The 288,358-nt window shown below is 43.2% G+C and overlaps 7 protein-coding genes across 8 annotated transcripts in view; 6 read left to right on the top strand and 1 right to left on the bottom strand.

Annotated features, from left to right (window-relative positions):
- Positions 1-18,318: 18,318 nt before the first annotated feature.
- plxnb1b (plexin b1b) lies at positions 18,319-58,220 on the top strand (the record flags this gene model as incomplete). Its single annotated transcript, XM_079218983.1, has 36 exons — positions 18,319-19,467; positions 24,564-24,746; positions 30,088-30,216; positions 30,534-30,634; positions 31,864-31,996; positions 34,109-34,265; positions 36,022-36,130; positions 37,358-37,466; positions 38,770-39,738; positions 40,393-40,527; positions 40,694-40,816; positions 41,998-42,091; positions 42,224-42,390; positions 42,572-42,723; positions 43,432-43,540; positions 43,668-43,804; positions 44,032-44,208; positions 44,317-44,530; positions 44,624-44,866; positions 46,351-46,530; positions 46,684-46,832; positions 48,234-48,334; positions 48,694-48,911; positions 49,007-49,185; positions 49,265-49,331; positions 50,383-50,529; positions 50,642-50,807; positions 51,480-51,583; positions 51,686-51,770; positions 52,677-52,843; positions 54,278-54,438; positions 54,598-54,745; positions 54,922-54,986; positions 55,928-56,003; positions 56,083-56,157; positions 57,907-58,220. 36 exons carry the CDS (start codon positions 18,319-18,321, stop codon positions 58,009-58,011), a joined length of 6,783 nt encoding a protein of 2,260 aa, XP_079075109.1. The 3' UTR covers positions 58,012-58,220.
- A 2,429-nt stretch (positions 58,221-60,649) lies between these two features.
- LOC306736227 (putative peptidyl-tRNA hydrolase 2) lies at positions 60,650-66,224 on the top strand. Of its 2 annotated transcripts, none has more exons than XM_079217837.1 (7): positions 60,650-60,726; positions 61,717-61,830; positions 62,780-62,851; positions 62,963-63,037; positions 63,540-63,637; positions 64,609-64,723; positions 64,882-66,224. In XM_079217837.1, the coding sequence occupies exons 2-7, from the start codon at positions 61,723-61,725 to the stop codon at positions 64,966-64,968; spliced, it is 555 nt and encodes a 184-aa protein (XP_079073963.1). In that variant the 5' UTR covers positions 60,650-60,726; positions 61,717-61,722; the 3' UTR covers positions 64,969-66,224. The 2 variants fall into 2 exon arrangements, with proteins under 2 accessions (XP_079073963.1, XP_079073962.1); XM_079217836.1 differs by having other exon boundaries at positions 60,682-60,841.
- Positions 66,225-82,950: 16,726 nt separating this feature from the next.
- setd5 (SET domain containing 5) lies at positions 82,951-101,789 on the top strand (the record flags this gene model as incomplete). Its single annotated transcript, XM_079218536.1, has 24 exons — positions 82,951-83,021; positions 85,703-85,805; positions 86,164-86,426; positions 87,513-87,571; positions 87,666-87,853; positions 88,074-88,112; positions 88,627-88,917; positions 89,750-89,898; positions 90,005-90,122; positions 90,229-90,338; positions 90,621-90,870; positions 91,373-91,456; positions 91,620-91,781; positions 91,877-92,257; positions 92,339-92,599; positions 93,540-93,657; positions 93,959-94,188; positions 94,966-95,022; positions 95,136-95,621; positions 96,023-96,115; positions 98,216-98,499; positions 99,323-99,444; positions 99,563-99,645; positions 100,232-101,789. The coding sequence occupies 24 exons, from the start codon at positions 82,951-82,953 to the stop codon at positions 100,793-100,795; spliced, it is 4,566 nt and encodes a 1,521-aa protein (XP_079074662.1). The 3' UTR covers positions 100,796-101,789.
- Positions 101,790-108,552: 6,763 nt separating this feature from the next.
- Positions 108,553-126,499, bottom strand: lhfpl4a (LHFPL tetraspan subfamily member 4a; the record flags this gene model as incomplete). Its single annotated transcript, XM_079217862.1, has 4 exons — positions 108,553-108,606; positions 113,531-113,547; positions 115,446-115,682; positions 126,094-126,499. 4 exons carry the CDS (start codon positions 126,497-126,499, stop codon positions 108,553-108,555), a joined length of 714 nt encoding a protein of 237 aa, XP_079073988.1.
- Positions 126,500-130,909: 4,410 nt separating this feature from the next.
- Positions 130,910-148,858, top strand: mtmr14 (myotubularin related protein 14; the record flags this gene model as incomplete). Its single annotated transcript, XM_079219011.1, has 19 exons — positions 130,910-131,044; positions 132,048-132,196; positions 133,205-133,313; positions 133,937-134,012; positions 135,786-135,834; positions 136,605-136,727; positions 137,755-137,828; positions 138,290-138,360; positions 138,437-138,511; positions 138,922-138,988; positions 140,200-140,285; positions 140,632-140,708; positions 141,632-141,668; positions 142,612-142,682; positions 142,894-142,952; positions 145,986-146,118; positions 146,565-146,741; positions 147,184-147,390; positions 148,678-148,858. 19 exons carry the CDS (start codon positions 130,910-130,912, stop codon positions 148,856-148,858), a joined length of 1,956 nt encoding a protein of 651 aa, XP_079075137.1.
- Positions 148,859-154,544: 5,686 nt separating this feature from the next.
- On the top strand, positions 154,545-278,326 carry LOC306737094 (copine-9-like; the record flags this gene model as incomplete). The annotated part of the gene is made up of 20 exons (XM_079218797.1): positions 154,545-154,621; positions 164,504-164,544; positions 173,723-173,769; positions 183,647-183,750; positions 199,342-199,381; positions 200,857-200,933; positions 240,474-240,537; positions 242,254-242,357; positions 242,858-242,962; positions 245,997-246,038; positions 250,515-250,590; positions 250,886-250,939; positions 251,080-251,141; positions 252,928-252,974; positions 254,011-254,192; positions 258,248-258,375; positions 265,751-265,853; positions 266,809-266,866; positions 275,856-275,929; positions 278,096-278,326. 20 exons carry the CDS (start codon positions 154,545-154,547, stop codon positions 278,324-278,326), a joined length of 1,716 nt encoding a protein of 571 aa, XP_079074923.1.
- Positions 278,327-282,027: 3,701 nt separating this feature from the next.
- Positions 282,028-288,358, top strand: part of LOC306737252 (zinc finger protein ZXDC) — a gene marked incomplete at its 5' end in the record, with an annotated part of 9,452 nt that continues 3,121 nt past the window's right edge. Inside the window, 6 exons of the mRNA XM_079218967.1 lie at positions 282,028-284,038; positions 284,320-284,472; positions 285,685-285,763; positions 286,026-286,156; positions 286,390-286,560; positions 287,256-288,040. Of these exons, the coding sequence (XP_079075093.1) occupies positions 282,028-284,038; positions 284,320-284,472; positions 285,685-285,763; positions 286,026-286,156; positions 286,390-286,560; positions 287,256-288,040 (3,330 nt within the window). The remainder of the gene's footprint in view (positions 284,039-284,319; positions 284,473-285,684; positions 285,764-286,025; positions 286,157-286,389; positions 286,561-287,255; positions 288,041-288,358) is intronic.

Raw genomic sequence — 288,358 nt, 5'->3', positions numbered from 1 at the left:
AACATCGATGCTGCATGTGCAACGTTGCACAGTATATACCCATGATGCACAGCAGCGGTTGTAAAACCGGGTAATAAAACGGCACCGGCTGGGACAATTTCACAGCCGACTTAATTCACAGTTTAATTGCCTGCAGTTTTAAATTGCATTTTTTTTTTTTTTTTTACAAGTTAACAGGATACTGTGCAAATTGCATATTGATAAATATGAGATTAAAGATGTTTTAATGTTTTTATTGTATTTTTTGCTACATTACAGAACACAGTTTTGTATAGACATAAATCCTACATACAGTATAATAAAGAGCCCTTTTCTGCATGCCAGTTTTTTCAGTTTTCGATACATTCAGAGCTCAGGAGTGACTAAATCTTGGGTTGAGACAATATTTAAAGTTACCAGAGGAACTTTTAACTAGTTTTGAAACTGTCTCAATTTATTCACAAGCCTCAAGATGACCTACAACTAAAAGAGAGAAGACTATTTCTTTATCATTTTTTTTTTTTAATGCTTGTCGGATTCTTGCGAAATCATGAAGGTTCACCAGAAACTCCTTCAGCGGGGCCGCCAGGAAAAACTAGTCCAGTCCAGACCCGGACACACCGACGCCACACTGCTGGAGACCCAGGACGTACTGCTGGGCCCCATGGAGGGAGGGGCGGCAGAACCAGAACCAGGACTGACTGTCAGACCTGGTTCTGGTTTTCTAAAGGGACTCTGGTGCTCGGAAACACTACCACTTTGGTCCAAAGGGACAAAATCACCACAGCATGGAAGTTCCTTGTCGCAGCAGTTTTGTACGCAGAGTTCCATTTGCACAACTTTATTTTTAAACGTTGCATACATTGTAAGCTTGTCAAAGTCAGCTGCTCTTAAAAGAGTGTCAATGCTCCTCTGCTGCTTCCAAATGAAAGCCTTTCATTTCTCAAACCTCACATTTGATGAATGCCCCGTGAACAACCTTTTTAAACCACCACACAGCTGAAAATATCCACCGAAACATGGCTCAACCTCCACCCAGAAACTGGCAAGAACCACCAAAATCCAAATAATATCACCATGCAACAAGCAGCACACACAGTGACGTTATTGTGTATATTCAGCCGCAGCTAAAACGGGCTGCTCCACTGTGTGCTTCTCAGAGGAACAAAAGTCATGATCTTTTAAGATCAAGATAAATCTTCGAGACCCTTTTACATTTTTACGTTCCCTATTGTCTAGTGCAACAGAAATAATTTAAAGCCCATCCCTTCTGGTTCCCCTTTTAAAAGCGCGCCGCGGCGTACAGATTTAACTGTATATTCCCAGTTGGAGGTGAGGCCGCAGCAAAGAGGGAAATGTTCCCTCTGTGAGCATTTAAATTTGAATACCGACTGCTTCGGAGATGCTGCACTATTTATGGTGAGAGAGTGAAGAAAAGAGCACAGGGGTCGGGGGTGAGGCATTCCTGCATCGGTGCTGCCAGCAGTCCAGACAGAGTGAGACATGGAGTGAAGAGGTGAGTCAGTAATGCAATACAGTGGCAGCAGTAATTCATGGGCCTGGCTGAAGGTGTAGGAATACAAGATTTTATTAAAAGCTGCGACAAGGAACCGTCATTTTGTGTCTATTATGACCTGCGAACAAAGGTGATAGTGTTTGATTCCCTTTAGAAAACCAAATTCTACTCCAGCTGGGTCTGACCGTCTGTCCTGCTCAGTCCTGGTTCTGGTTCTCGTGACCCGACTAGGAAGCCGGATCTGGGTCCGTCAGCGGCTGGTTGGTCGCTGCTGGAGTCTGAGCTGAAGGAGTTCCTGGTGAAGCTGCATGATTTCGTCTAAATTTAAACCCGGCGGCACCGATAACGAGCATCAGACCGGAGACGAGAACATTTATAAGATGGGTGACGCTTGTTATTTATACAGAAAGCACCTTTTTATATTGTGACATTTACTGGAAATATAACCTATATATACAGCCAACAGCAAGGTTGATGTTAGCGATGGTCATTTACCTTAATAAGGCTACTCCAGACAGTTTCTGTTGTAAAATGTAGTTTGTATTGTGTATGTTTGTGTATATTTAACTTCATGAATCAGCCCTTCCTCGTCCACTGCAGCGCTGTCAAAGCGAGCGTCGAGAATAAACAGAAACATCCGACTAAAGTTCAGCTCAAACGTTCGGACACTCCAATAAAAAAACGATTCAATCAAACAGATTTCTTCTCTGATGCTCGCTTGCGTCCCATTCAGTGAGGACACGGTACCCGCAATCTCATTGAGAGTTGAGACACACGGCCACCGTCTAATGCCTGGTATTCGGCCTGGTATCACAATGACGTCTCCCCACAACAATGAGTTCATTTGTTCCTCTCAGCCTAATAACCGGCCGGATGTTCGTGTCCTTCAGCAGCTTGTATAGTAAACGTCTTGCTTGTGAAACTGGCAGAGGTGAGAGTAACCTCGACTCGGACATATACCTTTTTAATTTCATATCTCCTTTCCATGATGTTCTTCTGGGTGTCAGTTCTGTCGGACCAGCATGCTTTGCTGCAGCCAGCGGCGGCTGCGTGGGGCGTGCTCACCGAGGGTGGCCCAAAACAACCATGGCAAGTCCACCTCCAGGGTGGTCCGCTGTGGCAGAGCAGGTTTGTTTTGGGGGATTACTCACAGCTTCCGACAGCGGCGCGGTTCTCAGGCGGCATCGCCCTGAAAGGTAACTCGCTGCAGTTGTCATGGCGTTACATTAGGTCATGTGACATATTGTGGCCTACACTCACACTGGCGTTTACTAACGATATGAAGTTGCGCACACACACACACACTCTCTCACACTGTCTACCCTCCCCCATGACTTATGCAGAAATATTAAGTACATCTGCATCGTAAGCAGTTATTGAGAATCCCCCTCCTGAGCTCCATAATTGGCTATCCATGAAAAAAAAGTAATAAATAATACATTCCTCATTCCTCATTAGTAGGGAACTTCAATTTGAAATGAAAGTAACTACTACATTACTGTTTCTGTAGCAGGTAATCAAATCACAGAAGCTCAAGGTTATTGCAGTCTGCACAGATCAAGTGGTGTAAGGTACCGTATCGCCTCGACGTGTGTTCCTATGCCAGTTTTGCTCTGAAAAGCGTTGGCAAGGGGTTTGGGCAAAATCCTTGTCTGAAAATTGGACCCAATGCTGAAGAGCCTTGAAGCTGCCTTCTCTCTAATGTCCATTTATTCCCTCAGTAAACATTGTAAATATGATTTTATGGTCTCAATCAATAGTTTCAAGTCTTCTTCAATAGAGCATGACAAAGCAGGGTATGCTTTAGGGCGGGGCTACCTTGTGATTGACAAGCTGCTACCACGGCATTGTCCAATTTGGGGGTGGTTTGTGTTTTGATCTTAGTTACTTGAACCCTTTCTCAGTGTGTTTTTAGTTCATGAAAGTGAATTGTAAAATGTTGGTCTTGTTCAGTTGTACTTGGCTCCGCCCTCTCGTCTCCCTTCTGGTTGCAAAATGATGTAGTCCTCATACCAATGGGTGAGGTCACTGTGACCACGTCTCATATCCAGTCTGTTAAATTCCGGCGTACGTTACTTTGTCGACCCCAACAGTGGACGGCACGGCGACGCTCACCTCCAAGAGGAATCCAGGGCGTTTACCAGAGCCTGGAGAAGAGTCAACAGGGATGTGTTTGGAGTAGAGGTTATCCCCACGTGTCCTCAGTGCATGTTGTTTGGACTATGACTTGTTTTATTATAAAGAAGGAAAACAATGGAATGACTGGAAGCGGCTTCTGACTTATTTTAGATGTAGAAAATGCACTACATTAGTGCTGCCAATCATAAACAATTCCGCCATGGCCAGATATTATTGTCTTTTGTTTGCTCAGCATTCTAGGAAACAGACTCGCAGTAGTTTTGCTTTTAGAGACAATCGGCAGCGAGAGCAAGCAGAGTTATTTTTCGCTGAACAGATCTGTTCAGAAATAATTGGTTCTTCTTCGTTTAGCCCCCCAGCGACTCCGACTGTGTGAGCGCTTGATTCTACGTTTGTCTTGGTTATGAACCCATGTATCATCCCATTAGCCGACCCGTGGCTACGGGAGCCTCCGAAGCCCTTCATGTTGTTGTTTTTTATTCTGACGCTGTGTCGGAGAAGCTCATTTATTTATTCATATATTTTTACTGCACACCACACTGCAGTCCGGTGAAAAGAGCTCCAGCAGTGGCCCTCAATCTGTTTTACGACTCACCTTTTATATGTTATGCAACAAGCTAGGCTCCACAAGCAACACGCACACCCCAATGTTTTATTAAGGCAACACTATGGAAAAGCAGCATTAGCGGCATGGACCCACAAAGAGGCTCTTTGTTCGGTCGGTGTGTTTTACACACACACGGCATTCAGAGAGGACCAGACAACACAGCAGTCCCACTAACATTTACCCTTCACTCTCTCTGCGCTGCCCTTGTTATTGCTCAGGCAGGCACAGAAAGGAGTCTTTATATATATATATATGTGTGTGTGTGTGTGTCTGCCCTTCCCCTCCCCAAGAGCACACTATCCATGCTTTTCTAAAATCACCTCTACGGGTCGTCCTTCAAGAACACTGCCTTTTTAATATTATCCTCAGGTTGCCACAGCTAACAGCCGCTTAGAAGAAGAAAAAAAGACCAGTGCTGTAAGGGAAAGAGGATTATGGTGCTGGGAGGGAGAGGGGGGCATTGTGTCGGTGCCATGTCAGGAGGTTCAGTGTTTCAGAGGACCGGTGGAGGCTAATCCTTCACTGAGCTCGGCCGCGCAGCAGCACGGCTCTTCTGGCTCCCAGAACCTAAAAGGTGTTCAGCTCTTCTTCATGTCGAGGCACTTCGGTTCACATATTGTTTGTTCACAGTCCAACGTTCATGGTTGGTTGAAATGTCTTCAAATTGGCAGACAACCGTCCACCTGGACTCAAGGATGAACTGAGTAGAATTTGGCGGTCAAAGGTCAAAGTCACTGTGGCCTCACAGAACGTGCTTATGGCCGTAACTCAAGAATTCCTATTCTTATTATGACAATTTCACACTAATGTCTAAAAGAATAAAATAATGAACGAGGCAGCTATTCTAGATCACCAAAGCGGTAATTATTTGTCTGTTAAACATTTAACTTTTCTAAAGATAGGGTTACATTTTTTTTCTCAAGCGTGGAGAGCGAAGGCCCTGAATCCCAATGAAATCCTATCAGAGTTCAGTTTTTCCAGTGGAGACTGCTTTGTGCCCCTCATATACACGCTTCAGTGCTCCATGATAAAACGTTAATACGAGTTTTGACAAAAATGTGCATCTGTACAGGTACTTTGCTCAAACATCTGGTGTACCCCTCATCAAAATGCTATCTCGTAGCCCACCTGCTATCGTGTGATGAAGATTTAGCTTTTCTATTAGCTTAAATTTGGCTTGCGACTGTACATTATTTTTTATTCCTACTGTTCATTACATCGAGAATATTGTTGGAGATATGGTGTAAAAGGAAAAGGTACTGATCTCCCATGAACTAATCAAAGTAACAGAACCGGCGACCTCCTTTACGCTTCCACACCCCATGGTTAGTGTTGAGTGAGAAGTATTGAAATGAACTTCTCAGGCAATCCCTACCATGTCCGTGTGTTTGGGTTCATGTGTGCCATCGTGGTCCTTTCCTCCATATTCTCTTTGTGCAGCGTGTCCAAAGTTTCCACCACGACCAACTGATAATAGTCTCCAGGATGGCAGAAGTTAGAGGTTCCTATCGCATATTACCAGAGCGACGTCTGAAGATTTTCTTTTTATTAACAGCAGTTAAAAAAAACCTCAAAGCTGTTCAGACACTGATGCAAACGGTCACGAGAAGCTAAAATCTGTAAATATCTGTTAATTCCACTTAGAAATAACCTTAAAAAACATATTAATAGTCTGTTGAGTGAAGAAGTGATTGATGATGTAATGGTTTTTAACAGGACAGCCATGTTCTGTCAGCTTTTTGGGTCTTGCATCTTAAATATTAACGCCTCAGTGATACACTGTATAGTGAATGATGATATCAGTGTCCGGAGATCTGTGTCAGTGTGCTTCTACCTGACAGATCATTTATGAAGTAAAGTTGTACATACAAAGTAGATATTGTTTTGCTTTCATGAGCAAATGAAATACTTTTGAATATGCAGCTTTCTAGTACCAGACGGTGGATAATCTCAGATAATTGTCGAGCTGAAAACTTCTTTCTGTAGAGCAACATTAATAAAAGATGACAGCGATAATTAAGAATAAGTCGGAATCATTTAAAAGGACCCAGTAATGCTGCCAGAAAGGATAATCCCTGACACGCAGCCTTTTGACCTCACTCTCGTGCGCTTCACTCAATATGATGTTGCGTTTTGGTGTATTTGTGGTATTAAGCTTTTCTTTTTACTCAATGTCTGGCTGAATAATCCCAGAGCTGTCTCCACATTTGGAAAGAGGAATAGATATTTTAAAGCATGTACAATTATTATCCCAGAAAACGATGAGCAAATGTCACGATGATTCAGTTATGAAGCTTCCTCTGCTTCATTTCCACTTTTCACACTCAGTGAAATGTGAATCTAAAAACAGGACATGACGGGCTCGAAGTTTTGGTAATTATGAACGTTTATACACTATTAATTGCAATCAAGCCAATAGTTGTACCATTACCATTTTTGGAATGCAGAGCAGTGACGTAGAGACGGCGTATGTGTCTCTGGTAGCAGCAGCGACCTGTCAATCACAGTAAGCCCGCCTTAAAGCATACCCTGCTTTCAGCTCTATTTGACTCTACATGGACCATCATTTACTAAATGAACATCGTGCTGTATTGAAGAAGACTTGAAACTAGAGATTGAGACCATGAACTCATGTTTACAATGTTTGGGGAATAGATCAAGAGAGAGTAGTCATTTTCTCATAGACTTCTATACAAGGAGTCGCCCCCTGATGGTCAGTAGAGAGAATGCAGGTGTTTAAACACTTCCGCATCACTCAGCTTCTACCTGCAGTCGGCCCTCGGGCAGCACTTTGCCTGAGCGGGGCCGGCCGTCAGACTCTGCCGCATTATCATTATAGTTCTTCTAAAGGGACTCTGGTGCTCCTAAACACTCTCACTTTTGTCCACAGAAAGCCAAAATTAGCACAAAATGACAGTTGCTCGTAGGATCTGTAACGACGTACAATGTAACATGTCCGTGGCGATTTTGACTCTATTGTGATGTAACTGACATAGCAACGTTAGCTTTGAACAGGCGTGGCATGTCTAAGTATGACAGGAAAGGGGAAGTTGACCGAGGTTCCAAGCACAAAGCAAAAAGGGGCGGGGCTAAGGACAGGTCAGTTACAATCCTTAGCCATGGATTGCTATAACTGATTACAGCGCCATCTACAATCAGTGTAGTGTGGTATCCTGATGTTGGATGATTTAAATGACACCTTGTCACCTTTTGGCAGGATTTACACATTTGCAGGATTTTATCACATAAATGCCTCCTTCAATCTTTGCTGTCTTATAAATTTGGGCATCCAAGCCAAATTTGGAGACAATTGGCTCAGTGATCTTACAGGGGTTCCCCAAACTGTTTTGTGTTGGACTCTGAAACAGCCGAGACAACGGCTCCGTTGAATAGTTTCACTATGACTACAGCACTGTCTGAGTGAGCATCATTAAAAATGATTTGAGAGAGTTTGGGGTGGTGTTTGGAGTGTGTGCTGACTGGCTCTTGAGCTCCACACACACAGGAAGAGACAGGAAAGAGTAGTTTTTAATGTGGATCTTACTGAGGAAGACGGTCTCCAGCTCTGTTGCTAGGAAACTTGCACCAATCGCGCTTCGTTTCGCTGCTGCACTGTTGGTTTTGATTCTCGGAGTCAGCATTGTGCTGACGGCATAAAATCCTGTACTGCAAGTAGCATTAACAAGCTGTCAAGGCCTGAGGGGTGTGTGTGTGTGTGTGTGTGTGTGTTTGTGTCTGTGTGTGTGTGAGTCTGTGTGTGTGTGTGTCTGGTCCCGTCTCCTGTGACTAGAGTCATGAATATTGAGCAGCTTCTGGCTTTATTCATTCACTCAAGCACCACATCAAACAAAAGATAAGACTGTCAGAGTGAAGTTGGAGCCGCTGAATTATGAGCCCTGAAACCAGCGCTGGTTCTGGTGAGGCGGAGAGCAGCGCAGGCGGAGGTGGACCAGGGCTGGCTGGGGGGGGGGGGGAGAGATCCGGTGCGAGAGCGTAGACCAGATGTTCTCCGAATAACGTGAATACTTTACGATCATTAAAGGTAATCATAAAAAAAAAAACCTGAAATGTGCGTCGTAAAAATCCATTCCAGTTTGTACAGCTACTTCCTACTCCTGTTTTACTTTGACTTCCTACACAATTAGTGTGCGTCCTCTGGCTGAAAAGTGAATTGGAAACCGTCTGGTTGTCGCTCTGCTCTCGTTGTTGGCCTAAAGGCCGCAGCATGCTTCAAAGAAGTGTTTGGCAAATCAGCGTCATTCTTCGTCACCGTTCTTGTGAGTGATGCCTTTGAGGAGGAGAGACTGTTGTCCCCATTTCTTCAATTTCATCACTGTGCTGCAGCCAAGAGGAGGCTATGACAGCCGGCTTCTTGAAGGTAGTCTGACAACAAGTCGTACAATCTAGTACACTTGACGCATGTTGCGGCCTTAATAGACTGTAATTGGGTGTAAAGCTGTGGCTGCCACCGGGTGGAATCGTGTTTAGCTCAAATCGCTCAATGCTCGCGCCAAAAGTAAGAAGCGTTGTTTTTAATTAGGGCTGTACCAAACAGCATTTTTACATTTACGTTTTTATATTCAAAGTTTTTGTTTAGTTTTGTGAATGAATGTTGTCATATTATGAAATAAAAAAATCCTCAGAACAAAGTACTCATTTTGAATAAAGCGATTCATCGAGTTTCTTTCTTTAATGAATATACTTCAGTGCGTTCCTCTCTTTGTATGCAGCAAATTAGTTTTTTGACCAGAATGAAAATGCTGCCTTTGAAAGGCTAAACACCAACAAATACGGATTGAAGCACAATATTTCGTTAAGATAAAAACGTCTAGTTTTTTCAATAAATGTTGACTTTTAGATTTAACAAGCCTCTGGAGTTATTGGAAATGTTTGGATCATTCGAGTCGGCAACAAATCTTCGCAGCCACTGGAATCTAATTCTAGAAATAGTTTAATATTAATAATATAACAGTAGCCTGATTTTTATCTGCAACTGTGCTGAAATACAGGCTTTAAACGCAATGAATATTCGCAGCATTCAAATGTTGATACAGTCTTTGCGTTTGTGTTTTATTGCTGTTTAAATGTGGCTATTGTACGGCTATGTAAAACACATGTCTGGAGTATATGTCAGCGATGAGATGTTTTTCAATGGGAGCCTGATTCTGACCATGAAAGTCTTGAATACTTTAGTCTAACTGTTGACTTACTGTTAATGGTTGTATTTGTGGCTATTCAGAAATACAGTGGTGGTGCATATGAATAGTTTAGTCTAATGTAGTTGTACCCATGCTTTTCACTTTTTAAACGTCTCAACTCGGCATGTTGTGTATCCTCCCCTCTCATTCATGCGTTCACTCCTACTGTAAGTGCTGTATTTCCAACCGTGTGTCCAGATGCCTGTCGGCCCGTTACCTTGGTGATTTAAAAAAAAAAAAAAAAAAAAAAGAGGCAAAAAATAGCTCTTGTCCTCCCTCCTTCTCCTCTCTGTCAGAGGAGTTTCTGCATTCTTTCTGATAATGTGAGCATTGCTGTCCCCGCCATAATCAGCATGTCAAAACACAAGCTATAATTTGCCTGTGAAGGCATTGCCTCATGAAAGCACAGATGTGCACCTACACACAGGCTCGTGCACACACTCGCACGCTCACATTGACTCTCGTTAACGTCGGTGCTAGACGGCAACTTTGTACGGTCTACATGAGCATGATTACGAAGATGACTACAGATTTCTATCCAGTAATACCTGGAAGAAAAAAGTATTTAACCCTCCGAACTCCATCATTTTTGCTTAAAAATTACAAAAGCTCACCCAGACGTTATGTTGTTGTTTCCAAAGGACAGTGTCGGCACAGTTTACAGTGCTCAGGTAACATTTCTTCCACCAATAGAAAGCGAAGAAAAGAAACAAATGGAATCTTTTTTCAACACCAAAGCTGCTGAGCTGTAGCAGATACAAGCCAGCTGGTCCTCCATGTCCACTTATGCAGGCACAAGATGGCCGACAGTATGGAAGTCCACTTGGCCCGAGCTCAAGGCAGGCTGTAGCCAGACGCTTGTGTCCATAACTGGCCCAGGATCTGCTGTGGGCGGGGACCGAGCTGGCGGGGCGGAGCAGACCGATGTCAAAGGTCGTGTTTGGCTAATTAGCGTCTGGATGAGATCTGCCCGGCCCACCAGAGCTATTCACTGCGACGACGTCACCGATTCCTCACTGGTGCCGAGTTCTGGAGCTTTCCGCTGCTACCATTCTCCATCGAGGGAGGGGCTTTGCTACTCTACAGCTCCACCCTCTCGTCCAAATATGGTCGCTTCTCGTGGCTCCAAAAAAAACCAAGATGGCGACTCCAAAAATCCCAAACCGGAGGCTTCAAAGCGGTAGTCAACAAAGTAATGGATGACGTCACGGCGACTACGTCCACTTCTTATATACAGAGCTCATTCTGACCCTTATGACATCATGACTCCGCCTCTGGCGAATGACCCAGTCACTGGTCAAGTGTCTCCTCCTGCAGTCTGTGGGAGTGAAGGCTGTCATCTTGGAACTCTTTGAGCCACTCAGACCTCTAAGCGGTTAAATGCTGCGTCCAAGAGTGTGCGTCTGTGTGTGAGGTTGGTAATGATAGCCTGTGTGTGCAGGTCTCTGTCTCGCTCTGTGGCCCCGCCCTTTCTCTTCTGTGTTTTTGTGTGCGTCCCATTGGACAGCTGCCATCCACAGTGACTGCCCCGGACAATGGAATTATACAGCAGGGTTCAGCACACACTTGCCACTCTATACTTTGCCGAACCCAGTGCGGTGCAGGGGTTAAAGCCACGCACGTGTACTTTACGCACCTGCAACACCAACCAGGACAGAAACCCAACCGCCCATAGAAAGTATTCATGTTTCTAGTCAAAGGATTATCATTGTACCATGTAAACCAGTCTCAGCAAAAACACATGAATTGTTTTAAACACAGTAATATTATAAAAATCCATCGGGAGCACTAAAAGGAGGCGGAGGACCCGGGTGTCTTCACATCGGTCTCGTACACTATCCTGTCCGGCTGCTATAGTTACAGTTTGAGCAAATGTGACGAAAACAATATGTTCACTAGCAGCCGTAGCTTTCACAGTTGATCTACGTTTTGCCTTTGTGAGATTCAGTGAAGATGACACAGGTGACATGGAAACAATGTCCCCGGCTGGAATTGAACACGCGGGTGTTGCAGGTTGTATAGTATTGTCCATGTGAGTTATAACTTACCCTTCAAGCATTATTGCTTCTCCGCTCGAGTGCGTTCTGAAGTTATCTCTGGCGCTCTGTGATGTGTGTGCACTGCCAGCCGCACCTGTCTGCATCTGAGTTACGACCCAGATAAACTCCACCGACTTTAATGGCTTCCTGTCTGCCAGCTGTGACTGTTTATGATAGCCCTGATGACTCGCTACTTGCTCTCATTTATGCCCCCGTAACATCTAATTCCACCACAGACATGCCCCTTTATCATGTTGACGGGACTCCATGGACTGTTGCAGCGAAGCTTTTAGTTGTTGCTTACTTCTTCTTCTTCTTCTTGCTCTGTTTGCTTAAGTGAATGCGCTGTAATAGGCAAAGGTTTATTGTGCTGAAACTATAAAATCATATTTCATTTTTTTAAATTTAATTTACAGACTTTAGCTGGTAGAACCGTCTTGTCTTGGTTTGACTATTGACTGGGATGATGAGTCAGAGATGAGCTATTATTTAAAGTAAAGTTTAACTTTGAAGAGGAAGATGGAGAGAAATCCACTTTGGGATTTATGTAGTATGAGTATCAAATAATCTTGTTTTCCTAATTCATTTCTCACTTGTTCTGAATGAAAGTTGAGTTCATTTAAGCGAAATATCACAATTGACGTGGACAGAGTGAGATCTAAAAATGGTAAATAAATGAGTAAATAGATTATTTGAAATGACCTCATCTCGTGAGGAAGGGTTGGGGAGTAAAAATCAAATAAAATGCCCACAATTGTACACAATATTTTCCCATTCACATCCTTTCAAGCCCTCACAGTCTCTCACACTCAGCCATTCACCAGGTGACGTCAGTAAGTCCGTGAGGGTTGAGGGTTCAGGGTTCCAGGCCGTCGGGGTGACATTGGGATTGGGCCCCTGAGATCCGGCCGTCTTGTATCCAGGCTCAACCTCTGTCACCCCAGGGTGATTTCTTGCGGGCCATAAAAATGGAACAGCCATGGGAACTTCCTTCAGCCACCCAGCTCCTCTGCAGGGACAAGTGTCCACTGAAACGTGTCCAGAGGAGCCCACTGTCGGGCACGCAGGGGCCGCATCCCTTAAAAGGACCCGATGAGGGAAACCGAGGGACTTTTTATGTCTTAATTTCTGGAAGGCCGTTTTCCGGAAGAGAGCGCAGGATGATGATCCCTCCCGCCTCCCTCCTCTTCGCTCTGTCTGAAGTTCATCAGCCGAGGAGGAATGTGTTCTTGTACATGGGCGCCGATTGTCAGGGTTTTCTCTATAAATAACTTGTCAGCGAGCCAAGCCGGGCTGTCCAGCTCCAGCAGGCCGACTAACGCAGAGACCAGTAACCAGCGCTGCTTCTGCTCAAGCTGGTTAAAGTTTCATGAGGTACTTTTACATCGTCAGTAGATGGAGTTTAAAGAAAAACCAGCACAGGAGCAGAGCATTGTACTGCGGTGGGCATATTGAGTCAGCTGAAAAGAAATCAGTGTATTCCTATATTCAATGTTTTTAGTCTTAAAAATCTATTTTGATCATAATCAAATAGTTTACAGTCTATGTTCATATCTGAGTTACACGTGTGTTTTTTGATTCTTCAGTTAATTTTGTTTGTTTGCCCTCCAGATGGACACCCCCCCCTTTACAGGGAAGTAAAGGGGGGGTGTCCATCCCTGCTCTCGTCAAATCTTTACATGACTGTAAAGTGATGTCATTTTCTGACTTTCTAACAGTTTTGTCTGTATTTCCTAATTACTGATGATTGTTTCTAAAAAAAAAAATTAAAAAAAAATCTAATTGTGTGAATATTTTTGAAAAGGGCACCAATTGTCAACCCTATAATATCGTTGCAATATTGCTATCAAGGTATTTGGTAAAGGTTCTTACATTTTCTCCGCCCAGCCCCGATGTCAGCCGCATTTCCCAAAAACAATTAGATTTTGAATGGCTGTCAATGTTCAGCCCTATGACTGTTGTCTTAACTAAGTGGTCAGGAGCCTCCCGTCCCTGAGCCCTCCTCAGGCGTCTGCAGTGGGACGCAGTGTCCCTCCCGCTGGGTGTTACGGGGTCGCCCTCACGGTTTACACAGCTCGTACAGCGCGGCAGCAACAGTTGTGTTGCGGAGACGCAGGAGGAAGCTGGCGGCCGGTGTTTGTGTAATCGAACCCCGCAGGTTCTCACAGCCACTAAAGCACTTTGTAAACACTGTTTGTTGCTCTAAGGGCAATGACTGACTGCAGATGGCTGCACTCAGTCAAGGTGTGTGTGTGTGTGTGTGTGTGTATAAAGTGTACAGAGGAGGGACTTCTCATGACAGCCGTGTGTGTGCTCGTGCACGTTTCTGTGTTTATGTTCCCAATTGTGTCACTAATTAGAAACGTGTTTTATTTTCCCCTCCCCCTCGTACTGAGAATGAGGCTGTTGAATGGAGCATTATGAGTAGACATGGGAATTAGTTTTTTTTCTTCTCTGTCTCTCTCTCTCTCTCTCTCTCTTATTATCATTAGTCACATTCCATCAGTACCCAGTGAGCACTGAGGCCTGCGAGCACTTGTTTGTGGCGATTCCCCCACCTTCTCCGTCTCACCCCTGTCTTCTCCTTTCATCATTGTCTCCCTGAAACGCTGTTTCTGTCCACTAATGTCACTTTGCCAGCTCTTTCACTTCAGACCGCTCTGTCCCTCCTCCTCCCTGCAGTTGCCTCTCTGTCTCCTCCAGAATATAGGATGGCTGAATTGAAAATGAATGAAAGGCTGGACTCAATGAAGCGGATGATGGCTCAATTGAATGTGCCTCTCAGGAATGCCTGATGGTGTTGTGCAGTCTTTTGGCTGCAGCTCAGGCTCCAGTCCACTTGTGCTGGGTTGAGGTTGGTCAACTTTAGTTTGTGGTATTGGGATTCTTCCCTGCTGGTCCGGTCCCTCTGCTTCAGGCCAACTACGTGTACTTTTATCAATACATGGGTGCTAGTTAGGAAGTCAAAGCAGTCTCTGCAGTCCTCTGATTAGATGATGGAGGTGGCGTGTGTGTGCGTGCGTGTGTGTGTGTGTGTGTGTGTGTGTGTAGCATATTTATAAAATACATGTTGTATTTGTCAAACTATCCTTTTGTTTTTTGTTTGAAAACCTACTTTATCCTGTGAACTGAGTCAACTTACTGTCTTACTGTCTTACTGTACTACAGGGCTGGAACAAGATGGAGTCCATTATCTAAAAGTAAAGGAACAGATAAAGTAATTACAGGCCAGCACACATTTCCTCCTCTCGTCAAACTGATACATTTTGGCTTAAGTCACGACCAAAATAAAAAAAAAGACTTCCACTCGGATGTGAAATGTGATTTTTAACGTAAGAGAATCGAATCACAGGTCCATTCTCTTGTTCTCATGTGTCTGAAACCCTGAATGAAGTTGAACCTGATTTGATTATTCACTGCAGGAGAGTGGGATCAGCTCGGAGCGATGGCAGTCCAGTTTACTGCAGTTTTTGGGCTATTTGATTTGCAGCTTTCAGCAAATAGTAAATTGCGATAGAAGAGGACTCCTTTGGCCCTTTACTGTTGGATGAGTGACAGCCTGCACGTTTTCAGTGCTTTTGAAGGAAATGACCCCGTGCTCCAAATCCGACAGCGTTTCTGAGAGGAGGAAACGGGAGAAGCGGTGTATTTGTTGAGCGAGGGCTTCTATGAGTTCACGTGCTTGTCATTCCTGTCTCGGCTCCGTTAAGCTCTGGACCGCTGCTTTCTCAGGATTATCTGCACACGGCTGTAAAGCGGCGTGACACGTTGACTACAGAGTTCAGGCTCCGGGGCCACAGAGGAAGCAGCTATTTTGCGAAGCACTGAAACCCCGCCCCCCGGGGGGGTCAAAGGAGCGAGTCTGTCTTTTGGTTTAGATCTGATGATTTGGGGTTCGGCCACTGAGGCATCCATCAGTCTGCTTGACCTCTGTGCTCTGCGTGTTATGGAAGTGGAGGTAGTCCTACATTAAGCATGTCAGTGGGTGGGAAAACAAACACTGGCAAGGAAGTGCCTGCTGAGGAGTTTTAGATTTAAATCACATTTGGTGGAAGTTCTATAGATAAGAATGGTCATAATGTTTGTGCTCTGGTAAATAGATTTTTCTTCCCTTTCACTCCATACTTGGCCTCTTGCCAGGTCTTTACCCTCGTTCCCACATACAGGAGATCGCGGCCAACAAAGCAAGCTTTCTAATGCCTCTAGTGTGGCAGCAAAAGAGGTGTGTGCGTATGTGTGTGTGTTTGTGTGTACACTTGTTGCGGGCCTGTTCAGTGGGTTGAATAGTGTCTTTTTCAGTCTCCCCCGCCCCCCTTTCTTTCTGGATAGAAAGAAAGAGGGAGATAATGAGCGGGAAAGAGGAGGCTTTACTGTATATGGAGAAGAAATGGAGAATTTGCTTTCATAAGTGACTGCTAAGTATTACAATATTTCTCAAAGTAAGTGTGAAACCACCAATACAAGAGTTCAAACAAGGGAACTCAAGCTTCTCATGCCAGCGTCTTTTACCTCATGGCAACTCGTTTTTCTGGCAGGGACTCTGAAACCAGATGGTTTTGTACCTTGTATCCTAGCAATGAGGGAGGATTGTATACTTGTGTGTGTGTGTGTGGCACTGAAAGGCCTCTTGGACTGACACTACTTGACTTGGCCTCTGCTGAGGGCTTTTTACACGCAAAAAAACGGATGTATCCAGTCAGACACAGGTCTGACAGGAATTTCAATGTGTATGAGCTTCCCACGACTCTTAGTGGACTGCAGGGATGCCACAAAACATCTCAGTCTGTGTTAGTAGGCTTGTGATAATGTCCTTCAGGGTGAAGTTTGTCATCTCTGCGTTTGTTGCTGTAAATCACACTGGGTGTCCTAGCGTCGGAGGCTTGGGTATTACGATATACCAGTAACTATACAAGTAACTTTAAAAATGCAAATACATATTTGTCCTCTTATCTGTCATGCTAGTTATCAATCTGGATTGTTTTGCTGTGAGTTGCCGTGTGTATGTCAGCTTAAAAAAAGAAAAGAAAACCCTTTGTAAAACTCTACAACAATGTCTCTTTCGACCTCCAACCGTATATATCCTGTCGCAGTTTATTCGTCAGTGAAGGAAAAAAGCTACTGGCTGCGTGGCACCTCGTGTTCGGTCATCAATGCTAGTGCTGCTGGCTAAAGTTAGCAATTTCGGTGGGCAGCTTACAACAGTATTTCCCCTATGTGGCCCTAAAGTGGCATTCAGTCATCACAACTTTGAGAACCCCTGGTACAGAGTATACTCATGTATATTCCCTCTCCTTTTGTGTTGCAGGTTGCGTCCAGAAGTATGTGCTTTTAAACCTGAGCAGCTGGGAGGTCAAGAGGTGACATGCCTCTGTAGAACACCACTGGAAACAAATGGTGAGGAGTCAATGGTTCAGAGGTCTCAGATAGTTTGTTTTGCTTCAGGGCGCTTTCACACCTGTAGCTGGGTTCATTTGGTCCGGACCAAAGGGGGAAAATGAAACCTTGTTGCATTTTAGTTCTGGTCATGTTCCTGTTCACACTGACGATTCATGAACATGTTGCAGACTTGCTGACTGGTCCAGCTAGGCCAGGGTCAAAGCAGAGCCATCGTTTGTGTTTCATACCTCATAGTTTAGGGGCTTAATCTACCCAACTTCAAAGTGACTTTGGCTTTCGTGATTTACTCTCTACCAGATATTATCCGCCCGCTAATCCACCCACCCACCCATGTCTTGCCTAGTTCGACCAATTCTCCAATACGGTGTTGTATGTGTTTGACTAGTATGAGCACAAGACACTTTTCCGTGCATAACCGCGTGCATAAAAGCGCGCACAAAGAGCACTGATGTCGTTGATGCTGCCAAGTAAACAATGTAGTTGTTCTCTGGCCATTTTATTCCCGCTCCCCAATCTACCTCCTGGGAAACTGCAGGTTATGATTGGTTGAAGTCCACCAGTAGCCGACCATGTCTCTCAGAGTTTATGACTTTATGATGCCTAATGACAAATAAACGTGTTTTTATTAATTTTAAAAATATATTATATAAAGAATACAGGCCAGTTTCCATCAACTTGGTGTTGAATAAACTCTCATTGTAATTTGGTCAGAAGTTGGCATAGGCTATGCTTTATGCATGACTGTATTCCACCAGAAAACAGACTAGAAGAAGTAGAGTTTGCAAACCATCTAACCGTCTATAATCGCAAAAAGCTTGTTGTTTCCTGTTTTCCGGAGACAAAGACGTGCATTTGGCAAAGTGCATCATCTGTTTATTGACATATGAGAAAACATCCTCAAGCTAGTGGAAAAACATTTTGGCCATTCCATCAAGCTTTTCTAATGTGTTGCTTAAAAATGTGCAATCATCAATGGAAACACAGTTATTCAGCAGGGAGGGGTCTGATCCCAGCATTAGGAAGCTAGTTGCCACAGTTATAAGAACACAGCACATGTAGGTCTAGAGGGTAAGGCGGCCTTGCATAACGGTATCCTATTGTTGTGGGCTTGACAGTGATTCATCCCACTGTTTGTACCTGGTGACGTAGTACTGATCCATGGCTCCCTGCTAGAGCGCCTGTGCAAAAAAAAATGTTTTATACAGATGGTCACAAACAGTTTTAGTATAACTGACTTGAAACTGTCTGAATTTTAGACTAAATGACTTCAGCTAATCCACTTAATACAGTACAGACATGTCAAAAAAAAGGTTTCTGGAACTAAATGTGTGATCATATCCATCACATCCATGGCATAATGTATCCGTGTGGAGGTCTGTCGCACCGAAACGATTGACGACTCCTAACAACTTGTCCCGTCTTCTGTCCATCAGCTCTGCTGCCATGCCTCCGGGGATGGAGCGTCGTCTTTCAGGGTCAGCAGTCCAGGCGCTGCTGTCGCTCCTGCTGCTCGCCGTCGGCTGGCCCCTCACCTCATTACCTAGTGGTGTTGCCCAAGGATCAGACTCCAGCCTTTACCCCACCTTTATCCGGAACGACACTCTGTTTGAGCACTTGGCCCTGCATCCCGACCCCAGTGTGAGTCGGGTCTACGTCGGGGCCCGGGATCGCCTGTTCCAGTTGAATCGGTTCCTCCAACTTGAACTTGAGGCGAACACCGGACCTGTCACAGACAGTCGGGAGTGTTTGCCTCCTGTAACAGAGAGCAACTGCCCTCAGGCCAGGCTCACAAGCAACCACAACAAGCTCCTACTTGTTGACCCGTACTCCATGGAACTCATCACCTGCGGGAGTGTCAACCAAGGAATCTGCCAGAAACGTAATCTGAATTCTGTGGATGACGTACGTTTCTCTACAGAGAGGCCCGTGGATACTCAATACGTAGCAGCTAACCACCCCAACGTTAGCACCGTGGGACTCGTGGTTCGCCCTCATCCTGACAGGCAGCCTGTACTGTTTGTGGGGCGGGGTTACACCAGCAGCCACCCACCTATTTCCACACGAAACCTTGCCAAGACACCCATCTTTTCTTACGAGGAGACCGCCAAGTTGGCCGTGGCGGGCCGTCTCTCGGAATACGACCATCATTTTGTCGCATCGTTCGCCCACCGTCAGCATGTGTACTTCCTCTTCTACAGGCGGGACCTAAAGTCACAGTCACGGGAGTACCGCACCTACGTCTCTCGCGTTTGCTTGGACGACTCGGCTTATTACTCGTACGTGGAAGTGCCCTTGACATGTCGTTCCGGGGCAGGGAAAATTTACAACCTCTTGCAGGCCGTCCAGCTCGGCCTCACCGAGGACGGCACGCCGAGTCAAGGCTCAGAAGTTCTTCTCGGTGTCTTCTCCACCCTCCACCCATCGACTCGGCCCAGCGAGGACTCTGCCCTCTGTATGTTTAACCTCAAAGACGTGGACACCAGGATTAACTCCACCAGAGACCTGTGCTACAAACAGATGGGTAAAGAATCAGGACTGGAGGCGGCCTACATCGAGTACGAAGTCAAATCCAACTGTGCCAACCTGCCAGAGGTGAGTTCAACACTTTGCTTGTTTCTGTGGTTGCTTACTAACAATCGAGTGCAAACAAATGAGCACCAATACATAATTGATTTGACTAAAATAGAAAATATGTCCTAGAATGTATGTGGTTCAGACCAATGACCACTGAGAGACCTGAGCAAGGCACTTAACCATCACTTTCTCCAGTGAAACCGCACAGCGGTGAACTGCTCCACTCCCATGTGTCAGTGTGTGTAATTGTATGCCTGTGTCACAGGGTGTTACTGAAAAACAGCATGCATGCTAAGAATGACTGCCTACAAGAATAACAGTGGCCTAGTGTCGTATAAGAAATACTTTTTTGACACAGTTCCCCCTGTGCTCTTTTCACAGACACAGTGTGTCTTTCTCTGAAGGAAAAGCGTGAACCAGTCCGTCAAATAACCCAGTAGATCTTTTCATTGTTCTTTTTATAGAAGTATATGTTGCCCAATTCTTTTTTTTGTCTTTTTTAGAGAACTGTTTTTGTAATCCCCCACCAGGAGATAATGAGATTGGTCATTGTGTGCATCTCTGAGTCTGTCCATGGGTCATTTTGCATCCCGCTGCACCAAACTGCATAATGTTATTGGTGCTCACTTAAGCTCAAGGACCTCTCGTGGTTGCAGTGACGCACACATCCTCAAAACACATTTAATTGCCAGTTTGATTCCGCCATTGATTGACTGCTGACTCCTCAGTATTCCTAACCGCCCCCCAGCTGGTAGGAGCCACAAGTGAGACGCAGTTTGCTTACTTTTATTGTTCTGGACAGTGTGTTTGGCAAACGGGTGTTGTAAGTTAGCTACACACACAGCTGACTGCATTGCTGTAGCTCAGCTGGTGCAAAACAAAATTGTGCTGGCACCAAACTCATTTACACACATAATCATTCATTTTTTTAAATAGTCTTGAAACCTAAATACATGCTAAAGTTGTGCCTACCCCAAGCGAAGGAGTTCAAGTATCTCGGGGTCTTGTTCACGAGTGAGGGTAAGGTGGAGCGGGAGATCGACAGACGGATCGGTGCGGCTGCAGCAATAAAACAGGCGCTGTACCGGTCCGTCCTGGTGAAGAGGGAGCTGAGCCGGAAGGCGAAGCTCTCCATTTACTGGTCGGTCTACGTTCCAACCCTCACCTATGGTCACGAACTCTGGGTCGTGACCGAAAGAACGAGATCTCGAATACAAGCGGCCGAAATGAGCTTCTCCGCAGGGTGGCCGGGCTCAGCCTTAGAGATAGGGTAAGGAGCTCGGACATCAGGAGGGAGCTTGGAGTCGAGTCGCTGCTCCTTCGTGTCGAAAGGAGTCAGCTGAGGTGGTTCGGGCATCTAGTCAGGATGCCTCCTGGACGCCTCCCATTAGAGGTTTTCCAGGCACGTCCAACTGGTAGGAGACCCCGGGGAAGACCGAGGACACGCTGGAGGGATTATATCTCCCGGCTGGCCTTGGAACGCCTCGGGATCCCCCAGAATGAGCTGGAAAGTGTTGCGGTTGAGAGGGAAGCCTGGGTCGGCCTGCTGAACCTGCTGCCACCGCGACCCGACCCCGGATAAGCGGCTGATAATGGATGGATGGATGGAGTTGTGATTACAGCTGTAAATCCTTTGATGCTTTGCGATTCTTTCTTGAAATATTATGACTCGATGCAGAAAACTCAATTCTCAACGTTATGATCACCTGTAGCAATTCTGTGTTGTCCATTCTGAACAGCTGCCCCTGAACGCAGCACACGTCATACACGTGCGCCCTGTTTACGTTCTAAGCTAGGCTGAATACCAGTAGAGTCCTGTTAGGGCGGCTGAGCTCGAGCAGCCGAATATGGATACCATCTGACACCACCGGGTTTAAAAATGTACGCAAGCTTTTTGCTGCTTCTTCTGCCCAACTTGGAAAAGGTGAAGCGAATCAGAAAGTAGAATACAACCGTTTTTGACAATGATTTGCTTCCCTACTCAGTCAATGCGAATCAGAAGTTTCGTGCTATGTTGCACACTTTGGAACCGAGATGCAACATTCATCTCTTTTTGTTTTGACGACACGTGATACTCTACAACCAAACCAAAGCTAACGTGATGGAGTCACTGAGGAAAGTGGAGAGGATGGAAGTAACACGCTCTGCGTGACATGGTTACATAATCTAGCGTCACTGTGAAAGTGCACTTTATCACCTTACGTTTAGTTTGACCACATATTCCAGAGAAAGCCTTGAAGAAGAGAGCTCTGTATTACTTATTTATGAATGAACGGCAGCTTTTTATCTCCAGTTGACACATTTCATCTATTTGTTACTAATATTGAATTAATGAAACATAATATCATTGTTTTTATTATTATTATGAATCATTACAGATATGCTGATTGTGGCCTCTAGTCAATCAATCACACAATACAGCAGTGACACACCTGGTGACGCAGATCTCTTGTTTTTCTGTGATGATTGAATAAAAGCCTCCACCTGCATCTGATGGCATCCAGGGCTGTCCTACTCAGTCCAGTCATTTGTATCAGACGTTTTTTAACAGACAACAGTAATGCTGTGGAGACGGGGTTTAATTAGATTGACCCATTGCATGTGCATTAAGGTGTTTACTGCACGTAAACATCGCATTTGGATGGACAGCGTGGCCGAGTTTGACATCCTCCTCCATTATCACAGCTCTGACCCCTCAGCCTGTGCAGCCGTGTACAACAGATTGGCTCTCGGGAGAAGGTAGCGTAATTTAATAATATTGCTGGTCGGGGAGAGATCGATCTGCGGCATTAGCCGTACTTAGTGGGGTGGGGTTGAGGGTAATGTTTAACAAGCCCGGACAAGGACGGATAAAGACACACCAGCCGGGGACGAGGCTCTGAAGGAGAAAAAGACATAAAGAGACACAGTGAAAAAGTGAAAGAAAAGGAAAGCAGTCAGATATGAATGTATTTGTGTGAATGTAAATATGAAAACAAGGGGGGAACAAATCAAACCACATGGTTTGAGCGAAACAGCGTGGAGAGATTTGGAGCTGAAGAGATTTGCTGTGTCATTAAGATGTCAAATCTCAATTGGATCTTTGTCCGCAAACAAAACCAACGCAGCTTCATCCTCCGTTCAGTGTTTGGACCGTCCATCTGCACCAGGGACAGACTCTCACGTGAGCGCTAAGCTGAGGGGAACATGCTTTGTTATTGAAGATGAGGTTTAGGACTTTAGGCCATAATGCAACTTTAGCAACCTTTGGCATGATCTTACCAGGGTTATTTCTACCCTCAGTGTTTGTGGTAAATGCCCAGATGATTGCAGCCTGTATGTGTCATGTAAGGGATAATGGACAGCGAGCCGGTCCTTGAAAAAGGTCTTCATGACCTGCTTTATATCCCGTTTATTACTGTACTACTCACTAAAGAAATCAATGATTTGAGACTAGGAATTATCCAAAAAATAATGTAATTGATTTAAAACTGATTATATTGGCAACAAAAGAAGTAACCTTGTTGTTTATGGAGCAGGCGGCGACCTCTGGTTGTGAAAAGTAAAGCCAATGGTGGTCTTAAACTTGCATTCTTTCTAATGGCCAACAGAGGGCGACTCCCACCACTACCATGGAGTTGTCCGCCCAGTTTTTTGTCTAGAACTTAAAACCTTTCACAGTTTTCAGTCCTATTCAGCATTCAGTCGTACTTAGCTCCACCCTCTCGAGTCACTTCTGGTTGTAAAAAAGCAGGATGACGATGGCCAAAAGGGTAAACTCAAAATTAAAAAAAAATTTAAATTGACAGGAGAGCTTTAGCAGCACAGAGAGAACGTTAGCAGCACCGCTAACGGCAAACAAACAAAGGTTCTGTTCGGTTACATTATGATGCGTTCAGGCTCTGTTCAGAGAAAATGAATATTGAGTGAATGTAAATTATAGTTACAATGATGTGTTCACATGTAATCTGCTAGTAAATCCAGCAGTTTGAAGGAGCAACATATTCACAGCAACATAAATAGATATTAGAGATGAATTATGAGCTGTTATCACTTGTTCTAAGAAAAAAAGTTATATTTGCTCTCTTATCTTTTGTGCTGATCCGATCTGTGTTCTTATATACAGTCGATGTTACGGAGATCAGACCTGCTTCCATAGCAACGGTCTGTTATTCATAGCAGCGGTTTATTGTAAAGAAATAACGGACCGTAAAATGCCACAATTGACCAATCAGAATAGAGTATACGTCAAAGCATTGTAATAATACAGTGTAATCACAGGCTCTCATCAGCCAGAGCAGTCTTTAAGCTTCCAGGCCATGCTCATAGACCGGAGAACATAACTTCATAACTATTTCAGTAGTCATCATGTTTGGGGTTATTCTTAGCATGCAGTCACCCCTGCTTGTTTTCCTCTAATGGTTGGGTTCTCATAATGTGGACTACACAACCACTGGCTGTCTAAACGGTCCTTCACTCCCCATGGTTAACTTAATCAATACATATATCTACTTGGACAGCTATGTTATTACAACCAAGCTTAATATTAGACGGTTTTGTGCTGCGTATCAGCGGTCTCTATTCCTCAGGAGCAGGCCAAATAAGGAGTCCATTCATAACGACGCACCAACCAGCCAACCACACGCAATCCATCAAAACAAGGAGCCTTCAGCAGCCAGAGCTCTCGGGTTCATTGCCTTTACTTCCTATTGTCTAGGCCTAGATGACCGATAATGAAGCAGCTTTCAAACGTCGTTGTGGGGAAAAAATTAATCGCCCCGAACGAAGAACAGCAACAACCCCGCCGCCAGAGCAAAGACTCCCTGCTGCCAGACTGTGGAAGCAAAAACAAATTGTACAGCGAATGTTGAAGTCTCTGGAATCCAGTGAGCTTGTTCCCAAACCAATCCACAATAAATTCTGCTGGGATTTTACTGACCACAATAGGAACACAGCTGTTTGATTTTTGATAACGGGCTTCCAAGCTGAGAAAATGAACAACGTATCCCTTGATGGGCTTCTTTTTGCACAGAACAAGCAGTTGTAGTTCACATTTCACCTGTACGTATGACGCGGGTCGTCTAATCTCCTTGTTACCTGACGTGATTGTCCTCTCCCCCGCGTCCCGCCACTAGAACACCCTGGACACGTACCCCTGCGGCTCTGACCACACCCCCAGCCCGATGGCCAGCAGGAGGCCCGTGGAGGCGGAGACCATATTGGACAGCCCGTCCGCCCGCCTCACCGCCGTGGCCGTCAGCGTGAGGCCGGGACACACCATCGCCTTCCTGGGAGACTCCAAGGGGAACCTGCACAAGGTAACGTGGGGTCACTGATTTTAAGAGACACGCACACAGACACACACACAAAATCGCCAACAAGCTGTTCTTTGATTATGCGCTTACTGTGATGTTATGCAGAGATTCTGCTGTTCTTGCTGGAAATAATATGAAGTAATAGTCTGGCATACTCTGCAACTTGTGTCATCATTTTGAGCTCCGACCCTATTTGGGTAACATGTGTTGGGTGTTTGAGAAATCCCTGCACAGACTTGGTAGGCACCCCAGCAGACGGCCAACTCAACTCCGTTCTCCTCCAGAGGCCGGCCGCTCTCTGTTCATGTGCCAACCAGTGGAGGTCTAAAATAGTCTCTTTGTGTGTGTGTGTGTGTGTGTGTGTGTGTGTGTGTGTGTGTGTGTAGGGCCAGCCAGGCTGAGCTCAGCGCTCCAGAAATAATCTCAGTCCTGGTGCATCTTCACTTTCACCATTGTACTAACTCAAATGATGAGAACATAGATGTCCAAAAACATCTGTGCGTGCCCTGTAGATCAGTGCCTCTGGTGACCCATAGCTATTAAAAAGATTTCCAAATGTCTGGTTTATGGATTGGTGAGTCATAAGGTCTTTATAGTAGCATGGTTGTATTTTTTAAACGAGTATAAAACATTTACATGTTCATCTGCTTACCTGCTTGTAAAAATAGGGAAAGTAGTTCCATTTATGTTTGATCATTTTTACCAGCATAAAACGAGGAGACTTTTTTTGTGTGTCTTGACCGGTTTCAAACAAGTTCTGTCACCACGGCCTGATGAACCTGTTGAGGGGCCCCAAGGGCAGACGGGAGCTGTGGCCCCTTTGCCTGGTTGGTAATCCAGCATTGGTCGTTGGATTATTAATAATACTCATTGTGGCTCACTAGATATGAACACACACTTCACTCACCTGTGAAGAATTCTTGATTAATTTTTATTAAGGAAATATTGTCTTGACCAATCTGAGGAGAGAGGGCTTTTTCTGAAAGGGACGGGCGCTAAAACGGAGACAGACAGAATGTTGAAGAATAGCGTTTTTTTTAACATTAAAGCATGAAAACATGTTCTAGTAGAAACCCAAAGCACAAGTATGAACCTGAAAATAAGCAAGATAATGATCATTTAATCCTAAACTATTATACTAACCACTGGTATGTATAAATGTATCAAATATATTACATTTTTGTGTATTTGTTTTTTACTTATTCCCCCCACTGTGATACACCTAGTTTCATTAAATGTACTGTACATTTAATGATTCAGTTTTTGTTGACACCAACCCAAATTATGCTAAGAGAGTGAACAGTATTCCCATGTAGTGGCTTAACAGCAGAATGGAGGACAGGAAGTAGTAAATTCGACCCTCTCCTTGTGTAACAGAAGCTCATTCTGCTTCAGAGGAGGAGCCGCTCACTGGAAATGTCCGAACCCTTCAGTCACAGCCTGTGAGCGCTCGGCTCCATGGCCGGGTCGCGTGAAGCTCCTCTGAGGGGGACGTTGTCTTCGGCGAGGCCGTCAGTTCGATTTCCAGGGTGTCGCAGATGAATGCTGGGATGGGCGGCGACCCGGTGGCGACCCGGTGGCGTCCCGGTGGCGTCCCGGTTGGGTCGTGTACGGCACCTCTGTGGGTTCAGACGGCGGTCAGAGTGAAGCTCCGCCAGACGCAAGGAGACACAAGGAATGTCCTGACGGTGAAGAAAAAACAAAGAGGAGAACAGGCACATGTTATTGAATAGACGACGTCAGCTGAGCGTGTGTGTAAAAGCAATTTAGCACACCAGGGTTGGGCTCGTTGATCACAGAATAGGGTATTCATTTCATGTTTTATATTGATTATTAATAAGGGGGCTAAGCTCGAGGGCCGTTGGGAGGCCTCTTGATACGAGGAGTTTACTGATCGAGAACTCTCCTCCAACACAGCGGCTCTTTGTGTGGCTGGTGGTCGAGGCCCCCCTCCGCCTGCACATGCAGAAGTGGCACAATGACAGCCATTAACGTGTTCCTGCACAGCTACGGCACGCAGAGCCAGGGCCGGAGCTCCGTACTCGAGTTGTGCGCCGTCACCGCTGACTGGCAGACACACACACACACACACACACACACACACCCTTCCCAACAGAGAGACTCATTCAGAATGATGGAGTGTTGGTTACCGGTCAGAACCGCAGCGTCACTGTCATTAATGGACGCATTGTCAGGCTGTGTCCTCCCGACTGCAGCCACCAACAGTGAACATTTCAATTCAAACCGTGGCAGCAGCCGCAACTGTTCACCTGATGTGTGAACGAAGTAAGTCAGCTTGATTCAGGTGTCGGCGTGCAGAGAGAACAACGTGAGCAGCTCTTTCGTCCTTTCTTTCCTTGAGTGGAAGAGAATTTATCACCGGAACAAAGTTGTTATTCCTCTGTTGTCTTTCATTCATTCATTCATTCATTCATTTCTCCATTCATTTACAGTCAGCCTGTGCCCTCTAGTGGCTGTCATGATTAAAGTGAGACAAATAAATCAACCTTTATGTATCTTGTAGAAGGGTATGTTCGGACAGAAGGCAACGTGAAGTTTCTCCTTTGTGCCATTTGTGCGGTGATGACCGCCGGCTCACTTGTACCATCTGTGTACGTCTGAGCTGTAAGCTAGCAAGAGACTGAGGCGTGTCACCCGGCACATTGGCCTCTCCGTTATCTGTCAACCCGCTCGTCTGTTTGCCCCGCGCCAAATGTTTTGTCTGTGCATTTGCGTGGCAGCTTCTTTTTTGACTTTTCCTCCCAGTCTCTATCTTTCAAGGCCTCGTTGCTATCTTGTTGAGTTTTCCGTCCGTCTGGTCCATTCCCGTGAGCGCGACATCTCAAGGAACACATGAAGGACATTTCTGCAAATTTGGCACAAATGAACGAACCTGAACCTGAACTCGAGGATGAACCGATTAGATGTTTGTTTTGTCGATCACAAGATCACTTTGACCGTACATCCCATTCAAGCCGTGTGTTCTGTCTGAGCGCATCATGAGGAAGACGATGTCAGGCGTCTGACTGCATAGGTTCACAATATTTTAATCTACCTCAATAGAACAGTTAAATAGTCTTTTGTTGCTGTAGCCTAATTATTCCTCCTGTTCATACTGGCCCTGAAGGGATCACTTGTTTTCAGTGGAAGTGATGGGGGACAAAATCCACTCGTCATTCTTTTTATTATGAAATTCCCTCTTTGTGCAATCTGGGGCGGCGTAGATGGACGGGATGGGTTACATTATACAGTGGGGGATATTTGTTTGTGGATCATTACAGACACACCTGTCTGAACTGTGCTGACACTAAACATTCACTGTTTGTACTTTACTTTGAAATGGCTCCACGCTTGTTGTTGATCCATCCCTTCAGACTCTCCTCTTTGGTTCGCTGTCTCTGTGATGTCTCTCTGGTTCACACACTAAATCACGGAGCCTCCGGTATGTTCTTTTCAGTCGAGTCAAGTCGAGTCACGTTTGCTCCCATTCAGACACTGACGCTGGCATCGCCATGTTGCAACAGGAAAGCCTTCCTTAACGGTCGCCACAACATTTGAGTGGAATTGGAAAGTCATATTTATGCTAAAACATTGCAAAAAATATATATTTTTCCTGTACATTTTTTTTTTTTTTTTGAATGATATGTTGTTTTTCCTGCCACACAGTTCTTCTAAAAATAATCACTGGTATCCTTTCCGTTTTGTTCAGTCTACACTTGGCCTAAGGATTTTGTTCCTATGGATACTTCAGCTTAAACGTGTTTTAACTGAGTCATATCACGTTCCCTGTTGCTTGAAACCAAATCTAATCTTATGTTTCCTCCCCCTCCCAGTGTTGTTGACCTCCGGCCTCTGGCAGGTAAACATGGTGCACAGTGGGCTCATTGCTGTTAGCTACTGGGAATAGCTAGAGGGCTAAATGAAGTTAAGCTGGAGTTCAAGACACAGCAGCCAGTATAGTTCCTGAAACCTCATCAGCTTTAGGCTGCGTGAAGACGCGTTGCTGACCATGAGGATTCCACCTCTCAATGTTTGTTTTGTCGCGGTCAGCTCAGCTCATGGGGGAAGAAGAAGGGTTTGTGCAGCTAGCATGCAACGGCTTCCAGTTCAACTCTGTTTTTCACTTCCCACTCCTCCCATGACGATCTGTGTTTATGTTTTACATCTTATCTTACATATTTGTGTTTTGCTTAAATTTGACTCTGCCCTTGAAAACCTTGAATTTGTTGAAATGTGTGTCCCTTCCACTCCTCTTCCTCTAGTTTGCAGACAGGAATGTCATTGAGTCATCTGTTGTGTGGTTTCAGTAATTTGCTTAGTCTGAATGGACAAATATTGAAGCTTGGGCAGCCTGTCTTTGAGGAGCTGTGAGATCAAAGAGTGTCAGACTTCATAGCTGACCTCAAGTCCTCCACATACCTGGAGGACTTGGATTAGCCTGGCATCGTCCTGGCCCGTATCACATTTATCACAGCCTCCATTGTCCACACACACACAACACACACTGATATCCAGGGCAGATGAGGGAATCCACACAATGGATCCTCCCATTAGGACGATTGCCGTCTCTCTTCCAGTAGAGTTCCCTTCACAGTGGAGTATCTCACTAATGACATTAGATGGAATGAAGCTGATGTTCAGGCTCCTGTAAATAACATCAAAGGCCTGATGTGGAACGGTTGGCCGGGCTGCTCTCCCGTATTAACCCACATTACAGCAGCTCCGGACTTTTAAAAGCCGGCACAATCTCAGACGGCTCACCAAGGCCTCCTGATGTTTCCGGTTGTTTCTTGGCTGCGACTATCTGGATCTATCTTATTATACTATGATGCAGACTTTCTAATCTGGTTGCATTTCTTTTAACACTAAATTAAAATGTTCCTGCATCAATTTGTCCACAGCGAGTCTGAACATGTTAAATGAGTGCAATTCTAAATCTGAGTACTTTTTGAGTTCCTTGAGCTTCTTCTTCCCATTGTTCTTAAACTTTCGACATCCACTTTTCAAAACTTGACACCATTTCACAAGGTCTTCATAAACCGTCATGGAAATGGATCTTTGGCATGCATGCTCAGTAGCTAATGTGATTCTATTATAACCATCCATAATAATAGGACTTCTTGTGAGTGGTGGCTTGAACACGGACAATGGTCCAACATGGTCAAAAGCAATTCTTGTCAAAATTGCAAGAAGAAAAAAAGAATGTAGCCATCTATTTTAAGTTTCTAATTTAAAATGAGTGCAAAACAAAAAGAGATTCACATTTTGCATTGCAACTAAGAGCATATTTGTCTATTAAATCATTTCATAACCCCAACATTCATGTGTGTGTACATTTTCTCAGGTGTTCCTGGGGCCAAAGGGCGAAGTGGAGGAGTACTCCGTCATATCCATTCAGCAGAACGCAGCCATCAGTTCGGACCTCATCCTGGACCAGAAAGAGGAACATCTCTTTATCATGACTCAGAATATGGTACACACACACACACACACACACACACACACACACACACGCACACAATGTGCACTCTTATAGCCTCATTTCATGCTTTGTGTTCTCGACGCATCCATCCTGTCATGTAGTTGTTCAGCTAAAGAGAAATAATTCAGGCACCCTGGTTTCTGCCCCAAATAGCAGCCTGTCGTTAGGATTATTCTAATGACCATATTTTCATTATGCATTGTTCCATTGGAAAAAGTGGGCCACCTATTCTTTTTAATCAGATTTCTGGGAGCTTAGTGCGCACGGTATTTGCACGACTGATCATGATTGTGTTGTCCCGGTTCCAGCTGCAGAAGAGGCCGGTGGCTGAATGCCAGCAGCACCCAGACTGCCACTCCTGCCTGCTGGCCCACGACCCCTACTGCGGCTGGTGTGTCCTGCAGGGAAGGTGAGGTCAACCAAGAATCCTAGCATCCTAGAAAGTGTGGCTGAAATTTCATTTAATTAGAAGAACATTTTGAAGGCATTTGTCTGCAACGTTTCCTTTTTCCAGCGCTCGCCCCTCCCTCAGTTGAAACATGGAAAAAGTGTTTTTCTGACTTTGGAAAACAGTCTCAGAAAAAGTCACTGAATAATGGAAAACATTGCTAAACTAAAATGTTTGCTGATCGAAGCCAGTCAATGTAACTATGATTACAAATACTAATTACAGATAATGCTAATTCCTAAGATGTAGCGTAACCGCAGAACAGTGTTCTGTCACTTTGGCTCTAACGTCTGTCTGAAGTTTGCTAGAACTAGCTAGCATTAGCCGCTATAAGCTACTGGTCATGTGAAGCTGGAGCTGCAGAATCACTTGGGTGTAATAAAAAAACCGAACTGAACTCTTATTGCTTAATGTTTTTTTATTTCTAAGAAGAATACTTATATTATTATCAAAAGTTTGACACTCAAAGTCAAAGATTTATCAGCAGTATTGACTGAATTGTTCAATGTAAAATACATTAGAGATCAGCCGCTCACAGTACTCTGAACTATTCCTTTTTTGAATATTTTGAATTTTGCTGTAATAAAAAGTTGAGTGGACATGTAGTGTTGTTTCAGCTGCTGGCACTCTTGTTAGTTTTCAAAGTGTTTTTGCCAAGTCATGTTTAAAAAAAAAGAAAAAGAAGCGAGTGGGGGTCCGGTGGGGTTGCGTTTGAGTCGGATGAAAGAAATCTTCCTCTCCATCCCATCTGCGTCTCCTCCTCTCTCCTCACTGCTCTGCCTCACCACCCGGCCTCCCCCTCCCTCTCACCTGGATGTTTTCCTCTGCTCCTCTTACCAGCCTCACATCCTTCTGTTCTTCTAGCCTTCAAAACAGTCTCGTTTGTGAAGTTTCCTTGTTTGGAATCTGTTTCCTAGTTTAAGTTTATTTTTCTCAACTTGACTCACACTCCTTACATTAGATAGTTTTCGAAGCAGAAACCAGACCCCTCTGCTATTGATAAAAAAACACGGTAACAGTCCAGGAAGGAGCTGGTGTGCAGTTTTAAAATCACATGATGATTTATGGATTTTCAGAACACACCCAAGGCCATGTTCATGCTTCGCGTCTAAATGGCTGTTTTTTAGAGTTTGAGAGAGCTGAACTTGTGACACAGTGGCGGTGATGTAATCGTGAGTTTCCCCTTGCAGGTGTGTGTTGCAGTCTGAGTGTTCTCGTGGGAAGCAGCCAGGTCAGTGGCTGTGGAGCTTCGACATGGAGCAGCAGTGTCTGGCCGTCCAGGACCTCAACCCCTCCAACGTCAGCAGGGAGGAGAGCCGGACGGTGAGTCTGCAACCGAACTCTAGACGTCTGCAAAGGATGTCAGGGAGGATGAGGAAAAGCATCTTTTCTGGTTTCTGCAGATAAAACGTCCACCTCAAGCACATACAGGCCTTTTCCAAGAATATTTAGCAATACACAAGGCCCCCCTATAATAACAGTCTCCTCAAATACCAAAACACAATACGTCCACATATCACCTCATCAAGGAGTCCCTTATCAGCTGGAAGATCGTGTGTGTGTGTGTGTGTGTGTGTGTGTGTGTGTGTGTGTGTGTGTGTGTGTGTGTGTGTGTGTGTGTGTGTGTGTGTGTGTGTGTGTGTGTGTGTGTGTGAGAAGATAGTGATCAGAGCCTTGTCCCGTCATGTCCTGGTGCAGGAGAGAAGTTACAGTATCTGTCATCTGTGTTGAAGATGGTGCCTGTGGATAGCAGCAGAGGCAAAAACACACACTGTTGCATCATGGGCGAGGACGACTCAAGAACATTTTGTCTTTTAAGTCCAAGTACACTGGTTGGGTGTGAGTTAAACCAGTTGGGATCACATGCATATTTCTCTGGGATTGTAAATGTTAGAGATGCACTGATACCAGTACTCACATTTGTAATACGTGAAGGAAATGCACACACATTCAAGTGTGTGCATGTCTAAGCAATTTGATGACATCACCTTGAATTTTAGGTAATTGTTGTAAAAATGTATCCTGAAATTCTAAGGACACAAATCATGAATACAATAAAAAGTCATTTTTATTTATTAAAAGAAATCTAGAACTAAGATCTGGGGGGAAATAGGATACTCTTAGAGTTACTAATGGAACTAAATGGAATCGGTTAAGAGCTACCTTGTCTCATCATCATCATCATCATCATCACTCAAAGCACTTTAACACTCTTGCCCATCGACATGGACTGGAGGTGCCAGGGATCGAACCGCCGATCTTCTGATTGAAAGACTGGTAGACATAGGGTGCTAAAATAGTCCTTTGACATGCAGAAATCTCCCGTTTTTAGCTAGCTACAGGCAGTTTGATAGCGTGTCAGCCCTCGGTTGCATATTGTTTTTCCCTCCAGTGGGCGTGGCTTCCACAGTACGACATGGACCCTCTTGTGTTGATTTGTGGGCCTCAGCGAGCTACTCTATTTAGCTAAGGCACTTGGCAACATAATAGTGCTCAGCTTCATGATGTATCCACATTCCACTGTAAAACATGTAGCATACTGTCAAAATGCTTTAGCTTAACTTACAGCAATATCGTTATCCTAAAACCGATATTTGGACAATATACGTTTGCTGCACACGTAACGTGAGACATACTGAGAGTCAGGAACCACAGTTTTCCCATTAGTCTTGCTGATGCCTCACTTTTGTCCTCTTAAAGGCTCAGTCTCCAGTTCAGCAGCTTCTAAAAACTTTGTTCCAGATTCTTAAACTTGTTGACACAGCGACTTTTAGACGTTTCCCTCCTGTTTGCTAGCAGTGAAAGTGACACAGAGGCACCTTCACACAATGCAAAGTCAATGGAGAGTGATGAATTGTTTTCTCCTCCGTGTGTGGGCGGGATTCAATTGCGCTCTATACGCTCTGATTGACAGGCGGTATCTATGGAGCTGGAGAGCACAAACACTACATGGATGAGGAGGTGGAGCCAAAATAAGAAGTTTGATCAGTGTGATTTATGCTCCTGCAGTCAGCGAATCCATTTTAGTCTTCAGATCAAATCATTCCACACTGACATTTACAAGTGAGCAGATCCGATTTCTGCATTCAGACAATTGAATCCCTCGCTGTCATCATGACCTTCTGTGTCCTCTGTACCAGCACAGGTGTGGACTCAGTATTGCAGAGTTCTGTGAGGTCAAATTACTGTTTTTGTCAAAGGAGTCTGGCTTTGGCAAGACTATAGGGAGGTTCAGAGGTTTCAGCCCCCGGCGGAAAGGGCTGTCGGACGGCAAGACAAGAATATTCCAAATCCAAACGATATTCCCCAAAACATGATGGTCTGAGTATCCACCTGACCTCCAATTGTACATACATGTGTCCATGTACAGCAGCTCTGTCCGAACTGATCGAATATGAGTTTGAATTGCTGTTTATGCTTTTTGTGTTTCGCCAGGTGTCTCTGTCCGTGGCCGGCCTACCAGTGTTGGAGAAAGGCGAGTCCTACTCCTGCGTCTTCCAGGACAGCGAGAGATCTGCCGTTGTCACCGAAACCGGGGTCACCTGCCATTCTCCCGACACCAGCCAAGTACCCAGGGTGCCTCCGGGACAGGGTGAGCGCTGAACCGATGAAGCTGGCGTTTAATTACTGGTTTGAACTTTCCAACTTTGCGACAGGAGGATTTGGCTGCATTCAGTAATGAGATTAATCTTTGTGTGTTTTCATGCCCAGGCAGACCATAAACATAGGCAGTTCAATCCCAGCGTCCATGAATGTAGGTTAACCCAATCTATCCAGCTTACACAGCAGGGAGTAATCTGTTTTTTAAAGCATACAACTCCCCAAAAATGTATGTCATCGAGGGATTCTGTGCTTTGATATGTGCCTTGGTTTTCCTGGTTTGGGTGATAGTTTGGTGTGCTGTTGTTGTAGTGAGTCAGTGTAGTGATAAAATAAGATTTAAGGGGCTTGTTAATACAAACTGAAGCCTCTACAGAGGTCACACTCCCCAAAATATTTACATAATGTGTGTGTGTGTGTGTGTGCGAGCGAAAGACACGCACGCACACACACACACACACACACACACACACACACACACACACACACACACACACACACACACACACACACACACACAGGCTCCCATGCCTGCATTCCTGAATGGTGCAGCTTGTTGTAGTTCTCAGGCTGCAGGCTCAGGAAGAATCAGCCGGGGGAGCAGAGGGGGGTTACAGCGATATGGACACACACACAGGCTCATTTAAGGATCTAGCTGTGGCTTACCTTTACTTAAAGGGGGTTAGTGCTAGTGCTTATTTAATAACAAAAAAAGTGCAGCTGTTGCTTTAGAGTTGAAGATCAGATTCTGACTGCTGTCTTTTTAACAAAGCTTCTGTTTTGGACCGTTTTTAACTGTGGCAGCAAGAACTCATTTTGATGGACGATGTATTGTAAAAAGAAAGTAATAATAAAAACACATGGATAACATAAAACTACGCAGCCAAAACAATGAATAAAATGGACTCTTGGGCTCCGTTAACAAAAGTATGCAATGCCTGCACAATGCCCAAATCTTAAAATGGTAGAAAAAAGCAAGTTGTTTCTTCTGGCATGATGTATAAGATAAAACACATGTACTTATGTAAACGTAAACTCAATGGGCAATATTGAGGGCGTGTCCAAATATTGTACGATAAGCCGATAATGTAAAGATGATCAAAGTCACATGGACTGGAGGCGACCGGTATTTTTTTTTTCATTTTACCCAAACTGTGTAGTAAACATAGTTTACAAACCGACTTCCTTATTTCAACTGATTGGGCGCGAGCTCTGAGCATAGACTGGGAAGACGGGGACAGCAAAGATGCTGAAGACCGGAAAAAGCCGACCAATCACAGCAGACTGGGCTTTTCAGGATGGGGGGCGGGGGGAATACAGTATGAGAAAAATAGTGTTTTTTTTAGCATGACAGCTTGAAAGCATGTTTGAATAGAAACCCCAAAAAGAAGTATGATCCTGAAAGTAAGCATAGCAAGTGTCTGATCATCTGACTGTTAAAGATATCAACGATGTCCCGTGGTATCAAGTGCACCCATGCAGCTTTAAAACGTGTCCTGGTTGGAGCCGGTGTTTGACAGCCCTGCCGGATGGAGGCAGCACATGGCTTCTATTAGACCTGTGTTTTGGCCGTCTAGACCAAACCTTCTCTTTTGAGAACGATATCTCACTCATCCCAGACTTTCCCAAATGGCCCCGGCAGAATATTTCCAGAGCCCCGTCGGCTCGGCGCTGTGCTCGGGTGAAACGCGGTGTGGTTTCCAGCCCTTCCTCACTCTGCCGTTCTCTCTGTGTTTTGTGCTCCTCAGACTTTGTCACAGTGCCCCTGTCTCTTCGCTTTGGCGCCGTCACCATCACCGCGAGGGATTTCACCTTCTACGACTGCACGGCTGTGAAGCAGCTGTCTGGCAGCGTGCCGTGAGTTAACCATGATTTATCTGCTCCGCCTGTCTCCTCCCGCTCTGCTCTGCTCATTGCACACCTAAGTGCATCAAGTCTCTCTCCGAGTCCGTCGTTTTGAATTGTGCACCCTGTTCAATCTTTGTCCCTCCATCAGTTCCCCCGTCTGTCTTTATTACTTCTCACTTCTTCTCACACTCCGACATGGCTTCACAAGCCTACCTGATCGGTTTATTTAGAGAAATGTGTCATCAACATAACAAATGTAGCCGTGTCAGAGGTCGTATTGGGGACCTGAAACAATTAGGAAATCTCTGAATACAGCTGCTAACAAGAGCATGATATCAGTGCACAGAAAACACAGAACAATCATTTTGACATGTTTCATAACGTGAAGCGGCCCAGAGGTGGGATGAGGTCCTGTCAGACAGCGGCGGATGCCATGTGGACAGAGACTTGCATTAAGACCCTGAGGCAGCTGTTGGAGTGAGGGAATCTAAATTGGCTGAAAGCAGGTAAAATAGTGAACAGAAACACTTGGAGTAACAATCTGAGTCTGTCAGTGACAACAACGGCCGTACATTGACGGTGAGGAGTTGCAGACTGATTACATTGCAGCCCCTTTAGCTGCTGCTGTCTGAAGCGTTCTCCCTCAATACTGATCCATAACATAAAATTGAAATAGCTCTGTGTTGAGCACTGTTGTGAATTCCATCCACATATTCATATCAGTACTGTGTTTACAACCCAGTTCACAGCACACCGGGTCCACTGCTGGTGGGGACGACTCACAATGTACTGTGACAGAAAGTGAAGAGACATTTAGAGAAAGCAGCTGCTCTGTTTTGATGACTTGAGGTCAATGTGGTTAATGAGTCCTGATCAAAGTGCTGCGCCTTCTGAACATCCAATGCTGCTTCAGTGTCCTTCCTGACCTCCTCTGTGTTTCCACACAGCCTCTCTCTCTCCGTCCTCAATTCTGATAAGAAATTAAATTAAATTAGATCACTAACCTCTTTTTTTTTTTTTACCACTGGGGCCACAATTGGATTACAGTGTGGTACACGCTACAGTATCTGTATCTCTATTTGTCCTCTCCCACTTCGAGATAAAACACCACCAATACTTCTAACACAGCTCACTCCACCTGTCTCTTCATACGTTTTTTTTGTCACCTCTCTGTAACTTATTATTTAAGTTATTTTCATGTCTGTAATCTATAAATCCTGTCGTTTCTGCGCACAGTTGCCGTGGTTGCGCTCTGAGCCGATGGGGCTGTAACTGGTGCGTTCACCAGCACTTGTGCACCCACAAGCCCACCTGTGAGGAGGGGGTGATCATCTACAACCAGCACGTAAGTTACCCAGACAGACTGCACAGCACCCACTGAAGAAGCGAGTATTTCTGTGCGCCCTTTGTCCTCCGATCATGTCAAGACGAATAACTGTGAAGTCTGTACGCTTCGAGATCGGATCTTATCTCGTATTGGCACCCGATCAGCCAAACCACATGCCGGGTTACGGTTGATAAATGGACCACCTGTAGGTCTCCTTCACCTTCCCCCCACATGGGAGTTCATCTCCAGAGGAGAGCAAAGGGACAAGAGGTCTGAATCCTGTTAAGTTACTGATGAGGAAAACGTTCCCAGATTTTGCTGCTTCAAAGTAAAATATTTTAGATAACAAAGTAACAGGGGACTTTTTTTTTGAAGAATGTATGCGAAATTAAACATGCTTTTTTAGCGGATATTGTTCAATAAAACAATTCTACTAATACTGCAGGGTTGAAGCGTAAACGGCAAAAATAAGGACTTTTATTGTGAAGAATTCACAGGAAATGATGTGGTTATCCGCTGTTTCACAGCCTTTCACTACAAAATATATCTGATCACTGTCTGATCAGGCAGGTCGCATTGAAGTGTCAAGTTTGGACACGCATGTGGACAGCTGACTTCTGATCACAAGTTATGTTATCTACGGCCTAAATACACAGGATCACAGCTGATGCACCATATTATTTAAGACATTTGCACTCTTAGTGGACAATTTTGGTAAAGTGTTGTATTGTAAGTCGATCGCACACGAGCCAAAGGGTTACATGGGCAAGAAAGTTAAGTTTTCCATGTAGGTCAGAGGATTGGCGTGAAACCATTGGCTGGACTCTCATCACCTCCACACACAGCTCGGCTTTCAGGAAAACATCAAATATACCTTTTAATACACATTCTCTCACAACACAGTAACTCATTTAAATTCTGAGATAAAACGGTATCGAACAAACAAAAAGCTTCGGGTACGGGTTCATTCATGATGTTTTTTCAAAATAAAAGCCCTAAAATCTGTTGGTGGGTTTGCACTGACTGCTTGGGTATTTGTGATTCATGAGAACCTGGTGAGTAAATGAATGGTTTATGTACATGTGCATCATTCATCAGTGCCATCCATGTTTCGTTGTGCTTCATATGCCAATACAAGCATTTATTTTAAGCAAGTCATTGCTGTGCATGTGTCATAAGCAGCGTTAACACCAGATCACGTGTTTAACGTCACATTTAAGTTCAGTTATGTTTTTTTTTCATTTCCCTTCGTCATTAGTGTTTTTTTATTTCTGTCTCACCCTCTCATGTCCCCCCCCCCCTCTCCCTCCCCCTCCCCCAGTTTAAACTCCCCACCTCGGCTCCTCCCACAACCAAACCCATTAAAGTCATCACCACAGCCACCACCACAACGGCTGCTCTGACAACCAGCACCACGCCAACAACCACCACAACAACCCCCGCAACAACAACAACTATCGCCACGACGACAACTATCGCTACGACAACAACGACCGCAGCCCCTGTCACTGTGGCAACCACTCAGGAGCCAACCACCCTTCCTACACCCACTACTGCACCCGCAACCACCACCAGCCCTGAAACCACCCTGCCGCCTCAGCCGGCCAGCATCCCGCCATCCACCACACCAGCACCCACTGCACCTCCGTCCCCAAAGGTCACCACCTGGAAGGAAGAGGAGACTGAAGCGGGAGGGCTTTTTGTTGGCACAGAAGGTGCCGCGGCCACACCTACCGTCATCATGGTAGCCACGGAGTTGGTGACGGCCACCGTGGCTGATGGTCTGGGTGGAGATCTGGACCCTGTGGTGCCTTTGATCGTCCCGCCCCACGGACCAGATTCCTCCCACATGGACGTGGTGACAGAGGCGCCCGCGAGCGACACCGAGGAGGCCGAGGGAGCTCTGAGCCTGCCGGAGCCGCCCACCCAGGCCTCGTCTGGCTTCTCCCTGCCCACACCCTTCCCCGTGGGCGAACCTGGCTACTCCGAGCCCCCCCTCTACATGGACCTGACCCAGACCCCCACCCTGATGCCCACACAAGACTCCCAGACCGAGGCAGGAATCCCAGGCAGCGACCCTGTGGTGCTCCTCGGGCCAAAAGAAGAAGAAGAAGAGGACGTCCACGCTGAAAGCGCCGTCCAGTCAGAAAACGACACCGCCACATTTTCCGCGTCCACCGTGTTGTCAGGTGACGGCGAGGTCGACCACGCCCCCCACTCATACCCCCACCTGCTGGATACTGACTCAGAGCTGGACTACCAGTATGATCCAACTGACGCCTTCCTCCCGGTGAGTTCAGCCGCCCTCCTCCTTCTCCCACTTCTTCTTCTTTTTCTCAAAACTTCAGCAACCTCCCAGCCCTCCCGGCTCCTCACTCGACTCTGTACTCCTGCCCTTGGTTCCCTGCTCCTCCTCTACCGTCTGACAACCTGCGTTCTTTTCCTTGTTTTGCTCCCAAGAAAAACAGCTGCTCCAGTGCCAGCTGGTGCAGCTGTTTTTTTTGTTTTTTTTTCACATTTCCAGCTCCATATTAATTTTTTTAAACTCACTTTGGAGGTGTTCTGTTGTGTGTGTTTAGAGTGAGTCAAAGCGAGATGACGGTTACATTCACACAATCGTTCCCACACTTTTTTAAACTCTTCTCCAGCCACGACCGATGCTGACTCTAGTGACATCACTTAAGGACATGTATTAACCTCACACAGCTCCATCTGGTGCCGTAAAGCATTAATGTGACGAAGAATTTCTTAATGTGTAACTTAAGAACTTAACTTAATGTGTAACTAAGAAAATAAACATTGGCACACAGCTGTGCTCTTTTTAAAATGACACGTTCATGTAAACAATAAGTGTTCGATCCGCAGCATCACTGTGCTGCCTTAAACAGAACCAATGAGTGAGAAAGGGGGGTCTTGTGTGTTTATACTTTGCGTGTGTTTATAGGGCGATGAGGGCTCCTATGTCAGCTGGGGTTCTTCAGCTTGTCCCTGTGTGGAGAAGGTCCAGGGTTCATCTCTACTCCCTGTCAGAGTGGAGAGGAAGATCACCTTACTGGCCCGCAACCTGCACCTCTACCAGGTACAACACACACACACACACACACACACACACACACACACACACACACACACACTCACTCTCTCTCTGTCAGCTTCAACACGTATGTACACGTAACATGTATGTCAAGGATGAGTCCACCTGCCTGGCTGGTGATCCCTTCACCAAACTCTCTTTGTGTGTTCAGGATACGGAGCTGGACTATGAGTGTGTGCTGGTCATCGAGGGGCAGACGGTGGTGGTGGACGCCTACGTTGAGACTGATGACATGAATCCATCAAACTTTGACATCACCTGTCAACTACACCAGGTATGTAAATGTAAACACAAAAACAAAGTTGCAAACCTTAAGATTTACATCTTGGTTAAGATTTACTGTTGGGTTAGGCAATGACCTCCAATGGTTGAGGTCAGGCACTGGCCTCCAATGGTTGAGGTCAGGCACTGGCCTCCAATGGTTGAGGTTAGGCACTGGCCTCCAATGGTTGAGGTTAGGCACTGGCCTCCAATGGTTGAGGTTAGGCACTGGCCTCCAATGGTTGAGGTTAGGCACTGGCCTCCAATGGTTGAGGTTAGGCACTGGCCTCCAATGGTTGAGGTTAGGCACTGGACTCCAGTGGTTACGGTTAGGCATTGGCCTCCAGTGGTTACGGTTAGGCATTGGCCTCCAGTGGTTACGGTTAGTCATTGGCCTCCAGTGGTTACGGTTAGGCATTGGCCTCCAGTGGTTACGGTTAGGCATTGGCCTCCAGTGGTTACGGTTAGTCATTGGCCTCCAGTGGTTACGGTTAGGCATTGGCCTCCAGTGGTTACGGTTAGGCATTGGCCTCCAGTGGTTACGGTTAGGCATTGGCCTCCAGTGGTTACAGTTAGGCATTGGCCTCCAGTGGTTACGGTTAGGCATTGGCCTCCAGTGGTTACGGTTAGTCATTGGCCTCCAATGGTTGAGATTAGGCATTGGCCTCCAATGGTTGAGGGTAGGCATTGGCCTCCAGTGGTTACGGTTAGTCATTGGCCTCCAATGGTTGAGATTAGGCATTGGACTCCAGTGGTTACGGTTAGTCATTGGCCTCCAGTGGTTACGGTTAGTCATTGGCCTCCAGTGGTTACGGTTAGGCATTGGCTTCCAGTGGTTACGGTTAGGCATTGGCTTCCAGTGGTTACGGTTAGTCATTGGCCTCCAATGGTTGAGATTAGGCATTGGACTCCAATGGTTGAGGGTAGGCATTGGCCTCCAGTGGTTACGGTTAGTCATTGGCCTCCAGTGGTTACGGTTAGGCATTGGCCTCCAGTGGTTACGGTTAGGCATTGGCCTCCAGTGGTTACGGTTAGGCATTGGCCTCCAGTGGTTACGGTTAGTCATTGGCCTCCAGTGGTTATGGTTAGTCATTGGCCTCCAGTGGTTGACGTCCATCATTGGCCTCTAATGGTTGAAGTTAGGCATTGGCCTTAAATGGTTGAGATACTTAAAATGAAACTTCTTTTGTCCAGTACACATATTCTGCTCCAGTGGAAGAATACAATGCCATGGTGTACGTGAAGAGGAGGGACACCTTCCATGTGGACAGCTCTCCTGATCTATACGGTGAGATCAAGTTAATTTTTTGATCCACTCAGCATACTACTATTATCCTCTGGGAGTCTTCGCTCCGAAGACACTTAATGTTAACGCACTTGCACACTAACTGATGCTCCTCTCTGTCTGCTCTGCCCTCAGTGACTCTGTACAACTGCGCTGTGGGCCGCTCTGACTGCAGCCGCTGCCACACAGCTGACCACAAGTACGGTTGTGTGTGGTGTGGCGGCGCTCAGGCCAGCTGCTTGTATTCAGCCTCGTGTAGCGAACCCGTACAACAGACATGCCCCGCCCCCGTCATCCACTCCGTGAGTACTGACCTTTGACCTCTTTACCCTTTATTTTCATTAAATATTTGAGGTACTCACTGTCATGATTTATCTTCTTATTTAAGTACAGAGCGCTTTAAGAAATAAATTGGCACGTGTTACTGGAGAGAGACATCCAAAAATGTGTAGTTAATTGATGCTTACCCCTGACTTCCCTCAGATTGAGCCACTCTCTGGTCTGTTGGAAGGCGGCACCATGGTGACCATCTCAGGCTCCAACCTGGGCCAGAAGGCTGAGGACATCCTCCACTCGGTGTCAGTAGCCGATATTCCCTGCACTGTCATCCCCAGCCTCTACGAGGTCTCCTCCAGGTACACACCGATTGAGCATGAAAGAGCTGTGAATTGAGCATAGACTACAAAACATACTCAAAGGCATCTGGGTTTGTTGGTGTCTTTTTGTCTTCAAAGACCCTATTAAAAAGTAAAGCACATACATGAAGATAAGACAAAAATACTTCAAGGGATTAAAGTGAGGAACTGCTTAGAAAGATGAGCTGCAACAATTTGTTGATCCACATAACATTATTTAACTTGGTTTAGTGACTCATATACAGACCCAGTTTTCAAAAGGCAACTGACAGAGAGAAACTTAGATCATATTTTATATATTTAATAAATTGTGACAATTAAACACCGGATCATAAGGTCAAAATGTGAATTTGTCCAACAATCAGCCTCAGCTGTACTTTGTGTTGACTGCTTATGCACTCATTACAACATGCTAACATGCGGTTTACTTTAAACTATTTACACTTCTGACAATGTGTACAAGAGATTTTTGCAATTTATTGATGATCTTATTTACATTTTGTTTTATTTGCACTCCTTCTGCTTTACACTGCAACTGATTCATGACAATTTCCCTCTGGATAATTAAAGTGTCTTGTCTTATCTTAACAAATAAATGATAAGGGTTCACACTAAAGGGTCATAAAGGGCCCTTATCAGCTTAACTAAACATTTCCAGGATGTATGCTGAACTCTGTGTTATTAAGAGCAACTATGTCTGTCTTCCAGGATTGTGTGCAGAACCAAAGCCAGCGGTGGAGAGAAGGTGGGCCAAATGTCTGTAAAAGTGAGCGGAGGAGAGTTTGGAGGAGAGTCCAGCCAAACTTTCAGCTACCAGGTACTTTATTATACATTTAGTTCTGGTAGAATACTGTAGGTAAGGTTTTGTTGACCTGTTGCGTTGTTGAATTTGCAAATAGGTAAAGCAAAAATTAAATAATCATTTGTCCTCTGCTTCCTCTCAGGACCCATTTGTGATGGGGGTGTCTCCTGAAAGGGGGCCCAAAGCCGGAGGAACGACCCTGACGATAATCGGACGAAACCTGCTGACAGGACGTCCCTCTGACCTCGCCATCACTGTGGGAGGGGTGAACTGTAAAATGTAAGACACACACACACACGCACACACACACACACACACACACAGAGTCAACCTTTATTAGTTCAATGATTGTCTGTTGTTGATTCAAAGTTGGCTTTACTGAAGCTCCAATTTCTGCTATTTCTCTGCTTCACCATTAAGACGTCTTCAGTCCGTGTGACCTTTAACCTCCATGTGCCAGGGGGCCCCTGAAGAATCTCATCATTATGTAATGTGTCTCTCCTCAGTGTGTCAGAGGTGCAGACTTCCAGTGTTCAGTGTGTGACGGGCAGCAGTAATAAGACCGGAGACCAGCGGGTCACCTTGCACTACGGCAGCAGCGTCCGGCACCTCCACACCACTGCCTACCGCTACACCCACAACCCCAACATCACCCACGCCACGCCGGCAAAGAGCTTCCTGGAGTGAGTCCGACCTCCATCTCGCAAACCTTCGCCGCTCGTTCCTCTACTTAGAAAGTTGTTGGGTGCCAAAAGTGCCGTGGAATTTACTTGCGTGCTCTCTCTGTTTAGCGGTGGTCGGCTGATCTACGTGTCGGGCCACGACCTGGACGTGGTGCAGGAGCCCCGGATGGTGGTGACCGCCTCTCCCTTTGGGTCCGTCAGCCAGAATAAAAGAAGGAAGCGGGGGAGGAGGAAGAGGAGTCTGGAGAGAAGTCTGCGGAGGTCAGCGAGGATGGTCCCTGAGCCTATATGTCCTCGGGACCCGCTCTGCTCCGTCAAACAGGTCCGTGTGCGCGCTGCGTTGGTATTTTCTAAAAGGAAAATAAGTTTCTTCATCTACTAAAAGTATTTTTCCGCTCCCTCCCTGTCTCACCAGTTCACTGGGGGCTGTGAGGTGAACTCCTCCTCCCTTATCCTCTGCCGCTCTCCTATGGTAGACGCCTCCTTCCGGGGGTCAAAGGTCACCGCGGAGTTCCTGCTGGACAACCTGCGCTTCGACTTCAGCAGTCTGAACTCGCAGACCTTCAGCTACGAGCCCAACCCCGTCCTGCGGCCCCTGAACCAGCAGGACCCTCTGAAGGCCTACCGCTACAACCCAGGAAGCTTCATCCAGCTGGAGGTCAGAGGAGAGACGCTGATAGGCAGGCAGCTCTGGGAGTAGTGGTTTTATGAAGAGAAGCATTTAGATTTTCTTTAAATTGCAACAGATGCCGTTTCTAAGTCGTATTATTGTTGGTGCTGATGCAGCATGTTATCATGAAAATCCCTCCTAGGATGCTGGGTATTCTAGAGTAAGAGGTGTCCAGTCATGGTCCTGTCTACTTCTACACATGCCACAAACTCATCGCAGATTCATCCTCTGGTGACCATGAGTGTTTGTTTGCACCAATTCCATTTAGTCAGATATTTCCCTCTTGACCAAAGTGTTTGTCATCAGACCGAATGACAAGAGTGACACAATCTGACTATCTGACTGAAAAACATAGAAAAGTGTTAACACAGGCTCAAGCAAGTGCTTTAACTCAGTGCTGGGTCATCATGGTCTACTGACTACTAGTGGTGTAGCGGACCGCTGTGGATCCGTGATCCCCGCTCACGGTTCGACACGCATGTGCATCGAGGATTAATTACACAGTTTAACTTTAACCATCGCAGTGTGAAATACAGTTTTACTGGCGATTGTTGACCGGCAATATGATATCAGGACATCATTTATTTATTTATCTCTGAGCTCTGATAATGTTACATTGTAAACAACCAATCAGTGTTTAAATTGACAGTTGTATTATGATGTGTTCAGGCTCTGTTCAGAGAAAATGAGTCTTGGGTGTTAACATTATCTTGATATGTTCACATGTAATCTGGTAAATCGAGTGTTTGTGAGAAACTTGAATCAATCCAGTAGTTCGAAGGAGATGTTTTCACAACAACATAAATAGATATTCAAGATGAATTATGAGTTGTATCAGTAGCTCTGAGCAACTTATGATACATCATTAAAACTACTAATGACAAGATTTGTTTTAATCCATAAAAATACAATCTTTTATTTCTTTAATTTTTTTAAGAAGATAATTAAAATATTGAAAATTGCGATAACAAAGTAAAAGGATAACATTTAGGATTGTTGATGGTTTCCGGACTTCAGAGCGGATGAAAAGATTTTTGGGACGGTGACAAAATAAATTGTCTGGATCCTTGTAGACCAGCTGCTGTAATCAAACAACAAAGGGATCAATATCTGTTAATATGGATCATCAATGATCGACATTTCGTATCGGTGGCAATAAAACATAATCGGGGATCTAAAAGTTATATTTTCTCCTTTTTTTCTTTTGTGCTGCGCCAATCCATGACTGATGCCTGAGTTCTATGATCGTTGCACCACTAGTGACTACAGGCTCCAGTCTCAGCTGTGGTGTCTGTCAGAACAGTAGCTTATTATGGTGAACCAAACTTTCATAAGAGCAGTCGTCACAGAGAAAGATATCAGTAAACAACTGAATCCATATTGTCTATTTTCAAATCTTTTTTGGTACATCCTGAAAAACTGGAAGTGAGAGTAAAAGATAAACTAGAAGTTCCGTCTCCGTCTGCTCTCAGGGGGAAAACCTGGACCTGGCCATCACTAAGGACGAGGTGGTGGTGTTGGTTGGGGAGGGTGTGTGTGCCGTTAAGACCCTGACCAAGAACCATCTGTACTGCGAGCCGCCGCCTCAGCAGCCGGCACCAGGACCCAGCGGCAAGAGGCGCGAGGGCTCCGACAACCTGCCTGAATTCACAGTGAGTCTGCTTTTCACTTTGGGAAAAACTTTTACGTCTTCTTGAGCATGTCCCATGTCAAGGACTGTGTGACGACGCTGGTGTGTGTGTGTGTGTGTGTGTGTGTGTGTGTGTGTGTGTGTGTGTGTGTGTGTGTGTGTGTGTGTGTTTCAGGTCCAAATGGGCAACCTGAACTTCTCCCTGGGTAAGGTTCAGTATGACAACCTCAGCCTGTCCACCTTCCCCCTGGAGGCTCAGATTGGAGTTGGGGTCGGGGCGTCCATAGTAGCCCTCATCGTCCTCATCATCGTGCTCATTTACAGGTCAGTGTGGGGACCGTCTGTTTCTGTGTGTGTTCCCCTTGTAGCTGAGTGTAGAAAAAGAAGGACGACACATAATCTGATCCACGTATAACTCAGATAACCTGTTAGTGATCCAATAGAAGATACTGGTATCGTATGAATCCACTGGTACCAACAACGTCCTGCTAGCTTTTCGGGAAGGGGGCTAAGTATTGCTCTATGTTTTGGTGAGGGAAGAACTGGCATCACCATATTCACAGGGTTCCCATGACCTCCCACCTCAACATATGAGAATGAAAATGGATTTCATGGTTCCCATGAGTCTCTCCTCTACAGACACGCCCACTTTATGGTCATCACATGCAGTTTTCTACATCCAGTATAACTGTTCTTTTCATCCTTTCTAAAATGGTGTATATTTATACATTTCTGCATACTGGGGTCTTTAAACGTTCTTTGAATTAAATGGATTTTGACTTGACAGCAGAGACTCTTGTGGATCCGATGAGCTCAGTTATATTCATGTGTGAAGATAGTAGCCATTTCATTGGAATGAGACTACTGACGTCACTGTAAAAATGATCCGTTATGATCTTTAGAATGATCTCAACCTAGAGACCCAGAGCATTCAGAGGATATGTGGCTTTCCCAACAATATTGATAATAAAAGGTTTTCTGAGCCGTTTCCACACCAGAAGTCCTCGCCATCCAATTGCAGGAAAAAATGCAATTATTTTCGAAATCTCCAAAAGTCTTGGATACCAAATCACAGCATGAGGTTTTTTTTATGGTTTTTCTATGGTGACATCTTTAATGCATAAAAAGAAAACATTTTAGTCAAACAAGAAACACTGTGAATGATCAGATCAGATCAGTGTGTGTTAAAGGTTCTTCCTCTCCATTTGTGGCCACGGGGCTGAATAAAAAGAAGAAAAATAAATCTTTCCACAACAACATCCAATCATCCGAGCAGCAGCACTCACTCACCAGCTGCCTGGATAGAATCATGAATATCCAGCCGAACGCTTTACACACAGCACGGAACAAAACATAATTACCAATGTAAAGTAGGCAACATTAGTCTTAATGCTAAGAAATCATGAGTCCATCATGAGCCTCTTAAACAAAACAAAAAGTCAAACTCATTGAATTAGTGACACATACTTCCTGTTTACATCTCCCAGAGCATTATGGCAACAGCAGGGTAGTCACTTTTGTGTTGTTGCCTAATCAGGCAGTGTCTCCAGTCTGGCCCCTGCGATTAACCCTGATCCTTGCTGGTGGGGGTTTGTTGGGTCAAATGACTTGAGTCAACCTTTTTCACAATCTCACTGGATTCCCACTAAGCCAGTGGGAAACTGGTATTGCGTTTCCTCTGTTCTCTTTCCCCGCCTGACCCTCTGCTCCTGTCTCTGTTGTCAGGAGAAAGAGTAAGCAGGCTCTGAGAGACTACAAGAAGGTCCAGATCCAGCTGGAGAACCTGGAAACCAGCGTGAGAGACCGCTGCAAGAAAGAGTTCACAGGTAAAAGAGAGCCGTTAGGAAGGAGAGCAAAGGAAAGAGAGAGAGAGGGGGTTTGGAGAGGAGGGCCAGAGACGGAAGAACGAGAAAAGTTTGTTTTAGTTTGCCGAGGCCAACAGATCCGCTTTGTTTTTGCACTGGCCACACTGTGATTATCCCATTACATCACGCCTCCCGGATGAAATGTTCCTCTCATCCCACACGGCTGCTGCAGAGGAGTTTAATTTTAGCCAGCCAGTGTCAATATTTACCAGCTCCGACCTCCCAACACAGTTCCCAGCACACACTTTGAATATAACATGTAGTAGAGGCCAAAGGACTTGTAGCAACACCTCCTGATCCTTCACCTCCTCCTCCTCCAGATTTGATGACTGAGATGATGGACGTGTCCAGCGACCTGGTGGGCTCCGGCATCCCTTTCCTTGACTACCGCAGGTACGCCGAGCGCATCTTCTTCCCCGGCCACCGGGAGTCTCCTCTGAGACGAGACCTGGACGTCCAGGAGTGTCGGAGGCAAACGGTGGAGCAGGGCCTGGTGCAGCTGTCCAACCTGCTCAACAGTAAACTCTTCCTCACCAAGGTAGTCGCCGCCACCGACGGCCTCGTGAGACTTTAAGATGCCGCCGACTATTCCGAACACGGAGATAAACTGCCGCTCTTCTCTTTTGCTCTCAGTTCATTCACACTCTGGAGAGCCAGCGGACTTTCTCCCCCAGAGACCGGGCCTACGTGGCCTCCCTGCTGACGGTGTCGCTGCACGGTAAACTGGAGTACTTCACCGACATCCTCAAGACCCTCCTCAACGACCTGGTGGAGCAGTACGTGGCCAAGAACCCCAAACTGATGCTGCGACGGTAAGAAGGAGAGGTCATAGGTCAAAGGTGTTTGAAAGATGCCCGGCAGGGATTACAACTGTGTGTTTCTTCTCTGCAGAACGGAGACGGTGGTGGAGAAGCTGCTGACCAACTGGATGTCCATCTGCCTCTACGCTTTCGTCAGGGTCAGTCACAATAACAAATGAATCTCAGTCAGAAAAGTTATTTTAGTAACATTCTTAACAGGGGTGGAGCCAGACACAGGTGTAATTGATGACATTTATTCAGGCCCTGTTCCATTTAGATGAGTCAGGACCTTGTGTACATGCTGGCTCACTGAAATGACTGACACACTAAATAGAATGGGACCATTATTGCTACCGTGGAAGAGAGCCAGGCTAGCTGCTAGCGGTTTTCTACTGTTTCCAGTTGTCGTGCTAAGCTACTGCTGTAGTTTCATATTTATAAATATATATAAAAATGTATGACTTTAAAGATACATGACATTGTACTCTTCTTATCTATAGTCTATCCGTAGTTCAATAAATCTCCTTTCCATACAGTGATCATTCCCTATAAGCCCAGTTTCTGTTGCATCTTTTTATCCACCAGGTGTAACTCTGTGAGGAGATCATGTGTTGGGTTGTGTTTGTGTGCATCTGTCCGTCTGTCCATATATATATATATATATATATATGCAGATTAAGTCCATGTTAGTCCATCAGTTCACTTGGCTTAGTGCAATTGTTAATAATAAAATAAAAAAAAGATGAACCAGGTTGGACGATGGTTATTGAAGAAACCAGGAGGCCACTGTATTTATAGTATTTAAAAAGTAATGATGTATCCCTTGAGTCATTTCCCAGTGCAACTTTTAAATAGCAGATGAGCGTGCAGTCCAAAGGTTAAAGTACTGACATCTGTGAAGGGCCGAGGGAAGATTTCTCCAGAAATGTTCCCATGCAGAGGGAATGGCATTATAAATCAATTGTGATGAGTAGCAGTAGTTAAAGAATTTAACTTCCTCATGAATTTTTTTAGAATATAAACTTTTCAGCCTCTTCGGCACAAAGTCACTGATTTAAAGAATGTCCCCGTCATTTGAGACCTTTGTTGTCTCCTGTAGAGTGTTGGGCCAGTGCTAATTGACTTCTGTGTGTGTGTGTGTGTGTGTGTGTGTGTGTGTGTGTGTGTGTGTGTGTGTGTGTGTGTGTGTGTGTGTGTGTGTGTGCGCAGGACTCAGCGGGGGAGTCTCTCTACATGCTGTTCAGGGCCATAAAGCACCAAGTCGATAAAGGGCCGGTGGACGCTGTGACCGGCAAGGCCAAGTACACCCTCAATGACAACCGCCTGCTGCGAGAGGACGTGGAGTACAAGACCCTGGTGAGGATCAAACGATCGTTTGCATCTAATTAAAGATTCCCAGACTGCCAGCGCGACCTTCAGGGAGTTTCCTTATTCCCTCTTCCATCCTCTCACCCCTCTTCTCCCACAGACGCTGAATGTTTTGGTGCAGGGCGGCGGCGTGAACGAGAGCCAGCCGCTGCCCTCCAAAGTGCTGGACTGTGACACCATCACACAGGTGAAAGAGAAGCTGCTGGACCAGGTGTACAAGGGCACTTCCTTCTCCCACCGACCCCACGCAGACACGTTGGACCTGGGTAAGAGTCCGTACACGCAGCGCCACACGTGGCCTGGCGCTGAAAGGGAGCAGCGTGTAGGATTTAGTGGCCTCTAGTGGTGAGGTTGCAGATTGCAACCGGCCGAATACTCCTCCACTGACCCCTCCGTTTCCAGGCGTGTAGACAAAACACAGTTTTCAGGTAACGTCTAAACCTGAAAGGCCCTGTAGAGCCTGTGTTTCCTAGTTTCAGGTGATTACACACCAATGAAAACATAGTAATGATATATATATATTCCATTTCTGCTAATGCATCCCCCTAAATCCTACACTCTGGCCCTTTAAATCCATTTAACATTTATTTTATTCCTACTTATATGTCTGACTGTTTTGCAGTTAAATGAAAGAAGTTATGAATTGGTTCACTTGCCTTCAAGGGGTCTCTGTTCCATTTGTTGAGCTGTGGCGCCCCCTGCTGGACAACACAAATAAACACAAGGACAGCCCATTCATAGTCCTTTCATCCAAGTTCTCACCACGTTAAATGATGAATGTGTGCTGTTAATACCGAAATAACCCAAACAGCAGCAGGAATAGATACTGGAAAAGCACCTGCCAGTGTGTCCGCACATATTCCATCGTGAATATATTGCATTTAGTGAGACTTTTTAAACACACTGTGCTGACCCTCTGGCTGCTGTCTGTCGTTCAGAGTGGCGCTCTGGTGTTGCCGGTCATCTCATTCTGTCCGACGAGGACTTGACGTCAGTTGTTCAGGGCAATTGGAAACGACTCAACACGCTGCAGCACTACAAGGTCAGAGGTCACGCTCCACTAACACTATCACTATTTTAAACGCTGAAAGGGGGTTTGTGGTCTAATATATATTACAACTGTATACTTTGTGTTGTTCATCAGGTCCCAGACGGTGCGACGGTAGCACTGGTCCCTCGCCACTCCAAACACATTCACCATGACAACCACGACTACGTGGCAGGAGAGAGTGAGTTAACATGGGAACAGCGTCATTGTAAATTATAAATCTCCACATGTGATCAAACTGCCACCTATAAACCATCAGAATCTTAAGCAACCGCCTCCACGTGTACGACTTGAACAGTAACATCTGCCGGTGACCCTGAATAGTCGACTATTCAACGAAGCAATCTGAGGAGCCGGAGTGGACGTCCATAAGACTTATGAAAGGCTTGTGAAACAAAGGATCCTTCCATTCAGGCTATAAGGGGGTGCTGAACGTCTGATTCTAAATATAATTGCTGGATTTCTCTCAATAAATCCTGATGTATAGCCTTTGTGATAAATATTATTATTAATATTAAAAGATGTTAAAGTACGAGTCACTGTCCATCGTCGCAGCACCTTGACGATAACCTCAGAAAGGCTGAATGACAACAACACAAGTCTACTGTTTGAAAATCAAACAATACGCTCACCCTGACTGTCCTTCCCTTCTGTCCTTCCCTTCTGTCTGATTACTAGAGACACACAGCAAACAGCGATGTCCATTATTTTCTTATACTTTCATAGTTTGTAAAGTAAATCTAGGAGCAGAAATGATTGAACATGCCGTCCTTGAACCGTTTGATGTGTATAACTATCTATAACTATGGATCGTCTGTCCCAGGCTTTGAAAGGTTGTAGTGTTGTTCACAGTTTAAAGTAAATAGGCTGATCCAATCATTTAAACAATTGTACTTTAAATAGAGTTTTGATTGATACATATTTCTTTATAGTCAAAGTGAATCCTTATAGAGTATGTTCTCCTAATGTTTTTTGATTAATCAAACATGAAGATGGGTGAGCTTTTTGTGTATCAGACGGGGAAGCAGAGCACCACTCAGTCAGTGAGCTGAACTAAGTAAAGCTTTTGGTTCGTTGACCTGTGCAGAGACTCCGATGCTGGAAGATGCAGACGAAGGCGGCGTGAGGCTGTGGCATCTGGTGAAAGCCAGCGAGGAGCCTGAGCTGCCCAAACACCGCCGAGGCAGCCTGAGGGAGAGGGAGAGGGCCAAGGCCATCCCGGAGATCTACCTGACCCGCCTGCTGTCCATGAAGGTACACACACACACACACACACACACACACACACACACACACACACACACACACACACACACACACACACACACACACACAAATACATAATGGCTTCCATTGGGAATGGGTACCGACGTTTTATTAGACCACCCTTTCTAGACACACACATATACGCACACATACATGTACACATACACATTTTTTTATTTAATGTAACAATTAAACTTGACAGCTATCTGGAAACATGCGAGTGCATGTCACTCGCATATTTCCAGATAGCTGTCAATTTTAATTGTTACATTTTTTTGACGTGTTGCAGAAATGGTCCAACACTGTCCATTCCATACCAAGAGCTGATGAAAGGTTTTGCAATTCTAATGATTATATAATCCTGATATTTGTAATATAGTATGTTTCTGAAAATGTATTGTAGCCTCGTTTCTGTTTTAAACAATGCTACGTAATTACCATTTTAAGACTTATTCATGGGAAACAATGCTGTCACGATATCAGATTTTTACTACACGATTATCGATTTTCAAATAAATTTGAAAACAAAAAAAATATATAATAATTTTAATTCAAATTCATCTTTAACTTTGTTTTTAACACATTCTTACTCCCAACATGTCAAATACCACCACTTGATCAGTGGCGTTGAACTATGACGCTCTAGCTTCCCCTCTGGCGTCAGTTTGGCACATGTCAGTTTTTCGCTTGTGTGTAATACCCTTTTTTCAAAAATAACTTTTCAAAATAAACTTCTATGTTCACAGGAAATGTACAGTTTCCGCTCGTTACATGCCTACAGTCTCTTCTCAAAATTCAGTTTTTAACAAAAGTGCTTGATTCGAAAAAGATTGTTGTTTTGGGTACAAATAAGTTTTTGTTGCATAAACTAATCTGTTTGTTACAGAGCTGGCGTTAGTTAAGTACTCAGGTAATTAACATAATTAAAGTGAACTAAACATGTTGACTTTGATTCACACGGGACATGAACCGCAGTCTCCTGTTAGTTTGACCCTTCCAACCTCCTAATGCAAAATATCTCGCTCTATATTCTACGTCAGTTGCTCTGCTAATGACACAATAATGACACAGATGCGTTTTCATTGGCTGGCTGACAGCCGGGTCTCATAAGGTCGTTGGAGGTCGCCTCGGTTTCAGACGCTGAGCGGCATGTATTTAAACAAAACCCATCCTCACTCCCAACTATTTAATGTGCGTTTTTATTTTGTCAAGGGAATTGCAGTCGGATTAGAAGTGTAGGGACTCTGTAACCATGCTTTTAGAGTCACTGGGTTATTTACACACTGTTAACATATGTGCCTCATTAAGATGATATCAATATGTCATTGTCGTCGTCACTACCGGTGTGTGTGTGTGTGTATATATATTGTTGTACACCGAACCCTTTTGACTCTCCTCCTCCTCCTCCTCCTCTTTCTTCAGGGGACGCTGCAGAAGTTTGTAGACGATCTGTTCACGGTGATCCTCAGCACCAGTCGTCCCGTCCCGCTGGCCGTCAAATACTTCTTCGACCTGCTGGACGACCAGGCGGCAAAACACGGCATCTCCGACCCGGAGACGATACATATATGGAAGACCAACAGGTACAGCGTGGACACACGAGGAAGAGATGAGGATGATATGTGAAGGGTTCAAAGAGATATTGGATTGTATTTCATGTTTGAAATAATGAATTCCAACCACTTCAAGCTGGATGTTAGAACAGCAAGTAAGCGGTCCTAACGTTTCCTCTGCTTCTCCAGTCTCCCTCTGCGGTTCTGGATCAACATTGTGAAGAACCCTCAGTTCATCTTTGACGTCCAGGCGTCGGACCACGTGGACGCCGTGCTGTCGGTCATCTCCCAGACCTTCATGGACTCGTGCACCATCGCCGAGCACAAGCTGGGACGGGTGAGGCTGGATGGGAGCAAAGCAAAGAGGGTTGATTATTGCAGATAGCCGTTTGGGGTTCTTTAAATGAACAAATGATTGAAGACGAGAAGGAGAAGTTGAGGCTGTAAAAGATGGTTCTTGACTCAGCCCTCTGCCTCTCTTTGGTTCTCATTCCGTCTTGTCTTTCTGACCAGGACTCTCCCATCAACAAGCTGCTGTACGCCAGAGACATCCCCCGCTACAAGCAGATGGTAGAAAGGTGGGTTCAGAGGGAATTAAAGCTCCTTTAATAATGTGACCTACAGCAAATGTTATTTCTGCTTTTTTTTTAAATGTAGTTATCTGTTATGCATTGCTCTGTTATACATTGATTGAAATAAATGTATAAAAAAAGCATTTTGGTCAAATGTTAATTGGTAACACTTTCTATAAGACCCATGTCTATAATGCATTAATATAATGATGCATTATAATCTGTTTATAACACTGTATAGCTATACGCACTCATAAATAATAATTCTGTTTTACAACAATCATAACACACTATAAAGCATGTTTTATTGACGAACAAGGGAAAGTATCATATTACTTCACAACTAATGGTCCCTCACTGACATTTGTTTTTGCAATGATCATAGTTAATTATAATCCTCATAGTTGGAGTACTTTTCAATCTTTTTATAAAGCATCATAATCACTGTTGTAATGCTTTATAATGCGATTATACGTTACTCTAAATGGCCGTTTGTTTTAAGTAAAGCACAAAAAATATCATTAAAAACTTAAAATACATTTTCACTTTACTCAAAGCAAACAATAACCACTTGTAGTAACTCATAGTTGTAATACATTATGATGTATTACAACAGTGATTATACTGCATTGTAAAAAGATTATAATGTATTAAAACTATGTAGATTTTAATACAGTATGATCCTTGCAACAGAAAAAATTGACTATCAATCATCAAGTATTATTATACTTGAACTAATTAATCATGAAAGGCTTTATTATATGGTATGGTTATTGTTATAAAACATGATGAAGTGCCTATGATTATTTAATACAATTATACTATAAGTAGATTATAACGCATTATAAGTGTGTTTTATAATTACATAAAGGGTTACTGGCTCATTGTCTCTATGGAAGTGTTTCTAGTCTGTCGTGTGAAGCTGACCATGCTTTCCTCCGTTGCAGGTACTATGCTGACATCAGGCAGACCATCTCCGCCAGCGACCAGGAGATGAACTCTGCTCTGGCCGAGCTGTCCAGGGTGAGCGAGAGCAGCCGCCTCCGGAGAGCAGAGCACAGACGCAGAGGCGGACGTCTAACCAGCATGCTTTGTGTTTCAGAACTACTCCGGAGAGCTGAACTACCTGGTCGCACTGCACGAGCTTTACAAGTACATCAACAAGTACTACGACCAGGTGTGTTTAGCGCTCAGTCTGACCCGACAGTGTGACGATGTGCACAGTAACGTCTGATCGACGATGGCTTGCTTACGGCATTCATTTGTGTTCACACTGAATTCTGAAGGTCGGTGGTAGATATCAAAAGTAAATTCCTCAATATGTCGATGAGGAGTTTACGTCGACGTGTTAGAGCAGGTAAAGAAAATCAAACAATTACAGAACTCTGAGGTCAGGGGGGTATTATTCAGAAAAAATACCTCTGAATATATGAGACAAATCTAGATAGTCTCTCAGATTAAAGTGGTACATTTACACACCAAAAAAACGTCTACAAATTACACCAGGTCGGCTCAACCTCGTCACACCACGTACAGTGGGTGAAATAAGTATCGATCACGGGACCATTTCTAAAGGTGCTATTGACATGACATTTTCACCAGATGTTGTTAACAACCAAAGTAATCCATACATATAAAGAAAACCAAACGAATAAATGAAGTTATGTGTAATCAAATGGAATGACAGGGAAAAAGTATTGAACACATGAAGAAAAGGAGGTGCAAAGAGCTCTCAAGACTTTCACAACCTTATTGTTGCAAAACATACTGATGCATTGGTTACAGAAGGATTTCGAAACTTCTGAATGTTCCAGTGAGCATTGTTACGGCCATAATCCGGAAGTGGAAAGAACATAATTTCTCCATAAACCGGGCATGACCAGGTGCTCCTCGCAAGATTGCTGACAGAGGAGTAAAAAGAATTCTCAGAAGAGTTGTCCAAGAGCCAGGCACCACTTGGAGAGCGCTTCAGAAAGATGTGGAACTAGCAGGTCCAATTGTTTCAGGGAAAACAATAAGTAATGCACTGAACCGCCATTGTTCCCATGGATCCCCATAGCTCCCCGTGCAAGATGATTTGTTTTTGGGGGAATATAGCGTACCTTCCTCAGCTCAGTAATTTATATATTTCTTTACCTACAATAACCCTAATTCGCTGTCGTAGGAGCTGCATGTTTTCATTTTTGAGAATGTGTTTTCTGTGGAAGGAGGAATACGTAGGTTCTTCAGTCGGGTCTTTTCTTCTGACGTTTGGTTTCAAACATCGTGACCCTGACATTTACATTTACGTGTCACATTTACAAATGACTGACTGTTTATTTGAGTTAACTCGGACTTTGGGACAATAACAGAGTTCATGATGAGGTAGTTAGAGGTTCACCGCCAGGAGTAAAGAAAACAGCATATTCATCAAATCATTTTGAAAGTCAATTTAGAATATCCAAAAAAATATCCAGCATATAAATAGCTGTAAATTGAACTGAAAATAATAAAGTGATTTGGTTCATATAGAATGCATATTACCTGGCCACATGGTTGAAGCGAAAACTACTGAAATGAAAGTTGGTCAGGCTGACAGCCATGCATTTTTCAGATGATAGTCAATATAGTTATTTAATTTTATTTATTTAGGATCTATCTTTCTATCTACCGTTTGGAAAAGAAAAACTCATTTAAAGGGAAAATACAACTACTACTTTTTTTTCTGTCCGCTTAAAAATATTGGTAATGTAGTTTATGTGTGTTTTTTTTTATTTATTTGTATCTCTCAGTACATTTCTGCTAACGGGAATAATGCATCTTATGTGTGTGTGTGTTTGTCATCTCTCTCTCTCTCTCTCTCTCTCTCTCTCTCTCTCTCTCTCTCTCTCTCTCTCTCTCTCTCTCTCTCTCTCTCTCTCTCCACTCATCACTGTGCCGTCTCCAGATCATCACGGCGCTGGAGGAGGACCCCACGGCCCAGAAGATGCAGCTCGGCTACCGGCTGCAGCAGATTGCGGCCGCCGTGGAGAATAAAGTCACCGACTTGTGACAGACGACAGCACCCACCAGAGCTGCAGCCAACAGCGTGGGCCGGGGAGAGGGAGGCGGAGCAACAGATGTGCGCCCTGCAAGGCTGAACTGAAACGCAGGAGAGCGACAAACCCTTCCTTTTTCAGGAGGAAGGGTCGGAGTGAAGGAGCCGTGGGGCTTTTGGAGAAACGGCGAGGATCAGAAGTTACCGTTGGCGTTGACTGTGGATCCATCTGTGACTTCAGTCCGGACCCTCGAAGCAGGGCAGCACATGGACACCGAACAAAATCTGAACAAAGATGCCTGCTGTCCCTGCATTAACTTTACGAAGAGACACTTGGAGGGAGAAAAAAACGTGGCGTTTTAATCTCTACACAACGTAGCAGCTATTCCAGCTGGTCTACAGTCAGCTGATCTGATCTGAAGACTGATTCCACCGTTTCCCCTTCGACCGATTCCACCGTACCTCTTATGCCTTGTGTGCTTCTCGCTGCTGTATGGTCAGAAGTCATTTATTTGTGTGTGTGTGTGTGTGTGTGTGTGTGTGTGTGTATGGTGATATGTGTGCGTGTGTGTGTGTGTGTGCAGGTATCCATATTGCCCTGGTTGTCAATCTAAACCTCGTACTGTCACATTTCCGGTTCCTCGTACAAAATGTTACTGGTCGTTATATTTTAGATGTTAGAGTTGGCAGCATTCACGACACCTGAGCTTCAATGTTGTCTCTGAAATGGACACTAAATAGTTTTCAGCCCCTTTTTTCTTTAAGCCAATCCCCGAGAGTTTAATACGTCACTCTCTACCTCAGCCTGCTGCGCTGCACCAGACACCAACGCTCCTGTGTTCACCTGTGACACCAGCCGCACAGACCAGCCCTCAGTTACACTCACACCTGCTGGACGCTTCCATCTGCGGCGGTACAGACTTTTCTAGTTCTTTTATTTTCTTTCCATCGTGTGAGAAATCAGAGCCTGCTCGTTGGAGCGTTGTATTTGGTACTTAAACCCCCGACGGAGTGACAGTTTACCGTGTTTTTATTTTCCAGCTTTTATACTTATTCATGTTTCTATAATGTACAAGTCACTGGAAAGATGGTAGAGGAACAAGCAAAAAAAATCCTTCCATAAAGAAACTCAGCGGAGTGGAATCCTAGTGCGCACCGCAGTGTTTTATTGTGTCAGCAATTCTATTTTGTACGTTTTTAAACATTCCTTTTAGGTTTTAAACAGTGTCTTGAAATCATGGTTCTACTTGTTCCACTCCAAGCCGAGGTGATGGTACTTGTTTTAGTTTGTTTTTGTTGTTGTTGGTATTGACATCATGGTCGGTGCACAGTTCTGGTTTTGAACACAAGGTGGCACTGCTTCACATGCTGGAGATCTGTATGGCATTTTGTTTTGTCAAGTTGATACAGGTTATGTGTTGATTAGCTACTACTGGTTCAGTGTTGTCAGTTCGAGCACAGAGATCTTGTCTCCATGAGCTAACGCTGGCTTATGTTTCTTTTATTTAAATGAACCAAGACGGACGTGGCTTCCTGTGGGGTTAATAGGGCTGGGTATGGTTGGACATTAGTTGATGCTGGATCTATTAACCCTCCACCAATAGTTTCCCATAGCACTTCCCTCTGTGGGTTGGGGTTATGGCTTCATTTAGGTTCATATTTAGGTTACGGTTACGCATCGCAGAGTGGATGTCATGGGAAAGCCAACTTTGATGCAGTTTGTCAACGCTCAAGTCAGTGCTGCGGACACAGTGTGGTCTGTACTTAAAACGTCATGAGGTTTGATCCCCAGCCCCAGGAATCAGTGACCAAAAAGAGATGAGAATGTAGCCCTTAGGTTTATTACTACGTTACTTAACACACAAGAAACTAATGACCCGTGTGAACAGATGGTTTGTTCTGTCTTACACTGTCGGTTGAAGAGAGGCGTGGGAGCTCAGTCATGATGAAGACAAGCCATTTGAGGGAGAACTATAACTGTTGTTAGGCTGTATAAATTTGGCAATGTAGAGCAGGCTCTGCAAGGAGCAGTTTTAAGGATGTGTCTTCTTTTGTGTGTTAATATCATTGTACATACTGACTTAAACATGTAACTGTAGTGTTTTAACCTGTTTAATAAGAGAAGGCGCAAATTCTCACATGCTGATGTAATAAAGTATTCCTAAAATGAATCCTTGCTTTCGTTCTCATTGAGTTCATCAAGAGGTTATCGTGTGCAGCTGCATTGATAGGATGCATCTGGTGGTGTGTAATGTCTGGGGCCAGATTATCTGATGCCATGCGTGTTCATGAGGCTGCTGTTACCATGGAGACCAGGACGCTGAGATGAAGACAACCAATGTGTGTTTCACAAATCCACCCACTGCACCCTCCTAATGACTAACGAGCGTTACTCAGCTGCAACAACGGGAGAACAAGCCAAACGTATTCTGTCCACATGTTAAAAGATGGAATTAACTGTCAATGTGGGTTTCAGTAATACAAAATAAAAACATTACAAATAAATCGGCCATAGTTTTGGATGAGATCATAAAAACGTCTTCTCGCGTTTACAACAGCGGTGACTCGGGCACATCTGCATTATGCACCCGCATGTCATCGCTACATTTTTAATACCGCCAGAAAATCTGCAACACCACACTCGACGAGAGGCAGCGTCCTGTGCCAACAAACGCGAGGGTCCAAAATGGAGTAACGCTGAAGACGGCACAGTCGGGAATCCCACTGAATGTAATTTCACATTGAACCAGAAATTGTGTCCGTCGCAGGTGCAAATTCGGACTTCCAGAAGCCGAGGGGAAAACTCCATCGTCGTTTCAGCTGTCAAGCTAGCTGCGCAGAACGGGTAACTACGGGCAACTTGCTGGGCCGAAGCTAGTCTTGTTAGCGGTAGCGGCTAATGGTAATGCTAGCTCCCGTTGTGGCAACGGCTGTTGAGTACGGACGGCTGCCGTGGCCCTACTTAACGGGCCGGGCAGAGGTTCCGTTCAGGTGGTGGTTTAGGTTGGGATTTGTATTCTTACGGGGAAAGTGTATTAGCCTAAACGAAGGCTCGCGTTGCTAACGTTAGCTGCATTGTTCGCGATGCTAACGTGAGTGATGTGTAACTGTTAACTAACAGGACCACCGTTAGCTAGCTATCAGCTAGTGTTAAACATCGCCTGACGTTAACCTGTTTTGTCACACTTTGTGGCCGTCTAGCTGTGTTATTTTTAATATTATTATCTGCATATCGACTTCTCCCAATTGAAGTGAACGTCATGTCATACTCCATTAACGTACATTGTTGATTCGGCCTTGCTTGAAGAAGTATAGCTAACCTACGACGTTTTACGAAATGATGATACGATTCAATTAATTGTGTAAAAACTAACACGTTGTTCCATTTAGCAGTAGTATGTATTGTTCGTGTATAGAAACCCGCTTTAACGTGGGTAGTTTCGGGTTCCGTGCTTCAGTTTGTTCATGGGCTTGTAATGTTTCAGAGAACCAGGGATGCTCTCGGAGGCATGCAGCCTGGTGGGAGCTGTTTAATAATACGAGCCTGAGGAATAACGCTGAGCATGTGTCAATTTGAACACTCATTGATATACAAGCGAAATGAATACAAATTCCGAGGGATATTAGTCCTTTTTAGTCTAAGATGGCAAGCGGTATCCTGTTGGATGTGGCTCTGTGGTGAGGAATGGCCTTCCGAGTTACTGTGTTTCTTCATTCCAGTCCAGAATGGAGCCAACAGAGCAGTCGGGCCCGGACTCCGGCTCTCAGGATGTCAACCCTGTGTTTCTGCAGCAGCTGAGAGAGCTGGACATCCCAGAAGAGGCAGCCAAACAGGTGGGGACTGTACTATCACGGTGGGCAACCGGTTCCAGCATTTAGGCCACATTTACATCAACGTTAAATGATCATTAGGACTGGGAATGTTGCATTTTTACTGTGCTGTAGGTAGCTGGCTTTATGGTCACTATAAATGTCTGAAAGTGTAAACGTAGTTACTTCATGTCAGCCAAATGTCATCAGTTACACCCTTATTTAATGCACACTGTGTTTTTTTTAAAACACTGCCTATAATATAACCGTAGCTCTCTGATAGGGATTCATTCACACTGCTAATTACATTTTAAAGTTACAATGGCATGTGTCATTTTTACATTGTGAATGACCCCATTGCTGACCTTCAATGATCAATGCTATATAATGGGAACACAGCATTACATGACAGCTTTCATGCTAAACCTTCCAATTCACCGCTGTTACATGGAGAATATTATCTCACGATCAAATACATTCAAATTAAATTGTTCATGCTAACTGTCAGCGGGGACAGTTTCTCCCAGGATTGACTTACAATAAGGGCTGGAAGCTTCTCTGAAATGAGGCATTTTATAGCTGCATGTATATAATTACTATACTTGTAGTATCAAATCAATGACACAAATTGTTTTAATTCGTAGATTTTACTCCATCACCATAGCAACATATCGTCATGCGTGTTTCGTTTTGCTGAACAGACCAGGCTTTTCTTTAATTATTTAGGAAAAAGACGTGCTCACAACCACCAATAGTTGAATACCCCCAAATTATAATTTGGTATTAACCAAGCAGTGTACTTGAACCAAATACCAATATCAGAAATAACCTTATTGGTAAAGTATGCATGCACATACAAGGAATTTGACTCAATGTTTTAGTTATTCTCTCATTGCTTAGTTTATCAGCACAAATGAATGGCAGGCTATCCTTCACCGCGTTGATCTTTTTTCATTGTTTCTCACCACTTCAGGCACTTCTACACACACGGAACGTGTCTGCCGAGGAGGCGGCAATGTACTACTTCAACAAGCTGGAGAATGAGGTGCCCATAAGCTAGCCTTAGTCCCCACAGGTACACCTTGGTACTTAAGACCTCGTGGAGTTTGTCCAAAGCCAAATCTCAGTGTCTCTTTTGGTCTGCTTCAACCCGCAGGAGGAGGGAGACGATGACCTCATGTTCAAGATGGTGTTCGTGGTGAACATGGATCTTGCCATGGGTGTTGGAAAGGTAAGTCCAATGTGGACTGTGTGGGATATAGGCTGCATTCAAATGCACGGCCCATCTTCCAAAATGTTTCCTTATATTTAACAAGGGCTTTAATGAATAACTACGTAGAGATAGCTGGTTTGACAGTGAAGGAAAGCTGCTTTCAGTGTTCTGTTATTTCACCAAGCATGTCTGTAATTTGTGTTGGTCTGTAATTTTCCACGTTCTTCCAATAATTGATACTTACCAGGTTCTGCGCTCCTTGCTCTGAGTGGGAGTAGTTTATGCTCCTATCAGTCGCATATAAATAGTGATTTCATGCAAATAATGTTATTACCTTGAGTTTGTATTCTAATAGAAAAGAGTGAAATGTTTTTCCTTTGTGCAGTGATCTTTTTAAAGTTTAGTAAGCAACTTTATTTGAATATGGTCACCAGAAGCACATAAAGGCCGTTTTCAGTACGGCTGAAAACTGACAGATTGCTGCTTAGGTGTGAACTCTGTGCTGTGTGTGTGTGTGCAGGTGGCAGCCCAGGTTGGCCATGCTGCTGTGGGTTTGTACCAGGCTCTACAGGAGAAGAACAGCTGGAGGGAGATGGCCTGGAAGTGGGACCACAGTGGGTAAGGCCTGCACAGTATGTTGGTCGAGAAGAGATGCACTGAGAAGTTGTGCTTTTGTGATGTAACCTGTAATTTAAACAACCACTAGTGGTTTGCACTGTCTATGTAAACATTAAAGATTGTGTAAATCTTTGGGATTTTCTCTTTTAGTGACCTTACCATGGTTCTTCATGTGTTCTGAATCTTTGCCATTTTACATTTTTTAAAGACCATGGTACAAATATGGCATGAAAAGTGAGTGTTCATATCTGAAGGGGAAGATTTATTTTATTGTACAACGCACCATGAAATACAGCTGCAGTCCCTTCATGCTACACAAGAAAAACCAAACATCCGTGCATTCTGTGATGCATTTTGTCAATTTGCAACCGGGGGAATTTAAACCAAAGCAACCAAAACACTGGTAACTTCTCTAGCAGATAATATGGCTGGCGTCCTATCATTAGAAGTTGACCATCGGAGAAACACTGTTCCAGCAATGTTGACTACGTTTGAGCACAAAGCATCACCGATGCAAACCAAGAGTCCGTCTCACCGCTGTCTTGCACTTTATCGCCACGCAACACTCAGATCCAGGATGCATCATGTGGGCTCAACAGTCTGACCTCCTGTTGCTGTCAGACCGGCAACATCACAGTTCATCACAGTTCTACTGCCGCTGCCAGGAGAAATCTTACTCCGCTAATGCTTCAGTTCCTTAAGTGTTCACGCATTTCACCGTCTAGTCTCTTACATTTATAAAGAGAATGCTGTGCTTCAACTGTGTCAGGATAGCTGTGCTACATTTTTTCTTTTACAATCATCTGTCTGTGTCATGGTTTGCTCTGTAGAATTGCTCAGTTCAGTCAAATGTTTAATTGCTGATATATACATTTCTTTAATATACATCGTTTGTCCGCATTTATAATATAGTTGAATTAATGCAAACTAACATTATTGATGAAAAATAAATGTGAATTGTGTTGATACAGAGCCAAGAAGGTGGTGGTCCAGGGCACCAACGTGGCTCATCTACTGGAGCTGCAAGCCCTGGCCATGAGCCTCAGCCTGCCCACTTACCTGGTCCAGGATGCAGGGATGACCCAGGTGAGGGAAACGAGCCATTTTCAAAGTTGTCTTGTGCTTCAATGTATTTTGGAGATACCTGTAGTCAAATTATTGATACTAATATATCTGGTTAAAAAGCTGTTGGCGTGACATGAAGACAATCTCAACACGATTCCAACCCCTCTTGTCTTCGGCAGGTGGAGGCTGGGTCCCGCACTGTGTTGGCCATCATGGGCGAGGAGGAGATGGTGAACAACGTCACTGGGAGTCTGAAGCTGCTCTGAAGGGCTAATCCCCACTGTGGGAGAAGGCATTGCTCTGCAGTGCCACAGTGCATCCAGCAGAGGGCAGCGTTTCCCAGCGGCAGGGAGAGTCTTGGCATGCAAGCTTGTAACAACCTTTAAAAAAAAAAGAAAAAAAAGACCTAAAGAACAAGGGAAAACAAGACATGTCCCAACACCAGAAAACACACACCCTCAGCCATTTGTTTCCCTTTCATTCTTTGTCTGAGCCGCTTAGTCGGCCGTTAAGAGCAGGAGGGGTGGGACCAGTTGTTCACAGGGGAACGAGGCGAAGGCAGTTAAATTTTGTTCTCTTTTTCAAACAGGCCACCTACTTAGAGGAGAGTCTTGAAATTAGATTCTTAATCAAGCTTCAAACACATCTAGTCTGTCGTCCAGTTTCAGATATGGCAAAGTAAAATCACGTATTTTTGGTGGCGGACCAATATTGTAGTCATGCTTATTCCAGGCGCAGTGTATTGTAGAGTAATGCATAATGTAATTATAGCCATAGCAGATGTAGTATTTACCCATTTGATTCACTACTCCCAAGTGAAGAGTAACTTATTAACTCATAATACGTGAACACTCATTTTTGACGTTTAAATGACTGTGTGTGTGTGTATGCAACTATTCTCCCAAAGACCCCTCTCCTATAGAATCAATAACATTACTCACTATTGATAAACGGCTATATTTTGTATACATTATGCCTGTTCGGGGCCATATAATGTATAATCTGTGGTGTGCCATCCTAAACAGTATGCACAGTTACTGGACTTTGTTATATTGTTTTTCTTTTCTTTGTGTAAAAAGAAATCTACTTCTTTTGTTTGTTTTTTTGGACTTATTGGTAGAATTTGACGGTGGGCGAGAAGTTGTGTGGAGCAAAAATGTCATGTAGTAAAGGTGTGTGTGGGACCCAACTGTATGCACTCTGACTGCCTGTGGTGGATAGTTTACACTTTTGAAGTTGGTCAATTTCCAGCTGGACAGATAATTGTGTGTATAGCAATTGTTATGGACCTGGTGAATAGTGGTGCACTAATAATCTTAATACACACAGAAGGATGTGTGAGCTGTTGTGTGTTTATGTTCTCACTAACAAACATTTGTGGGCATGAGCTGCCTCTCCCAGAAGTCTTAGCTTATTGTCAAAGATTTTATTTGTAACAAATCTTAAAAAATAGAAATAAAAAAAAAAAACTGGCAGTGGCATGCACGCAATATGAAATGTACATTTGAACAGACCGTCGAAATCCCAAAGTTATGTCAATTTGAGTAACATGTCCAAACTTTGATACCTCTTATGTTATACAGTCATGTGTGTGAGTGCTTCAGACTATGGAGATAATTAAACATGCCTCCAGATTAAGGAACAAGCATCTTGAATCGTGTTTTTACCTCGCATCCTCCAACACACACACACTGCATACGAGAGATCTGCTGGCAGTGAGCGCGATGTGGGGGAAGGGTTGAGGCAGCCATATTGCAGTTATAGGACCGGCCATATGACATCCCCTTTTCACCGCAATAACAATGGCAATGTTGTGAGTTATGGCCTCTGCCTGCCGCGGGAGTCCGGCTGGTGTCCCTTAGTTATCAACCTCATGAGGTTCCGTGGGAATTAACTGGTGGTCGTGTTTTTTTTCTCAAGAAATCCCAGCCGAGAACATGATACAAAAAAATGACGGGAACGTGAATACTTAGCGTGACTGCTAGCATGAAACAGGAAGTCGTCTCCCTTATATCGAGCTTATCGGCGGCTCTGGGGCGAAACCTTAGATGTTAGCCTTTTTATAATGACTCGACTGTGTTGACACCTATTTAAAATGGAAAACTACCTGGTTGGGCTGATTACATGTTATCATTCCATGCTACCATTTGAATGGTCTGTCGGCACATCTATCTCATCTCAAGAGAGCTGACGTTATACGAGGGAGCTAATTATAGTCCATCCGTTTCACTGTTTACTTAGGATACATCACCTCATCCTATGTATCCACACACAGTGTGTCCTCGTAATGATTAATGAAGCTCTGAGAACGCCGACAGACTTCATCAGTTGTACTATTGAAGCCGCACGGCTGCAACAATTGCATTATTCTGCTGCCTAATTTCGTCGCTTGTAAGACCTGTGCAACAAATGACGTTGGCATTTATCACCGCAGCCAATCACAGTCGCCCCACACAAGTCACATGACGGGACAAGAAACCAATCGCGTCGCTGCGACTAACGTTTATAAACGGTCAGAGTATTTACTTGTATCTGTTGAAAAATGTTTGTAAATCCAGTGTACAGTAGCGAAAAAGCCAGTGACTTTAACAATATTTAACAGGAAACGAGGGTACGAAATGAGTGTCAAATTCTCTAACTTATCACAGCAACGCTCGTTTTTTTCCCCGCCCGTTCTTGCGATACAACTTCCAGGAATATATTTTTTTATTGAGCAGCTGCTGAGGTATTTTCGTTGTGTCGGTCACGTTTTCAGTGTCTGCAAAGTGTGGGAATAGAATGATTTCGGCAGCGGGAACAGAAGTAGGAGGGACCAGTAATAAGTAGATGCAACCCAGGAGCCCTGGTCAATTTCCCTGTCCAACCGGGTCCAGCCCCTCACCAGATGCTACCAGAGCGACACCTCATCCTCCTCTCAACTGACAAACCGGTAGGTGGGGCTGACCCAGTGGGCTAACCCTGCCTCTGGTGTCCCTGGAACTGGGCCCCAGAGACCCCGTGTAGCTAAAAGCTGGCTCCTATCTATGAAAGCTCCTTCGACGTTAAATAGATGAATAAACCCTATAAATAAAAAGCATTAATCCCACTAACGAATTCAAATGAATTCCATGGCATGTGAATCTAATAACGAGCATTTCCCGGAACCTTTGACGGTACAGATCCTTTGTTGGGTGTCAAATTGTCCCCGGAATCCAGCCACTCTCTCTTGCGCTGCTCCTTGTACGCCAACAGCACACACATATCATAATGGAACTGAAATTTCGCACCCCTCCTCTAAGCAGGGCCCGCCCAGTTTGACGTAGTTGGCGGAGAAGAAGAAAAAAAACTCGATGCTGTAATTTACCTAAGACTTGCATGGATCGCTCGCGTGACTGACACACTGCTGACGAATCATTGGTAAGAGGCGGGACATCGCAGCAAGGGCCGCCCAAGCAGAGAGCCCCTGCACTGTCGCCAGGGAAACCCCGTGGCGTGGTTGTGTGTCAGTTTCGCTGGGACCCGCGGTCGATGCCGGTGAGGAGGGGGATGGGCGCTTCTGCGAATGTAAGGACCCGAGACAGAATCAGAGCCCTGTATCACATACAGCAGCATATACCCCATTATAAATAGCGACAGTATATACAATACACTCAAATACATGGATTTAACCACCGGGGATCTATAATAGACACTCAATGGATGCAGTGCACCTGAACAGGACGGAATTTAACTTTCCGTCTATGCGTGGGAGACACTGAGAAGTTTGTTTCCTACCCCAGGAGAGGGAGCTACTTTTAAGGGCAAAGGATACAGGAGACTCCGAGGCCGACCTACAGGCCTACTGGTCTGTTTGGATTTGATGTTGGGATACTCTAAGGACCCACTGTACATGCGTTTGCCTCGCTTATTCAAGTTTGGAATGCCTCTTTAGGTGAGTACTTTTAATTCGTGTTAATTGTTGATATCACCCTTTTATATATGCAGGCTGTAACTCAACTGTTAACATAAGTAACAGGCACGTACTGATCCATGTTTTCAGTCAACCAAACATAGCCATGAAGCTAACGTTAACCAACTTGGCTAACTACTTAGCGTCCACTTAAGTTTATTAGAACAAGTTGGTTGCCTCCGCGATCGTTCCACTTTAAAGTGACTTGCTGGGCTGACTGAAAGGCTCCCCATGTTGATGGTCTGCCTTGCAGGGCTGCTCTTAGCTGTGTCTGGACTGATCTCCCATGACTTTTTGATCAGCTCCTCGTGTTTGTTTTTTGGTAGCTAGCTTGTTATTCTGTGAATTCACCACATTACTAGTTTTATAAAAGCGAACGTTATAACACAACATCAAGCAACCGTGTCCCAAAGCTCTCAACACCATTATGCAAGTTTCCAGGAGTTTGACTCGTGTAACGTTTAGTCCACTAAGGGTGCCCTCAGTTCAGTTTTTATCTCAGTATCCATACCAGGAATGATCTAGTAATACATTAAAGTTAACTGCACTACTAATTATATATATATTGTGTTTTGCCCAGAGCCCACAAAGCTACAAATTCACGTCGTATTGGAAAACCGTTTAATAAATATACCTTGGGTTTAAGCAAGTTTCTATAATGTCTTTCCGCAGAGGCTTAACATTCCCTCACGTTACAAAGTCAAAACAACACCAGCAGCACAGCATAGGTACTCCATTCGCGTTTTTTGCATAGTTATTAGAATATCTGTGGACCTGCATACCAGCTCTTGGGCAAGGAAGTTAAGAATCCGACCGCGTAAGGTAATATGCAAACTTGTTTTGTTCGACCCAAAACACGTATTTGGCACTGCTCTTTTGACACCAACGTGTTAAATGTTGTTCGGGGACCAAATAACTGTCGAATTTTGTAAAAGTTATCCATGACACAACTTGCAATTTGATAATTATTTGCGACTCCTGTTAGCCAAGCAACCAGCTGCTGTGTTGGTTAACGTTAGCAGACAAGCCATAGGCAACAAATGCTATACTAGCCTTTAAGCTAACTTTTTGGATGTTCTTCAGTTGATTTTGTCCTTATTGTGACCTAGTGCTTTAGCACACATTATGTGCACCTTCAACGTTAGCTATATGTGTGACAACGTATTGCAAGCTATTGCAGCGGATTTCTGGACTACAACGTTTAGTTTTATTAAAAATATGGTGTCTGTATCATGGTGGTGTTTGGCTACATCATGTTAATGCATTTCTCTTTGGCAACATTCCTAACTGCGATCAGGCGTGTGAATCAAGCTGAAAGCTCGGTTGTGTTTCCTCTATTTGTGCTTGTTGTTTTTTTCCCCATGTTTTCCCTTCCCTGTGTGTGTGTGAGCGCGCGCGCGCGCGCATCCAGCAATCAGAAAACCAGATCTGTTGGGTAGTGACTTGCTCTTCTTCACCTCCCCCACCTACCAACCCCCAGCCTCGGTGGCGGTTAAGAGAAATGAGTGGTATTTTAGAGGGGAGCTCTTGTTTCCTTTTTTAGCCTCCATTTTTATCTCAACGTGTGAGTAAGGGCGAGTAGCCTTGTCGAGTCGGAATGCAGCAGTCACAAGTTTCGACCAAGTTAGAGACCTCGCAGCTGTTATGTTTATAAAGACCATTCGGGTCTTTTCTTCAGTATGAGAGAAAGCTACATTCCCAACTTCACCGCTACTGGGTTGATTTCAGGAACCCAGAGCTGGTCTTCAGATGAAGCTATGCCATGTCTCTTTCAGTGTGGTTGATAATCATTTCCAGGTTAAACAGAACTGCGAGCTGACGACAAGTCATATGGGGGAAATAACAGAGATTCAAAAGAGTCTTGTCCCGCGTGTAGTATGTTTTTTGTGAGGATATTATATTTGTCAGGACCCCGCGGTTTCCTGAGCACTAATGGCTGCCCTAGCCGTCGCCTGAGTAGCTGTGCTCCACTCGGCTGCACCACGCATTGTGCTGCGCCCCGGAGTCCGGAGCACTGGACACGACAAGCACACAGAGAGAAATGCGTAATTTTTGCTCTGTCTGAGGCAGTTAGGTCAATTAATGTGTCACCGGATGTGTGACGATCTCTCTGCAGTGATATTTGTGGCGGACCTGTCGTAACTTCAGCTGGTCGTACTTTAGACTCATCACTCTTTCTATTCAGCAAAATACTGGATACAATAAATACTGGATTGAATGTTTTGATATTATAAAACCTGGTGTCAGGGTGAATCGGTCACAGTCATTTAGGTGCTTGGTTGCTCACTGAAATCACTCACTAATTCAGTACATTACAATAAAACATGGTTTTAAAACATCCACTTGTATTTGTGGTTTAAAGTCACTGTGTGGTTAAAAGTAACTGTGTTTTCCAGAGCAGTCGTCGACCTTGCTCCATGAGTACAGAGATTACACCTGTGCCCTGCTGGGGCCATTCAGCCAGCACCAAGTATTTGGATTGATCCTCCCGATGCCTGTTGGAAGCCAGATTGCAGCGCGCTGAGCCTTGTTTTGATTGGTTGCGACTGACATTCTCTGAATATGTTTCACATCTTTTAATAGACTGTGTGGGTTGCAGCTAGCAAAGCTGGCCTCTCGGAACCCATTGGAAACACGAGCCCCTCCAGCATTTCCCCTGACCCTGGCTTGCCTTCTTAACTCACCCCACCACCCTGGGAAAGCTACGACTGAATTGCTCTGCTGCATGTTGCTGCTCTGCCTCAGACTGACCCGCCATGTTGGTTTTTTTCCAGGCCAGCTTCCGATTATGTGAGATACATGTGTTAGGGGTGTTGAGTTACAACAATTGGTGAAAGAGCAGCCGTGTGTGTGTGTGTGTGTGTGTGTGTGTGTGTGTGTGTGTGTGTACACAAGACAGAGTGAAGCAGGATATTGGCCAGTTTCCAAAAGAAGAAGACAGGATTCTGTCTCAATGCAGACGGTTGGAGAAGAGGGAGCAAGGGGTGTTGCTGTCAGGAATAGGAATTGAGGGGGGGGCTGTCCTTTTAGCTCCATTTGCATGCTGATGCCACTCTATCATTACATGGAGGGCAGGTGTAGCTATTGATATGTTAATGAGGTGTGCATGTGTTGTGCCTATGTGACCAAGTCCACCAAGCCAGTGTTGTGGATCTACACCTCTATGGAAGCAGAAATATCAAACCCACAACAGTGAGAAGCACTTGTGTGCTCTAGAAGGTAGTTCAAGCACACTGCATTTTATTTGCATATAGCAAGTCACGCCTTGAGTCTTGTATATAAATATGAAGATGTTTAGTCACACTTATACACATGTATATTGTAAATAGTCTTACATTAAAAAAGTAATGCTTTTTAGAATGGTTTCATTTATTTATTTTTTTCCACAATTCCTTCTGTTGTGCGAGAGTCTGCCATGAGATACTTCCTGCCTTTCCATCCACCTTCCCCTCTCTCTGAGTCTTCCCCTCTGCAGCTGCCCGTGTGTTGTGTGTGTGTGTGGCTCGTCGTCTTGCACAATGGGGTTAAAAACAAGTCGCTCAGACGCCTGCCTCACCGGAGCTTTCCTATTGGTGCAGGAGCTCTGGAGCTGCTCCAATGGGGCGCAGCATTTCCTTCTGCGTTGGGGGAGCGGTGTTGCAGAGGGCTGTACTGGTTCTGTTTCGTGCCGAGAAGCAATGCTTCTTGGGAGAATAATGGAGGAGGAGGAGGAGGCTCAGGGAGAAAAAAAAAAAAAACAAGGCCGAAAGGGGGGTGAGGCAGGCAATCTACGTAATCATCTCTCTCTCGCTCTCGCTCTCTCTCTTGTTTTATTGCACCCTTATGTTTTGTCCTTCATTTCCTTTTCCTTCTCTCACTGTCACACTGCCTTTCTTGAGATACTTGGCCGATCGTGTAGCAGAGGGTAAAAATCTCACCAATATTCCGAGGTGTCCGTCCACCTTTAGAACTGCAGGCAGACATTTTAGGCTTCACCACATTAACCCTCCTCTCTCTTTCCTTTCCCACCCTTTTTCCCTGGTCCTGCTGGTCTCTTTCTTCTTCTCATGCAGCCTAACCAAGGCGAGAGAGAGCAAATAAGGAGCAGGGCAGAAGAAAAACAACCAAGAGCGCGTTTGCACCAAAGTCAAGCCACTCGACAGCAACCCTCTCACAGCTGCCCTGTTTTGTAATGCACAGCAGCAGTGCTAAAAACTAAATAGGAAACAAACGACCGGTGCCAGGTTTTTTCCAGTTCACAAGCGCTTTGTTCTGTCACCTTGAGCAAATAGTTCCCGTTGGGCATAGGGAGGTGGGAGTTTATGTATTATACATACACACACACACACACACACTTTTCCTCAGAACGTTGAAGACGTAAGTTTTTAGCATTCATATTGATAGTGAAACAGTGAGTGGGACAATTAAAGTCCTTCAGCAGTTCAAAATGGCTGCAGTGATTTGACTCTGTGTGACACCTCGCAGTCTTGCATCGTGCCGCAAATGTTTTCTCGAGACGGAGCCAGGGCAAGCCCTCGTGTCGCTCTGGATAAGACCGTCCAAAAGAGGAAATGGAAATGTCATGTAAATGTATTTGTCATGCAGTGAGATCACGTGTGAGAGACAGAGGGTGTCTCTGGTTTATGTTATGCCAGAGCATGAGCTCATCTAACATCAAGATGGCTGATTTGGCATTCGTGCCCTCTGTGAGAACATGACTTAGAAAACATCCCTCCCCACATTTGAGAGTAGACATGACTTATCCTCAAAAGCTCTTAAAATATTAGAGATGTCCGATACCATTTTTTCCTTCCCAGCGATACTAAGTAGCAATTCAATACCATTGTGTAAAATGTCCCCTCTATCTATTTTATATTGCTTTGAAAACATCTCCTTCTTTGCAATTTCTCGCTAAAAACAACCTTTTACAAAGTTACACTTGAACACATCATGCTTGCGTCATTATATACCTTTTGTTCAAATCTACTGAATAGAGCTTTAACACATTGTAGTGTAACTTTACACTGTGCGGCCCGCCGGCTGCTAACAGCCAAACGTTAACTAGCTCCCCTCCTGCCAATTTAAACACAGATTTGTTGTTCACAATGTACCAATGTTATCATGGGAAAAAATTATGAAGCACACAAGTGTTTAACCACACCTGTGTCATACTCTTTAGCACATGTGCAGTAGCCATCAGGTTGGATGTAGAGATTGGGTCCCTGCTGTGTTGCGTAAATGAGCTAATAAGGGATACGTTAACGCCGTATAGGATCAGTGCGTAGACGATGCCCGATCCAGCAGCTACATAGAAGGCATTCTAGATACTCCGATCGAAACAGCTCTGTTAAGGACCTGTTCATCTCAGATCCTCAACAGTGAAGATTTTGACTTCCACACAGCCGTAATTGCCATGGTATGTAAATATGATACGGGTTGGTTCACTCATCGATGCAGCCTGCGTTCAGCTTCACTTTAAAGGGAAAGGGGAAACAGAAGCGGATCAGAAAGAGGTAGTCGAACAGGCAGCAGCATTTTTGCATAGTCCTTTCTTCTTTTTCATTTCCCCCCCTCCTCTAGGTTACTGAGCCTCAAACCGACAGTGGTTGGCTTGTTTGCCCTGAAACAGATGATTGATTTTGTGTCCTGCTGGCCCTGCTGTCGACTGGCCACCCCCCACCCCCACCACCACCTCTCATAGCACCTACTTGGCCTTTGTTCTCTATTGTGTGTCTCTCATCCCCGGTCTGGTCCCGGTCCATTCAGGCAGCTGGACATTGCTTTGTTAATGGCGGGCTACACTGCGCTCCCACATGATAACAGCCGCATCGCCTCCAGAGTCAGTGGCGATAATATCTCAACCTTGAAATAAAGTCTACATTTCTTATGTGCTGCCAGATATTTGCATCATTCCCTCATATGTCATTCCTTTACACTTACATCCTGCCCAGACTAAGCTTAGTTGTTTTACAGTTGTGTGCAGTTGCATGGACAGTTGGCTGATGCAATCATGGTAAAGGCCTCTGATTGGGTTGCTGTAAGAAGTTGTTTGGTGCATTGCATAATGGTTTCAGTAAGCCTGGTTCAGAGAGAGTTGTGGACAGACAACTTGGGTAAGGTTGTGATTGAAGAGCTGTTGTACTAGCACACTGGGTTTTGGGTTTTGGTGCTTGCGCCTCTCACTATTTTTCTCTCTCCTTGGTTGCTCACATGTCAACATGACAATGGAGTCCTTTGTGAATCACATTGGAATGTAGAAAATTAACATGGATTCAAGGTTCATTTATTGTCATTGTAAAACACAGGTTTGCACAGCAAAATGCAGATGTTCCACAAGAAAAACAAACCAACTAAACTGTAGTGCAGTGACAGCTCCGGCTAAGTGGTCTGAAGATGTCGCGGGCGGTGATCGTCTGCCGCTCTTAATCCAGTCCCGCGCTTCATTTGTCCGATGTCGATGCATGTCTGTCATAGGCCAAAAGAGCTCCAGTTACAGTGGCGGAAATTCAATAAATTAGGTCAGGGGCGGTGTAGCCAAAAAATTTATCGAGATAAATTGTCTCATGTCATTGATAACCACCTGGTTTCTTGAGATGTAGCAGACTGCGTACTCCAAAGGGAGGAGGCAGCTACGGTGTTGAAAATAACTTTAGTTGTATTCCGGATCCTGGTTAGGACGGTTTTCCCTGCACAATTTACACACACCAGTTCTCTGCTATTGATTTAGCCAGACTTAGGAGGAGGAAAAGCCCAGATTTTCTTATCAATTCCCTCACTGTTTGACCTCATTTGATCACTTCACACTGTTTCTGTTGCATCGCCACATGCCGATGGTGCAGCAGAACAGCCGTCAAATGATTGCCTGCTTGTGCCTCTCGTCGCATCATCAAGGAATATGTGTGTTTTTCTGGCTGTTTGCATTTAATGCATTGAAGTGAAACTATTGAACATTCAATGACATACTTGTCTCTTTGCTACTGAAGTGTCTATCATTATGGTTTTATCGGCCAGGCCTTCTACAAATAGTTAAATAATAGAGTTGATATAAATACCTATGCTAAAGGCCACCGTTTCATATTCGCACACTATGATCTTGTTTTCTAGCTGTATGTTTTCCATTGGGGGAGGAGGGGTGATATTGCAAATGTGTTTGGGTGAGTGTGAAATCAGATCTATAATGAGCCTTGCTTTTTCCCTGGCCACATAATCCCGTTTGTCTTAGAGGCAGGCTCCATTGATTTGACCGTTTTTCATCTTCAATTTCCTCCTGCTGTAGCTCAGAGTGCAGCTCGACCTGCGCAGCGCTGAGCAACGGCAGATATATTCATATCCTTCATACAGCAAGCATGTGTGCGGGGGCAGACTGAGGGGGCTGGTGTAATCTCACTGGACTGGATGTGTTGTGGAGGTTTTATGAGGCACAGGTGGACACTGAGCGAGGACGGACACGCTCTTCAAACCCAAATGCGTGTTCATGTAGGCTATGTGTAACCCCTTCTAGCGCTCTCCTTGAAGCTATGTTGCATTGCATTGATTGACACCATTCTGGCCAACCAATCAGATGCATACCTTTTTATAAAGTATAATATCTTTGTCTCTCTTATGAGCTTATTTGTCCTATTGTTGTTTTTCTTTGTGGCAAATAACGTTACTTAAACTCAGTGGCATGAAGTAAAGAAACAGTTTCTTACTGTATATTGTAAAGGGTGTGATATGTTTTTAATGTAAGCTGGTGCTCAAAACATTTAATGAACGTGTGAGCTCATAATCAAGATGACAAGGCAAGTCTGCATTTCAAATATCCTCTGATAGATGCGGTCGTTGATCCCTGGAGCGTTTAGGCAGTCACCCGTCCCAAACATGTGATTGTTTTTGTGTATTGTGTAATGGGGTTTTGTTCTCACAGAAAACCTTGCATTGCCGGTTTCCATTGTTCCCCTGGGATCTTATCATTCTCCTCGGTATGTGAAAGCTTCTGAAACAGTATTTGGACCATGCTACACTAAGACCGGCAGGACTTAATCATAAACACAACTCGGCTACCTCGCTGTGGTAACGCCGTGATTTGTCTGTGCAGTAATCCTCTGTGTAATATTTCCACCATGAAACTTGGAGGCAGAACATTTTAATCAAGCTTTTTATTTTTTTATAACTTCGAACGGTACTCAAATCTTGGCAAAGGTCCTGGGTTGGTGCCCCTGTGGCTGGAGGGTCAACTCTGTTTCCATTCAAACTGAACATGCTAGCTATGACTTTATAAACCAATGGTTCAGCGTGTGTTGTTCCTTTTCTACAAAAATGGCAACAAAAAAAGAATAGTGCAGCTTTAAAAGAATAGAGAGAGGCTAGCTGTCTATTGGATCGACAGCTTGAAGAGAGACCAGAAAGAAATGAGAGCGAGAGAGGGGGAATGACATGAATGTGTTAGTCAGCCTTGATATGTGGTGCACACGTTCCATCAGGTGAGTTTATCGTCTTTATGCTAAGCTAAACTCGGCGGTGGGCAATATGGGCAAAATCTATGTATGTAATTTTATATCACAGTATGCAACACGATACAGTAAATTCAATTCACGGTTTAAAAATAGCCATACTGTATATCCTCACGATTATTTAATCATTATTTTAGTTGGATCTTCCATTAAAAACAAAACACAGGAAGCTCGAATTCTTTCAGAATGGAAGCTTTAAGGCCCCTGAGAACATTCATTTTAAGTGTTACAGGTTTAAATAAATACCAACTGGACTTCAGTCAGGGAATTATACAAATCCCTCTAATCAGTATTTTAGAGTGTACCAATAATAACACAAGACTTTGACTGCATGATTTGCTCATTTGGTTCAGTTGGTTAGGATGCCTCCTCCTCTATCTGCAACAATCACATTACCTTGGTAGACAGCTGGATTCGTGAGATTTGTAATTACAGAATCATGCCGCAAGGAAAGCAGTGTGTTTCTACCGTCGCATGGTACATTCCTCTTTATCGGCCAAGACTAAACTAAGCTAACCGGTTACTGGCTGGTGTTGATCTTCTAATCTCATGCTTTGCAAGTAAGTGGGTAAGAGTATTTCTCCACAACGTTAAAGTATTCCTTTTAAAGTGAACATAGGGTGTACTCAAAAGTTTAAGCATCCATCTTAATCTCCAGATGCACAATAAAGTCAGACAAAATTAGAAGTTACTGAGGGACAAGCTGCCTTTGTCAATCCCTTTACCTTACTTTGAACAGAACTGCCCCACACACTCATTGTGAATAAGTGTGCTCATGTTCATGCTTCCGTTTTATTTGTCTGCCAACTTCATAAGCGTGTGAGTGGAGGTCCAGCTAAATTGCAAGAGTTAGTGTGAGGGTTCAAGTACATTAAGGTGTTTTAGCTTCATGTTTGGGTTATCTAATCTGAAGTTCAGTTATATTGCAGACTGCAGCTGGTTTTCCTAATCGCACATGAGGATGTTATGTGCAGTTATACACAAAATGGCTCTGTTTTGTATGTTGTAAAGTAATCAAGATGGTGTGGTATTGTCGTGAAAAGCTACATATTGTAGTTGTCCAGTTATGGTGCGGGCACATTACACCTGACAGCGTAAAATAGTAGTGGTATAACATCTGGCTGATTACGGAACTGGACAAGCTACTTGACAGCCTCAAATCTCGAAGGTCATTGCTGAATTTTTATTTTTAAGCTTAAAGGTGCTGAATTAAATATTATTGAGGAATAGCCTTCACATGGCTCTCATCATGGCTCTCTACATGGCGACGGCTGAGCATGCGGCTAGCAGCAAATGGTGCTAACGGCGCTGACAGAGCTAACAGTGTTAACCTGAGGGGGAACCGGAGGGTGGGTGCGTGCTACGCTTCCATGACAACGCCGTCAGTCGGGGCGGCGTTATCAGCTGTAACCGTCGTATGAGAGCAGTGCAGTGCAGAGCGGCCATTAGCTTAGTAGTGGAGCCACACAGCACAAAGTAACTCTAACAACACACACAGAGGGAGGGCGATTTTATTCTCTGCTCAGGGAGACATTACTCCTCTGTCTTGATATATAGTTGGTTGCTGCTATATTAATGATCTAATTTTAAATGTAGCACCTTTTTTAAAATGTATATGAAAACAGTAACATATCATACTTAAAGGTTTAACAACTGTTCACTTCCTCACACATTTACCAATCTGCAAGTGAAGTAATGTCACCTAGAGATGGATATGATTTTGATCAGCAACACCTGCCTCCTAAAACTTGTTTAGAATACAAGCTGTGGCTAAATTGAAATTTCAGATCTTGCTATTTGAAAAGTGCATTAGTTTGAAAATGATGTTGATAAGAATATCTCCACACGGTCTCTCCGAAAAGCGTAGTTAGACTTACCATTTGACGAATCATTATAATGTTTAGTCATTGTGTCACGAAACTGTAAGCTTCATATTTTTTATCTCGGGGGCAAAAGCAACACGTTGCATTGTGGAATTCATACAAAACGTAGTTTACAGGCTTTGGACACATGCAGGAATGTTTTATATAGTGGATGATTTTTACACTTAAATAGCAATTTGTAAAGGAGTAGTTTTTCGATTCAGTATCACCTGAATCATCTGTAAATCTGTGTAATATTGAGTCTATGGTGTAGGCTACACTTTCTATAGCTACTGTATCTGCATTTGCATGACTGGTCTGTTTTCAGTCGTTCAGTGTGTTTACCAAACTTGCTGTGTTGAGATCTGCTGAGACGAGGTGTGACATCTTGTATGTTTTTACCTTTTGTACTGCTATGCACTGGCTCTCATGGTTGGATTTGTTTTCGTCCTCGCTTTAGTACCCCAGATGTACATTTAGATATCAAAGGATAATCAAATAGTTTATTTTAGGAGCGTCTGTGCCCGCCAGCCAGTATTTAACAATGTGGGAACACTGGTGTGTTAGGGGGGACGGGAGAAGGGAGAGAGAGAGTTCTGTGAAAGATGATGAAAGGGAAAGAGTCTCCTCTTGCTGTTCATTTTGTGTGTATGTCCCTCCCCCTTGGACTTGTCTCCAAAATGGCCTCTGTTCTAGTGGAAGTGAAACGACTTTGTTGAGCCTGCTGGTAATTTGAGCCCAGTATTCATGGCCAGAGGAACGAACAAGGAAGGGAGGGAGGTGCTGGGGGAGGAGGAGGAGGAGGAGGGATGGAGGGAGGGAGGGAGGGAGGGAGGGAGGGAGGTAGGTAAAGAAAGGCTTTCCTTCTTCGTATGGAATTTACCTCCCTAGTTCACTGTCTGGTTCTTTTGGAAGAGGCCCAAAGAGTGACTCCCTTTGTGAGTTAGCTAGGAGTGAGGTAGCTATTTCTGTGAAGCAGCAATCGGAGACAATAAAGAGCCAGCAGGGTTTGATAAGGTTCTGGATCAGGGCACCATGGGACCCGTATGCATGCCATCATGTCTAAGTACGTTACAAACTCCCATTTACCATTCATGCCCCATCCTCTTCTCAACTTAACTAATGAATCATGCTTAAAGAGGCACGGCCCTTGAACAACCAACGTCCTAATGCTTTCCTGCCTGCTAGTATGTGTCTCCTTATGTCCTCACCTGTATGTCTCTGTTGAGGCCACAATGTCCCACTTCTGTGATCATAAGCTAGCTGACATTTCTTGTCCTACCAGTGTGTGTGTGTGTGTGTGTGTGTGTGTGTGTGTGTGTGTGTGTGTGTGTGTGTGTGTGTGTGTGTGTGTGTGTGTGTGTGTGTGTGTGTGTGTGTGTGTGTGTGTGTGTGTGTGTGTGTGTGTGTGTATCCAGCTGGATGGGGTTGACATTCTCTGTTTGACAGTGAGCCCAGCTGAACTGACCTTGACATTATTGGAAGTCCCCAGCCTGGCTGTGGTTGCCCTGGTGCTGGAGCGCAGTCGCTGTAGCCAGGGGACCATTACAGAAATGTCACGCGTCCTGTTGCTGTGGCTCTCTACTAGCAAACCAGACTATGTTTTATTGTTGGGGTTGTGTTTAACATGTTATATGGTGAAGATCAGTTCTGTGTTTTCCGGCTTGCTAGAAGCCGATTCCACTCCCCGGCGTGTGAACTGTGGGGGCACAGGAGGGCCGTAGCCGTTTCTGCAGCCGTGGCTTCTGTCTCTGTCTCTGCAGTCTGACTGGGCGAGTGGAGAGGGAGAGAGAGGGAGAGAAGGAGAGAGAGACGGAGAGAAGGAGAGAGAGAGGGAGGGAGGGAGGGAGAGAGAGGGAGGGAGAGAGAGGGAGGGAGAGGGAGAGGGGGAGAGAGAGGGGGAGAGAGAGAGAGAGAGAGAGGGGGAGAGAGAGAGGGAGAGAGAGAGAGAGAGAGGGAGAGAGAGAGAGAGAGAGAGAGAGAGAGAGAGAGGGAGAGAGAGAGAGAGAGAGGGAGAGAGAGAGAGAGAGAGAGAGAGGGAGAAAGAGACTAGAGTGTGGGTCAGTGTTTCAGCAGAGTGTGGTCACATGATGAGGGCTGGGCTTCAAGTCGGATGACTCACCCCTCCAGGCGTCTGGGAGGAGGGCTCCTCCTGCTGGTTCCCTGCGTTAGTGCATCCTAACGGGAGGCTGGACGTGAGCAGAGCTGTAAAGCCCATGGTTGTTTTTCTGCTCTTTGAATAGCACCCTCCACCCCTCCACCTCCACACTAGAAGCCTCTGTGTGGATGAGAGACAGGCCTATCGGACCATGTCCATATGCAGTTATTGTTTCAGAAGCAGGCGTGTGAAAGCTCTATGCTGCTTAGAATTATTATTATTATTATTATCAACATGAGTCAGCAAATTTGGCTCTTCATTAGGCGTGTGCGGATGGTTTCCCTGTGTCACTGTTCAACAGCTGTTGTGACCTCTAGTGAAGGAGTCCTGTTTATAATATTAATTTTCTGTCAAGTCATTTTCCCGTCAGTACCTGAATCGTGTCTGACTGGTGGCTATCTAATGGGTCTGTTTGATTTAAAGTTATGCAGCATGTGGAAAGAGTTTAATAACGCTATTGAATAATCTCATTTGTTCATCGAAGACATTTTGACATTTCATAGCAGGAAATGCACAGGAGAGGAACGACTGCATTCCATGTAGGTTAGTTCCCATGCCCCTGGTATTGCTCAATTAATTACACCTGTGCTTTTCCTGGTATGGCAAGTACAAAATCTAATGAAACATCAAATTTAATGTAGGTATATTACATGTGTATTTAATTATTTCTTGACATATAAACATTTATTTAAAATGTTACATTCAGAGGCACAGTGTGTACAATCTGACCAAAGCGTTACAAAAATCCACTTGCATCAAATGAGTGTGAAGAAGTAACAGTTTTGACGTCAGTGTATGGTGCTGCATAGAGATCTACTGCCAACCAGCAAGGTCCAGCCCAAACGTGTGTACTTGGAGAGACGATAGTGAGTCACTGTCACGTCGAGGGACGAGGGAGTAGAGCCGCCCCGAGGGATTGTCCAAAACGCACCCATGGTCCGTGTGCATTTTAATAGTTTGTTTGTTGGATTAAAACCAAAGTGGCAGAAACCAGATAAAGACTCCTCACCTCATCCACCCTCATCAACCTTCGCCGGGACCAGAGCATGCTTTCTGACCCAATTAACACACTACTACTAAAGGCTGATCCCTAATTGGAGCATATGGTTTACCTTTTTAAAGGTAGTATGTATGGAAAACTCAAAAGAACACAGACTAAAAACAACAACACAGTACCCCTGCATGGAACAAATTGGGAGTGGAGATCAACAGCCTCACTCTCAGATTCTGATTATCGAGTTGCTCACGCTGTGTCATGGTGTTGTTTTTGTTTAATTGTTTTTTTAAGTTTGTCTTTTTCTTTTTAAACTCAACTAATATTTCTTCGAAATGTAATCAACCCTTCACTAAATGTAAAATGTGAATTGTAAATAGAGATGACATTAATCACCCATCTGTCGGAGGCATCAATCCTAGATGTATCGATCGCACAGTGCAGTTTCTTTTATTTATTTATTTCATCCGTCATATCATATGACACACATGAGTCATGTAGCAGTAAGTTGGTCCGTATCAGGTCCAGGCTGTGTCAGTGAGTAACTGATGGTGTTGCGCTCTCTCTCTATCTCTCTCTCTCTCTCTCTCTCTCTCTCTCTTTCTCTTTCTCTTTCTCTCTCTCTCTCTCCTTAGGCCCCCCATGACCGTGAGCCGTGGGCTACGGCTCGGCGGCGCCCCACCTCTGGAGTGGTCCGTCGCTGTAGTTGGGACCCTGTAATTCCCCCCCCTCGCCTCTCCCCCTCCCCCATCCCATCCCATCCTGTCCCTCCCCTCCCTATCCCCCCCTCCTCCCCCCTCTTCCCCCTGTCCCACTCGTCGCTGTGCCGGACGTCATGAGCATAGTAATCGCGCTGGGAGTCACCACACCTGAAACGTCTTACTCAGATATGGCTGCTGGATCAGAGTAAGTACTGGCTACAGGCCTGGTGGCTGTGCCATCATCCTCAAGAACAATACTGTGTGTTTACAACCTGGGCCTTATTTTTGAGGGGTTTTACCCATCCGTTTACTAACCTCTTACGCCCCAACTTTACTTGCTGCTGTCTGTGGCCGCGCCGACATTGCTCAAATAGAACAAGTGCCTCAGGCTGTAATCATCTACTCCACCTGAATAGCTGCTGCAATGCAGGTGCTATTAATAACAGGAAATGACTGGAAATGGCAAACAAAGGCCAATGTTGAATCAGACTCAGAAATTTTCCACCATGTTGAGCAGCACCTGACCTTTGACGTACCGTGTGTACGTAATTGTGCCTGCGCCCATATGTAAATACAGTGGAGCTTAACCATGAACAACAACGGTGTGTTCACTCTCGTCTTCATGTGTATTTCAGTGCTGAAGATGATGATGATTAATCTGAGGGTTTGTTTACCACCTGCGTGATTGTCTGACCACTCATGTTACTTGCCGTCATGAACTCTTGTTCTTGTTTCTTTTGTTGGCTTTTAGCAGTCGGGTTGGTGGAAACAAAATATCATAATCAATACCCAAAAGTGATAATATTGCTGTCTACTGTTCTTGGGAGTTCTAGATATGAATCTGCTGGGCGCTTTGTTTGTGTGCTTCTGTGTGTGTTCTTTATTGTAAAAATAAATAAAAAAGACATACAAAAAATAGCCACAAGTAATCGATGGCCAGAATTATGGCTATGCGTATTAGGGGCTTTCCTTTACCATTCCATTGGAGGTTTGGTGTCAGTAACCTCCAGTGGTTTTTAAGGAGGACAAAGGATTGCCTTCAGGAACAAAGTACTTTATTTTTCCAAAAGCAACACAATACGTCCATGCGACGTCACTGAGCCCTCCTATTTGTACACGCTGCTCTACAACTGTAGCACCGTGGGTTGTGATAAATATGCTTCCTTCCAATATCTTGTCAGCAATTTTCTATCCTCAGTCTCCACAAAGTCTGTCGGAGAGACCCAAAGAGATTGGAAGTGCCAAAGACTAAACTTTACCAGACAGAAATAAAGGCAATACAGTATGTGATACTTCAGTTAGGCCGGTTGCCCATTAGCTCGGAAGCATCTAAAAACAAAGCAATGTAACACTGACTCCTGTCCAGGGCTGGACGATAAACACAAGTACGGCTACTGACGTTTTGCTTAGAGCCTCACTTTAATCTTCATATCACCAGAGAACACCAATCACTGTGTTCATACACTTGTCCCTACAAATGGTGTATTTTGTAGGGACCGTGTCATGCTAAAAAACTATTAAAACGATTAAAACTACCATGGAATTTAATCATTTATCATTTATAAGCATGCAGAAACTATAATAAAGGACGAGAGAATATGAATACAAGTAGAGACATCATTCAGGACACCCTTATACCACATTATCAAGTACTATTAAAACAACACAGAGGCTTAAAGCCACACATGCAAGCAAATAAATGAGGCATTATTATTTTTGATAGAAACATAGATAAAGACAAAATTATGCTGCATTGTTAGACTCATGAACATGCAGAGCAGAAGCACAAAACATCAAATCAGTCTTGAACAGCAGAACAACGATCAAGTGCATGCATGCAGGTCGATGAGGGCAGACAGACCGAGGGAAGTTCAGCTTAGACGGATTGAGGACCGTAAGGGGAAGTTTCCCTCTGGTGCTGACCAGAGCTTTACGAATATGACAATAAGCAATGTAGATCACACCAAAGAAAACAATTTCTCAAAAAGATGTTGGAGGCTATTCCCCAAACACAAGAGTAGTCTTTCCACCGCTCCCTAATGGATTTAAGGTGGAACTAACTGACCTTAACTCGATTAGTGTGATGCTGCAGGCAAACCAGAAAATGGGGCCCGTTTAAAAGGCTATATAGTCATGATGTTGGCTTTTTTGTAATATTTCATAATGATACTATTCAAATTGTGTAAGTAAAAGTAATAATAATATTTCTCATGTTGGGGCGCCACTATGCGGCTCTGTCGTCAAGCCCTCCCTCCGTGTAAAGGAGGGAGACATGTACCATGTTATCTCCCCTTCAGCCCTCAGTCTGAGGAAATGTCCACAGACAGCCGAAGTAAGCACAGTTGCCACTTCTCTGTCGGTGAGCCTGCTTACGTGACTGAGGTTATGTGGAATGCAGTCGGTCTCTCTCTCCCTTCCAGCCCTGCTCACAGGCTCCCTCTAGTTTCCTCCAAACACCAGGAGGCTCAATTCCATCACGTGATGAGATACACCGTCTCCACTTGGATATGCAAAACCCAGGGTTTTAAATGACATTTGGATTCTTTGGACATTTTTAAATGTTCCAGATTGTGAGGGCAAAAGGAGAGGGATGGGGCAAGGTTCTGCACCGTCTGACCGGACGTCAGCTAAAGGGCAAAAGGAGTTGCATAACATAATGGCCTCCCACATCTCATTTCCTAAAAATCTGCTCACTCAGCCTGGAAAGCAACCTCAGGGTTGTGGCGCCATCTACTGACCAACTGATGTATTTTATTGTAACCGTTATTTACAAAACAGCCCAGGAAAAAGCATAGTGGCAAATATGAACTGTTTAAGACATATCATGTAACTTTTTTGTTGTCATTCCTCAGAATAATAATATAAATAATATGTTTTTCCCCCCAGCCCTGAGTCAGTTGAAGCAAGCCCTGCCGTGAATGAAAAAAACTACAACAACCACAGCTGTGGCAGCGCACAGGGTCATGGGTATCGGGGACTACCATATGCTGTGAGTTCATGCAGTTCTTCTCAATCATCAATTCTGATCATAGCATGTCTTTATTCTACGAAATATGTATTACTCAAAGATAGACAAGTATAAACATTTAAAAAGCTAAAATAATAACTCATTTTAATCTCTCCAGTCTTTTCTAATCACTTCAAGTTCTATAGAATAGAGTAAAACTAACTGATTGAAGACACGGATGTCTGTCCTACTATTAGTCCTCTATAACCACAAGCTAATTCTGTTAACAGCTGTACTGTTTCACATACCTGTGTTTTTTTTTTTTTTTTGCCCTCATTTTCATTCGTCTCCATTTTCCGTTTCCCTTTTTTTTTTGCCTGAACACCCACGTTGTTTGAAGATGCAACAGTCTTCCGTTGTGTGTTGTCAGGATCACAACTATGGCGCGCCCCCTCCCCCTACCCCACCCGCCTCCCCGCTCTCCCAAACCATCATTCCCCGCATGGACCTCAACGGCGTGGTACGCAGCTCCCGCTACCACGACCCCACCGAGGACAACTCGGCCGACAGCGACAGCTCCTCAGAGGAGGACGGGGCCGGGGACCGCTGGTGTCACTGCAGCCTGACGCCGGACGGCCTGCTCATCAAGTGTGACAACTGCAGGTGAGGGAGCCCGGATCCTGGAGCGTGTTCTGCAAATGCATGAGAGAGAACAGAGCAGCGGGGACATTTTGAAAGCCTAGTTATTATTTTAAGTAAAAATGTCATACATTGTGTGTTTATATATCCAGTGTTTTTTAACAATACTCCTGATCAGGGCTCTGTTTACGACCAAGGCGACTTTCAAATGACATTCACTGCGCTTCGTTAGGACCCAGTTACCCACTGTGTTGAGAACGTAGCCGCATCCACATGATCACGATTCTTTTTTATTGCATACAAAACTTTAATTAGCTTTTGTATTGTCAAACTTAAAATGTCTGTCGCCACAGTAAAGAATGTCATAAAATCCTAATAAGAAGTATGGAGTAATCATGTCACTCTATTTGTTAGCTGTGTGATCCAAATAAAATCTCTCACTCAAATATAGATTTGGTCACTCCTCAAACTTGAACAACTTTCTCATCTGTCAGAATGAAATTGATACTTTAGGTTTGTTTTCTATTTAGTCTGGTTGGGTTTCACAGTGAAAGGATTTAAGATACAAGAAATTAATTAGCTGAGGGGCGTTTATGCAGGGAATCGCAGACTTTGAAATATTGCTGTCAAAAGTGTTTTCCCTTTGACTTGTCATGGATCTGCTGAAGATAGAATCCCTTCTCCAGTTTTATCTTGAATGCCCTAATAAATGTCACTATTTTTGAAGACTTTATTTGGCGCATTCTGGATGTTGTCTTCGGCCCAGATGTCCAGCAAACAAGTCCAAGTCAGTCCTCTCCCACACGCGTTAACCTGTCGTGTTCTCACTGCAATCAAACTGCACTAAGTTTAGCCCGGATACGGCCTGAGAAGAACCGGTCTCACGCAAGCGGGATTACTGTGTTCACAACCGCTTAAAGAACCGGACCAGAGCTCGATTAATACAGACTAAAGGTTGGATTGTGAAAGCGCTATGAGTCTGTGAAGCAAAGTTGTTTGTTGGATATTTTCATTCAACCATGCCATGTGCTTTGTTACAATGATTTTATGTCATGTTTCGCGATTGAATTATGGCCCACTGATGTGCTTTATTACCTTTTCTGTGTACAGGGGACTCGACAGGAGGAAAGGAGCAGAAGGCCAACACAGAAAACCCGAAAATGTCTCCGGTACTATGTTTTTCGTCTTCTCTTGGTTAAATAATTTCCCCATGGTCGTCTGTGAAGTGCTATCTGATGACTCTGTTTTGTTGTTGCTTTGTAGCCGGCGAGAGCAGTGCCACCGAGAGTGGTGACGAAGAGGTGTCGCCCTCCACTATCTCCTACACCGCCACGCAACATACGCCCACCAGCATCAAACTCACCGTCAACCGAGTCAAACGGAGCAAATCCAAAAAGAGAAAGAAGAGCACAGAGAAGGCTCGCGGAACGCAGAAGGGCAAGAAGGTCAAGGTACACAAACTGTTGGAAGCAGACTGGACCAGGATGACTCTGGCAAAAACAAATCTATTGACAGACTAAAGGAAATTATAAGATCAAAGCCCAATATAGAGCTGTTATTATATTTGCTTCAAGCTCGCCCCATTGAGATTACCTCAATGTTGTTATTGATTGCAGAACAGTTGCTGCTGAACATGTCCATGTATTGATATGGGTTCATTTTCCTTCTCAGGCTTTCAGAGAGGGTTCTAGGAAGTCCATGAGGATGAAGGTGAGGATTGGAGTTACCTGACGTTTATGTTAAAGGTCCCATCTTGTAGAAAGTCAGATGTCCGTGTCTTTTTTTTAATTCTAAAGCCGGTCTAGCTGCTATATAAATACCGTGAAAGAATCAAAAGGCTCAATCCACCGAGAGAAACACACGGCTCAGAGACTGTTCCTTTAAACGAGCCATCAGGACTTCCTTGAGCTTGTGATGTCACCGCAATACTATGTGTGTAGAAAGTGCGGCTAGAGTGCCGTTACAGTCATTCCCTGCCTACAATGATGGTGCAGAGACGCTGAGAGCACAGATGCGGAAGATCCGGAAACACTGACCAATCAGAGCAGACTGGGCTTTTCCAGGAGGGGGTCTTAAAGAGACAGGCGCTAAAACAGAACTTTTCAGACGGAGAGTGAATAGTGGTACATTATAGTACATTGAAGCACGAAAACGGGTTCTAGTAGAAACCCAAAGTACAAGTAAAACTGATGCTTCAACCCGCTCCGTCTCGTCCTCTGTCTAGAACTCAACAACGGAGGCCAGCGTGCTGGATGAGAACACGACCGAGGGATGGGAGAGCAGGATCCGCCAGTGGACGGACCAGTACGAGGAGTCTCTGGCCAACCAGTACAGCGCCGACGTCCAGACACTCCTCCAGCTCCACCGCGCCGCCAGCACCCCCGTCTCAAAGGCGGAGAGCAACACAGCGGCGTCCCCTTCCACCACACAGATCCACGCCTCAGTCGACGCCATGGACACCATCAACCGCACTGAGCTGGCCTGTAACAACACTGTGCTGGGCTCACAGATGCAGGTCAGCCCACGTCCTGAACCAGACTCTTTATTGATTCAGCTTGTATGTCGCAATGCGTGCATGTGCAACAAACGGTACCATTGCAAAACATGCTATGTAATCATTAAGGTTATAACAACACATGATATGAACAACTGATACCAGCAAAAAGATTCTGCCCTGCTCACCGTATCTTGGGTAATATGGCTTTTAATAACACCTCGATACTTTTACGCGCTGACATAATTTATATTTCTATATCTTTATATTACCTCTAAAATGTGTTTGATTAAACCCTTTGGTGCGCGTGTTCATACCAGCCATAACATTCCTCTGGTAAAACTAATCTGAACGCTGACATGATGTACTGTCATTTTAAATTCAGAGTGGAGTTTTGAAAATGTATTTTTTGTAAAGTTTAATAAATTATTCACAAAATTAAAATTCCATTTTTCTCCGAAAAGGAAACATTTGTAGGCGGTAGTTTGACTTTTTTTTGTATTCATTAGATTTATTTAATATTCATTCATTTTCAATGTATTTATATATTATTAACAGACCTGCGGACTAACTCAATGAATCTAGGTGAAATTGCGTCATGGGAACATCACTTTTAGCGTCAGCTCTTGGTTGCTTTAATTTTGAAGTCAGTTCTTACCGCAATGCCAAGTATATACACGTTCAGCAAAACAACGTGGGGGTTGTTTGACCATCTGACCTCCGTCACCAGCCTCAACATGTATTAAATAATTAATATTTGCAGTCGTCAGTACATTGAATATATTCCATATATTGCCCACCTCTGTGCCCTGCCTGCATGGAGAATAACCAGTCACAATTGTGCTGTTCACAGCTCCAGTTGGGGCGGGTAACACGTGTGCAGAAACACAGGAAGATCCTACGCGCAGCCAAGAACCTGGAGCCAGACACGCTCATCATTGAATATCGAGGCAAGGTCATGCTCAAACAGCAGTTTGAAGTCAACGGGCACTTCTTCAAAAAGTAAGATCGCAGTCTTTGTGTTATTGGGTTTCTCCGCGTCATGCTTTTCGATGTTTGGGTCCAAAGACGCTCCCAGTGTTGAAACCACTGTCTTGTTTTTCCCCAGACCCTACCCCTTTGTGCTGTTCTACTCTAAGTTTAATGACGTAGAGATGTGTGTCGATGCGAGGACCTTCGGAAATGACGCACGCTTCATCAGGAGGTCCTGTGCACCCAACGCCGAGGTCAGCCAACAATCTCAATGCTTTTCTCTGCAGCTTTGAGCTCCGTCAGGCTGCTATCGTTGACTCTTTTCGCTAAGACAACTCGCACGTCTGTTCACTTCTCCAGGTCCGGCACATGATTGCTGAGGGCATGATCCATCTGTGTATCTACGCCATCGGTCAAATCACAAAGGACGCGGAGGTCACCATTGGGTTTGACTACGAGTTCAATAGCTGGTCAGTACTGCTCCTATAAACCCTTAGCCGTCTTTCCACATGCCTTTCACCCAGCCACTAGAAAGCACTTTACCATTAAAAAGTATCACAGGTCAAATCCAACTATCTGTACAACTTTCAAGTATAAGTGGTGATGGTTCTGTCTAGAAACACATGTTGGTATCAGGAGTGAAGCGGGTACTAGTTTTCTATTCGTTTCCATAAAAAGTTGTTGCTGCTTCAGGATGTCTTGTTTTCCGTCCTCCAGTGTAATCCTCTCGCTCTCTCTCAACAATCCCCCAGTAATTACAAAGTGGACTGTGCCTGCCATAAGGGCAACCAGAACTGCCCGGTGCAGAAGCACAACCTGAGCCCCAAGGAGAGCTTGCTCAGTGCCCCCTCCGTGCCGCCGACCTCCGCAATGGCGGGCGCCGAAACCCGGCGGAGAAAAGCCCGCAGGAGAGAGCTGGAGAGCGGCCTCGCCGGGGACAGCAACCAGACCCTGAACCAACACCAGGAGGCCAAAGAACTGCAGGGGACCAGTGACGCAGAGGTGTGTGTGTGTGTGTGTGTGTGTGTGTGTGTGTGTGTGTGTGTGTGTGTGTGTGTGTGTGTGTGTGTGTGTGTGTGTGTGTGTGTGTGTGTGTGTGTGTGTGTGTGTGTGTGTGTGTGTGTCAAACTTTGGATACATCCACCCTACTACGTTTCCGGTTTAAAACACTTATTTTTTCTACAACCCCTAAAACGAAGGAATTTGATCATTCTAATGATGCAGTTTTGTTGTTTTAAAACTCCTTTAAAATGTGAGGTCCCGGGACAGAGGATGTTGTATGTGTACAGATTGTAAAGCCCTCGGAGGCAAATTTGTGATTTCGGGCGATACACAATACATTTAATAGAATTTTTAGTGTGGATGTAGCCTTAGATAAAAGGAGTAAGCAATACATTTACATTAACTTCAGGTTAATCAAAGATCCTTAGATTTAACCCCAAAACAGATAGTGTTCTAAAAACGGGGCTTAAAAATGTTAATGAAGCATGTTTTCCTCTATTAGGAGAGACTGCTGGATGATCTGAACATGGAAGAGAGAGAGGAAGGAGAGGTGGATGAAAACGGGGTCGCCATCTCTAGTAAAAGAGTAAGACTTTGAACTATTGTCCCAGTACAGCTGTTCCACTAACCTAGCATTTCTGTTCTCTGCAACATTAGTTTCAGATTCCAGCACAATACATCAGTACAAAAAAAGTTTACCGATAACTTTCTGCCCGTCTAACCTCCTGTGTCTGTGCCCGCTCACATAGACGTGTAACAACCTGGAAAGGAGGCGCAAGAGAGTGGGAGGAGCAGAAGTCAAGGAGGAGGGTGTGGAAAGTGAGGACGGGGCGGGAAACCCTGCAGGGAACACTCCCACACCCCACACTGCCGGAGTGGGGGTCAGCACACGACGCGCCAGCTACGTGATGGTCAGTGAGCAAAACCCGGATGTTCCATCCACATCCGTTCATCTTTTCTTCTTCTTCTTCTTTATGACATTTTTTTGTCCTTAATTCTCTTTCAGGACCCGCCGTCTACTGAAGAAAAGACCTCATTACCCAACCTGCCCGCTCCCATCGCACCTCCGAAACCCGCACGACCAACCAAGCCTCGGCCCAAAAGTCGGATCTCCCGCTACCGGTCAAGTTCGTCCCAGCGAGCCCGGCGGCAGCGCCAAGCACTCGCCCAGCAAGCAGCAGCAGCAGCCGCCGCGGCGGCAGCGATGGCAGCGACGCCGTCGTCAGCTGATCAGGGTGCCTGTCTGGACGAGGAGGGATCTCAGGGCCCGTATGGTTCTGAACACGGCCACGGAGAGAGCAGTCTGGGGGGTCATCTCCTAGACGGAGACGGCCATGGTCTAAACTGTATAAATAGAGGCAACTTGCGTTACCCCAAGACCAAGAAGGTTAGAGGACGTTCGACCGTGTAGGAAATGCAATTGCTTTAGCAAATGCAGAGTTAATCATTGATGTGTCTTTGTTCTCAGTACCTGGTGACGGAGTGGTTGAATGACAAGGTCCCTGGAGGGGAGAAGGTCCAGCAAGAGGTGCCCGTGGAGCGCCCGCTGCGGATAACCACGGACCCCACAGTGCTGGCCACTACCCTCAACATGCTGCCGGGCCTCTCGCACACGTCGCTCATCTGCACCACCCCCAGACACTACGTCCGCTTCGGCTCGCCCTTCAATCCCGAGAGACACCGGCCCCGCCCGCTCCAAATGGACGGCACTTACGGCTGCTACAAGAAGGTGAGACATGCGGCGAGGTATTACCCCCTGTGTGCTGCAAGGTACAATTACAGTTCTGCTCAATAAAGTCTGATGGCTTGGCGAGAGCATGGATAAATAAATATTCTAAATAAAGCCTACACTTGAACTGATGTAGCTGTCTAAAATACGTCCACAGCATTACATTGATTTGCAGTCGTGCTGGCGCTCCTGTCTGTTTCTTTAAACTCAATCTACTGTATGCGTCTTAACGTCATACAAGCCAACTTCAAAACACCCAAACTAACCCTTTAAAATGTCTTGTGGTGAAAAATGACCAGTCAGAAGAATTTCAGGTTCTTGTTTTTACAATCATTGTACCCTAAATTGGTCATGAAATATATTTTGCCTGTCTTTAAAAAACAAAATGTTAATACTTGCAGGGTTCTTACGGTCATGGAAAACCTGGGAAAGTGGTTATTTCCAGGCCTGGAAAAGTCCTTGAAAAAAATGAAATCCCAAAAGTTTTGGAAAAGTCATGGAAATTTATTATGTTCATGTCGTTCATTTACGCTGAGTTTGAAATAATTAATATGCTTTTAAAAGAAAGATGCACAAAATATAAGTAGGCATGCGCTCTTTCTATAAATGTTTATTCTTTTAATCAAACTATTGTCTCTCATCCATTTGTGTCATTGAAGGTTTACTGTATGCTTTGGAATTTTCATTGTTAATTTAAATACTACTTTTTCATATTTACACCGAGATTTCACAAAATGTTTGGTCATGGAAAAGTCATGGAAATCCATTGGTCAAAATGTGTATGACTTGTGACAACCAATCACCTTGTAATATGTTAAATTCTATCCCAACATTCTTCCTTTATAGAACTCAAGACTTTTCTGAGCTGTTGGGTTGAGCTGAATGAACTAAACAAACAAACACTTGTTTTTAACCCGACATTACTGTTGTTTTGATGCAGAGATGGATAAAGCAGGTGGAGGATGAGAGCTGTCCAGCCAGTGTGGAGGACGGCACAGAGTCCACGTCCTCCCAGCAAAGTACCAGTAGCAGGTCCACCCCCAACCCTCTGTCCAGCGGTACGTACATCCCCACCTCCGTCTGGATGATGTATTTATTCTGAAAGCACCAAAGCTGGAGGAAGAAAGAACGTTAGATCAGAACTAGGCAACTGGGTGGTATTATTATTATTATTATTATTATTATTATTATTATTATTATTATTATTATTATTAAAAGTACAACTAATTGAAGGGTCCAGATTAGAAGCGTGTCTCTCGTCTTGTGTTTCTATAATGTCTTGATACTAGAAGTGTACTTTCTCCTGTTCAGTCCAACTCACTTGTGTTGTTCCCACATTTTATCTTGGTAAAATCCCAGATCTCAATGCACCGTTTAAGAAGCGGCGTTCTAAGTATGCGTCGGAGACGACGGCGGCACCCTCGGACCACCTGCTTCGCCCGCTGTCGCCCATCACGCCGCCGCTCCCGGAGGACTCCCTCCACCCGTCGCTCTACAACCCCTGCGGCTCCCTGCTGCCCAACGGCCTGGTCTACTCGCCCATGCCCTCGCTGCCCGCCAGCCGCTGCAACACGCCGCTGCAATTCGAGGTGAGGGCACACAAGCGCAGCTAGATTCACCTGGATGCTCTGGTCCGTGTCAGTCTAGCCGCTACGCATGAGCCTTTTTATGGAACAGGCAGAGTAGTTGCTACTATACATTTGTTTTCCATAGTTTTTTCCCCATGAGCACCAACCAAAGGATGTCTGCTTCATACCGTGTCTCCGCTCGGTCCGACGGCCGTATTGTTCGAGCAAGGCGAAAGAAGGCGGCCGGTTATAAAATCACAACGCTCACCAGCAACATTCAGTGTCCGCCCTGCCGGTCTGCTCCTGAATGGGCTTTTCGTTCTTTTTTTATGATGGTGTCTGTCTGAATATATAAGTCACGGCCAAAACAAGCTTCGATAGTGACATCATCTGAGATTTTCTGAAAAGTTCCGAGATTTTTAACTTGATCTCTCGGAGCAGCAGCACAAAATGATGTGGAGCGCTCAGAAGAAAATACGCTAGTGCTCAGAAAGTCCGGCCAGCTAATTCAACATCCCCTGGAGTATATTTAGTGCTTGTAACTCCTCAACATCATATATGGGAATATCTGGGATATTGTTAATCCTTGAAGATAAACTGTTTGTATGCAAATTGCCTTTCTGACAGATTGACGTAATTCAATCTTCATTCTGGATTAAACACAGTGGGGAGAACAGCTAGTATCATACTGGGGAAAGTCAATTTGCTGTTAATCTAATGCGGCAGACTGAGTATTTGGGAAACGCCCTGTGTGTTTGACTATGAGGTTTCTAAGAGCTTTGTCTTTTTGCTCTCTAGAACATATCGTCCCCTGAGGCGTCTCCTGTTCACCGGCCAGAGTCCATCTCTCCTGAGGTACAGTCTCGCTGACACCAACTCCTAATTGTGGATGCAAACAGTTAAACGCTATTAACTACTCGATGTCCTCTCGTTCATTTTGTACGCTCTCTCTTTCTCCGTTTCTCCAGCCGTGTCTTCAGACAGAATTTGACATCTCTCGTCCTCAGTTCCCCGACCTGTCCCTCCCCTCCAGCTTGGAGAGCCCGGTGGCACTGACCTCGGATGACTTTTCCCTCTCTGGAGGCCCTTCAGGCCACGACTCCCAGGGTCCATTATCTGTAGGGACCAGCTCCCTGAACCCCGCGTCCTGTCCTTCCTCAGACCTCGCCTCCCAAAGCAGGGAGCAGGCCTTCAGGACAGAGTTTAACCTCATATACACCTGCTCGCCCCTCAATGCAAACCTGGCCAACCCCGTTGCCACTGACCGCCACCTCTCCCAGTCCGAAGGTGGCTTTTCCCCAGCGGAGTCCTTCCACAGCTCCATAAGCGGCCAGGGGCCGCTGGGAGACGTGGGCCCCGGCTCCACGTCGCCCTATGGCGAGCCTCACTATGGAGGAGGCTACCCGGACAGTGGCACGCCTCCTCACACCAGCAACCCACCGCAAAAGAAGAAGGCAAGTTCTCCACAATGTTAATGAGGATAATGTGAAATTTCGTTTCTTTTTAAAATCAGCGTTTCATCTGTTCTTCTTCAGCACGAATGACTTTGAGTGTGATATGTGCCAACTGAAAAGCCAAACCTCATGATGTGCTTTTTCCCCTTGCTCTGTGTTTGCTCCTTGGCTTTGTCTTAAATATATCAATTGGTCCATTTTGTGTCAGGTGGTCAAATCCAAAAGCAACAGGCATTTAAAAAAAGAAAAGAAAAAAAACACATTTAACGATTTTATGTTTCTATCTGAAATGATTTCGACTCTGTAGCTTTGACCCTTCCTCCCCTCCCTCCTCCCCCTCCCCCCTCGCTGCTCCTTGAAACTTTTTGCCAAGTCTCTCTTCCACTTTTCTTCCAAGGCAGAGGGCCAACCAGCATACCATTAGTCTGCTGACAGGGAAGCCAGATTACCAGGCTATAGCTGTAAGAAGTGAATACAAGCCAGTACAAAATATGGTGAATATTCTCCCTACAACTACATCTTTAGAAGTGTGCATGTAAATATTGTTTCTTTGCATCTGCATACAACACCACCCCATGCTCCGACAGCTCCGCCCCCCTCCCCTTCCACCCGACCTGCATTGAATTACGACTCTATAGTTTTGAGCAGCAGTTTTACGTTATTCTGCCATTCCAGTCCAATCCATTGAAGCGTGTAACGGTTCATCCATCGCCTTCGACACGAGAGGCCGATGGTTCATGAGTCGTCTTGCCAGTGTGGAGGTGAAGCCCACAGTCTCTTTGCTCCATCTCATCCATCCACCTCTACTACAAGCAAGGCTACACGACATGCCTTACCACAAGGGGCTCAGGGGAGATGAAGGGTGATTCCCAGTAACACGAGTCAGCAGTCACCCGGCAAATGTAACGTTAAACTGAGCGAACGCGTTAATGCAGCTAATTCACGTCAGTCCTGTAAATCCAAACTCGTAGCAAGTCAGACATGTGAGGCGAGAAGATATCGCAACAAAACATGAAAATAAATTACGGCTCTTCCATAGATGCCCCCTAGATATTTCAAATATTAATCCTCCTCAAAAGACTCACTCGCTAAAAAATGAATTAGCAGGGTTCTTCTACCTGCCCAAAATACATTTTTACTTTCGCCTTTAGCAGTTTTGAAAGACCAAGTTAATTGTTGTGTTTAATAATTATTTTGGTAATCTGAAGTTTCGCCCACATCATCTAATCCGTCTAACTAAAGAATTGAAGGCCCGATCGGGACTGCGCATGCGAGGCGATTAACAGATGAGAAGGAAGTGAGATGTCTCGCTCCATCGCTACTTCCATCACCAGCCCCGGAAACACCCACCGTGTGTGTGTGACAATTGGACAACAGTGAAATCGAGCCAGTTTCTGGTTATTTTTCCTTGAATCGACCCGTCATTCCCTACATTATTGGGAAACTGGTTTATAACGATATGTAATAGCACAACAGCACTGGACACCAAGTTCAATAAGTTTCTTTTCAGTCAGTTTTTATATTATTAGTTCTACAGTAGTATTAGTGTGCTTCTGTTAGCGCCAGGTATATCATCTCAGGAGTATGTAGCTTTGGCTCGACCTGTGTAAGGAGGGTGGTGGCTCTTAGGCGGTTTAACAGCAGACAAATACTGTATTCCTAGCTGGGGCAAGTCTAGCAGGACAGTCAAAGTAATGTCTCCACTGGAGGCATCAGAAAAACACCAGCATCAGAAATACTGAGACAGCTTAAAATGCTGAGTCGGGTTTCTGCGAGTCTGTGAACAGATCTGATATTGCGTCATCTATCAGCTCCTTTACGCTAGTTGGGAACAACAGGTGTCACTTGCTCGGCTAAAATCGTAACTCGGAAGAAAAAATCTGTATTTTCAGACCCTGACTTCCCCAGCTGCCTTCTGCAGCCTCCCCTATACGTCATGTTCTGCTTCTGCAGCGCTTCAGACGAGGTCATCAGTATCTGACTGTGTGGTCATCATCCCGCCCCGCTGCCTCTTTCATACCCCTCCCCTCTCCCCTCCTCCTCTCTGTTCTCACAAGCCTTCTCTCTGTCATGACGACATTACGCTGGGATGAGTGCTCGCATTCTCATTGTCAATACTGGAGGTGTGTGAGTGAGTTGTTTGTGTAGCTGTTGTTTCGGCGTGGTTGCATCATGGCGTGGTGCGTTCAAAGTTGCCTGCTCTGTCGTCAAATGTTACTAACAGTGCATCCAGAACACGCAACGTGATCCACAGCACAGGCCTCATGACTACAGTGTGTTAGTGGAATGGAACGACCATAGAGATGCACACAGTGTCATTTTCATGTCAACGGTGATTTCCATGGTGATTACGGTGTGGTTTTCTTTGTGTCTTTTTTATTTTTTTTCCTTTTTGTCGTATTGAATAGTTGTTTCCAGGTGAGTCCTCTCTGGTGTGGTGCATGCCGTCTGCCCATCACTCAGTGCAGCTTTGGTGAATGATGTGACTCAGTCAGCGGCCCCGGGCATCAGTGTGAATGGCGTGGTGTGTGTTTGTGCGTCAGTCCTCCAGCAGGGGGTATTTAATGGCGCCTGTCCTCCCTCTGCTGCCTCAGGTGTCTTTGCTGGAGTACCGCAAGAGGAAGCAGGGTGGCGGCCGCGACTCGGAGCCGGCCGGCGGCTTGTCGCTGGGCGGCACCCCCAGCCGGCCCTGCTCCCACTACAGCCAGGACTCCCACCACCCCCACTGCCATCAGCAGATGCAGCCGATGGCCTCCCCGCACAGCTCCTTCTCCTCCTCGGCACACGCCTCCTCCGTCCCGCAGATAGAGGAGGTCAGTCCTCCAGACCACCAGAGCTCGTCCCTGCAGCCCAGACACCAGGACAGCAACAACCAGTGGTGAGAAGCGCCGAATGATGAGCTCTCAGTACATGACTCATCACCTGGGAGTTCTTAAGCCTCTCATCCCCATCAGCGTTATTCACTGTGGCCTTTATTTTTTACTGAAATATAACATTCATCTTTTATATCTCTATGGAAACGGCACAATGAAAATGTCGAATTTCTTGAATTCAAGACCTTTATTGAGAACTTCACATATTACAAAAGTATAAAATACACGGACATACAACTGTGAGGTTTTGTTTACTTTTTCACAGGTTACACTTTATTGTTATTATCTTTAAAAGATATTCAGTGCAAAACAATAACCATTTATTTTTTTTTGCCAAATGAGTTATTTTTTTGCACAGATAGAACTTTATTTGCATTCTTCTAACAACATGATTGCACATTTTGTTTGTTTTTGTCTGATAGAGCAATCTGGTTTACTTGAAAGGGATTGCAATTTTCTTTATTCTATTCATAAAAGCACAGATGGAGTCACAAATGTATTTCAATAAAAATTCACCATGGGCCATTTTGTTGCGGCGTGAACATTTTTCTTCCTCCAAAGTGGGGCGTGACAAAAATAGTTTGAGAACCACTGCCTTAATAATGCATTGAGTTCAACAGCCTGCTGTTCAATCGAAGATTCACAAAATTTGTGTCACGTGACTCTTGGTCTCGCATGAATCCATCATGGCTTAGGTACGTCGAGCAGCTCAGAATGTTATGTTTTTCACAGGATCTGTTTCGAGTAAACGGTTTAGTTGGGTCATGATTTGAAATTTGATCCCGATCTGAGTTTGCAAATAACCGTTGGGTTTGTGTTTCTTCCCAGGATGGTCCCCACTACTGTTGAACGTCTACGGGAAGGTCAGGGGGTTCTGGAGCGAGTGCTGAGAAACATCAAGATGGAGCAGATTTACAAGAGGAGTGACGGCTCCACAGAGAAGGAATCTGGTATGACGACGTTTGAAACCCGGGTGATCCCTACATTAAAATAACTATAGATGGAAATGAACCTCCAGCTATTGATGTTGTGCTTTAACCTCCCGAATTATGTTTTCTGTGTTCTCAGATCGGTATGAGGTGCAGGCAGCGTCCATGGCTTCTCCCATGAAGAGTCCACACAGATACAGTCCCTCTGTGTACTCCCACCAGGTAGCCTGTACAAAGCATTTCTATCACCTGTTCAAGTGCTTTCTACTGATATTAATATACAGGCGACCTGATGACCATTGGCCTCATTTAGTGTCTATTTCTGTGTTATTTGGATTCAAGACACTTCATTCAGACTTATTGTTAATGAGGCCAGTCTCTCTGTTTCAGTTGGTTTTCAATGATCATATATCCAATGCGTTTTGGCTGCATTTTCATTTGGATTTGTTGCATCACCCACAGACTGAAAAGTTAAGCCAATGAGGAAGCGTCTTAAACCTGCATTCTCTCTAATGTCCATCAGACTCCTCTGGTTGTATAGAAGTCTGAGACAATGACTCTACTTCTCTCTTGATTTATTACCTCAGTAAACATGAGTTTATGTCTCAATCTCTAGTTTTAAGTCTTCAGTACAGCATGATGATCATTTAGTAAATTATGATCCATTTTAGAGTCAGACCATAAAGCAGGGTATGCTTTAGGGCGGGGCTACTGTGATTGACAGGTCGCACCATGACGTTGTCCTGTCTGAGAGTTGTAGCCTTAGAAACGTGCCACACAAAATATTGAGTGTCTTCTGTGTGTTCAGTCATCAGAGAGCCACCGGCAGACCGACAGCCCGTTGTTTCTCCAGCAGACCTCCAACTCTCCATTCCGGGGTTCCTACAGTCCCTCATCAGGCCAGAGCTTCTACCCACGCCACGTGTCCCAGGACCACCCTCCATCCTCCTACCCCAGTCGCACCCCCACCCCGACCTCCTCCACCTCCTCCTCGGACTCCCGGCCGCCCGCGGGCTCTCTCCACCAGCAGAGCGGCAGCAGTAGCGTGGAGGGAGGCCACGGCTACGGCAGCAGCCACTTAAAAGCGAGCCTTTTGAACAGCGGCTGCTTGGCGGGGTCACCCAGCCCGGGCCCCAGGCCCCATGGGCAGACTAATACAGACTTGGGCGCCCAGGCCTCCAGAGGGGGTCAGCAGCAGGCGTCTCGCAGCCTGAAGTCGGGCAGCCCGGGCCAGGCGGCGCTGCAGGCGGGCTCCAGGCTGCTGCCGGCCAGCGGACCGACACACTACCCACAGAGAGGGACGAGCCTCAGCCAGTTCCAGCACTCGCCCCTCCAGGGACCCGGAGTAAGGACACAGTCAGGAAGCTTTTAGGACCTTGTGTGTGTGTATGTGTGAGTGTGAGTGTGTGAGTGTGTATGAAGCTGCGTACCTCCTCGCCCCCTGAAAGCTGCGGTGAAATGGGGCTCAGGGAGTTTGGGGAGGGGAAAAATGTACAGACAGACCTAAGAGGAGCAAGGACTTCTTTACGGATTTCTTTTCTTTCTTTTCTTTCTTTATTTTCAGAAAAAAGAAAACAAATGACCACATTCTGCACAAAGCTAATCATTGACTTTGGACATTATTACGGAATCAGTGGAAAAAGCGATTTGGTCGACACATTCTGAAAAAACGACAACAAAAAAAATCACAAGAAATCACGTGTAACTTGAAATTGTCCCCAGTGTTTCCTCATGTGCCGGACTGTGCAAACAGGCTCTATAATGTTGGAAAGTAAAAACTTCCACACAAATGTCTGTACAAAGTTATACAAAAAAGCCGTACCTGTCGCCATGGTACCCAGGTTGGATAAATGCTGAGACGCATATGTAACTGAAAGCAAGAGTTGTTTTATTTTTCTCGACGTTATGTTTTTTTTGATTTGGCGAGTGGCCGAGTCTGTGCTGCAGTAAACAAGTGTTTGATTTGGAGGGAGTGGGGGAACGATCCAAGCAGCATGTTAATCATCCGTTCTAAAGATGCATTAGAGAGGCGGGGAGGGCGGGGTCTCCCTGGAAACCATCATTCCATATGATTCCAGCTTCCGTGTTCTCTCACAAACATGACAACAGACCCTTTTTTCTCTATTTCTCCCTCTGTCTCTCTCCCTCTCAGTCTCTCTCTCTTTCTCTTTCTCGGTTCTCCGTTGTTGTTCCGTTTTAGTTTCGGTTCTCTTCTGTTCTCTCACCCTCACTGGACTGTTTGATTTCACATTGGGACTACTTGTAGACCTCTGATATTGTACTTGAGACATACAGGTCTTATGATTCATGGTGCTGCATTCTTGTTTTTGTTTTGTTTTTTCAATAAATTTGAAATCCAGTTAAGTTCCCCACATATGGCTGCATTCATCTTGTCATTACATCAGTTGAAATCAGTTGTGTTTGTCTTCAGATTCATATGAATCATATATTATAGTGACGGGATGCAGGAGCCAATCAGAGGAGGACGAGACAACACAACTTTAATTCAAAGTTAAAGATGTTTGGATTGACTGTTTTTGTCCTGCATAGTTTCTTTAGAAAAAGATGACATATATAATATACACACACACGTATGTATGTGTCTGTGTTTTTCTGACCAATCCTTGCATTCCGTCGGACACCAAGGAAAACCACGGAAGATCTCCGAGTGTTCGGATTGTAAACAATCTATGAACAAAATGTTTTGTTCTCTGAGACCTGCTCCCCTTTCCACAGAATGCTGTATTTGTATTTTCCTTTTTTCACAAACTGACATGTAAGAGAGAGAGAGAGAGAGAGACGGTTCTCCTGACGGCTGCAAGCTGACAGCCGGCGCAGCAGGAGTCTCCCTCTCCGCCCTCCAAGACTTTTTATTTTAGACCGGATGTGGAAAACTGCCGCTCCCGTGTGGAAGACTTCAAGGACCGAGGGCCGGTCATGAGACTGGACCTCACCCACCAACACAGAAGAGGACTCATGTTACATGAATGTTTGACGGATCGATTAAAAAAAGAGTTGTGACCCAAAATTAACCAGCACCTTAAAATGAAAGAAATTAAGCCTAAAAGACACACTAGGACAATATGTATGATTGTGTACTTGTATAGAAAGAAATGTGATATAGACACATAGTACGCTGAATTTACCGCATGCCGTTTGTTTTTAGCGTCCGAGTGACCAACTTTGTCCGATGGTTAAAGCTAATCTTTGGGTCTCTGCCTGGGTTCCTCCCAAAAAAACAACAACATGCTGCATTCTTTTTGTTTCGCTCTGTCGGTTTTGTTTTATTTTTACACAGAGACACATAGTAGTAACTATTGAAATTGTTCCCCTCCAAAAGGTTTAAAGAAGCAAGAGATGTAATGCATTTTGATAATAAAGTAATCATGATGGTAATGTATTTTGAAAAACTGCCATTGTGATCGGTCATTTTGAGGGACTCGACTCGTATGTTTTGCACACGTCACAGCAGGAACTGGTGTTTCACTTTTTACCGTGAGACTTCATTACTGTGGCAGAGATCTGATCTGTTGAGCACATTATTTATTTTCAGGACTACAGCGAGCACTCAGAATGTATACATGAGCTGCTGGTCCTCTGATCTCTGCAACAAAGCTGTTCATATCAGGATATGTTTATAAACCTGGAACATTTCAGTTTATTCAAACTAATAGATATGTCTATTAAACTTCCCCAGTCGATCACTTTAAGATAATCGTTCTTTCCATTATATGATATGATGAACAGACCCCTCTAGAAAGGAACGACAGTGGAAGGTTTGGCGACTGAAGTGGAGATTTCGGGCTCGGAATGAGAAAAACTAACTAATTTGGAGAGAACGGCCTTTAAAGATGTGTTTTGTAAAATGACATACAGGCACAACAGGTAATATATGGTTAAAAAAAAACCATCAGTGAAACTTCCCCAGTCGGTTACTTACATTAGGTCAATTGTTTTCTCAAACAAGTTTTCTGAAATGTTATGTTTAAATATGCAAATGAGGCATCATCTAGCGGTAACTTTTGGTAAATCTACAGACGTGTATATATATACAAAGTAGTAAAGTAAATACCTAAGTGTGTATAATTGATGTTTTCTTTAGGGTAGTCTGATTGAAGATATGTTATGGAAGTAAAATAGCCCCAATGTTTTTGCCTGGAGTGTTTCCTTTTATAGCATAACAAAATTAAATGAAATGCCTTTTCTCCAAGGACTAGAGTTTAAAAACCTCAGGCAAAATAAAAAGACGCCTCACGTTGCTGAATGGAAATAAATTATGACTTTCTATCTCATAATTATGACTTTTTATCTTTTTCTTTTACTGGCGGAATTAGGCTTCCATAGTTTTCCCTCAATAACTTTTATTATGGATATAATTAAAGTCAGAGCGAGCTGGAGAGAGGAAACACTTTTTACATAAACCTTTTACATAATAAAGACCTTTTTTTCTTGACATTTACTTATTCAGATTTTCTCTTGGTCCACTGTTACTAAAGGAGCATCACTTGTCTTTCTCCAGGAGAGAGAACCATTGAGCTACAGTTGAGTAGCAGAAGAACAAGATGAGACTGTGTGAAAGCATCATGACAGACAGGTTCACTCCTGCTGAGAGTATTCTATATGTCTTCGTTAGTCACTTTTTTTCACCCCTCGAGAATCCATAGAAATAATCAAAAATCCCTCATTAAGGACACCAAGGCCTCGAGGAACGCCATAGACAAATCCATGCTGTGATTCTGTGTTTTAAACTCTTGACATTTGGAGAATAATTGCATTTTTTCAGCCATTGGATGGCGAGCAATTCTGTTCCGGAAACTGCTCTGAAAGCTTGGAAAGCCATGCACCTCCTGAATGACCGAGATCAGTGGTTGTGCCGCGGGAAAATGTTCAATTCACTTAATCGGTCCAAAGAAATATTATTTAGTTGCCGCAAATAATTTTCCATTGTTGAGCGTCTGAGCTTGCAATATAGTGTCTGGCTTGGTAATTAATTACTCTTCCATGCCAGTAGGTAGCGTAATAATGACCTACCATACATGCTGTATTACGCAACAATGTGACATTTTGTAACCTTTTTGGTTGTTGCTGTTTTTATTGTAGAAAATGTGCTGCGGCTCAAAAAGGTTGAAAAACACTGACCTAGAGCTGTAGTTTGTGGTTGTACAATTTAATGAAGCTGTGATCCACGAGAGGTCACAACATACATGTTCAAAGAAAGCCCCCAAACACCTAGAAAGCATTTCAACGGTATTTGTCGTCCACTTGAGCGGCATGACACACAGCAAAGCCCCGATGCTGCGCCAGTGTTTTTATCACAATACTGACCTCTGAATCGACCTGAGTGAGTTCCAGAAAGGCATGTGGAAAAAGTAATTTCCGGTCTAAGTTGAAGTGAGTGAGTGAGTGAACAGGTATGTTGGTGAGGATGAGGAGCAGCAGCAGCGAAGGCCGCGCTGACGACAGCTTGTCTGACTGGAGGAGAACGCAGAGAGCAGATGGCCTGGTCTGAGGCCTGTCAGCATGTGGAAGTCTTCACTCCCAGCGCTCCATATGGCCTTAAGTCTCCCAGAGCCGGCGACCTACAAAGACAGACTGTCTGCAAGTCAAATTAAAAAAAAGATTATTGTATACGTCTCAGAGTCCTACACAGACACTCACAAACACCTGTTCCTCTGACTGAAAACTAGTCAGAGGAACCGACGGACTTCCTGATGCCTCCACAAGGATCTCTTCTCTCTTCTTTGCCTACAGGGTTAATTATATAATTAGCTATGTATTTATATGTTTAGTTTCCATAGTTGCGTTTGAATGAAGCTGTATGTAAAAGACACCAGTTACCAGTTTATTAGGTACACCAAGATTAAACTAAAACAATAAGAGAGGTGACGATTCAACCGTGTGATCATTTTGGAGGCTGTAGTGTGTGGTGCTGTTGAACTGTATCACATGATGTGTTCTGGCCCGACCTCATTGGTGTAATGGGGTGGACAACAGAAAAAAATGCTCTTGTCGTTTTCATATTTTGACCTTTGACCTCCTTGAGTGTGTGTGAGAGTGAGTGAGTGAGTGAGTGAGTGTGTGTGTGTGTGTCTAGCCCCACCTAGCCCCCTGGATGCTCAACTGAGTAGTGTCCTAGAGTTGTGAAGACAGATACACACTGCCATCTTTTAGCCACTCTGTCATGGCTATATATAGCATCAGCTAGCGTGGGCTAACCAGCTAAAGGGTGGAGATCTGTGTGGTGTTCCAGGAGATGTTTTCATGAGGTCTGGGTTACATGTCAACGTGGTCATTGATGCTGTGTACATGTGTCGGTAGCATAGCAACGGTACGTGGCCCATTGCTGCAGTTTATCTCAGGGCACATATAGAGACAGACAACCAACACACATTTAGAGTCCAATTAACCTGAGCTGCATGTCAAGTTTTCTGGAAACTTTTAAGTGAAATCATACGTAGCGCTGGACTCATCTTGTCTCATACAGGCCAGAGGATTATACTGCACACATATATGTATTTATTCATTTATTTTATTTGAAGTAAAATAGTTAAAAGTGAGAACAGTAAATAAACTGACATTGGCAATCAGATGATCGGCGGTTCGATCCCTGGCTCCACTAGCCGTGCGTCTATGTGTCCTTGGGCAAGACACTTCACCCCAAAATTGCTCCTGTAGCTGTGCCTACGGTGTATGAATGTGTGTAGTTACTCTTCATTGTACAACGTGAACAATGGCAAATTAAATATACTACATGCATGTACCAGGTTATCCAGTGAGTGTAATATTGATCACACAAATGTAATGCTGAGTTGGTCCTTTGGGTTCCAACTAGTTTGGTTTATGAAACTCTCAGAACTCTTAAGATAATGTAAAGATAAGTAATATAATAATAAAATGGAAACGACTGTCAGGCAGGGAAGACAAGCTGCTTCTTATTTCCTGAATATGATCACATGATATTTTTCTCTTCCAGGTTACACACTTTGTATATTCATATATGTTTGTGTTAAGACAACTGAAAAGGTGGATCACTAATAATAATAAATCAATTTATTCATTTTCTTTTTCACACAACAACAACACCAGTGGTGATAAGGTGGTGTCTGACGCTGCCATGCTGAACCCTCCAGTAAACATGTCCCGTTTTCAGTATGAGAAACGTCACAGCACCCACAACCACAGAGAATAACATCACTACAGCAGAGCAATGGAAATGGAACCATGTAGGAAAGAAATACACTGAAAAGCACTGATATCGAAAGTCAGGGGTCAAACCTAAAATGTCAAAATATGTTGCACTGATTTAAGAAATATGCATTACCCCGTAATGCATGTGTATAGTTATGCTACCTATTGATGCTAATGTGAGCTAGCAAATTTCTCCAAATTGCAAGGCCTGAGAACACATTAAACTGATCGATTGGTAAATGTTCAGTAAAACACACATGTAAACATCGCCATGAACTCAGTACTGCTAGTTTGACCTCAGCATTGCTTTTCATTGTATGTGCAGAGCGGGAAAGCTAGAAAAAAGAGAATTTGAAAACAACAGAATTAGAGGGAAAAAAAATAGTTGAAAAGAAGTTAACCAAAGAAATGAGTTTGAAATAATTTGTAATCCATATATTTTTCAAATTCGAATTCTTTCTCAATTTAAAAGGAGCAATATACGACTTTCGGAGCATAAACATAGCATCAGCTACTGTATATGTTTATCTGAGCCAGAATAAAGTAAGTTTCCCTCTCCAAAGCAAACGCACGACAGCGTGTCCAACGCTCGTTTGCCATAGATAGTCCATACTGTTAGCGTTGTTAGCTACGAGCCACTGGCTAAGGGGCAGCCATGTTGAGAGCCGCTGAGAGGCAACCGTAATGCTCCAAATGTCGTATCTTACACCTTTACGTTTTCATTTGAAATTCCGTCAGATTGAGCTTCATCAGACACACGCAGGGACAACAACACAACCACACTGGCTTTAGTCACAGAAAAACAGCACCATTTCCTGCCTCGCCATTATTGTGTATGTGGTGTATTGGCTGTGATGCGAGTGGAGCGGAGATGCACCAAAAGTTCAAATTTGAAGAAAAAAAACTACATTTCAAAGTCTCTGAATTGGAGCAATCTACTCGTAGGACAAGCGGTTCTCATACACTCTTCGTAGCTACAATAAGTAATGCACTGTAATTCATAGATAACCCACTTAATCCATACATATGTAATGCACATAATCGTGGGCCAGTACAGGTGGTGTAGCGTAAAACACTAAGTGGACAGATGGGTCTAAAGTTTAAACACACCGGACTTTCAACCAGGCGGCCGCCGATCCTGTGAAAACTAGAAGTCAATGTTTCATGTAACTTTCCTTCTTGAGTAGTGCTACAAATGTACTTAAAAACCCCAGATTATGACAGTTGAGACCTGCCTCTTTCTGAGTGTCACGTCAAGCGAAGGAAGGCGGGCGGCTCAAAGTTACACGCAGCGGTTAAAGGACAACACCTTTTCTTTTCCATCACGACTTGACAATGAAACAGCTTTTACTATTCCACAGCGCACAGGGAGGTCTCAAGTACGGGGGCAAAAAAGAAACGCTTCAATGTGTATCTTTTTACACTGTTTACGTAAAAACATCAAATTTACATACATGTTTGGTTTTTGTACTTCCTGGGATCAGACTTATATAAAGAGCAGTGGAAAATTAGCCTGTAAAAGACGTTCAAAAGGACTGTGGCTGTACAAAATCATCTTTTTTTTCTCTTTTTGTTTTGTCAGAAGTAGCACCTTTGTGCTTTCACGTACGCACTTCATGTTACTTTTAAAACTGGAAATAGCTATTTTTTCTCACTCAATAAAAATGTGTATATTTTCACTGCACAGCATCATTATCAATAACTTCATAACCTTTCTTATACCCGCGTTATGAGACAGAAACGCTGTGTGTTCTGAATGATTTCACCCCAGAGTTTGATAAAGCTGATCGTCATATTTCCTCTCCCAGCAGACTGAGTCGGCCTTTGTTTGTTCATCCCACTTCAGTTCTATTTCGAGGGTTTAACCTGAAGAGCTTCGGAGAGGAGAGGAGGAGCAGGAGCAGGATGGAGGGAGGGATGGAGGGAGGGGAAGTTTGGTTCTCAATGGAACCGCTGGATTCCAAATCTTGGATCCATGCTGTCCCGGATTTCAATCTGGAGGAGGAACAGAGAAGAGAGACGGCGTCAGGACGGCTGCAGCAAAACAAATAGAAGAAATGTGTCTGATCAGAACAGAGAGAGGAGACGGGGCGACACAGGGGGGAAGGGACTCGTTCATGCCCTGTGTGCTTTACGTGTTCTTTATAGATGCTTCTTTATATACACCGCTCACTTCAAGGGGTCAAAACTACATTTGATTTTGAGGAGGGAAAAGTGCACACACACAGAAATAGTAGTGGGTTATATAAGTTGATGGTATGAACAGCACAAGGCTTTTATTTTTATATTTACTGGGGACTTAACCACCTACCCTTGTGTGGTTTTCGGGTCTGTGGGACACAATAAATATATCTTTGCCCGTGTGGTTTCTTATCACAACTGATCAAGGTGGCCGAAGGATTCTCTGCTCAGAGGGCCTTGCAATTGATTTTGGAAGAGAGAAGCTTTTGATGATGTAGAGGAAGAGGTTTCAGAATGTGAGGATCACATTTATGAAAATTCAGAGTCTGACAGTGACTTTGAAGAAGAGGATGAGATTGAGCATCAGCTAGTTCCAAAATGAAGACGAGCACCAGGATCAGCCAGCAGCTAGAAAGTGAAGAAATATGGATGTTCTCATCTCAGGGTTCTATGCTTTAACCTCAGGGTTCTATGCTCTGACCTCAAGGTTCTATGCTCTGATCTCAGGGTTTTATGCTCTCAGGGTTCTCTGATCTCAGGGTTTTATGCTCTCAGGGTTCTCTGATCTCAGGGTTCTATGCTTTAACCTCAGGGTTCTATGCTCTGAACTCAAGGTTTTATGATCTCAGGGTTCTATGCTTTAACCTCAGGGTTCTATGCTCTGACTTTAAGGTTCTATGCTCTGACCTCAAGGTTCTATGATCTCAGGGTTCTCTGATCTCAGGGTTCTATGCTTTAACCTCAGGGTTCTATGCTCTGACCTCAAGGTTCTATGATCTCAGGGTTCTATGATCTCAGGGTTCTATGCTCTGACCTTAAGGTTCTATGATCTGACCTCAAGGTTCTATGCTCTGACCTCAAGGTTCTATGATCTCAGGGTTCTATGCTCTGACCTTAAGGTTCTATGATCTGACCTCAAGGTTCTATGCTCTGACCTCAAGTTTCTATGATCTCAGGGTTCTCTGATATCAGGGTTCTATGCTTTAACCTCAGGGTTCTATGCTCTGACATCAAGGTTCTACGCTTTAACCTCAGGGTTCTATGCTCTGACCTCAAGGTTCTATGCTCTGACCTCAAGGTTCTATGTTCTGACCTCAGGGTTCTATGCTTTGACCTCAAGGTTCTATGCTCTGACCTAAAGGTTCTATGTTCTGATCTCAGGGTTCTATGCTTTGACCTCAAGGTTCTATGCTCTGACCTAAAGGTTCTATGTTCTGATCTCAGGGTTCTATGCTTTGACCTCAAGGTTCTATGCTCTGACCTAAAGGTTCTATGTTCTGATCTCAGAGCATAGAACGCTGGTCCATCCAGTGACTAGCAGTCAATGAAGGTGTTTCAATCCTCTGACGGCTACCTGATTGGTCAGACTTTGAGTGTCTCACTCAGCGTACAGACAGTGTTTCACTGTAGCAAGTGACCGTGTTAACTAGTGTTTCAGCCGAAAGCGTTGCGGTTGCTTGTAGTGATGGCAGCCGGGGAACACAAGAGCAGAAAACCTTGAAGTTTACCTCATGAATTGTAAACGATTACTCCTCTGTGTTTATTGTCTACACATTCATGTACGTGTTCTACACACGGACGCATTCAACTGAAAGTCACCTGATAAATCAGCTGTCTTGGTAAAGCAAGACACCGGCACATTGCACAGAAGCCTTCCGCTCGCTGTTTTTAACGTATAGGTTACTATAGAGAAGAAAACCCCGCGCATCCCACATTAGTTTGTAGTTTGTTGATTATTTTGGATGATCTTCTCTGTGCTTATTCTCCTTCCTATGTCTGCTGGTCTGCTCCATTTGGCTGCAGATGGAAGTGGGAGAGGCAGAAAGGCTCTGACATATGAGTCAGTGCGAGCCGGAGAGATGAAAAACAAACATTAAGAGACATGTTAATGCAATGGGCTTGAAAGGTCACACCTTTAATACATTTTCTCTGACATTTTCCAGCCTCTCCTTTCAACAACTCGACCCAGCATTGTCTTAGAGAGTGTTTCCTTTTTCTATTTGTTTAAAATGTATAACCTCAAAATGCCATTTTTTTATGTCATGTTGATTTGACATGAAATCCAAATGATATATTAAAGACATTGAAAAGATAGTCAAATAAATCATTGTATTAGTGTATCTGTGAAGTTGTGTATTTTAATTTTGGTAGACTATTAATGTTCTTTAATTTTACAGTAATATCATCATAACTTTCCTCCGAGCTGCCTGCCTGTCTGATGTGTCTTAAAGCAGGTTGTGGATGGTGTCTGAGTCCTCGTCCCTCCTCTTGTGGCCGATAGGTTGGGCGGTTTTCTGAGCTCAGTTCAGCTCATTAACATTGGGAACCATTCGCACCATCAGTGGCATAGAACACAACACAATCTTGTATTACAAGGGAGTAAATCCAACACAAAGACGGCGTAAGGAGAGGTAGTTAGGGGTTCACAGGGCAAAGAGGGAACTGATCCAAGCGCATGCGAGGTGACATGGGGTCGACACGGCAGATCAACTAACAGGAAAACTGTTTGGTCTTACTCCGTCCATTCGTAGAGAGGAGCCGAGATGGAGCTAAAGGGAGGAAGCAGTTTTAAAATAAGATCACCAATGTTTATTTATTTTCAATAATGTCTGTATAAAGGAAGTTGACTCCGTGTGTCACGATCTCACTAATCTTACTAGACACTGGGAGCTGATCTGGTGCTTTCATACATCGACTGGTAGGTCAGATTCAAACCAGCAACCTCAAAATCACAAGCCCACTTTCATGAGATCCAGGCTATGATCACCCTGTTAGCTATTACTCAAGGTGGGGAAAAATTGTAAAAACAAAAGGCTTCTAATGTAAGGACACCAAGAATGTGATATGATAAAGTTGCTCACTGAGAGCATACACCAAAAACGGTTAGTTTGCAGTGTTCAGTCTTCCACATGTTTGAGCTTTAGTCTCTCTCTGGCCGAGCCGGCTGACTTCCTGCCGACTCCCTGCACACGTGAAAATAATTTACTATTACAGCTTCTGGAGACTTCCTACCCGAATGGATCCAATTGTGACAAAACGAGCCATTGAGAGTTTGTGACGCTCAGAAAAATATTAAACATTAAACATTGCTTTTGTAATAATTGAGTATGAAAAAGAAAAGACCTAGAGCCTATAATTTAACTCCATTATGCAAAATGTAGGATCCAGTGTGTTTTTTAGCTGGCCCCATACAGGATTTAATTTAGGATTTAAGGATTAAATTATTATGTTTTCTTTATTGGAGTTTATATATGTATATCATGCTTGTTATTTGTGTATTTAAATCCAAACATTCACATTTTGTTAAAGTACATATGTTTTAGCGTCAAAATGATACTTTTCCAAGCCATTCAAAAAAACATTTTACCACGTGACCTTACGCAGGTTTCTGCATGATGACGCTGCTACATATACAGTAGCCTATATACACACCTTTATAGTCAGTGTATTTATTACATACAGTAACTCAGATCCCAGTTTGGAGAAGCAGACAGGAGCACCGGCACAGAAGCTGACTGCTGTTAGTTTGGATCCGAAAGGTCACACAATAACACAAACTATCCAGTTCTGTGAGGTTAAATAACTGTTTATCTCAATGGAGAGAGCAAAGATAACAGTTCCTTATATAATGGTCTGATTGCAATATAAAGCGGTGAAAATATTCTAAATTTAGCATGCACTTAACTTGATATTGATTTTTTTTTAGGCGAGTCTACTCAATAGGTGGCTAATATAGGTTTTTCTGCAGAACACTGCAGCATTGTCTACAAAGCTGTTTCCAAAACTCCAAACTAACCCAGCAGTTACTCCCAAACTTGGCACAGCTAACGCTTACTCAGCTCCTGCTAGCATTTAAATTATTAGCTTACTTAAGCACCAACGTCATGCTTTTTGCTATCCGCTGAGTGGGTGCCTAATTTGATGCTTTGTCTTAGGATAAATGACTAAAACAAGAATTACTTGTGATTGTCTTCTTCTAAGTATCGCGGACGTAAGCAGAAAAACACAGAGTCACATTAAGAATACTACTTCTTGTAAAATACTGAGCGATGGAGAAGGTTTTCTTCGTACTCTGGTCTTAACTATTCATTTTTCATGCATTGCGGCACCCGGCTGCTCATGTCACATTTGTGTTTGTGGGACTTTATCTTTGTACATCAGCTTGGCGTGTAATTAGGAAGTTTGTCCTCTCTTCCGTTGATGCTGACGTACACACAGAGAAGCTGGAGGGCCTGCTGTTCGCAGTAAACGCACTCCTCAGCGAAAGGCCTTCCTCGACATGACGTCTCCTCTCCTCTCGAGTAGACCTTGCTCCTTTGGGAAAGCATTGCGCCCGAGGACGTTTCCTACAACATGCCACCACCTTTTGTTTTCTGCTAATTCCTTCTTTTCTTCTCCCCCTCAGCGCAGCGCTTTTAGCCTTCTCCCCGAATGGGATATATCACTTCACCCTCTAATGGGCTCTAATGTGACCAACCATCATCTGTCTCATGAGGAGTTGTGTAAGTTATCTGGCCTGACGCCAGGTCGCTTTAGCTGAGGGGAGGCTGCACTAACTGTGATGTTGTTAATGGTCAAAGTTGTCAGTTGCATGCAGCATTATTATCCAGGTGATGGCCTGAGACACATTAACACTCTCCTTACATACACACTGTGCCATGCATCACCTCACAGACCATTCACAGCCATGACACCACACATTCAAAGCACAACACTACCAACAACAATGGGAACTTACCCTTGACACAGCAAAATCTGTAAAAAAAGACAAAAAGAGTAAGATTCATATTTTTTCTTTTACCTGGAAGCTGAATGTCATTTGAATCACTACAAAGGCTACAGTGCACACAAACTATATATAGAATGTCTCTGTACGTAACCACCTGACGTAACAACCTGACAATGAAAACGTGACAACGCGACGTGATAACGCAACTCGACAACACAATGGGACAGCGTAACGTGACAACGTAAATTAACATAGTAACGCGACAACGTAAGTTAACATCGTAACGCGACAACGTAAGTTAACATCGTAACGCGACAACGTAAGTTGACATCGTAACGCGACAACGTAAGTTAACATCGTAACGCGACAACGTAAGTTAACATCGTAACGCGACAACGTAAGTTAACATCGTAACGCGACAACGTAAGTTGACATCGTAACGCGACAACGTAAGTTAACATCGTAACGCGACAACGTAAGTTAACATCGTAACCGGCAACGTAAATTGACATCGTAACACGACAACGTAAGTTGACATCATAACGCGACAACGTAAGTTAACATCGTAACGCGGCAACGTAAGTTAACATCGTAACGCGACAACGGAAGTTAACATCGTAGCGCGACAACGTAAGTTGACATCGTAACGTGACAACGGAAGTTAACATCGTAACGCGACAACGTAAGTTAACATCGTAACGCGACAACGTAAGATGACATCGTAACGCGACAACGTAAGTTGACATCGTAACGCGACAACGTAAGTTGACATCGTAACGCGACAACGTAAGTTGACATCGTAACGCGACAACGTAAGTTAACATCGTAACGCGACAACGTAAGTTAACATCGTAACGCGACATCGTAGCGCGACATCGTAGCGCGACATCGTAGCGCGACATCGTAGCGCGACATCGCATAACAACGCAACACGACAATGCAACGTAACAACGCAACGTAACGACGCAACAATGTGACTTAACTACTGTAAAGAAACAACAACCTCCTTTAGTCGTGGTTTGCAGAAATGTACAAACAACAGATGCAAACATTTTGTCCTGGCGACTGTCGATTGACTTTCTGTGTATTTGTTAGGCCTCTACATTTTGTTAGATCTATAGTGCACAGTTGACGTCATCAACTATGGAAATGTTTCCATGACACCTGCTAATGTGTAAAGACTAACAGATGCAAAAGATACTCAGAAAGGAATGAGGACAGAGCGAACGAGGCAGAGATAAACAGACAGAGACATATGTGAGCGGAAACCACAGTATCAAACTTCTGGAATCTGGCATGTAACCAGGGTAACTAACGCCACACACACACACAGAGGAATTGGGGGAGTTTACTTCTCTTAAGGCAGCTCAACACTTTTCACCTTCTCCGATATCTCTCATCACAACAAACCAAATCATACACAAACAAACTACGACCAACATCTACTGTAAAACACCAGCCGTAAATATCAACCACATAACTGAAGATTACATTGCATTAAAACCTTCCATAAAAAAAGACAGCAGACTTAAAACAAACCAGTTAATTGCATCAATCAAAGGATTTTCCTTTAGTAACAGGATAAGTACATACAGGGCTAAAATAATCCTTAATATCCGGTTTTTAATTAATTAATAAATCTAGTTTAAAATATTTGTGTAGATCAAACTAAGATGCGTATCCAAAAAATGCTAGCTTGATTTTGGTCAAATATAAATAATATGACGCATGCAAACAAATAAACAATACCACCTTTGACGACACTGTTCAAATAGTTTAAAATCAAATTAATAAAAAATGTGTGTTTGTTTTTCTTGAACCGTTTTTCGGACATATAAGGTTTCCGCCCGCCAGACAACGTAAGTTAACATCGACTAGACTCGCATGACAGCATTTTCAATGCACAGAGCTTTCCACTTCTCACCCTTGTTGTCAGCCTTCAGCTCCTCCTGCAGGAGTTCGCTCTTCCGGTTGCCGAGCACGAAGGCCAGGAAGGAGAGGATGAGGGCGTCCAAGATGCCGATGATGGCCAGGATGTAGGCCCAGCGCACCGAGCAGTTGCCCAGGGTGTACCTCCCGGTGTCCTCCCCGCACATGTCCCGGATCACCTCCGAGTCCCAGCCGTTTGGGAAGACCATACAGCCGATCACCAGACACACGGCTGGACCGCAGAGAAGGAAGTATGGAGGAGCAAGGAGACAGAGGGCGGAGGGGACGGGAGCAGGAGGGAGAAAGATTGATGAATGTTTGAGGACAGTGGCGGGATGGGTACCGTGGTCACACGCACAGCAGTGTAATGGTATTAGTTTGAGTCAGGCAGTGTGTGTAATAACGAGCAAAGCGATGGGAAAAGGTGACAGAGTTACATTCCATTGAAGAGCAACACGGGAGAGAAAATCAATATAGTGGGAGGGTCGAGGTGTAGAACAGAGTGAGACGGAAAGTCAGGGCAATGAAACAGGAGGGTGAGGCAGGTTTTGGAGAAAATAGGTTTAGGTGTAAAACAGCAGGCGAGTAGAGGGTGACGTGAAGTTAACAAGATGAAAGTGAGAGAAACGAGGGGAGGAAGTGGAGAGAACACAGAATATTATTTTTCCATTTCAACTAAGTTGAAAAGAGTTAGGCCTCATCGCTCTCTCTTCTCCTCTCTTACCGTCCCTCTGTTCATCAGTACGATGTTTAAACCATTGATGTATTTACTCAAACATCCCGGAACCCAGAGATTCTGTCACCCTGACATTCTGTAACAAGGACATTCCAGAATACGGAAGTTCCGGATCACGGACATTCCGGAACCTACAAATTTCCGGAACCTGGACGACGCACATTCCAGAATCCAGACATTCCGTAAATTCTGGAACCCAGACATTCCCAAACCCAAACATACACTCTGATGTGTAGAGGGTCCAGCTGAGACCAGGCTGGCCCTAACAGATGGGTCCCTGAATGCCTCATCTACTAGACCACCGCAACCGTTGAGAGCCGTAGACCAAAGGAAAGTCGATGAACAGGCTCAGTGCATCGGGACGTACGGGACTGTAGGTCTCAGCTGCTTCCAGGAAATCCCTACAGTCTCTGAGAGGGAGCTGCAGGGGTTCTGACTATGGTAAATGGACTGTACTTGTATAGAACCATTCTAGTTTTCCGACCACTCAAAGTGCTTTAACACTACATGTCATCATTCACCCGTTCATACCCATTCAAAGACTGATGGCAGAGGTTACCATGCAAGGTGCCTATTATCATTCACACATATTCATACACTGCAGTAACAGTTTACGGGAGCAATTTGGGGTTAAGTGTCTTGCCCAAGGACACATCAACATGGACTAGCGGAGCTGGGGATCGAACCGCTGATCCTCTGATTGAAGAACCCTGCTCCACCACTGAGTCACAGTCGCAGTGGCTCTTCATAGACTATGGAATCTAGTAAATATTAAAATGATTCACAATGCACTAACAAGTTAGAAGTGGACACATTGAGGATGCTTTGACCTCTGATCGCTGACACATTCAGAGGTCAGGGCCACATATGGCATCATTCTTTAATCAGTGTGTACGTGTTACAGGTACCAGGATTGGTACCTGGGAAGCAGATAATATGATCCTGCAAACTGGACACAGAGATGACACAATGACTTTTTCACGTCTGTTCACTGCTTCGGTGCTTTGCAGAATGAGGGAACTCGGGCCTCTGTGTTTGTAAACCAGCTGATTGCTGTAAAGTGTCTGACTGACGTAAAGCGTCATAAACCTGCCCCCTGTTGGCGACAGGGTGGACTGCGCTTCAGTACAGAATTTAAGATTTCAGTTCCTCTTTTAAACAGTATTAACAGTATCATTTTGAATACACAAAGCTTACTTTAAACTACATATGTAAGCACATTGGTGGGCGTCACATACGCATATGTGTCCTGGGCTACATTGACGGACCACCTACTGAACTTCATGAATAGGCGTAGTAGCGCACCGGAATGACGCCGCAGCACCTATGGAATATTCTCTGTTTGCATAATCCAGATCAGATACAAAAAAATGTAAGCATTTGAAGATAGTTACTAGGCATATGCCGTGCAAGTGAGCCAATAAAAACAAATGGCCAAAGATGTCTCACGACATGTAAGGCGTGTTGATTGATTCATGACATCAACTCATGCATTGAGGAACGTGCAAAAACATTCCACCACTCCACTGCAACATTCCCTGGTTTGAATTTGGCTGTGGAGCGTTGCTGCATGTCATCCCTCTTTCTCATGTTTCCTGTCGACACTGTAAACTATAAAAGTAAGGACACAATAATATAAAATATAATATATACAATATAAAAAGTAATGCTGTTTATTAAGGTCCTTGTAATAAGCGTTAGTTAAAAGGTAATAGAGCCCTTATAAATCCTTAAGAGATGCTTATTAACATTATGATGTGTTGATAAGATCATATACGTTTTAATAATAGCATCATGTACATGTTTATTGTCAAATATTCATTATACTCTCCTTCAGCTCTGTTTTGGTCTAAAAAAGAGAACAACAACCATCTCTTTAGCTCTAAATGCTTCACTATGTTCATCAGCTAACGTTTGGCAGCGTGGTCCAGAGAGGTATACTCTTTCCACTGTAAACAGCTGCCTGGAAACAAGTCCCATGAGAGCTGTGAGACTGAATCAAAACAGTATGTGGGCCCTAAAATGAAGGAAAAAAACTAGAAGCTGAAAGACAATACAATGCTCTGTAGTGCACGTTACGTGTCAGTGGCACGGGATGTTCTGTCACCACGGAAACAATGTACTACTTGGTTAGGTTTAGGAAAGACAAAATTGTGGTTTGGCTTCAAATTATTTACGTAGTCTACGCAATTTAAAACAAGTCAACATTGACTTCAGGCTTCAAACGAGAGACAAACACTGGTCTCCTGAGTGAAAGTCCTGTGTTTAACACTGACCTCCTCCCTGTGATTACCATTTGTGTTAAACCTGGGAATTGGTGTCCACCATGACTTTGGCATTGTGTCCTCGGTGCCAACACTAATTAAGGACCATGTAGTAGTTTGTTTTGAGAAATGACACAAATTCTAACTGCTATGCATTCTCCCAAATAGAAAATAAAAGACACAACGGTTAAAGACACTAAAGAAAAACAGGGCAGTGACACAAGTGAGTGCATATTTTTGCTGTTTAGTTCAGATTTCCAAACCTCCTTGCAGCACTGAACCATGTGAGGTTCGGGTAAGTGTTTCAAGCTTCTATGATGCCAACAGACATATTACAAGTTTCCGGTCCTTCTCCTTGCATACCTCTTTTTCTCCTAAAGTAGTGTTATTATGGTTATTATGGACGGCTTCCAGGCGAGGTGCTATACCATAGATTTGCACCCTTCTTTTCCCCAGATAATGTTACAAATCGGCAGGAGGAGAGCTTTTGAAAAATGTGTATTGGGCGAATTATAACGTCATGTGGATGTTTTCAAATCTAATCTTGAAGAATATATATTTTGGTGAGAAACCTAAATAAATACATCTGTTTGAAGGAGATGTTTTCACATTAGAGAGTGAATTAGGTTTCAACTTCCTAATTGTTGTATTTTAGTTTTTTACCGCGGTATCAAATTGGTTATCGAGAATCGTGGAAATGTTATTAGTATCGACTACTAAATCCCTGGTATGGTGACTACAGTGTAGCGGTGACTTTTCAGCATCAAGCATTTAACTGCAATTTCCTCTGACGATGTCAATGCTGTTGTGTAGATTCTTGCAGCTGATTTGAACGTTCCCATGTGTGCTATTTAAAGCCTTAATGACTAAACATCTGCAGTGCATTTTTTTTCCTCCAATGAATGTTCACAGATGTACACCGATTGAAAAATATGATATGAAATGTGTCATGCAACATATAGATGAGGTATCCTTGTTGGTCCAGCTAACACACTGCTGCCTTAGCTGACAGTAGACATGCACACACATTTGTATATTTATAACCTTCTTTTCTATTTGTTTAATAGATGTGCAGAACATCAATGGGATTATTAACCTTGGTATTTTCTGGGGGTGCAGCGGTGTAAAAAATAAAAAAATGCTCTCAGAGTAGCAAGCATCTTAAAATAGGCCATTACATCTGTATCTAGACTGTCTTTACGTAATGTTAGGATGTGCCGGGTCTAGTGAACTGTGTCTAAGACCGCAGACACACAGAGCGGCCCGCTCATGTATCATCATCTGCCTCGGACCAAAACACCAGATTAGGATCGACGTCACAAATATCTCAGGTCACTTCGGAAAATGAACAGCGAATGCTCATCAGAGCAGACGAGCCATTCTGAACCAGATCTTAGTCTGGGTCGTATCAATTGTGTTATTCAGTTCTCCTGCTTTGCAAGTGGACTCCCAGGCGTTTAAATACATAAATAAATACATGTATTTAGTGTTAGAGTGTACCCAGATATCCTTGCAAGTGTTATGTCAAGATAATGATTATTTAAAGGACCAGCGTTTAGCATGAAGCGGTGAGGTTCCCTTCAGCTTCATTCACGGCGATACCAAATTCAAGCTACCTCTTTAGCGTCCCCTTTAATTGTTCATATAGTATGGAACAATCACCACTCCAACATATAGCACACCACAAATAAACATATATACTCAGGAAGTACCACTGTGTACCGCTAAAGTAACTGTTCGAGGGATTTCGTTCGTTTCGTCGATCCATTTGAAGAGAATACATTTTCTTGCCAAAAGCAATAAGTTATCCAGCAATTTAAATTTCACAGAAGGATGTGACACATCTAAAGACTCAGCAGAAAAAGCCCAGGATAATTTTTTTTTTAAAATAAGAAAATACCACTCAGCTTCTTGACAACGCGGTTGAAAAGTGTGATGTATATTTATATCACTAAAAATACACATAACATATTAACTATATTCAATTATGTAATATAGCCCTATAAATTCCCCTTTTCTGTATGCCATTTAAACATTGAGGTTATGAGATATGATCATTCTGAATAGAAGGTGTTATAATCTCTGAAATGGTTAAGAGCTCTTTAAGAGGGCACAGCTCTAACAAGCCACACAATTAATTAGCTGCTGATTGACAATGTGTCACTATGCCCTCCACATAATTATCTCCCAGCATGTGTTGGGCTGAGAGGAAATGCCTCCCCATGTCTGTCATTGGGCAAAGGAATGTTATTCTACTTCAATCTTGCACTAGTTAAAAAGCCAGAACACTAAGCCTATGATCTCTTATGGAGAGATCAAAGGAGGCAACACAACAACTTGTGTGTGTCAATGAGCATGGCACAGGACATTATGAACTGGTGAAGTGTCGTACATTGGGGAGAGGTCATGAAAGTTATGAAATCTTATGAAATGTTACTCCTCTTTTTTTTTTTTACGAAAACCAGCAACACGTGTCAATCTCCTCTCCTTAATCATAGACTGCATGTAAGAAGTGGACGTAGTCACAATGACCATATTTGGACCACTCAAAATGAACTATCATTTAGTAAATGAACATCATGCTTTATTGAAGAAGACTTGAAACTAGAGATCGAGACCATAAACTCATGTTTACAATTTTTACTGAGGGAATAACATTTAAGAGAGAAGTTTTTTCTCATAGACTTCCATAAAATCAGACTTTTTGCAACCAGAGGAGTCGACCCCTGCTGGCCAGTCAAGAGAATGCAGGTTGAAGACACTTCCACGTTGGCTTCAATTGCCACCTGCTCGTTACATGTATATGGTCTTTTCAAAAATAACCTTTACTTTGACAGGAAACAACAAAGTAGACAAATAAATCAACGTTGACTGACAGAGCAGTTTGTTTGACCATCTACCACAACTACCGATGTTTGCAGTCTTTATACTTCCTCATTCATGAATGCGTGCATAACATCTGAAAATATTTTGTGGGATACCTACGGACTACGCCGTGCTATGTTGCACCTTAAAGCTACAATCATTGATGTTTGGCCACTGGGTGGCAGCAGAACAAGCTGAAAAACAACATTAAAATGTTATCAACATATTCAGTTTATTAGCATCCGTTGGTCTCCATGAACTGAGAAAAATATCATTGGCTGCTAGATATTCAATAATTGTCTCCAGCTAGCTCTGTCTGCTGCAGTAGACTAGTTTATGACATGAGACCTGTGTTGTAGCAGGGCCAGAGAATAGGGAGATGCATTTATATCTCTTTTGTTTGTCTCCTTTGCAATTACTATTCCATGGTCACAGCCAATCCCGGCTCACTTTAACAGTAACAAATGATTACTAACTAGGCCAGTTTCTACCTCCAAGTTTGTGGCCAAATCGCAACAGTTATGGAAAGCGAAGAGAGAGAGAGAGAGATGTTGAATTCCTGAAGGACTGTATTCTCAGAATTCTCTGAATGTAGGCTAATTAGACACCAACGACTACAGCCGGCTGCAGTAGTGGAGGTTTCTCTCATTTTCCTTACTTCTCTATCTTTCATTCTCTAATTGCTCGCTCATTAACTCATGTAACGCGGTGAGAAGAACAGAGAAAGCAACATCAAGTGTTAACGTAAGTGATGCGTTGCTGTGATCCACGTCTTGCGTCTCAGGGGAGATGTGTTTTGTTAACATTGTTCTCTCTCATCAGAGGGAAAGGGTATTCCCAGAGCTCAGGAGTTCCTCAGGAAAACAAGGAGAGCATTGTGGGAGAGCGAGGGCTAATGGAGGATGAGAACTTGGCTTTTTGAGGACCAACTCCCTTTCACAATGACTTGCACATACCACAGCATCTCTCACTTATCCTGTCACTCTCTGGGAGGTTAAAAGGCAGTGAGGACGCCTTGATGGTCCGATCCGTCAGCGATGAGGGGTTTTGCACGGCATGGAGAATAACTCAACATCTAAGGAGATAACTGAAGATTATGGGTGCAGGGAGGACTGCAGTGATGTGAACCCCCAGGCAGTCTTCTCTGTGGGAGGAGACCAGGTCTGCACTAGCAGGGTCTCGGCAGGCGACACACACACACACACACACACACACACACACACTGTACAATACACTGCTCAGCCACAGCACTCAATCTCACCCCCTCCCAGCCGTGTGGCCTCGGGGCTTCACTCCGCTCCGTTTGGAGCTGAGGTTTTTGCTGAGTTTGTCAAAGCGGTCCAGAAAGAGAGAAACGGCTTAAATACCAAAAGTAATTCTTCAGCAAAGATCCACCTGACTGGAGAGAGAAGGACTCAGTTGTTAGAGCATCTTCGTCTGATGTGCTTTACACTTGTATTCACCATGTATCATAGTCCTCGACTTCTCATTCGTGTCAGATTATTGTTTAAAACTCACTGTGTCCAATTACTCAAATAGAAAAAGTTAATTTATGGTCTAAAGCAGTGGTTCTTAACCTGGGTTCGATCGAACCCCAGGGGTTCGGCGAGTCACTCTCAGGGGTTCGGCAGGGGTCAAGACACACACAGTATAGCCCGGTTCACACGAGCGCTGACATCTTTGCTCAAGTAGTTGCAGATCTGATTTCAAGCCCAGCAAAATTCAGCCTCCAACTCGACTCCACCGGCGTTTCCAATCTAAGCCAGCTTGTTGTATTTGTGCGCTATATGAAAGACGACGAGATAAAGGAAGATTTTTTATTTTTAGTCAATGTGAAGAAACTCGTGGATGACTTCAGAGACAACGATCTTTCGTGTAATGTGGTTTCCTGCCCTGCCGGCTGGTTACCTGCCCGGCTGGCTGGTAGACATGAAAACTAAGAAAAGGAACAGACTTTGTTGCGAAAATGATATGAGAGTGGCACTTGCCAAGGTGAAGCCGTGCATTTCTGAACTTGTATCTGAAAGGCAACAGCAAAAGTCACATTGATTTGCAATAAATATTCATTGAGTTATGTTTTTGTGTGAAATTCATGTTTTGTTGGTTTTGTTCTTTGAACACAGTGATTTTGTGTGCAACTGATGCATGGTTCATTTTGTGCACTAACAAAATATATACCTATGTTTTGAAGAAATCATATTTATTTTTTCAAATTACGAAGGGTTCAGTGAATGCACTGATGAAGCTTGCAGGGTTCAGTACCTCCAATAAGGTTAAGAACCACTGGTCTAAAGATTCATTTCCGTCTATAGATTAATTTACTGGACTAAAAGGAAAGCACCTTTCTCTTTCTTTCTCGCCTTTGTTTTTTTCTTCTTTTTTTAAACTTTCCGGCTGTCGGGCTAGCGAGAGACAAATTAATCTAAACTGTCACGCCAAACTTTTAGCGTTACTCAATTTCCTAAAATGTTTTGTATTTGTAGCACACGTCTTTATGCCGCTAATGGACTGTCAATTTGGGGAATGTGTTTGCCTCAGTTACCTTTATTTTGGAGCCAGAGCCGTATACAGCGTCACTACTTCATTTACTAAGTAAGATTGTGTTCCCCTATAATACATTTATATCCCATTATAAATCTCTCTGCATGTTATCTCAGCTTCCTTCAGAGAATGTCAAATGCAACCTTTGTGGCAGTCAGGAGAGACAACTCACAGCAGGCGTTAGCTAACACTAGCATGAGCATTGCTTTGTCATTTTTTACTGCAGAATGAATTTAAATGATATTTTACTTTTTTCTGCTTTACCAGACTTCAGAACATACATTTTCGTTGCTATACAATAAAGGATGCTCGGCCTGACCTCTTTACATACTGATGTATTAGAAATATGCTCTCCACAATGTAATCATTTATCAATCAATAACATTTAGCTGCACACATAGTGTAAAGCCTCGGCTAGCTGTGTCACTGCTTCTCACTGGAATTCCACGTGTCACATTAGCTACGCTCACATCCTGTTTGTCTGGGAGGAATCCCAGGAGTGTCTCACCCGGCGACTATCACTGATTTTCACTCCCCCTCTCGTCCCTCTCTCGTTGACCTCTCTTTGTTTGCTTGCCTCTCTCTCTGAGGACACAGAGCCAGAGCGTGCGGGGAAAAGTCGATGCTTTCTGAAAGGTCCCACCTCCATCCACACAGGCTCTTGCTGGGAAGCGATAATCTAGCCATCAATACCTCCTCCCAGATAATGTCAGCCCTTCTAGACCAATGCACAACTAACCCTCCTCCCTCCACACACAGCTGTGCACACTGCCAGTGAGAACACTGCAGCCATGATGTGTGAGCAGGCCAGAGGGAGAAAACTCAATAAAAAACAACATCAAACCTCATTTTCAACATGAAAACCATCTCCCACCTGCCATAAACACTCGGCACCTTTTTAAACATATTTGAGACCAGTTTAATTCACATCATGTCTTGATAATTAATAGTCTGTGTGATTATGAATCCGCCAGAGGAATTCTTTGATGTCAACTGGGCTTACGGGAGACACTTTCAGGCGCCACCTGAACTGATAAGAGCTGTTTTCAACACTCAGTGAGAGGAGAACACAATACATACACACAGGTAACTGCCAGTACACCAATCTGTCACAACTGAGCTTATACATACAGATGGACTAGGAGACAATGGGCACAGACATACACCTCTACTACATTATTTTGTGGTCGTTTTGTGTCTCTTTGTAGTTGTTTTATGTGTCTTAGTGGTCATTTTGTGTCTCTTTGTAGTTGTTTTGTGTCTCTTAGTGGTCATTTTGAGCCTCTTTGTAGTTGTTTTGTGTCTCTTAGTGGTCATTTTGAGTCACTTTGTAGTTGTTTTGTTTCTCTTAGTGGTCATTGTGGGTCTCTTTGTAGTTGTTTTGTGTCTCTTAGTGGTCATTTTGTGTCTCTTTGTAGTTGTTTTGTTTCTCTTTGTGATCAATTTATGTCTCTTTGTGGTTGTTTTGTGTGTTTTTTTGTGGTAATTTTGTTTCACTTTGAGGTAATTTAGTTTCTCTTAGCATTTCCCCCTTTTAATAGTTGTTGGGAGTCTCTTTGCGACTCCTTGTAGTTGTTTGGTCTCTCTATGTAGTCCTTTTTTGCTCCGTCCTGCTGCCCAACATCCCTCTCTAATGGGTTCAGCTGCGTCTATCTGACAATCCAGCCTTTGCATGGAGTTTGTTCCAGTTTCATACAGATGAACGAACACACTGAGTGGGGATACATTATTGGAACGCATGTGCAGATTATGCATAATGCAGGCTAATCTGGGAGGCAGATGTGGCAACTGAAATAGAAGCTGTGATCTTTGATGCAACGCTGCTGAAGGCATTTCATTATCATAACTCCATACAATTACACTCGGACACGTTATTTCAACCAGCCTGATGAAAAAGAACAGACAGTGTCAGAATAGTTCGTTTTTTTAGAAGACCCAGGGTCTCTTCTGACAAGACTTCAAAACCTCGTCATGTTACAAAATGTCTGGTGACACAACGGAATAATGACTAAAGACTGAGATATTATTCTTTCAGTTTAGCATGCAAGTCACAAAACATCTTCAAGGGATGGTCCTGAATGTCTCACATCTTTTTTTCTGGGACTTTGCTCTTATCTTTGCGCTACTGATAAAGTCCCAAGATAGGTGAGATGTGCCACTACTGATGCTCCTCTCATCAAGGTGTTCCTTAGACATAAAGTGTCATAATAACATGTCAAAGTGTCTCCCATCCTTACCGCATAACAGCTGCATCCAGGCGCAGGTCTTGTAGACCGAGGCGGTGTTGCAGAAGAAGAAGAGGATGAAGCAGCCGATGCAGCCGAGGATGAGCACCATGGACAGCAGCACGAAGACAGATGCCACCTTGAAGGCTCCCGACGGGATCGAGCCGAATTCGGAGAAGCTGCCCTGGCACGAGAGCTCGCGGTCGGAGTTCCCGATGCCCACGCAGTAGTGGAACAAGCCAAAGTAGCCGGCTTGCGGGGTGCTGACGCTGTCCCCGATCCAGTAGGGCTGGTTGAAGACCACCACGTTGATGATGGCCAAGCAGATGGTGAAGATGGCCCACAGGACCCCGATGGCCCTGGAGTTGCGCATGTAGTTGTCATGGTAGATTTTGGAGGCTTCCTGCAAAGGCAGCATTTTTTTCTCTCTCCCCTCCTCCTCACCTCAACCCACGCTGCACAGCAGCCTCAACCTGGTGTTCCCTCTTCTCCTGATCCTACTTTGATCCCCTCTATCTGAGGAAAGGAATGCAATTATATAGAAAAAAAGAGAAAGAAAACCTCTGCAACAAATGACCAAATGGTCCATGTGACTTGTCCCCCCCCCTCCTCTCTCTCTCTCTCTCCCCCTGTGGTTTAACTCGATTATGCGCCCTTATGGTGTCACATCCAAATGCTCCCTTTCCCCTCTTCCTCCTCCTCTTCCTCCCCCTCCTCCCCCAACCCCTATCCCTGAGCGAAGATCAATTCAATCAATTCAGAGGTGAAGCTTGATTCAAAAGATGGGGAAAAGCACCCCCTCCCCCTCAACCCCCCTCTCCCCCGCTGCCCTCAGCGCGTAAAGGCACAGCCGACAGCCGAGCTCACAGAGCCCGAACACAGCGGCCGGTGAGCGGCATAGTCTCCGGTCAGCACTTCACCTCCGCGGCCGTTCAGACCGGAGGCTTTCCCCGAGATGATGATGATGATGATGATGATGATGGTGATGATGATGATGATGATGATGATGATGGTGATGATGAATCCGCCGCAAACGGACAAAAGAGATCCAGAAGAAATGAGCGGTGACACTGATTCACGTCTGACATGCTTCACGCGGAAAAATGCAACTTAAAAAAAACAAAAAAAACGCAACATTTGACGCGACGAAGGTCCGACGATGTGTGAACAAAAATGTATGAAAGCATAAACATCAGTCCTGGAGCTCTGCACAGCCCGACAGCCTCATGACTGTGGTTCTGGATGCTGTGTCTCTCTCTCTCTCTCTCTCTCTCTCTCTCTCTCTCTCTCTCTCTCTCTTTATCTCTCTCTCTCTCCGTGCGCGCAGCCGAGGAACGACGACTTTTGCATGATGGCGCGCACTTATTTTTGATATTGCCGAAATGTGAACGACCTCTCGCGAACTTTACAACCACACACTCACTTATTAAATACTTATAATAAATTCATATTCGGTCCCAAGAAGATGTGTGCAATGGAACAGAAGTGTAAAGAGAGGTAAACATAAAAGTAGAAATACTCAAGTAAAGTAAAAGTAACTCAAAATTGTATTGAAGTACAGTACTAACCAAATAGTTGGTCCGATCCCACCTTTGGTTACTATGTGTTACAATAATATTTAGTAAAGTTATCAATGGCAGGGATTTTTCATTTTATTACTTTTTGGGGGCTGAAGATGGGGCTAGATGTTTGACATCAGGACTATTTGGAAAATGGACTTACTTGTACTTTTCTAGTCTTCCGACCACTCAAAGCGCTTTAAAGCCACTTGTCATCATTCACACACTGATGATGACGGCAGGGTCATGCAAGGTGCCTTCCCATCAGGATGTCATATATTTTTTTCTTTTTCTTCTAGTTTCCTGTTTTATTTTGAAGTCCTTGTCTCTTGTGTCCTCGGTTTCCCTGCACTTCCTGCCCCTGTGATTGTATGCCCTGTCCCTGATTGTTTCCTCCTGTGGCCAATCACCTTCCCCGTTTATTTAAGCCCTGTTTGTGCCCCAGTGTCGGGTCGTCCTGTGTCTGGCCCGTCAGATGAAGCAACTCCCAGGACTGAACAATCCTTTGATTGAAGGACGACCCGCACTACCACTGAGCCACAGTCACGGCCATTTGTGATTGGGAAAATGTTCAATATTTTGATTTCCCTTTTTTATGAGGAGGGCAAGGAAGTAATTGGTCAACATTTTCAGTTCTTGACTATACTTTAAATTGTAATGTGCTCATTGGAAAGTAAACGGTATACAAATGCTGATGGTAAATCACACGCAGAGCTTATCTTGTGACGTTGATTCCCACGAGGCTGGAGGTGTGCAGCAGCATGCAGCGGTCGTGTTTGCCATCCTAACGGCACATTAGGTATTCATTAGCTGTGTGGCTGAACGACCAATCTTAACACTGACTGCTGGATGTGATGTTCGCAATCTTGTGCATAAATTAGTGTCACTCCGAGTTTACGTACCCCAATGCAATGAAGCTGTTCTCTGAGACTGATGAGATTATTCCAACGCATCTGATGTGACTACAGACAGAATCTAAAGCAAACAGGGTCCGTCAGTGCTGGGGTGGACTGTTCCTGATTGAATTCACTCATTTCTTCTGAAGTCATAATGCTTCCTTTTTAAACATTTCAAGATTGTTACCATATACATTCTAGAGCTTTTTAATTCACATAACACAGAAGTTATGATGGTGTCACAGTCTGTTGCTGTCTCTTCTCCAGACCTTTTTCCCTTTAAACCACCCTCATGCGTTCACCACTGAGGACGCTCCAGACAACTGTAAGTTTCAAATGTGAACTAAAGTCAGATAAACATTTAATATTGTTGTTGAGGTTCATTATGAATATTTATCTTGTCTTTTTTATATTTATCTTGTTATTGTATATAATATATACATATGTACGACGAGAGCAACTTGTAACCGGAGTCAAATTCCATGTATGTGTTCACACACATGGCCAATAAAGCTGATTGTGATTCTGATGAAGGAATCAGACTTTAAGGGTGTTGTGTTGCGAAAACCAGCCTCAAAGAAATGGAAGAACCTCTAAAAGAAACAAGAGGTACATTTGTTGTTACAGAATCAACATACTTCTGTCTTAACTGCTGCGGTGAGATTTCTAACTTGCCGCCATTTGCCCTCGGGACCAAGAAGGACTCCTACAGGATCTGGAGCAGACCAGGGGGAGGAAATCCCTTTAATCCTGATAGGGATGAGGCAATGGGGTTCAACTGCTGTTGTAACTGGACCGGCACTAATCCCTCGTGTGGTGTCCAGGACTTTCCTGTCCACCTGCACCAAAAAAAAAAATTACGAGGAGAAAATCAACCTGCCCTATGAAACCGAAAGTAACTGAAACAACTTTTGATGAGACAAAATCTCACTATTTTCTGTATTGTTGTCCACACAACTATGTTGTTAACTACCTCTGATTACGGCTATCCACTTGATCATAACATTCAACTCAAGTTTAAATCAGATTCCGCTCAATATTTAGGTGGGCTTTTAGGAAATAAGGCCATTATGATCACACCAGAAGCACATGACTAGTCAGTCTGCCCCTCTCTCTCTCTCTCTCTCTCTCTCTCTCTCTCTCTCTCTCTCTCTCTCTCTCTCTCTCTCTATGTGCGTCTTTCCACTCTAAAGAATATGCAACGGTTATTTGAGAAGCTTGCTCACATATTGCTCGGGACTATTCGGTCTCCCAAAATATTGGTAGGGAGTCTAGGGACATGTCCATACAATCCATATGCAAACCTAGGCCCTTTCCTTCTAGTGTCGGCTCAGCTGGCTTAGATCCTTGTGCTAAATAAACAAAAACAAATCATGGTACCAAGTTATTATTTATTGTATAATTGATTTCTATCTCTTTTTTTGCTTTCCTTTAGAGACAAATAGTGGGTTACTAAGTGAATTAAGATGTGTGCTTTGATTTGTGTCACATTATGTTTGTTGCATTTGTTTTATGGACAACCTTAACATTAGTTTTCTCATCTTACAGGATGATAGAACCAACTGCAGGCGAAGATCTCCCAAGTCGGAGTAAACAAACCGTGGTGGCAGGCAGTCCAGAACAGCAGACCTCGCTCTGAACAACAACAAACGTCATTTAAAGGGGGAGATGGCCGTGTCACGTGGTCATGTCCGCTTCCTGTTTACCGCCTGATGCACCTTCATACTGTAGTACACATATTGCAACACAGCTCTCCACTGCTGGGGCTTTCGTCCACAACAACAAACGCAGCATTGCGGTCCTGCAGCCACAGGATCGACTGCTGTACAACTTCAGCTCGTGTATCGCCATGGTCGTGGTTACTATGAAGACGTGACATTGAGGAAACGTGCGCAGGCCAGGAACGATCCTGGAGATTTCCTGACTCCAGCTCACCGGAGTTCAGGTCGGGGTTGCTGGGAGGCGTGGCCCTTTTCACCCGATGCCCCAAACGCAAACTAAACAGTGGTGATGTGGAGGACTACAAAGTTCTGAATTGATTCTACACTGGGGGTTTGAGTTCGTGGAAACCACCAACCGCCGCCTGGTAAACTGAGCTAGCCTGTTAGCTCGTCGTGCTAATCCCGGTAGCACTAGCCGCCGCCGCCGTGGTGTGCGGTCTGGCTCGCGGGTTGCGTTTCGGGAGTGGAGCAGCTCGCCGGTGCCCTGAATTCAGGAAGAGTCCCCGGCTCTGGCCCCCTCAAGCGGGCAGTCAGGAATAAGCTGCATGGGAAGGGATGGCCTGGTCGGTCTTCCCGCTCCAAAGGACACGGCTCTGCGGTGTTTGAAGGAGGTCGAGTTCGACTAGAAGCCACCACCGCGGGTCGAGGCGCTATGATGGCCGCCTTTCCCACCTCGGCCGGCGGCTATACGGCCCCCGGGCTGTCGGCCAGAAAGAGCGAGGAAATAGCGGATTTGATAGATTTGTTTTCCAAGATGCAGTACAGAGCAAAGGAAGCCACTCCTCGGGTAAGTTTGGGGGTCGTCAGTCGGTGTGTTTCAGCTACTTGACCGCCTGTCATCGTCTCTTGTGTGAACGATAAACCGAACTGCCATAGGAACCAAGGACATTAAAGTGACCGTGGAGTTATCGAGCACATCATATAAAGTAGGGAGTTATTTATGACTTATTGACAACTTTAGGGAACCAATGTTCGGTTCGGCATACATGTGATCCACGAAGCAGCCCGTAATATTCATACATTTCCAGTGTTTTCATGTACTGTCTTCAACCTCAGACCAATGCTGATGCATGTTTGTGTTGCTGCTGTGACTCCTCTGCTTTACTTGTATCCTTCATTCATATCTTAAACTGAAGAGAATTTAATGAAGCCCTGCATTGTTCAGTGTATTTATAATTATAGTCTACATATTTGGTTATCAAATTACACAGAAATGACTTTAGCATGCTGTTGCTCAATCAACAATAACTCAATAGATTGAGCCAAGTATTGTAAAACGATCTTCTATCAGGCATGTGCAAGCTATCTTCAAGTAGTTCAGGTCCTGAATGCCACACTTGGATGGTGTTAATGCTTTGACTGTGCGTGGTCACACAGTGGATGGTTAAGAGACACTCACTTGACTGGTGTGTGAGTCTGCACAAGTTTGACACCATCTGCCACTAATCGGCTTGATCTGCTTTAACAGTTTGTGTGAATAATATTTTCATTGAGCTCAGTAGATTCATGGCTGCTGACGGGATCCTGTTTGGCCATTGTAATCAGTCATCAAGCTACAAGTGTAAAGGGAACACTAATTTTCATTGCCACCTGATGTAAATCATGTTGGTTTATCCTTCTTGTATAGTCCTTCATATTTGTGTTTAATCAGTGTCTTATCTGATAACGCAATAGTAAGGTATCTGGTTTAGTTACATATTTTAATTCATTTCCAAGTTATGTTTTCCGCATTCAAAATCTAGTTTTGTTTTGGGCTGCTTGCGTAACTTTTTGTTTTTGCTTCTCTTCAGGTGGAGGCGATAGAGAAGCGATGCCTGGAGTTATTCGCCAGAGACTACAAGTACAGTATCATCCACAACTCCAATGGAGAAGTGTGTGGCCATTACCCGCGGCAGATCGTTTTCCTGGAGTACGAATGCACGGACGTCGGGAGAGACAGGTACCCGTGCGCCACTGCAGTCCAGCCGCCGTTCTCCGATACAAAGTTCAGTCCACTCGGTTACCGATTAGCCCTCTTGTTTGTCTGAATCGCTCCTCTAATCATGCACATCTTACTGGGGGGGGTAGGAGTCAACGGTCAGCCTCCATCTACCGGCCCCTCAAGGCAGCAGAGGGGGTGAGGCGACTGGTTCGTCGCAATGCAGCTGGAAAAGGGAAATGCTTTTTAGGGATTCAGTAGGTCCGTATTTCTCACCGCTGTATAACTATTTTCTACTGTTCTGCTGGGAGATGTGCGTTAACACAGGAAACCCGCTATTCACCACTAAGGCTCTCATATACTGTATTAAAAAAAGTCCCTCATGAGCTCAGGCCATTTATTCCTCGATCTTTATTTTATAGTCTGCCTTGCAGCTTCCCACGATTCGAAGTATTAAACTAGTACTTCCTAGGCAGTATTAATATCTGTGACATGTAGTAGTGTTTGAAAGCTTGGCGAAGCTGTACATTTCTGCATCAAGATTTTATTTGTGTTTTTTGTCAGACGCCGTCCGTCTCGCCTCTTACCAGATGATGCCGTGATGCAGTTTTGCCAGCTGAAAAGAGGGTTGATGAAGAAGACATTTAGCTGTTTTCATGTTGCTCAGGCAGTCCACTTTGGACAGTGTTGTCGACAAATAAAAAACATGGAAACGCTAATGTGGACGCACATAGTTTTCACACAAAAGCATTGGTTATCTTCGACCATCATGAGGTCTTTTTAAATGGACCCTGCACCGTGTTCATGCCTTCAGATAATCATTCCAGTATCAACAGCAGGCCGGCAGTTAATGTTTATCAGTTAATGTAATGGAATAATCAGCGGTTGTTCCCCACTTAATGGTGGTCTCAGAAGATAAGCACAGTTGATAGCTGTCAGCAGTGTTCGCTCATTGCTCTATAATAGTATTCTCTCTACATTAAAGCGATGAAGTGGACTGACTGACGGAGAACGTCTGTGTGTTTGCAGGTTTGAGAGCACAGTGCAGATCGGTAAGCTGCAGGACCTGGTGAACCGGAGTAAGCTGGCTCGCTGCAGAGGGAGGTTCGTCTGTCCGGTCATCCTCTACAACGGCAAGGTACCACTGCTCCTTTTTAAAAAAAAAAAAAAAAAGATGTGGATGTCCAGTGTAAATACCAGTATGGCTAGAGTTTTGCTTTCTGTTTCTTTTTTGTTCGCTTTCTGTGTCTCCAACATTCCTAATGTCTCGAGCGGCGACGAATATTCAATAAATGGATTTGTTTTCAACTATTAAATGATTTGGCAAATACTTTGATAATGGGTTAATCAGCTTGAGTCATGTTCTAAGGGGGGAGGGCACGTCATCTTGGGCTTTGCGAAAACACTGATGGACATTTTATAGAGCAAACAACTTATCGACTAGTGCAGTGCCGGTTTGTGGAAAATTGCACCAAATTTGACACCTGTGGGTTATTAGCAATACACCAACCAGGCGCGTAATGGGCCAGAACTCAACTACTACTTGTACTGGTTACAAATGCGTTTCCGGTACATTTTGAGAGTGAGAGAGTGGGGAAATTGAAATAACATCAGCATTGCAAGCAGGCCGAAGCCAGAGCGTCAAACACCTCCCCGCTTGTTCTGGCTGGTTAGGCGACAAAATACTACTTCTTGTAGCAACAAGCCAGTGTGAGCAGTAAGACAACCGTCTGATCCAATATTGTTTCTCCCACATTGCAGCACATTTGCCGGTCGTCCACTCTGGCGGGATGGGGAGAGCTGTATGGACGCACGGGCTACAACTACATCTTCTCAGGTAACCACACCCACACAGGGTGTAGAGAGAGCTGTTCCCAATACACTAGCCTAACTAATTTGAAAAACGGCTAACGTTAACTTGCCCTCCTCCTGCTAATTTCAACACAGATTGGTTGTTCACGATGTAACGTTATCAGGGACATCGTCTGTCATCCTCGACGTGGAATCTTTACTCTCGACTATACAGAAGTATCGGGTCTTGTGACGCCCTCACAAATTTAGCCTAAACAGGGGAAGTTGCGGCCGTCTCTTTTTCCATGCGATGTTGCACTTCCTTGTTTTCTCTCTGACTTGTCAACAGTTACAGCAGTTGTCAGACAGCTGTCAAACTTTTCCTATCGAGGCTCAGTGTTCAGCCCCTAAAAGACTGGTGAGCCTCATTCAGAGGTACAACGAATATGAAGGAATCTGTCTTACCGGCACGTACTGTTATATACTGTTATTTCAACAATAAACCAAACACTCTGATAGATTGTCTTGTCGCTGACATTCAGAAGTGTAAAACACTGTTTTGGCATTGAAAAATGTTAGCTGGAGTAAAATATGCAACAATACTGGTTGCGGTTCTTTTAAAGGATTATACTGTTGAATTACTACATTGTCCAAATGTATCTGGACAATGAAGAACAAAAGGAATATTATTATTACAAAATGTCTGTAAAAACAAAATCCATCACAGTCAACAGACCAACTTCCTACTTCAACTTTGACCCATTGTGCAAAACCAAATCCAAACATCTGTTCACAAACTATTTGGAGCTTTTGCAACCGGTCCAGAGTAGCGCTGGAGGCCGAGGCTGTTTTGTGCAGAAGCGTTTTAGAAAGTAATGTTTTGCAGAAGACGCACGTGTTCGGGCGCTAGTGAGACTTGGCGGCTGGAAAAATGAGCACCTGGATTATTCAGCTCGTCATGTGAGAGTCTGACAAGTTGTGCTGTTGTCAAACAGCTGTTTGTCTGTATTCATGGTGACTCAAATGGGTCTGGAAAATAAGGATCTGTGGATGTTATGCAGATCTACTGAAGATAATGAGTATTTTCCAGTTAATTTAAAAAAACGGGCTCGGGACCAACAGGAGATATATTAGTAGAATATAATTTTCTTTTAAATTGTTTATCTATATCTGCAGTACACCGTCGAGCCACACGGGGGAGCCTGAATGTTCATATTGTCCTGATGCTTGTAGTCTCCTATTAACGTTGAATCCAATATGAAAGGCTAGCGGACATTCTGTTGCTTTTACTGACGAGAGGGAATTAATCTGTTTAGCTATTCATGTTTCGAAACACTGTTCTAATTAATCAAAATTGAAAAAAAAACACACACACTAACACTCACTGAGGATTTGTTCTCCCCCTCGAGGGGATGAGACATCAGCAGATTCAGCTTGAGTTATTTGTCAGCCAACACTGCAGCCTCGCACACACTGAAGAGTTGGAAGGAATACAGATGTTGATGAAGCAATAAGAAATCTAGTTTAACATACAAACAAAAGTGCATATACAACTAGCATTCTTGTTAATTGTAACTTTGGGGTCCTCTCTCTCGAAGAGACCAAGATAACAGTAATAGCAGTAGTAGTAGCAGTATCACTGATGATTATGTCCCTTCTATCTGCCTTTAAATGTGTGGAGCTCTCTGAACAGTATTGTGTTAAACACTGAACTCATCTTCAACCCTGAAACCAACCGGATTGCCTGAGAGTTTGAGTCCTTGTCATTATTCCCACATCGAGTGATGATCTTCATCTTGTGTGCTTCCTCTTTTTCTAGGGGGCACTGAGGAGTCTGAGGAGGTTCAAGGGGATGACAGTGCAGTCAGGTACGCAAATGTTTTCCTACTCAAACTGACGCAGGTTTATGCATGATGACACTGCCATACATACACGCACACACACAATTTCCCTTGTCCATACAGTAACTTAACTCCCATCTGGTTGAAGTAGACAGGACTACCAGCAGGGAAGCTGAGCCAAGTACTGCCGTGGTTCAGATCTGAAAGTCAATAACACTGGGGGTAAAAGTTTAGATTTTGTTGCTTTGAAAGAACCTGATGTAACGGCTTCAGTTCCTCAGCCTCTTACCTCGCTGTCGGACATTCTCTGTTTTCTGACGGGGAACAGAAGCAGCTATCTTCAAAGCCACAAGACTCCATTGACAAAAACAGTCACTATAACTCGCAGAGCACCCGACTACACATACTTAAAAAAAAAAGAAGCCAAATTAACCCTTTCAGTTATTTCTAAACTTAGCACAGCTAACATCGACTCAGCTCATGCTAGCGCTCACATTATACATAACCTCATTGATTAGTCTATGGTAACCAAGTCAACGGCTGAGTCCGCTTTCTATTTGAAAAACCCAGAAAGGAACACTGACATCATGGACCTTTTAAATGGATTAGTGTACAATGAACATCAGAGTCTGTCTGTCTGAGCCACATCACTGTGTGACACAAATCACTTCGACGACAATAAAACACAACAGTGGAAGTGTTAAGAAGTGATATGTGACAACAGGGAGCCAGAAAGTCAATTTTTCCATCATTGTTTCTATTCTTTTTTCCCTTCCTCCCTGTTCCCTCCTCCTCAGGAACGGGGACTCCCAGCTCTTTGACAAGGTCCGAGGCCTCGACATTAAGCTGCTACGTTACCTCTCGGTTCGCTACATCTGTGACCTGATGGTGGAGAACAAGAAGGTTAAGTTTGGCCTAAAGTAAGGAACAGCACGGACTCGTTCATCCAGTTATCTAGGTCACCGTTTCCACTGGACTTTGTTAGAAGAAACCTCAGGGGAGGCATCTCACTATTGACTCGGTGTGCTTGTGCTTATGTCTAACCTGGGAAGGCTTGAGATTGTTTTTTTTATTGTATCTGTGTATACAGAGCTTGATAATAAATATATATCTTGGTATTTTAGGGGCTAAACCGCTGTAGTATTTGATCACGGCTGTTTGTTTACACATGGAACAGATGCTACCTGTGCTGTTGCTTAAAGTTACTACAAGGAACTTTTTAAGTGGTTCTAAACCAGTTTCAGTTTAATCCTGATAGTCTATTTATATCTAGTTGTTCTGTTATCAGAGCCACCGGTTTGATTCCGGTGAAATTGGACAAAAACCATGCAGGTTCACCAGGAACTCTTTCAGCTCAGGCTCCAGCAGAGTCTGAGCTGCAGACCGATCCAGATCCGGCTTTGCTGCAGCTCTCAGCAGGAGGAGGAGAGCTCAGCGCCCGGCAGCAGCGTCTCCTCCTCGCTCCTCCGGTCCCCGCTGGGAGCCGACGCCATGCTGCTGGAGACCCAGGCCGCACTGCTGGGCCCGCTGGAGGGAAAGGAGAACCAGGACTGAGCGGGCCAAACCGTCAGACCCTGCTGTAGCAAAATGAGAGGTTTTCTAATCTAAAGGGACTCTGGTGCTCGGAAAGTACCGCTTTTGTCCACAGGGACCGCCAAAATCAACAACAACAAAAAGTTCCATGGAGTAACTTCAACCACAGCTTTTTGACTAAATATGCTCAGTGAAGGATGAATAGAGCTGTGAACATACAGGACAAACTAAAGAAGGATGTAACGGTGAACAGTTATACTATATAAGAGTAATACAATGTATTTTAATTCTGAACTGCACGAACAAACTAACAATTGCTGTAGACAGTGTTTCTCCCTGTGTTGTGTAAAAGTGTTGCATATTAATATGAAAATGCCCAATGTATCTCACCTGTTTCTTTGTCTGTCTCTGCAGTGTGACGTCATCTGAGAAGGCGGACAAGGTCCAACGCTATGCAGACTTCACCTTGCTCTCCGTGCCTTACCCAGGTGAACTCCCTGCGGATATGTAGACAACGACCAGTTTGGTTTTCACAGGAACATAAATAGATAATTGGAGATGAATTATGATTTATCACTAGTTCTAAGAAGATTATAATTCTTAAAACAACTAATGACAAGATTGGTTGTAATCCATGAAAATTCAATCTTTTATTTTCTTATTTGAATTGTGTGTTTTTTATGAAGGAAAAAAAAACACTATTTGATGACTCCTACATTTAGAATATTTGATGGTTAACACTGACTTCATAGCAGTTTAAATGATTTTGGAGATGGTTTTATGATTTGTGCACGCCAACCGATGACTTCCATGTAGTTTGTCTGTAGCGGAACCACAAAGTAAAAAAAGCAGTAACTGTTTATTACTTTTAATTTTGAAGATGAGGGTCACATTATGTGGCTTCAGCTTTAAAAAAAGTGTGTGACTGTTTTTTTCTTTCCCACTTTAGGGTGTGAGTTTTTTAAGGACTACAAAGACAGAGACTACACAGCCGAGGGTCTGGTGTTCAACTGGAATCAGGTAGAGAGACGTCTGTACAGTCATTCATCGGCAGCTAGGCTCTGTATCAATCTGACGGCACTGTCTCTCCCGACAGGACTACGTGGACGCTCCTTTGACAATCCCCATGTGCTTTACTCAAAACTTGAACATCGACTGGACTCGATACCAGGTGAGCGCTTCTCTTCTCTTCTCGCCTCATGCTCTGCTCTCCTCAGCTTGGACTCCCTCTCTGTAATGTCTGTGGTGTGTCAGTGCCATCTGTTGTCCGACTCCGCAAAGTGCTTCAGCCACGATTCAGATGAGCACGTGCACACATGCGGTAAAGTTGCAGTGCGTTTTAAACCCTCACTGACTCGATTTTAGAATAATAAATAAAAGGCCCTATGGAAGGCTGCGTCTCTTAAAGATGGTGTAAACCTGGAGACTTGTCTATGATTTCTAACTTGATAAACAAACAGCCTAACACGCTGGTGCAGGATACACTGCATGATGATTAGTGCTGCTTTATAAACCTCAACCAGTCATTTCATTTCTCTGTTGTACCAACAGTGTATTTACTCTTACGTTTGTGTGTTTCAGTCGTGGGACTTGGTGGAGCAGACCCAGAACTACCTGAAGCTGCTGCTCCACATCATCAACAGTGATGGTAGGTTGTGTTTGTGAGAGCAGCAGCAGAACATGTTGGTTGTGAGGCGTTAAAGTTAGAATATAGGAGAGCTCTGCCACTGACGTCATTTAGCCGATTGTTTTCTTTGATTGATGACTCATGTAGACACTGAAATGTTAAAGGAACACTTCACCCACAAAAAAGAAAACTTGGTGAAAAAAATCTGGTTTACACTTTCATTGTAGTCTCATTTAACCAGTCGAATGCTCGCTACTTTCCAAACCCGTTACTATTTAAAACAGCTACTCGTCCATTTGAGTCAAAAGTGTTTGAAATTGTAATTCTTTATGAAGGTGAGTAACTTTTCTGATGCCAACTCAGCCAAAATGTCAACACTACACAAACCATCCACAGGAGGAAGAGTAAACAAAACAAAGGGCATTTGAACCTTTTTAAAGCTAGAAGAACTAAAACTTAACACTCACACATTCCAGTCCTGCAATTCATGTGACTTCATATTCATTTAACCCTCTGAACTGCAGGCGGTTTGATAAGCATGTTTCCTTACGACATGTTTATAACAGCCAGACGCTGTAAAAACAGACATTAGTTTTTTTTTACTTTCTGACGGCCCTTGAACACATCATGTGTGGCGAACGCTTCCTCCAAGAGAAGCAACCAAATCGAAGCTTAAAGTTGAAGACTTTATATTTCATCGGAATTATTTTGATGACAATAGGAGACAGGGCTCAAACCTCAAGCCTTGTGGTTAAAAGACGACCCGCTCCACCCACGTGGCCACAGCCTCCCACCTTTGCACCGTCCACGTCCTGTCAACACGTTCAATTCTGTCCTCCTCAGCGCAACTGTGAGGCCCTGAATGACTCAGCTGAGACCAACAGTCATGTGACAAAAACTCTGTGAACCATCAACTGAACTGAGAGGAAAGAAGACAGACAGCTCAACTTGTGTTTTGTTTTTCCTTTAATGGCATGAGAACTGTGTTATACTGCACAAAAGGCATGTTGGAGTTGTCTACCTCTCACCATTGAGGTGCAGAACTTCTATATTGCAGTGAAACACGAGGCCCCGCTGAGTAAAATGTGACCCCAATACCATTCATGTGACTTCATATTCATTTAAAGCTGCTCTACTTCAAATGTTTCTATTTACATTGATTTAATGACCACAGGCCTTATTCTAACCAGAGTTGCTGTTGACCTCGATGGTGCTGTTGTGTGTCGTTTTAGATGAGAGCGGCCTCCTGGTGCACTGCATATCAGGCTGGGACCGAACGCCTCTGTTTGTGTCCCTCCTCAGGCTCTCCCTGTGGGCAGTAAGTTCCAACCTTTCTGTTTTTCACCCCGCCCTCCTTCTTATTCATTAGTGACTCCAGTAGTCCTCATTCACTCCCCACCACATACATCCAATTTACCACTTCAAACGCGTTTGGATTAGCCTCCGTGTTCATTGCCTTTTATTAAAAATAGAAGCCGTATGTTATGAATATGTAATCTCTTTCACCCTGCTAGAAGCTGCTGGTGGACCACACACACACACACACACACACACACAGGGAGCTTTTCAGACGGAATAAGGAATGCATGACATGCCGTGGACGATCGGCCCGCGCCATTTCATCAAACACTGTTTGGACTCATTCTCCTCGTATTCTTTCTCAGGACGGCGCTGTGCACGCCAGCCTGGAGCCGGCCGAGATCCTGTACCTGACCATCGCTTACGACTGGTTCCTCTTCGGGTAAAAAAAAAAAAAATCTCACTCACATCATTCATTCGTCACCATTTCATGAGTTCGCGGTGAGCTCACGGCGCATTAGCCCCCATGAATACTTCAGAGGTGCACTCGCAGCTTCTCTGTGGTTCGAGACGCAGCGTGTTTTTCTGCGGCGCATAATTGAGAGGTGACTGGTTGATGAAGCGGAGGGGAGAGGAAGGCCGGGACCACATGAGACGAGTAGTACGACTCTGGCTTCGCTCTTGACCGCCTCTTTGAACATCGCCTTTACCCGCTGCCATTTCACCCGCTACCTCGCCACAAACGAGGAGGCTCAAGTTGAGTTTACTTATAGAGCAGTTGAACGATACGATGTGTAAGAAGGCTCACTCCTTCGCTGCTTCCATCAGCTCAGGATAAACAAACAATGTCGTGCTTAATTCAGGCAGGTGAGATTCACTCGCCCGAGGTGGCATTTTCCTTGCAGAGGGCTTTCCTGGTTGTGGAGCCCTGGAGGGAGGAAGGAGTTGGATGAAGCAGAGCGCCAGAGGGAGGGACCAGAGGGGCTGTAGCTGCTGCCGTGACAACTGGACCACTTCTGGACTCCAGCTTGTTTGTCTCTCTCTTTCATGGCCGTCGGCCCTATGATACCCGTCATGATCCCCAGAGAAGTCCTAGACTCGTGCGTTGATTGGCTGAATTTACTCCAAAAACCCTTCTCTCTCCAAGCCCTGGTGACATCTAGCCAGCTGTTTTATCAGCATTGGATCTCACTTCTCTAAAACAGCTTGCATAAAAACATATTATTCACGTTTTATTCAAGACTTTCAAACATGCGTCTTCATATGGAGAAGACGGGATCGTGTCGAGTTTTTTTTTACATGCATACATGCATAAGTGTCAGCTGGCATGTGATTGATGTGCATTGATCTTCTTTCTGTTTCCAGTCACATGCTGCCAGATCGACTCTCCAAAGGGGAGGAGGTAAGATATCTTTATTTATATCCAACTTTGATGATGTAGCTTCTATTGACAGGAAGACAATCGGACATGCATCAAGCCACCATGCTAAACACATTATAAATAATATGATTAATATACGTTTGAATTTTTCTGGTTGAGACACAATTTAGCAATCAGTCGGACTTTGATATGACGAGGCATGAAAAACATTTGGTCTTAAAAGGAAGCAATGATGGAATTATTTTTGAAGATTGCATGTGATAAAGTCGTGACTGCGTATATGAGGCATTGCAAGTAAAACCAAATAATAATAATAATAATTACAGCACGTGGGGAGGGATGTAATATTCCAAGGAGATTTAAGTGGCAACATTACGAGAAAAACCCTCAAAAGAATTATGTGCCACAGGCGTTTTATTTGATTTTATTTGAGACAAAAGATATCACAGATCCATCAGAGAAAGACGAGAACAGTTGTCCCCATTTTATTTTTTGAAATGCAAAATGTCACAATTCTTTGAAAAACACGACAACTGTGTCGTGTTTTTTTATTTATAAAGAATCATTCAAATCAATGCATGACTAATAGAAAACAGACAACTAAGATGTGGTATTGTTCTCATGCACACGGTGGGAGAAAAGGGGTCCGAGGTCTAAAACATCAACATCAGCATCACATTTGGTTTAAAAAAAGAGAGGGCTTCCTTATTTCATATTGTATGAATGAATGAAATCCAGTCAAAGGTCATGTTTCTACAGGGTCATTCCTCACTGTTTTGTGCCTGCTGCTAACAGCGAGTCGCTAACAGCGAGCCGCTAACAGCGAGCCGCTAACAGCGAGCTGCAGTACGTATGACTGTTCCATGTGAAAGGACTGCATGTTGAAGGCTGACCTCTGGGCTGTTGAGCTGCTATCCAGTGCTGTGTTTCTTCTCTGATCAAACATGTTTTCTTTCTCCCTCAGATTTTCTTCTTTTGCTTCAATTTTTTGAAGCACATCGTCTCAGAGAAATTCTCAGCTGTTAAGAAACAGAGGTGTGTTCCTCCGTTGACGTTAGTTTCTGTTATGATCTTGTATTTAAGGATATCTTTATCATAACGCTGTATGCTTTTATAGTATAGTCGGTTGCTCTCGTAACAGTCGCACAGTAAAGAACTAACTGTGAATATCCATAGGCAAATCTAGCATTCTTCCTCTTCTTTTGATCTCCAATTGTTATTTCATCATCATTATTTTTCCTTTCAGGAGGAAGAACTCCCACATCAAAGACGGTGATTTCACTGTGGAAGATCTCTGCCAGTTAAGTAAGTCCTCCCTCCCTCCCTCCCCACAGGCCGGCATACAGACTTCTGATGGATGTGCTCCTTCAACGGGCAAATTCATTTCCTATATTTCCTCATTATAGAGAGCTGCAGGGATGACGTTCTTGTGTAGGCCAACTGGGAAGTTATCATCGCACTGGTTCCCTCGAGAAAAAGCCAATGGGGTTTAATTGGATTTTGTATTATTGCAGAAAATAAATAGAATATGTTATTCACAAATGAAAAAAATGAACACCAATTTTAGGATTATTGAAGTGGGAATGCAGTTGCCAGTAGTTATAAGCTAACGTTAGGCTTTAAAGCAGGAGTCACTAATAGACGGACTAGACGGCGTTGTCTCCAGACCCGACCTGCTGTATAACCGATAGATAATTGAGGATTATTACATATTGACGGAGCGCTTCTCTTGCATTTAAGGCACTCATTTCACACCTGAATGTATTTAAAGCTGCAGGACAATTCTTCATTTTTCTAAAATGAAGTACTTTATTTTAAGTAAGTCATATTTTTTTTAAGCTTTCTGTGAGAGAAGAGATGAGATAAGAATGTATTAATTATTAGATTATGTATTATTTATAATTCATCCAATTCTATTTTCAATCTGTAATAATAAATAAAATTACATATTATATAATTAAAGTTTGTTAAAATTTGATATCACAGTCGGTTGTTGACTACATACAGGCGTTAATACAACTGCTAGGCTACTTCAATACATATGGGACTAAATCATAGGACAAGTTAGACGTTATTGTAATATTCTGGACCTCTGCATGAGGAAATTCTCTCACTAGACATCGTTCAATTTTAATTAAATACCCCTGCTATGAAGAAAATACTCCTTGCATGGTAACCTCTGCCATCAGTGTATGACTGGGTGAATGATGACATGTAGTGTTAAAGTGTTTTGAGTGGTCAGACGAGAAAGGTTTGTATTTAAATTTGAGTTTGTCTCAATCTCTAGTTTCAAGTCTTCTTCAATACAGCATGATGTTCATTTCGTAAATTATGGTAATTTAGAGTCAAATGGACCATAAAGCAGAGTATGCTTTAGGGCGGGGCTACCTTGTGATTGACAGGTCTGCGCATCCATAAGCGTCTCTACGTCGCTCGGCCACAGTCCAGTTAGGGTCGCTTACACTCACTGGTTGCACAACAAATTAAATGGCAAAGGCCAAATCCCCAAAGTCAAGGCTTCATAAATGTACCGACGGGTGACATCACCTGTTATATACGGTCTATGGGATGGAGTTGCTTTTGAAGCCAGCCTCAAGTGGCTATTTGAGGAACTGCAGCTTTTGTCACTTCTACGTTTAGCTTCATTTAAAAAAGGAAAATTGTGGAGAATGTGGAGGGAACCAGAAGAAATAAATGATATACATATATATTATAATAGAGACTGTTACAAACATTGGTTAATATAAAAGCGGGAAACGTGTTAAATGCGTCATTCTTGTATACAATGGAATTCTTCTTTTATTTGTTGGGGGAAGTACTTGTGGCAGCAGCGGGAGCTCCTGTCACTTGCCTCTGGGCGGATGCAATGAGGAATAACAAAGCTTCTGAGCGCTGAGAGACGAAGCACAGAGACTCTGGGTGATAACACGGAGCTTTCATCTCTTCAGAAAACTGCAGGCCTTGATTCCAGAGCATCTTGCGTCACAAACCTTTATGTCTTCAGGCTCGTAACCTTCCGTAGAGTCTTGCATTCACATTAGCATGCCGCCTTATGTCACAGTTTATCAAATTCACAGCCTTGTAATTTCTGTTATATTTGACATTTCATTTTAGAGACACTTCTGGCACAACTGGAGGAAGAATGCTGCACACACCTGTGTTTCATAGCAGGAAAAGCATTGGTGCCATTGATAACAAAAACAATGAAGTGTTCCAGTAAGCTATTCCAGCACAGCCAGTACCAGGGCCTCCTCTAAGTGGAATGCAGCCATAATTTCTGGTATTAAATAGATAAATGTCAGCTTCCGTAACTTGATGCAATCTCTCATCCCGCATGTAGTTGCATACAAACACAAATCGGCTCCATATAACAAAAGGAATTCAATCCTTTGTGCTTTCACTGGGATTATTTTGTGAGCACAGAAAAGACTGTAAGCGTGGCAGCGTTGGCACGTGTGTCATATTCAACTTGACTCCAACTTAACTCCTAAAGGTCTACTGCTCGTGGGAAATGGTATTTTAAAAACTCGAAAACCAAAAATATGAAATGAACCATATTAAATAGTAGTGATGTCAGTTAACCGTCAATTGGTTAACCAAAGGAAATATTTTATAAGTATGTAAGTTAGCGGCGTGTCTTGTCTGTCCCATACGGCCAACATGGGCACCAAAAGGAGGCTTCGGCGCCCATGTTGACCTGGAAAGGCAAAGCAAAAGGGGAAAAAAAGCGGCGCTAACTGGGTAGCGCTTGAAATGAGGGACCAAAGCTCAGTGAGTTCATGGAGCGTCGGAGTAAAAGGAAAGCGCTTCTCTTCTCTTTTGCCTTTTTCCAGTTTTTTCGTAAAGAAATTACAGACTAGTTGCTATCAGTGTTGTATTCAAGACCACCTAAACCGAGACCAGGTCATGACCAAGACTTTGAGGGGTTCAGACCGAGACCAGTGTGCCCGAGTCCCACGATGCAGGAGATGCTTAAAATGTGGAACATTCAAACCAGAGGCACTCCTCACATTGATCTGAAGGATCCACGTCCCCAAAAAGACACACCCAAAAAAAACAACTGCTGACTCCTCTTTATTCCCCTATTATTGCCGTGTATGTAAGTGTACATGAGCCATGTCTTTATACAAGAATCCCAAGGCATTGCAGGGCCTTTTCCTTTTGTTTACTATGAGCATTCACAGTGGCGATGCTAACACAGTCCTGAGTCTGTTGAGAAGTGATGAGCATTGTTCCAGAATGTCGATGGGATGTTTCATGTCTAAATGTCTGCAGTAATAACGAGGTCTGTGGCGTTCGGAGCTAAGCTAACGGCTCCCGCTGCGTGTTTGCTTACAGAGTCAAAGGATCGCGGCAGCGTGACCAGCCTGAGCAGTGACTTCTCCCTCATCACCGAGGAGGCGGGCGGCTCCTCCAGTCTCACCAACGACGCCGTGGACCTGTTCTCCAGCCAACCCCAGGCCTCCAACTGGTCAGCATCACCCACACACAGGCTCACAGAATGTCTTTTCAATCGTATGTTTTGGAAAGTTGATAGGTGCGCCTTTTTGTGTCGGTTAATCATTCATATTTCGTTAGTCGCTCAGTTTCGTCAGTTAAAATCTAGCGTGTCGCTTAAGACGACAGTGAGGCGATGGCATGCGATCAAGGAAGTTCGGTTTGATTAACGGACGCTCGAGTTTGAGAGAAAACGGTGCGGTCGTTTTTTATATTTATTCATATTTACAACGGTTATCACGGTGACATTCGGCCCTTTCCTGATGTCCATCCTCATGGAGGACAGTGGATTTACTCCTCAGTAACAAAGACCAACACACAAAACAAGGACTTGCACAAGTAACAAACTGTTCATTAACCCGTCTGAAGTCGTCGGGCTCACACAGCCGTGATACTTAACAGCCGCGATGCTCCCTTCAGGAGGAAAGGCCCCGCCTCCTCTCCTCAGATGGTAGTCTGGAACAAACCGAGCCCTCTGGACGAGCACCTCTCCCATCCTCTCAGCGAGGCCAGGTCTTCCAGCTCCTCCTCCTCCAACCAGTCGGAGCACGCGACCCCGCGCACCGGCAGCAGCCCACTGGCCGTCCCCGGAAGAAGGTGAGTGTTCAGATTCGTAGAACGTCCCAGGAGTCACTCTCCCTGGCGGGAGTCGTGCCCACTTGTTGTCGCATGACTTCGACAATGAAGTCAGCAACCACAGATTATTCCATTACCTGGATACTCGTCAACTAAACTAAACATAGGAATCCAGATCGGTGCTCCGATCGTGATGATTGAGGTCGATCGCTGGAAGCCGTATCGTACGATCTGATCACCGATCATTGTCTATTTGAAGCCGACCATGCAGCTCCACACAGGCTGCCGTGTCTCTCAGTGAGCATTAAAGAGCCGGTGAGGAAGCCTTTCAATTCAGAATCGATGCGTCCTCTGATTGGCCTTTACAGAGACCTCCCCTAACCCAATAAGGAACCCTGAGACTCTGCGTCATCAGTTGAGTGAGTCTTCTGACCGTACTTCTGACGTGTGCCCCGTCTCTCAGGTTGGCAGCAGACTACACCCGGTCCGGCTCCTCCCTCTCTACGGAGTACGGGAGCTGGCAGATAGTTTCGGGTTGTGGCAGCATCCACGACCACGGCCACTTCCCTCCACCTCTGGCCTCGGCCTCCTCCACCTCGTCGGCAGTGGCTGCTGCCTACGACTCCCCACTGCCCTTCAGCTTTCAGGACGAAGGACCCAGCGGACGAATGTAAGTACCACCGTGCCGCCCCTCCTGTTGAGGGGAGGTATTCTGATCGACCACCTCCACTCACCAGTTTTCTAAACCCCACGATTCTTTCTCTGTTGGTACTCGCCCTGATTGGTGCAAGTGTCAATGTTACAATCAAATCAGCAAGTGTATTAGCATGCTGACGTTAGCATTTAGCTTACGTACAGCCGCACAGACTTGAGCTCTGTGACACTCCCGATATCACAGTGCTTGTGGAGTGGAGAATTTAAGTAAGTTCTTCAGCAGCTACATTTCCATTATAGTTTACAGTTCTTTTGCCTCCACAGTGGCGTTAACCAGAGAAATGATGTCTTAAAATTGTACAAATCCAATATCTCAGGAACACCTTGAGGGAATGTCTTCAAACTTGGCGACAAACGTCCACCTTTTGAATTTAGTGGTCAAAGGTCACTGTGACCTCACAACACACGTTTCTGGCCATAACTTGAGAATGCATATGCTAATTATGACAATTCCACAAAAATGTCCAATAGGATAAAATATAAAGTGATGACATTGTGGTCCGACATGGATGTAAACTGCTACTTGACTGGTTGGTGGAGAGATACAACCATTAGATGGGAATGCTAGGGTCAACATTTCACTATACGAGTTCATCATGACTGCATACTGATGAACAGTCTTTGTTGCTTGCAGTCACAAACTGTCCCTTGCATGTGTGCAGTAAATCGGCATATACTATATGTCTGCTTCTAAATAACAAAGTACTGCAGCACTTTCACTGTAAAGGGGGATTGTGTCCTGCGTCAAACCAAAAGTCAACAGTGACTTATTTTAGGTTGCGTACTTAAGTTTATGTAGCTTTTGTAGCGTAGCCTACTTAATGTACTTATTTGAACAGAGATGGTTTCCTGTCGATGGTTTCCCCCCACTAAGCAGAGCCATTGTCCGCCAGGTCCTCCCTCTGACTCGCCATCATTCTCTCTATTCCCATCAGGGGAACACTTTAAATTCTGCTTGATCTGAATGCCAAAAATGAGTGTGTCCCACCAGCGCCACAAGGCTAGTAACCTCTCGCCATCTTTATTCAGAGGGAACTGGGATGAGACGATGATGATGATGATGATAATGGTGATGACGAGCTTTGTGGTGAATCCAGAAGTACCTTTCTTCTGTCTGCGTCATTCTGCTCGTCCTTCTTGGCACGCTTCCTTTACGGCTCTTTTAAAAGGGGACCCCCTCCCTAACCTTTTCCCCCCCGTCTCATCTCTTCCTCTCATCTCTCCCTCCCTCTCCCCTCTCCAGGTGTCCCTTCCCTTCTGAGCGCCAGGCCCGCCTGGAGGCGGTGCGGGAAGTCTTCCTGGCAGCCTACAGCTCCACCGTCGGCCTCACGTCCTCGGCGTCCAGCCCCTCCGGCGCCATCTCCGGCCTGCTGGAGCAGTTCGCCCGCGGGGTCGGCCTCCGGGGCACCAACGCCATCGTGTGAACCCTCCCAATGTGACTTCAGACCCTCCTTCCGCTTCCATCCATCCACAGTCGACACAACATGCCTGGACTCAGTACGATAAAGTGCCAAACATCTCTGTTCAGTTCAGGGGTGAAGCATTAATTTCTGTTCTCTTTTTTTTTTTTTTTTTTTTGAATTTCACTTCATTTTTGTTTTTCAGACCTTTTACATGCTTGGATTTATATTTTTATTTTGTCTGTGCTGCTCCAACTTTTCACACTTGTCACATTCAGGGAGAAAAAGTTTTTTCAGCCACAGTATCAAAAAGGGATTTTAAGAATGCGTTCTAGCTGCTGCAATATAAATGACTGAGAACATGGTGTCTGTTCCTCTGTCCCTCCTCTGCTCTTAATGAATCTGTCCCTGCACAGACCGTCCCGTGTACAGGCCGCGATGTGTGTCTCCTCCTCATGTTTTGTGCTGCTAAATGCATTACTGATCCAAGCAGAGGAATTGTTGTTTTGTGTATTGTAGGTGGATTTGAAAATGAGATAAACTCAGCACTTACAGAAATGGCCCCATTCGGTTTCTAATTTGTAGATTGACATTTTGATTACTGAATCTGTTTTGGAGCTCACAGCTTTGGGGTCTAGACTCTTAGGACAAGAATGGGTTTTTAAAAGTCTGTCTTAATGGAATAGTCACATGCCATGTGTACGCTAAAAAAGTCATTGGCTGCAGTAATGATTCCTTCTGTCTTTACTGGCAATGAAGGGATAAGTTAGTCTTTTTCTTTCTGTCCTTTATTATAATGTGAGGCTTCAGCAGTTTGAGTTTGTCCCAGTCTTCTGTCACATTTTGATTAGGAATGGCAAGATCCCCTTAAGGTCCGGCCACGTGTCGGCAAACGTGTTTGTTCCAGTTCCAAAAGACCACAGTTGAAGCCGGCTGTCAGAGAGAGAGGGTGAGGTGAGGGTGAGGTGAGGGTGAGGTGAGGGTGTTCCTCGTTGGCGCGTTGGCACCGCGTGAAGTGACCTCATTGACGGTTTCAGGAAAGTTTAGAAATTGCCGGACGCTGCACTCCGATTCCAGTGATGAAGGGTCACCCTTGAAGGCTGGGAGAAAAGCCAGCATGGACAGAAGGGAGGATTTATATATGGCATGTGAGGAAGAGGGTCTTTAAAAAGATCTGATCCAATCCTTAGAACTAGATCACTTCCATCTTCACGGACTGTTCCTGTACGGCCTTAAGCCATCGTCTTTCCCTCGCCACACTAATGTCTCCATATCCTCTCCTTGAGTCCTCACCCAGTCATTTCTTCTCCTTCTTCTTCTCCAGTAGCACTGACATGGTAGCACAAGAGGCACTGAGCATCGTGGTAGCAGACCCGTGCACCGTCGGACTCCAGTGAAGCGAGGTCCACGGGATTCCTGCGATTTCTGCCCAGCTGTTATCACACAGTTTGTTCCAAAACATGTGACATTTCTACCTGAGCTGCTTTTGCGCGGATTCACACTTTTTAAGTGATTTTTCTGAAGAGAATCCTGTTGAGATTTTATTTGGAACTAGCTTGTCGGTGTTGCCAAAACGGTTTTGACGGCTGCTGTACCTCAGGACCTTTGTGTTGTGCCTTTTTTTTTTTTTTTTTTTAAATCTTCAGTAACACTGGGTCGGATCTCTACTCCTTCTGGACCAGTGTCGGGTGCATTTCTGTTTATGAAATGGTTCTAAGAGCTTGCGGCTAATCATTAATGACAGTTTTGACCGTAGAGCATTAGCAGCGTTAGCTTTGCAATAAAGCTTTTGGGGGTTTGCCCTGTAAGACTTAGAGCTGTCGAGTCTTCTGGACACCCCTGATAAGAATAATGAGAAAATATTATTATTTCTGCTTATAAAAAGACTGTAAGAAGATTTTAGGAAATGCATGTATTCACTGAGAAGCTTGACACCAATATCATGTCACTAAAGCCGTGGCTCCATTTGCATATTTGAATGTGGATTTTGAAGTACAGCACTAGAAAAGCGTTATGGAAACAGCAACATTTGATAAACTGATATGAGATGTGTTTTGCTTTCTCAGATATTTCCACACCCAAAGAACAATTTAAACAAATTCCCTTTTTTATAGCCAGCTCAATCTCCAAGGCGACTCTACTTCATCTCCTTGGTTGACCGGTGGATTACATCCCTGCACAAAGCGTAGCCTGTAGTTCCAACTTCTGACCAAACTACGCTGAAGCCGACTTTATTCGCTATGAACCAGTTGATAGAAACGACATTTCAAAGGTTTGCTTAAAATTAGCTGGACTATTAAATGTAAACACGGCTGGTGTTAAAGAAGGAGCTAGAGCAGCAACCTGTTCACCTTAGATTGGCACGGAGATGGAAGGAAACTAATTATATGTGTGTTAATCAGGCAGTTGTTAGGGGTATCCGTTTGGAGGCTTTATGCTAAGCTAGGCTAGCCACGTCCTGACTCCGGCTCTGTACTTAACGCTCAGACATGAAAGTGGAATTGATTTTCACAGATCGCTGTCAGACAGAATCAGAACAAACGCATCAAGGGTTCTTTGCACTTGCAGGATCTGCTGTTCTGCCGCCTGTGTCCCACAAAACCACGTTTGCCGAGTTGTTTTTAAGCCACGGGAGTTTCATCCCTTTTTATTATTGATGCATTCAGGAACTTTTGAGCATTTGGTTCACATGGCTGCATGTATCAGTTCTCTGCATGGGCTGTCGGTGTGGTTTCGTTTTGTATTCGGTCCCAGAGCTGACAGTAGAACAATCTGCCTGACTTTCAGGCGTGGCCTCATCTCCCTGTCGGGGTTTAAGCTTTCTTTTGAACATATCTTTCCTGAAAAGGATTTCTAATTCAGTCGACGTTTTCATATCGGTTTTTTTTTCTTCATTTTGTCTTTGTTTCTTCTGTCCGCCTGCAGCTGTTAATGAACCCGTCACAGGACGCTGGCTAACTGTCATCTTCACAATGATGAAAATAGGTATTATGAGAAGCATTTCTCCTCCGGAGTTAAAGACTTGTCACTCTTTCCACTCACCGGTTTTGCATGACATCCTCCAAGTTTATTTCAAATGTTTTTTTTTAATTTTAGAATCTCTTTTTAAGATGCTGCATTGCACTTGTCCTGATCTCCTCTGTGTGAAGAGGTTTCTTCTCTGTACAGTTGAGGCATTTTTAAGTAATTGTACCTTTTTTGTTTTGTTATTAATTGCTCTTAGTTGTTGGCAGGCAACACGCTACAAATGAAAAATGAACTGAGCAGCAGGTGGCAATTGTGAATAAACAACAACAACAAAACCATCTCTGTGACTTGCTTATTTCTTCCTTGCTCCATGAGTTTCCTTTAGCAGGTCAACTAGCTTCTGATTTATTCGTTATTCATGGAGAGATGTATTAACTATTTGCACATGATGGACGACCCTGAGCTGACACTAAGAGGTCTTTCTTAACACGGATACAGTACGGTAACTACGGTTTGGCAGATGAGAATTAAATTATAATGTCAAATGCAATGTGCTTGCACAAAGCAGTTATATAACTAGAATGTTCAAATTTAAAGGACATTCATCCCCGCTGAGCGAAATGAATTGTCCCAACTTAATAGGACGACAGGGAACTTGCTTTCTTTTTGTAAAAATTATGTAAAGTGTAAAGGTCAAAGATCATCCCACGGCCTGATGTTTGCTGGAACCCGGCCTGAACCCAGCTGGCTCGTGGTTATTTAATCAGCTGCATCTTCCCACTGCCTCCGAGGTGTAAATGCTAAAATGCGGCTCATGAATTATTGATTCATAAAATATTCATCCTACTAAACGAGCCTAAATTATTCTCGCCGCTTATGGAACGTGTATAAACTGTTCAGATGTAATGGCCTCGGAAATGTAGGAGGGATTGATTAATGCCACGGCGTCCCAGAGGCCCGACAGGCTTCCACTTGGTCCGCAGAGGGTTTTTCTCCTCCGGCGGCCTCTCATTCATTGTGCGTTTCACTCTTTTTTTACTTTACCTCTCCACTTTCCTCTTCTCTTTGCACAGTTTCTACTTTTCTGCATCTTCATATTCCTTGATCTGGATAACCGGGTCCTTCACGAACGATAACGTGACCCAGATCTTGTGTTGAGGTCAGAAATGGTGTGTTGTGTGTTGTGGAGCTGACGGTACCCCGGGAGGATGCGATGGAAGCGGCTCGTATAGAGAGCTGGCTGAGGAAAATGGTTTGGAATCCAAAAGTTCATCCTTGTGGAGGTTTGTTTTGTTCTTCAAATGTCCCTTAACTAGCTCAGGCTTCTACGCTCTTACCGTGCTATCCAGACACGTGATTTGGTACATTGGAAGCAGTTGATTGATCCTGGATGAAGTTCTCAAATAGCAGTGCACTCTTACTGGCAAAAAGAGCAGAGAGTTTAAATCATAGACTATAAAAAGGTGTCTCCACTTCTTTCGACTTTACAAAAATGAAACCAGAAAGTCCTGAACATGACGAACCCCTAAACAAATATTTGTCTACTTTTTACCTTAATTCTAGTTTATCCAAATCTGAACTGATTGGGTGTCAGGATAAGAGCAATATAGTTTCCCTATGAAGCCATTTGATGCTAATGTTTGGCAATATAGGTTTAATAAAACTGACATGACTAAAATCACACAATGATAACATGAAAGAATTTGTAAAAATAACATTAAAAACCAAATGGTACATTCTTTAAAATTTTCTAACAATACTGTGGCATGCTGATGATCCCATACGCCTTAACTGCTCTCCATTTTATTTAGAACAAAAAAATGATGATCTGCATTACGATAGAAGATTTAAACTGTTTGAAACGCATAGTTCACGTTGTAAACGAAACAAAAACGCCACCAAACTACTAGGTTAGGTTTAGTAAAAAAAAAATAAAGTTACCATATTTAAAGGAGTGACATAGAGACACCATATAAGTGTTTGGTAGCAGTAGTGACCTGTCAATCACAGTAAACCCGCCCTAAAACATCCTCTGCTTTATGGTCTGTTTGTCGCCCCCTGGTGGACAGGAGAGAGAATGCAGGTTTTAAGACACTTCCGCATCAGCTTCACTTTGCAGAACCGGAGGTGGCTGTCTGTGTTTTTTGTCCCATACACCGCCGTGCCCCTCTTCTTACACACATTTAAAACTTATTTGTGATGTATTAAAAGCAAACTTATTCCACGAGAAAATACAATTCCTTTGAAATTTAATTCAAAGTGCAATTTTGTTGACTGGACGGGGCTGGAAATGCAGTGAACGAATTAACATCCAAAAGCAAAAAAAGCCTGTCCACCTGGCCTTGCCTCTTGCCTACGGCACTAATCAGCCCCCATACCCGGACCCAAAGTTAGACTTGTGGAGATCTCTGCCTCCACCTGGCGATGGATGGAGAGAAACGAGGGTCTTCTGGCTCCCCTCCTCTCCCTCTCTCCCTCTCCCTCCCTCTCTCTCCATGAATGAACGCCTCATCCTCAGGTATGCCTCCTAACCCTCAGCTGCGCTCCAGCCACCGTCAGCGGAGGCAACCACTCCTCCAGAGCCCGCAGCCGGTCGATGCGCGCTCCGTCTCTCGTCCTTCTCTCGGGTGGATGGAACAGACACGTTACGGCCACGGGGGCAAACTCGCGCTGTGAGAACTTCCACGTCTCAGAAGAAGTGATTTAAAAAAAGAAAAACAAAAGAAGAAAAAAAGCATCAGCCATGGCGACAATAGGGGATTTCGACCCGCTCAACTCCGCCGTACCTGCGACTAAGATTGAAATCACCGTTTCCTGCAGGTAAGCTGCACCTCACCTGTCAAACATTCATCTTCACGTTCATATATTCACACATTTTGGGATGCTTGGTATTGCATTCAGTTCGGTAGTCGTGATTTTTTTTGTGTATATTCTCGTGCGTACATTTTCCTGATTCTCAGACTTTTCCTCGCACTTTTCCTCAGCATTGTGTGTCTTTAACGTGCATGGAGCAACTCTTTCTTCTTTTCTTTTGTTCTTTCTTTTTGTGTGTAAAGGAGTAATTTGCATGCGCTGTGGGTGTATAAGTGCGTGGGGGGGTTGTTGCAGTAACCAACAGAGCCAGGATTTATTCTGAGTGCCGTGGAGAGCTCCGGAGAGCGCAACTCTGAGATCACATGAGTGCGTGGATATTAGATGTTCCAACTGACAATGAAGAAGAGACACAGAGAAAGGGAGAGAGAGAGAGAGAGAGAGAGAGAGAGAGAGAGAGAGAGAGAGAGAGAGAGAGCTCCGAGTGTGCTGCGAACAAGGGTTATTATAATAAGGCCTGGAGAGGGAGAGGAATCATGTCTAACTACTAGAACTCGTTTTAGAAGCAGCATCTAGCACATGGACCCGGTCAGTACCAACGATAGTTTCATTATAGTCATGTTTTTAAAAAAATAAATAACGGAATATCTGTGTGTGTGTGTGTGTGTGTGTCCCAGTTTGTTTGTTGCAAGGCCAGTTTATTTGTACAGCACATTTCAACAAAACCATTAAAAACATCAAAACATAATGCAGAATAAAACAATGTTTAAAAACAATTAAGAACATTCATTAAAACATTGCTCAAAAAGCAAAACATTGAATAAAAGTTGCAGTGCAGTTTAAGAAATAAAATGTAGTAGATGCAGAAATTGATCAAAACTCCTTGAATCTGGTTCAATTAAAGGAAGCAGAAATCAGAAAAGTCTTCAATCTGGATTTAGAGGAGCTGAGGGTCCTGAGGGACCTAAAGCTTTCATGAACCTTGTTCCTGATATGTAATGAGAATAGTGATGAGAGATGCAGCAGAGGAACTACAAGCAGTAGCAGAGGAAAGGAGCATGCTGCCGATGAGTCCTCCGTCCTGTGAGGTGGTGGCTCATCCAACAGCAGATGTTTTACACTCAGACCTGTTATAACCCTTCTTAAAGACTTCTCAAATGTAATATATTTTAAGAGTGAATATTCTACTATATAATACTATAATAATAAACTGAAGGATTCTATTATAGTTTGTGCTGAATGCTAACTACAACTAAAAGCTTTATTGGGGTTCCAAAGAGCAAGGTGGACATAATGAAGGGGACACCAAAAGTGCCACCAAAAGCATAATAAGCAATTAAATGTATATAAAGGAAAACTTAATTACTACAATATATACTGCATACTTGACAGGTAAATAACTTAAGAGGTTTTTACAAGTCTCACTAAAGAGAGGGCTCTTTCTTTCATAACAAATCAGATCTCAACAAACTCACCTGAAACTCTCTGTTATGTCTCTACTATGACATATTAGTACTGTATTAGTACTTCTAAAAACCTTTACTTGATCAAAATTAAACAAAGTATTAAGGTCCGTTCTTACTGGGATACATATGTGTAGTAGACAAGTATGTGGTGGGAAAGAAGATTGGCTTTGTTTTTCATCTGTTGATTATCAGCTGCATTAGATTCCTTGTTTGAGGTGTTTTCAACCCCTGGAGAGAGTTCATTCCAATTATCTATAACTGGTGGACTGGAGACTAAAACTGAGCTAAAAGGGTCGTGAATATGGACGGCTGTCGGCTGGACAGAAACAATTATCACAAACACTTATATAAATGCTCATGTTTTCTGTGACTGACAGATATGTGAATAGCAATAGTTTCACCAAACCAATTTTATAAGGTCATAATATGTCAATGATGTGTTTTGCTTGCACTACTTTCTAACAGAGGCAAAAAAAAAGAAGCAGCTTTAAGTTCTAGACCTGTACAGCGGCGCTGCCATGGCAGTGCACCTGACTCAGAGTATTGTTAGTATATTGGCAGGCCAGGAATTCATGGCCAATGCGTCCCCTCAGTCCTCGGCCACGTCGATGAGCTAATAGCGGCTGAAGCGGCTGATTGTGACAAGCTGTTCCTGGTCCTCAGTGTCCCCGGGCCCCGCCGGTCCAGAGGGGTTAGAGAGGCGATGTTTCAGCTCCCTGACACTGACAGAATGGGGCTGACTCAGTGGGCCGCAGAGGGACCCTCACTGCCGATCAAGTGAACATCAGAGAGAGAGAGAGAGAGAGAGAGAGAGAGAGAGAGAGAGAGAGAGAGAGAGGCACTTTTTTTTTTTTAGGGATGCCTCTACCTTTTATCAGGAAACGTTTAACTGTTGAGCCGAAGCTGTGAGGTATTCAAATATGGAAAAAAGCAACAACTGTTAAGTGAATGGATGCATATAAATTATTACAAATCCTCTATTGAGGTTGGCCGATCTTCTCCATAGTCAGTTCGTCCTATCGGCATCCTGTGAGATTACCAATGCCTGGTGCGATGTGGTCCGTCTATCTCTCCTCGGCTCCATTCAGCACCAGGGACAGCGCCGCCCGGCCCCATGCTCAATGTGGCAGATCCAGGCTTTTGTCTTTTTGCTATTTTTTCTACAGGGTACAGAATCTTAAACCTCAGGGTTCGGTTTTACTGCAACACAAACAAAACGAAATAATGTCGGCCTTGGTTCCACTCTTTTCCCAAATACATTTGGCCAATATTTCCTTAAAATGTTGGACTCAAAGCCTATTTAACGACATTGATCTTTGCTGTGTGTGTGTGTGTGTGTGTGTGTGTGTGTGTGTGTGTGTGTGTGTGTGTGTGTGTGTGTGTGTGTCAGGTTATATGTGGTGTATCCCGACAAGAAACTATAATGTAAAAAATATAATGTAATATTAATTCTATACTACTAATAATAAAGTAATGCATTGACAATGAGTAAAGATGACGTGCGTCACCGGCTGAGCCTGTTCTACATGAAACAAACGTCTCCGGTGACAGAACCCGTCTTGAAGGTGGATTGTAACTCTGATGTTATTCCGTCTCATCTGAACAACCGCTGCCTCCGTAGTCTCCATCCTCCCATCGGCGCTTCTCTCAGCATCCTCTGTCTGGGAGTTTGTAGCTGATGTCTTTTGACAGACACTTGACATTTGGATGCAAAGTGTTCCATGTGGCCACACTGTCTTATTATTGCATGAACGTCAGTGTATCGTCAGGGGAGGGTATCTGGAGCTGAATATATGACTTTATTTCTGAAAATGCTCTCCTGCTCCGTGACTCCGCTGCTTTGACTCACTTTTTTTTCCATTTCCAAGTCAGTCAGCTTGTTTTGTAATGTGAGGATTTGCCCAAAGGAAAAAATAAATCAGTCCGTCTCCACGCACTCGATGTCCCAGTCGATCTATTCTCTTCCATTAAGGGTTTCATCCTCAAACAGCCCAGACGTCCTGTTGTCGCCCCAAGCCGCTCCAGGTGGTAATGAGGTGGATTGCTTTCCCCATTTGGGTTCAGATACTCGACAAGAAGGTGACTGTTCGAACGGATAAGAGACGAGTGGAGAAGGGAAATGAGAATAAGGGGAGCCGGAAAGATTCATGTCTCTGCACAGAATGAGTGTATTAATGTCAAGACAGGCAGCTGATGCTCACATCTTCATTAAGTGTTTTGTACGTCATGCCGTTTAATGTAAATTTATATATTTTTTTAAGTTAAAGAGTTTTACTTGCCTAGGGTGAAGAATATAATGTCTCTGTTTCTTTCTTATGGCAGGAATGGTGTGCCTTAAGGCCTATCTGCCTTGAGTCCTGTCTGACTATCCTTTTAATATGGTTTTGTCTCATTGCTTATTAAGTGATCTGAGGCGACTAACCTGAGTACATTTTTTTTTTAATGAAGTACGTTACTGCAAACACCTCAAAGCTCCTTGTCTTCTGTGATTATAACATCTTCCACATTATTCTGATCCTGACAATCTTGGTGAAAACTAGTGGAGACGTTAGCGAGTCGAGTGTGAGGACCCGGAGCTGGACTCAGTCAGACAGTTAAATACTTTGCTAATTTTGTTAGAAGTAATTTGTTAGATATTATTTCATGGGATATTCTTTGTTATTTCAAAGGCGTCTGAAATGTGTTATTTGTGGATTATTTAAACTGAAAGCTGTTACTTAAAAAAAAAAAAAAAAAAAAGTTTAATCCCAAATGCTTCTCTGAGGTCAGTTATGTAAAATAGAGCAGAGACAACTTGAAGAGCTCTGCTTATTGTGACAGTTGGTCATTGTCGGGCATCCTAAGCTTTACTAAACACATCCTTAAGCTACCTCAGGAAACCCAACACCCCATCATGCCAGTCCAAAGTTAGTGATATTATCTCTGGTGTAATGTAGACTGTTGTTGTGCTACAGCAGTAAATAGATTAAGGAAAAGAAGAAGTACAAACAAGTTCCCCAATATTGCTGTTTACTCAAATCAGCACCTTCCCATCGGTCTGGATGAATCTCTTCAATGTCAGCCGCTGACAGGAAGCTACTGCCAAAGCATTGTCATGCAAGATTTCCAGCCTTGGCTTAAACATAACCACAAGTGGACATTGTAGGGAAACAAATGAAATATGTCTTTGGTGAACATTTTAATCAGTTTCTTGTCAAGATATGCTTATTAATAACGTTTCCTTGTGACGCTGATGAACGATGTGATCCGGATGTCACTATCCGTTAGTCCCGGTAGTTTTCAGAGCACATTTGCTGATGCAAATGAGTTGTATGTAAATGTAATTTCTAGGAGACAAGGTTGTAAAACCACACCGGGTTAGCGATGCTGAACAAAAACTTCTTATAAGGAAGATAAATGTAAAATACATAATGTTGTGCTCTAGTGGAGGGGAGCCAGACTCCATAGGGATGTCAGCGCTGTGTCAGGAGAATGCGGATGTGTTGATTTACAGTTGCAAAAAGTCTTTATTGGATTTGGCTGCAGGCAGTATGAAATATTATTACTATTATTATTATGCAGATCAGCCTCCATCGGAGCTCTTTGGTAAAAAGGATGATGTGACAATGAGGTTTCCTCTACTCTCGACCGGCTTGTCGCTGCTAAACCATAAAACGGATCAGTATTGACCGAACTCCCAAAATCTGATTTAATCACCCATCAATGACAATATGGAGGCTCCACCTTACAGAGCATGTTTGAAAAAAAGAAGGAAAGAAGACTCTGGTTCTAGTTTGGCTGCAGTGTAAACATGGTATCTGTGTGTGTAAACAGCTGCGTCAGACGGGTGTCTATGTGGTGAGACAGGCAGTCCGATGGTGTGGAGGGAAGCGGTGCTTTTTGGCTTCTGTCTCACAGAAGCAGTGCCACCCAGGCGCTGCTCCTGTTGATCCTATGAGAGAAGCTGAGCGGGGCGGGCACCCTGCAGCCTGCAGTGCTCATTGGCACGGGATACTTGAAATGAGACAGGAGGAGATAGATGACCTCCGCCCATTAACCCCAGTACCCCTGAGCAACCAAGTATAAAAATAGCTCCTTAATGGCTGGAATTGACTAAAATGGATGTTTAAGACAAGGCAGAGAATCTTTACTTAACTCTGGTTGTGATGAGCATTCAATGTAGCAGCAGGTAAACAGGCTAATGCCATAGACTGAATATAAGAAGTGAACGCAGTCATCATGATGTCACACTGTGGTTTAGACTGCTGCTTGTGAAGCCTTGAGTTCAGCGATTTTGCTGTCACTATTTTGTCCTTTTTGCATCAGATGAACAGAAGTTACCATGTTGGAATGTGGAGAAGGGATTTAGAGATGCCGTATATGTCTCTGTCAGCGGCAGAAAGCTGTCAATCACAGTAGTCCCGCCCTAAAGCATACCCTGCTTTAAGATTTCACTCTCAATGGATTATAATTTACTAAATGAACATCATGCTGTATTAAAGAATACTTGAAACTAGAGGTTGAGACCATAAACTCATGTTCACAATGTTTACTGAGGGAATAAATCAAGAGAGAAGTAGAGTCATTTTCTCATAGACGTCTATACAATCAGAGGAGTCGTCCCCCCTCAACCCCCCTGCTGGTCAGTAGAGAGAATGCAGGTTTCCACTCGGCTTCATTTCTTTGAGGTCGGTTGAGATCCTGGAACTAATTGAGTTCCCATGTAACTAAAGGTGTGACTCCTTACAAGGCTGGGCTCTTCTCACAGTAACTTATTGACTAACTCTCTGGATTTAGTAGTTATGTTTATATTTGGGTAATTTATTTCACATTACACATCTTCATTTGATCTATAATAAAACAACATTGATTAAAGCAGCTTTGGGACTGTTAATAAACCCAATGATGCTCCCATATTTCCCTCTAGCTCACTGTTGATGACATTTATGAACATATAATTACACCTGTGCTTTTCCTGCCACAAGTCTGAATGTCTGGTCTGGAGGTCTACAGCTAGGGATACTTGGTTAGCCTTGAGGAGGGGCTGCACCAGAGGGAATTTGTACACATTTCCAAGGAGGTAATTGAACTACGTGTGTGATGATAGTGTCAGAAGTTTTTTGTGTTCTCCATTGTGGTGCCGTGAAGGCATTTAAGAGCTGCATTGCAGCTGTGATGGCTGTACGGCGTGGTGTGATACTAAAAAGTGACTTCAGCTGTGCTTTTAGGAGGGAAATGCCAGGTAGGTCAGCGAGCACAGGGAGCCAGGACCACTCAGTGGGAGAATGTCAATCACAGCATGCGAGGGCTCTGATTGGATACCCAACTCCCCCCCGCATCATGTCCGGAAGGTCTCAAGCATGAGGCCACATTACAAGCAAAAACCTTTGTCACCTCAGTAAGAAGTGTTTTACAGAGGTTTTAAACTCAATGCAGATTATCTGCCCTTGTAGCAAAAGTGCAGCACCCAAAAGAACAGATGTGATGGTTTTTCAGAAGAAAGATTTACCTCGTCATAAGCATCCCTAATTATTCTGGCATGTCTGCCGAAATGCAGCATGGTTCATTGCCTCTCGTTTTTGGAGAGGGGGAGATGTCGCCGAAAAAGCAACCTCTAATAAATCTCTCAATACACAAGAATACAGAACAATACAGAAGAAATGCAAGTCAACTTAGTGGGAAATCATTAATTATTTTATGGATTCAGGGTGCTGCTGATGTTCAAACTCTTATTTATTCACATAAAATGTGAATAAATAAAAGCGACACAGCAACATGCAAAAAGGGACGCTGTGATCAAGCACTGAAAAAGAAACCAGACTTGGCAGCGAGGCCCTCAGGAAACATCTAGAGGTCCCTGCAGATTTACTGTATGTTCCAGGCAGCAGTCGGTGGCACACAGGAAGACACGTTCACATCTGTAAGGCTATTAATAACGGCCATACGGCACCTATAAACAGCTACTTGATGCTTATATGGAGTGTAACAAATTCAAACCTGAAAGATGTGAATATTTTGATATTTAGTTACTAAAACAGGCAGAGAAACACTGTACACCAGCATAGTACAAACGCATATTTACTGTAAGTCGGCTTAGATTCACATAGCAGATTTCCCATTGTAGTTCTGCATTGTTTTCTTTATGTATATACTGTATACAGTGTATGCATTGAGGTGGGTAGCAGGTCAACGGTAGAAGCGACGTACATGATTCATTTGAGATGCAGCTCAGAAGTGTGTTTCAAGTTGTTCTAGAAAACCATTATTATAACATCATACACCGTGCTGAGGCCAGCGCATGAATATGATCACGGACACACTGTACGTCGACACGAACACGTGAGGATGCACACTGTGCCGCTCCTCCGGCTCCTCGTCACCTCGACAGCTCCGGACCCCCCGGAGAAGAAAGATTCCGTCAGTCCCTCAGCTCTTTATTGAACTTTTGGATGAATCTTTGTCATCACAGTCAATTCTCAGTAACGTGTCAAGTTTCGGAGGAAATGGGGACGAATTCCGGCAATGATTCGATGTCTGCTGTGATGCTTTGTGTTTGTTTGCGAGCGTATATGATTCATTTCCCCCGACGCAGCTATAAAATGAGGAGAAATGGAAAGTGTCAGCTTTGATATTATTGACCAGCGAAGGAGCAACATGTTCTCACTCTCACAAGTTATGACGCTTGACTTTGACTTGGTTTTTATGTGGCACACGGTGAAAGTCTGTGTTTGTATGACGCTCACCACCCAACAAAAACTTCAGTGGAATTTCTTTGATCATTTCTTTTATAAATAATGGAAAAGAAAATGTTGACAGTGTTGCCAATGTTGTAAAATGTGCAATCCATATTGAACCATTTAAATTTTCCCAACCTGCAGTCAATCATGTAACACCCTGTGTTTTCTATGTGTGTCTTCCCAGTGTTTCCTGATTGTTTATTCCCTTCACCTGTTATCGTGTCAGGCTCCTCCCTCCTCGTGTGCCTTTCCCGTGTGATTGTAAAGCTCCGCCCTCATTATTTCCACCTGTGTGATTGTAAAGCTCCGCCCTCATTATTTCCACCTGTGTGATTGTAAAGCTCCGCCCTCATTATTTCCACCTGTGTGATTGTGAAGCCCCGCCCTCATTATTTCCACCTGTGTGATTGTAAAGCCCCGCCCTCATTGTTTCCACCTGTGTGATTGTGAAGCCCCGCCCTCATTGTTTCCACCTGTGTGATTGTAAAGCCACGGCCTGATTGTTTCCACCTGTGCCTCGTTAGCTGTCTTCCCCCGGTGTAGTTAGTCTGTCTTTCCCTTGTCTGTTGCAGGATGGTCTTCTTTGACTCCTTGATGTATGTTCATCGCCTTCGAGCTGTAGTTGTTCGTTTTCTAGTGTTTGTTTCCCGTCCCAGTCTTTTCCCTTGTTTTGTAACATTCTTTAGTACTTTGGATTTTGCCTAACCGTGACTCCTGTCGTCTCCGCTGCTCCTGAGTCTCTGCCCCAGCTCACCCGGTCGTGACAAATCATGGCTCTTCAGTTAGGGAGACCTACCGTGGGGTGACTGTGGTGGAGCGGGTTGTCTCCGGCTCTGCTAGTATGTTGATGTTTTCTTGGTACACTTCACCCAACATTTCTTCAGATGGTTGTGCCGTGTGATTGTGTGTGACTGGGTGAATGATGTGTAGTGTAAAAGAGCTTTGAGCGGTCGGAAGACCAGAAAAGCGCCATACTAGTGCAAGACCGTTTAGGCTGAGAAACGCAGAATTTTATGTTTTCCACAGGATTGGATTTGAACAAACGTTTTATTTGTGCATTTTAAATAAAACATGTAGAATAAAGTGTTTTTTTTAAGCTTTCATTTGGTTGGTTTTTCTGAAGGAAGCATTTCTCACGCATGATATGTTCGCAGACAAATAGATGAAAATCTGCTGATAATGTTGTTCCAGCTTCTGGCTCTGATAAACAGCGTATAGTTTTGTGGATTGTGTTAAGAAAAGATGCTTCTCAATCCCGCTGGTGGGTTTTGGGGTTCAGTTTTGATTAACCCAGCTCAGTAAAATTGGATTTCTTAGGCATTAACCTTAATTACTGACGGTGCAGGTTTGTGTGTTGTACAGAAGTTAGACAGTTTCTGATTTGGTGGAAGTTGAACTTTACTACAGTTTGTTAACATTTTAATTAGTTTTTTTTTTAAATATAAGATTCAAATCACATGATATTTGATATCAGATACCACTGCCAGCTTTTCACATGCAACATAAACATCAGGTGTGAGATTACCTGTTGATCTCTCAGTAAAGAACATCCCATCTGTATTCTATGTTTAACTGAAGACGGGAAGTTATTAAGCCACACTGACATGGGCCACCACTGCAGTGCAGAACATGACTGAATGACACTGGAACTCTTTATTAAATATGACTGAATGCTAAATAATCTAACGACCCTTTTCTTTTCGTTGCAGAAACCTGTTGGACATGGACACCTTCTCCAAGTCAGATCCAGGTACGGCTGCTGCCATTTTCTCCTTCATTATTTTGTAATCAAATTCAGCTTTCATGTTTGTAATATCAGCATATGCCAATTTACATTATACAACACATCGCTCAGCTGAACGTGTTCAATTTCACGCAGCGATTATTAAATCCCTGCGTCGAGCACCTTATCGGTGCACAGCAAGCATCAGTGAGCCCTGCCTGACACGGCGGGTGACTCCCGGAGCATTTACAGACACAATACAGCGGCCCAGTGAATGAAAAGCTGCGTCCCAGGGGGTCAACCGGCAGACTCTCAATCAAGTTTGTTTCCAATTAGTGCAGCTAACCACTGGAGGATGATTGACACTTGGTGATTGCTGGCCACACACACAGAGGCGGAGTATGGGATACAGCAGTGAGTGGTGGACAACAGAGCGGCTGTGATTAGTGCTACACTTGGAGCTATTTGGAGAGGGGGAGAGAGAGAACATGAGAAAGCACAATTGGCAAAAGACAGGATGACAAAAAAAAAAGCCCGTCAAGGAGCATTGCTGCTTGATTGGTGAGATTGAGACGGGGAGAGACAGCGATTTTTGTTCTCTTGGTAGACGCCATTCACACGGTTTATCATCATAATTTCATCATCCTCATCACGGTTGTCACGACCGTCCTCATCGTCTTTCAGTCCACTGCGTAACGATAGCGGTGTAGCGGATTCCCCCTTACGGTTCGTCAGTCACGTATTAAATACATGACTGATTAAATAAACGGATTTAATAGCGGATTAAATACACAGTTTAACCATCACAGTGTGAATAAAGTTTTACTGTCGATCGCTTATTTTCTTACTGAATATTAACCAACAGCGATCAGGACACCGGCTTTAACGCTTCCTGTTCACCGTCCCTGACACTGCTCTGGATCTGTGAGGAAATTGTTGAAAAGGGAGAAGGGGAATATGTATTGTGTCAGTACGCTCCAGAACGACACGACAAAGTGTTTCCTGATCGGACGTCTCTATCAGCAGTACGACGTCATCGGGCTGAGACTACCAAAACCATTGCACATCCCTGTTGAGAAATAACTTTGTTATGCGTCATGCTGTGTGATGATAACATGGCGGTTAAAGATACTTGAGTAAAGTTAAGGGAGCTTCGCTTTCATGGTTACAATACTAACCATGATGCCTCAAGGTTATGGAGCGAACGTGCTAAAGCCATGTGGTCAATGTTGACTCCTGGTAGGAAACAGGAAACGAGCAGCAGTGTGACGTTTTGTTGAACCCTCCATCCACCCCCACTTCCTCCCTGTGTGAACGTCCCGATAGCACCTGAGTCGTCGGGTGACTGACTCCTTTGCTCCTGTCGATCTCAAATGAAGCTGAACAGACCGTATTGTCTGCACCCCCCCAGCCTCATGATTCACAGCGCCATGTTCTTCTCTTCATTCACTGTGGAATTGCACAGAACGGCGTTCCCTTTCTCTCTTTTTGTCAACATTTATAAAGCCCTGCCATTGTTTTTTAATACAACTGTATTGCAATAGTCAAAACCAAGTTCCTGCAGCAGAGATGTCGAGTGACCCAATTGTGATAACGAGAGACAGGTTGGGAAATACCAGAATCTTCCATAATTTATTTTCAATCATCTTTTATTGCAAGGCAAAAGGCTAACAGAACAAAACGAGGACAACGAGAACCGGGAATTCAGGCCAGTTAACAAAATAAGACAACAAGGCCATGTGAGTTGTTGGTTTGATGTTGGAGTGTGTGTGTGTGTGTGTGTAGGACAGAAGATAAATACAGAATAAAGAATATATATATATATATATATATATATATTCTATATTATGTTTTATTCTGTATTTATATATACTTAAAGGAAGAACAACATTTATATTTTATATATATATATATATCGTATTATAATAAAGTAAAAAGATAAATAAATAATGATTCAGAGATATAAGATTGTATGATGTGCTTTTAGAAAAGGTATCGGTTGACCTGAACATTGAACGCTATGGAAAAAACCAGCCCCTATATGACCGTTGTATGTGTGTCACATACGTTACTCTGCCTTGTGGTGCTTATGGTGCCCTATATGCCTGAGGTGTGTGTGTGTGTGTGTGTGTGTGTGTGTGTGTGTGTGTGTGTGTGTGTGTCATCAGTGGACCCACCCATGCCTGTGTTGTTGTTCAGATGTTTTACACCCAGTGTGTACATGTGTAAGTGCTGTCGGGTCGTGTATTCCACAGCGGCTGTTTCTCTGCAGCACAGATGAAGGAGCCTCAGATCTCTGCGTCAAAGCACGCACACCAAAAGAAAAGACATTCTCTTTGAACATTAGTCGCACACTACAACCTCGACAAAACCCGTTTGAGCTGGTGCCGCGTTGTGCTCGACACAACGAAAAGCCAAGTCAAAACAAATTGGGTGTGAAGCGGGTACACTGTGACTTTAAGTCCCCCTCAGGTGAAGGAGCGTTGTGTGTTGTAGGGTGTTGTGAGAAAAACATAAGAGGGAAAGTGATTGTAAAATCAACTCTGGAAACTTTTAGTTCAGGAAGGGAAGAAGGAAGCAGAGGGTCTGGGAAATGTAGTGTTAATGGTAAGCAGCGGTAGCACTAGCAAGAGAGCCAGCATGCCACATTCCAGACATGACCCACATGAACCAACAAGTCATATCTACTGTGCCAATTATTATTATTTTTTTCTTTTTCTGACCAATGACTGACCCCTGTTAACCGCTAACCCGCATGCAGGGTTGCTGTGGTAGAAGAGCTAACAAGCCGCCCAGCTGCAACGATAGCCGGATGCTGAAACAGGTTAAATCCATCATTAACCGACGACTGCAGTGTGTAGAGACACGAGAGAGCTGGCAGCCACGATGTTGGTGTGCTTTCTAGTGGACACATGCAGCCACTTTGCCAGTAGGTCTCCACCACAGCGATGAGTTTAGCTGCTGTTAGGTCAGCTGTGTGTCTGTCCGGTAGACTCTGCCAGGGTTTACGCCAGTTTACTTCAAGTCTGGCATAACGTTAGCGAGTGTCCAGAGTGTGTGTGTGTGTGTGTGTGTGTGTGTGTGTGTGTGTGTGTGTGTGTGTGTGTGTGTGTGTGTGTGTGTGTGATGATGGTGATGAGTACGAAGTTAACAGTATATGTATAGCTGTGAGCGTGGCAGTTTATTGGTGAGGAAATAAATGCTTTAGCTCCTCAAGACCAAGGTCGAGTTCCCGTGTCTTGCTTGGTAACTGCTGATTAAAGTGAACGGGTTAGCCCTGAAGCTAGCTAAAAAAAATATTATTATCGGTTAGCAGTTAAATGGTTCAGTTATAAAACCCTATATTGTACTAAATACACGGCGCATGCTGGATTGTTTGAATTGTACTTTTCCTACTATTCGGCCATGCATCTAAAGTCAAGTCAAAAATGTTTTTGTTGCTTTAATTGTTTTTTAATTACAATATGAAATGGAGATTCTTTTGAATAAATCTGCATCCCCATGCAACAGCAGGCTTGGGCGAGAAAACGGGTTTATGGTTCATGATTAGATATTTTCGGCCTTGATAACGGAACCCACGGGTCCACGATAACAGAACATTTAGTCAATAATGCACCGCCTCTTGTGAATCTCTCTATATTCAGCCGCTCTCTTTTTCTCCTCTTGGTTTCTCCATCCTTCACCAAATATTGTTTTAATCAACATGCTAGCATTCATCTGACTCTGTACGTAGCCACCCATGTGCATTAACTATAGAATGAAAGATGTCTGCTCTTGTTGCAAATGCGCCTTTTGCCGATTCTTTGGTTTTAAACCAAATGGGGAAAAAAGTGCCGGTTTGGGGGCAGGAAGGGATCTTCAGGTAGAGTAGCTGAGCACAAGATACACATTTATTCTAGGGCAAACCAAGTCTTTGTATGTCCTCATTGTTATAATCTTACAGCCTCACAACAAACAAACTCTCACGTGTACATCTTTGTGATAGAAGCCCAATTATCTAACGTCCGTCTGTAGATCTGGATCAGATTCTCGGACTCCAGCTTTCTCATCTCATTCAACGATCAGTAATTATGATAAAACTCCTACGAAGACAAAAACCGAAAGTGAACATCTGATTTGGCAAAATGTTGCTTCATGTGTGAGGGCGGGGAAGAAAAGAGGGAAATGTCAACTGTGATAAACTGAACATTTATCACAAGCGTTTCATAGAGTTTTATGGGATTAAAAGCAGTGACAGGGAGACTTTCTACCTCAGCTATCAGTCAGGATTAAATATATCTTCTAATGTGCCGATTCGTCATTCATGAATTCATTCCAGTCATTAAATGAACGATTTTTCAGACAGTTATCTGATTTATCTGATGCCTCTAAACTCAGATTTATGATTAACCTCATTCTTACATGTCATTTTAAAGGTGTTAAAGAGCACCATCAGTAGACAACGTTGTGGGGGATTTTGCATAACTATGTTTTGTAACGATACTGTATTTAATATTCAGCTATTATCCTATAAGTATTGGTACTTTTTTCCCTTCAGATTTTGGACAGAACACAGTAAGGTAGGGATGGTTAGCTGGCCATGCATCCTTTATCGACACTTCCCCATAGATTTGCCTTTCTTCCTGTGCTGGGCAGAGGTGGGGGACCATGATGGAGGGTAATGATCGTGTCAGATGGGTCCTGAACTTCAAACCCTTCAGAGGAAAGTCACTCGCTGTGGCCACGACACGCCCTCAGCTCTTTGATGTGGCTGGTTAGACCCCTCCGTCCGGCCACAACAGGACGGGGTCGATACGTACTGATAATGTCACGCAGCACTCACGAGGTAGATCCACGCCTGTGGGTACCGGACTCGGTTCACAGGCAATAAGTGGCATCGTCTCTACGTAGGTTGAGTTAGAGGTCACGTGTTGTTTGACTGGCAGCAAATAGCAGATCTGAAATATCTAAACCTCAACAGACAAACATGGAATATAGTTTATTGTTTAATGTTGTATTATTTACCCTATGAGCCACAAGCAGTTTGAGTTTTTTTTTTTGCTCATTAAATTGTACTCTCTGTGGCCTTTATTTTCACTGCAATATATCAGTTCTGTACCTCTCTGGAAACAGCACAGCCAGGCCAGAAGAAGGGATCACTCAATAATGTATTTCATGCTGTCTAACAGTTAAAATGCCATAAATCATAAAAAAAGAAACGCGAGGAAAATTTGTTTAGTTCATTTAACAAAAAATGTGAAACAATGGAATCTATATATCCAACATTTTTACAAGTTGCCACAAGTGTTACCAATGTTGGAGACAAAATGTAGGCTCTACGTGCAATAAATATTGAACTCTTCTTACAACCTCTCCTCTCTGATCTGTGTTCAGCGGCCTGCAGTTCAGTCAAAGTTTCACAGAATTTTGGTCACGTGACTGTTGGTCTCAGCCGAGTCAAACAGGGCTTCCTAGTTGCAGGTTATAGGTCCGGGTCCGGATAATGCGACTTCTGGGTCCGGACCCGGACTGCGGCCCGCCTATAAGTGGCCCGTGTTCTATACCTTTCACTCGCAAACGGACGCTAAAGGGTGCGCCGGTGTGCGATGCCGAGTGGCCCTTACCACGCATTGGTATTCTACGACGTGGGAGAACACGAGTGAGAGAACAGGTTGCTAAACGGCGGCCGCAGCCTCCATGTTGACTGAAAATGGCCGCGACAAGAGATGACATCACCCGTTACTGACTGTTAGGTCAAAATAACAACCCCTCCCAAACAGGAAGCTCCTCACATGATGACTGAATAATGGCAGTGAAGAGATTTTATTGCTAGCTCTCTGAGAGTTAGCTACAAACAAATGCTCCTCCTGAGAGTGCATTTCATATATCAGCCGTGACTTATTACGAGCTCAGCACTGTGCCGGGTTCTTATTAAATAAAGTAAATAATTCTAATAAACCGATTAATTGAGTTGTGGTTTGATAACTGATGGAGGACGGGACTCGTGGGCACATCAGCTCCTTTCCAAGTGAGGCCACTCAATGACTTTCTCTGCGGGACGCATCCCATTGGACGGTTCCTGCTCCGAGTGTGGGATGACTTGTGTTTACAGTCTCCGCCGGCTGAGTGCGGTCGGCTTCGGCTGTGCCTTCATCTCGGTCGGCAATGCCCGTGAGATTAGATTTTTGATGCCAGTTATCATCTGCTCACATCCTTTAGGCGGACAGCACTGACCAGGCAGCCCAGCGTGATGGGTTTCTCCCCACATTGATGATCCATCTCACAAATCTTTGCTTTCACACTAAAAAAAGACTCCAAACCACCATTCATCGGCTGCTGCTTTGAAGTTTAGCACAGAAATATAAACTCTTTTCAGAAAGCTCCTCCATGACCCAGTTTCTGCACAAAAATATATGGCGTTAGATTTTTTTTTTTAAGGTCTTAAAATAAAATTACATTAATCGCTTTCACTGGAAACCTGAGGCCTTCTCCATGTATCTCCAAATTAACTGACCTTCCTGACTTTAAGTAACTGCATGTAACAGAATTCTGCCCTTCGGAGTACAAAAGGCATCGCTAGGGCAGTCCAGCCTGTCGTCTCATTTGCATATTTAAAAGTACAATTATCCACCCCAAGTAACATACCTTTTTCTATTTTCACTTCCAAATGGTTGCTTCACCTCAGTCCTCGTCAACTCCCGCTGTTGTCTGCATGTCCGCCACATATCACGTCTCCACAGGAGGACGTAACGAGTACGTAAGAATGGTCACCGGCGGTTGTGTCCGTCCAGTGCCAGAGCGGCCGTGGCTGCATTAACCTCCTCCCTCTGTCCCATCATGTGAAGTATTTCTTCGGCTGGAATATTCCTTAGACACAAAATACAAATGTATACCCAATTTGAGTCCCCTTTCCCCTGAGAAAACCCCCCACTAACATCTGGCTTTTGTCCTCAGTGGGAAGGCATACAATGGGCATTTATCCGGTAGGGCTGGGAAATACATCCATATTATATCAATATCGTGACTAGATATCGTCTCAGAAGTGTTGTCTTTTCCTGGTTTTAAAGGCTGCATTACAGTAAAGTGATAACATGTTCTGGCCTCCCAGGCTGTTCTAGCTGATCTATTATTTGCCTTTACCCACGTTGACATTATATTACACAACTGATGATTATTTATCAAAAATCCGGGTACTCTATAGCTCGCCTCGTCCGTGCACCGGCCGTGTCTCGCGGTCTCGTGCTCCATGTTTTGCAGATTGTCGCTTTAGCTTTTTTTTCGCCCCTTCGTCCCTACTGCAGTTTTTGTAGGGGAGAGACACAATTAGTTTCAGCTGCGGCCAATCAGGCCTCTAACGACACCATTCCCCAAGCCACTCCCCTCTGCAGCTGAGCCCAACCATGCTCCCACCACCACATTCACCAAGCTCTCATTCCAGCACATTCTCACCCCGTTATTTAGTTCTGTCTGTCTCTGTCCATAGGCAACAAAACAACTTAGTTAGGATTAGGAAAAGATCGGTTCAAATATTTACGGGAAAGGCGTAACTTAATCAACGATGGTTTCTTGTTTTCACATGGAACATGAACATCTGTCTCCTGGGGGAAAGTCAGAGTTTTTGTGGGATATCTATGAATTCCAGAGCATTACTTTTTGTTGGTAAAGATATGGACAGTGTGTGTGTGTGTGTGTGTGTGTGTGTGTGTGTGTGTGTGTGTGTGTGTGTGTGTGTGTGTGAACAGGCTGCACACAGCCGTGACTATCAGGAGATGGCTGAAGTCACGTCTGATGAGCCGCTCACACTTCGTGGCGACATGTAACGTTCACTGACAACATGCATCACACACACTGTAAATGTTTTATGAGGGCTGGCCTCCATCAAGTAAAGAACACACATAGTGCATATATATATATATATATATATATATATATATATATATATATATATACCTTTTTTGGGAGGGGGGGGGGGGGGGGGGCCATTATGGATGCTTCTTCGTGACACACACACACACACACACACACACACACACACACACACACACACACACACACAGCCTAAATGCTCCACTTTCTCTCGTTCCACCAAATGGAATCAGTTAGTCAACCGTCCCTATACTCTCAGCCTCTTTCTCTCCGTTTTGGTATTTATTAATTTAGCTCGACCCTGTTTTCCTCCCCTCCCTTCCTCCTCCCTTCCGCTTTTTACTTCCTCTTCGAAGAGGAGAGCAGAGCGAGAGAATGTGGGTATGTACGGGTCCTGTCGGTGGCGGGGTCGTCGTGGTCGACTGGCCTGCCGCCCCGCTGAAGCAGAAACACGATGCGCTCTCTACACGGACTGCCATTACCATGGGGAGGGGGGGGGACATGAGAGGGGAGGAGAGCAGGAAAGGAAGAGAGAGGAATGAGGGAGAGGGGGTGAAGTGAAGGGGAGAGGAGACTTTTATGTGATTAATGTTTTGTTATTTTAGCTTTGTGGCGGATGCTCGTCATTTTTAAATGTATAGCAACACTGTAGGAGGAGAGCGGATGATCGTTAACCGTCTGAACCCCAAAAATCCCCAGCGTGACGGAAAATGATTTCTTCAAACAATCACCAAAACTAAGCAGTTTATCAAAGCCAGAATCTGTAATAACTGTCATAATCGTCCGATTTGTATGTTTCCGGCAGGCAGTGAACACATCACGTGTGAATAACGCTTACGTCATAAAACACAACCAAAACAAAGCTGAAGATTGTGATATTTCATCAAAAACGTTTTATTCTTTAATGTCTCATTTACAATGTTGCCCCAAATAAACCAATTACTGACATATTCTGTAAAAAACAAAAACAAATTCTGAGCATGTGCCAAATCTGTGAAACTTCCACTGAACTGCAGGCTGCTGAACACAATGCATTAAGGAGTATATTTACAGCACAGGGAGCCAAGATTCCATTGTTTGTCAATATTTGTAAAATACATTATTTTCTATTTTATAATTTATGGCAATAATAACTGTTTTATTCTGCACTGAAGACATGTTAGAGTTCTCTCCACTTCTAGCCCCGATCGTGTCGTTTCCACATAGGTGCAGAAGCTTCAGAGGGTTTTAAACGACACATCAGACAAACTTTGCTTGCAATTTATTAGCTGTGCTGCACATGTGATTACCTGCCTTCCTGATGCCTTGACATTTTAAAAGTGCGTAGCTCTTAAACACATTTTTTGCTTTGTCTTCACAGTGGTGGTGTTGTACTTGCAAGGCCTGGGGACCAAGGAGTGGAGAGAGGTGAGTGGGATGTCTTTTAAATCCTGCAGTTCACATGAAATGGTAGAAATGGATGACATGGTCTTCAGCTTTCAAATGCAGAATTTGTGGATTAATTTGTCAGTGTTGAAAGATTAGAGGGATAACAAAGTGTGTGCTTTGAGGAAAGATGAGTTGGCTACTGACAAAAATAAAAATGCTCCTGACAGTCTGTTGGAGACAAATACTTAGATAGCCTTTATTTAAAATATTATGTTCGTAAAGTATTAGAGCTCACTAATGTGGAGATTGCAATTTTCTTCTGAAGGTCTGGACCCAGGGATTCTACGAACTGTAAATGACAGCAAGGCTTTTTTAACCCGCCAACATTTATAAATGTTATCCTTTTCCTCTGTTGGTCGTACATCTCTAGTGCTTATTTGCATAAAAGTGCACAATGTTCTGCGCCAAATTGGTTTAAGTGGTGAAGAACGTTCGCTGTCAATTGTAGTTCCAAGAAAGAGAATCGGAACGGGTAAAAGTTGGAACTGGCAGGTCAGACTTCAGAAATCTGTTTTGTCCGAGAACATTTGGATAATACAACCAACCGACCCGGTGCTCCGGGTTAACTGTCAGTTCTAGCAGTGCCCTGTGGGTGATGTTGGTCCTGTTCATTACTTTTTCAAAATGTACTATTATACTGCAGATCTTATAGTTTTGAGACACTTCTTTATTAAATCCGATGATCTTCCGTTAAAATGATGTCCAGTTTGCAGTCTACATCCGGCTGCTGTTAATCTTGTTTTAACCAGCACAATGTTGCATTTATCAGATGCTTATGAAGACAAACTCCACACTGGAGATGGTTATAATCTGGAGATGAAGAAATATGTTTTAGGCTGCAACAATATTTGCCTCCTGTATTCAGGACTGCTCATAAGAAAGGTGCTAATCCATCCAATGTCAGAATGAAGACACTTGTGTATTCCTTTAAGTTCCCACTGTCCCTTTAGAGTTTGACTGAGTGTGTATTGGAGAGCGGAAGAGGCACAAAAACACTTTTAGTCACTGATGAAATGAAACGCGTTGATAAAATGGCAAAAAGAAAACTAATTTGAAGAAAACAAAGCCCAGGTTAAAAAACAACAACAACAATCCGTCAAAAAGCATTTTGTCATTCTCAGCACATTCAAGCTAAAAATAGAACGGCCCATGCTTTCCACCAGTAAGGCCACAACTTAAAGGGTCTAAGCAGGCGTGAAGCGGAATATCCTGTGACGGTCATACTGATCAGAGAGTTTTATAGCAAACAGAATGTAATGAAAACTAAGCCCCTCTGTGAAGCCTCCGCAGCCAGATATAGGAATTCATAAATTGGAAAAAGCATGGGAGACGCTTAGGGAGGTCGGCCCGCAACGCCGAGGCTGTACAAACATATAGAGAACCTCTGCTCGCCGCCTCGGCCTCGCGCACTCTCCGTCTCGCAGTCATTTGTGCGATCGGAGAAAATCAGTGTCACCTCAGCGGGGATCCAAACACATACACAGATCTCAGTGAGCCTCAATCAGTCTCACAGGGAGAGGAGGCTTTCAGCAGAGCGACACACACAGACACACACACACACAGCGGCGGTCGATGCGCCCATGGAACAGTATGGATCAGTTTGCAGGTTTTGCAGAACATCTACAAAAAGTTCCAAAGTCCTTAAAATACATTCACAGCTCAACTATTATTGAAGTGATTATCTTTCATTTACTATCCTATTCTTCTAAGCATGTGTGTGTCTGTGCGTGTGTGTGCGTGTGTGTGTGTGTGTGTGTGTGTGTGTGTGTGTGTGAGACGGGGACGTCTCTCTCCAGAACTTCTAAAGTACCGACAGCAGAACCGTTAACTCTGAACTACTGTGCTGTCGGTTCCCATTTAGAACCAGGTATCGGGGGCATCCAAAGTCCCAATAAGTCCCAAACAGTTTACCAATTTTTATGGTTTATGGATCACAGTATTTTTTATCAGCTAGCATTAACCCCGGACGGCACGGCCCTTCTGTGTGAGTTGTCATGTTCCCTCTGGGTTCTTAGGTCAATTGACCAAAGGTTATTTTCTCTTTCAAGATTAACAAGAGATGATTTAGAAAACCTCATTTCCTCTGTGTGCTTATCCTTATTATCTTTCTCTGCTCACAACAATATTAAAGACAATTCTATAATAAATGACAAACTAAAAGACATATTGGAAGAGGAATCAGTAAGAACCCATTAAACTTCTTTCTATTTCATTTTAGTTGTTCTTTTAATTATCGCTCTCTTTTAGACTTTTAGTTCTCGGGGTTAACTATATTCAGGTTGACTGATTGACTGAAAGAAGTTTCTGTTGTGCCAAAAGAGGCAAAGCACCTTCTTTTTTTTAAACTTCAGAGCTATAGTCGCTGGGAAAGATTTGAGGTTGCTCGGAGCGATAGAGCAGTAATCCTTTCACAGATTTAGAAACTGCGCAGGATAAACTGTCAAGCCTCCATCTACGCAGAGACATCACAGTTGGAAAATATCATAAAACGCCTCTCGCCTCTGTGAAAAGATAAAAGTTTATCTGGGAGCATCCTAAATTCTTCTTCCCCTCACCAGTGTGTGTGTGTGTGTGTGTGTGTGTGTGTGTGTGTGTGTCTTTCAGCAGCGGGCCAGATCTTTTCTCCTCCTGCAGTGGAATTTCCACGGCGTTTAGCTGTCGATTATAGCGGCACGTGGTTCTGCCGTGAATGTATTTTACACTGCCATTTTATTTTGCATAAATCCGAGCTGATTGAAGAGCGGAGTAGTCTTCGTACCTGGGTTCGCCAGTTTGGCGTGCGGCCACAGTTGGAGATATTCCACTTGGTTCCAGATCCCACTCAGCTGACCACTTCCTCCTCTTACCGTCTCCCTGGACGGTCGTGTAAAGCTGCCTGTCAACGAGCGAAAGGAAACCGCCGTCTTCCCCGTGTCACGCATATTGTCCCCAGCTTGTAGCGCGTGGGCCGGCGAAACACATTGGCAGATTTGGCTCGAGGCACTTTTTGATGCAATTAGCAGAAATCTAATTCTCCCACTAAGGCGGATAAAGAAAAAAAAAAATTAACTTCACTGCCAAAGAACAGACTCACAGAGAAGAAACTGCACATAAAACGTCCCAAACAAAAGGAGAAGCTGTCTAAAGCAGCTAATTAAAAGATACTTTGTGTGTGTGTGTGTGTGTGTGTGTGTGTGACGGCTCATATTCCATTTCATGAAACCAATCTTCTACTCTACCTCTCATTTCTGTTAGTGAATATAGCTCTTCTTTTCTCATTTTATAAATAGTTTGGCTTATTAGCTTGCAGAAGCAGTTCTTTCTTTGAAATTCTTCTGTTTCCCCTCCGAAACGAAGGCCATTTCAAACTTTTCTCACTCTAAAAATCAGGATCAGTCAGTATCTTTTCCTGTGAAAGACCAGGAAGGTGTGCTGTGTTGATGTTGCAGGGCATCTCTTCATGAAATAATAAACTTTTTGATATCTTCATTCCGTAGAGGTGGTTTGTGTTTCGTGCATATCTCAGGAAATAAAATCAAGGGATGGAATATCAAAGTCAGATTGACTGTAGACTGTGTATTATTATATAACTAGTACATCTCTCACACCTAAAAAACACAACACTTTTTCGCGTGCGTTTACTCGCTCGACTTCATGTGGTTAATTTGCTTCATTCGCTTATTTGCACCTTATCTCCGTGGCTTTACTCCGTGAAAACAGTTACCATTTCCTTCATCCACCATTGAAATAACCACTAGTTCTGCTTTATACTTGTTGTGGAAGTCCCACAAATGTCGGAACATCACACGCCCCCGTGTCTGAGTTCATAATATTATCCGAAGCCGCACACAGCTCGGACTCCTCCAGGAAGAGTGTCTGAATGAAGCTGTTTCCAGCGCTCCTTCAGCGGACCAGCAGCAGTTTGATTCAGCAACGGCAGCACGGTAGTGATGACGGGCGGAGCTTCTCAATGCTGATTGGCTTTCGCAACTCGCCGCCATTCGCGTCATTTGCCCCGAGTTATTCGTGTCATTCACCAAAAAAGAGAGCCTGGCGGAAATTTGCGTCGTTCAGAACCATTACCGTCTGTGCAATGACTTTGCACGTAATCTACTTGAAAAAACGCTTTTGGTGTGAACGCAGCATATGCCCCATGGTTCTATGCCAAGAGAGGCGGGTCTAAGAAGCAGTTTGGCCAATTTCTGATTAAAGATATAAATGAGTGACATACAATCTATCCAATCAGCACCCTAAAATAAATTCAGCTTGGGGCTAAAATGATTTGGCCCAAACATGGGCATTCTCGTCTCTCGTTCTCGATGCTTTTATTTTGAAGGAAGTCGCATTGTATGTCGAAAAGCTACGGAAAATATGGTCAGTTTTGTATAAGTTATAAGTTAGAAAGTTAGAAGTTAGAAACAGTAACGGCATTAGCACTCCCCCGAAAAGGCATTAAGAATTAATATAGTGAATTGTATTAATAAGATGTTCTTATTATATCATAGTGTTGGAATAAATGTTAAATATTTAACGGCAAAGTAGTAATGTGTGTTTGATACCTTTTAAGACCCGTTGGGACAAACTCCCTCTCTCCCCCGTCCGCCTCTCTGTCCTCCATTCCGTCCGTCTACGATCTCCTTGACTTTGTAGACACTTCATTACAGATGCAGCAGACTCAAATGGAGAGAAAAGCTGCCCCGATTGCCTCGACGGTACCGTGCTGCTTTAAGGCGTGCACACACACACACACACACACACACACACACACACACACACAGATTTTAATGGACTGTCGTGCGCCGGAATCCCCCCCAAAAAACCCCAAGCTTCGCTTTACTCATCAGCCACAGCGAGAAAGGGTCCTCTGAAATCAGTAGGCGCTCCTCTCCTACTGTGTTGCGTCATGCGTTTGATTGAACGTGATGCAACTCTGCAGCGTGCAAGGACAATAGGGACACGTCCACCGGCACTCATTATTTTTGTTCATTACTTTGCAGCAGCGTGGTGTTCGTCGCCCGTCGTGTGATCCAGGTACTTACATTCAATTCGATTCAAAATACTTAATTTGGCCCTCAAGGGCCCTCATGAAAGAAGAAAAAACTGATCTGAGAAATACAAACGTGACAAATGTGTTAAAAGACACACAAGTATTTGTACGAGGGGGGGGGGGGGGGGTGTATACAGCATGGTATAGTGATATATTGTGCTGCAATATTGTATCGATACACAAACAGCAAATTTAAATATTTGATTATATAAACTGTTAATATTACAATTAGGGAAATCGGGATTAATGGATTTGGCCATCACTGCGGTTATATATGTTATAAGTCACGGTTGAACTATTATAAGAATTGAAGAAGCTATGATATCTATGGAGTCCTGATTCCTGCACACAGAGACACGCTTCTTGTTTGTGTGGTTAAATCTTGTCTCGCTAGAGTCACATAACACACGTGTGTGTGTGTGTTTTTATGGGTTATTTTTTAGTGTTACCTGAAGCCTTATATCTGCCAAAAAGTGCCTTAAATCAGCAGTGTAGGTGCATTTAGGATATATAAAATGACCAGGGAGTCACGTGAATCGTGGATTAATTACACAGTTTAACCATTATAGTGTAAAAAAAAAGAAGTGTTTTACAACTTGCATTCTCTCCTGACCAGCAGGGGGTAACTCCTCTCATTGTATGTAACTTCTATCTTTGATTTATTCCCTCAGTAAACATTGTAAACATGAGTTTATGTCTCAATCTCTAGTTTCAAGTCTTCTTCAATACGGCATGATGTTCATTTAGTAAACCATGGTTAGAGTCAAATAGACCATAAAGCACGGTAAGCTTTCGGCCGGGGATATTGTGATTGCCATGTCATTGCAGGGTAAACAAGGTGTTATTAATAACATAAATGATGGCCCTGTTCCATTTAGGTAGACCAGGGCATTGTAACAAAGTTGCAGGAAAAATAGCAGCAGATAAAATCATCCCGTCTATGTGGAGCGATGAGGAGACGTTCACCTTCCTCAAATGAATATGAAACAACACAATAACAGTGTTTTCTTTTAATAACGATAATATACTACAGCTGCCTTCTGCTTACATTTTGCTGGGAAGAAGTTTTGTTTGCTTCGTGTTTGTGAACTGTGAGGAAGCACATAAGGTAGACATTGAAGTGGTTGTCAAGGCGAAGTTCAGATAGAACACCAGACGGGCAGGATGAATAGAAATCAAGGTGAGCTTTAACAACAACAGCTGGTTCCAAAAAGCTCAGCCAGCATTCAATCCCCACGGTAGGAACCACAGCAAAGCAGGAAGTAAAACCAAACAAGACGAGAGGAGAGGACTTTCAAACCAATACAGGGAACCAACTCCAACGACACCACTGGGATCATGACAAATAGTTTTACCTGTTCCAGTAATCTGGCATGATGCGTCTTAACACACACACACACACACACACACACACACACACACACACACACACACACACACACACCCACACACGTACGTATGTGCTGTATACACAGGCGTATGTATTCTTCCTTGCACCAGTTGAAATTGGTTAACCATTTTTTCTTTGATAAAACAGAGAAGCTTTATTGCTTTCAACCAATATCATGCACCTGAGACCTTTTGTTTTTTGCTTGTGGATTTCTCCTCCCTCTCTCTCTCTCTCTCCAAAACAGAGAAACCAAAACAAAAATAGTGACAGCTTTTTAGAACCCTTTTTCGAAAACAAGTACTCTTTGCAGGTACTTGTTTTTGTGCTAATATTTACTGGCGGCAGGCAGAATTGTCTTCCAGTATGATGCTGTCACTGCCGCATCAAGAGACTGTGATGCAACAGTGAGCCAAGTGCCCCTCTCTTCCACTGTGAAGTCAGGGAGAACGGTTCACAAGTGAGTGGGAGACAAAGGGCTCTGCGGTGGGACTGCTGGGTTGTTTTGGCAGCTGTCAGCAGAGGCAGGACGTCTTTAGGTTTCTGTCCATGACGGAAACCGGCCGCTGCGCCTCGCCCCAGAACTGTAGTATGTGGCTGTGATCCTCTGTCCGCTTGACATTAGATGGATCGCGTTAGGATGCGGTTTACCAGGAGAACAGTTGACTTTAAAATGCTCCTCCAGCAAATGCTTACAAATGGGATTTATCTGTCACTCACTCTCAAGGAGAAAAAAGTATTTTTAAGCTTTTGAAACCGACAGTGACTACTACCTCTGCCCAATGAAAATTTGAAAAAATACCGTATGACACTCTTGAGAGATCATGTAAGACAACATCCATGGACAGCACACATCTAGAACTCCCATGAGTCAACTCTCACACAAGACATAGACTGGATTTGTTTTGTAGAATACAACCATGTCTCTTAGAAATGATTAAGTTCATACAAAACTAATAAGCAACAGGTAAACAGGTTTTGAAACAAACATAATGACGGTTGAATTACGTCTTTTATCAACATAATGAGAACATGTTTTGAATAAAAGGACCTGGAAGTTTTAAAATGCAAGTTCTGGAAAAGTCATGGTCTAGTTTAATGCAGAAAAGATCTGAAGTGAGTTGACTCATTTACATTTATAACATTTAATTGAAGCAGTAATCTTATCCTACGGGTAACAAAAAACAGAGTTGTTAAAAACATAAAACATCGGCAGTATAAAGAAACGTAAGGTCTGTCTCAGTGGCTCATCACCTGATAGTCTGTGCTGATTGGCTAGCGTTCTGTAAAGCCAATCACATAACGACCACTGTTCGTCACACTGTGGGACGTTTTGCCAACAATAGATTATCCTGTTGACTGGCCTTGTTCTTCACATGGGTGTGATCGTGTGGATCTGAATAATACACAGCTGTGTTGCCTCCTTCAATCAGACTATTATAATTGTGATGTTGAACCCAGCTGTGGCTCGTTGTGCAACCGATCATGAAACTCATGGTTTGGATCTCATCAGAGATCGGATCCGCACAAAAGAAAAAAAGGGAGCAAATCTAACTTTTAGAGGTCACTGATCACGTTTGTTTTGCCACTGATACTATTGGACGAACATTAATGATCCATATAGATATTGATCCCTTTGTTGTTTGATTATAGCAGCTGGTCTACAAGGATCCAGACTATTCCTTTTTTTGCCACTGTCCTAAAAATCATTTCAGAATCAGAACCATTTATTGCCACGTATTCTTTCACATACAAGGACTTTGTCCTGGCGGAAGGTGCATACATTTAACATTTTGACAATACAAATGTCAACTGCTCTGAAGTCTGTAAACCAACCAAAATTCTAAATGTCACCCTTTTACTTGGTTATAGTCATTTATAGTTTGTTTTTCATAAAAGCACAATTCAAATGATAAGGAAATAAAAGATTGTATTCATATGGATTCAAACTAATCTTGTCATTAGTAGTTTTAATTATGTATTATAAGCTACTTAGAGCTAGTGATAACAGCTCATAATTCACACAATTCTCTAATACCTATTTTATATTGCTGGGAAAACATCTCTCTAACAACTAAGCTCTCTGACGACTTCAGTAGCCGCTGACGTCCGGACCACTGACCGAAATGCACCCAAAGAGATTAAACCCAGATTGTCTTGTTTCTGCTGTGTGGAGTTTGACTGGCAGAGGGGAGCAGGAACAGAGGTTATAGGAACTCGTCAGATCGATAGCTCATCACTGTCAGCCGCCAGAGCGCTTGATGGGATTGTCTTCAGAGTCATGACGCTCACCTGAAGCCTTATAGCCACCAAAAAGTGCCTTAAACCAGCATTTAGGATATATAAAACAACATGGGAGTCATGTGAATCCTGGATTGATTACAGTTTTCTCTCATATCAAAAATAGTACATCATAGTGTAAACAAATTTGACTGGTTGTATAGAAGTCTATGAGTAAAGGACTCTACTGCCCTCTTGATTTATTCCCTCAGTAAGAGTGTGTGAGTCACCAGGAGTTCATCAGTGTTACAGGATACAATAGGACATGACTGTCTTATTGTCAGGATGCCAGCAATATTTTTCATGCACTGCTCAATGTTGAGATTTTGGGCTGTTTTGCTTCCATTACATGTCTTCTTTCAGACTAGTGGAAGGAAAACATCCCAAATGTTTTAACCCCAAAGTCACCATTAGAGAATGCCTCATTTGCATTTTTAAACATTTCAGAAAACTTGTAATACAAAATGTTTTTGTCTTAATGTGAGTAATCAACTGGGACATTTTTTTTAGCCACGAGTAAATTAAATCCGTGTCTCAAGGGGCACTAAACAGGTTCAGCACACTGATTCTTTATCTTTTATCTTTTAACTAGTTTGTCTTGTAGTTTGTCCCAGTGTCAGCGTTCCACAGGTCAGAGTTGGTATGAGGAACATTTAAAGCCGATCTCGTCTGTGATAAAGTGTCAAGGGTTGAACTCAACTAAATATATGAATTAGATATGATGGCAAGTTAGATAGAAATGACTAGATTTGAATTAGTTCAATCAAAACCAATGCCTTTGCCTATTTTACCTCAATCCTTAAACATCAGGATGAATTATCTCATGAAGATAATGAAATTAGTCAGCAACCCTGACAGCTTGCCCTGCTTTTCAAAACCAGAGAAAACCAAGTCATTAACATTTACAGCAAAGAAAAGAAAAGAGGATTAATGTTACTTAAGGTCATTTTTATCTGAGTACGTTTGAGCGGGAACTTAATCAGGTTAGGACTTCTTTTCAGTGTGTCACATTTTCTGGTTGAGAACTTAAAAAGCTACAAAAGAAGCACCAGCACAAGAGGAGTTGCCACCTGCTGTGTGTGTTGCTTTCCCCTCTGAATGTACAGATTGATCGGTATGATGTTGACTCTCTCCTCCTCTCTTCTCTCTCGTCTTTCCACCAGTTCGGTCGGACAGAAGTGATCGATAACACGCTGAACCCCGACTTCGTGAGGAAGTTTGTCCTTGATTTCTTCTTTGAGGAGAAGCAGAACCTTCGCTTTGATGTGTAAGTGGGAACATCGCCGCCTTTTCCCTCTAAAGCGCCGCTGTCTGTTTCCTTTGTTCGACCAGGGAATGACTTCAATCAAGCCTCCTGTTATTCGGGCCTGCTGACTCATGCCCAGTAGGTCTGGAAGCCTCCAGTCAAAGCTGATTACCATAAAATGCTGTTTGACTGGATGAATATCATCAAATTGTTAGATAGTAAATGTATCAAATGCTATGTTACAAATGTCTTTATCTCTTTGGGTTTGCATTGGAGGAACCCCAACAACCCGAAAATAGTCAATATTGTAAAACCATATCCTGAAAATCATAAAAACTGCTTTTCTCATTCTCACTGTAAAAAGACAGCCTTCTGGTATACTAATTGCGTATTGTTTTCTCACATGGACATTATAGTACCCTGTAGCTTTCCTGCCGTTTCCAGTCCTCCAGTCAGAGGATCGTCGGTTCGATCCCCAGCTCTGCTAGTCCATGTTTATGTGTATGAATGTTGCTTATAGTTTAGCACCATCAGTGTATGAATATGGGTTTGAATGATGACAAGCAGTGTTAAAGCGCTTTGAGTCGTCGGAAGACTAGAAAAGGACGATTACAAGTACAGTCCATCCTCAACTCAAACTTTGGTCTCCACCTTTTTAAAAATAGAAATGTCCTCCGTCAGTAAATGTATGTAGCCTGTTCAACGGGATTCTTGAGGCTTTTTACTACATTTTCCCACCATTTTGGTGGCCACGGTTTAGCCCCAGGAGACTGAAATGCGGAGGTCAAGTGTGTGTGTCGCCAATGGCCTAGAGACAGTGAGAACAAAAAGCCTGAGCACGTGAAGGATTCCGGTACCTTGTCTAGACTCATGAAGCGTTCGTGTCTGAATGTTTTGTGGGTGAAAATCGGGTGAGGGCAAATAAAGGAGCACAGCTTGGCCCTCTGTCATGACCACACTGCCCTTGAGCAACGTGATTAAACCCCGACTGCTCCAGCCGGTCTCCATCTCTGTTGGCTTCACAGACTTGGATAAACACTCCACACGATTATCTTTTTGGTTTCAGTTTTAGTTCACCAGAAGCAACCCTGGTCTGGAGGCAGAATTCAGAATTGTGAACCACTGCTGAAATGTAAATCATTCTTGTTTTTTTTTAATGAGAAGTCAACCCATCCACCACTGGTTAATCCTCTCTCTTACAGTTTTTAAATGTCTTGCTAATGAACCAACAGTGACACAATTAGTTCTCCAGTTTGACTTAGTACTAAATACACAGTGCATTCAGTAAAAGTTTTTATTCAGCCTTTTATCATCTTTTGTATTGTCTTTTGTATTGTATTATTTTAATGTATTGTTTTCCTTCTGAATCTATTATCATGAGCTCCATTCATTTCAAAGTTGTTTGGTTTGGTTCGAAGCATACAATTCTAAAAAGTTGCTTATGTCAGTATTTATGAAGGGAATTCAAAGTGAAATCAGCTTTCTGTGTCTGCAGTTGAGCACAATGAGCTCTGCGGTCTGAATAGCTGCACAGCTTCTCTGCCTACATTAGTAACTTTTATTGTGATGTCACTAACGGAGAAGGCAGACAAGAAGGGAAAACTCAAACTTTTGCCTCCTCCATTCTTCCCTAGAGGGGATCGAAGTCCCGACATGGGGCTCAGAGGAGAGACCCAGCATGGGGTCGGGACGAGAAGAGGTCAGAGAGCCTATCACTTCCCTGCTATTGATCAGAGCTGCTTCACCTCTCCGAGCACCACTGTGTGGTCAATAACTGAACACATCAACACCACCAGGCCACGCCATTGATCGGCCGGTCCAGATGCTCCGCTAATAACAAGAGAAGCTTCAGTCTGAGTTTATACGTTTGTTAGAACTTCAAATGTCGATTAGTTATCGACACATTTGACATTTGTGTCCAATGTAGGTAGCAATGTTGCTACTGGTTATTACCGGTTAATAAGCAGCAATGTAGTCACAATCAAAAATCAATAATGACTTTTGGTTTATGAATTTTCCTTGTTAAAGATGAACAAATATATATATTTTCAGGCAGAATTACAATCTCATCCCAATTATTTTTTTAAGGTTGGTTTGTCAGTACAACCAAATGAATTAATTTATTTGATATAACAAGGTAACGAAACACCACACCAAATTCTATTCTCAAATTGACCACCTTTTTTTTTTGTTGGTGTGGTTTATTATTTATTTTTCTAAATATTCGTCAGTTATTTATTTGAATCCTTACAGTTATTTTCCTATACATTTATCCAGTACTTTTTGTAATCCACATAAACCACTCTTCACATGAATTAGATTATTACAACTTTTCTTTTTTCACAAAGCTGGTTCGCCTGTTCCTCCCGTTGTTTCCTTCTTCCAAAACAGTTGTGAGGAACATTTTGAGCAAATGCCAGGAGTTGCGTTTTCATTAACCCTTTGAAATGCAATATCTGGGGGTGTTGGCTCTGTAATCCGAGCTAATCCTCGACTCTGGCTGCTTAGAGTTAAGGTAAAGTGAAGTTGAATGCGTTTGGGGGATTTTTATTTAGCAGCAGTGCTAATTGTCTTCTGCAATCAGCCTTCTCTTATTTTGGCCTGACAATGATTTGTACTATAAATAATTGTGTAAAGTAAAAAGGGAAAGGGATGAAGGCTTTTAAACCCCTGTATTTACTGCAAGTTCAAGGTAAGTTTCAAATAGTACTCCGTCTCACCCCTGTAATCCTGATCATGTGCGCCCCACTGCATTGTAGACTCAAGGATAACCAAATTAAATAGTGAGTTGTCACACAATCTTTTTACATTTTAGAAATGTATATTTTCTACAAGAAATGTTGGAAACACTTTATAATAACTGCAAGCTATGAAACATTAGTTAAGTATGAGTAAACACTTAATTCATCATTTATAAAGCATTGTTCCACACTTCATAAATGATGGATTCAGCATTTGTAAATGAAGTATTATATAATGCTCCATAGCGTGCAGTTATTATAAAGTGTTACCTATTATTTTTATTTGGTCCTGTTATAGACAGCGGTGGCCTTTAGAAGTCTCTCTTCTTCAAGACAGGGACAGAGACAGAGGTCTGGTTTTGCAAATCCATGTATTTGTCAACTTCAGGCACGAGCACCTGTGAGCCCAAATCATATTTTTAATCTTTCACACAATTTACTTTTCTCTCCCATGTGCGGTGAAATGCTCACTCTGTAGCCCGCGGTAACGGAGAGCAGCGCTGAGTTCAATAAAGCCAGGATCAGATATTTTTCCCATTCAGGGACCCATTAAAAAAATGCCAGAGTATATTGACCCTGAGGACATCTCCCCATGAACCCATATATTGACCGTTATTGAATTCCTTTTTAAAATTTAGAAGACAGAGAGTATAGAGTGGTGACTGGACCCATCCACACATTCTTTGTTTTGGCCTTTTTATTGGATTTGTTGAAAATAAGGAAAATATATAATAATGGCAGCCTCATTTTTTCATGGAATACATTGAGATTGCCTGGTTAATTTAAATGGACAGACGCCTGTTAAACCTGCACAATGTTTTCATGTCAGGTTTACCTTTTGTGAACTTTGACATTCAAATGTGTTAGCGCTCTAGCTAGGGTAGTTAACCAGCGGCTCTGTGATTACTTCACTTTCCGGTGTCTATAGACTATCAGAGTGATATTAGAAATTTGCAATGTCACGAAAACCGAATCTTTGGTAACAAGTCATGCAAGATGCTGAAAAGGTGATGTTACTCGTTCTCCTACAGGAGGTAACGCAGGGTTCAGGCTTGAGACCAAAGCTTAGTTTATACTCGCCGCAGTGAAGGTTAGGGTTAGCCAGAAAATGAATGTAACTTGCCATGCGCGATCAGAGCTTTTCAGACGCAACTGTCACAACTTATTCACTGATAAAAACACTATTTACATGTCTAGAGATTAAGGAGGCCAGTTAGTAGGAGGCCATTTGAGTAAATATTTATAATATTTATATTATTATATTATTATTATTATTATTATTATTATTATATTATTTATTATTATTTATATATAACTGTATTTTTATTTTTTTCACTTATATTTACTTGCACCTTATCATTCACCTGCACCTTTTATTTATCATAGAACCTCCTCATCTTTGCGTGTGTGTATAATTCTTTCCTATCCTTGTCTTCATCCATTATTGTTTGTTTCTTAATTTCTTTATTTGTTTCTTAATCTCTTTATATGCCGCTCTTTGCCTTCTTAATTACCCCTCGGGGATAAATAAAGTTTTTCTGATTCTGATTCTGATTCTGATATTTTGCAGCCAAATCAAATAGTCTACAGGATATTCAACCTTTGTTTCTTTATGCTATTTATTGCTTCTGTACAGGGCTTGTACAAAGACAATGCAGTAGTTTATGAATATGAGATAAGAGTTTACAGATGATTACACGCCCTCCTCGTCATTGTGGAGGTTGGTTTATGGCGTTTTGCCGTTAGACTCGTCGTCTTCTTGCATCTTCACGTGAATTTTGTTTGAACGCCCTGGTTTCGGCCGCGCGTTGAGCGTGAACACCTTTGAGCTTGAATCTGTGTCACTATCGTAGATTTGGGGCGGCAGTGAGACAAAGGCAAAGCATAACTTGTTGAGTGACACGACTGTAAATAGTCATTTCAAATAAGGCTGCAGTGTTCCCAGAGCCATTCAAATTGAATTAGGAGAAAAAGAATGAGCTGGAAATGAAAATCTGAAAATCAATTGTTCTTATCTGCCTGCATAGGAGTCTACCTAGTCAATAAGTCAGTGGAGGTTTTTCACGGCATTGAGGGTCGAGCTTGAAGCTTCCTCCTCTGGGATCCGTCTTAATCTTCTGACAAAGTAAATCATTAATGCTGAATTATTAAGTAGTACAGACACAATAGCAACACACACACACACACACACACACACACCCTCCCTCCCTCTAAAGGGTTGTGCATCATTAGTTTTGGTAGCTATTGTAGGTGTTTCCTGAATCCAAAGGCACATCTTTTGTTACTGTTGTGGTGCAGAACTCTGAATGCATGCTTTATATTCTGTATTTTCACTTCAGTGAGGAGGAAAGGATTCCTTCATCAAATCAATTGTTTACTGGTGCTTTATGCCGGTTTTGCAGAACACATTTGATTTAAGTAATGAACATTGCCCCTGAATTACTAATGGCGTTCCACAAAGTGCTCAACCAGGAGTGAAAGTGGTCTGGAACGCTTTGTACCGAATGTTGAGGATGGATCGTTGATTAATCATTTCAAGCTTATCAAATCCAAAAACACGTTTTCCCTTGATGAAAGCTTTTTCAAACAATTTATGTGACGCAGAACAGCTTAAGGAAATATGAGGTGTATGAATCATAAATAAATAAAACAGAATGCAATTAATGTCACTCAAAATGGTTCTTGGCCTTCAGCAAAGTTATTTGTATTATTAGTTTTACGAATTAGAAAAGAAGGTTCTCTCATCAGTTGGGGTCCTTATCGGCGGTTCCGACTAAAATGACCCCAATCTTAAATTCCCCAAAATGAAATGGCCCGCCCCAATCTCTTGACAGGAATTTAGTCTGATTTTAATTATTCAGCATCTCTTTTAGTATGTGCATATGTTATAAGTTGGCTCTACAGCAGCAATGATTATTAGGGGAATGCAGCTGGTGTAAAGCCCAGAAGAGATGAAGGCAACCTGCTCAGTTCATCTTCCAGATTTCATCCAAACATTTAATACAAAACATAAACAAACACATTAACAACACAAGGAATTCCAAAAACTATATAATTTACAGGTGAGTAACATTCCTCTTATTTCACTTCATTCATCTATAGATTATCCAAACATTACAACAGTTCAACACTGAACGGTACAACAACTAAGTGTACAATTCAGCATCATATTTATATTATGAATTATTATTATTATATTTATCTAAGTTGAGACAGGACAAGACACAATTTTAGTCACGGATCAGATCAGCACAAAAAAGGGAGCAAATATAACTTTTACAGATCCCTCATCCTGTTTTTTTTGCCGCCGATACTAATTGTTGATCATTAATGATCCAGGTTGGCACACAGATCACTTTGCTGTTTGATTACTTACAGCAGCTGGTCTACAAGGATCCAGAATATTTGTTTTTGCCACAGTCCCAAAATAATTTCAACACTCTGAAGTCTGGAAACCATCAACAATTCTAAATGTTATCCTTTTACTTTGTTATATATATATTTTTAAATGTTTTTTTTTCTTTATAAAAGCACAATTTAAATACGGAAATGCTTTTGTTTTTGTGGTATGGATTAAAACAAATCTTGTCATAGAACATCTCACATCTCCTTCAAACGACTGGATTTATCGCAGCTTCTCACCAACACTGATTTACCAGATCATGATAACGTTATAATTTGCCTCTGCCCAATATACATTTTCACTGAACAGAGCCTGAACGCATCATAATGTAAAGAACATGACCTTCATTCACTGACCGTTAGCGGTGCTGCTAGCGTTACTAGCTCTCCTCTCAATTTAAACACCGGTTGGTTGTTTTACAATGCAACATTATCAGAGATCAGACCAGAAAAGCATAAATAATGTCCTGATCTCACATTTTACTGAGAATTGTCAGATAACGATCTTCAGTAAAACTTTTTTTCACACTGTGATGGTTCATGTTAAACTGTGTAATTGAGTGGGGATCTTTATGGATCTCGGATCTACAGTAGTCCGTTACACCACTAGTCACCTGTGTCATTGGGACTACAGATCTGCCCTGCAGATCTTTTAATGAAAATAAACACAAAAGTAGTCACACAATTCTGGGCTGTACCGACATGGTGAGGGTCGAGTTCTATGCAAACTGCAACACTTGTTGTTCATAGATCAGCATTGTATGGATTGTGTTGCTGCAGGAAGAATGTGTGAATCAAAACACCTCCAACACATCACCGAGGTAAAACACCTTTTACCGTGCTGGGCATTTAATATCAAATACTTCAGGGTAACTTCAGTATGTTTCAGCCTGAACCAGTCTGGAGGGAGAACCCTGCAGATGGCAGCTGCTAAACGGGTTGTAATGTAATTGCTCGCTTGCAACTCGTCACCTCCAATGTCCAACTCTAGGGGCCGTTCACATGACATGTTTTTGGCTCCCAGCTACCCAGAGCATTCCGGTCCGTCCCAAGGAATATTTTACTTGTTTCAATCGGTCCGCCCAAGAGCATCACACACAAATCGAGCATGAAGCAACCGTGAGGGATTTTCACGGCTGGAGATCCATTTGTCATTGTTTAGTTTAGTCAGTGAGGTGTCCTGCTTAATGAACAGGAACTTATCACCATCGCCATCACGGCTCGTAGGTTTTAGGTGCTTAGTGGAGGCTCCTCAGCACCTTGGATGAAGGGATACAAGTGGCACAGCTGGTGTTTTCCACACGTTCACAATAAATATATTATTCAGCTGGTCATGAACTGATCATTGATTAACTATCAACATTCATAGTAATGACTCATTGAATAATCTCATGACTTTATAACAAGTTCGTTGTCAGTAATATGGTGATAAAATATCCTTTTTGTTGGTTACTTCTCTATCTTTTAATTCAATTCAATTCAGTTTATTTGATATAGCCCAACATCACAAATACAAGTTTGCCTCGGAGGGCTTTACAATCTGTACACATGACATCCCTGTCCCGGGACCTCGGATCAGGAAAAACTTCCCCTGCACTGATATCCGTCGTTGGTGACACAACGCAACAAGAATGGAGAAAACAATGTCTTGGAAACATGAATAAATGTGTGTGTGGTCTGTTTTCAGCGTGGCACAGATATGGATTGCACCAGGAGACTGCTGTGGTCTCCCTGATATGGGGTCACGAGAGGGGATTCCAATAAAAGAGAGCATCCCAGTAGAGGGAATCAATTATTAAACTCCCACCTCTCCACAGAGGTTATTCTTAGCCCACTGAAGTACAATAGATGGATGGATGTAGAGCAAAGGGATGTCTTATAAGGAATGGGAGATGAATGAATGTTTCTGTCATATGCATTGAATGTGTTGTAGCTGTTATGATGTTCATTCTGTACACATGACACATTGTACTTCTGTCCATCCTGATAGAGGGATCCTCCTCTGTTGCTCTCCCGAAGGTTTCTTCCCTTTTTCTCCCTGTTCTTTTTGGGGAGTTTTTCCTGTTCCGATGTGCGGTGTGTGTGTGGGGATGAGTCCAAATAAACTTCAGTGTGTATGTGTTCATGGTAATAAAGGAACATGATGTCACCCAGTGCAACAGTGTGGCTTGTGGATGTGTTTTTTAATATGTTTTTGAACAACAATGGAGTTCTGTGGCACAGAGGGAGACGATATATCGGGCTTTGATACTCATACAATACTTGTAAGTAATTACATTCATGGCAGGTTTTGGTCTTCTTTTATGGGATTTGTTGACAGCAAAGATGCAGCACGAAGTTACCGCTATGTCTGTCGCCAGGCAACGGCGAGGTTTCTGTATTCTGAATCGATGGCAGCGCACCGCCTCCCTCAGCGTAAATACTGGACCAATTTTTAAAATAGTTGTCCCCATTAGTCACTTAGACACACACAAACACATGGGAAGAATAGGGAACAGGAGGAAAGATTCTGCTGTCACCCTTTAAGTATAGCCAGCATTTTTCTTACGGGAGCAATTTTGGGTTACGGACACATCGACATGGACAACCCGCCCTACCAAATATGATGGGATGGGATTTAGCATACTAATGTTACAGGTTCAAAGGTCTTCAATAAAGTGGTAGAATCCCAAAGAGGTATCAGAAGGGACCAGGAGGACCGCAGATGACAGTTGTGTTCGGAGAGAGTTGTCTTTGTGTTTGATACAACAGCATCTGACGGGCAAAACTGTTTCTGAGTGCAACCTAATGGAGAAAGTAAAGCTGCCTCAGGGACTCTGGAACAATGTGCGCTCATCAAAGACCCAGCAGACCAGTCCACTATAGAGCCAAACAAATACTTAAAGAACTCAAACCTAGCCATGTGTGCTAGTGACTTAATGCCATCACACTGAGACCACAGGTGTTGCAATCATTGCATATTGTAGAAAAATGTAATTAAGGCCGTTCTACATTTTGTGTCTGCACCCTTAAGGAATGAATCAGACCTTAACTTAACACAGCGTGCAGCGGTGTGTAATTAGGTTTTTATATGCACACCGTTCTCTGCCGTTTGCAGAACCGGACCGTGAATAAGAGCGGCCTCATTTAGGATGCAAAGTGAATGTGTGAATCACATCCTGCCCACCATCACATTTTGATGCACAGCTTGTGAAATGAATCCAAAGTCTTTACAGTCCTGTAACCTGCTGATGTGTAATGCAAACATGCAGCGCGAAACGCAACGAGAAATGCACCACATAGGGCGGGAATTCATGAAGTGAAACAAATGAAGTAGTTTGATTTTTGCATGCTGTCCATCGTCTCGGAACATTTAAAATGTCATTAAAAGTGAATGAGTCCCTGAAGCAATTAAAATGGGTGCTGTCATTAGTGTCAACTTCATTTAATAACCCAACACCACAGATTTGTCCCGAGAGGCTTTACAATCTGTTCAGTGTACGACAGCCTCCGTCCTTTGACCGTCGCTTTGGAGAAGGAAAACTCCCCCTAAAAAACTTTAAGTGGGGAAAATGGAAGAAACCTCAGGAAGAGAAACTGAGGAGGGATCCGTCTCCCTGGACAGGAAATAGATGTCTTGTGTACAGAATAACCCTCATGATAGAGATATGGAAAGTCAAAATGACAAAATGATACAAAGGAGGACAAATGTGTCGGAGTCGAGGGACTTTAAACAAAGGGAAACTGAAGAAGCACAACATTAACACACTTCGTTTGATCTTTTAGTATTTATGGTCACGGTAAAGTAGGTGGCACACCTTTTAATAACATAATGAAACAGGACTGTCTTTTGACTGGCACATTTTAGAGCTTGAACTGTATTAAGTCATGTTTTCTCATTTTTCACTGTACACAAAACTGATGTATTCAGTCACTTTGACACAAAAACATAGTAAATAGGGTTCAGGTTGAAAAATACTGAAGTTCCTTTTTACGAAGAAAGTAGTATTGTGAATGCTGCTGCAAATAATGTGAAAGTGATGTCTCTTTTTTTTAAATGAAATTCATGCATATTAACATGGATATTAATTAACAGTCCATCAATCCCAAATGAATATAATGCTGTATTAGTATTCATCCAAGTCACTGACTGGCCCCAATGTACATGTATGTTATCAGTTATATTTTTAAACACAGGCAGCTTGAAGGAAAAGTCATTTTTAATGTCTCGAGGGCAACATTCATAATATTGTAGCGACCCTTGGTCAGGAATGCTACGAGACTTTATCTTGCTTATTGTGTGGTTCATTCTGGGACAACACACAGGCACTGTGGGCCGTAGCCGATGCAACAACAACAGCCAACAGCGTTAAACCTTCTCTTAACGTGCTTCACACTCTGCTCCCGGTCATAGACTAACTCTCAACAGCCTAGAAACACAAGCAACAACATCCCACCTCACTCGCTCTGCCAATCACAGGTACGTTCATGTGTACCGCCCACTCATAGGTAGCTCCGACGATTGACAGGTTTCACAGCGACACAGGTCATGAGACCTTCACTGACCTCCTGAACCCAGTAATTGCAATAACCAATCTTCTTATCTAGAACAACTTCTTCCTGCAGACAATATGTTTTCTGATTTGGTGCAGCTCAAATGTGTGGATTTCAATTCACAAGAGACGTGCAGTTTTACACTGTGAAAATCTGAATATTACCATGTGGGTTACACAAAGAAATACACACACAAAAACAACAACAAAAGAAGCGAGGGAAATGGCGAAATATGAGAGTGACTAACGCCGTATCAAAACATAAACCGTTATCAGTGTTCACCTTCATTCGTGCTGAGAAGCCCTCCATCTCCCTTGCCGCCCGCAATGTAAATCAAGGTCATTAGATTTTTCGGCAACTCTATTGCTCCTCTGCACTCAAATCTCATTTGGCCATCACTCCGGGCTTATCGCACTGTGTGGTAATTTCATTTGATCCCACCCGAGCTCGGCACAGTGCTCAATTTGACAACGCTGGAGAAGGAGATTTTTACAAAGCAAGTGTAGGGGGGGTTGGAGCGGTTTCTGTTGAAATGGAGGAGGAGGGAGTTTGAAGACTAGTGGTGAAAGAACAGAGGGTAGAGGTATAATGATCGTGTGTGTGTGTGTGTGTGTGTGTGTGGAGTGACTGTTTTAAATGGCAGAGAGCACTGCATTTGGCCCTCTTGGTGGTATCTGTAGCTGGTGGCTCTTTTACATTCCCTCTCAATTCCAGTGTTTCCATTAGTCCCCGGCTTTTGCTCTCCTCTTATAACCCGACTCTAGGCACATGCCCGAACCGAGGAAAGCGGCAGGCGGTCTAAGTGATTTTAGTGGGCACTGTGGTTGTATTCTTTCTCTAAAATAACTCCCACCATATTATGCCCTCTCAATTGGCGCAGCTAGAAAAAGTGTGTGCGGGATTCGTTTTTTTTTTTTCTTTCTAAAAAACTGGCTTTCCCACCTATTCTTGATTCAGGTCAGTTCGGCACACAGTTGTCAGTCCCGTCACGCTTCAGCGTTGCGTTGGTCTCTTCTCTGCCCATGCAGAACCCTGACCTGTCCATCACAGAGGTACGAGACCGAGGAGTGAGGTGGAGGAACCTTGTCGTCTTATAAAACCACACAAATACTTTTGGGAGGAAACATAATTGCTGTCTGGATTAAGGTCGATAATATTTATAATATTTATTTACAGGACAAAGTCATAGTTAGGATGACGGGATGAATGGTTGGGTTGAGTACAAAGCACAGGACTTCCACATTAACAGACTGATGCTCTGTCATTCAGAGAGCAATACTAACGTGTGAAACATACATAACACACATAATCGTGTGAAACACTGTTCATGTCAGCCTCCTACTGTAGTTTCAATTCCAAGTAGGCGATATCAAGAGTTTACAACCAGAACAATACCTCCCACTTGGTGAAAAGAACCACGGAGGTGTCACAACCAGCCACGAAAAACACATTTATCCTCAAAATTTTGATTTGAGGAGAGTCCCCTTGAGTCTCGTTTTCAACTCAGGCACAAACACTTGGAAATGAACTGACATTCAAACAAAAAACAAGTCTGTAACAGGTCTCTACAGTTAGGGTTGCCATTGGCATCCTGATGCTGCATGTGCGTTGTCGGGATGGGAATCGAGAACCTGTTCTTTTCAATTCCCGTCCCTTGTGCGTTGGCGCACAGGCATCTGTTTTAGAGACTTGTTAAACTGTGGGGTGAGAAGTTCATTCATTCATCCGTCAACATCACAAACAGGCGCGCACATTGATTCAGTTGACAAAGAACCAGATAGACCTGAACACATCACGTTCTTCTTCACCACTAGTTCACGGTAGCACATCCAACAGAACCAGAAGGCAAACCCTGGAGCACAAAGCAACCTGTTTACACCACTACACATATAAAGCAGAGGAAGGCAGTACTCAGGCACAGCGGTGCTTTGAGCTCATTGTTTTGAGCACCATGTTATTTATACCATCATCACCTGAGTCAGATGAAGGTATGTCATTAGTTTTGCAAGTATTTGGTCATTAACCAAAATATTGGACAATCATTGTCACTCCATCATGGGGGATGTGTATAATTCATGGAAACCATCCAATACCTGTCAATATATTTCCGTCAAAACCAGAAAGGTCTAGCTGGAGACGAGGCAACATCTTCCAGAAGAGGCGGTAATTGCTTCAGACGTGTTAAGATTGTGGCATTGTATAGTCTTTTTTATTTTGCCGTCTTTCGATTGGATATCTTTGGTGTTTTCAGACAAAATACTGAGCATTTTTATGCTTTTTTCCGGTCCCGAGCCTGGAGAAGGAAGTGACGTCTAAACATGAGCTCCCCAATGACACCAGGACAGCAGAGCGTCTCTACATCTTCCGCCGCAAACTAAAAACACATCTTTTCTGACGACCTTGAATAAAAAAAAATAATAAAAAAAGCACTTTAGTAGCACTTATATGGCACTTACTTATAGCACTTTGTAGTTTGGCTCTCTTGAAGAAATTGTACTTTCTTGATTCTTGTTGTTCTGAGTTTGTACTTATGATTAAATGCACTTCAATGCTTTGGATAAAAGCGTCAGCTAAATGAAATCAAATTGTGTACACCAGAGACAATCATACGGCAGCATGTGTTTATTAGTTTAAATAAACCACACAACCTCCACTAATAACACTAAGTGAAACACAACCTCACTCTGTTGATTGACCTGTAACTTCTAAAGTTATGTAATGTTAAGAACTAAATAACTAACAAACCTCAATTTTGGGAATAACTTTGAGTTTGTTAGTTTGTTAGCAAAGTTGAATGTGATATGAAATTATACAATTAATCTTTTTCCATTTCTTTCCATTGTGCTAACATCAACGTTAGTTTGCAAACAACATTAGCATTGCACGCTTGCAATAGCTAACTGAAGCAATTTTTAAAGCTTAGGACAAATCATTTACTGCTCTGTTCTCTAACTTTTTAAGTTCCAGTTATATTAAAATATTTAGGTTGTATTGTTTACCACGGTGTTATTGCTGGAGGTCCAGTGGCATGGACAAGATACCATGTAGGAAACAGTAGGAAACTCAAATGTATTAATGATAAGCACAATAAAACAATATACTGCACATAAAAAATCAGTACATGTACATTTTTGATAAGGAAGTGTGATAAACAGCTGATTTTCCATTATGGGTCCCAGCACCGGAAGTACTGAGCCTGGAGCTCTGCAGCGGGGAGCTATTTCAAATGCCATAGTGGCAATTGAATACAAGTCAGGGGATCACTCTCTGGGATCCATGTACCAGAAAATGATCCATCTTGTTCCAATCTGTCTAATAATCAACAAGATAGTAATTTCATTTTTGGCCAAAATGGTAGACGCTAAGGCTATATTGGAGGTAATTGTCCTGTAATCATGCATGAATGCCAGAATAATGGACGTGTTTTCCATTCTTCATGCCCTGCATTTCACGTGTTTGACTTCTAAATGTGGTGTTGTTGTTTTTATATTGAAAAAGTCCTCGTCTCGTCCCAGGTTTCAATTCAATTCTTGGTTCTAACCTTAAACCTTAAGTGCTTTGCATCGCCAAAATATAACAGTAAAATGTTAATCAGGCTTTAGAAGCTAGGTAAGAATATCATAGAGAAATTAAAGGTTTTTTTGAACATTGAACATTTTGCACGTTCAGTAAAAAAAGATTTGGCATTGAAGAGCTTACAGATACGGTCCAAAAAGTAAATACAAAATGAGTCGGATAATTCCGCATGTGTTTTTTTTTTTTTTTTGGAAACAGTAATGGGTAGAGAAGGGAAGTAATAGGAAATGGGGGGAAAAGAAGTCAAAACAAATATTGAGAGACGGGGGAAGGACAGGAAGAACAAGGCAGAGGAACCGGGGACGCAAACAAACTGTCTTCTCAACATTCCCGCTTATTGTTTCGCTTTGAAGCGCAAACATTGCTGTAGCAGAGTGTATGGAAGAAAAAAGCCTCAGTAACTGTGGGAGTTTGGTGCCAACTAGACATCAACATAGACTCTGCTGTTGAAATGTTTTAAGTTTGACAGTCATATTCTATTGTATTGGCTTTTCTCTCGCCCCCTGGCTAACAGGGGAGCCGCCGGTCCACAGGGCTTCAGCACAAACACTACGACACGGAGGCTTTGTCACTCAACTTCTTCAAGCCCGCCTGCTCTCTTGAGAACCGAGATATACAGAGCAGCTTCATGGTGAAGTCGACACAGCCAGCTCAGCACAGTACTCTGTGCTGTTCTTCCAAAGAACTCCTTCAACAACCTCTTATACATATACAGTATATATACTGCAGCTCCATCTAGCCTTGGAGCTTCTGCTGGAGAAAGGATTTTAATTACTGTCGGGTTAAATATATGGCTCCGTAACCAAAGTGGAGAAAGATCTGAAAATAGGTGAAACAATATCAGCAGAGCTCGGCGTCACCCTCCATCCTCTCCATAGATCCAGAGATCTAGAGAGAGATGAGGAGCTGAAGGGTACACAATGTCTGTGTAATAGTATTCGACACACGAGTGGATTGCCTTTGTCAAACATGAAAAGAATGCTTTTTCAAAGATGACGGGACTTAAGAGGAAGTCCTCTGGGAAACAGTAGTCTAAAGAAAGAGAGAGAAGCAACACTATAGAGAGGAAATGGATTCAATCTGGATCCAAGAGTTCATTATTTAGCAACGCTGCTCCAGATCCATACGTTTTTTATTTATCACCCTTGATTCATCCCTCCTATGCACACCATATCTAATTATTTATTTGGCATACAAGATTTTTATCTTTGTATTCCCAGGAAAGTTTTGCATTATCTCAGTGTTGCTTGTCAAACTGTCAAATAATACACAGGGGAGGCTTTTCTTTTTTTTCTTTAGGGATGTCTGTTGTCTTAAGTTAAAATGTCTAAAGTCGCCTGTGTTTTTGGTTCAATTGCAGGTACAATGTGGACACGAGGAGCTCCAACCTTTCAAAACATGTAAGCAGCCTTTGAAAAATTCTATTAATATCTTCCACAATGACGTGGAAACTGGTATGGAGGCCTGAACCTGGCAAGAGATGATGAGAAAGAAAGAGAAAGGAAATTAGTTAAATAGGTCCTGAAAAAATAATACCGTTAGCTGAATAATTGAAATGTACTGTAAGGAGAAACAAAGCGTCACGTCTCATTTCTAGCTTGGCACTAGCTTGGTTCATTTAAAATGTTTAACTCCAATATGTTGGTCTTTTAGTTAATAATTGATCTGCTCCTTTCTCAACCAAATATCTCCTATTTTGCTCATCACATTTCCAGTTTTCTTAATGCCTATATGATAATGAGGTGGGCGTGTCCATATATGTTCAGGGCAGGGATTGGTTTAGGATGTGTGTGTTTTTACACTCCAAATGTTGTATTAGCTAACTATTTTATTCAACTAATTGTTTATGCATGTACTTAGTTATTTTTTGATTCATCTGAAAACCCAGTTTTATTAAGTAATCTGAATTTGAAATGAACTGAAATTTATTGAAATAAATTGAATTTGAAAAAACACAAACTTTGCCAGAGCGCCTACAACGTAGAAGCTATAAATGAAATCAGTTTATTTATACAAAACTTGCAGTTTTGTAAAACATCAGTGCAGTGCCTGATTCCAGCAATACTTATCATTAATGTACATGTACATATTAATGTAATGCATTAATGTGTGTTTTAGAATTAATTTTTGATATCAACTTGAGATGTTTTCATTGTGTCTTTTCAGCTTTTCCTCTAACTTGTGTCTGCCTTTTCTTACTGCCTCCCCACCTGGATGAGCAGAAGGTATTTTGACATTACGTCTCCTTGTTATTTGCTGGACATTGTTAAACATGTTATCTGGATGAAAGTCCTGTCCTGACTCACCAACCACACCAATCTGCACCTTACCCTTCCACAGATTAGGAACATATTTGTGATCCGTAAAAAAACGAATGAAAAAAAAACACACAATACATTTCCCTTGCATTTTTTGTATAAGAATAAAGGGAGTTACTGTTCCACAATGAAATAAATGTTCACCCATCGTTGTTCAATGCTTTCCAGGAATGTTAACAATGGACTGATGTTGAGATGCATGTGTACACTTGGATTCAGGGGCAGCTTTAGGTGGAAAAAACGTTTGGTGAAATATATACTTAGCACAGATGCAAACCAATTACATGTTGGATGCTTGAGATCCTGGAAGCCTGATCTTGACAAGGCACCACCCCACTAATAACACCCACAAGAAGCATGGGAGCATGTTCTCTGACATGCTAACGATCTCCTGGAGAACCACTCCCTGTTAAATCTGATTTATTTTCTTTTTCTCTCTCAGAGTTTTGGTTTATAACAATATCCTTGTGACTTTGCCAACCGACCCCAAGTGACCCATTGCCTCTAGCTGGACGGTATTGTGTAGTATTAACTGTGTGCTCCTCTCCTCTGTGAAGGACTTCTTGGGTCAGATGTTCTGTACGCTGGGGGAGATCATCGGCTCCACTGGCAGCAGGCTGGAAAGGACTCTCTCGTAAGTACAGCATTCACAAAACGTGAGCAGATATCAGAGCAGCATATCAGACAAGGGCTCTCTGGAACGATGGTGCTGGACATCGATCTTTCCAAAAAACATTCAAACACATCACTTGATGTCATCCAAAAAACACAGAAACAAACATGTATTATCGGCTATTGGTAGATTCACTAATAATCACATAATTTGTATTAACATTCTCGACGTTTGGTATCAAATAAACATTGCAGAATCCATGTCGTGAAACAGAGTAGTCAAGAGTCAAACTAGACCATTTACAAATGGAAGGACTTGTTTTCAACACTGACAGCCGCTAGGAACAGCGATGTGTGTGTTTGGTGACGAGGAGCCGTTCTTCTGGAACACATCTCTGTGTGATCACACGGTTTACAGTTGAGCTCATTCTGCTCAATATTTATTCATTGCCTACGACATTGGTCAACTTCAAATGAAAGAGCAAATGTGTTGAATAGAACAGTCATGTGATCATAGCTTTAAGGCCACGGCAAAATTGCATTGCAGGCCACACAGCAATCACTGTGACATGTTGGGGTAGCGCAGTATAGAATATCATTATTTGGGTTTGAAGCTTTGATTGAGGTTTTTGAATAAAACTATGAATGTTTGTTCTCACAAAAAAATGGGGAAAATATGATTTCATGTTATTGTGGTTCTATACATGTAATTCATGGTGCTGTTAGATTGCTGTAGAACGCCCAGTTAGGTATTTTCTTAAAGGCTAAACGGCAGTAAATAGGCATTGAGGCATTTTTTCAATACATTCGGAGGGAAACATGAAGAGATGATCATCGCTTGCCGTGTGTTTGAAAGAGAGAGTGATAGAGAGAGGGCAAGAGAAGGTGGCCTAGTGCATGCAATGTTTCTGTAAGTTATTCATAATAACAATGTGAATGTTAACATTATTCGGTACAGCCCTAGTAATGCATATGTTTTGGATCGTGATATCACAATGTGTAAGATAATAGCCTTAAACGCCCAGACACAGACTTGAGATCAAGCTTGAATAGAGGAAAATTGCTATTATTAATAAAACATTAAAACAAGTATTATATATATAAATACATTGTAAAACAACACTCTTTTGTAAATGTTTATTCACTGAACTTAAAGTGTAAAGCTTCCATCATTCTAAAGCTCTTTCAGCCGCCGACCCAACGATTGAAAGATATGAAAGTGTTACCGACGACCCGGCCCGATACGTACATTCACTACACGTCTTCTGTCTGTGCCAAAGAATTTGTTGGGTTGATTTAAATTGCTGTCGTAAATGTACACCGCTCAAATATTATGTTTGACTATTTCTTCAAAGTTGAATATTTATCTGAAAATCTGCACGTCAGTGTAAAACTGCTCTCTTAATAATAGATAATAGATAAAATAATAGAATATATGATTGTATTGAATTTTAGATTATAAATACATGTAACAGATGTACAAATAACATAGGCATCTGTTTGTATGTATACATATAATCTCATGGTAGTATCATGTCACTCAATAGTTGCCAAGATATATTACTCAAAATTAAAGTCAGGAGGATTCATCCTCTGGGGACCATGACTGTACAAAACCTGGCAATCGGAATCCAATAGTTGTTGAGACAATGACACTTTATATCCTTAATGGCTGAAAATCATGTAAGACCCAAAATAAATGTTTACTCATCAAGTAAAGCTGTGAGCCATCACATGCAATAATTGCACTCTGATGAAAGAACACTTTTAAACGTCAGTAGCAACTCATCTGCTGGGTGAACCGAAACATAATTTTCTTTTTTTTTCAGTTGATTCAGTTGGTTCTTTACTTTAGGATTCTAAAAGAAATGCAGCCGATCGTGTATCTTGAATCATAGAATCAGGATGTTTTCTTCAGTTCAATCAGGAGAGACTAGTTACGGAGAAACATAATTCATTACAGGATCTAATACAATTGCCTACAAATGAAATGTGCAAAGTCTTTGGCGATTGGACTCCATCCTGAATTAGGGTAAGCAACGGGGTAGTAATGCTGACATCTGCGCCAGCAGAATCCCCCAAAAAGAATTTACTTTGGCGTGACCAAATAAAGCCCCCCTAACCTACAGCCACGCGAAAGCCTAAGCCCCCCAGCAACCCACATCCCCTCACGCGGCGTATCCGGGTGAGGGGGAGCACACCCCCGTACTACCCCATACCCGAGTGAAGGGGGTTTAAGAAACAAAGTAAAAGACAGGAAAGGTCTCCAGGGACCGCAGAACAGGATACGGGGTCCCCAATGACCGCAGCAGCTAATAGTGCCGACTACAATCCTGCACTACTCAAAGCAGGATCCGAACAGATCCCGAAGAGTGACAGCGGGGTCCGGACAGACCGCAGGCCGCAGTCCGTCCGGGAAAGAGAGGTGTCATTTACAGTATGACCGGTCACAGATGGACCGCGAAACCAGAAAGGCCGGGAAAGAGAAGGTGACCTACTATGGAGGGACACGCTAAGACCGGCAAGTGTCAACTATGGCGGGTCACACCGACCGGCGAATACAGTACGTGCATGACCTCACCCAGGTCCCGAGCCTACCCTACTCGGACGTGTCCCGTCCAAGCCTGACGTTCCGCCGGAGCACGACTAGGACCAACGCCTGCCCCTCTGCCAGGACACGACCCGGTCGACGCCTGTCACCCTCGGACGGATCACGACCAGGACCAGAGCCTATCCTACTCTGCTGGGTCACCGCGACGACTGACGAACGTGCCAGACCTGACGAGCATCCTCATGGAAACCATTTAAAGTTAGACAACAACGCTGTGATTGGCTTAGGGAAACGCTCTGACAGGTTGGGTCATTCACGCCCCCCAATCAGCTGATGGAGTACCTGCTCTGAGACTACAGCCTGGCTCCTGAATGACCCAGCGAGTAACTATGGTCTTCCTTACTGAACTTACGCTTAAGCTACATTTAGTTAGTTAGTCAGACTTATTGACGTAAGAGATGGAGTTACTTCTTTCAATGCTGGAATCTCTTTCTGGATGGCGAGCACTTCTGCTCTGGAAATTGCTCATAACCCCTTCATTATCAATGCAGCTATCAAAGCCACACATCCTCTGAACGCTCCGAGTCTCTAGTTTGTGGGTGTGATTATCCTAGAGGTCATTTTATACAGTGATGTTTCACAAAATGGTATATATTTATTGGCTAGCTATGAGGACTGACTTCATCACACCTGAATACAACTGAGCTCATTGCATCCACAAGAGTCTCAGCTTTCCAGTCAAACTCCATTCAAGCAATTCAAAGAATGTTTAGGGACCCAGTATGCAGAAATATTCAAATACACCATCACCAGCGAAAACTGCTTGGTTTTTGCCCACAGACTGCATGAGATTATCATAAAGTGTCCGTGTCTGAAAGGAGAGACTCATGGGAACCATAGAACCTGTTTTTATTTTCATATTTTGAAGTAAGAGGTCAATAGGTTGAATATGGCAATGACAGTTTTTCCCCTCGCCAAGATTTTGCCTAACTTTAAAGCATTTCCCACCGCTTTCCCTCAAGCTAGCAGGACCTGGTTGGTACCAGTGGCTCCGTCATGATACCAACGACAAGCTTGAAACTCAAGGCAATGTGTGTTGCTACAATACCTACACCACTGGGGAAAAGATGCAGTTCTGAGGGAACTGTCACCTGTCTGCTTCTGATGGATCGATCACCATCACCTCGGCTGCTGACAGCACGTCTGTCACAGTGACAGCCTCCCTTCCCACCTCGGTTGGAGCGGAGCAGCATGCGGCGCGTTTGCCCGAGGCCGACAACGTCACACGAGATGAAGCTGCTATTTCACCAAGCCTCTTGATTATGTGCTTTTTGAGAGCCTGGAGGGCTTCCACAGGTTCTGCTCTATAATTAGATGGTCATCGAGCAGCCTGTGTGTGTGTGTGTGTGTGTGTGCGTGTTAGAAGCATGCTGATTTTGTTTTTGAGGAACACGTAGACACACCCAACACACCCCCAATATCCCAAAACTAACCTCTAATACAATGCCACTCCTTATGCCAGTAGAACTATTGCTTTAAACTAATGAGCGATTCTCTTTTGTCTCATATTTTGAGTTATTGGACATGTGGATGAGGACCAAAGTGGAATTATATCCCATGTCACACTGTATATTAATATAATTGATTGGTGAAAACCCACCGCTAAAATGAAAACATAAACAACGCCAACAGGGAAAGGAAAACTCCTCTTCAGAGTCATAAAACACACAGACCTAATGGTCAGCCACATATGAATTATATTCCCAGTCCGAGACCCTCCTCTGTTTGTCAAAGCTGATCGCTGCTGCTACTCCGATACTCTCATTTATCTTTGTTTGAGCCCGCTGGAGCATCTCCTAATTCAGACAGCCTGTCAATGGGAGGGAGAGGCTCTGGTGCCCTTGGATGCCATGGCTGGATTCTAACTTTGTTGTGTACGTGTGTGGGGAGGATAGTTGGCTGGGTCCAACCACGTGAAGCTACAGGAGGGACGTGGGTTGCGTTACTAAGAGGCAAGAGGTTATTGATTACAGGAGACTCCGGCCTGAATGGAAGTTACACTCACTTGGTAAACCAGCCAGATACAATAAAGCAGCTACATTGTTCACGTCAAACCAACGGATTTTACTCTCAATTCTTGAAATACCGCCGCTTGGTCAGTGGTCCTCAGCATCTGATACCGACACACCGAGGCGCTCTTTAGTGCCTGTATGAGACTTACCAGGCTTTCAACTAACAGCGAGCTCTAAGTCTACGACCCCGGGGAGGTGCCGAATTGAGGGGTGCTGTAAAGCTGTCCAAGCCGACCTCGAGCCAACCGCGGAGGAAATGTCGTTCTGAGGAGAGGTCCCACGAGGGGATCCTCCTCCCACACCGAGCGTCCGTCCCTGACGCGCTGAGTTGAGTCCTCGGACCCCACTCATGTGTAGGAATATTTTCAGCTTATAATGAAACTTATTTAACTTTGTTAATATGGTCCAAATCATTACTGAAAGTCATGCCGATGATAAAAGGACCATAAATCGTATTGAACAGCCAAATCAACCCCAAATATTCTGATCCAGGTACAGACATTTTACCACTGGATGCTTGTTTTTTGCCCAATATCGGCTACATCTCCGCCCCATCCTCGGGTTGTCAGATTTAAACACTATTATCACGTTGCATGAAGAAAACTCTGAGGATATATTTCTGACAGAGATGGAATTGACGTTGATCTTCTCATCTGACAGAAACATTGTGGATCCTAATAAGATATTCACATCCTGATTTCACAGACCTGCGTCTGCATGGATGACGGCCTTGACTTTAATTCGTATCTACACAAGCTCTCAATGAGGGAGCACGCCGACACATCCATTTCAACTTGACGTCTGAAAGCCTATACGGAAGTTATAAAAGTACATTGATCCTCATTTAATGGCAGACGGGTTTCCGAGGCAACTGAGAGCATTGAGTGGGTTCACAGCTGAAAAACCCAGCAAGGTGAGCCGTCTCTGTTCTCCTGTGCTCAAGATGGCATCAGGAGGATCTATTTTCAGACGCTGGGCGGAGAGAGGAAGAGAGCCCCGTGGCATTTAGAGCGTGGAGGACAGGATTACGAAGGGAAACCCACCTCGAGCAGCGAGTCACGACTCGCGCGCTTCTGTTTAGGCAGCTGAAGCACTGGCAGGCTGAAATGTGGGTCTGGTAACAGCAATCACCCACCTGCTGACCTCAACTGAACCGCCTCCTGCACTTTGGCGATGCACTCCACAGTCTAGTTCTGCTCAAAGGACTGAGGCTGCTGTGGCACTTGACACTTGGCTGAGACTCACTGGAAATAGACGTATTAAAGGTGCAGTGAGCGGCACATTTAGGATCTCCAAACAGACCACAATCTATGACATGGTTGTTGGCGAACACCAATTACTGACGAATTGGTTTGAATTCAAATGTGTCGTCTTCAGACCCAAGTTTTTATTAAAATTGTCACAATTAAATTAACAACAACAAAACGTTCCAGAAATAAATGTCCTTAACTATTATTTATTAATACTTGAACATTCAGAAACTCTGCTAATTTGTGTGTGTGTGTGTGTGTGTGTGTGTGTGTGTGTGTGTGTGTGTGTGTGTGTGTGTGTGTGTGTGTGTGTGTGTGTGTGTGAAACCACCCCAGTTCAACCATCGTCAGATTTGATTGAAATACCGCAGAATGCTGATGGGTGCAGAAATACGCTGCTCCGCCTCTTTGTAACTTAAAGCCGCTCAATTCAAAACGGCAACAAGAACACAAACACAAGCGAGAACATGACAAGAGCATTTTCATGTGAAATGAAAATATGATCATCAAACGTGTGTAAAACCCCAAGGCTTACTGTAGGATGTGGATTGAGAAAATAGGTTTTTAGGTCCTTTGGGTTTAAAGTGTACTGTGTAAAAGCAATTTTCAGCGGAGTTGTTTTCTGTATTGTTTGGAATCATGCACAAGTGAAGGTTCATTTCAGATTAAAAAAAAGTAATCTTTGATAAGAAGCCCTATGGAAAGTTGAATTTCACTGTTGCTATTTTATTGTACCACCCGCCGACATCAAGAGATATCTCAGAGAGCCATGACCTGCAATGATTGAATGGTACCCATAGCAACAAGCGTCGTCGGGTCCACCAGCAAAGCAGGTGTCTGTGAACACAGGAGGAGGACTCTGATACTATTATATATACATATACATATACGGCCAGTGAAATACTCGGGTTGTCCTTTACAGTTTAATTATTTCAGTGCTTAGCATAAAGTGCCTCTTTGACAGTAGCCTCTCATTCTGTGACCTTCACAGGATCAGCTCAGATTGAATATACAAATTATTGCGTGAGATTTTCTCTTCTTGCCGGCGACCTACATGCATACAAGAAGTTTGTTTTTTTTGCTCCGTAAATGATTTTGTTTCCTCCTCTCTTTTTATTGACACCACACACAACTGGGGCTTCGCTGCTCTCCATCAACTTCCCCTCTACTGTCTCACGTTGGTTCATCCCTTTCCCTGTGGTTAGTGTCATCTGCCCTCAGAAGTGATGGAGTGAATAGTGCAGGTGAGGGCGGCGGGAGGGCTTTTTAGTCCCTCTGAGCCGTAATTGATAGATGTTTTGCTCTCTGCCCTCCTGAGCTGTGGGGTCCGGCTCCGCCGATATCTCTTGACACACAGCCCCCTTCAATTGATTCCACTTTGCTCTTCAAATGCAATTTCTGACATGGTTGTGCCATTAATCTCAGCCAAACCCAACACTTCACATAGTATAGTCATCCGAGGCTTGACAAAATGACTATCAATGAGCAGCCCACATATCAGCTGGCACACGCTTGGCCTCTCCGATGTAAATCTCTTTCTATCGGCAGTCCGTCTAATTAAATATTCAAACGCCATATGCCGATGGATGCTTGATGTTTTTCCCAACCAGCGTGCCACTGATACAGCAAACTGGCATGAGCTCAGCGCTTTGATCCACCCCTATCACTCCTGCCTGTTAACAGAAACCTTGCATTCATTTGTCCCTTGGCTCCATGGCCCCGCTGGTTTTGGCCCACCCTGTGTTTAACATCAGCTCATCTGACACCAACCTGACGATTACCTTCCACCTGAAAAGCTTCTGATTTCGATCTAAAAGTAACATCAAAGCGTGCCGTTTTACCTTTGATATGTTGGATGAGTTTCGGCAGAGCAGGAAGTTTGTGTTTTGATGTGACTGTCGGCTGTGCAGGGGTGACTGTATTCTGAGGAGGTTGCCATTGAAAGGATGATTTGAGCTCCTGTGTGGGAGACTCAGTGTGGGGGAGTGTACGGTAAACCGTCAGCCAGAGCTGTAGCCGAGCAACAACCCAGGGTCATGGGAAGATGAGCTTTGAATTAAGCCCTCCTAGTAGAAGATTGAGTGGGGGATGGTTTCAGGGTGACGTGAAGTCTGTTTCCAGCTTTCTTACCTCTCTACCAATCTGTAGCTTGTCGGTATATTTTCCTGCTGCTATGTAATCCCAGATTGATCTAAACCAGGGGTTTATGGCACACCTCTGGTTTTGGGTCCCGGTTCAGAAAACAAGGACAGTAGAGAAAAACCTTTTTGTTCATTTATTTAGAAAATTATCAACATGCAACAGTTGCTCATTGGCCATAATTCTTACTTCATCAGTTAGGGCACACAAATACATGTTGTATCAATAAATAGCAACTGGTGAGCTTCCAAAATTTTTTGAGTAAACCTCACGATCCAGAATTTCTCATCACCGTGTGGGAGTAGTTGTTTGGGTCACAAGGGTACCCAAAGGATGGTGCATACCAAACTTCACGTACAGAACGGTTCAATACCAATACACATATGGTTACACCCCATCTAAACATAGAGTTTAACATTCAGGCCGTAATAATCTGCAAGGGGGCTCCTAATTATCCCCTAAAACACACATATCCTTCAACCCATTTTTCCCAGAACCGAACCACCAAATACTCCAACACTGGGACATTGTTTTCTCCAGGTTTTCTGTGAGACTCCCAAGAAGAAACAACAGCATCAGTCTCCACAGCAAATGCCCCAAAATGACATATGTTTACATTCAAGCGATCAAAATCTGTGGAGTGAAGAGGTTGGGGTGGATGGTCGGGTTAAAACAAGGGACCATGTGTTCATGTGAAACCGAAAACTTAATGTTGAGTTTTTTCTTTTCACCTAAACCATTGACTTTGGTTTCCTGAACCTAACCAAGTGGTTGTATTGCCGAACACTAAAGTTAATTGGTTTCCATGGTGGCGGCACGTCATTGTAACACATTTGCCGCCACCATGTAACGCGCTAGTAAGAGGTCATATTGAGATCACGTTGGGATTTTATCTTGTATCTGTTATTGTGGAGGCAAGTGTATACCAGAGCCTAAATAATGGTATTGTCATTCCCTAAATCACTTGTTATGCCAGACAGCCGTTGTGTTTTGAGATTTTTGATTAATTCGTAATATCTCAGGAACGCAAACAATCGCGATGCCGTAATTCTAGCTTTGGTCTGTTTTTTTTTTGTGTGAAATCCCAGTGAAGCTTTCAGGCAAAGTCCTGATCGTTCAAAAGAGAATCAATGCACCTAGGAACCAATTCCCCCACTCCTAATTCCAGCTATCCAACAATGCCTTGAGAAGCGATTCTCATTGAAAGTAAATCAGAGCATAGGGAATAAAGAGTCAGCACCCTCACTCAGTCTATATTTGCTTTGGTAGTTTCCATTATGGAGTAAAATGATGTGAAACACTTTCCTATGGACATGTTATTCTCATCTGCTTCCATAACTCTCGGCCAATCAACAGATCACTGCTATAACTTGCTACCCATCTATTTATTTCATATATGCATAATTAAATCTTCTCCAGTGCAGAGGATAGAGTCACGTTCCAGAAATAAATTATATCCAGCATCAATTTACAGCAGGAACAAGCTGTCGAGGTACTTTATTAAGATGTACGAGCTGGGGGGTTCTGAGCTAAATCAGTGGAGGAGGAAGGTGACAGCGTACCCCATCACCATCCCCAACCTCCTGCCAAAACACACGCCTGGTGTTCTCAACAGTGCTTTGTTTTTCATTTCCATTCTCATCTTTTGGTTTAGAGTCAGATGCTGAACATCTCAATGTATCATTTTGGTCGCATTCAGCCGGAATCTTTCCCGAAAGTTATTACACCGACTGACTGTGAAAGACAGTTAAATCACAATAGTCTGACTCAAAATGTCTGAGATGTTAGTTGCTGACTGGTATTTTTGTCATTTGCTGTTTCGTCTTTGCTCCCTCCGCTCTCAGCCTCAGAGACGTGCAGAGCGGCAACGTGGAGACTCGCTGCCTCTTAAGTTCCTGTAATTACATTCCACATGGAGATCACCTCTTAGCCCGGATAAGATTAAGATGCATATGAAATATGTTGTGGCTCCCCCTCATTCACATCGCCCACCCCCTGAGCATTTTCTAAATCTAGCCGTCTTAATTAAACCGTGCTCTCTCTGCAATCAGGAGAAGACCTTGGATTTATCAATTTGGATGAAACTTGAATTTCTTACTCTCTGGTCTCTTTACCAAACCTGAGCTGAAATATCACTTCAACTTCTGATGACAGACTGAGTGCAATACAGCACAATAAAGTGTGTCCCTCAGCTACCCGGCTGCGGTGTGCACCATTTAGGGTTCAATTTAATTTTGAATGATGTCTTTGCACATAAATAATAAAACACAGGAAGCAAGAGAGAAAAGTGGATGCAAACTGTGGAGGTGAGAAGAGGACAGCCAATGAGTTTTAAAACCATACAAGACTTTCAAGAACTGACAGCTCATAAGCCTCGCCCATTTTCAACCAGTGCTCCAACCACCAGACGAACAGCTTCTGACAGCTTTTGCAAGCCCTGCTTTCATTATGATAGGACTTGAAGATGGCGCCCATTCGTGTGAATGACCAATTTACCCAGCATACACCACGAATGTTTCTCTCTTCCTGGTTCGCTGTGGTTCCATACGTTGCACATTGTCCCTCCGTAACCAGTAAGTTAGGGAGGGACTTGTCGCTGATATTGACTGGCAACTATAGGCCCCCCTAACCAAATTTTAGATTGACATATTAACTACAGACTTGCCGACCTGTACACGTTTAGCATAGCACTTTCACAACGTGCGCTGGTACGAGTGGTTACTTTAAGGCACGCAAAAAGAGGCTCACTGTTGGTTTGTGGACTGTCGCTTCAAAGCCGTGAATTTGACTATTTGTCTGTCGCCATCTTGACTTCTTGCAGCCAATGAGCAGAGGTTACCATATTTGAAATGAGGAGGAGTGACATGGAGATGTCGTATACGGCTCTGGTAGCGGAAGCGACCTGTCAATTACAGTATCCCCACCCTAAAGCATACCCTGCTTTACGGTCTATTTTACTTTAAATTACCATAATTTACTAAATGAACATCATGCCGTATTGAAGACTTGAAACTAAAGATTGAGACCATAAACTCATGTTTACAATGTTTACTGAGGGAATAAATCAAAAGAGAAGTACAGTAATTTTCTCATAGACTTCTATATAACCAGAGGAGTCGCCCCCTGATGGACAGTAGAGAGAATGCAGGTTCAAGACACTTCCGCATCGGCTTCACTCGGCAGAACCGAGGGTTGCAGCCTGTGCAAAACATATGTGAATATCCCCGTAAACATCTATTTGGATTTTTATTTAACTTGAAAAACTCGTTTAATGTCAGTCTATGAATAATATTGAATTTAATAACATTTAATTCAGTAAAAACTGGGAATTAAGAAAGCAGTGTGGCAGTAGTTATATGAAATAAACTCACATTTAATTGAAACCTAGTAGGTCAGTGTTTCGCTCAAGGATGTTTAAGGTAATTGCATTTAGATAATTGATATGTATACCTCTTAATCCTGACTCATCCAGTGCGCTTTAGAATCTCTTGAGAACATTTGTATCAGACTGTGTCGTGTATTTTACACCTTGTCAGTGCTTCTGTTCATGCATTTTTCCTTCCGACCTTTCTCATCTCTGCAAGCAGGTTTTTTTGGCACATACAATGCTCAGCCTTGCATCGACACTCAACATAATTTCTTCAGTGGGGTGTCTGATCTTTGTCCAAATAGATAATTAGCTGGAGATGCCTTTGCGCGCCACCCACCGTCTCCTTTCACACCCGTGCTGTGAGGAGACGCTGGCAAAGAAAACTGATCCATTTCCACCAGCGGGCCCTGCTCCGGCTGGCTTCGGCGACGGCAAAGAACTCAAGGGCTTCTTGAGGGGTTTTCGTGGGGAGTCTTTTTGCCGGCTCGGGCTATTTATAGCGGCATTTACCCTGCAGGTGATCAGCATATTTTATTTAGGCTCACTCACTGCCTGACTGACTGGGTGGCACTGGGGCTGTGAATGTTCCCTTGTATCATTGCTGCATCCTTGTGTCTTCAGTTTGGATGATATTCATCCTGTTGTCATTCACAAGGCATATATAACAGCTAAAGTTCTCAAAGTAAAAAAACAATCCATTAATTTTTTACCACTCCCTGCAGCAGAGCAGCTCGATTGTCCGCTCCTGCTGGAGGATCCCCAAGGCGTTCCCAGGCTAGATAGAGTACATCCCTCTACCGTGTTCTGGGTCTTCCCCGGGGTCGCCCCACAAGTTGCATCCTGATTAGAACCAAATGCAACTCAAGCAAATGGATTATACCAGTGCTTTTCTAAAAGTACTGTGATTTTTACCCTTTGGATTTGTCCTGGCATATGTCCATGTCCATTACAGACCATAAATTACGTATATTTTAATAGTTAAAATGCCGACCTGAATTACAGAGGAGTACCGTGAATACCTTATTCCCCACTCCCCTTGTAATGTTCATCCTCTCCTATTGGGACTTTAGCCAAGTTTATTTCTACGGGCGGATTTTTACTCCAATTACAACTGACAGGAAGTTTTACCCCGTCTAGGCATTACTGACTACTTGTTAAAAGATATGTCTGGTGTTATTCTATATTTCTATTGTTGTCAACAAATCCCAAGGAAAGACAAACACATTCTAAATTCCCTACTCATTCTGGAGGGAAATTGTGCATTTGTTGGGGACTATTTTCAGCGGCGGATTAATCCACATTTGGTGCTGTAGTGAGTGCGTTTTGCAGCAGGATGGCGTATGTGGGGACTGGGGCCAAATAAACAACAGTGTGTGTGTTCAAGCTTCCTCCCATTCATCTAACCTCAACATTCAGTCTGTCCCTCCTGTCTGAACCATTAAGATGGATTGGTCATCAGAAGAACAACAAAACAGCCAGAGCGAAGTTTTGAGTAACGAAGAAAGACTATTTGCGAAAAGTAGTTTCAGAAAAGGGAATGAACATTTTCAGAGAGAAGAGCGAGAGAGAGAGAGCTGGAAGGCCTTCAAGAGTCTACTTTGCCAAGTAAAGTAATATTTCTCTTCCCCTCAGGCTCTCTCTCCTCTCGCTCTCTGTACCTACACCATAACAAAAGGCACCTTGCTAAGTGGAAAGCCCTTGAATGTGAGCGTTTTTCTCTGATCACACAGACGAGGTGCGCAGCTTTATGTCTTCTCTCGTTTTTTAAATCTCCGATATATTCCTCGCCGAGGGCTGGTGTAAGGGGCAAAACATAATTTTGTGTCTGTGACTGGACCATATGCCGGCTATAATCAGCTTGTGATCCCAGACAGGTGGCCATTATGATTCAGTGAAAATGTAAAAAAAAGAGCTGTTTCCAGCGATGTGAGGACGGGTAATCCCATCTCTCCAGTCCCTCGTTACAGTGCAGTACAATGCAGTTCTGTTCTGAGAGCAGCAACAAATCCAACTCGTCAACACCGGCAGGTCTCTTAAAGTCGTGTACGTCCTCATATCTAAATGACAGAAGTGGTCGATACGAGTGTCTATTTATTCTGCAATACTTAAAGTGGTTAATCGGGGTGTTACCAATCTTACAGCCATTTTTACAGCATCTTAGTTGGTCAGATCAATCATTCATGTGCATATTAAGGAGGGCTGGTGAAAGTACTTCATTACCAATGCAAAGGGTCAGAGACTCTGTTTCCCCATTCGACCTGCATACTCCGGTTGGCATGCCAATATGCCAGGATTCTTAAACCGCTGCCAGGCGTATAAGAATAACGACCTTTGACTCAATATCAGAAACAACTTTTGGTGAATTATTGTGTAAAAAGCCTGAGATCCGTCAATAAAAGTGGAGTTTTGCCTTTTATACGTTTAAGCTACTTCTTTCAAGGCATGAATACACAAATGCTTAGCCTCGAAGCCAAACTAGTTTTCTGTGCTACCAAAATATGAACACAAACGATCAAATACAATCCTCTCCAAGACTTTAGATATCACACGGTTTAGTGCAATTGGCCTATAATTATCCAGGTGCCTAACCCAGGCGTTGTCCTTGAAGCACAAGGTAACATAGAGTCTGGCAACAGTTCATGAGCCTTAAAACCAGTAAACCAAATGGCAAGAAGAGCTGTAACCTTTTGGACTTGCAGATATTTGGTGCTCTGCAGTGATTTGTTCAGAAGCCCTGGCTTCATTATCAGACAGCGGTGTTCTTTCTTGATGGACTTCTTTGGTTGTGAATCCCAATGTGTCACTGTTAACAACATCACCCACTTTGTAGGGATCTCTTTTCACACAATTAGAAAAGTTAGAGTCACGTTTCCTCCACAACTCTGGCATTTTATTGACTCCAGAAACCTCCTCTGCTGTGCACAATAGCAAGGTATCGCCGCTGTGCAGAGCTCTCATCTCTTCCAAAAGTCAGTGAGATTGTTACAAAGTAGCTTTTCAACAATAGTCCGCTCGCATAACTATGTTTCCAAATACAAACATGAGAAACCGCATATTTACAAAGCATTAGTGAGCTTTTTTGCAGTGCAACACAGGCCCCTGTCTGAGCATACCTGCCATAACTCAAGCCCTGGAAAATTCCGTAGCTTCTGCATGATGTGCAGCCAAATTGTGTTTCCAACCCGGCTTGATGTGTGCCTTTTATTAGCATCAGTAAAGTATGATTTACTGGCCTCATACACAGCTCCCACAATACCATTATACACAGAGGCTTTATGTGAGGAACCTAATTTTAATTTACATCAACACATACAGCTTTGGGTAGATACACATCACTCAAGAGGTCATTTGTTTTCCCTTAGCATCATCATCTAATTTAGCCTTACAGGCATTATTAACCTCATACGTCATCTCTGGAAGCCTTTCAACATCAAGAATCAGTACAACTGGTACATAATCCAACATGGATGTCTTTTAAAAAATGATCAATGGTCAAGCCATAAAATTCTTTCTCATATATGAATGAAACAACTATTTATCACATTCTGTAAGCAGTGCACCCTCCTGGTCCTGAACGGTAAACTCTGTCTCCCTGGAAACATGACAATGGCTTAATGGTCAACTGAGAGGTCATTTATCTTTTTTATTTTACCTTTTTTTTGGTTCACCACATAAGCATAGTTATGATCATTAAAACATTCGACTGATAGAAATTCTCACACATGAATTCCTCTTCCATCTCACATTCTGAAAGGATGTCACCTAATCCACCAAACAGAATTTCCCCTCTTGCATCCCAAGAGACAGGAACTCTCCTCCCTGTTGTAAAGGTCTGACCAAACACACTCAGCTTTTGTGCAACATGGATGGTGCTTAGAAGCCCAAGCTCTTAATTTTTTTAATTCAACCTTTTATGAAGAGACATAGAGAGACATAGAGAGACAGTCATGTTTAAAAGAGACAGCAGCAAGATGATAGGCCGTATGCAATGTAGGATAGAGGAGACCAGCTGATCTGAACAGCTGATATCATGATTGACAGCCCCGAGCAATGACAGTAAGGAAATGATGAGTGAGCATGCATGAGGAATGATTGGCAGATAGTTGAGAAATGAACGACAAGCCTAAGCACACAAGAGTTTAGTCCCCCTGACTGAATTTACATGAGAGCTTAATTTCTCTCTCACGTGACTTCCCAAGTTTCCAGCTGTACGTTTTTGTTTTACACATGTTTTTGAAGTCATGGACTACATGAGCTTGACGTTTCACAGGGTAGTAATGGGGCGACTGTGGCTCTGTGGTCCTTCAATCAGAGGATCAACGGTTTGATCTCCAGCTCCGCTAACCCATGTTGATGTGTCCTTTGACAAGACACTTAACCCCAAATTGCTCCCGTAGCTGTGCCTACGGTGTGTGAATGTGTGTATGAATGTTAGCTACTCCTGATGGGCAGGTGGAACCTTAGCCCTCCCATCAGTGTATGAATGGGTGTAAATTGGTGAATGATGACAAGTAGTGTGAAAGCACTTCGAATGGTCGGAAGACTAGAAGACAAGTGCAAGAAAAGTGCTATACAAGTTCTGGACCTCATGCGTAAAATTTGACAAGCGGCCCAAACGGTGCAATCATTCTAGTGAATCATGGAATAAGTGGCCCTGTCTGGGAAAAGTGTCTGAAGCATGTCATGGTGGTCTGTTACCAATGGCTTTAAATACCCACCTAGTCTGTTTGTGACTACAGGTGGAAGTACTATTCTGCATAGTCTCCAATGTGGATGTAATAGGTAGCCTAGCATGACCAGTAAAAAGAGGAGGAGCTGCCACATTTGGCTGTCTGTCTGACAGCAATTTCATTTGTTCTAATATTCAGATTCACAACTGGCTTATTCTTTTTATTCATGTTGCCACAAACAAAGCTTAATATTCTATCGCGACGTTGCTCCAATGCACACAGTTTGTCCTTTTGTATTACATTTGGCAGCTTTACTTACAAAAGGACAACGTCTCCTAATACAGCCTACATCATGTCTAAAGTGAGATCGATCGGCGTTAAATGTTGTTGATAATTATCTTTGGTACGCTCTTCAAGCTCATCTACTTTGAAGACCTTTGAAGAAGTGACAAAACACATTAGCAGAGAAACTTTCCTAATGTTCACACAGGGAATGACGAGCAAGAAGAAGCAATTAGTTACACAACACAAATGGGTTTGACCTTTAACTTTGAGACATTTAATTAATGTCTTCTAACAATGGCTGTAGTATTTTGCTAAGTCTCGCTATCTATAGAATTAAGAAGGAGACCCTCAAATAATAATACACAGCTCCCATTTTGTGTATTTTTGTTTTAGAACCGAAGGGATTATCGGTCTCTGCATTGTCTAAATAAAGTCATTCGGATATCTACTGTACAGCGGATGAGAAGCAGATGGTGCACCAAACCAATCGGCTTGTGTTTTACCATCCACACTTCTATCAGACTCAATGTAAAGCCTATCATTTTCTCAGTGCAAAAAATACATTTGATATAGAATAGAAATCTACTGAAGTGTCTCTGAGATCAGCACAATCCGTCCACTCTCTCTGGCCGTGTCTTCCCTTTGTCCCTGGAATACGTCTCTTGGTTACACAAGAGATATTTTATCAGAGAAATATTTTCCATTCTTACTTTCCAGCTCCTTATGAATGCATCGTCATCATGAGGTATGGAATCTTTTGCAAGTGTAATGCTCCTCTGCACATCAGTGAGAGTTATGTTTGGGCTACAAATAAAGCCGTACAATCATGAAGAGTTTGTGAATCCGCTTCTGGTCCGAGATCTGCTGTGGCTTCTACTGGAATCGGTTCATTAACATTGTCATCCAATATATATATATATATATATATATATATATATATATATATATATATATATATATATATATATATATGTGTGTGTCCAGGAACACATTTGAGTTGTTCATTTGATCTAATTGTTTAATGGTCTCTGTTAAGATCTTTTGAATAGGAGTCCTCTGGCAGTTGTTCTGGCAACACATATCTTGAATTTCTAGGGAATCCAACAAGGCATGAAATGCTCTGAGATGCAGGACGACTTCTTCTCTAATTACGCGCCTGCACTTTGGGCGCACATACATGTTGTACTTACCACATAACCTGGAGCTTAGACATGAGCGTGGACATGAACATGACAGCCAGCAGTTGGATAGGGTGCACAAGGTTTCAAACCGAATACATTTTGAACAGCTCGTCAGTTTCTGCAGGTCAGCTCTTCATCTCCAAGCGGAACAGCGAGCTTGTCAACTCTTCCGGTGATCAGTTACTGTTGAGCAGTTCCACTTGGGTGTCTGAGACATAACAAAGTATGTGTCTATTTGGTAGTAACGCAGATATGTGTCAGCTATCAACACATGTGTATGAAGAGCCTTTTATTCATTTCCAGGGCAGGTATGGCACAAAGTCATCCATCCTGTGTGCCACGAAAAGTCTCAGCCATACTGGATGTAGTACAGCAGACATGCAGCCAGTGCAGTCGCTGTAAAGTGGAGACACAGGAGGGAAGAACCACACTGACAGGACTGGATGCCAGGCTGGGCTTGAAACACTTAATCAGCTGTGAGGCAGCTCATACATCAACAACTGAGGTGTTGCTCTACATCAACTTTAAACCATACTCATGATGATCAGAAAACTGGACATTTGAGCAAAAATACCAATAGCTAACAGTCATTTAAAATCAATTGCAATAAAAGTGTGAGCGTACTTTTGTAGGTCACAGCTCAGCAGCATATCACTTTGTCAATGTCCACTCCGGGACAAATCAATCACATTCTGAAACACAGCAGCTATTTGATGAGTGCCACATGGCGGTCATATTTTATGATGTCTGCCAACATAATATAACACAGACCAAACATCTCGTTTTGATTTCTTAACACGTGACACACGAGTAATCATCAAAATAGCCATTGAAATAATTATAAATACTTAATTATTTAGAACTTTGTAGAAAAAATGACCTTTTGTCCAACTGTTTTCATTTATTATTACACATTTTTTGAAATTCATTAATGCCTAAAGCAGATCGTCGATAGAGCAATCTAAATAGAAAACATTTCAAATGATCCAGCTAAGAGTACGCTGCTGTGTTTTAAAGCACTTCATAAACAGTATATGACAGCTGTTAGAATAGCATCCAATTTGTCTTCATACTGGGTTAGCAGCGGGAAACCCTGTTCTGTGTCTTCCTCTGTCACTCTTTCCATCACCAACCCCCCTCCCGCCATACTTCACAGGAGCAGCAAAAGGAGGTCAGAGTGTCTCTGGAGATTTATTTCTGTTTCCTCACATCCAGCAAACAGCTCCCGCCAGCACCTCATAACCTCCAGTTAGCACATACACTACACTATACAGTCCATCTATTATTTATTAATCGGTGAGCGCACCGACGATATGATATCACAATCCCAAAGCCAATGCCGTGTTCTTGCCCCTCTTAATTGCCTCTATCCTAAAATAGCAGAGGTAAATATGCAGTCAGCTAAGACTGATGAAAGTTCAAATTCTCTCAAATGACAGCAGCTGCCCACATCAGGACATTAATTGCACCTCCTCGCTCCTCTTTCCTCCTACTCAGTCTTGGTGCCCGCAGCCATCGCCATTAGACATTTCCTTGAGTGTAATGAGGGTAATAAGCATAGCAGGGATTGCACCACTTACCGATTAACGCTGTATTTCACAGCTCCTCCTCGACACTCAACCTCAATGGACATTTATTATTGAAGGCAACCCAATAGCTTCTCGCTGGGCTTTGGGTCTAACCTAGATAGGATGCTGTCTCAACCACAGCTCTGTCCAGACTGCTCACTTTGGATCTGAGATGATACTATGCATATTGCATAAATCAATAGTGTGAAGGCTGAACTGCCATAGATTGCAGTGTGTGCCACTGGATGATAAACCTCAAAATGTATCATGCTGTTCAAATTATTTTCTTTTAATTGCAAAAAGCAAAGCATAAAAGTATGTGGGGAAGCTCGCATTGTCTAGGCGTACGTGTACCTCTGGAGGTACGTGAAGGCACTCCAGGTGGTACGTGAGATTTGTAAAAAAATATTTAAAATTAGCATCCATTAAAAAGTAGTTGTTTACTATATATTCAATACAATATAAGTGTAAGTTCATGAACTGAATTTGACATATTCTATATTAATTCAGACACTGATGGCACAGCGATGTGTATTATATATATATATTTTCAACCCAAAATGCTTTGCGCTGGTTAGGGGGTACTTTTTCACACGGGGTACATCACTGAAAAAAGGTTGAGAACCAGCGACCTAGGGGGGAGTGCCAGTATCTGCTTTTACTGTAATTGCAAAGGATACAGACGGTGAGTGTCAGTGAGTTTTTGGAATGTTTTAAGTGTCTAGATTCTGACCTGGTTTCTTTTTAAATAGTATTTTTCTGGTGTTTGAGTTTTTTCTTCCCATGGAACGCTCAGTGTTTGTATGTAGGCCAAACCAGCACGAAACTGGAAAGCTTCCAGAAAGAAAAACAATGGAAAATTTCTTCCTGTCTCCTCCCGTTCATTTTCCTGTTGTTTTATGCTCCAAAATTCCTCAATAATCTACTTAAGTATATTAGTGTAATTAGAGAATGACCCACAATGCACCCGTACTTCCAATTAAAAAGCTCTCCTCTCCTGCTGTGTGACATTTCTCGTCACATTTCGCACGAGCGTGAGCGCTAAACAAGAAACACAAACATGCATAATGAATTGTCCTCCTTTTTATAAAAAAAAGGCCAATGGACATGTTTTATCCTCCATGGCTGTCTCCGGGGGGATGCTGGAGAAGGGCGCACATCTTCAGATATTCTCATCTGCTGTTCTGCCTCTCTCTTACCCACATCTTCATTGGAAAATGTTCCAAACAACTTTTCTTCTCTCCTGAGTTACACTGTCTGCCTGACACACGTTGTCTTAAATTATGTATTCAAAAAACAAACAACTGAAGTTACAATCGGAGCCTGTGTGTATACTCTCCTCCTGAAAATTTGCATAGGAGTAGACGTCCATTCCCGACTTACCTAAATATGTGTGAGCTCCCAGTAAATAAGGCAGCACATCTCTGTCTGCCATCCTACACCATCTTCAGAAACCGCCGTAGAAGCAACAGGGCCCTGCCTGTACTCATAGAACTTGTGTTACAATAGTGTAACCCTCCTTCGAGCTCGGTGTTTTGGCCGTCGCCATCTTGTATTACGACTATCGCCATCTTGGCTTTTTGCAAAGAGTGAACGGACGTGACCATAATTGAAATGCGTAGGAGTGACGTAGAGACACTGTATACGGCTCTGGTAACGACCTGTCAACCACAAGGTACCCCCGCCCTAAAGCATACCCTGTTTTATTGTCTATTTAACTCTAAACGGACTATCATTTACTAAATTAACTTCATGCTGGATTGAAGAAGACTTGAAACTAGATATTTAGACCATAAACTTGTGTTTACAATGTTTACTGAGGTAATATATCGAGTGAGAAGTAGAGTCTTCTACACAGCTAGAGGAGTCGCCCCCTGATGGCCATTAGAAAGAATGCAGGTCTGATACACTCCCGTATTGGCTACGCTTTTCAGGACTGGAGGTTTCCGCCTGGTTCTAACTCACACAGGCCTCTACTGGACTCGTGGAACAGTGGGTGGAACCAGATGAATGCAACCTACTGCAAAAACAGCTGTTCAACGTAGCATGCAAACGCATGAACTGGGTAAAGCAGATGTGACTTTTCCTTCCTGTCCCCCGCATTGGGTTGAAGACCAAAAACATCCAGCTGTGTAACGGATGGTCTGAAGGAACTTACGTGTTTGAGACAAAGGGAGTATTTGGTCTGAGAGTAACCCCACTTTGGCAGGTCCATGCTGGTTGCAAGGAAAACACATCGAGTCCAATATAAAAGGCGAGTGTACATTCTGTTTGTTTTACTGGTGAGAGGAAATAAAAAGAACAAGATAGTCTGTTAACTCTCTGCATGTATTTGGTCTCATTCATAAAGTAATCAACATGTGTAGAACGTTGTGATTTATCAAATGTATATCTCTTCAAAATGGACGGTTTACCTATTCAAGATAAAATATGTGGAAATGGCAGTAAAAACGGTTAGAAACATTCACTGACACACACATTTGCTCTTCTCATGATATATAGATTAGACCTTTTGGGAATTGGGTCGGGATGGTTTGTCATTTTAAAAAAATGAGTCCCCAGAAACAAAGTTTCTGAAACACTGCTCTAGAGCGAGGCTGCATGAATTGACTTTTCTTTTCAGTTTCGTAGCAGGCGGGTGCTCATTACCTAATTACTATCAGGGAGAGCAATGGCACAAAAGAGACAGGGAGGTACAGATGTCTGTGTGAAGTGCACGCTTTAATTGGAGTGGAAGGAAGAAGAAGGGAAGTATGCTTTAACCTACTTTAATCCTTTCTTTATTTCTTTCTTTCTTTCTTTCTTGTTTTGATTCACTGGCTATCCATACGCCCACACAACAGAGCAGCTATTGCCAGTGAAATTCAGAAAGTGGTGATATCGATGACCCTGTGTGCTTCAGTTCCTCAAGATCAGTTTCTCTTCCTTTTTTTCTGTCAATGTAGATGTTGGTGCAGTTGGTTTCTTTTCCAGTGACACCGGTTGTCACTGCTCATGCTGAATCCCTAGTACTTCCTCTGTAATGAAAAACACACGGTATAAGGTTTGCACCAGGCTCTAGGTGTATAAATCATGTTTTCGTACAAAGCTCATGTACTTCACATTTGGAGACTTAAAAAGAAAATGTCTGCGCTCCTTGTGCACTTCAGGACAGGTGTACCTCTCTTATGATTCAGCACTGCTGTATATGTGAGAAAATATGCAGATGCGGCGCCCGCTAGCTCCCATGAAGTTCATTACGTTTGACGTTTTTTTTTTTGCATTTTCGTGTCTGGAGCCCACAAGGAGGTTTTGACTAGGAGCAAGGGAGCAGTGCCAAAAGATTACAAGTGTGTGCTTTAAAACCACGCCACAAGCAGATGTAATTTAGTGTTCACTAGGCAACCCTGTCTCGTACAAAATTACGTTCTTTAATAACTACTGTTGTTAAAAACCTTCCATACTGGTTCCAACCATTTGTGTAATGTATTATTTCAACGCATTAACACGCTGGGCTCCAAAACATTTTTTACCTTTAATAAGGATCCTGAGTTGAAATGTTTTTCTCATCCAAAAATGACCCAAAACCAACAATGACTTTATTCTACGAATGAGTAATGTCAGCGTATCACAGCTTCATACAGTTAATGCATCTCTGCTTTTGCTCCAGTCATCCAACAATGATTAAAAACATATAGAAGAGCCCTGCTGTTGCACTGAGTTACATCTTCCATTCATTGCCAAAGACAAAGTGTACAAGTTTCAACCTCGGGAAAATGCAACTGCACATGATCCAAGACACTTTTTAATGGTCTTCACTGCTTTGCAAGGGTTGGAGAGCTGAGAGGAATATGACTTCCTGACATGGCCAAGCAGCGACAGAAGGGAACAATTAACAGTTCAAAGTAATTTGTTTAAGACAGCGTGACACTTTGCGTGTTTCCCCAATCCCAATTTATTTGTAAAGGAACACATTTCTCAACTCTTTCCTACTTCAATTTACTCTCTGTGCTTCCCACTTATCGTCACCCCGGTCCCGGACTCGCATCCCCTCTGCCTATTCCCAAAACGCAGACCACTTCCCTTCTCTCCATCCCGCCATCCTCTGCTCTCTCTGGAGAACATGAAAGCTTTTCATCAGAGAGCTGTGTAATTGAATGAGCTGCTCATGCTGTCAGTCGCCCCGTCGCCCTGTCATCCCATCAGTGGGTGACAGGAGAGAAATGGATGGTGTGTGTGTGTGTGTGTGTTCTCCCGGTCCTCCCCCCCCTTCACTTCTCTTATTCCCTGCCTTGTAATCAAAATGAACATCAAGCTCCCCGTGCTGAAATCCCAGAGGGGAGAGATACTTTGACAGAGGGACAACCTCGCACGTTGTCAGAAATGGACACACACACGTGATCGCTGTACACATATAGCTGCATGCATATTTATGTCTACACACAAATGTACTCTTGCATCCCCTCCTCCATGTTCACCTCTCCATGACAGAGAGCGAAGCACCAGATTATCGGCGTTGCCGGGCAGAATAGTCTTCTTCTGGCTGACCTTCTTCCTGCAGGATGCTGCTTTGAACACAAAGGTCCTCTGCTTCCTGTCGCATCACCATTTAAATGTATGTATTGTTTCACAATGTGTTTGAAGAAAACTGAAGTGATGTGGAAAAACTATGAGGAAATCCTGACGTTTAAAGAAAAAAGAGAAACCTCACTTCTGTAGCTCCAACAGCAATCATTTGGAGCCTGAGGCGACTAACCTGGCGCTCTGATTTATCTCTGAATGAAAACCTGTGAGCACATATACACTGAAGAAAAATAATCAGCTTGTTCTTTCTTACCTAATCTTCTTTGTCCCTTCCAGCTCCCTACACGTGTACATATAACATATATATGTGGACACATGTGCTTCATATGCATGCAGCTACGTGTGTACAGCTAGCCTAGCACCTGTTGGTCAGAGCCAGACTAGTTTGGCCTGTTAGATTCTCTTTTGCACTCCTGACTTCCAGGAGGCTTTATCCTCGGTTATACTTTCCCCAATGACGGCAGCATGGACATTGGCTTTCAATAGTGACGAGGAAACGTTTGTATCTTTTATACGCCGGTCGGTTTGTCGCGAGGAGAACCCACGGCAAATCGGCATTCTCAAAACTCAAATTCTTCTTTTTCTCTGCCCATCGGTGCATGCATAGTTAGAAATGTTTGAGAGATGAGAGTTATGCGTTCAGGTTTTCTCAATACAGATTTGAACTTTTATTATCAAGTTGATACAGAGGTATAGTTCATGTCTATATCTTCAATGTGTTCATTGAAGTTCCACTGCACAATGAAGACGTGTTCTTTCATCACAATAAACATTCTGCTAATATGCCTTTGTGATCTCATCAAACAGAGAAAATATGGTACTGTTTGTAAATTGGACGTTTCTTTGAAGAGGGTCCCACAAACCGGATTGTCTGGCTCCTGACAACAGAGGAATGGATGTTAATGTGAGCTGAGGGGTCACTTCCTCCTCTCCTTGACCCAACGCTGGTGTCTCTTAAGTGTCCACTTGAACTCCAGATCAGGGCACTCTGGTCCACCTCTGGTTTTCACTTTCAGAACGCTCTGGTGCGGTTCCCCGGAGCATGCACCGAATGTTGAATATGTCACATAAACAACATTCAGCATGTGCTTTACACCTATCAGCATGTCTAGCATGATACAAATATACCTCACCAGGAACCTATACAGTGAAAAAATTCTTAAATACAAGATGGTCTTTGTTTTTGCTAGCGAGACTTCCAAGAAAACAGGTACTTTCACACCTGCAGTTGGGTTCATTTAGTCCGGTCCAAGGGAACAAATGATTCATTGTTGCGTTAAAGTTCTGTTCAGGTCCCTTTTCACATTGACTTTTCACAAACGACTGTTTTGTCATCCCGTGTCATCAGGACCCTCATTGGAAATCCCTTTCCATTCACTCATCAGTGTCACCAAGCTCACGAAGAAATAACTATTTATAAGCATTGTTAGTATTGGCAGACCTCAAATCAGTGGCATTTTATGATGAATAATGCCTAACAAGAACAGACAAGACTGTACGAAAGCCCCTTCCTGTGCCCCCAGATATAAACGTTGGGAATTGCACGAACAAGCGCACGACACGATGTGACTTAATGAACTGGTAAAGTATACAGAGTCAGATACGAGCACATCAGTTGAACAGATTGTGACCTCTTAATCAGGGTAAAATACCCGCACTGATGTTGATACGTGTTGATTTGCGTAAATAGATCAGATACATCGGTTCTAATGGTGCAACAGTTTAGAAAAGTCACGCTTTCGGATTGGATCAAGGATCGGAATCACGGATAGGATCAGCATGAAGTATAAAAGGCAGTCAATTTGGCTTTTAGAAATCCCATATCACATTTTTTATTGCAGCTGGTTCTAATTGCAGATACAGATATTTTTTTTATTTTATCTTTTTGCTTTCTTATAGGAGCTGGTAAAAAAAGATATCTTCATTTGTAGTTTTAATGATGCTGTATAGAGCTAGTGTGAAAGTTAAACAGATCATAATTCCCACTCTAATATCTATTTTATGTTAATGTGAGAACATCTTAAAAAATATATATAATATATATTTATTCGAGTTTCTCACCAAACTACAGTTTACAAGATTACATGTGTTACATCTTGCTACGTTTTAATTGACATTCGCCCAATAATACATTTCACTGAACGGAGCATGAACTCATCATTATGTAACTGAACAGAACCTGCGTATGTTAGCAGTTAGCGGCGCTGCCACCGTTACCTGGTCTGCACCAGTGTTCGATTGGCAGCTTTCCCACCAGCCCAAATTAACTGTATTTACGGAACAAACAGATCCCATGGGTGTTACAAAGATTTGCCAAAAACCCCAATAATGACTTACCCACCAGAACGAAAAAATATATAAAATATATATATATATATATATATATATATATATATATATATATATATATATATATATATATGTGTATACAGGTATGTCCATAATGTAGGTAACACCTGCTCTATATGTGTCCCTCACTCAACGAAACTTCGTCACTCAGGCACTTCTCTGGAACAGTTATTCTGATTATTACCAATCACATGTTGCCATGGAAACAATTCACCCACAGTGAAGCCAGGGTCACTGCCGTGGCACTGCTCCCAGAGCTGTTGCACTGACCACAGAGGACATCTCTCTCTATATAGGGCAGACTGCTGGAGGCCATCGCTGCAGCCTAATGACAGGCTGAGAGAAGGACGCTCCATTTTCTCTGTATAAGTGTCTCTAAAGGTGGTTAGTACACTGTAAAATAATAAGAGTTTTATTTCTCTTATCTTCTGAAGCAGTTTTGACAGCGACTTTTTTTAGTCAGGAAAATGTGTTCATGTTGAATAATTCAACAATGAGACTTTCTCGTGATTTGTTTTGATCATAGTTTTGGGGCGAAGATATTTTCAATCCTCAACTGCTTGGTATCCAGATAAATCATCAGGAGAGAGGAAACTGACAAGGATTGAGATGACAATGTGTTTGAATTAAAACCAACCCCAAACCAAACTAATTATAACAAATAAAGCCTTTGTTTCTGAAGGCTGGCGGAACGGAACTGGCACATAATAAATCATGAAATTCTATAAAGCTGTCCGAATTGTTATGAATGACTTTCAATGCCTTTTCTTCAGGATACGAATGGCCCAGTTTAACTCCAGGACTTTTTTAATTCACCTGCATTTCGAGGAACCAAGTTCTAGTTTTGCTTCCTGGAATGTAAATCACTGTCCCCTAGCTAGTACCCACTAATGTCCTTGACCTACTCAGTACAGTATTTCATAATTGGTTTGGAAATTCACAGTTTCCTAGGAATTACATTCGTATTGGACGTTATCAGAGTGCACAGTTTTCATCTGGCTCCAAAGTTTAGTTCCAATGTAAAAAGTAGTGTGTTGGAATACAGTGTAGAATGTGAGATGTAGAGGTTCTGCCATTTTATATGTAATCCCCCGCGTGAAATACACATCACTAGACTTCCACTTTAGAAAGGAGTTATGATGACCGAAAAAACTAGTCTTCCTTGATGATGAGGATGATGAGGATGATGATGTAGAAGCAGATACAAAGTATAAAGTATACAATATAAATATACATATATTCAATATAAAGTAGCAGCGTACGCAGTTCCAAATCTCGAACAGTGTGTCTGGTGCACGGTAGTGGTAAGGATCAGAGAAACAAAACACTCACAGACTCCATTGCTGTGACCAATAAATAGATAAGAAGACCTTTCATCTGTGAGTGCCGGTGTTTTGTCTTGTTTGGTGATGAGGACGAAGAAGAACCTTATGTGCAGACGGTCTGGATCTGTGAGTCCTTGGGATAATGAACCTTTTTTTAGTCTTAAGCTCTGCGTTTCCACGTCACTTTGACCTCATTCAACTATTAAAGATGCTTGTATATGTTGCTCATCAAATATAACATTGGGATGCTGCTGGCGTGATCTGGTTTTCCTTAAAAAACAAAAATTTTATTAAATCTCCTGGGGAATAACCTGGTTGAAGTTAAGGCAAAAATAAATAACAGGAATCTCACACTCTCATGATGCATTTGATTTGCATATGATTAATAATAGAATAGAGAATATATTATCTTATATAGTCCAAAGTCCAATTCAGATGTAAACACAAGTAATGTGATTATTTCAGTGTAAAAGACGTGTCCTAAAAAAGGAAGAAGAGCCCGACTGAGCTAACAAAGTAAAAGTTATCTTCATTATAACTGCCTCTCTCTCAGGAATAACAAGTAAAGCTACATTAAATTAGATGAAACTCTCAAGTGGCCGAGCAATCGGCTGAGATATTTTATTGATAGCATTTGAGGTCCTGTTTAATCTTTGCTCATGAATAGCAGATGGCCATTGTTAATGATCCGCTGTTAGATGTACATCGCTGTTAAAGCGATGGAGATGACTGCCTTTCTCTGCTTTATACATTCTTTGCTGAGAGATGAAAGCTCCACCTTTGAAAAAATCTTCACTCAAAGACTATTCCGCTTTCTGTATTGATTCCATGATTTACAAATATATATATATATATATATATATATATGTATATACGCTATGGGTATGGTATTTACCAGGTGTTTTTTCAAGATATAATTGACCTTCTTTGAGTCGCTGGTCATAAATCTTTGTCGAAGATTTTTTTTTCTTCCTGTAATAACTTGATGGGCGAATCAAGTTCTGTTTCTCGGAAAAAGAGGTGTCTGTGTTCCATGCACTCTTTTCTTTTCTATCTAAGAGTGCACCCGCAATTACACTTTATCGTCATAGGTGCTGCCAAGAAAGGCCTTTATTTTTTTGTAGCCCTAATATCAGTAATAATTCCTCATTGCAGGAAATCTGCACGTAGCCACAGTAAGAACAGTGAGCCAAAGTCAAACCAGGAAATGGGGAAGTAATAACAGACAATGGGGAACACTTTGACAATCTTTTATTTCCCTTCAAAAATAAATTGACCTAGCTGGAGGTTTGTTTACTGACAGCTCTTGTTTTTCTGCGCAGTGTCCTTAGAAATTATGTTCATGCACCTCACCATTTATGAAAATATTGGCATCAAACATTATTAAGGCTTTAATGTTGATGTTCTTGTTCAATAATACCAGGGCATTTGCAGGTCTCGAAAAAAAATGTTTAAGTGTTAATCTGAATTTTAAAAGTATATGTTTTCCTTTTTGCTGTAAACAGTAATGCTATTGATACAATATTATTTGTATTGATTGTTGGCTGTAGGGAGAAGCCTACGGATTTCCTATTGTACCTTTGGACGGTTTGACAGTAAAAACAGGTTTTGAATTGCACTCTATGTGGGAATATTATTCAAAAGGTCTGACGATGTCACACAGCAAAAATGAAAAGGTTTCAGGTGCGCCTAGAAAAAAAGGACTTTCAGGATAATATTTTCTTTGAAATGATGCAGCTGTAAGGTCCAACTCTAACCCAAATCATAGCACACTATGTGAACATTCTCTCTGCAAAGGTTGCCTTTGATAAAGTGAAGCAGAGCAAAGTTAGAGAGGGTATAGTAGAGAGAACATTCAGGCAAGGTCTCCAAAATTTGCATTGGGGCACATTTGCGCACATCTGTGACTTTTTAATTTTCTCATGTACCAAACCATATGTTTCACTTGTATATTACTTATGGTGTTCAATACATCCAAATACTGCAGTTTTGGGGCTTTTTTTCATAAAACAAGCTATGATTTACAGTTTTGTAAGGATTGGTTTTGAATTAGTTGATTGGACACAATAACACAAACAGACCGATGCAGCGGTAGAACAGCAATTACATTGTTCTTTGATGTAAATTAGTGATGTAATTAGTCTGGAGAACATGGATAGCATGGATAAAGGCTTCAGTTCCCGTCGGAAATGATTGTCTGACGGCAAGATAAAGTAGTGAAAATATTCTCTATATATAACGTACACTTAAACTTTTATGGTGGCTAAAACTTAGCACGAACTTAGAACAGCTAATGTTGACTTGGCTAGTGCTAGCATTCACATTGTTCATAACCTTTTTGATTAGCTTAACATGTAACCTAGCTGCTTTTTGCTAACGGATTCGTGGGCGTTTCTATTTGAAAAACCTTGACCATTAAATCCTTTTGTGTTGGGACTTCCATAAAGGCAGGAGTGGTGAGAGACAATGTTTAAAAACATATCGATGCAGCAGAGATATCTTGAATTCTACTAGGTTTAGGAAACAAAACTTGGTTAGGTTTAGGTGGAAAAAAGCCGTTTGGGTTTATTATAACTACGGAAGTGTCGTTACTGAAGTATGCAAGTTATGAAACAAAACATCAACGTAGACTTCTCATTTCTCATGAGAAACAAACTTTGGTGTCATGGCTGAAAGATCGCTGGTCGTTAAGCCCATCCACCTCCCCCCCACCTGCTCTGTGTGTGCTTTAGCCGCCTTCATACTTCCTCGTTTACGATAAGTGAAAAACATTCAAAATATATCTGCAAATTACGACCAGCCTGACCTGGTAAATACCCACATCTTTTAAAATCCACAGTTTGAAAAGCCATCTTTCCTTTCCTTTCTCCAATAAATCACATCACTATGACATCACTTTGTTCAGTTTTCCTCTGGCTTGACAAAGCTTGACTTTTTTTTTTCTCAGTGGAACTCCTGTTCCATGAGTTCAAAGGGTAGTTCCCCTGCGTCTACTTCCACATGCATGAATATATCAATCCTCTCACACAGCAGCCACCCCCAGGAGGCCGATGGCTCGCTGCCCACGTTTACTCGTGAGAGCCCTGGTTGATCATGTTGTGTACTCTCATGGTACGTGGCCACCGAGAACTTACATCATCTTGAGAAACTCCGCTTTACATAACTCTTTAGAATTTTTCCACCACTTTCTCTGTTGATTGAATTACTACAGTAGTGGAGTGAGGTAAGCACAACACTGTTAGATTCAGGATTTTTTTTGTCATTTGCTCTAGTACAAGTGGACAAAGGCATTGGACTTGACCCTTTGCTAAGCCCCTACTCCTTGGGCCCTATTTCTCGTACCTGGCTTACTGAGTTAGCAGCTAATTGTCAGGATAAGATGACGTAGGTCTGGCTTTCTCCGTTTCTCGAAGCAAGCTTAGATAAATCACCATAGCAACACAGCCAAAAATGTAAACCTGCTCCCGGGCAGGCTTACTGAAATTCACTGGATAAGCTGGACACTCCCACGGACAAAAAAGGCAGCTCCCTTCCTCATTGATGAAGGAGCGATATTAGTTATATTAGTTTTATAGGGAGAGCGTTCTTTCAGATCGCCAGGATCCATCCTTTACATTATCATGACTTCCTGTACGCGGCGCTATAGATTTTGCCGGCAAGAAATAATATATTTACGAAAGCTTCTCGAGCCGCGGACATTGATCACTACAGGCGCAGCTGATCGCCCGTCTCAGACACAGACTATCAGCCGCTGCATGCCGCTGTTCTTAAGTTTATTTAGCTCTTAAGAAACTTATGGATGTGTTGAAAACACTCATAATTATATGACAGTGTTATTAGTACACCATGCATATCATTATTGTAGAACATGATTAAGGTGATCGTGATGAGAATACAGAGAATCACACACAATTTATTTTCACTGCTTCAATTGATTGAATTTCTGATTATGAATAATACATACATACTGATCCGCTCATACACATATTCAAACTCCTAGTTAAATAGTAATCTACACATACATGTATATACATATAGTACATGATTCAAACGTGCATACAGTACATATATCCTCATAAGTATATATTTCGTAAATATAATCTGATTGATTTGGGTGATGAAGCACTTCAAATTAGCCGATACATTTCCCAACACTGACGCATTTAACTTGTCTGATATATTTGCGACGCTTATGTCTCGCAGCGGGGGCGGAGTTAAAGTTGCGTTCACGGCAACAATGTTGCAAAAACTTTGGAATATTCGCAACGCGTTTGCTGTGAATGACTACGGTATTGACTTCCTCATATGCCTTCATGATCATCTCCTGCTTCTCAGTAGAGAAATAAAAAGAGGTTCCTCTGAGTTTATTTGCCATTGTACTGTTAGAACATCGTGGTGTCAGTGCTCCATTATTATCCCTTCTGAAGAGGAGCGCGCGCATTTATCCAGATGACTGACGTCTGGCTAGAATTAACGAGACGTTTCAGCCGTGAAGAAACCCAGATGATGTCAATCATCTCGCTAATTTAAACTGGAGATTAGGACATTTGCTTGACTTTGTTTAGCCAGGTACGAGAAACAGGGCCCTGGTCACTGTTGCTAAGCCTGTCAAGCTTTCGCACCATGTGTGCCTTTATGTCGTTTTTAACAATATCAGTGGGAGATACTCCAAAGGAGATAAGACCAGATTTCTGTAATAACAAAAATATCAGAGAGAAGTAGACAGAAAGGACGACAAAATGGAATTGAGAGCTTTGTTCACGAGATCCTTTGTTGGCGGAGTATTGTGAATCAAGAGCCTTAAAATGGAGGGAAAAGCTCACTGCTACCAATGCAAGCGTCAGGGGGCCAACGTCTTTACAACTGACGAGAAGGACAAACGTACATCCTCAAGATTGACTGCTCCTTCTGTTTAGCTCACCAGAAACCTGAAGCTGTCGACCTGTTCCACCCCGGTACCTTTAATCCACAGAGCTTTCTTTCTGAATTTCAGGATTAGCTCCAAGATCTTGTCGGTGTTGAGGACAAGACCATTACCATGGCGTTTCTTTAATTCTTTAATTAGCATCCCTGATAATACGAGTCCTTTGTTTAGGAAACAAATTCTTCTTTCTAAATTTATTTTATCTTTCTTTCTTGTTAAATAGAGTTGACAGTCAGGATTAGATAGATTAACTGCAGGAAAAAATGGGGGAAAGATTCTTCCTGCTTCCACACCAGAGAGTCGGCACACTGCACATGTGGTGCCTTTCAATTTTACAGTCTACCCCGAGACTCACTCTCACAGAAGTTCCCTCCCCAGTGAAGCCTCTTTAGTTTCATGCATCGTTACCATAAACCAGGGATTCCCAAAGTGTGGTGCGCTATGATCATCATTCATTTCGAGACATGTTTGAGTCCACCTGATGAATATAAGTCCAATATTCAGTCTGTTTGTTTTGTTCTCCACTAACCAGGGGTGCGCGAGCTGCCTCTAGGGGGGGCGCGAGAGGAAACATGCAAGGGTGGTCTAATGGTGTAATAATTAATATTAAACATAATATAAAAAAAATTAAGTAGGATTTTTTAATTATAAAAATTCCCTTTGTAAGATTTAAATTTAAAATTAAAAACGTACAATTTAATAAATAGATGCACTTCCGGTCTTTTACGTACACACTAGCTAGCCTAGCTTGTGCACCTAACGTCATTTCATTCATTCAGCAACATCCATGAAAATATGTTAAACTGGCTGAAATCGGGAAGCTGTCAGGTGGGACATCTGAAGCTATCAGTAATAAAAGAGGAGAGGGACACAGAGAGAGGGAGGAACCGGAGGGAGAGAAACGGAGAGGTGCGTTGGGGAGAGACCGGGAGAAGAAATCGACCGGGAGTCGGAGAAAGAGGAGACGGAGGAGACCGAGACGGAGGAGACCGAGAAGGAGGAAGGGATGTCACAGACAAACCGGGAGCACAGAGGCCCATCGCGGAGTCAAGGTGAAAAAAGAGGAAACGAGAGTGAGCATCAGACTGGGAAAAAAAAGATTGCCCGAAGCCACAGTGCGTGTTGTGCAGTGAGGTTCTGGCAAACAGCTGTCTGAAGCCTCTTATTTGCGCCGCCACCTGAACACTAAGCATGCCAGTGCAAGTCAGAAGCCCCTTACATTTTTTAGATCAAAATTGGAAGAGTTACAAAACAGCCAAAAACAATTGCAGTCTCATTCACGTGTTGGGTCTACACAACGCATTACGGGCTTCATATCTGCTAAGTTACCGAATAGCAAGGAAGGGTCTACCTCACACAATCGGCGAAGACGTGTGCTTGCCAGCTGCTAAAGAGATGGTGGAATGTATGATTGGAGAGAAAGAAGCTAAAAAGTTGGACATGATCCCGGTGTCCAACAACACTGTCTCGCGCCGCATCGATGCTTTGTCCGAAGACATCCTGGCAACGTCAGTCGGTCGCGTGACTCCTCCTTTTTTATTTATATCTGTTTCTGTTTTATATCTGTTTCTGAGTTCTTTACGTGCTTACTGTGTTTAAGTAAATAAATGTGAAATGCAATCTGCCTCTGAGCCTGTGCGTGTGTCCTCGCCATCCTTATTGCTCTTTAAAAGTGACGCCTTGTGTAACTGAAATGTATACAGCGGACTAAATCTTGTAACAAACGCCACGCGCGAGCAAACAGTTCTCGCATTGGTCCGATTTTATGCGGCTATAAATAGGCTCTGTTGCGTTTTTTTTTAAGGTGTGTGGGATTGGGGGTGCGTGAACCCGGTCGGGATGTAAAAGGGGGTGCGTGGCCTAAAAAGTTTGAGAACCGCTGCCATAGACTATATATAAGAAGTGGATGTAGTCTTTGTGACGTCACCCATTGGTTTGTAGACTGTGGTTTTGATCGATGTTTTGATCGATGTTGGCATTTCGGCCATAGACGAAGCCTTCATTTGGACTATATGGGTAATACTCCCCTACTGGAAATTTGAAGCAATCCAATCAGGACCTACCTGAATACTTGTGAACCCTCAGTATATAAGGCAGCACACCGATGTCTGCCATCCTACACCATCTTCAGAAACGTAGAAGCAACAGGGCTCCTCCTGTACTTATAGAACTTGTCTTACAATATTGTAACCTTCCTTCCAGCCATAGACTGCATATAGGAAGTGGATATAGTCGTTTTGTCGCCACCCATTAGTTTGTGAACTATTGTTTTGAGTTCGGTATTATGGGCATTGCCATCTTGTCTTTTTGCAACCAGCAAATGGAAGTCACCATATTTGGACGGTGGAGGAGTGACGTAGAGACGCCTGGTAGCAACCTGTCAATCACAGTAAGCCTAAGTGAACATCATGCTGCATTGAAGAATACTTGAAACTAGAGATTGAGACCATGTTTACAATGTTCACTGAGGTAATAAAACAAGTGAGAAGTTGAATCATTGTATCATACAACCAGAGGAGTCGCCCCCTGATGGACATTGGTTTGATGCTTGTTTAATAAGGCACTTGGCATTGGCTCCACTTTTCAGAACCGGAGGTTGCCGCCTGGTTGTTACATTCACAGCTCATTCTCATTTTTAACGGAAGCCAGTGACACAAAGACCAAAACTGACGGCTGACACTTGCCGCTTTGTGGCGGGTACGACGAGCTACAAATCAAGGCTGAGCCGATCTCTTAATCGGCCTGACGACAGATAAGCCTCTGGAAGAAAGGGGCTATATTTCTGAGGCTGTCCTGGCCAAGACTTCTTGTCTGTGTGTTGCCCATTGCTTACAGTCCAACTAGCATTTAGATTTTTAAAAGCTTATTTTAAAATCATCATATCAGAATCTGTTGATAGAGATAGAGCTGGTCTCAACATTCATTTAGCGCTCTAATGACACAGTGAAACTTCAACCAATCACATGCTTGTGTTTCACCCTGTTCTGCCAAAAGCCAGTTCTCAGTGCTATCTAACGACATAACTACGTCAACGAGTGTTGGAGCAACACATCCATGGCGACAATGTAGCCGGCCATGCTAGGGCGTTTTGTTGCTTTTGTTGCTCGTTGTGTGAACGCAGCACAAGGGCTCGACTACTCGACTACTCGACTACTCGACTACTGCTCACTTGGTCTGTGCCAGTGTGGCTGATCTTTCAACCCGATGTTGTGACTTTTGGGCCAAAGTAAACTTTCGGAAGCCAGTAAAATAGTCCGTGGGACATATTGTAAAGCTCTGCTAGTCACTTCACTACAATTATTAACTTGTCCTCCATGTATTTAACATAGACTGATATTTACTGAAGAAAGAAAAATGTCTAATATATACTATATCTGGCGTAGCCTTTTCCTCGTCGCAGAAAATAGGCGCTTGGGAGTGCTTGCATGCTGCGACGGCGTTCGCTCATGATACGTGTCCACACTGCCAACAATGCATTTTAGTGTGTAAAAAAAATGACAATTGACGTCCAGTGAGACTTCTTCAACCAAGTCGGGAAACCGATTAATTAACAAAATCTTATGACTTTATTAAGAATTTATTTGGTCCAGTTCAACTAAATTGCTACAAAATCCTTCATTTAAGGGGATTTTTTGGACTGTTAATAGTTGTGTAACTGTGTGTGTGTGAGCTTGTATAACGTGTGTGGGCAGTGGAAGATGTGGGAGGAGGGACAAGAAATGTGTGGGAAACACTCCTCCCGACGGACTTGACACATCCGCACACATCTTCTTTGGTGACTTCCATCTTCATCAAGTTATTTTCTTCATCTCTGCCGTATCGATTTCTTCCATCATGCTGTGCGTCTGATCCACTCAAGAGGCTGCAGCTCCATCGCCACGGAGCTTTTAGTAGTAGATTTGCGGCAGGAATGGGAATAGGTCCAGCTGTGACAGTGGTGGCAGTGTGTGTGTATTTGCACACACTGCAGGTCTCCCCATTGCCCCCCCCCCCCATTCAAAAGTAATTATCGGAGAGATTGCAGCCTGCAGATGCTCATACATCACTGTTAGCGTCCTTTTTTAAAGGAGGGTAGGCAGAGATTGATTAAAAAGAGAACAAAACTGAGAGGAACTTAGGAGTGCAGGAATTAATTACTGTTTCAGGTGAAGTTGTTTTAGGTGAGGAGCTTTACTTGTCTTCACACACGACTGTGTCCACAACCGAAGCTGAGGAATGGAAGGCAGACTGACCGAGCCGAAAGCCCAGGTTCAAGGTCACAGGAAGCGGCCTCTCGGCGAGAATATGTTATGTGTGTGCAGTAGCATCCTCCCTGATGGATAATGCGGCGTGTGCTCGCAGTGTGTTTGTGCGTGTGCCAAAGACATTTACAGTCAACGTCTTTGAACCTCAGCCGGCTGTTGTAATCACAGCGCCGCATCGCTCTCAGAGGAGCGGCATCAAGTGGCTGGAACGAATCGCCGCGCCGTGTTGGTGGAGTGTGACTCGCAGCCACGGGTGGTTATCAAGTGGATAATAAAGGTTCTCCAACTTTTCTGAGTTTGACTTGACTTGAAAACTTTAACTTAAGCAAGTTTTTTTTTTTTTCTTCCTCTCGCCGTGTCATCCCCTTGCACACAGCGCTCGAGATGAAGAGAGAAAATGGGTCAAACGCTCCACAGTTGTGTCAAATTTCAAGTCAATCTGTCATTGGGGACGATGGGCGTGGCCATTAATACCTAAATTAGAGACCAGTCACCAGTCCTGATATGCATGTCAATTTTTGGGATATGATAAAGCCCCCCAAAAGCTAATTAAATATCATAATATTAATAAACATAGGGCCTTCGCTGACATGACGTTGTCGGTGCTCGGGCCCTAATAACAAGCAGTATTTTAGGAGAATATCGCAAGTTAAGGAATATTTTTGTATAATACAAAACCATAACCCCCATATCCCCATACTGTAACTAGATCATGTGAAGCAGTTCGGCCTTTTAAAAAAGTGAGTGTATCTTCAAATGAGCGCGTCAGACACTTTCAGCGGGTCACAGTCTCGCTAGCAGCTCTGTGAGGCTGTGCCTAGGTACGGTGCCTCTAAGCTAAATGCTAACATCAGAATGCTAACATGCCGATGTTTAGCAGGATATTGATGAGCATGTTTATCATGAGATTTATCATCAGAACAACGTGTCGGCATGATCACATTTGCTAATTAGCAGGGTCACACAAAGTAGCTGAGGCTGAGTGAGAGAAACAAAGGGAGTCTTGAATTGTCATCATCTAATCGCATCAATATTTCCTGGTTGATGGCAACAATCAGCTAAATCCAATTTTGTGCTGATCCGTGATCCGAATTGTGATTTTTATGATCCGTTGCACCGCTAGTGTCTGTTAATCTGGAGTGGATTTATGAGACGCATGAAGTGCGGCAACAAAGCATCCTTCAGCAAGCATAAAGGCAGAGCACTGCGCTCCCCCAACACTTGCTGTATTGGGGATCCCTCCCTTGTGAGAAATGACTTCAAGCCTCCTTTTTCTAATCCAGATCCAATTTCAATACAATTACCGAGATTGTCCCGTAATTCATCACCGAAGGAGAAGTCACATCTCCCCTGAGAGAAACACGGGGGCTGGGCACCGAGCCGCAATCAGACAGAAGATTGGTGGCGTGTCTCCAGAGCAGAAGACCTCTTTTATTCCTCCTGTATGTGATAATTGTGAGTGGTGAGGATCTGATCCGGGGTCAGCATTTCTGTCACTACTGCTGACATCAATTACTAGGGTGTCCTGTGACCGGCTGCAGATGGAGGGTTTCTGTCTGATTGTGTGATGTACAGCGTAGGATTTCCCCCATTTACACTGTGTGTGTGTGTGTGTGTGTGTGTGTGTGTGTGTGTGTGTGTGTGTGTGTGTGTGTGTGTGCGTGTCTGTCTGTCTGTCTGTCTGTGTAGTCCGGTTGACCCTAAATCACGAACATGATGCAAACTAGTAAACCTTTTATTTCCAAAGCTTTGCAGATTGGGGGAATTGTTTTTTCATTTACTCCTTCACTCGGACCCCCGTATGATGAAGGAAGATGGGATTTGTCAGCAGTCGTGTTTCCATTCACATATTGTCATGCAAATTATTCCTTCAATTAAAAACGTTTTTACACTCGCTTGAGGTGGTTTTTGACTTTGCCGAAAACATTCTGATGTAGCGAACAGGACTGATCAGCCGTCGTCGTCTCCGCTGACATTCTCATAACGCATGAATACTTTGTCTCCGCCAGAATGAAACGTGGCCAAATAGCTGACATGAAAGGTCAATTCAAATTTGCCCAATTGAAACCAATTCCTGACGTTAACTTGAGTTAGACAGACAATCCGACTTGTTTTGTTCACAACCTTCTTCTTCTACTCTTTTCTGCTGGTGCATAACAGCCATTAGCCGCAGTGCTACTTTCTGATCAAACTACACTGTAGCTGGGTTTATTCGCTCCAAACTAGTTGGCAGAACATTGGCTATTGGGATAAAACAGGTTTTGCTCACAGTTAAAACTTCGATATCTGCTATGAACCTCTCTCCCAACATCGTTATCTCACTGGAGGATCTCCCCTTCCTTGCTCGAGCGCCCACTCATTTTTTTTGCCTGTGGCGAAAGGTCAAACAGCTGAATTACCTTCCAATAGGACATTGCATGGTAATTACCTCATTTGTCTAATCATCCGCCTTTTGCAATCGGAATATATAATCAGAACTTTTTAATACATTTTGTCGTGGTTTTTGTTTCCCAAGGCTTTTTACTTTGTTTTTTTGTTCTGATTCTGTGGTGAACAAACAAATGTCTTTGCTTATAGTTGTCAGTACCGGCTTTACTTCATGTACAAGCTTTAACATGGAAGGTGGGAGCAACACAGTGTCAATTAATACCGAAGGATTACAACATGCAACAGCTGAATAGCAAAATACAAGAGAATACAAAATATAGTAAATAGTGTAAAGAAATAATACTGACAAAAACAAATATAATACAATATCAATAAGAGTAAATAAATAAAGTAAACAATTCAACTAAAATAGAAAAAGTTAAATACAACAGAAAAGATTAAATACAAGAGTAAAATACAACGTGTATAAGAAGCGCTTAATGGGTTCATTAGTTTTTAACTATCATTCAATTCATCTTAATTTCTTGATACCAGTAGTGGCGTCCATATTTTTTTTGGTAAAAAAAAAAAAAAAAATTCCTGCAGCCGCATATAGTACAACCACAAACATTTTTCTCTCTCTCTCTCTCTCTCTCTCTCTCTCTCTCTCTCTCTCTCTCTCTCTCTCTCTCCCTCTCTCTCAGTGGGATTCCTGGGAAAAAGTGTGGAACCATCATCTTCTCCGCCGAGGAGCTCAGTAACTGCCGGGTTTGTACCAGATCAAACTCACACACACACACACACAAACACACACACACACACACACACACACACACACACACGCACGCACGCACACACACACACACACACACACACACACACACACACACACACACACACACACACTGTGATATAAGCAGTCCGACACAGGGGTCAGAAAGTTAAGCAGAATTCATGACAGTCAAGTTTACGTGTTTCCCTTTTTAACTTTGCAGACGGAATTTAAATGACCGCACGACAGAATAATTTTGTCATCGGCATCACGTGGAGGGAAAGTGAATTTGTATTTTTCCTTCAAAGTGATGATGAGAGCCGCTCATGAATTATTTATCCAAGTCTGTAGTTCACTTTTCTTGCCACGGTGGGTAAATGATAAGACACTCCAATCAAAGAGAGAAACACACACACACACACACACACACGCGCACACATCAAAACACACACACACACAGACACAACACACACACACACACGCTCCCATGGTATTACAGCCCTCAATTCTCAATGCTATCGCATGAAATTACATGCATGCTGCTAATGATTTGAATACCAAGGAAGCAGTTTGTGTACACAGAATTAAGTTTAACCTTCCTAATACTATATCATGCATTTGAATGTGAGGAAGCTGAAAATCGCACCGCGGGCTATATAGCAGCGATGATGGTGTACCACAGAGTCCTCGAAGGCAAATGAATGCAAAGTATACATTTATATTTATTAGTTATGGTTCATGAGGCCTGTTGGATTTCCTGTATGAATGCCTGTCCCTGGTTAGTTTTATTTCCATGTATCAGTTCAGGCAGGGAGCCTGATCAACCAGATATTCAATTTAGTTTGAGACATTAAAATTACTTCAGATTTGAGTTAACTTAAACATTTTCTATTTGAGATTCTGAGCACATCGTTTGTCTCCCCGTGTTTCTCCACATGGCGACAGCTGAGCACTAAGAGTGCTAAAAATGCTAATGGTGCAAACGACGGCAGCTGTGGTGAGCTAACGGTCTTTATCTCAGAGGGAACCGCAGACTGAGTAGGAAGTGGAAGTAGTCACCGTGACCCATTGTCTTTGCAAGTTTTGCATTTTGTTCATGGCGGTTGTGTGACAGGAGCAGGTGGACATTTCCTTGCGACCAAAATGTTGCAACACACTGTGAAACGGTTAAAGTTTTAGGCTAAAATCACGGACAACTTCCAGACAGGACAACACCGTGGTAGCAACCTGTCAATCACAAGGTAGCCCCGTCCTAAAACATACCTTGCTTTATGGTTTATTTCACTCTAAATGGACCATCATTTACTAAATGAATTAAGTGAGAAGTAGAGCCTTCTTCTCATAGACTTCTATACAACCACAGGAGTCGCCCCCTGATGGACATTAGACAGAGCGCACCTTTCCGCATTGGCTTTAATGGCATTACCGGTGTTACTTTGCTATTGAAAAAAAGGTAATAAATTGCAGTATATGTATATACTTAGACAATTTTTTTTGCTGTTATATTATTGCTCTGAATCCCATATATTGCACTTTTAACCTCATTCATTAAATTAAGGTTAATTAAGTCCACATTATACTAATACAATCTGGATTTGGCTATAGTAGCTATACCTACTGTGTAAAGTGAAGAGAAATAATGAGTAAACGGTGCAACAATAATCTGTTAATAATAATAACAGATATAATAATAATCTGTTGTTGTCCTCCAGGACATAGCCACCATGCAGCTCTGTGCCAACAAGCTGGACAAAAAGGATTTCTTCGGCAAGTCCGACCCTTTCCTCGTCTTCTACCGGAGCAACGAGGATGGGACGTAAGTGTGTGTTTCCGAATGGTGCCTGTGTTGTACAGACCATCTGTTTGTCCTTCGGTTGGGGCGAGTGTCCTGCTCCTCTGTCGCTAAACTTCCCTTGTTAGTGACAGCGGCTGAATTCCTGCCAGCAGATTTCAAAGTTTCTTGCCCGTCGGATGGAAGAAGGGGATAATAGATTTTCTTGACACCGAGACGGAAAGTTCTAATCTGTATTTACTGTATCCTTCTATATTTCAGACATGCAGCTCAGGGTCCAACCCCTGTGTGAGCCTGTTCTGTTTCTGCTGTCTAAGACTGTGTCGGAATGAAATACCTTTGAATATTTACCTTGGGAGCAAAAAGTATTTTTTATATATTCTTATATTCTGAGTCAAACAGATTTACAAATAACGTACTATGTGAAGAGGTGAAAAATCCTTTTGACCGATTTCCTGTCCATCCTAGCTCTCACCAACATGTGTTTTTTAGCAGAAATTTCAAAAGTCTCTTTGTGTTTCCAGGTTCACCATCTGCCACAAGACTGAGGTGATCAAGAACAATCTGAACCCCGTTTGGCAGCCGTTCACCATTCCCGTTCGAGCTCTCTGTAATGGAGACTATGACAGGTGAGGCGACAGCCCAGGGGTCAGAGGTCAATGTTGATGTGATCCACCAGCCCCCTTTGGAGATTGTGGTTTTATCTGCTGGCAGGTGCCACATTACCATGTGTTCATCCTGTTGGTTGTAAGCAGTTTAAAAGACTACCTCTTGGCATAGATTGTGATTCATAGTGCTCTCGGATAATCACAGCCAAAAACTAGAGGCATAGGCCATGTGTGGCATTCCTAGCGTTTAAGTGGTCACCATCCTATTGCCAAACAAATGCAATTATCCCAGAAATCTCCAAATGTTGCAAGTTTTCAACACCAAAATATGGATTCCCCGGCCTGTATTTGTTACCGGCCTTTATTTGTTTGTGGTTTCCACGACCCCGGCCTTTATTTGACATTGATACTACTTGGATCTCTATCAGGTCAGAAGGAAAAAGATCAAACCTGAACATTGAAGATCATGTGGCATTGAGTAAGTGTGAAGGCGATACCGTCTTCTTTATTGATGCTGTTATCACAACCTTGAACCTATGTAAAGTGTGTATAATGAATCTTGTCTTATATATAAGATTATGTATAAATAAAAAACTACATTACACGCAGTACTAATGAGAAACTATACATGAAGCAGACTATTGGTATGATAACGTAATTAATTTTCTCTACTAATGTTGGAACAGTTCTCCATGTTGGTTCCTCGTTTATTTAAAAGTTTGTAATCACTTTTTGAACTCTTGGAAATGATTTGTTTGATAAACTATTGCTTGTGGGAGAGAGGGAGAGTTTACAAAGCAGTTTGCTGCATTAGTTAATTGTTTGTCCGATTTGTCATTTGAGCTCATTAGCTTGTGAGTTTCCCATTATTTAAACTGCTACTGGAAATACTGACTTCCTTAGATGTTGTTTTTTTTTGACATGACTAAAGTAAAGTAAAGCCAAATTAAAAACATGTAAAAGCAGAGCGTGCTGACTGTGAAGAAGAGGTTGGACCCCTTGCTGGTCAGAATAATGCCAGCAGTCGGCCATGCTCTCAGTCTCTGGCCAGTGCTGGTGTTATTGAGACCAACATGGAGGCAATGCAACGGCAATCTCACGAATAATATTGTATTTACACCACAGACTGTATAAGGAGTGGACGTAGGCGTTGTGACGTCACCCATTGGTTTGTAAACCGCTGCTTTGAAACCTCAAGTTCGACGTCTTGGCTTTGTGATTGGAAGTGGCCATTAAACACATGAAACACACACCTATTAGTTAGAAAACCTAGGCTATAGTTATAGATATTTTTTACTCATGGTACAAATACCATGAAAACCCAACGATGAATGTATCTACTAACAAGTATTGTGTGTGTATCAAAGCCTTATATCTCTTCTTCCTCTGAGCTTTAGAGCTCCAACCCTAGAACACTAACGTTAAAAATAGTCACACTATCACTAACGTCGGGTGAATTTCAGCCGATATAATGTACCTGATAAAATATACTTCTCATCGAAATATATTAAAATACAACAATACAAGGCAAGTTGAAGTACTCTTCTTTTATTTGACCATATGGAACTTCTCATAAAACGATAAACAGGGATCACGGGGAGAGCCTGAAAAAAGGCTGAAAACCCGGTGAAAAATTAGGAAATCATCAATAAAAAATGATTAAAAATATAAATAAAGGAGCTATGAACTTGTTATTTGGTCCAAAAAACAGTGATCAGAGCAGGAAGACACGCCCACCTTCACTAACGTCAGTGAGCAGCATGAAGCTACAGAAGGACCCACGCAACTCACACAAAAGCAACACAATGAAAATAACGTGACAACAATCGCTCGGGTGAAAATCACCCGACGTTCGTGTCCTAGGGTTAAAACACATCAGTGAGTCACACTGCTGCACTGGCTGACATGTTCCTTCATCTCCATGAACACAAACACTAAGCTCAGGCTTTGGCTCAATCTCACGTACACCGTCTTGTTGCCCCAAATACTCACTCCAGCACCAAATGTTGATTATTCCACCGCTGAAAATAGTCCCCACTAAATGCACTATTACCTTATGTTTAATTAACGTTTGCTAAAAAGGACTTTAAAAAAAAAAGATGGAATAGCACAAACATTATTTATAAGTGGATTTTTTAGGGATTAACAATACATTTGCAAACAACTGTATGGAAATATTTGTGTGTGTTAAAAATAATTGGGATTTATTGTGTTGTTTTTTTTTGTTTTTTGTTTTCAAATTGGATATCCAGAATCATGGAATTCACTGGTATTGTTATTAACTGCTAAATATCTGGTATTGTGACATCCCTACTGTACGCACAGCTGCACCTGTTTAGCAGTCTAAGTTTAAGGGAAATCAGGTTTCAGAGTGCTAATGGTATGTTATTACTGAGGTTGGATTACCTAGTAGTCTAAGCAGGGAACTGCCCTGGGGCCCCAGACCCTGAGGGCCCTTAGAAGCCTTAGGTTTGTGTGTGTCACATAATTAGTGATTATTTGAACTAGACAGTTTACAATTCTGGCATTAATGCGTTCAGCCCTGCCTTGTCGAGGGGCCAACAACTAGTTTCGGACCTTGAGTCTACAGCAACTGGTTGTACTGGTTTGTCTATAATGGAATCAAGATATGCTAAGTGTATTCTTCTGTGTGTCCTATTTTACTTGATGCATACTTGATGAGAGAGAGGGAGGATTCATTATTAACAGTCTTTGAATATTCAGGGTTATATGGAAATATTGTTGCATATAAGGCTCATTACCATAAATATATGTATATTCCTTTAAAATCCACCTTTATAACATCAAATATTGTTAACTTGTATCGTATAATGTGAATCTTTGTTTAGTTTTTTTGTTAAAAAGGGAAACTTTCTTTGATACGAAGGATGAAATGAAAAGGTTTACTTCCTTCACTTTACAAAAACTCTGTTGATCCGTCTCTCTGACGTTTCTCTCTATCTCTTTCTCTTTCTTACCCTCACACTCTTCCTCCTCTCCGTGATTTTTATATCTCTCCGTCTCACCTCAACTCCCTCGTCTCACCTCCCTCCAGGACGGTCAAGGTGGACGTGCACGACTGGGACAGAGACGGGAGGTGAGTTCTCACGCTCCCTATCCTCTTTTTCCCCCTCCTTTTCCTTTAGTCATTTTCAGCTCAAGATTGAATCCCTCAAATGTCACACCTTGTTCTGTCGGACCCGAGCGGGTTCAGTCTTATTATTACGCAGCAGAACTGATGGAGGGCTCCACCCGCCTGGCACGCGCTGAGTAATAAATCAAGAGCAACCAGCAGGTGAAAGGACAGGGGGGCCGGGGTTAATGAGCACTGACCGCAGCACCGACACAGCTTCTCTTTCTCACTGACTGTTACTGCAGAGGCTCACAGGGACCCTCGTGTGTGGTGTTTCTGTCTCTCTGGCCTTTTGTTGCTGTTCTCCATACATTTTGGTTCGTTGAAATTCTAGTGGTATTTTCTTTTTTTTAATAAATCCCCTGTCCCAGATTTCCAAATCCCTAACTGAAAGACACAAAAGAAGAAGTAAATATTTGTCTTGCTTTGTTCCAGCAAAGTCTTTCAGTCTGACACAGGCATCCGGCAGTAACTCTCAGCGTGCTGCTGTTATTGAGGATTTGACAGATAATTCTGTTCTGTCTATCTTCCGGTGCATCATGGGAAGGAACTTTTGTGTCGACGACAAGCCATTGTCAGCGATTTCAGCCGTTAACTTTAAAATAGGGACATGATCGTGTCAAAATAAACTCCTTTTAAATAATTCTGACAGTTTGTCAGAGAGGATTAAACCAAGTGTCTAGACCCAGTGAACACAACAATCCCAATGAAGTCTACATCTAGTGCTGAGTATAGACGAGCCGAAGGGCATCCAACCAATGTGGGATCCAACTTGTACATGCAAGCAATAACACTAATGAAAGGTTTTTACTTTTTATCCGCGTTTGCAAACAAATATGTACATTAATGGTATTGCATTCTGTAGCTCATGTCAGATTGTGAAAACTCCAATATGAAACGTTGATTGATTTTGGACAAAGTGGTTCACAAGAGGAGCAGTTTTCACTGATATGTGTGGAGAGCAGTTTGCAATGTGAAAAGATCTAAGGGTAACTTCACTATTTTTCAACCTGGACCCTGTTTTCCCATGTTTTTGTGTCTACGTGACTAAGGCTGACAATACTTTCTGAAATGGGTCCAGTATTAAAGAAGATCGCTGTGGTTATCAACCGCTAAATGGGCTGTAATGAAATCCTTTGGATTGCAGATAGTTATGGTAAGGGTCTGACGAAATTGTGGCAATAACCCCACAGGGAAATAAAACCTCGGCTAATCTCATTGTCTTCATCTTTGGCTTGATCCAGGCTGTTTGTTATTGTGTCTCACCAAGTTTCTCTCTGAGAAGTTTTGTTCTGAAATCTCTGGTCTAAATCAGCTAAAAATTTGACCAATGCATTGACCTTCTTTTAGAAGCAACCCTTTCTGTCCTCCAACACAACACACTCTGACATTAAAGGCGCTACTCTCAGGGAGGAGTCAGCAGGCAGCTAATATCGGTATTAAATCGCAGAATGCGAGGTTAGCCGTGGACAGACACAGAGATGCACACTCACTCGCTCACAGATGCACGCACCACCTCGTGGTGGAGATAATAATAAGAAACAGAAGGTGAAACAATGTTTTAGTTCTCTGTAGGATTCTTTCCATAATGATGTCAGACTCTTCTAATAACAATCTGAGCCTGTTGCTGACAAAAACCAGCACTTTTAGTGTTGTTTGATATTGCAGTCTGTTCATTGGCTGACATCCCTCAATACTGGACCAATTTCAAAATTGTTGTCCTCATTCGTAACTTAGATACAAAGACGTGGGAAAAATAGCCTCCAAAAAATGTAAACATTCATTAAATTAAATTACCACCCGTGTTGGGCAGGTTCCTTCAAAATTGTAAAAAAATTATTCATTACATATTCTCATTTAAAATGTAAAAACATTACTTCACCAATTACTCAACAGTAAAAGTATTGAGTTCGTCTGCTTGTCACATTACTTTCATTATTTAGGCCAGTGCGTTAACATTTGTAAAAATAGAAAACGTGACATGGTTTTAACAAGCAGACGATTTTTAACCATACAACCATATCATTTACTAAAGAATAACAGTGACACTACTGTATAATCACTGAGGCCAGAACATCTCATTATAAACTATGTAGTCCTTTAAAATGTAAATGTTTCTCTGGTATATTACAGTCACATTTACATTATATGTAATACTATGGAACAAGTGACACTGTTAAAGGAGAACAAACTGCCTTCCTTTCTTCTTCTGCTTCTTCCTTTACCTAAACCTCATTGCTTTGTTACCGTCCCCCCTCTTATGTTTCTCCTCCTTCCCTCCCTCACTGGGAGATGATTGCTTGTTGTTTGCTCCTTGATGATTCCCCCTCTAAATAGAGGCAGCGTTGGTGTCACGCACAGCTTCAGGTGGTGATATATTTGGATGCAGCGATGATCTGAGGCCATGCAGGGAGTTGATATTTGCCTGATGATGCTGGAGGGGATTTGTTTTCATGTTCAGATGAAACCTTCTTTCTCCCAAGAGGAGGAGATGTAAAGGGCTGGATTTTCCCTTCTGGAACAGATCAAATGCAGTGACCATACACTCTGGAAGAAATGGAATTACATGCAAATTCAGACTCATTATATCTCTATATGTTGTTAGATTAATAAATAACCTTGACATAGCAGTCAACTAGTATTTACAATGTATATATATATATATATATATGTATTTAGATGTATATGTATGTATATATAAACCTAAATAGATAAGTAAACTTCCATTTTCAAATGATATCCCAGGGCGATAGATACATCGATTGTTGCGATCATTTTGAAAGTAGTGACACTCATAATGCTGCGTGATGATGCACTGGCACTGTTGGGTCTAAATAAAAGGAAGAATTAGGAGGGAACGAGTGCTGAGGGATCACCTCGCCCACCTCCACTTCTGTGTGAGGAAGAAATTAATTGGTCCTTCTTTTCGGGTATCGCCATAGAAGAGTCCTCGCTCAGTAGGCTTGCTTTGCATCATCACTTATGAGGTGCTTTGCATTGACAATTTATTGTTGAATGTGGGCTTGTAGAGGGCGGGAAATGAGGCTGATCTAAATTGCGCACTGGTACGGACATTTCCTCATTCATACAAACACAAACATTAACTGTTGATCCTACTCACTGTTTTTTAAAAGACACTTCTGGAGAGGAAATAACTGAGTTGATAGCCGGACGGACACCCAGGCAACTGGCTAATTAATGAAAGCAAATTACATTTTACTACAAAGTTAAATATGTCACAGTGTGAATCATTGGCCTCTTCAATAAAAATGTTACACCTGGCTTTGACTCAAATTCTACTTCGTAAGAGTCATCTTCTACCCTTGGCGCTGCATATTTGGGGTATACTGTACATAGTCACACATTTTAATTCTGCCTCTCCTGGATGAAGAAAGTCTCTTTGGAGAAGCTGGTCACGACACACATTGCTGTTTCAGATTGATTTTAAACTGAAACCAGTCACCGACTTCCACAAGGCAAAAAAAAAAAGCGTTTTGAAGTTGATGCTCAGAGTGAGAGTCACACAAGGAGGTATGAGAGTGAAATAGGTTTATATTATTTATAACCTGTGTTGGGCTCCAGCTGGACCTCCAGTCTCACTGCTTTCTCTAACCTCGCTCCCAACAGAAGCAGGCAGCTGTTTTCAGATAAAACGCAGCAACAAGGCCACTGTTCACGACCTGCCCAGCGCCAAACAGCAGACAGACAGTTAGAGACCAGCTGCTGAACATTAAGGAGCATTCAGCAACAAAAGAGCCAAATATTTCCCTCAGGAGTTGATAGAGACCAAAACAGAGTTGATGGAAAAATAGATCAGGAATTTTACCAGACGGACAATTGTGCACATCTGGACAGGAACACGTTTCCAAACTGAAGCAGTTGTTGTGTCTTGCGGCCCCTACTGGTTGGTTAAGTGTCACCAGTCAATGATGGTTTAAAGACAGTGAATAAAATAAAATAAATCTTTAGTGTCAATCACTTTGGAGATACAGTCATAAAGGAGCACAGGACATATTAGGCTGATGGGTCCAGTGGCATGCAAGCTTAGCTGTGGACAGACGCAACACACACACACACTCGTTCACACACGACCAAACACACAATCTCCTCCCGGCTTCCCCGGCGGACATAATGAATGTTAATGTTACTCCGTGTCAGCTGGTTGTGTCAATAGGCAACGGCTTGTTAACATATTAGCCCCACTTTAGAGCATGATGCGCTGTGTTTACTGCCAAAAGGTGGAGGCATAAAAATGATTCCACAAAAAAGTTATGTTTTGCTTGCATTTATTAAATACCACACATTTGGATTTTGTTTTTCCCCCTATTGTATTTGTTCTTTGTTAAAGCACACAGGATTGGAAATCATGTTGCTGATGTGCTATAACTATTTACCTCCGTCTTCTCTGTCTTTTCCTGTCTAAATCCATCCTTCTCCCAGTCATGACTTTATCGGAGAGTACACCACCAGCTACAGAGAACTGTCCAGAGGCCAAAGCCAGTTCAATGTCTACGAGGTAAAATGCAAGAACAGCCAGTGAGAACATTGATTAAAACAGAATCCAAAACTTAATTGTCCTGCATGTACAAAGGACATCAGAAATGTAAGATTGTTTTGGGAACTCGCGACAGCATCAATAGTTCCCTTCACAGTGTTATATATTATTCATTTCTTGTGTTATAAATTGCAACCCCATATCTGACGACAATATATTATCCACATCCACCCACAGGAGCTGAGACATGCACTGAATAAATACACATTTTTGCTCAGACAGAAATTAATTTCTCGTTTTCTGTTTTGCGGTCAAGGTTTTGAATCCTAAAAAGAAAGGCAAGAAGAAGAAATACGTCAACTCGGGGACGGTAAGAGCTGCCGGAGTGCGTTTCATCAGCGGCTGTCACGTGTCAGAGCAGTAAACAGATGATGTTTGCTATGAGGCCTCCTTGTGATCCGTCTCTGTCCCATGTCCTCTACCTCTCTTCCTGTTTTCTCCGTCTCCAAGGTGACTCTGCTGTCTTTCAAAGTGGAGTCAGAATGCACGTTTGTCGACTTCATCAGAGGAGGGTAAGAGCTCAGTCGCTAAGCTTTCATCAGCGTCGCCATCAAGTGACTCTATGGGAGTTTCTGCTTGTTTTAAGGCTTGGTCGCACAGAACCACTGTGGGGAAATGAATCTGCCTTGGTCACTAATGAGACTATAAGTTCACACGGTTTGTTGAAACGATGTGTTAGATGTATATTGAGAATATTTTTACCGTTTTATCTTTCCGTCAGACGGACCCTTCTGACTCTCAAAGCCACAGGACTCCATTGACATAATGGACTTATACCTCGTAGAACACAGGGGGTTGCTGGTCTACCGCTGCCTGGATCAGTTATTTAGTTTGCGTTGTTGTGTGACTTTTGTGTTTTGAAAGGTTAGTTCGGATTCACCAAAGTCACACATTGACCAATTCCAAAGTAGACGGCAGCTGCCTCTCAGCTTTTGCTTTCTGTTTATTTTGGTACAGTGGACAACCACTGGTGGACACTTCCTAACTCCTTTAATCGATCACAGTAAGCATTATGTCTGTGTGATCACGGGGCTGTAATTAACATCGAGGACACCGCGCTCATGTCCTTTATTTATCTTCTTTTTTTTTGGTTTACATTCTACGATTGGTTTTGATGCTTTTAATGGTTTCATGTGAAGTACTTTGTATCGCCTTGTTGTTGAAATGTGCTACACAAATAAACTGGCCTTGCCTACGATTAAAAACACCAATTAACAAATGTTGGATAGGATGAGTCCAATAAATTCCAGTAAATTAAAACGTCTCTACATTTAGACCAACAAATAAAGTATTAATTATCCTCCCAGAAGAATGTTATTCTTGGCAGTGTAGAGAAGGGTTTGAAAAATCATTTAGACTTTCTGTTGGGAAATATAAATCACTGAGGTGGTGCATTGACTTGGACTTAAGAACCATTATGTTACATTGTTGGCAAATGGAACTGAAGCACTATATATATATATATATATATATATATATATATATATATATATATATATATATATATATATATATATATATATATATATATAATGCACTGATAACAGAAGACACAATGTCCTCTGTGATCTAAGTCGCACATCTCTGCAAGTGGATTTGGAAGTTGAAATAAGGAAGTAGAAATGTTTTATATTTTGAAATCAGTGGCTGTCTGCAAAGTATGAACACAAATCTCAAATGAGCTTGCTGTTGTTTTTCCAAAGCATGTACAGCAGACAGTATAAAGACAGCCGGACGCTCATGTCAGCTGTTCACTTCCATTAGCAGAGAGCAGCGCTGCGCTCACCCTGGCATTACTGTTCAGCTTTTATATCACAATTATAAGGTCAGAGGTTAACCTATAGCCTATGCTTCGCAGTCTAGACGAGTGTCCAGTCTTCTTCTTTTTTTCTGGGATGGCCGAGGTATATATATATCATTTGACCCCAAGTTTTGGAACATCTGGATGATTATTTGCGTACCTGTATCCCCGAAAGTGTATTGTGATTACACCCCAGATATGTGATGTCAATAAAACTCTTGGAGAAACACATACAAAGTCTTCAGTGTGAAAATAGCCAAATGTAAAGACTTTGAACATCAACACAAGACACTGACTATCCTCACTTGAATGTGAGAGCACCGTTACCGACTGTATTTTAGGAATAATAGTGCAGATCCTCTGCCTTGTGGTTTATAAGGGACAGCAGTGAGCTGTTCTCAATCTGGACATCTGTAAATGTGCTCCAATCTGGAGATGCTGTCACTGTCCTAACATCTCTGCTTTGAATGACACGGATGTGCTCAATCTCCCACCAGGACACAACTCAATTTCACCGTGGCCATAGACTTCACAGCATCCAACGGTAGGACCGCGTCCCATCTGTGTGCATGCAGGAAGTGTCCACCCATCTGTTGTCTTCCCCACAGCGTTTGTGATCGTCACAGTTATTACGTTAGTCACGGGCCGCCTTCTCGCCGGTCCGCTTTGTAAAGATGATTTTCACTGCACGGACATGAAAGCCTTGCTTAAATATGCCGCAAAATCAATGTCCTAATTTCAGTGGTGTCGCCCACAAGCCCAGAAGGAAGATGTTGCACATTTCATTTATTGTGGCAGATTTAGCTAAAAGCTCACGTCCAGCTGTTGTCGGTAACAAATTGAACCGTTAAAATATGACAACCGTGATAAGACATCATTATTACTGTACAACACTAGTTTCCAGCTAGTCACCGTCAATGTTGTGACTATAAAACATTATTCAAATCAAGCATTTCAGCCGAATGAGAATTCTGCAAAAACCTGTTTTCACCAGTTCTCAAGTCATAAACACACTTGCCTCTCAGGGTTTCCGTACTTTTATCAAATTCTCAGCAGATCTTCAATCCCTCTGATAGAAAGTGTGAGATAAACAAGAGAAAGCTGTCTCACTCTCTGCATGTTGAACACATAACCCTACTGAACACCGCATGCTGCCCTGTCCTGTCCCAAGTGGATGTTATGACCAAGTTTTCCACACTGCTGTATTTAAGCTATTATACATTTATACAGTTTTTGAATGAAATGTAGGATGGGCAGTAAATATTTGTGGACACTTTATCTTCATGATTTGTACCAGAAATCGTATTATTGGTTGCCGCCCGTTTGTGTCTCGGTATACATGATACAAAAGAGGAAATAAATCATTTATATAATTATATTTTCTTGCATGCAATTTTTTTTATGCAAATAAGACCACTCCTACCTCAAAACCTGTGACGACCTGTGTCATAGCTGCAAGTATATTCAGCCAGTATTTCTCGCTGTAGACATATCGTATTCATGTGCTTTGCATTAACTTCAGTGAACATGACTCCTATGAATTTACCAAGGTGGCGTTCATGTGGGGCTTCTCTCTCCAGGTAACCCGTCCCAGCCCACCTCACTGCACTACATGAGTCCGTACCAGATGAACGCGTACGCCATGGCGCTGAAGGCCGTGGGAGAGATCATCCAGGACTACGACAGCGACAAACACTTCCCTGCATATGGCTTCGGAGCTAAGCTTCCCCCGGACGGCAAGATCTCCCACGCCTTCCCACTGGTAAGAGACCGCCGTGTTCTCTCTGTTTTAGTGCAAAACATGTTGTGATACTCAGTGAGAAGGTGCTTCTGCTTTTGGACTGAATACTCTACTAACCGACACTTCTGTTGAGGATCTGTTTTCACACGTTCGGCACATTTCTGCAACAGCAGAGAAATAATGTTGCCAACTTTTTAAAGGTTTAACTTATGTCTGAGTTATATCAGCTCTGATTAAATCACTGCCAGGATGTGAAATGTGTCCATCTGTTAGATCCGGAAGGTCTCGCTGGCCCCTCATGTAGAGCTCGCCTCACTTTTGGACTTTCTTCAAGGCTGACTTTGGCCAAATAGAATACTGTAGAGCCAAACAGAAGAGAAGAAGAAAACAGTATCAATAATATGTACGTGCCAGCAATCTATGAAACACCACTGACGGCATCGCCTCCATCACCATCATATTAATGTTCTTCATCACTTTGTGTTGTGTCTACTTCCCTTTTCTGTTGTTAGATGGGGTCACACCATATACTTAACTAACGACTAGTAACTACCTGAATTAATCATGAATTGCAGTTTATAAAGCACACGTTAACCATTCGTGCATCATCTATAAGTCCTTACTAATTGGTTTGCAATATATAATACATAATTTACAAATGGGGGAATCCATCATTTGTAAAGTATGAAAACCCAATCATGAAACGCATAATAGTCAAGCTTATTAATCAAGAATAAAACATTTATAACTGTGTTTATGAATTGCATACGATTACTGATGTTGATGACATGATACTCATGTTGGAACAATGCTTTTTGAATTAAGTGTTTACTCATGCTTTTCTGATGTTAAATAGTGTGTAGTTATTATAAAGTGTTCACGCATTATGTTGTCCAGTTCTCGTGAACACAATATCTCAAGAATACCTGGAGCAAATGTTTTAAAATCTGACACAAACAACAAATAGGTTGCAGTGGTTTGATCAATGGCAAGTTGGTTTGGCACAATGCTCTCCTAAAGCACAATGTAAACTAACATGATGGTGGTTTCCGTTGGCCCTGCATTTTTCAGGCCCTTTGTTATTTCAAATTAGGTTTTTTAGAGCGCATTCTTCTAAATATGTTTGCTTAATCAAATTACTTGTAGGCGACTGTGGCTCAGTGTTAGAGCAGGGTCATCCTTCAATCAGAGGATCGGTGGTTCGATCCCCGGCTCTGCTAGCCCATGTCGATGTGTCCTTGGGCAAGGCACTCAACCCCAAGTTGCTCCTGTAGCTGTTCTACGGTGTGTGAATGTTGTATGAATGATAGTTAGAATCCTGATGGGCAAGTGGAAAAATCCTATTTTTACAATATGTTCATTAAACAACGTATTTAGGGCAAGTTTGAATTATCTAAAGGGCCCTTCAACCAGCCATATTTATACAAAGCAGCAACGAGGTTGTTTAGCCTAAGCTACTGTGAGTTTCCTTTCAGCTAAATGCTCCTGGACAGTTACTTCAGAGGAAGCGAGGAGAAAAGTGGGTGAGAGACGAACGTTAAAAAAAGAAAATAAGGTTCCAGGGCTGCAGGATGAGATTAGTCTTAAGAAGACAATAAAGTGGCCAGATCTTCTCACATGGGTGTAAAGATCTCAATGACACGCCTCGGGTCTTTCATTAGGGGCCAGGAGGATTTTTCTTCTTCTTCTCCGACCTGAAACTGTCGTTTTCAATCAAGTTTGTCAAATCCCATGATCCTCCTGGCTCCCACCCAGTCAGAACGTAGTGGTGGGCGCGAGCATCGGCTTCCGGCTCGTCTAGATTCATCACTCTGTATGACTTTGCTGCTTTCCACGTGAGCGGCCGCTCAATCAGCTTTCCCAATTAGAGTTCACACCGGCGTGACAAATCTCGCAGGCGAGTCATGCTAAGGCAACTCTAATTAGGAATCTATTGTTCGGAAAAACGCCGCGCCTAGAGTTCATCGAATGTAAACTTCCAGTATCTTGGCGTAGGACGGATCCTCAGAAAAAAAAGAGAACACAACATGTGCAGAAGTAGACTGTTTGTATTACATAACGTGAGAAAGTGAAGCAGCACTTGTATATATTAACTACTAAAAAAGAACTTTAAATGGCTCACATTTGCAATAAATTAAGAGTAAATGTACCTTGAAGCGGTCTTTCCCTCACAAGGACAGTAGTTCTAATATTTGTGATAGTAGAGTTACATTTTCTACCGGGCAGCTCCTCTGTTAGGGCTTAATTAACTGTGTCTTTTGAGTCGGTTTTTGATACTATTAAAGAAATCCATAATATAAAACAAAAACTCCAGTCTCAGGGGGGAAATAATTAGAAAGTGATCTTGGAGGGGAGATAATAAAAAAAGCCACAAAGCGTGAGCGGGATCCCTCCTTTGAAAAAGAGAAGATGATGGGCCTTCAACAGCTGGCGCATCAGGGTCGCTGCCAGAGAAAGTTGGACACGCGATGTTTAAAAAAACGATGCAAATAGCAGAATGTGGTTGACAGAATGTGGTTGACATGCAGCAGCGAATAATATTTAATGTCCTGAGGATGGAGGCACGCTGTAGTCACTTTGTTCAGCACAGCAATGTTCCTCTGCAATCTGAATACCAGTAAGACCTCCTCTGTGGTAAACAAACACATAAGCTGCCTCCGTGTCCCGCTGTGCGATAATTCCATTCAAGCGGCGTCTGAAGTGCCGACGCAGTGAAAATACGAAAATGCGGCGGATTAGGATTCCGGCACTCTTTGTGAACGGTGGTGTAACAGCTCCGAACACAACAACTAAATGTGCTCATGGAAACTTTATTATTACGGTATTACTCACTATTTGAGAAGAATACTGGGACCTCTGCAAGACTAATGATCAACCTGGTCCGTTATTTTTTAAATTCACAAGTGTGATGGAGTTTTGTGCCCATTCTGTGGCCCCTAAGTTTATCACATCTCATGTGTTAGACAGGAACTCCTTGTTCGTCTACATGGAAGTAAGAGAGCGTTAATATTATCAAGGAGGTTCTTTATTCTTCAGAAGGACAGACTGAAGCGTGTTTCCAGATAAACCTGCAGCCTCTCAAAGCATCGTTGACGTCAGTCTGGATTGAAACAGTATTTTGTGAGTGAATGGATGGATGTGTGGTGTGCAGTGAGAAGAAGAATCTGAAGACACTAATGCGGGATTTGTATTAAAAAAATGATACGGTAACGTGTCAATTCCTCCCTTTTGGAGATGCAACATCCTTCTCTTCGACAATGCATCTTGTTTTTCACTGCAGAAGAAGATCAAAGAGCTTCTCAGCAGGTTGACACACTATCTACTATACTAGTAGATAATTATGAAGACAAGCGTTATTCCGGCATCCATTTGATCCGTTTACTGCAGTTAAATCGCAGATTAATCTCTTTATTTTGGATTGACACGGCTGTTGTAAACCTGGCAATGTGTGGTTTGCTAGATACAGTGAATGCAGCTCTGTGAAATTCACTGAGCACCTGCAGATGATGTCCATTTGGGAACATTTAAAGAGCAGCAATAGTGGTTGCTTTGGCCATGAGACGTTGGTGGTATCTACACCGACCATCTCCAGTCCATCTTGACAATCCTCTTTGGTCCACGTCAGGAACACCCATGTGAAGAGGTGATTTGTCCTTGGCTCGGGAACGAGGGCATGTCTTTTTGTTTTATTCCCCCTGTTCCCGACCCTTTAATATGCAGCCTAAAAATCTGCAGCAACTGCGTGAGATCATCATGTTAACAAGAACCACAATCTCTAAGGAATGTTTTCAGCTCCTTGTAGAATCCATGCCACAAAGAATTCAGGCGGTTCTGGCGGTACCCAGTACTAGAGAGATGTGACTGGTTATCAAAAAGCAAGCACAAACATGCCAGTGGAGCCAGCAACTGTGGTTTGGCCTGATACCATGAAATATATGAGATATTAGGCCGGGTCATGCTGTATGGAGAAATAGAGTTTATCATGCCATGATAAGGAATATTTATTGATTTCCTTTCAATAGGTTCTATGTATTTATTTAATTTTCTTTTACATACTGACTTTTCTCTTCTTGCAGAACTCCAACACAGAAAACCCAAACTGTGTGGGCATCGAGGGGGTACTGGAGGCCTACTTCCAGAGCCTGAGAACTGTTCAGCTGTACGGCCCGACCAACTTCGCTCCCGTCATCAGCCAGGTGGCTCGGTGAGAGATATACACACACACACACACACACACACACACACACACACACACACACACACACACACACACACACACACACACACACACATGCTGAAAGAGACACGTCTATTGTGTGTACCATATGTCACATAATCTCGAACACACACACAGGCACTCACATACACTCACACACACACCTTTACATAAACATACTCATGCATAATGTCGCTCATACATAAAATCTGCACATTTCCATAAGTTTCCTATGCATGTGTCACTTATCCTGTGGCATCATGGGAAGGCAGCTGTTTATGCACGAGGCGACTCTGCGGCAGGAAGCGAAAGACTCGCAGAGCAACTCACAGAAACTGTCAGTCAATCATCCCTGTTTTTATGGAGAAATCGCTGCGTACATTTTACATTTCCATTACTTTCAGATTATATTTACCTTCAATTTAAACTGCCCTTTCCTTTCGTCCACTACCAACATTTCCATCCCCACATCCCCTCTCAGAGGACTATTTACTCTTCAGCGAGGTTCCCCCACAACCATAAAACTCATAATAAGTGGCTTAGAGAGTCCATTACAGTCAGCTCAAACTCCCCATGCTTTAATGAGAAGCCACAACTGGCCAAGTTTTTAAAGGCCTCCCTTTTTCTTAAAGGCCTCCCTTCTCTGGTTTAAGTAGCCTCAGGGAGGCAAAGTCTGTTCTCTGACCTGCCACTCAATACTTGACACATACAGAGGATTTTATACATTTTAAAGTTAGATACATCAATCTGGTTGCACAGAGATGATTGTATTTGCATTCATAAACAAAGGTTTTTAATACAACTAACAAAAACTATCTAGTGTTCTAGTCGATGCAACACTTTTATTACATTCTAGTTTCCCCCATTGTAATACACAACCTAAAATAACCTAAAATGCAATATTGTCCATCCAGGCCAGTAATGGCATTGTGCCTCAGTTTTTGATTGCTTTTTTTATTGTTTGAAGGTGGGGTTCAAATACCAATCATTATCATTATTACGAGTCATTTAGGTATATGGTTGAAATATTATATTGTAAATGCTATTTTGTATGTTTTGTAGGCAGCTAAACTAAAGATGTTTTTATTCTTTTTTACAAAATGATCATCATGTACAGATGATTTTGTAAAAGGAACATATACTGATAGCTTTGTGCCACACCCCTATTACAGAGTTAAAGGTTCCCTGTGGAGTTTTTGACCTAAAGTAGAGCTTTTCTTATAATTGGAGCCTGTTTTGATACGATTAACACAGAGCTCCTGTTATGAACATCTCAGACAGCGCAGATTACCACAAACATTGTTGCTTCCAGCAGAAAGCTGTATTTCATTCCAGTGTTGTTTTTTCAGAGCAGGGTTTCGGACACAAAGGCACTCAGGGTGCTCCCCATAGAGCATGTCAGTGTCACCATAAAGGTTAATGATACCCTGCTCTGTAAAATATGCCAACCCCTTTAGATCACCTACACAGAGCTCTGGTGGTTTTTACGGCTGGGGGTTTCAACTCTTTCTCGGATGACACATCGGAGTAACTCTGAATCTCAGATGTGTATAGTTTTAAAATGGCAAGCACATTTTTGTTTTGGGAAGGCGACTATTCATAATCATGTAAAAATCATTGTCATTGAACCCTGTGGGGCGACTGTGGCTCAGTAGTTGAGCAGGTTGTCCTTCAATCAGAGTATCGACCATTTAATCGTTGGCTACGCCGGTCCATACAGACGTGTCCTTGGGCAAGAAATTTAACACCAAATGGTTCCCTTAGCTGTGCCTGCGGTGTGTGCCTTTACACTAACAAAATCAGATTGCCCCCCCGCCCCCTGCCAGATAGTTGATGGGTCGTTTTCCTCATGCTTATTAGTATCATTGATGGTTCACTGAAAAGGCCTCCGGGATACAGGCCCAGGGGCCCCTGGACCAAAGCCTCATTGTGAAGTGACTGATCACATTTCTTGCAAAACCACGAGAAAGAATCGTAAAATGACCACAAATAGATAAATAAGGGACCACAAACGGATACAAATCAACTTCAAAGAGACGCGAAACAACTTCAAAGAGATATAAAACAACTTCAAAGATACGCTAAATGACCACAAAGAGAAACAAACAACTTCAAAGAGACACACAATGACCACAAAGAGAAACAAAACAACTTCAAAGAGACACACAATGACCACAAAGAGAAACAAAACAACTTCAAAGAGACATAACATGTCCACAAAGAGAAACAAAACTTATTCAAAGACTATAATGGCTTGTTTACTGGACATGCGTATGGGGTACAGAACCAGAGCCACAGTTTAAAGTGACAGCGAAGAGACACAGAACAATCACAAAGAGACAATAAATGACCACAAAAAGACCATGGTTAGAATAAGTAAAGTTATATATTTGCCATTTTCCATTTATTTAATTTGATAAACAATGTTGTGTCGCTACGTTTCCGGGATGACAACATGTGTAGCGGCGTCGCTGTCAGTGGTAACTGTCGTAGAAGCGCATTGCAGAGCGGCGGCCATTAGCTAGCCAGTGGGTCCTCCTAACACAGTCACATGCATTACAAATGACTTCACTCTGCTCGGGTAGCATTTCCATTTAATTTTTTAGGATTTCTTTAGATTTTTTTTACCTTTTGTCACTTTGTTTTACATTTCACAAGTTGCATCACACTTTATTATCCCCACACTGTCAGTGCTTCCAATAACATCAATATGAATAAATGATCAAACCTTCCTGCTGAACCCTGCAGCACGTTATCCTTTGAGCCGTTGTTTAAACACAAATTCAATTTCACCAATACAACTTTATTGGAGTACAGCCGGTGCTAAGTTTTTAGTGGATTTTGGCTGGTTATTACCTGCTACTGTATTTTTAGCTCCACATGAATCCATTATTTATTACGTCCCCGTTGCGTGTGATTGCGGTTACATAATCACATGGAGTGTAGCAGTTGTGTTGTTCAGCTGTGGGCTCAAGAGCTTCAAATCTCCCAAACTTTATTTCCTGGCTCTGTGTCCTCGCACTTTTTTCTGTCATCCCTGTGTCTCCAGATACTTTTTGCTTTGTGATCATCAAATGCACCTTTTTATTTTCATTTTGACGACTCCATCTATCCTCCCTCTCCAATAACTCTGACTCGCTGTCCCTACATCCCTGTTTCATCCGCTCTCACCACTTCCACTCTGGCTCATCCTCTTCTTCTTCATTAAATCCTTACTTTTGTTGGTCCAGCACTTCCTGTTCATTCCTCCTCCTCTTCATCCACCTCTTCCTTTTTTCGTTGTAATCACCGTGAGAGGTCTAGAGTAGCGATAAAGACAAGGAAAGAGGAGGAGGAGGAGGAAGATGCACAGTATAATCTATATACACATAAATATACACGGCCACATGCAACAACTCTTGCTATTTGCATTAACATTTTGGAACAAGGATCATATTTTCGCAGCCAATGAAAAGTACGCTGCTCCTCTCCAACAGCAGGTGCGTGTTTACGCATATTGGATTGTTTTTACTGCTTCTTCGGTCCAACTTTTTGTCTCTGCGCGCTTGTGTGTTGCCTGATGCCACAATGTGTCTTTGTGGGCAGAAAAGCTGGACCGTTTATCTGTGACGGTTTCTGAAAAAACTATTTATGTTTTAACTTGGAACACCTAACCAGCCCACACTCACAAACACCACCCGGATTTAAAGAGTCTACTTTTTGTTTCCCCTTGTTTGGCAGAACTGAAGGCTCAGCATTGTGGTTGAGTTCATGGTTGGGGGATGAATAATACTCAACCAATTTGTGACATAATCAAACAATAAGTTCGACATAACTAGACCAGCGTGTACCATCAAATCTACACGTTGTGTAGAAGATGATCATGTGACTTCACACATCATTCTTTTCAAATGGTAAATGGACTGTACTTGTATCAAACCTTTCTCGTCTTCCGACCACTCAAAACCTTTTAACACTACATGTCATCATTCACCCATTCACACCCATTCATACACTGATGGCAGGCGCTATCATGCAAAGTGCCATCTGCCACCTGAAGATTATTAAACGTTGCTTAACAATGAAAACAATCTCACCGTGACTTTTCACACCACTATTGCGATTTGTGATGTGATTTATTTTGGTTCCTTATCTTCTGTATTATTACTCATTAAACACAAGCAATACATCATTCTATAGTTTGACCAACACAACACTGGAATCAGTCAACATATGGCATAATATCTTTGTGAAATGAGATGAATAACATGAATCTGTATTTAGCTGCTGAACTGTAAACACATTTAATCACAGTAGAATTAGTGTTAGAACTTGTCCGCATGTGATTAAATCATTGTGACTTAACTTCAATTAAATGTGTACAAATACTCCAGTACTCCATTCAGTTTCAGTCACGTTTACCTTCTAAATAACATCAAACACACCAGAGGCCCAATAGGAACATATAAGTATGAATCAAACAGTCAGCATAGAAACCACTCACACACACTAAAGTGACTGTGTCTCTGCCTTGTTCAGCGTCCCTGCTGCCGCTCTCGAAGCAGCATGGAGACTCTACTGATGCTCACTTTTGTTAGGAAGCGTGAAACTTTACTTGGGTGTTGAGCCGCTGTAGCATTTATTCAGAAACAAACTGAAACCTGCACTAAATGCATTAAATACAAGTTCGGCAACACTGAATATCGTAAAGACGCATGCTTCTGTTAGTCCATTATATCAGTTCTGGGACCGGCTTTATCGGTACATGTATTTATTTGTTTAAGGAGCCTATCAATAGGATGGATACACCAGTTGTGGGCGACTGTGGATCAGTGGTGAGCAGGTTTGTCCTTAAATCAGAGTTTTGTTGTTTTGGAGTGTCTCTCTTTCCAGTAAAGCTGTACAATACTCCTGTGCTAGAAGCATTTACAAGATAAGAGCCACTCCCATAAAGAGAAAGAAGGCACAACCTAAAAAGGCATTGGCTGCTAAAGGATACCTGCGGTGACAGGGAGGATTGCCGCGGTGCCTAAGTTGGAGAGGTAACAGGGAGATCTGTTCCCATTTCACCTGCTGATACATCGTCCCGTTGTTCTGCCGAGACAGAGAAAGAGAGAGAGGGTGTAAAATAGAGAAAACATGAGGGACGGAGACAGACACGAGGACAGACATGGAGTAATACAGCAGACAGGAAGGCGCAAAGAGAGAGAGACAGTTTGCCATTTTGCCTGCTCTCTGCCTCGGGCCAGACTGAGAGTGAGCCAATCAAACAGTGAGTCAGACAGCAGGTCTTCCTCCTCCCTGCTGGGATCCCTGCATTACCAGCAACACACACACACAAACACACACACACACACACACACACACACGCACGCACACAAACACACACGCACGCACACAAACACAAACACACACACACACACACACACACCAATGAAGAACCAAACTTTTCTATTATACAAGGCTGGTTTATGTGGACTAAATCACGAGAAGCCTGTGCTGGCGGGGATTCTGCATCCACTTTTAAGTGTGCATCAGTTTAACATTTCAATACACATACTGAAAGACCTGCAGAAAGCCACCCTAGTGTCTGATGGTTGTACAATTACCTGCAGAGCATGACGTCCAACCATTCAAAAGCTCAGAGGAACGGTATGGAGCCCACTTCTTTCAGCAAATCAGCAGGTAGCCCCGTCTGTCGAACCTTTACAGGGTACACATTCACTGAGAATGATTCAAGCGAGGAGAAAGGTTCCTTTGAAACGAGGTCGCTCAGTTGCTAGAACATTGTGTTTAGATTGACATAAGCACTGGGATACCTGAAACAGTGGGCGCTGATGCATAGACCTCGCAGGATCATTAGTTGAAAAGTTGCTCAATGGGCCTACGCTTCAAACTGTGGCGCTCTTGGTGACCATAGTCCGGGTCGACGTGTCAGTTTCCATTCGTTACCTGCAGAGTGTCTTTTTAAAATAAACTCCCAACTTAGGTTTAATTATCTCCGTCGGGGGGATCATGCAATTGGTCGTGTGCGTGCGTGCTTCCATGAGTGTGCTCCTCCGTGTCTGTCCAAGGCTAATTTGGCACCCCGCTGCAGCAAACTGCATAACAACGGGCTTGCGGTGACTCACACTTTCTTTTTGCCTGTTTTTTACTGCCATTTACTGCCTGCTGACTCATCACTCACTACTCTTAACCGGCCCTGGGCCAGTAGGGGCCACTAAGGGTGGTGGTAGAGCAGGTCGTCCTAGCAGCCTGTCCATGTCGATGTGTCCTTGGGCAAGACACTAAACCCCAGATTTCTCCCGTTGGCTGTTCCTACAGTGAGTGAATGGGTATGAATGTTTAGATATTCCTGATGGGCAGGTGGCACCTTGCATGGTAGCCACTGCCATCAGTGTGTGAATGGGTGAACGATGAAATGTAGTGTTAAAGCGCTTTGAGTGGTCGGAAGATTGGAAAAGTTCAGTCCATTAACACAGCTGAGTGCATTGCCGACCAGCCGCTATAAGTAAGTGCCATTTAAGTGTGGGTGAATTTGGGGAGGTTAAAGACCAGTCGAGCTGCTGCATTCTGGATGAGCTGCAGAGGTCGGATGGCACTAGCAGGTAGACCTGCCAGGAGGGAGTTGCAGTAGTCAAGGTGCGAGATGATCAGAGCCTGTACGAGAAACTGTGCCGCCTTCTTGGTGAGAAGGAGATGCATTCTCCTGATGTTGTACAGCATGAACCTACAGGAACGTGTTGTTTCGGTAATGTTAGCAGTCAGGGAGAGTCCACTGTCGAGTGTCACACCGAGACTCGTGGCAGTCAGGGTCGGGGCCAACACTGAGTTGTTGAAGGTAATAGTTAGATCGTGGGTGGGAGAGCCTTTTCCTTGTCAGGGTTAATTTCCAGGTGGTGTGTGGACGTCCACTGAGAGATGTCAGTCAGACAGGCAGAGATTTGTGCTGTGTTTCCGATTGGGATAACGAGAGGATCAGTTGGGTGTCATCAGAGCACCAGGGGTAGATGTGTTGTCTGGTGTGATCCAAGTCTCAGTGAGAGCCAGGAAGTCCAGCAATTGCTTAAAAGCAAAGCCATAACTCTTTATGTGCACTAAAGCTTGAATTCTTGCCTATGGTATTGTAATTGGGGGACATTGAACCAGTTTGTCGCAAAAAAAAGGTCTGCAAATGTAATGACTTTTGGCTACAGTGATCATAAGAAAATCAACATGAGTAGCGCAAAGTCAAGCAGAGGAATGCATCAAACGAATGAACAAATACACATTGCTCTCAACGCTTTGAACCGCCACAACAGAAACGCGATGTTCTTCTGAACTTTGACTACGCACCATAGATCAGTTCCCCTAACTTCTTTGTGTGTGTTTGTTCTGATTGTAGGTGTGCTGCAGAGGTGACTGACGGCTCCCAGTACTTCGTGCTGCTGATGATCACTGATGGCGTCATCTCGGACATGGCTCAGACCAAAGAGGCTGTGGTCAATGTGAGTGGACACAACGCTGCACACAGCAGCTGTGTGTGAGGACACCTCATGGATGGGTTCAGCATGAATTTAAAGGACAAATTAACACACAAACTGACCATTTGTAAACGTTTTACTCATCTTGTGTTACGAAGAATCGCATTGTATATTAAAACGGAAAGGTTTAAATAGTATGGTTTTAGAGAAGATGCATGTGTTTGTTCAGTACAACTGGATATTTGAGACTTGGATTATACTGCAGTTGAGTGACAGTGTGTAAACTAATGTTTCAATATAGTTTTGCTGTTTAAAAGCGGCCCCCATTTACATGATTTCATCAAATCATTTCCCCTGTTTTTTGATTCTCCGTTAACCGTGGAGGCATGTGATAAAAACAGGATCTAAATCCTAACTGAAAATGGATACTGCTATACTCTGTGGGAACAACTCTAATCACAGTTCTACGTTTGGTTAATCTCTGATCATAATCAGGTCAAAACAGCACTAAAGTAAAGAGTAAAACATCTTATGGTTTGCACATTGTACATTGTGAGCAAGAAAACTGGAGCAATAAGAAACCATGCTTTTGCAGAGATTAACATTTGAGCCCAGCTTCATGCTACATATGATTTTTTTCTTAGGAGGCTTGTGGAAAAGGTGAGCTGCACTTTTCAAGTCTTTGCAGACCCTGCAGGTGGTCACATGGCCGTGCCAACTCAAACCTGATTCTTCATATTTCTTGCAATATGAAGGAATATTCCTTCATATTTCCTTCTACTGCCATCATTTTGATGATGAACATACAACAAAAGCAGAACAACAGACTCTTTGTACAAAGAAACAGTGGGAAATGTTCTAAAAGTATTTATTTTGTACTCCAGCGTGTGTATATACTAGACATTCAAGCATGACATGCACAGTATTTTTGTGGGGTAACATTCGACTGGCTCACACCCCTCCTGTGTTGTCTCCACAGGCAGCCTCCCTGCCCATGTCTATCATCATAGTAGGAGTGGGTCCTGCTGAGTTTGATGGTAAGTGTGTGTGTGTGTGTGTGTGTGTGTGTGTGTGTGTGTGTGTGTGTGTGTGTGTGTGTGTGTGTGTGTGTGTGTGTGTGTGTGTGTGTGGTCAGGTCAGTTAAGAGCTGGCGAATACGTTTGAGAACAAAAGATAGAATGCATTCCAGATTTCGTCACCTCAGCCAAAAACAATCGAGGAGACATTTCTTTGTTTTGCCCCCTGTGTTGCTGCGTTATTGAAATAATTCAGACGCACATGCAAATGTAAGCCTCTCAAAGCTTCTGCTGCACGTACACCCTCACCCACCACCCATTTACACGCCTGTGGTATCAGTCGGTCATCCAGGAGATTGTGGTAAGCCACGGACAGACAGAACATGTCAGCTGCAAAAAAACGAAAAAACACATCTCACTGGAAAACCCAACCTGTTAATTAATAATGAAAAGCAGATAGGTACCTGCATGAAAGGTTCAAGTGAGATCTGTGTGCTTCAGAATGATGTTCTTGTCCTAATACTTCTCGGTTCGAACCTCTCCAATTATTTTTTAGGCTGAACGGACAACTCTGTCATGAGCTTTTTTTTTTTCCTCACGGGCTGTAGAATGGCCATAGCATGCAGTTACTGAGAAGGTGAGCACACTTTCTATTACCGCTCTGTAACAACCTTTGACAATCGAAATCTCCTAAGCCCTCTTGAATAGGAATAGTCTTTGGTAAGCTTTGTCGCCCCGAGGAATTTGAAATGATCCACTGGTTGTTGGCGGCCACTGATAATCGCTCTGCCTTGTTTTTATGGAAGTCCACCAGAAGTTCTTTTGTTGTTTTGTTGATGTTCAGTTCCAGATTATCTCAGTACACATTGTAAACATGAGTGTATGGTCTTAATCCCTAGTTTCAAGTCTTCTTCAATACAGTATGATGTTCATTTTGTAAATTAGGGTCCATTTACAATCAAATAGACCGTAAAGCAGTGTATGCTTTTGGAGCGATGCTTAGTGTGATTGACAGGTCACTGCCAGAGCCGTTTACAGCATCTCTTAGTCACTCCTCTGCAGTCCAAATATGGTCACTTTTGCTCACTGGTTTAAAAAAAGATGTAGACGGCCAAAATCCATGACCGGTGATGAGAACAACATTGGCTGGATCTGTGGGTAATTTTCCGTGTGCACTTATTTTGTGCATCGAGTAAGAGCTTTTCTTGTGAATGAGGCCCATTTTCCGTGGGAGAGAAGGAACTGATGGTGTTTAAATGGTTGCCGTGACATTTACACTTTTATGTCACTCAGGGCTGTAGTGCAAAGCTAAGAGCTCCATGATATGTAGTTTTTAAAAATGCTTTCAGACCTCTACTGCTCAGACAGACAGATGATCAATTTGTGATGAGAGAGATGGAAATTTGCCAAATTGTCTTTATTTTTCACTGAATGTAAAAGTCCTGGTAGATACACACTGTTTATATTTCCCCAAAGCCTCTCTTCATTTTAGACATCTCCATCTGGCTGAGAAATCCTTCTATTCAAACTAGAACATCTCCACAAGCTTGATATGTAGTTCAAGGAAATATTCAGTTCCTTTACATAAGTAAAAAATAAAATACTCCACTACAAGTAAAAGCCCTGCATTCAAAACCCTACTGAGCTAAAAGAATGTAACCATTATTAAAAAAATGTAAAACTGCTCATTGTGCAGTAAAATGTACCCTGTTAGCGTAATTACTGTTATATCTGATGCTTCTGGATTAATATTCCTGCTGCATTAATGTGTTTGTTGAAATGGAGCTCCTTTGTATCCTGTTGGCTAGTTTATTCTACAGCAGTGCATCATATTCTATAAGATCATTGAATGTTTGTAGCTTTGTTGTCCTGTGAGAACCTTGTATCTCTAAAAAGAAAAAGAAAAACTGCTGATCCAAGAGCCTTTTTAAAGAATGTATTGAGCTGAAGAAATCTGAGGATTTTTTCAACACTCAAAGGAAACACTTCAGTTTATCACAAACATTCAACACATCTAGAGATAGGTAGTTTTCACTGGACCGGAAGGGGATGGAAAACTGTAAAGTAACTAAAAGTACAATATTGACCTCTGAGATGTAGTGAAGGGGAAGTGTAAAGTAGCAAAAAATGGAAATACACAAGTAAAGTCTCAATTAATGTTCACCGAGGTCCAGTAGAGAGAATTTCCTCATCAACAGTCCAGAACATCGCAACAACATTTAACTTGTTCTATGATTTAGTCCCATATGCATTGAAGTAGCCTACAGTGTATTAACGTCTGTACATTGCATTACATTTCATTTAGCTGACGCTTTTATCCAAAGCGACTTACAATAAGTATGTAGTCAACAACTGACTGTCAAATAAAATAAAAAAAAGTTTAATTAAATAATAATTCAACAATATATTGCCATATTTGATATTGAACTGGATTCAAGTAAAATGAGGGCTGGATAAATAAAATACATAACAGAAGAAAAGAAAAAATAATTGTCATCATCATTGTCATCATCATCATAATTTAGTTCATTCGGGTGTGAAGTGATGTCAATCCAAAGAGTCAAGATATTATATTTGCATCTTCTAAATAGAGTCAATTGTGTGAAAGGACTTTATCTGCGGTTATTAAAGCCTCTTGTTTCAGCTCTATTCTTCTCCCTGTTAGCAGCATTGTTGGACAGTTCATTAATGTGTTCGGATTCTGATCATATTGGGCCCTTAGTTTATTTTCTGTGCCTTCATTTCAGATGTGAGTCGGTACATTTGGTCTCAAGATTTGTGAATTGTCTCGTAGTGGAGCTTCATATTATCATAATATTACCATATTATCTTCATCTTCTCTGATCATATGAGACACACGGGTTTTGAACCTATAAGGGTCTCTCCATTTTAATGGCCCTGATCTCGCTGTCAACATTCCTCTTCTTGGAGAACGACATGTGAAAGAACTTCTCACTCACCTTCTTCTCCTATTGTTGTCTCTCTTTCTCCTATGCGTTTAAATAGGCTCGTTTGAGATGAGCCAGTTCTGCGCAGAATCGATCGGCGGCGATCGGCGCGCAATGCATGCCGGTTAGATTTGTGTTCGACTTGCTCCCGACTTGCTCTGACGTCATGCACACGTGGTCAACGATACTCTGCAGTTGCTTTCCAACGGCTGCGTGGCCCAGTGCATGATGGGAAACGCCTGGCTGTCGCCACATCAGAGAGCTGATTGGCTCTTAGATCTGACAGCAAACACCACGTGTTGTATGAAATCCTTATTTTATGTGTAGTTGTAATACTTAACCCTTGATTATTGACTATTCGTCTCATGTTTAATCTAAAAACACATCTTGTGTGGTTGATAATACAAAATCTTATTTTCATAACACATATCTAAACCAGTAGTAATGTATTTCACAGGCAGACATAAAAATACCAAAGGATGCAGCTACACACTCATTTCTACATATATATATATATATATATATATATATATATATATATATATATATATATATATATATATATATATATATTATAAACACATATAATAAATCCAAACGGGATCTGTAAACTACAAGTAAACAAAAGTTCGGAACTAACAGGAAGTACTTTTTTCTGTGACTTCCTGTGTATACTTTGAAAGCAGCTGAAAACTGTCCGACTTGATTGCACTTTTTTGTCAACGTCTCCTGCTCTCCCCTGGATTCCAGGCGAGGCGCAGCTCTAACCAACGAGCCTAATGTCACTGGAGTTGCAGCACATATCAGAATACACATGTTTGATTGGCCGAGTAGCATCACATGACACGATTTACAACGCAAAGGCTAAAAGAAACTGTGCCAGTTAAAATAAAATAGAAGCACTCCGTTAAAGTGTTTATTATTCTCAATTATCTATCCAGTTAGGATACAAAGGTATATTAGTGACCCCTGCGTTAACATGTTGCAATGATGGTAGTTTCTTCCAGTAGAATATACTGTATATATCCATTTGTCTATTTAGTTTTTTCGTTCTCCACTCTTAGTCCTGTTGCTAATTCTAGCAAGGTTCCAGATTATCCCGGTGGGTAATTTTCCCAGTGGAGTTTCATCGTAGCACTGCGATGCTGGTTTTCTACAAGTGGTCCTCCGCTTTGTTCATGTCGTGCACAAGAATGCACACATGCACACACAAGGGATGCGATACACAGTCCCACAATGTTTTCTCACTATTCCACTGATCAACAGGTGGCAGGGACACGGCCAAGAAGAAGACCGTTAGCTAGTATGTAAACAACGCTGGGCTGAAAACACTTAAATAATTGTCTTTGCAAAAATGTTGCATTAGGAAGGAATGCACATTATGTTGCAGCTTTAATCCTCATTCATAACTATGTTGAATTTAACCTCCAATTTTCACAAAGAGATTATTAATGCCCCATCCCATCCAGCAGCCCTACTTCATTTTGTGTCACGTTACATTGCCCTTTTCGAACAGAATATTATATCGCAGGATCAAGGTTTTTAGAGACACGCTCTAAAATTAAGCAGCTGCTTAATCCATCTCCAGATCACCCAGCAAGGCACTCAGATCCGTGCTGAGACCAGTTCTTGATGTTAAGTTTAGTCTGCTGTACAGAACAGCCGAATAAAAAAACTCACTCCATTGAAATGCACAGGTGTCTCTGTCAAAGGTAATTGGCAAAATGATTTGAATAAAATTACCAGATGAAGAAGGGTAGCACGGGGGGAGGCCCCCCGTTGGGACCTATTATTCAGTGTGCAGGGCTAAGGCTGGGGTCAGAGGTCAACGCTGTGTGTGACAGAGAGAGAGAGAGAAATTAAAGCGGAGATGATGGGACTGAAAGAGTGTGGCAAGGAAGAGGAAGCCCAGCATGGGGTGAGCACACATTTATAGATGAATCAGTCAGCGGTTGAATCACTGAGTTCTGGGTTCACGTGGCTTCAGTCCCAGACCTGGGCGAGAGCTGCTGTGTTTGGTGCATCGTCTTTGATAACCCTTGTACTCGCCTTCTGTCAGTGCCAGGCAGGGCCCCAGCAAAAGATGTCAACACAGAGATTCTTTGACGTGTGCCCGATTTCCGCTCTGTGATGCTTGAAAAGCGAGACACGTCTCTCGCCAAAAGAGGATGCAGTACATCAAGTGGAGGTCGGTCTCGCTGGGTTTGGCGCTCGAAATGTATTCAGCTGCTTTTTTTTATAATTGTTTTTCTTTCCCAGGTCTGTTTCCTGGTTGAGCAGACCTCTGTACATCCCTTAGCCCTTCCTCCACCCAGGCAGAGCCCAGTCTGGGGCACCGTATGGGGGATCAGCCTTGTTAAATCAAAATGTATCATAACTCCTTCTGCTCCGGCTTGTTTCAATCCCCCCATCAAGCTCCACTGCTTTTCTTCCCACGCTGCTAAAAATACAATTCATACATATTTTAGGATACATTTGGAAAAGGTACCACAAATGTGTCTTTTATTCACATAACGTTTGAAGATGACAGAAGATTAGATTCACTTTTGTTGATGCCTGTGGGAAATTTTAATCGTTCAGGAATATTCAACATCAAGGACGTATTCCTTTGAACTATAAGAAATGAAAAGTATGAAATACACATCAAGACACAGTAAGGAACACATCTGACCGACAGCGCTTAATATATTCTGACATTTACAGCATGGGGGGAGTATTATTGTAAATGTGGGTGGATCAGTCTAACGGGAGGCTGGGGGTTCCCCGCCAGAAATCTTTTCACAGAGTAGATGTAATTTCCTGTATGCTGGTGCCTTTTAGAAGGCATATAACAGCTGCCACACCCATAAATTACAGTATACAACATGTTTTGTCCGTGTGATTTACTTTCTTTATGTGCAGTTAAAGGGGGTAGAACATACAGGATAAAAACAAGTTGTTTATGCTACATTGAAACACCCTGTGATTTTAATATGGATTTCATTAAAGAATTCAGTTTATTTTGTAATGCCCAAAATCTGAAATTTGCCTCGGAGGGCTTTACAATCTGTACACATACGACATGTTGTCGAGTCCCGGGACCTCACATCGGATCAGGAAAAACCTTTCACAAGGAAAAAAGGAAGAAACCTTCAGGAGAGCAACAGAGGAGGATCCCTCTCCCCGGATGGACAGAAGCAATAGATGTCATGTGTCCAGAATGAACAACATAACAGCACATTCAATGAATATGACAGATATATGAGAATAAGGCTGATGACACACTATAATTGTTATTTAAAATGTCATGAAAAGGCCAAAACCATCTACTAACAAGTGTTGTGTGTGTATCAAAGTACATGTGTATATCTTCTTTCACTAAGCACCAAATGTGCATTAATCCGCCGTTGAAAATAGTCACTTAAACAAATGCATTATTTACTGCAGTTTGAGTAATGTTTGTAAAAAAAAACTACAGTGGCCAGATGTTTTAGGAAGTTACAAAGCTTTAACATTTTTTTAAAGAAACTAAATATATTCATGCGTTGTTTTTAAAGATTTGTGTATTGGAAGAAATAGATATTTGATGTGATTTGGTCCTTTTCATGAGATTTGTTCACAGTGAAGAAAAATGTAGATTAACACCCTTTTAACATTTAGTTTAGAAGATCATGGTTCCCACTTGATGCATCGTTATAACTTTAGTGATAACCCAGACTTTTCCTTCCCGCTTCATCTAGCGTCACTATGAGGTTGGCATTGTGGTTTTAAATGAAATGTCTCAACCTGTAGTTGATGGGTTGCCATGACATTTGGTTCAGACATTCATGCTCCCCTTAGTATGACTTGTAGTAGCTTTGGTGATCTCCTGACTTTTTATGGGGTTGTCCATCTGTCTGTCCGTCTCATCCTCGGGAATGCAATGTCTCAGGGAAAGCCTGGAGGATATTTCTTCAAACGCCCAACTGGACTCCAATTTGGTGATTGTGAGTGATGTCACCGTGACCTTACAACCAACCTATTCTTGAGAGAGCAATATCTCAAGTAATGCAACACGCAATATCTTGAGTGAAATGTATTACATCTGGCACAAAGGTCCACTTGGATACCAGGATGAATTAATTGTAATTTGGTGGTCAAAGGTCTCTGTGACCTCACAAAAGACCATCACTCAAGAATTAAAGTGCTACAGCTGACAATTTCACAGAAATGTCAAACAGGATAAAATGATGGAGTGATGCAATATGACTGGTTGGTCGAGGCGATAATTCTTCCCTTTATAGGGCACTCATTGAAATACTTTGTGAGGGAAATGCCCATAAATGGATACTTGCACGATAAAGGGCTACGAAGTGACGGAATTTGAATGAATTTGAGATTGAAAGTCCATTTTGGATCCTTCTATACCAACCTTTATACGTGCGTCGTCTTCAGGGATAAGAGGAAAAGCAACGGGGTTCATGGGAAACGTAGTCTTAATCCAAAAAGACAATGAATTCTAGTATATTAGATAATGAGTGTTGATGAAACAAAACTATCACTAATAATCCGACAATTAGGCATCATAAAGAATCTCCAAGTCGCCCCATGTGATCTACAAACACATATAGAGAGGTTGTGTGTGTGTGTGTGTGTGTGTGTGTGTGTGTGTGTGTGTGTGTGTGTGTGTGTGTGTGTGTGTGTGTGTGTGTGTGTGTGTGTGTGTGTGTGATGAACTGTGAGTCTATATGCAGACACACGTGTCATATGGTATTCAGGGCAGCAGAAGGGTCTCTATCGGACTCAGTCTCTCTACAGACACACAGACACACACACACACACACACACACACACACACACACACACACACACACACACACACACACACACACACACACTTTCTTTTAACATCTTCTGAGTTCATTTCTATTCCATCTCTTCTGTCCTTTCATGTTTTTGTCCCTCTATCTGCTCGTTTCCTATTTCCTCTCTGATACAAGCATGTCAAATGATTCCTCCTCTTCTTCTCCTTTTTTTGCCCGCTGCTTCCGACCACCATCTGGCCATCTCCATGTGCCATGTGGAGCCTCACCAGTCTCCCATCAGCATCCCTCCCTCAGCATCCTTTCCTTTTGCTTTTCCCCTTGAAATTCAAATGTGAAAGGGTCCCTCTCGATAAAATGCCATGGTTTGTTTGTCACTTTGCTCATCTGATTTGTTTTGTTGATAGGAAACTATAAATAGACTGTATGCATTCCTCTGGGGGTTTTTCAGTCAGGAACTTTACCTTCCCTTCCTCCCTGTGGCCTGTATACATCTAATGAGGTTGGATTACAAAATAAGTGATTGTTTCCTTTCTGCACTTGGAGAGCAGCAGGGAACAGATGTGGTACAGAGGGGCCGCTAACCTATCTTTACTCTGAACTCTGTATTAGTCCCCGAGGACGGCTGCGTGGTCAGTAGCTGGGTCTTCACTCTGATCTCGGTTCGAGACATCATAGACATCGGGTTGTCCTGTAACTATGAGGAGAAACACTTTTCATGCAGACTGTTTCAATTGTCTGTTTTTTATTAATGGAATGCATGGATTTGCTTCTGTGCCGCCTTCCCTTAGATAAGACGCAGCCATGAGCCCTGTGCGTGCTAACATACAGCATTTTAACCTGTTTGTTATCAGCGTTGTCTAAAAGCAGTTTAGAGGATTGGTACGAGAGGAATAAACCCAACAATGAATAATGTCCCTGTGACGTTTGTCCTGTGAGACGTGATTTGCTTTGTTTACACTGGAAGTGAGTCAAGTTAGTCAGACAGCCCAAGTTCTTGGTGCTGTTGGTTTTGTAATGAATTCCGCTAATGACTGAGATTTTGTGTGAAGAAAAGAAAGGATGGAATAAGGAACCACACTAGCTGTGGACTCACATATAGTAAGTACGACCTGAGCAGTGGAAACATGACAGGGACACAGTTCACATCCCCAGAATAGGACGAATAGAATAGAACGAGAAACTAATCAAATTCATCATACAATAGAAATGATCCAACAAAATCGTTTCCTGATTCAAACCCTCCCTAAACAGTTTAAATGATGTGTTTGTTGTCTGCAGCAATGGAGGAGCTGGACGGGGATGAGGTCAGGGTGTCCTCCAGGGGACGCTTTGCTGAGAGAGACATCGTCCAGGTAAAGCTCATTCCACGCACACACTGCCCTGTCACAGTTCTGGGGTCTCATTTATGAAACAGTTCGTCGGAGCCACACTAAGTGTTTGCGGAAATGCACATAAGGCAAAAAAATATTCAGATTCATAAAAGCTTGCATGCGCCTGCCAGTGAGCTATTTCCTTTTATGAATTCCAAATCAACCTGTACATGTGCGCAGCTGGTTCAGCCTCACACCCCGCCCTCTACACGCCCACATTCAACCATAAACGCTCATCAATGCAAAGCACCTCATGAATGTTGATGCATAGAGATGAGCTGCTGATCAGTGGGTCTTTACGGTGAATCACAGAGACTACCGAGAGGAGGAACACTCGTTCACTCCCATTTCTTCCATCTACGCAGTCCTCACAGTCAGTACAGTCCTCACAGTTCTCATAGTCCTTAAAGTCCTCACAGTCCTCACACAGTCCTCACAGTCCTCGCAGTCCTCACAGTCCTCATAGTCCTTACAGTCCTCACAGTCTTAAAGTCCTCATATTCCTCACACAGTCCTCAGTGTCCTCACACAGTCCTCATACAGTCCTCACACAGTCCTCACAGTCCTCATAGTCCTCATAGTGATCACAGTCCTCACAGTTCTCACAGTCCTTACAGTCCTCATAGTCATCACAGTCCTCACACAGTCCTCACTGTCCTCTCAGTCCTCACACTGTCCTCACAGTCCTTACAGTCCTCACACAGTCCTCACACAGTCCTCACAGTCCTCGCAGTCCTCATAGTCCTTACAGTCCTCACAGTCTTAAAGTCCTCATATTCCTCACACAGTCCTCAGTGTCCTCACACAGTCCTCATACAGTCCTCACAGTCCTCACAGTCCTCACAATCATCACAGTCCTCACTGTCCTCACAGTCCTTACAGTCCTCACTGTCCTCACAGTCCTTAGAATGCTCACAGTCCTCACAGTCATCACAATCATCACAGTCCTCACAGTCCTCACAGTCCTTACAGTCCTCACAGTCCTCACAGTCCTCACACAGTCCTCACAGGCCTTACAGTGCTCACAACGTTTGCGTGGGAAGTGTTTTTGTGCGTACGCAACGGTTATAAATGACCAGCAAACATCTGCATGGAGTTGATTTTGTTCAATTACAACCTGTAGCACATAGAACTGTCTCAGTGACACCGCAGCATCCAAATGATAACCAAAGGTTTTTAAAAAGACTGCATCGACAGCTTGAGAAGTTTTTTTTAATGAATTCTGATCTGATCCGGTTCTTGGCATATTGTTTGTGTTGGACAAGAAGACCCATTTAGTTTAAAGCAGAACTATTTGTTTTTGTTATAAATAATGGGGAATTTTATGATCTGTTAAAAGTAGCATAAATATCCCCTCTATCTTGCCATGCACAAATGAAAGGAACCTAAAGATTAATTTAATTTCAGATACTAAGGAACTTTAAACTGGTTATGAAATCAATCAATGTAGTCCTGATCCTCTATATCCGTGATTTTCAACCACTGGCATGCCAAGAGTGTGCCGTGAGAGATTGTTTGGTGCGCTGTGGAAAAATGTCCAATTTCACTTTATCTGTCCTAAACAATATTATTAAGTTGCCGCAAATCATTTTCCATTGTTGAGCATCTAAGCCTGCAATATAGTGGCTGGCCTAGAAATAAAAAATACTCTTCCATGCCAGTAGGTAGTGCAATAATTACCTACCATATATGCTGTATTATGCTACAGTGTGACATTTTGTATCTTTTTGGGTTGCTGGTGTGCCGTGGGATCTTTTTCTTTTCGAAAATGTGCTGCGGCTCAAAAAAGGTTGAAAAATACTGCTCTATGACCTCAAAAAGTGAACCAGATCATCAGAGAGAAGATGGTCTGTTTCTATATATTATTTTTAATACGTGTCATCGGTGCCACCGGTGCCGCCGGGTCGGATCCTTGAAAAAAACAGATGACATCATGCAGGCTCACCAGAAACTCCTTCACTCCCACTTTTATCCACAGGGACCGCCAAAGATTAACACAAAATTAAAGTTCCTCGTAGTAACTTTAAATGTATTCAGATGCCCCACCAAACAGATGTTCAACTGCACACCAACAAGTACGAGGCAAAACACTAATTTAGAACAATGTCCCTGTTGTGACCACCATCTATTTGTCCTCCTCCCATCCAGTTCGTTCCTTTCCGGGACTACATCGACCGGTCGGGGAACCAGGTCCTGAGCATGGCCCGCTTGGCTAAGGATGTCCTGGCTGAGATCCCTGACCAGCTGCTGTCTTTCATGAAGAGCCGGGGGATCGAACCCCGGCCCCCTCGGCCCGCCAGCTCAGACTCCCCCTCAATGTCCACAACCACCACCACAACCACCAAACCTGCCCCCAAGGAACGCAACATGCACGCCTGAGATGAGGGCAGCGAGCGCAGCAGTCCGGTGGTCCGTGATGTGAGCAAATGGTGTGTGTGTGTGTGTGTGTGTGTGTGTGTGTGTGTGTGTGTGTGTGTGTGTGTGTGTGTGTGTGTGTGTGTGTGTGTGTGTGTGTGTGTTGCATGGTTTCAGGGTTAGGAAACCGAGTCAGGGTTTTGAACGTCGTTTCCGCAGTATATTGAAGGGGACACATACCAGAAGAGGTGGTGGGGATGGATCCCTCCAACAATACCTGGACTGGATTAGTAGAACAAACATTTCAGCACCTTTCACAGGTGGAACACACAACTCTGCAATTACAAACTGCATTTCAATAAAAGGCTTCTAGTGTATTTTAGCATGTTTTCCTCAGTCGTCAATAAAGCACAACTTCTCCCACAGAGGGCGAGTCCACAGCTCCATCCACCCATCTTCAGTTTCTCTGCTCACAGTGATAAGAGTGTCCGCAGCGTGAGAGTCATATGTCCCGAAGCAGCCGGCCCATTGATTTCCACCAGTTGTAAAGAAAGACAGCTGATGGCCATTCCTAGTTTCTGTTTTATCCTCAGGGCATTTTGAAGGCTTGACAGGAAATGCGGTCGATCCGAAAATAGAGAGGCAGAAATGAAATCCCGGCCTGGTCGTGTCATCTGAGAGCCAATGGTTTCTCTTTTTTATTGCTTCATGAAAATGCTAAATGTGAAATTCCAAATGTGTTTTGATATAGAAGGGGGTGGAGGGTGCTCTACATTTCAAGGTCAACATTCAGAGACTGAGCCTCGGCGAGTCAAAACTAATCCCACTTGGACACGAAGGGAAGGCGCTTGCAATATGTGGATACGAGCATGAAATTGGCTCAGGATCGAGAACAGGCTGAACTATCCCCGACTCCCAGCGCCACCACTTCCTCCCAGACACTGTACAATTTAACATTATCGAGAGAGTCTTTCAGGACGGCTCGCAAAGCCGAACATAAATATGCCTCTGCCCCCCCCCCTCTAAATTGTAACTCTCAGCTGGGGCTGTAATTTCGGATGAATAATTCATGAGGCGGGTACCCTCTGGTTCTCAAGCTGTCTGGAGCGCGTACCTGTTTAAAATGAGCAGAGTTGGTCAGCGTGCATTTCACAGCCCAGAATACTTTGTGTGTAGCAGAGAATGTGTGAAAGCGTCAGGGATCATCTTTTACTTTTTTCCATTCTTCACCGGAGACGAGGCAGCAACAAAAAGAGTGAAAAAAGAGAGTGACGTTTGATATGTAGTCCCCTATCAAGGTTTCTCAGACCGGCTACTTTGGGAAATGTATGCACAGTTTTGCCTCAGTCTGAGCTCACCAGCTGCTGTATAACCACACTGATTTGCAATTTGACTTCTTTCTTTTTTTCCAGACATATCTTTTGTTTTGTGAGTTAATGTGTTACGACTTTGCTTTCTGCGTGCATGATTCATTTCCTTTTTGTCTCCGACCTTAGTCACTCAGTCATAAACTCAACAGGAATGGGTCTGTAACACCAACTATAACAATATCAGATGGATTATCAAGCATGTGTAGTATCGTATCAGAAAGGAAATGGATATGTGGCCTTATTTCTGTCATAATCCAACAAGTGTGTTATGAGGGAGGACTCTATTTTTATATGACAAAACAGGAAATCCGTGTTGTTTTGCATGCTTGTTTGGCTGATATGCTGCCAATGATTGTACTCGTTCAGAAAAAGAAGAAAAAAAACACTTACTGTATATTTAGTCATATCTGGAAAACGACTTCCAACAACATTCCTACTTGTGTTGACTTGTGTTCTTTCTATTTCTACTCTTATTGCGTACAGTGTAATTGGAGGGACTGCCAATGTGATGATCCCAAACATGTAGGAGCCACACCAGTAGGGTAGATGCGTATCACACTGTGTTTGAAACATGCATGCATGCGTGTGTTGTTAGTAACAAGTACGCCAACACGCGGTCACAAAAACGCATCGGATACTTTTGTATGAAGCATGTGGAGCTTTCTATACAGTGTGTACAGTATTAGTTGATGACACTCCCAGACGGCATACCGCTCACCTCTTCCCCCGCCCGGTGTGATCCATGCAGCCAACACGGGGGAAATGTAAATACATCGAAAGGGATGTACAGAATATTTTGTGAAAGTCTTCCTTCCTTCCTTTTTGTTTCTCTCTTGATACTCTAAATATGTCTTTGTCTTCATTTGTGTCGGTCAAAATTGAGTTCTAGTTTTGTCAAGTGTTTTATAGCTTTTGCTTAGAAACCAAAATAAAGATGATGTTTAAGGCTCATTTGTAGTTTGTGACTTTTTTGACAGTGATTGTTGGGTAATGTTAGGGACCAATGATCAAAAGGTACAGTATTTCAGGGTACTTTTTTTTGGGGGGGGAAGGAGCGGGAGAGAGAGTCAAAAAGTGAATTATTATAATTAATGTTCCTCCTTTTATTTTCTATATCTTATTAAAAAAAATAGCATGGCTGAAATGTTCAGCAATTTGTTGTGTTTGTCATTTATTCCCACTTCCTAATATACAGATTGGTGTTGGTAGCTATTCCCAAAAAAATATATTGATTACACCAGCTTAAATGTGCTAAATTCGAAATTCAGAGCATTAATATAGCAGCAAACAATCTTTATCTATATAAAGATATAGTGGGGTAACGTCTACCTGAGCAGACAATGAAGTCACTCTCCTTCTGTTAACCCACATATTATAGAAGGTTTTCAAACTTTGTAATATTATATGAGTATACTCTGAGTGTGGTGAAGAATTCATTACGTTTTTTTTATTTATTTAACGTACTTGCTATGGCATGTTTTATCCTCAACTACATGCTTTTACCATCAAAACATTATAATCAAAAGTTTAATTGTAATAGTAAAATGTGAATCTTAAAAGTGTTGTGTAGAACCTGAGGGTGCCATGCTCTTTAAATAATGGTTTAACAGTGGTAATAAAGCTGGTGTTTCTTCTGAGAAGATTTATTTCTATGTTTCCTATTACTACACTGCCCCTCAGTGGAAAAACAGTAGACAAATAAAACACTGACAGTGATTTGGAATGTTTATTTCTTAAATTATGAAATAATTTGGCTATACATTTCTATTTAAAGCATTATTGGGAGAATGGCTAATACAAGTATATCTACATATGTTACTCATTGGTAATAACAATAATACTAACGCTGCCTTCAGGTACTCCTCGTAGATCCTACCACAAGGTTTGATAGACATTGCATACTGAGCCTATATATATATATATTTTTTTTTTAAACTAGCCTCTTGTAAAATGTTGTAGCCTAATTTGTGTACTTTCTTACAGCTACCATATACTGAAGTGGCAAACTGAAACACAGACGTGTTTTTTGGCATATGGTTGCATTTAGTGTGTTCGTCAATTTAGGCATTAGTCTGGCTTACAAGCCCTTATTCTCCGACATGTCAAACTGAGAAAAAGCTACCATGAAAGGCTGTTTGGCGGAACACTCGCAGTTTCACAGGGCTTTGGGAGTTAATAAAATGGTATACACATTATATAATCGCCGAGGTTTTTCCCTTCCACCCGTGACTATAGCATTTCCATGCCGGCCGGAAAGGCAGCATCCGGCCTGCTGTAAACCGCGCAGTGGCTCTCTGGAACGCCTCCGTCAACTAGGGCGGGCCTTTTCTGTGTCGCTGCTACAGGGATACCAAGATGGAAATGCAGGGGCTTTCTGGTGCCCAAAACATTCACATTCAACATGGCGCCCTACACGGAACCGCTTTGTCTCCTCTTCAATCAGCGACAGGCCCGATACCTTATTTTATTTCCACCGAAAATGAAGCGGATGAACTACTGGGGCAGCCTGAGCCACACAGTGACAACAACAACAACACCAGGCCAAGGACATCGCCGTTTCACCTACTGGCAGAAAATGGCAGCGGAGCGGCTTGTTCGCCTATCAGCAAACCGCAACCAACCGATAAAACACATTTACCGAGCAACGGGCCGAATGTCGGACTTCATTACGTGAGCACGGAGAAAGACAATGAGCTCGAAGCGCTGCTCGGTTCGCGAGAGTTTGTGAAGACTGCCTGGAAATACGGGGTAGAAAGCGGGGACACTGTAATGCAAATGGCGCTGCCTCTGTTTGAAGGGGAAGAGGAACCGATGCCACTGAGGCAGTTAACGTTACCGTTTCCAGTTTTACGGCAACAGCGTGAGGACTGCACCTTCAAGCCGCCGTCACTGGCCAGCCACAGCGCTACTGTGCCGGGGAGCTTCAGCACGGCGAGTCGGGCTGATAAAAACACCCAGGAACTGTATGTTGTTTTTAATGTCGTTCAAGAGGACGGCAACGAAGCGAGTAAACAGCGGCCGGGCGTGTCCTCGGAGGGTGGCGACCGAATAAAAGGTAAACGACCAGAGTGCTCTAATGCAAACCCCTGTGGCTCCATGGAGGTTGGGAACAGCAGTGACGTTATTCTGTATGGATCTAATGACAACTTGAACTGTCTTGATACCCAGGCCCTGAAAAAAGCCGACCATGTTTTCAATTTGCTAAACGACAACGCCACCGTGGGTAACGCTAAACAGACTGTATACCACCACACCGTCGAAGATGTTGTTTTGACAAACAAATACGGCGATAAGATCTGTGGTCAGATTTGCACCGAAAACAATGGCAGTAAACTGGTCAGGGAGCTCTCGTCGCACCCCCGTGTTGACGAGAGCAGTGCCTTGATTTCAGGAAGCTCGGCCGTCGCGGAAGCCATGGACACCTCGGACTTTATTTCCGACCCAGCGGGGCTGCAGGGCAGCGCGAACCCGGTCACGGTCTCCGCGAGCCCGCCCGCGAGTGAAACCTTTTCCGGTACCATCACCATAAACAACCAAAGCATCATAGTGACCATAGAGAACGGGATACTGACTCTCGCTGCCCCACCAGAGGGGTATGTGCACAAAGAGGACGACATGGTCAGCTTGAAGGAGCACCTAGGCATGAAGGACCATGAGGACATTGTTCTTCTCAACTATGACAGTGGCACTAAATCCATCGGGAAGATCAGCACCCTGGCAGTGTCCAGCTCCAGCCAGCAGGAAGAGCCCCGGCCTGGTTTGTCTGTGAGTGACTCTGAGCTGGCTCTGGTGGATGACTGCTCGTTATCAGAGCTCGGGACATCTCTGGACTCCTGTCCCTTGGTTAAGCAGGAGGCGGGGACGCTGTGCGCTGTAACTGAGGCTGATCTGGTCACACCACCTCCCAAAACCATTGTGGCCGACTGTGACAGTGGGGACTTCCAGTCTGTGCCGCTGATCCGGTCCAAGAAAGAGGCAGTGGTTTCTTTTGGGTGCCCAGAAGCAGGGTGCTGCAGCATATTCGACACCCGGCAGAAACTCAAAGTTCACCTCCTGCACCATGCCGAGGACCCACGCCCCTACCAATGCACCGTAGAGGGCTGCGGCTGGGCTTTCGCCACCTCGTACAAGCTGAAGCGGCATCTTCAGTCCCACGACAAGCAGCGGCCACACACCTGTCCGTTCAAGGGCTGCGGGCGGCGGTTCACCACGGTCTACAACCTCAAAGCTCACTTTAAAGTCCACGAGCAGGACAACGCCTTTGTCTGCGAGGTCTGCAGCGAGAGGTTCCGCAGCGCTACGAGACTCACCAATCACCAGCGGGTCCACTTCGAGCCGCAGAGGCCACACAAGTGTGAATTCCCAGGTAACACAAGCTGAATGTTGGATTTCTTTATAAATACTTTGCTTCTATTTGATCATTCCCCCTTATACACATTCTCCAATCTGCTGTCGGAAGATGTTCTGGTACAATGCTGAATATGAAGCAGATCATCTCAAAACAAAGCCATTGGAGTCACTAATGTGGAAAATGATGCTAGTAAACTGTACACACCCCACCATGTTTATCTTCTCTATCAGTCTGGGGTTTTATCCAAAAGGCCATCTACTATTGTCGCCCTTCATGTTTCCCTCTGTCATGTGCAGGCTGTGAGAAAACCTTCATCACCTTCAGTGCCCTGTTCTCCCACAATCGCACTCACTTCAGAGAAACGGGCCACTTCACTTGCACCTTTCCAGGCTGCGACAAGACATACGACAAGGCCTGTCGTCTCAAAATCCACATGAGAAGTCACACTGGTGAGCTGATGCAAGATTAGAGTCGTCAATGTTGTTGCTATAACTTCCCCTCAGTGGGAGGGAGGGAACGCTGTCCAGCGTGTGAATGTGTGAGGCTGTTTTCTGAAAGAATAAGTCATCCTCCAATCACATGACGCTACTAATGTGTTGTTCTCTGTTCACTTATTTCAGATTTTTCCAAAACACTATATTGTCACAATCCACGCTAATACGTTTTCGTTCAAAAGCAAGGCTTTAAAACAAAAACGATCTCCGTCCGCACGGGCGTTTCAGCATCGTTTTCCATACTAACACGCATGGAAATGATTGCTACATGACTATTCACATACACTTGGCATGCAGGTGCCGGTGTAAACAATATCGGGCTTGATACTTAAGATTGCTCTATCCCTCTCTCATACAAATCAAATGTACTTTAAAATGAACACATACAAATCTAAATTTACTAGATTACGGGTCAATAAATTTGGTCAAAATGCATTTCTTACTTGTTTCTTCTCCTAGTGGCTGAAGTCTGTCGTACTGGAGAACATGTATGCTTTTGTTCTTTGACCGTTTCTTTGTTTACTTCACAATAGTTGTGCAGAACAAAATAAGCATTGATAAGAAAAGGAAAGTCCTCCGTTTTGTGTTCAACGCCGCTGGACACGCCGCTCGCTAATCTCTCCAATAACATCTGCCTCCTCTGCACGTCGGCCGTAGTAGAATTTTAAAATCTAGATTTGAACTGTACAACAGCTGCTAGTATAGACAACAAGTTTAATGCCTGTAATCGGTTATCTATGTTGATTTAAACAGTCGAGTCGATCAGTAATCAAAGCTGTTTGTTTTCTTCTGGCGGCGTGACGAATCAGGGAAGGACTTTACTGCTAAGACACAATCAAGTAGCGAATGCGGCAGTCTGCGTCATCATTTTCAAAGGTCTACGTTTCCGTCCGTCCACACTACGAGGTAACCCCGGAGTTTTAGTGTGGACGCTCGGTGTAAACGTAGGAATAGATATGCGTTTTAAAATGTAAATGTAGTAGTGTGGATGTAGCCTAAGAATATGCCTGTACTGAATCCTCTAAACCGAAAGAGGAACATGTGGGCCAGCTGTGTGACAGCAGAAAGCCTGGGTTAAGCCCCAAGTTAGACAGCCACAAGTTATCTTTCTTGGTCATGCTGGTCGTAGGTGCACTGGTAAATTAACATCTAATGTCCTGTTTCCAGGTGAGAGGCCGTTTGTCTGCGACTCGGAGGGCTGTGGCTGGTCCTTCACCAGCATGTCCAAGTTGCTACGACATAAACGGTAAGTGCTTATACAACAATACTGATTTTGTTTTAATAAACTTCAGTTTACCGTTGCAGTCCAGCTTTATTTGGGAAATGTGAGTGTTGTTGAAAACCAGTATGTTTTCATTATACTGGAGGTTTTGGGTCCCTCTGCATATCACTGTGTTATATCAGCTTTTATATAGTTCCATTTGTTTCCCTTCTATTTTCTTATGTAGTCTTTCTCTCCGTCCACCAGTTGTACTTAATACTGACCTATGTCCTTCTGTGTTTATCAGGAAACACGAAGATGACCGACGCTTTGTCTGTACAGAGGAGGGTTGTGGGAAATCCTTCACCCGGGCGGAGCATCTGAAGGGTCACAGTATCATCCACCTGGGTACCAAGCCTTTCCAGTGCCATGCGGAAGGTACGTACAGGTACCAAAAATAAAGTATAGGAGACGGACTCTTTGATGGGGGAAGTAACTCGTGACAATGCATATTATCAAATAAGACTGTTAGCTCAGTTACAGATGAAAGGAAGAAGAGTTTTCCTTTTCTTTTTTTTTTGTCTCTGCAGTAAAATGAGTTTATTTTCACTTTGAGTAGTTTCACATCTGAAAAGTTAATTTCTGGCGTTTGTTTCCTTCATGTCCTTCAGGATGTAATGCCAAGTTCTCAGCACGCAGCAGCCTGTACATCCACTCCAAGAAGCATAAGCAGGACGCCAGCACCCTGAGGACTCGCTGTCCTATGGCCAACTGCTCCAAGCACTTCTCCTCCCGCAGCAGCCTTAAGAGCCACATGCTCAAACACCACCACCTCAGCCCGGGTTAGTGACCAGCACAGCAATGCATTTAAAGGAAATGACTTATAACACTACTTATAGAATTTACATTATCACAATATTATCGTGATATCTGTAGAACATTTGAAAAAAGAAGGTTTTAGACAAATGCATCTTTAACTTTTATTGTCTCACTTTTCTTTGGCAAATGAGTTGCACTAAAAAATTGAGCGTAGGGATGTGGAGAAAGGGCTGGGAACGGTTAGTAGTGAGTGAGGAGTCAGCAGGCAGTTAACAGCAGTATGAAACGGGCAATAAAATGTGTTGTCAAAGCGTTTTAGTCACCGCAACCACGAGAGGTCCTTGAGACGACAGCAAGAATATTATTCAGTTTGGTGCAGCAGTATGGAAGATTAGCTGTGGACAGACACAGAGCAGCACACTCACTCATTCTCATGATCTTCCTGGTGGAGATAATGACAATATTTTAGATGAGAAACACCACACTGCTATGTTAACATTACCGTCTCAGCCACAAAAATACACTTTACTATTTTGAAAAAGAGTTGTTGTCGTGAGATGAATGAACATTTTCAACATTAATTTGTTATTTGTGATTCTGATGTTTTACCAAACTAATGATTTGGTTTGTTGATGTAAAATTGTATGAAACGTGAATGATTTATTCCACACAATCATTACTACCATAACATTTCCAGACTTTCCCCTCTCCATCCCAGATGTTCTCAGCCAGATGGAGACCACGCCCACCCTGACCCCCAGCAGCGAGCTCATCAGCTCCACCCCAACAACGGTGGCCGGGCCCGGAATTGCCGGGGGCGATCAGCTGACCAACCTGGACCTCAGCTCTCTTTTCTCCGCTGTGCCTGGTGGGCCTGCACCCTCTGCTGGCCTCGGGGTGGGGATCCCCGTCGCTGGGAGCGGCTGTAACGGCACTTTCACCATGGACCTCTCTCTGGTCAGCTCGGGCATCCTCACCGTCGACCCCTCCTCGGTCGGCACCGCTCTGGGGACCGGCACTAGCGCCACGCTGGCCAAAGCCGGGGACCCTCTCATCCTGGCAGCCAGCGCTGACATGGGCCCCCACCACGGGTTGGAAGGATCAGTGGGCGACGTCCTGCCCCCACAGGGCACGCTCAATCTGGACGATGTGCAGACTGTTACCCCGGAGGCCCTGGGAACCCTCACGGCTCTCACCATGCAGGGTGCTGGTGCCTCTGTGGACCCGGCTCTGCAGCACCCACTCAGCTCCTCGTGTGCCCTGAGCGTGGAGCCCGCTGCCTCCCTTGTGGCGGCCCCTGTTGCCGAGCTGCTGGCCTCACCCACCAAGGTGGTGGAGGTGGGGGACCCGGGGGGGGCGGGGCCTCTGCTGGGCTGCGTGGAGGTGTTGGGGCCTCAGGAGGGAGAAAAAGTCCTCACCCAGTTTGTTTTCCCCGGTCACAGCAGCAGCTTCAGCCCACAGAAAGACCCGGAACTCTCTGCTATGTCACCAAGCAGCTTCCTGGTGAGTTTTCATGCCGCTGTGCAGCTCAGTTTAAAGGGGTTTTATACACGTTTTACAGGACTTGCGAGGACTACTGCTTATGTGAAGTTCTCTAAAGCTATACGTTTCTCCAGATGGACCTGTGTGAGAAATGTACTCGAGTGATGTCACTCGAGTCAGGGTCTGGTGGGGCTGAAGAGTTTGAAAATACAAAAAAAAATGTAAAAAGAAGTGACCTTCCCAGACCTCTTCTACAGGCAACATTAGCTGCTAACAACACAGTAATAACACATATATTATGCTTTGCATTGTGGGTAATGTAGGAGCCACGTCTTAACA

This window comes from Taurulus bubalis, assembly GCF_910589615.1.
Source record: "Taurulus bubalis genome assembly, chromosome: 5".
Taxonomy (NCBI): Eukaryota; Metazoa; Chordata; class Actinopteri; order Perciformes; family Cottidae; genus Taurulus; species Taurulus bubalis.
This window is presented reverse-complemented; position numbering and strand designations above follow the sequence as displayed.

Bases quoted from the DNA above. Each gene is read 5' to 3' on its own strand.
- LOC306736227 (XM_079217837.1), top strand. From the start codon at position 61,723: ATGGAGCCAACAGAGCAGTCGGGCCCGGACTCCGGCTCTCAGGATGTC. The intron at 61,831-62,779 runs GTGGGGACTGTA...TCACCACTTCAG, and splicing joins CAGAAGAGGCAGCCAAACAG to GCACTTCTACACACACGGAA. The intron at 63,638-64,608 runs GTAAGGCCTGCA...GTGTTGATACAG, and splicing joins TGGAAGTGGGACCACAGTGG to AGCCAAGAAGGTGGTGGTCC.